This window comes from Struthio camelus, chromosome 2 (assembly GCF_040807025.1).
Source record: "Struthio camelus isolate bStrCam1 chromosome 2, bStrCam1.hap1, whole genome shotgun sequence".
In the NCBI taxonomy this organism is placed as follows: domain Eukaryota; kingdom Metazoa; phylum Chordata; class Aves; order Struthioniformes; family Struthionidae; genus Struthio; species Struthio camelus.
The window spans coordinates 37,352,821-37,584,929 of record NC_090943.1 but is presented as its reverse complement, the minus strand read 5'-3'; the positions used below and the strand labels follow the sequence as shown (position 1 = coordinate 37,584,929).

General features: G+C 41.6%; 4 protein-coding genes across 8 annotated transcripts; 2 read left to right on the top strand and 2 right to left on the bottom strand.

Moving 5' to 3' along the window:
• The first annotated feature begins 5,553 nt into the window (after positions 1–5,553).
• On the top strand, positions 5,554–34,664 carry TRA2A (transformer 2 alpha homolog). Of its 2 annotated transcripts, none has more exons than XM_068935113.1 (8): positions 5,554–5,917; positions 15,539–15,672; positions 17,026–17,197; positions 21,033–21,221; positions 32,037–32,152; positions 32,661–32,768; positions 33,450–33,517; positions 33,701–34,664. In XM_068935113.1, exons 1-8 carry the CDS (start codon positions 5,882–5,884, stop codon positions 33,709–33,711), a joined length of 834 nt encoding a protein of 277 aa, XP_068791214.1. In that variant the 5' UTR covers positions 5,554–5,881; the 3' UTR covers positions 33,712–34,664. The 2 variants fall into 2 exon arrangements, with proteins under 2 accessions (XP_068791214.1, XP_068791215.1); XM_068935114.1 differs by having other exon boundaries at positions 5,656–5,917; positions 17,098–17,197.
• A 24,742-nt stretch (positions 34,665–59,406) lies between these two features.
• On the top strand, positions 59,407–182,184 carry IGF2BP3 (insulin like growth factor 2 mRNA binding protein 3). 4 transcript variants are annotated; one of them, XM_068935109.1, is made up of 16 exons: positions 59,407–59,462; positions 59,911–60,132; positions 61,317–61,377; positions 84,301–84,349; positions 134,309–134,360; positions 134,453–134,516; positions 143,415–143,699; positions 146,362–146,496; positions 147,076–147,198; positions 149,757–149,892; positions 151,842–151,973; positions 169,121–169,240; positions 173,458–173,532; positions 177,246–177,377; positions 178,545–178,658; positions 179,581–182,184. In XM_068935109.1, exons 2-16 carry the CDS (start codon positions 59,958–59,960, stop codon positions 179,680–179,682), a joined length of 1,755 nt encoding a protein of 584 aa, XP_068791210.1. In that variant the 5' UTR covers positions 59,407–59,462; positions 59,911–59,957; the 3' UTR covers positions 179,683–182,184. The 4 variants fall into 4 exon arrangements, with proteins under 4 accessions (XP_068791210.1, XP_068791209.1, XP_068791212.1 ...); XM_068935108.1 differs by lacking the exon at positions 59,407–59,462 and adding an exon at positions 59,555–59,713; XM_068935111.1 differs by lacking the exons at positions 59,407–59,462; positions 59,911–60,132; positions 61,317–61,377 and adding exons at positions 80,993–81,180; positions 86,086–86,116.
• A 3,456-nt stretch (positions 182,185–185,640) lies between these two features.
• MALSU1 (mitochondrial assembly of ribosomal large subunit 1) lies at positions 185,641–192,915 on the bottom strand. The gene is given in 5 exon segments (XM_068932651.1): positions 185,641–185,826; positions 185,828–185,970; positions 187,398–187,479; positions 190,565–190,743; positions 192,738–192,915. Coding segments are annotated over 5 exon segments (621 nt in total). The 3' UTR covers positions 185,641–185,787.
• Positions 192,916–197,048: 4,133 nt separating this feature from the next.
• On the bottom strand, positions 197,049–213,043 carry GPNMB (glycoprotein nmb). The gene is made up of 11 exons (XM_009676474.2): positions 212,832–213,043; positions 208,303–208,449; positions 207,417–207,560; positions 205,954–206,127; positions 204,691–204,849; positions 203,934–204,242; positions 202,599–202,694; positions 201,801–201,903; positions 200,760–200,965; positions 198,181–198,268; positions 197,049–197,335 (listed from the first exon to the last, which is right to left on the bottom strand). The coding sequence occupies exons 1-11, from the start codon at positions 212,899–212,901 to the stop codon at positions 197,182–197,184; spliced, it is 1,650 nt and encodes a 549-aa protein (XP_009674769.2). The 5' UTR covers positions 212,902–213,043; the 3' UTR covers positions 197,049–197,181.
• Between the last annotated feature and the right edge of the window lie 19,066 nt (positions 213,044–232,109).

Below are 232,109 nucleotides of genomic sequence, written 5' to 3'. Positions count from 1 at the left end.
GAGGCCGACAGAGAGCTGCGGGGCGCGGCTCGGCGCGGGGCCGCGACCGCGGCCGCAGCGCTGCCCGCGGAGCACTTGGGGGCGCGTCTGCGGGGAGCGGGGCTGACCCTGCACGGGCTGGCCGTGAGGAGCATAATAAATAATCGTAAACCTAGTAGTTCTTCTTCCAGAAAGCGTTCACCGCCTGGCTCCAAATGGGAAACCCGTTGTGAAGGTGGAAAACCTACGCAGTCGTGGCTGTTACGTTCCGGTTGACACCTATAGAAGTTAAGAGGCCTCTGCAAAAATAGGGAAGGTATAATTTGTGCCCCCTAATGGCTTAAAAGAATTTGGACAGTGCTCCAAGAGAGCCTCATCCCTCTAGTTTGATGCGTGGATAGGTTGCCATTGTCCATAGTCTGCTTTACTCAGCAAATGCAGAAGTGTTCATAGCTTTGATGGTACTTAGACGTCCACCATAATTTCCACATGGCTAAAATCCACTGATGGGCATAGAACTGTACTCACAAATTGCATCAGATTCTCCCTAAAATGCGATGCTTAAGGAAATTGGTAAGAATTAACTAAAAGTGAACATCCGAGCACGTGCCAGTGCTCATTCTCAGAAGTAGCTTTAGTTCACCTTAGCTCAAGCTTTTTAGGATTGTCCATATGTGGACAAGCTGATCTATTTAAGTGGATTACAAGTCAGTTGTTCAAGTTGATGTATTTGGAAGGTCCTGCTTGCCACATTGTTTTGTCTGCGTGGCCCTATGCTCTATAAAATAAACAGGGTTACAGGAAGCGCTCTGACCACTGGCAGATCGCACCCCTGCTCCCCCTCCCTGTACACGAGCACACACACTTGCGCCGCGCTACGGCTTTTCCTCTCTTCCACTGCATAGCAGAGGCTATCTGGCCTCCAGACTCCTCCTTTTATGCGTGGATTAGATGTAGGAAAAGTCAGCATTTAGATCTGTTGCTCTAGAAGAAAGGACATTGATGTGTCAGAGAGGTTAGTGGCCTAAACCTAAATAAACAGAAAGAACTGTTGGCAAGTGGTATCATGTCAACAAGTAAATCAATTGTTATATAAAAATATTTACTTATGCTGGTGAAGCTTTTCTAATGTTGACACGTCTGCAGTCCCTTATTTCAGTCTTATAAAAATATTTTGGAAAAGTTTTTTCTTTTTCTTGTTTGGTCTGGAAAATTTTGTTGTTCAGCTGAAAGTTGATTTAAATTTGAGAAAATTATGCAATTGTTGAACTGGATAGAAGGCTATACTTTCTGATGCCAATGTTTAAAAACCCTCTACTCCCACAGAATTCGGAAGAATTCTGCATTAAAGGAATGATATATTTATTTGATTATACAATTCATTCCATGGAAAGAAGGCTGAATTTAGGCAACATCGGGGAGAGGCAAAAATCAAAAATTGAAGTGTTTGTTAAGTACGCTTCTGAGTGAACAAATTGACTATATATTTTGCAGCACCAATAAAATTGTTACTGGAATTATTTTCTGCAGTAGAATTACTTTGTCAATTTTTGGGGGTATTTTCTAGTTAAGGTTTCCTCTTCTGTATAACAAAAGGTCAAAAAGAGATGGTCTGAAACAGACTTTGGGTAACAAGCATATCAGTGCAGCTATTTACTGCAATTTACTACTGTACCCTTTGCTCAGCGCTTAATCCTTTATTTTCCCAGACATGCAGTCAACAGCTGTAATATCTTCGTAGTAAATCAATTGTAATTATAATTTATGTGGTATTTGCAACATACTAAGAAATCAGTCTGTGGTGTAATCACAGGAAGATTTGCTTGTGGCGATCACGAAATTGTATTAAGAAATCTGTCTCCATTATAAACATATCCTCTCTTGACAGGAACTCCCAACTATTAATAACATTCCTAATAATTCCTATTGCCAGGAGGCATCACATATTAGGTCATCTTCTTTCACAAAGCTGCATCTCACAATGCTACGTGATACTTTTTCCTCTTTTCCAAAATCTGTGGTAAAATCTGTATCACATAGTATCCATGAAATTCACCTTACTTCCCCTCAGTGCAATATGAGAAGCAAAGCTTAACAGGGTTTTCATGGCCCTCATATCTGTCATAATATTATTCTCAGGATTAATTCTAGGGATAGATAATTGCAGTGCTAAAAATTTGCAATACTACAGTGTTCTGTATTATTTTTTCAAAATGCAAAAAACAGCAAAAATAAGTTGTTGCTGCAATATTGTCTTTGTTTCTTTCCCATGGCATTCGTTATCCATAGACTGTGCTTCTCACACATAGAAATTACTCTCCTTTTCAAATATTTATTAAGACTCTCCTCTCCTATGACATGTTAAAACTGCTTGATGGTAATAACTAGAGAATGGCCTCTTTCTGATTAATACACCTGTTGCCTTCTTACCTAACTAATTAAGCTTCCACTTTGTATTCTTAGATAAGAATATATGCAACACTATACTTGTCTTACTACCACTCCTGTTTTTCTCTCCTCCTCTTCCTTACCACTAGTTTATATCTTTTGGGCCTGGGAGATGTGGACTGCTCTTGAGTTGCTTTTTTGTATTTTTCCCACCATAGTGCATTGTTTTCCCCAGACTGCACATACTCACGTACTATATACTCAATGATACACTTGAAAAGACTCTGTGAGGGATGCCTGAAGTACATGATTACATCATATTAGTATACCCCTTTGATTACATCATATTAGTATACCCCTTAGACTGTCTTTATTTTTTTTTCCTGTATTTGAACTACCTTCCATTTAGCAGAGAGGTTCCTAGAGGAAGAGAGCAACTTTGCGGTTTCACCATCTAATAGACTGTGGAAGTGGAATCTGAATATATGTGTAAATATTGAATAATTATTTGTTTTAGAAACTAGGAAACTTGTGAAGTTACTGTAGGGAATAGTAAAGGCAGAATAGTTATGGAAAACACAGGGGAGAGAGCCTGTACTTTTCCATTTAACATGTAAACATGATTAGACTTTTTAGAAATAGTAAACTACTTGTAGTTTGACTGCCATTTTTATTTTTGGATTAATTGCCATAACATATGATCACAGCAATAAAAAAAAAATCCTACTGGAATGATGTAAACATCTTGAATGTGTGCTTTAATATTAGTATAAATCTCAGACATGCCATCATGATGAAGGCTGTGCCTAGATGTTATGTATGTACATGTTGACAAAAAGTATATTCCTGTCCTACAGTCTCTTAGCCTTCTCCCTCCCTCCACCGCTTGTTTTTTGAGTGTGACCATTATATATGCAATTGGTTTTTCAAACTGAATTTTTTCACTGCCACACCTTATGGTAGAAGACTCATAAGCCTTTTCATCTTAGAATTTAAGCATGCCTTTTATCCTTTTTCCCTGTTGTTCCTACATTCTTCTGGAGTTAGACTGTAGGCAATATCAGCTAGGATTAAAATCAGATTAGGTCAGAACTGTATGTGATTTTGCAGTAGAATAAGTCCTTTATTAATAAAGTTACACTTGGAAGGGGAGATGAGCAAATCTGTCTCCTCGAGCTGAGTGGAGTAGAGCTGACACACAAAAAAAATTATGGCATGGATTCAGAATGTCTTTTGGAAAACAAGACGTCAGCAGAGGCTAAAAATCAGGCTAGCCTGTTAGGAATGGAAATTTAATTGCAGTTAAACAAGAACTGGCTAAGGAATTGGCTAAAACTTTTTGAATAAATGACCTATAAGAAGCTTGTAGCCAAAATGAAATATTTTGCAAATTTAAGAGGACAAACAAGATATTTCCCTGATAATGCCTGCTTTAGCATTGGGAGCTAATGTAAATATTAATTGGTTATTTGCTTCTGATTCACCAATCAAAAAGAGCATATGCCTGGCGCATACACTTCCAGCCTTTCATTTACAATAAGATATAAGAAATAATCAGATTATTTATGGGTCCAGATAGGAAACCATAAGAATCATTTCCTGAAAGACACGTGTCTGTCAAGGCTCTGTTAGGACCTCTGGAAAGAGCTATTTGTGAACAAGCAGCGTAGGCAGGGCTTCGCAGCCGGAACCTTGCCAGTGTGATTGTGCTGACACAGAAGCTGTTGAAAAACCTAAGTCATGGACTGTGGAAGAAGGAGAACCAAACAGAGCTGCAGATGCTGCCGTTGTGTAAAGCCCAGACATGTGCTTCACGGAGCAGGAGGTTTTTCTAAGGGAGCAATCTCTTGCCTGTGAAGCGGTCTCAGAGATCCCTCATTCCTTTGTGCAAATATTCATGTATAGGAGCACTCAGTTATGTGATTTGTAAGCTAAGGTCAGCTGGTCATTCTTCGGTTACAGCCGTGCTGAGCTGAAGATGACCATCCTCAGGCAATGCAAGGATTCAGGCAGAATGACCTCTCAATGGCATACACAGAATTAGACAATTGGTTTGCAGTACAAAGGGAAGCTCCTACCCCAGCAGAAGTACAGGGAAGAGGCAGAGCTAGGACAGAGAGCGGCAGTTGAGCTTTCCGCTTCTGTTACTAGCTGGAGGCTGGGAAAGTGGGAAAGTCCTGTTTCTGAAAAAGACAATCCAGCAGTAGCTACTAGCCACTAACCCTGACCCTGCTGTTCTGACTTTCTGATGTAGGCAAAGCAAGCCTATCTATTTTGCCATCTCTGGAAATTTTCTGCCCTGGGGAACTACCTATTTGGCCTCAGCGTTGAGCCTCCGCTGGCTGCAAGGTATTAGCTGTTGTAGCTACCATTTGTGTTGGAAGGAGAACTATCAAAAGCACAGAGGAGGAATGAATAGGGAAGCCCCTGTGATATGACTGAGTGGAGAGCAGAAGCCCTCTGCCTCTAGTAAAATTCTGGTTAAAAAATTATCAAGACTACAGGGAAAAATCCCATTTAATTTCCACAGTGCTGAAGAACATAAGCCTTTCTTTCCTAGATTGTGTTCAAGATGGATCACATGGTTTCGTTATCAAATTCTCCTTGCAGTGAAAGCAACCTTTCGGCCCCATGCAGTAAATAACCATCTGTGATAACAAAACACTGATAATAGTGGCCTAAATATATCAACTTTTAAAATAATACTTTCCTGCACAGTCTGGAAGTGGAACTTCTGAGAATTTAGGGAAAAAAAAAAAAAGAGTGGGCAATGATAATGAAAGATGACAACTGAACTTGACCGTTACTGCGTGCAAGAGTAAAAAGCCTCAGCCAAAAGGGACTGCGTTGGTAATTCAAAATAGCCGGAGAAGACTGAAGGATGAAAGATGGGTAAATCAGGGCAGTAAATGGGTGCGGTAGTGCGGGTTTATCGACCGGGAGGTGAGAAGCACCCAGGCGGGCGTCGCGCCGGCGGGGCTCCGCTATCTCGTGGCAGCGCAGCGGGCCACGGAGCGCCTCTCCCCGAGCACGGGCGGGCAGGGAGCTCGGCCGCGCCTCCTCCCCGCGCCGGGGCCGGCGAGCGGCTCGACCGACCCCCGCGAGGAAGCGGCGCGCTGCCCGACCCCGCCGCGGCCTCCTTCCCCGGCCGTTAGGGCCTGGGCTGGACGCGGACCGCGCCGCTCCACGCGCCGCTCGCGCACAGAGCGCTGCGCATGCGCGGCGGGCCCGGCCGAGGCTTGTCGCAGCCGCGCTCGTTGTCCCGCTGGCGGCGCCTCCTTTGTGACAGGCGGGTCGAGCCGGGCCCCGCCCCCCGCGCGGTGTCGGGCGCAGACGAAGCGGAGGCGCCATTTTGCGCTGCTGCAGGAGACGGATTGGGAGGCGGTGGCGGGAGGGAGGTGGCGGCGCTAGTTGTGGTAATACTAACGGCAAGGATAATAGCGGTAGCGGGTGCGGTTGCTGCTTGGGACTAGCGTCCCCGTTCGCCCAGCCCCGTGGCCAGGACTCTGCCGACATGAGCGACGTGGAGGAGAACAACTTCGAGGGGAGGGTGAGTAGCCGTCCCTATCGGGGCCGTGCCGAGGGGGTGACCCGGCCTGGGGAAGGGGGTGGGGGCGCTCTCCTTTCTCCGGCCCGGTAGGGGTGGGGGCAACGTAGTTTGTCTCTAAAATGGCTCCTCCAGGCGCCCGAGTCTTGACTGGGCCGTGGGCGCCTCGCTCCCTTCGTCCTCTCCCGATCTCCCTCTTTTCTGCCGACCCGGCGCTGAGGCCCGGACCAGGGAATTGGCCCAGCCCGGAGCTGGGCTTCGCTGTCCTCACTCGCACACACTTCCTTCTCCCATCACGTTCCTCCGTCCCCATCCCCCTCCTTCGGGGTGCAGGCGCTGAGCTCTGATGCTGTTAGTTCGTCTCCATCCTGCTAGCGCAGACTTTTTCTTGGGGAGCTGGGCTTAGAGCGCGGCTGTAGCCCTATATTTTCCCGCCTCCGGCCCCCCCGCCCTTTTTTCTCCCCTCCTCGCCTTCCCTTGATCGCGAGCCGTCCCGGTGCTCTGTTGTTTCCCGGCTCTAGGCTTCGGAGTCGCTCCCCTTCCCCGTCCCCCCTCTGCCTGCGGGCAGTGCCGGTCCCCCGGTCGTGGCCGGGGGAGCGCGGTCCCGCTCGCTACAGCCGGCGCCTCCGCCCCAGTAACTGGCGGACGGAAGGAACTGGGTCCTTTTGTGAGAGGTGCGCTGCTTCTCCTGCTGCTGGCCCGCAAACGGCATCTTCCTTGGGTCAGGCTTCCTGAAGCCATCGGGGGAGGTATGGCCTTCGTTGTTAAACCCTTGAAACTCGCTGTACATCCAGCTGGACTCTCTCTCAGCAAGCTGCTGCGGTTTTGTAGCCTGGTTAGGCTTGTTTCTTCTCTCTTCCCTCTGATTGCTGCGGTTTTTCTGTACACATCTGACTGGTCACTTCTGCCCCCCCTCCCCCCCCCCCGCCTCCCCGCAGTGTGATGATCAGGGCAAGCAGGAATTAGAAGCTGCTTTAAACACGAATGAGATATGTGTGTTATCCTCACTCCACCATTTACTCTTTTAATTTTGCAGGAAACTTTTTGTTGACTCTTAAGGAGTTGCTTTAGAAGAACACCTGAGCATCCTTTTGGTGACTTTCTCTGATGAACCAGTGACAGCAGCTTTGCAGTTATATAGAGTTACTGCCTGGGGAAAGGAGCAATGAAATTTTGAAAGAGCATTATTTTTACAGAATTATTGTTACCCTGTTGTAATGTTAGTTCAAAACATTCCCCAGGCTGAAAGTGCTGTACTTGGTTGTGCAGTGCCTGCTGCTGGTTCCTCAGGTGAGGTAAACAAAATCTGTTCTTGTGTTGATTGCTTTGACAAAGATGGCTACGTAGCTATGCTCTTTCCAGCTGAACAGACTGATCTGTGAAGGGAAAACTGGCTTATGTTTCAGCTAAGTCTGAAAAAGCAGAGCAATGAGTATGTTTTGTGTTCAGTTCTTTTACTGCTTCAACTTCTAATTTGCAGTATGTGGGTTTTTTTTAGTTTTTGTATTATTTTCTTGTCCTATTGAATTTTTTTTTAATATTTATGTTCTTCTGCACAGTATTTGCATTAAGTTCCTTACTGGATCTGTTGTCAGTTACTGGTATCAGCTGGTATAGCTATTTGATTTCAGTATTTTTCTATGCTTTCTTTTGCCAAATGTAGAACTAAAAAAATGTTTTGACAGTTGGCGAAGTCTGAAAAGTCCTGCATAGCAGTTCCTGTGAACTGCTACTTCAGTTGGCTTGTTCTTTTTTGGTCGTGGAAAATTTACCTGTTGTAGAGAGCTGCTGACTCTCTGAGTTTCCATTTGGAAAACATTTATTCTTTTCTCTCCCCTAGTACTGCAATTTCTGACTCGGTCTGGCATATGGCAGTGTGCTATCTGCTGTGGGGTTTTTTGTGTTTTGTTTGTTTTTTATTTTTTGTTTTTTACTCCATGCAACTGACGTAACAGCAGCTACTTAATTCATTTATGGTTTTGGGTTTTGTTCTACTAATTAGAACATTCCTGAGCGTTTTTTTTAAGTGATAGATTTTTTGTTTGTTTCTTATGTTATTAAAAATCATTGAAGTAGCAAGTGATATTTTAGGCTGCAATATTTTATATTTCATTTTCACTGGAAGTGCTCACAGACATAGAATTAAGCACATGTAAATTTTGGAGGGATTTAGTGTTTAATCTGCTATCCAAATTGGAAAGACGTTTTGTTTTATGCACTGAATATTCTAGTGCTTCAGTTTACTATGTGCTTGCATGCTGATCTGTGAGAGTATGACATAAATTTTCAATGGTTGGAAGAACTACAGAAAATGGAAAACATATTTTTGAAAAACTGCGTTCCTGGAAGTTGCTACAGATGAGAATTCCAAGTACCCTTCCAGTTCTTAGTGTCGTTCCCCCCTGCCACTCCCCCCCAATCTTTATCTCCTACACACAATATTCAGTTTAAAAACTTAACTAATCTGAATTTCCAGTGTACTTTTAAATAACTAAAGACCAAAGAAGTAAGGGAGTTCAGTTTGTCCTTTTACGTTTCATCAGAATAGATACATATTGAACTGAAAAAGCTCTAATGAAAATTCCCAAAAGTAGTGATGAAGTCTGATACCAGGATACAGATGCTTATTCATTCAGCAGATTTTGTTTTAAAGGATTACTAATTATACAGTGTTTCCCTGCTTTTCTTTGTGAAGAAAAAATGTTCATGTATGAATACTAATAGTTCAGTTAAATTTTTAGAGCTCATCTCTTTCCATGATACAAAGATTAGATGCGCATACTTTGAGATGTTAGGTTTTTACTTCAAAAAAGCTTGTTTTTAGCAGCGTTATCTCCAGCTGTATGTTTTGACTCTAATTTCCACTTTCAAAATCATAACATCACTTAATCTGAAGAAGAGGAAATTTAAAATAACCTTAGAAATAACTTTCCAATGAGATTGCTTAGTTTGCACTGTTTAAAAACTTTGATTTTTTTTTTTTTAAGTGTTGGGTAATTCTTTTTTTTTAATTTCTGAGCTCACTCATATCTCTGACTAGTGAGATTCCACCCCTCCCCCCACAAATGTTAGTCAGATATGCTCAAGCAAATCAACATTTATCCTGTTTTTGTATAATTTTTGCTTCCACTTCAGCAGGTCCCATATATAAGAATGTGACTGGTTGAGCAGAAGAAATGGCTCTTCCCCCCTTCCTCTCCCCCCTCAAGAAAGCGAAAGTGGTTTAATGAAAAGAAATTGACACAAGAACCAGAAGCGTAGTGAACTTGCTAGAGCTAAGGTTAGGACATTAGAAAGGAAAAGGATCTTAAGTCATGCTACTTATCCAGTGACTTGAATTTCAGAGAAGTCACAGGATTTTATCACTATCAAATGTTCTTTTTCAGCTGGTTAGACAAATGAGGCTTTTTTATCTCCTATTTTTGTCAGGTAATAGGCAGAATTAAGCAAGAATTTGAGTCTTACTTCCTTTCAAACTTGTCCAGTTGTTGTTAATAGCACATTGTTCATCTGGTGCACGCTCTGTCATGTAACTTTATATGGTTTTCCAGAGCACTGAACAAATTGTGATCTGAACAAACCTGTGCTCTAGAACCCCCCACATACTACCTTTGATCAGTTATTTTTCCAAGCTTCTAATAAGTTTTATTTCCATAATCTTAAAAGTTTAGTAGTTTTCTACCAATATTAATATACTATTTTATTAATAATTTTATTAATAATTATAGCTTTAAATCAGGACAGAGGTAGAACTCAGTTTTAGAATTCAAGTTCTGTTCTGTGTTCCTTGATTCTAATCATGAGATGCCTCTTCCTGCTTTCTAAACAGTATCATGTTGATCTCAATCTAATAAACGTTTAAAGAAATATATGATTTTGCATGCGAGCATCTTGTTGAAGGAAGTATGCACAGTTCATGCCTGTGCAAGTGGCTTCTGGACCAGATAAATTGTGAATGTCTTGTATTTCTTCATTAAGCTTGCATTCAAAATTTGCTTCATACGTATTCTAATGCTAGTTACCCAAATCTGATCAATCTTAAGATCAGCCCTTTGCTTCAAAGAAAATTTTGTGGAAATCTGTTTAGGTAGTTGTATGTTTAAATCTCTCCAACAGTGGCAATCTGCCACCTCAGTGGAAAGGGAAGCACTTTACTTTCCATACATTTTGAAATGCAGGCATAATAGTCTGCTTATGCTCACTAGTTCTGCAGTAACCTGGAGAGTGCTGTGACAGTCCTGTGGTTTCTTATGACAAACATGGGAAAGGACATTTTTTTTCCCTTAACCTGCCCTTTCTTCCCCCCCCCCCCCTTTGTTTAATGAAACTGTTAATGGGCTCTACATTATTACCTGGGCTGGGAAGACTGTTCTTTTTGGAAACAAATTCTGTTTCCTATCTTCCGTTTGTGATAAAGGAGTGACTACAGAACCCTTCCCTGAACAGGCATATATTCAAGCCTCAGTGGGAAGATAAATTTTAAATTGCAAAAAGTTTATTTGCTGAAGCTTGCTTTTCTGTTACTGGAGTGGTATCACTGATAGGAGCATAGAGTTTCCTAATGTTAGTAACATTATAAATATATCTATCTTCAAGATAGCACAGCATAGGGTTTGTCTTTTCATACAGAGGCTTATTATGTATACTATTGAAATACTTATAGAAGAGTGGCTTATTAAAGGATTAGTTTTATTTTTAGTACAGAGTGATAGGACTAAAGCCAAAATTAGTTAACTTTTCTTGTGAACTTCCGGAAAAGTTGGTAGATTTCTGTCAAAACAGAGTTTAAAACATAACATTGCCTTTTTCTCAGAAATGAGGTGCCTCTATTTTGACAGTTTCATCCAGTGAATATAGGCATCTATTACACTTTTCTGATTTTTTTGATTGCTGATGTTTTTCCGTCCCATGTTCAAGTTGGACTTTTATATCTTCTTAATTTATTTTGTAAGTTTGGGTTCGGCTTTTTTTTCCAAGTCTCTTGTGACATCTCTAAAGTCCGAGCTACTATTTTGCTAGCTTACCATTTTTCTAGACCTCTTGTGCGTTTATTTGTTTGGTTTGGTTTGGGGTTTCCCCCCCCCACATGTGGTTTGTATTTTTTCTTAAGGATGAATTCCAACAGAAGTTTCTGGATGATTTTGTGATTTTTTTTTTTTCTTCCTGTTTAACTTCTCATGCATTGTTACAGAAAACCTAACTTAACTTCAATTTTTCTATTTAGAATCTCACTTTAAATTTTGGTAGCTTTGTGATAAACGCTTTCTGTCATACTCTGAAATGGTAAGGCATGAAGAACACAATGAGAGAACAGAAGAGTGACATGAAAGAACATCATTTCTATCTTTACTTTTCTTTTTTTTCTTTATCATACCCTCTGATGATGGGTGGGCTACTCTAAACGCTTTTAAAAGACCGTTGCAGTTCTAGTCTGCACTGAACTGTTTTCAGTGGTTTTCTTAAAGTAACTATATTAGAAAGTAACGTAACTTTTTTTCGGGATGTAAGGGAGATAATTGATGCAAGTTATACCTAACACTCATATGGTTTAAACAGCTGTGCCGGTATGAATGAAACATTGACAGGACTATCCTCTTGCTCAGCTGGCTCATCTGAAGTTGTTGATCAATTAATTAATGACTGAATTTATGTGATCATGAGGTCGCTTGAGGGGGGAGAGTCATACCCTATCCGTATCACTTTGTTCCATGTTCCTCTTCCTGAGAAGAGAGAAGGTGGCAGGGATGAAAAATATTGAAAACTTTCTATAACAGCTTCTAGTTTTGCGTAGTCTTATCTAGTGAATCAGTAGCTGAAGCTGCTTTCTTTAGATGTTCTGTTCGCTTACAATTTCTTTGGCTCCAAGTTCCACTTGTTAGTTTGGGAGTTGTTAATCCTGTTCCCCAGTATGTACTTGAGGAATTCATCACCTCTTCTAAGGAAGTATACTGTTAGGTTTTTTTAATTATTATTTTTGCAGTGGGAAAAGTATAGTTGGCAGGTGTACAGTATGTATTTCAAAAGGAAAGTCTACTTTGAAGGATGTTAGGTAGTTAGCTGTCCGTCTCTACCCTACAGGCTGTGGTAACAGTGAATCTAGATTGTTTGAAATGGTCACAGTAGATAGCTGCCTGTAAGCTTGTAAGGGTGAGTGTAGCGGCTGAACAGTTGCACAGTAAAGCAGAAGGCAGTAAAATGCATGCTGTCATATGTAAGGTAGTTGTGAGTTGAGAAGCTGAGTTCAAGAAACAGTCTTAACTGTGGCTCTCAAATGATGAGGATTTTTAGAACAGAAAGGTACAAAAATGCTGAGAATCCAGAGAGAAATTGTAGTCCCTTCTCTCTCAAGCAGTAGTCACATTTAGTTCTGGGTTAAAAACAGACCAATGAAGAGAACTTGTAGATTGCTTAAGGACTGGACCAATGAAGAGAACTTGTAGATTGCTTAAGGACTAGTGCAGAACTGACAGATTTTTAATGCTTAGTACAGTTGTCTGTTTGCTGTCATCAAGGATGACATACTAAGAAAGGATGTTAACTTGTTTTTAATTAAAATTTTTCATTTTCGTGTTGCAGAATGGGTATAAATTGTTTATGCAGAACAATCAGATCTGTCTGTGATATGGACTATGATGGATCTTAATTGTTATTTCCCTATATAGAAGTAAAGGAGGAAACTTCTTTAAAATCTGTCTGTGACTCCTTGAGGCTGTGAATCTCTTAATCCCTGCTTGTAGTCCTGCTGATATAAATCTTAATAGGTACTTTTCCAGTATCATCCTTAAGTCCTTAAACTCTTGCAGATTATTATGATTCCCGTAGTCTCTCCTTTTGAAGCTGTGTAGGAGAATATAACTAGGTGATCTATGTTGCATCAGAAGATGAGATGTAATTGCCTGCCAGTGACAGACACAATATGCAACTGCTAACAGGTAATCTCTCTTTAGCTGCAGTTTACATCTACAGTTACTTTGTGTGAGGAAGTTTTGAAATGTGTAAGAACTCATGCTGTCACCTCTGTCACTCCAATTTTGAAGCTGTATGTTTGTGAGTTTAAGCCCTTTAGGGGCAGCACTAATGATTCTAAAAGGACTTGACCTGCATGGAATGATGTAATGTTTGCTTCTGGCAACGTAAAACAGATTGATTGTCATAATTGATGCTATTAGAATCCCTGTGAGCAATGTCATAAGATGCTTCAGTTGAATAGATGGAGACACTAAGCTAAGTTCTTATATTGTATGGGAGTGATTGGGACCTCAGTATTTTTGACATCTCCCAACACTTCTAGATTGTGCAGTATCTGCTTTATTTTTTTTTCCTTAAGTTGCCAAAGTTCTTAGTTTTCAAGAAGTGATGTTTCAGATGAAAAGAATGTGGAAAACACAGTATCCTCATGAAGGAGTGACTGAGGAGGGTGAATTGCTTGTCTCTTTATTGAAAGATCTGTTCTGAATCTGAACGACGTCACGTTAAATGCTTTTCTGTGTTGCTGATCCCTTTTAATAGGGAGGGGAGAGGAAATAATTCCCAGAGGATTTGGGAATTGTTGCAAGGGATGAAGTGTAAAGGGAAGAACTAAGGAGGCTATCAAACAATGAAGAGTACAAAAATAGAGAAGAGGTAAATAAAAAGCATGTTAGTGGTGCTAAAAGGAAATGTATTTTTAAATGAATTTCAGATACAAAATTAAAAAAAAAAAACCCAAATACTGATTTGGTAATATTGTAAATGCACATCCCTCCCTCTATTTCAGTGAAAGTCATGGAGCTAGATCAGTGGATAGCCAGTTTAGGAAGAGCAGCCTGTAATGCAGACTTGATACTATGGTCCACATGTCACAACTGAACTTTGAAATTAGTCTTCATTGATAAGTTTGTCATGCCTTTCATCCCAGTAGGTGACATTCTCCATATATCTCTTGTCCTTTTATCAAGGTAAAGTGGAGAAGTAGGGGTACAGCTTTAGCTGTGATGCTAGTAAGGGGTCTTTCAAGTTCTATTTTTAGTGGATTTTATTGTCTTAAAACGTGGAGAAAGAGTCCTTTGAAAAGGGCTTAAATTCTTCAGTACTTTGAACTGAACTGCAGATGGGAAAATCTGAACCTGGACATGGATAGAGTAAGAAACCAAGTGAGAAAAACATGGTGAGGATAAGCAGGAGGAGAAATGATGAAAATCAGAATAAAATGTTACATTTGTGGAAAGGGAACTTGCTCTGCATTTTTTTTCGTTAAGAATTCTGTAAATTTTTTTGAAGTTACAGGAGTATATAGCATACGCTTTCTTAGTTTTTTTTGTATAGCTGAACTCCTTAGAAACATTGTGCATTAAAACAGGAGGAAACCCTAACCTGCTCTTTGTTTGCTTGTTTTCCTAATTTTTCTATTGTGTGCATTATTATGCAAGAAAAATATCTCCTGTCTTTTCTTTTAATGGATTGCTTTGAAATACACTATTATACATCTTGCTATATATGAGTTAAGTTATATGCAAGGAAAACAGGATAACAATGAGGAAGAAAACTTAGGAAGAAAAATAATTTGTCCTGCATATATATCTATGTGCATGTAGTATGTGAGTAAGTATGTATATAGACAGGTTTTGGTTGGAAATCTTTGGCTGTTCTGTTGAATTGAGTGTCTAGTAATAATATGTAAGAGTAGAATTTGGGTTATGTAATACTGAGAAGTACAAAGTTGTTACTTTGGAGGGGAAAACCACACTTACTGATATCAATAATTTTAATATATTTGTGCTAATTAGTTTTTAGTACATCTATGTATCTTACCAAAAATCTGAAAGGGGAGGAGGGTAGCTTTGAAAATACAGTAAAACACTGAGAACTCAGTAAGCTCATTGTTAGAACATAGACACTTATACAATTTTAAGGATTTTTTTTTCAATTGTTTTATAAAATAGTTTCTTGCACTTTACCTGCTGGCATTTCAATTTGGTAGATAACATCTGAACTCCAGCAGAGTTTTATAATCCCCACGTGCTTAAATATACTAAATGTTCTTTTTCCATTAAGGTTAATGTTCGTGAAGAGATTGAAGAGTTTTTTCCAAGAATGTGGAAGATAAATCAAGATAAAAGAAGGCTAATGAAAAGTATTAAAGATCAGAAAATTAAAATTGAATGGGGGAAAAAATTGAACAGAAGATTGGTCAGATAGAAGCACTTGAATGTTTTTTTAAGGCTATAATGAATTGTTTGAATTGGGGAAGAATACACGAAGTATGAAAAATGAAAAACTCAATGAAGAATGAAGAAAAGTAGAAAGCAAGAGTGAAGTAGAATTAAAAGAATCTGGAAGAATGAATGGGTCCTAGGTTAAGTAAATGTATGGTTTATGTTCCAGTGTCTGTATGATCAAGTTGTAGATGAATTTGCATGATTACTTAGTTAATAGAGAATTGGTGATCTGGTTCAAGCAGGGAACTATTTGAGGAGAGCATACAATATTAACAGTGGGTTAGCAAACTGAAATTTGTTCTGGAGGGTATTGCCTAACCATTTGTTTTTCAGGAGCAATCAATATAATAGAATTACTGTACTTTAAATGTTAGGAGTTAGGCATTTGTACAACCAATACCATTTGTAATACTGTCTTCTTTGTTAGGAGTCTCGCTCCCAGTCAAAATCTCCAGCTGGGAGTCCTGCTCGTGTAAAATCGGAGAGCAGGTCAGGATCTCGCAGTCCATCGAGGGCTTCCAAACATTCTGAATCGCACTCTAGGTCAAGATCAAAATCAAGGTATGTCCAGGAAGTAGTTCAGGTTAATTCAGTATTATTACCCATGGCTGTTCTTTTAGATGTATCGCTGAGACTGTTTTGTTGTTGTAAAAAGTACAAATCTTCTGGGATGTATTAACAAGACTCTGTTCACTTGCATGTTAGTGGATATGTAGAGGAAGGACTCCATCAGTAATAAAGCATGTGTACGTATAGAGAAAGTAGTACGGAAAGTAGAAGTAGCGTAGAAATCGCAAATTAAATGACTGGATTTATCTCTTCCAGGAGAGAGATAACAGGTTAGAGATAACAGGTTACATCTCTTAATTTCTCAAAAGCTTATGCCTCCTTCCCCCAGAATGAATTGTTTTCTTCTTCTTGCATGTGGCCCCTTCTTCCCTTCCCCCACCCCCGCCAAAAAAAGGAGGAAGAAAAAAAAGGTCACGTGAAAATTACAGCAAAGGTAACTGTGTTAGATAAAAGGGGTAAGCTCTGTAACTGTTGAAACTTTGGGACAGGCTACTTGGAGCGGATCTAGAAATACTTCAATTGGAGACTTTAAAGACAAAATAAAGTATAGCTTAAAGTAGGCATGGAAGACTGCTTAGTTTACAGGAGCTTTAGGTTTAAATGAATCTTCCAGAGCTACACATTTCCATCTCTCTCCCTTTCTACCCCAATAATGTGTCTGCACAGGCAATAATCCGTCTTCCTCTATTAATTTCACCAGGGCAGTCTAGAAAGAGTCATTCTGCTCAAAAGTACCGAAGTTCAGCCTAATGCTATAGCTTCTCTTATTGCAATGTTTAGCCAGATAGCTAACACCTGCTGTTAGAATATAGTGCCTGCCTGAAAGCGTGTAGCTTAACAGGACGACGCTGATTAGAACAGAGTTTATCATTGACTGGATGTCTGCAACGAAATACTTTAGGAACTAACTAGTGGGATTTTTTGTTTGTTTCTTTGATATTGAATCATTTTAGAGCCTAGACAAACTTCAACTGTAGATTCTGTAGTACTGCTAGATCTTCTCATTTTTTTCAGCCAAGACAGTAATTTACACTGTGGTATTCCTGGTTTCTGTATCACTGTGTGAGTTCACAGGTTCAAGTTTAAACCTTGAACTTCCTAAAAATTATCGTGAATATCATCTCCATTTTATGCCAGAAGCACTCTCTGAGTTAAAAATCTTGCTACTGGCCAGGTTATTAAAGATCTGAAATCTTTAGATGCACAGAGTAGGAGAAACTAAACGACTTGACTTCTTGCAAGCCTCTACAGAATGAATTTAAGATTTTCTGTGGGAAATGTAAGGCTTACAATTCAATACATGGTATTTATATGACCTAACTAAAAGCTTTCTCTTTGTTGAAGATCCAGGTCCAGAAGACATTCGCACAGACGTTACACTCGATCCAGATCCCATTCCCATTCTCATTCCCATAGGAGACGTTCTCGAAGCAGATCATACACACCAGAATACCGTCGTCGAAGGAGCCGTAGTCATTCTCCAATGTCCAACAGGAGAAGACACACTGGCAGCAGAGTATGTCATGTTCACCAAGGCTGAGTATCAACGAAACAATTGTTACTTGCATTAGTGTAGTCCGTATTTTTAGCTAATGTGTAAATCTTAATAGGCCAAAATATTTTACACTTAGGAAAGGGATCAGTAAGCCTCTCAAAACGTAAATGAGAAGCAACCCAACATCTCTGTACAGACAGGAAGAAGTACAGGTAAAATAGCCAAGATCTAATATGTTAGTGCTGTGTCATTCTGAGGGCTTTCCCCCAAAATCCCCGTTTATAATGAGTTTCAGTGCCTTAGCTTGTGGTTCCACATCAATTCAAGATGATGTAAGAGATTGCTGCTTCAGGTTTGCCTCTTCCTTTGTGAGGGCTGTGGTATTTTTTTTGATCCTTACAGTTTCCATCTGGTTCAGTTTCCCTGAATCTTTTTACTAATCCTATCAAAAAGAGGGTGGGTCTTTTGGTGGGTCTTTTGCAGGCTTAGTTCTGTGAGGCAGCTCACCAAAATCAGATCAGCGTCAGTGTGAGGGAGAAGACGAGTGTGTGGAAGAGAGCAAGACTACAGCAGCAGTACTGTACAGTGGCTTAAACTGTTGTGAAGCAACATTCATAGTTATGCTTTTTGCAGATGGTTCCCAGTGTGTAATCGTGGTATATAGCAAACATGAACCTAATGTCTTGAAAAAAATTGGCAGGAATAACTGAATTTTAAAAGGGTTAGCAGATTTCCTGGAGAAATACAAGTGAATCCCTTTTACTACTTTAGGAAACACAAGAATATTTTCTTCTGTGAAGAAATCTTTTTTTTCCTTGGGAATGACTCTATAACATGACAGTCCTTTTCACAGTGATTTCCACATTAGTTCTAAGAAATAGTTCTAATAGTGTCAAACCTAAGCTCTAACCAACCAGACTTTTATCTTTTAATGGAAGAGGTTCTAAAGGCATCAGAAAAAATGGTGGTGATTTTGCTACTTCTGCTGACCTTGTAAAAGGAGCTTGGATGCTGTGCTGATGGGAGACAGCACAAAACTCTAACATAAAGACTGGCTTTTAGTCCTCCACAGGAGAAATCCCTCCAGTGATGATGTAACTGCCACCCATTATTCAAGTACCGAGAAGCAGTCTGCACACCTTATCTTACCTCAGAAAAGGGTTCATGAGTAAGGGGAATATAAAGAAGGGCAACACAGAAGTGCTTATATGCAGGGATTTGTCCAGCAAGAAGAACTTGAAAGAAGCACCACCAATTTAAAAGATTGAGAAGTGTGATTAGACTTGTAAGAGTTTCAGTCATAAACGGAGTATGTAGCTTTTAATGCCACTAAATTATCAGATAGGATGAAATAAATGGGAGCAAGAGTAAAGACTTACCTGCTTAATTAAATGATACAAATTTTCAAATGATAAGTTGACAATTAGACATAATGAATTGTAGAAGATTTCATGTCTTATGACTGAAGTTTGAACTTCGGCTAACTGCAAAAATTTCAAATAGACCAGGTGTTCTGGGAATCTTATTTTTTGCGGTGCATACTGTGCAAAAACTCTGAAAGTAGAAAAAACCCTAACAGTTTGAAATATAACATGGTAAAAATGAAGATAGATAGTATGAATGTTTGGTTAAGTCACTTACTTCATCTCTCTTCAGTGTCTCAGTGGAAGAAGACAGGAAGGGGAATTCAATATGTCAGCAAACTGTAATTTTATCTCAGTCTTTCACCCATTTGTAAGCGTGCCCTTGTTTAACAGAACAAAGGAATTGGATGTATCACTGGATGTCCCAGTGACCAGGAGACGTTACTTGATGCGCCAACCAGATTTTTTCATTTTCGTTAAGAAATCCTTGGCTGAATCCAAGTGCTGCTCCCAAGAAGCTGAGTGACTTGCAATGCTATCTGCTCACTGAGCTTTCTGTGTACAGTAGCATTCTTTCGGTTGGCAGTCTTTTATATATATATTTATAGAGAGAAGAAGAATCCTTTTCCTTTCAGAAAAGCATTGAGACAAAGCGTAATGTGTATAAGGAGGGCTAAGCTATGGTGCAGATCTGTTATGAGAAGCTGATTTACTGATTGAGCCTCTTCGGTTGGAAGTAAGTGAGCAAAGCCTTAAAATTCTTAAAAACAAGCGTTCTTGTCAAAAGAACTGCTTATTAGACTGCTACTTCCTACGTGGAGGAAACTGTTCAAATACTTTCTACCTCTTGCATAGAGAAAAAGATGTCAGCTATAGTTGACAATTATTTTCTATTGCCGTAGGTCTCAAACTCTTGTTCTCTGGAGTCCTGAGCATTTTCCTGCGGAGCTGTAGAGCCCTGTAGGGTGAACTTAAGACTACTGCCCTTAGATATGTTTTTCCTGGTTATGTTTTGTAGGCTGTTTCTCAGGGCTCTTTTTCTCAGTGTCTACATGCCGCAGGTTAAAACCCAGTAACCTATTTGTACGTTTCACAATTCTGTCTTGGTTTAGTTACTTTCCCTCCTCCCTCCCTGCCTCCTCCCCCCATTTTGGCTAGAGACCATGGAATATTTTTTCCTTGACTTTTAGTCTGAATTTGTTTCATGACTCTGTAATTTAAAGCAGAATTTTCTTTGCGTAGAATTAAACTTTGAAATGCGAGGTTTTTACCTTTTTTAAAAAAAAAAAGTCATCTTGATCTCAGAGGCTGCAGAATGGGCTTGGGAAAAACAGAACAAAAGAGCTAAACCAATACGTTCTTTGAGTCAGGTTGAAAGGCAAGCTCTGAGGCATAAATTACTGTGCATTGTGGCTTCGAAATCTGAAACTGAAATAAATTTCAACTATGTAAACTTTCAGTTATTATTTTAGCAGAAACATTAAATCTCTCTCATATTGCTGCTATTTTAAATTGCTTCAACAGGTGTAATTGTACAACAGGTGTGAGAAGCTTAACTGAAAAAATACTAATTTTGGTCAAGATAATTCTTACAGTGCAAATGGCACTATATAACCTATGGCATGTGGAAAAGCTAAATATCATAAAAACACTGAATCTGGTAGAAAGATGAATTACAGTACATACTGTACAATTTTATATTTGACTCACTTTAGATTTAGTCAAAGTGAAATATGTAAATGATTTCATTTCCCACGTCATCTTAAGGAATCAAGAGCCCTGCTCTAGAAATTTGTGCATGCCTTTTGGGTTACTGTTTCACAGAATACTTCAGTACTTGTAACTGTCTAGATGAACGAAGCAGATGATCTTGATCCAGTTTGCAACTGGACTGAGGAAAACTTTCAAATGGAAATCCTGACTTTCAGTGTAGTTGAAGAGGAAATGTTGAGGGGAGAAGAAATAAACTGTTTTAGCAGAAGCAAAGTTATTATTCAGCTGTCTATGTTTAGGAGCTCAGATACATTTAGCGTGTGAAACAGGAGGCAGCGTGCACGGTTTAGTACCAGTGGTGACCTTCCAGAAGGGCCAAAGACAGGAATTTAGGTAGGCTCATCTGTTCACACCATGGACTTCCATATCATGTCTGCAGCTTATTGGTGATTCAAGGGGGAAAAACTGATAAAACAGCTTCCTTTTCTAAATCTGTTTTGTAATCGGAGTGCGTCATTTTTCTGATTGGAAGTTGGAATTTTTCACCATGAAAAGTTCACCTTTGTCTTCATTTAAAAAAAAAATCAATTGCTTTTTGAAAATATCTTAAGGTTGGAATGTTAACTCTTAAAGTTTTAAGCTTTGTAATAAACAGTACATTTAATTGTCTTGACCTAAAATTTTTTTGATAACTGAATTGAAAATGGGAAACTTTGATGAAAGAGTGATATAGCTTGTTTTTGATTAACTTAATTGGAGTTGAATGTTTGTCTTACCAGGCTAATCCAGATCCTAATACTTGTCTTGGAGTGTTTGGTCTCAGTTTGTATACCACTGAGAGAGACTTGCGTGAAGTCTTTTCCCGTTATGGACCTTTGACTGGTGTCAACGTGGTTTATGATCAACGGACTGGACGATCCAGAGGATTTGCTTTCGTTTATTTCGAGAGAATTGATGATTCTAAAGAGGTAAATTAATGCTTATGACAGCTATGCTGTTTGTGTGTTGTCTTCGCGAATATCTTTGTAGAAAGTTTTTGAGTGTGCATTTGCTAGATAGCTCTCAGACTCATTTTAAGTATTGTGTTCAAAGAACATGGCCCCTCTAAGTAGTGAAACAGATGAAGCATACTATTTCAATGTTGGGATTCTATGGGCAAATTTGCAGCCCAGGCTGTCTGCATTGAGTTACTAATGAAGATCACATTTTTGTTTTGTTCAATTTGTTTCTTTAAGATGGAAGTAAATCTTAGAAACAGCTACTTAGTGTTTTTGGAGTGTTTTGGAAATTAACTTTTGGAAGTAGTTTTCTGTATCCATCAAAACTCTGAAGGTGCTATTTACTTTCCATTTTCTACTCGTAATGTGTCATTATGCCTTTGAAAAATTGAATTTTTTGGTACTGATTTGTCCCTCAGTTGATGACTTTGCTTCTTGTCCAACTAGCATTTCGTGGCTTGACTGAGTTGTTGTTGTCTATAGTAGAAGGGATCTGTAGGGAAAGAAGCAAAAATCTGAATGGCACAGTTTTGTGCTTCACTGCAGCAAGCAGTATTTATTACCTGTGTAGGGATATTGTGAATATGTTTTCCTAGGCATGAGAAACATTGAAATTTGTAGGTGCAGTTGCTGTTAAAAGTAAAGACCTATAACTTTTTTCAAATCTTTTTTTTTTTTTTAAGAGCCACTATTTCAGTCAGCCAGGATTTTTAATCGCATTTGTTGTATGTTTTCTAAGAACTGTGCAAACACTATCTTAATCCTATAGTGGAGGGTTAAATGTTAACTGTTTCTTACTTGTGGGCAAACTGAGTCATAGACCTCAAGCGTCCTGCTTACGAATGGTCTTGGCCAGATATTCCAGATTTGCTGCTGGATTTTCCTTACATTAGATAAGTACCATTCTTAATACTTGGGTATGACTCTTCTCACCTACTATTGCAGGAAGGGATAGTGATAACTGTGGACCTACTAGCAGTGGATGAGAAGTGAAAACTTACAACTGTGTATGCTAGTTAATGACATTGTAATGAAAAAGACAGTTTTATGGATGACTTGGTTGGGCTAGATAGACGCAGTTCTGAGCTTTGACGGATTTCTAGTGTGATCCTGAGCAAATGGCTGTAAAAGGTGGAAAGAGATCCTTTCTGTATTTTCATGCTATCAGTTTTGCGGGCTGAGGGAGGAATTAATGGGGTAGCCTACTCGATTCTGACTTTTTGGGGCCTTACTTCTGTGCACTCTGTTTTTGGTAGGATTCTGAGAACATTACTGTTCTTCTGTGGAACGGTTCATATCCAAAATACTTGGAAAATACTTGTTGTCACATTAATGTGCCAGTCTCGTCTGCTGATTTTACAACTTTTTTTTTGTCTTTTTAAGTACAATTTTTTAGTTGCCATAAGCAATGGTCATGCATGATGCTATGCATTTCTTAAAATGCTCCGTGTAAATAGCATAAAGTAATTTCTATTTAGTATGAAGCTGTTTTGGCAGATACTACAAGATTGTGGAATGCAAAGCAAAAATGGGAAATTACATGCAGAATCAGAAATACAGAAGTAAAGATAAGCACCTTAAGCAGGAACTGAAAAAATTGGAAATGCAATTGGGAATGCAATTAAATTTTCCCCCATTCTCTTTCCTAATAGTATCCTAAATTATTTCAGTTATGCAGATTCCAAGTGTTCTGAGGTTTCACATCCATTGCTTCTCCTCACCCCCCTTTCCCCATACTAGCCCTTTCAGGAGGAAAAAGTGGGTTGGTTTGACTTGATTTCATGGACCTTGAAGATGGATTTGAAGATGGCAATAAGTGGCTATTAGTGTGGAAGAAAGGGATATCGTAGCTCTAGGCGCGAAACTGCCATAGACTGTGGAAGGAATGCTGAAGGATGAAGAAGTTCTTCTTCATGTGGAAGATATACCCGCCTTTTCAGATTTGCAGTTGTGTAGAAGAGATGTTATTTACTTTTGTTCCGAGTAAATAGTCTTCCTCTTTTTTTTAAAGAACAAACACAAAAAAGACTGCTTACTGGCTAACTAAATCTCTTACTAAAGAGAATATAAAACTGTAGATGTTTAGCTGAATTCCAGCTTTCTAAAGCAGTTCTATGTGGCTTAGATAAGTGTGGAATCCTACAGAACAAATTCTAAGGATTTCTTCCCATCTTGACTATTGTCCTTCCAAGAAACGTAACAACAGGGAGTCTCTCAGCTGATGTGCTCTCAAATACTGTTCGTATTGAAATATGGCACTAAAAGAATTGTGAATAGTTACATTTAAGTTTCTATAATTTGTCTAAATGTAGACCACTCAATTCCAGGATTATGTGGATTCTGGTGCAGTTGAAATCCTGTCAAGATCTTGGTCATGGTCTGTTAACCTTCTTACAAGTCTGATCTGTTATTAAGCTGTTAAAGTGTTGCTATCTGCTAAGTTTCTGAAGCCAAGTGATACAAACTTTCTAGTTCCTTATCCTGGTAAAGACAATTGAGTATATACTAGCTCAGTGTTATGGAAGTCCATAGACCTTATAAAACAGAGCCTTTAAAAGGTGATATTTCCTGCTCTTCTCAGTGGGACTGATTACCAAATTGATGCATGATTCCAGGGTAGACTTGGTACATGTAATTACAGTTCATCTTATCAAACACCTGCTTAACGGACATAATCCACAGTTTAGGACCATCCTCTGAGGTTCTGGGAGTGTTGTCTGGTCCATTGACCTCTAGATTCTTCTCTGGATACTTAAGTGATTGTCCATTTCCAATGCGTAGTTTTCCATTAATGTTACAAACAGTTTATGGAACATCACTAAATAGAACTCAACATTCATTATATTGGGGTTTTTACATATGTTTGTCTTCTTTCTAAAGCTGATGCAGAAATGTTAGTCTTCCACTATAGAGCTGAACTTCTATTACTCTAGAAGTTTCCATGTGTAACTGCTATATCTCAAGATGCCATTCTGATTTCTTCATACCTACATAAAAATATCAAAAGGGCAGTAGTGAAGTTTATTTTCACTTAGTTGCTAAAGCAATTTTGGACTTTCAGGACTTCAGATTAATGGTAAGGCTGCTGTGGTGTCATAATCAGTCGTTAATGGTGATCCTGGTTATAGAGAAGAGGCCAAGGTTTAGCTTTTGATAACTCCAACTTAGAGGAGCTGACAGAGCATCACAGTAGCTTCAATCATTCCGCTGTAACAGGACCTAGAAAAAAATGTTAGATACATGCTTCCCTTGTGAAGGAAACTTCCTGTGGAATCTCTTCAACTCTCCCCTAAACTCCGCTGAGACCAAGATAAAATTTCATGTCTGGACAGAGCGTACTTTTTCCAGCAGATGTCTTTTACTGCAATGGCCTAGTGTTTGCAAGATAGAGCACTTGCTCATTATCCTCAGAGCCATACTGAAAACATCCAGAGACACTGTCTTCAAGTCAAAAATCTGATGGAGGTATATAGCAGACAAAGAATGCTGAAGATTGGCAGTTATTGCTCCAGAAACCCTGAGGTTTGCTGTGCTACCGCCTTCTTTTCAGCATGCTTGTTAAAAGCCTGTTTGAAAAATTTAAGTTTTATGTGCCTTTTTCTAGAAGAAAGGATATTCTCTCCTATGGGTGTGACGTCTTGTGGGTGTGTTTTTAAGAAAAGTAATACTTGTCTGTTGCAATGTCCTATCTTTATGTTGACCGTCCTTCTGCTAAGTCTTCAGAACCAGATATGAGCAGTAAAGCAACGTTATACAAAGAGAATGATCTGTAAATGTTTTGTGTTGAAGACCTATTTCAGTAGATGGGCATCCATTCTTTATCATTTACAGTTTTTGCAACATTGTTACCAAACTGTCTGCTTGGTCTGTAGTTTTTTAGCTAAATTATTAAGGATTTTCAGCTGCTCATTGCATTATTATTAGTTTGGGGTTTTCCCTTTCTTCCTGTGTTACAGAATAATGCAAATCTGTATACTGAGATTGTTTACCTCAAAGTTAAAAATTAAATTAAGAGATTGGAGGTGCCTTTGGTAAAAGTGTCATATTATGAGTAAAAAGCATTCTGTGGTTTAGGGTGATGATTCTTAATACAATTACCCAGGATTTCGAATCATATGCAGCTGTCCTGCTTTTCAGTCAGTCAAAATATAAAGTGGTAGTTTTCAAAATTGAGACTATAGTGAAGTTACTATGCATTTGTAGCAAGAACTCATCTGAGGAACATTACAGAATCACAGAATAGTTGAGGTTGGAAGGGACCTCTGGAGATCATCTAGTCCAAACACCCCCCTCCCCCTAGCTCAAGAAGAGTCCTCTAGAGCACATTGCCCAGGATCACATCCAGGCAGGTTTTGAGTATCTCCAGGGAAGGAGACTCCACTACCTCTTTGGGCAACCTGTTCCAATGCTCTGTCACCCTCACAGGGAAGAAGTTCTTCCTCAGGTTCAGATGGAACTTCCTGTGGTTCAGTTTGTGCCCGTTGCCTCTTGTCCTGTTGCTGGGCACCCCAGAGAAGAGACTGGCCTCATCCTCTCGATAGCCCCCCTCCCCCTTCAGATACTTGTAGACATTGATGAGATCGCCTCTCAGTCTTCTCTTCTCCAGGCTGAACAGGCCCAGCTCTCGCAGCCTTTCCTCGTAGGAGAGATGCTCCAGTCCCCTCATCATCTTTGTAGCCCTCTGCTGGACTCTCTCCAGTAGTGCCATGTCTCTCTTGTAGTGGGGAGCCCAGAACCGGACACAGTACTCCAGGTGAGGCCTCCCCAGGGCTGAGGAGAGGGGCAGGATCACCTCCCTCGACCTGCTGGCAACACTCTGCCTAATGCACCCCAGGAGACCATTGGCCCTCCTGGCCACAAGGGCACACTGCTGCCTCATGGTCAACTTGTCTACTGGGATTCCCAGGTCCTTCTCGGCAGAGCTGCTTTCCAGCAGGTCAACCCCCAGCCTGTACTGGTGCATGGGGTTATTCCTCCCAGGAAGTGCAGGACCCTGCACTTGCCTTTGTTGAACTTCAGGAGGTTGCTCTCCGCCCAGCTCTCCAGCCTGTCCAGGTCCCTCTGAATAGCAGCACAGCCTTCAGGTGTGTCAGCCTCTCCCCCCAGTTTAGTATCATCAGCAAACTTGCTGAGGGTGCATGCTGTCCCTTCCTCCAGGTCATTGATGAATAGTTAAACAAGACTGGACCCAGGACTGCCCCCTGCGGGACACCGCTAGCTACAGGCCTCCAACTAGACTCTGCACCATTCACCACAACCCTCGGAGCTTGGCCCTCCAGCCAGTTCTCCATTCACCTCACTGTCCACTCATCCAACCCACACTTCCTGAGCTTACCTAGGAGGATACGATGGAAGACAATGTCCAAAGCCTTGCTGAAGTCCAGGTAGACAACATCCACTGCTCTCCCCTCATCTACCCAGCCAGTCATTCCATCATAGAAGGCTGTCAGATTGGTTAAGCATGATTTCCCCTTGGTGAATCCATACTGACAACTCCTGATCACCTTCTTGTCCTCCACATGCTTAGTGATGACCTCCAGCAGGAGCTGTTCCATCACCTTTCCAGGGATGGAGGTGAGGGTGACTGACCTGTGGTTCCCTGGCTCCTCCTTCTTGCCCATTTTGAAGACTGGAGTGACATTGGCTTTCTTCCAGTGCTCAGGTGCCTCTCCTGATTGCCATGACCTTTCCAAGATGATGGAGAGTGGCCTAACAATAACATCCGCCAGCTCCCTCAGCACTCGTGGGTGCATCCCATCGGGGCCCATGGATTTGTGGGTGTCAGGTTTGCCTGACTGATGTCTAACCTGATCCCCCTCAGCTTAGGGAGAGTGTTCCTTCCTCCAGCCTTCCTCTCTTGTCTCCAGGGTCTGGAATTCCTGAGGACTGGCCTTAGCAGTGAAGACTGAAGCAAAAAAGGCATTCAGCAGCTCTGCCTTCTGTATATCCTTCGTCAGCAGGACACCCGCCCCTTTCAGCATTTTCCCTATGGCCCACGTTTTCCCTAGTCTTCCTTTTGCTACTGATGTATTTAAAGAAGCCCTTCTTGTTGTCCTCGACATCTCTTGCCAGATCTAAATGGGCCTTAGCCTTCCTCATTGCATCCCTGCATGCTCTAACACACTCTGTTAGCTAGAACAGGTGTTGGTAAGATGGAATTTTCAGTTTTCTGATACTAGTTATATGTAGTTTAGACCAATTTCAGACTTGTTTTCTGAAATGGTGTTGGTTAGCAATCAAAACAAGCCTTATACAGAAAGAAATCAAACTATTAACATATTTGGAAGTTTTCCTTTTTTTTTTTCCCCAGTCTTAATTCACAAGACAATTAATCTGTGGTGCAGGCTAGCCAGTTTAGAAACATCATTATTGACCTAAATTTCTCCCACAGCTTGTCCAACAAATGCTTTAGGTATTGTTCATGGTATCCAAGGGACCCTTGATATAGCAGAAAAGAACAAAGGAATGGCTCAGATGATTGGAATTAAAAGTTATAGGCTTCTGGAGACTGTGAAATACTGTGAAATTGCTAATACTTATAGAAACATGCATTCATTCAGTTACTCGGTCGAGTTCTCTGAAATTGTATGTTTATTGATTCTGAAACTCTAAAGTGTGCTTTCAAAAAATTCATATAATCAACAGATGTTTAAACTCAGAAATCAAAAACACATGTATATCATTAGCAATGTTCTAATTGTCTTAAAACCCCTCAAACTGTAGTAGATCTACTAAATGTCATTCAGAGGTGAAATGGACACTTGAATTCAACTTGGCAGGCTACAGTTAGAATTTAAAAAAAAAATAAAAAGCCATGTTTTTGTGTGTGTGTGTGTGTCTGTCCCACTGGATGTTTTTCAAGAATGTCCTTTTGGATGTCTTCATTAAATCCAGACTTGAACCAGCGGTATTCTGAGGAAAAAGCTTGTCTTTTATGTCTGTTCAGCCCATGCTGTACCTGTGATACAGTGGGGAGGAGCTTTCTGTTGGTGGACTTGAAGTACAATATGGGAAGGACCTTTTTTTTCCTCTACAGTGGCTAGGATATAAAGTCTTTTTATATAGTTATTTTTAAATCTTGAAAGTACACTTCTAGAAATGAATTCCAGCATAACTTGCTCGTGTTTGACTACATAAAACCTTTCGTTTGTATATAAATATTGCTGTTATAACTATTCACAAAGTACTAAGTATACTCAATCCGTTTTGTTAATTTTGTAGTGATGTGTCACATTACTGAAGTCATTCAAAGCAGTTTAGACACAATATCAAATGAAAGCTTGATATTCTTGTACAATGCAAATGGTATCTTATTTGAACTCCGTAGCAGAAGTGTAAAGTGACTAACAAAGTCAAGCTCCCCCCTCTCCCTTCCCCGTAAGCTCAGTACAGATTGCATTCTTAGAAACTTCCCATGCGGTCTTCCTTGTTCAAGCCGCGCTTTGTGGCATTTTACAGATGAGGTTATTTCATTTCCTTCAGTGAATTCTTGACTGCTTAGCTAATCCCAATCACCTTTAAAATTTTTCGTACACATCGTTAAATGTTCAGTGTTCCCAAGGTTTTTTTTTTTTTTTTTTTTTTTTAACTCTACCTAAATACTAATACATTTGGAAAACCCCAAATTCATCTGATACTTACTGCTGTAATTGAACTCTGCTGGATTTAATGTTTTCATTGTAACTGTTTTGAGCCACTAGAGGTCATGACTCTAGTTTGGGAGCTGCTCATCTTGTGAAACTAACAGTAGTTACAGATAGTAATTTGGAAGAGCTTTATTATTATGGATAGACTACTCCCAAGTTTAAAACAGTAATCTAGGAATTAATTTTAACCTGCATCTTTTCCAGTTCTCATTCTGTTTTCTGATTGCCAACACATAGATGTATATTCTGGCCTATGAAGTCAGTTTTTCTTTCAAATTTGCAACTAAAACTAATAGTATTTGTTTATTGGAATCCTGTTTACTTGCTACTGACTGTGTTCATCTTGCAGAAGCCATGCCAATTTTAAGTCTTCTAACAGTATTCAGATATTTGGAAGAAGATACATGTCAAAATAAAAATGGGTTGTTGACAATTAAAGGCTCCCAGAAGAGTACTGTATAATGTCTAAACCCAAATGTAATTTGGCTTTCTCTTAAAAATGTTTTATTTGATGATCTAGAAAATATACTCATCCTTTAGACAACACTTGAAAATGTTTTCTGTGGTGTTTGAGTGAATTTGCAAATTTTTTTTCCCCCTTTGACATTTTAAATATATTAACACAGGTTTCATGCATACCCAACAATGGTTAAGAGATGCAAATTGAAGTTTGTTTTGAATACAAAGTGGTAGTCCAGTAACGTTGTAAAATCCAAAACTTGATTATAGACTGATTAAGTTTACTGATATTTTTGCATTTTTTTAAATTGTGAGTTTTGAAAGCCTTCATACACAATTAGTACTATTGCATTGCTTGTCTAAAACTAGGTTTTAAAAGAGGACTAGTGGTGGCATTGGAGCAGTCCTTAGCTAATAAAGTCAGCTTAAGTGTCTTTGTTTGAAAGAGTTAAGATATGTATGAAGCATGATGGAGAGTATTTGAAGACATCTTTGGAGGGAGTTTCTGGTTCCTAATGACTAAATATTGGGTTTGTGATGGCTTATTGCAGAATCTCTTTTCTGCTTTTGGGGAATGCTCTCCAAAATATAAAAGGTTTTGTATGTGTATATACCTTTTAAAGATTTTGGGATATTTAAACAAATTATAATGGGCAGTTTTTACTGACAGCTGTTAAAAGCCAAAAGTGTTGGGTACTTCATTAGACATTGTGACCAGGCCTTTCGGGTTTCACGCGGAGTGGTAACTATTAACTAGCCTTTATCCACTGAAATGTAATACACTTTTTGATAGTTCCAAGACAAACTGTTAAGAGTCTCAAGGTTAACTCGTCTGTCTTGTTGATAGGTTGCTTTTCTCTATACTGCTCCCTATGTCAAATAACTCTTCCCCTTTCTTCTCAAAGGTGTTTGTTCGTTTAACTAAACAAAATGCGTATGCCAGATGTTCTGGGTTTGAACTGGCTTGTTGTCAGTTTATTACTCTGCAAGTTGTTGATCAGACATAAAAATGCTATAAAGCAGAAAATTCCTTACCTTCAAGCCATGTTGCCTATTACCACGTTTCCAGAGAGATGTTTTTTATCATCAAGCTAATTTTTGAGCCAGCTTTTTGTAGCATTCGGTTTTAGGCGCACGCGTGTGTATTTGTATTTGTTTTTATTTAGTTCATCCATGTGGAACGGGGCTTTGGTTTCCTAGCCTTGAGTGTTTTTCGTTTTTCTTTTTTGTTAATGGTTGTGATTGTCTCAAAACACGTTTTAATGTAAGCTGAAAGACTTGAAACGTTCTTTGATTGTGCCTTGCAGTTAGCTAAATCTAGTTGCTCTATTGTTCAGTGGGAACAGAACTCACTAGGTGGCGATATAGTATAGCTATAAACAGCATTATTAAAAGGCAAACTGAGTGCAATTAAATAAGTTAGCAGATATCAGTCACTTATAGTTTGGGGACAGAAGCATTAACCATAGGGGTGTCAGTTTTGTTTCCTCTTCTGTAATTTAATTGAATAAGATTCTTGTAAGAGAAGTGCCAAGAAGTTAAATTTCTGCATAGTTGTTTATTATACCAAAGAAAATGCTAAGCTCAGAGGCACCTTTTATGTTTTGAGGCTTTTTTTCAGAGATGAATAATACCAAAGTGGTTGTGTTGCTTAACTCTCAAGGTTGTAGCAGTGTCCCTTCTCCACACGTGAACGTGAAAAAAGATTTATGTATTGGACAAACTAAGTATTGTGAAGGAGTATTTTAGCGATCTTAGAGCAACGGGTGGAAGGACCAAAGAATTTTGTCTTTGCAAATTTTAATGCCTGTCATTTAGTCCAGCATTGACTGTTTGTTAAATGTTAAAGATTGTTGTTGTTGTTGTTTTCTTTTCAAAAGTTACTGTTACGTGACTATAACCTAATTCTCAGAAGTACGCTGTGGTCCTTTGAAAAGCTATTCTCATGATCTTGAGTTTGTGAAAGGCCATTGTATCGATTCAAAGACTAGAGAGGCAGAGGCTAGAACACCCAGTGAGCGCGTGCACAGGCTGCGAGCGGGTCTGCGGACCCAGGCTTCTCAAGCACAGACCATTGTGTGTATTGCTTTAGCTAGCTGCTATTGTCAGAGTGAGTGGGGAGGAAGGTTGTAATTAGGTATCCATGTAGGCTGAACCCGCCATTTTACTAAGCTCTGCTGGAGTAGGTCCTTGTAAGGGAGATGGCAGGAGGCTGGGAGAGCATGAAATGGCAGCCGACTAGCAGTAATCCGGCCATATGCACCCTACAGGAAGCCACTGTTTTGCACAGCTTCTGAATCCGCCCGTCCCCTCTGGATTGGAGACGGCGGTAGGAAAGATGCAGTTTGCAGGAAAAACTGTTTTGGCTTTCTCTTTCCCTTTCTGCTAGGTAGAAGATGAAGTCTAAGGAAAGCAACTGTGATAGTGGTTAGCACTGTGCTCGTTTAAAAAGGGATTGCGTGTCACGTTACTTCAGCGCCCTGGCGCAGTCCTGTAACACTGCCGGCGAACGGGCTGGGGGACGGAGACGAGCTATTCGCCACAGTGGGGCACTAGTAACCAGTCTGAATAAAACAAGTTCACGGCTTGCCCTTCTGACTGGAAATAGCGTATTTTGTACTTATGCTTTCATAGCTTGCAGATCTCATGTTCCTGTCCCTGTTTCTCTTGCCTCTCGCAGGCAATGGAGCATGCAAATGGTATGGAGCTGGATGGCAGGAGGATTCGGGTGGATTACTCAATCACCAAGAGAGCACATACACCCACTCCAGGCATCTATATGGGCAGGCCAACACAGTAAGAAATTCACTCTTTTGCTTTTAATTAAACTATAGCTGATTTAAACAGAGTTTAAAGTCTGGTTGAAGAAATTGATCTACAGACACTTAATAGTTTTTCTGAAATTTTAGAGTTCTGCTAATTCTATTTTATCACAAAGTATTTATGAAAATTATTCGTTATTGTGATTCACAAATCCTACTGGAGTTTATTGTATCTTCACTTGTCAAAGTTTACTGAAGGAATTATTTCAAAATTTTTGTATCTGTTGTAGCTAAGACACATCTAGATTACTGAAGGTATTAATATACCCATTTGTCTTTGATTTTGGTGGGAGGTAAGCTCAAATCCCCAGTGGATTTTTTATGAAGGTGCTTTTCTTTAAATGTTTCATTATTAGATTATTTTATGGCATAGTCTTAAGTGTTTGTTTATGAGAACACTGGAAAAAAAGCTCCTACATAATTTAAATCAAGATGAAGAATAGATGCCTAACTCCCTTTCCCCCCCCTCCCCCCCCCAACAGCAGTGGAGGAGGTGGTGGTGGAGGAGCAGGTCGTCGCCGTGACTCTTACTATGATAGGGGCTATGACAGAGGATATGACAGATATGAAGAATATGACTACAGATACAGGTACTTAATTTTCAGTTTGTTTCTGTAAGAACAGTGGATTTGTGGGAAAACTGAGAAGTTAGGTGACAGAAAAATGTTATTCCATCCGTAGCAAGATTCTGCATAAGTATATGCTGTGTGTTCGCATCTCCTTGTGTTATGTTTTGTAGGATTAAAGTGGTCCCAATCTTCAAGGTTTCTGTAATTCAGTTAAACAGTAAACAGTTTGGGGAAGGGTCAGTAAGTTTTGTTCCCTGAAGGAGGTAGCGCACTGCCCTACAAATGTAGGGAGCAGAAAGGAAGGGAAAACTTTCCATATTATATATAGAACCAGGGACAGGTAATGAATAGTTTTTGCATGTTTTAAGTACCCTTGACACTTCATAATCATCTCGTTGTTTTGAAGGTTACCTAGTGTCAGAGAAAGTTGTTTAACAAGAGTTGTATGCATTTGTGAAAGTAGCTTGTGTCCTTGCAGGGCTATTAAGAGTTTATTAAATGTTAGCCAGGAATATCTTAACAGTGCAGAACATCAAATGGAGAAATATAAAAACATTTGTTAAATAACTGTAAGCCACAGCCAAATAAAACTGAAATGATTCATGCAGGCCAAGTCTTTCAGTGCTGTTCTGTAGACAGAAGTGATGTGAAGGTCTCTTTCATAATGGATGTTTTGGGGTTTTTCTTTAATTTCCTTTAAAGGAGACGATCACCCTCACCCTATTACAGCAGATACCGATCACGATCAAGATCCCGTTCCTATAGTCCAAGTAAGTAAATGCAAATGAATAAATAGAATCCGGCCCGGCTTAAACCTTGCTATTACTAGTATTAATTGGTCAGTGGAAGTTATGAATGTGGCAGCAAAACTAGTTTATTTTATTGGACGTTTTCGAGCTGAGTTTGTGTTGTATACAGTTAGTTTATAGTAATGGTGTCGTCTTTTTTTCCAGGGCGCTACTGAAGATCAGAAGAGTACAGCTGAGGACTTGATTTTTAAATATAAAGTTCAGATCTTAGCTTCCCTTTTGCTTTCCCTCCCATTCCTCCCTTCCTTGCCCTCCATCCAGCTCTTTTACAGATCTTTGGTTCATTTAGAATATACATATTTTCAGTTGAAGTATTCCTGTTTTCCATCCCTCTTAATTGTAATACTCTTAAATATTGTAATTGTGGTAGTTTTTGTGTAGTAAAACATCTTAAGCAAAATTAAATAGAAACCCCAAGGTGTTGATACATTTTGGAGGTCATTCTGATTTTGTTTTTAAAACGATTGGACTCTTGACTAATCAAAAGAGAAGAGAGCATTGATATTTTTAAAGCTTGCATGTCATATGTAATATGCACACTCAAATACTTTAATATAAACCTACATTTCCAAGTAACTCGTTAATCTTTCTGTTAAGATGTTTACCTATTACTTTGAGAAACAAGTAACAACTTTGAGCCTTTTCTGTAATGACAAATTTATTTCAATAGTCGTGAACCAGAGGATCTTTTTGTCAGGTAGTTGCTTTGAGTGTAGAATATTTGAGCTAGAGCAAAATTTGATATTTGGTTGACTGGGAAAACAGATTCTTGTACACTGAAAATTAAGGCTGTGTTTTATAGATTAAGCTTCCAAACTGCTACACAGTGGATAACATTTGAAGTTGAAACCATATATGTTTTTTTTTTAATTGTACTCTGTTGAATATTTTCCCTTTAATCAGTGCAGGAGAAAAAAACTATTTATTGAACATAGCAATTAGTTGTATAATTTGCTGTTCATTTAAAGAAAAAACAAAACCTTTTTGGTATTGCAATAATGGTTAAGCAAGTTTTGTTTCCAGTCGTTTTTGGAGTTTGACAATATGGATGGAAAAACCTACAACTACATGTAAACCTTTTTTCCTCAATAAAAGTTAATTCCACTGAGATGAAGTTTCCTGTCTTGTTTTATATGACGTGCCACCTTGGTATATAGGTTAATTTAAAAAAAAAAAAAAAAGGCTAATCATCATATAGGCCGTACAAATAATGAAGTCGACATTTATCTGTCTTTGTAGGAGTCTTGTTTTCCTTGAGAAGCAGGATGCAGTTATGGAATGGCTAAGCAGATTGGATAGTCTTGCTCTTCCTGGTGCCACTTTTGGCACTTACTCGACTCGTGGTGAGATGGTTGAAAGAGAGAAGCGCTGACTTTGTTTAGGTTTCTGGCAAGTTTTACCGTCTGAACTAACTCGCCATGTGGCTGGCTGAATGTTGTTGTTAGCCCAGCAACAGGACTACCTAGCCCTCACAGCCAGCATCGTTTCATCCTGATTCTCAGGGAATGCCACCAGAAGAATTTTCTGCTGATTTAAGTTGCCCAGAACGGTTATGAAGGTAGATGACTGCTAGTGCCTGCTGTGGGGACTGAAAGTTGCGTCGCAGGGACTAGAATTGCCTCTTTTGGAATCTTTCAAATAAATAATTCAGTTACAGCAATAATTTGATTCTGGGTTTCTGGGTGCAGTTTTTCTTGATCTTAGCAAAAGACGGCAAACAGGTGGGTTACTTTCTTACATTGGTGAATTCTTATGCTAACTATAGAGTTTGTCATAATTGTAAGAGAGTACCTATAAGAAACATTCTGTTACCTCTTTCTGAGTGTCCGTTCCAGGGGAGTATTGACAAATGACTTCAGAAGTTGTTTAAAGGATGATATAACATGCCGGGATAAAATAGTGACACAACAGGTTTCTAATTTACGAGTTATCATAACACTTCTTATCCATTATGTGTTATATTCAAATTGTACTTTGTAAACACTTAGTAAACTGAAAACCAAGGATCTGAAACGGATATTCCTCTAGCTAACAAAAGGGTATGAGTTCTGGTCTTCACAGTCAGAGTTGTTTTTCCACAGCATGGACCACATCCCTGAAAATGTAGTTAATTCATGATTTGTCCATTCCTCTGCTGCCACTGCAGTGGTCTTTCCAAGTGAAATAGCATGTTTCTTTTGGCAAAGTTGGTGGCTGGAATCACTGAGGTTCAACATCAAGTAGTATACCAACTCTGACAATTTTATTGGTGATCTAGACAAGATAGGAAACAGTAACAAAATTACTTCCATAAACTGAAGTACCAAAATATAAACACAAGAGAGATGTTAGTGTTTTTAATTCTTTTTTTGTTCTTTTAAAATTGAAGGGGGTAGTATGCTGGAATAGTGAGACAACACGAAGCAAAAAAAAAAAAAAAAAAAAAAGGGAAATAGCCATGGAGCGGGAGGGGATGGGAAAAAAGGCATGTTCAGGCTCAGGGAATTCCAGTAACAGCAAGAAAATGACTATTTTGTAGCTATCACAATAGTCAAGGATTGAGAAGTTCTGTTACTCAACTGTGGAGCGGTTGAACAATCTTGTTGGCTGGAAGCTAAAGCCCAAAAGAGGGGTGTCTGCTTAGTTTGAGTAAGGGGAAAAGAGGAAGGAAAAAAACCTTTCTGTTTAGGGTTTATTCAAGTAATCTTAAAATCACTAGTTGTATAAAGTTGTAAGTGCTTATTGTGTGGTACGTTGTGCTTCATTTTCTCTTGCATGATTTTCTGTTTAATGCTTGGAACTGCAGGCCATTTGCTTTTGCATTTAAGGTTTTAGGTTGACAGAAGTGATGCACTGTGTTTGAAGAACAGGTAAATCGGTGATAGGTTCTTACAGTATTTGGACACACTTGTACATGTATTTAACTTATGAATAACTATTAGAATTAAATGATCATTTTTAAAACTCTCAGTCCTGAAACTGGAAGGACAATTTGTAGCTGTTTCTTCACTCATATAATACTTTTGCTGGAACTAAGCTGAGGCCTCAGTGTATTGTCTTTGGTAACTCTTATAGCCTGCATTCTCCAAGGATGAGAGCAATTCTTTCTGCTTTGTTGTGAACAGATTTAGAGAAACCATTTAATTAAACTACTGATACTTCTATGAAAGAGTAGCCTGGGTAACTCTTCATACTATCTCATTAAACACAGCTAGTTATGCAGGTACCTGCTTTATCTAAAACTAAATAAAAATATAAAAACAACTAGAGAGAGAGTAAGCTTAATCAGAACTTCGGTCATATACAGAAGTTTTTCAACAAAGTAAAAATAAAAAGTTACCCTAAATAACAAAATAGAGCGATAACTTTAGGCTGGTACATGGTAAGTTTCAGTTCACAACTGAATTTAGAAAAACCCTTCTGTTCATCTAGGTTTCTGTATAGCCTTAATTCTAGGCCAGCACGTAGAACACAAGATAATAGTTGTTTTTAAACATACTGTGTTTCCAGTGATTAAAAAGAAGTGGTTACATGATTACTTTTTAAGCTTGAGTAGTTACTTCTGCATTGTAATTTTTTTTTCTTTTTTTTTTGGTGGAGTCTTCCATCTGTGAAGAAGTCCCATGCATCAGGCATCACAAATAGGTAGGGAACAATTCTGGTCGCCAAGAAGCGGTATTAGTGTAAATACTGCACAAGCCCAAGTTGTGATTCCAACCTCACCTTCCTTTCAGTACTACATTAGGAGCCAGGGTACAGATTCTCCAAACACCACCTCAAACTCAGTAATTTGTGACTTGTCAAAACTTTCAGACTGAATTTTCTTAAGAATCACTCCAATAATGTATGGAATACAACATCATGAGATAAGGCACAAGATAGCCTTCCAAAATATTTCAGTATCTTTAGGCTTTCAAGATTTATCTTAAGGGACTATCAGAAAATTCCTAATGGTACATTCAAATATATCACTTGTATAGATCTTTATTTGCTTTAAAAGAGGGGGGGGGGAAATCTAAAGTAAATATAAACTCTGTAGGGTAGAGCAAAGGGTCAGCTCTGTGTAGAGGCTGGTCCTGCAAATCTGTAGATCAAAGAGCTGTGGGCTGAGCCCCTCTTGCATGGCTCCACTTCTACTCAGGTTCTCAGCACTACCATAACTAGCTAATCTTTTAGTGTTTTGGATCGTGGATCCAAGGTCGCAAAGAGGAGATACTTGTTTACAGTATTGCTTTAAACCTATAAACTGATCTTCTCTATTCCATGGTTGAAACCTTGAAACTCATGAAGATGAAGAGGGCCTAAAGGACAGCTGAAGGTAAATGGTGTTTATACCATATACAGTGACAACACTTAATAATTTGCAATAGCTCTCTTACATTTATAGCTTCTATGGAAACATATGCAACTCTCATGGCAATTCATACAGGAAACAAGGATTGCCAAATAGTTTTCACTAAAACACAGTGGAAGAGAGGTGATCCCTTTATACTGGCAAACCAGGTCTTTATATGAATACTATATAGTGTCTAATCTCACAACGGATAACAAAATTCTTTCATCAGAGTGAATTCAACTAGCTTAATAGCTACTTAACATGCACTGCTGGGATTTTTGACATGATCCGGGCTGTAGTAAAATGGCTACAGAATGGAGAATTTTCTCAGGAGCTACCATCTTCTGCTTGTGGAGTGTCACGGTCTAATGTGCTTTCCTAATGCTTCTGTTTCTCTTTGCCTACCCCTTGTTCTAGATGACAGTTTTTTTTCTTCCTTCTTCAGTCTACTGGAGTTGGTGCAGGGTCGGGAGAGAGGAATAAAGTTTCAAGAGCAAAAAGACAATCTGTTTCACATTGAAAAATCCCACATCCAAAACCCCAGTTACTTTACAGTTGAATTGATCCTGGCTGAGGACCATCTCTTTCATGAGCAACTGCTAATTTAGATTTCTACATTACAGCTTTAATGATATTGTGCAGTAGATGTTTAGACGCTTGAGGAAATGGTTTTGATTTCAAAAAAAAAAAAAAAAAGGAATTTTTAATACACCATCACAGAAGTCTTCAGTAGGACTAAAGGATTTGTATAATTCCACAGGGTATGAACACCTCTAACAGTTCTTCTTCAAAACAATTGATTATTTTCAGAGGAAGATTAATTGCAGGTAATAAAACTTCCCCTTAACAGAGAAGTGGGTCTTCACTGCCTCCTGCCCTGGCTGGTCCAGGGTTGCTGCTCTGAACCCCCCTGACTCTCCTGGGCTTTCTTCTGCCCATGCCATGTGGGAATAGTGCACTGAATGCTCTGTTCTCATAGACTGGAAGCTCAAAAAGCAGGGAAAACATTTTAACCTGCACTTAACTTTTTTAAGGCCTTTCCTCACAAATTGGACAGCCTCTTTTCTTCTCCATGAACTGTATCTGGATAATCAGGAACATCTCCAAATTAACACAGCTTTAAAAAAAAAAAAAAAAGTGTTATTTGCCAAGCTGAGGACGAGCTTCAAGCTTGTGTTGAGTTATCGAGGTATCCTGCATGTGTTTACAGTAAGTACAAGTAATAATTAAGTGGCCAATCCAGAATCTGCTTGAGCGGTGATGGCAGCCTGAACAACCACAACAGGCTCCTAGCTACTGCCGACCTCCCAGCTGCATCTCTGTGCTCCTGCAGCGGGGACCTGGTTGCCAGCACCCCTTCAGCTGGCTCTCCCGTGGTCTGTTTCATGTCCTTAAACTTGTTGCTGGTGCTTGAGGGAAAAGGTAGCAAGAGCAAAGCTTCACTAAAACCAAAAATCCAGTTTTGGTCTCTGACACATATTGAACACAAAATGTAGGTGTTTTTTCTTGTTCAAAAATAAAACCACCTCATTTCAAAATGTGGATGATTTCTAAATAGCCTTTTATACACAGTGTTTATCTTCTGTCTATTGAAGGCTGGAATGGATGACATGCAGCAACCACTTTGAAGATTTTGTAGAAAGGAGACAATAAAAATACTCAGAATGTAATAAGATGAAACCTTATTAGAGTTAATAACTGCAGTAAACATCAGCATGAGTAAGAATACTCCCTGGAGAGGAAGGTTCACGTTGGGATAAAGTCACCTAGGTTGCTGGGAACGTAGGAGGGCTGGATGCAGGTCCTAGCTCAGCCTACATGTGTAACCTTGGACAAAATATTTAATGTCGCTTTTCCAGATATGAAGGTGACCCTTCTTCCATCCTTTTATTTTATCTATCCCAGCTCTGGAGAACAATGGGCTATTTACAAAAGGATCCAGGAAAGATGGCAAGTAACTTGCATGAAATTATAAGTAAGTTCAGAGGGTCTATACCACAGTTGATAGATGGAGAATGTATAAAGGTGGCCACACCTGTATAGGGGAATTTTTAAGGATTAGTTTATCTGGACCCAAGCAGATGTTGCAAGAAATTGTGAGGCTTCAAAGATTGTAATTCTGGAACGAAAACACCAAGAGGTTTCTTTCCTATGTGGATAGGAAGCAGCTGACAAAGGAAATGCAGTGTGCTTCAGCCAGGAGCAGAGGCTGAGGGCCCGTTTCCCAGCCCACGCTTACTCCATCCCAGCACCACTCTTGCCAGCAAGGGTCCCACGCGGTTGAGCACCAGTGTGGCAGCCACAAGCTGCGCGCTGTGGGGCAGTTGGAAACGCACGTTATAACCCTCCAACACTTTCACTGAAACACTACAGAATCCATCTTAACATTTTAATATTCTGTTAAAATTCTGGGTTTTATCATGTCTTTTATGTTACCATATAGTTTAGCACTCCAGAGTCAGAGAAACCTGGGACCTTTGCTACAGGGTTCAGAGTCACGTGAGATGCTAGTTATTTCTTAGGTTAATTAAAAAACAGTTCTAGAGCCCAGTCCAGATGCTGATCATACAGTCTCTTGGCTGTTAATAAACTTGCCGTGGGGGAGCAGGTCCCCGTGCAACTTACCTTTGCAATAACCCGCAACCCTCCCCAGGCAGGGTTGGGGGCATGTTCCCCCCCACAGGCTCCTGGCCCTGCTGCCTCTGAGCAGGGTTCCCGGAGGCCACCCTTCCCCCTGAAAGCTGGAGGAGCTGTGGGGACAGCCAGGGGCTCGGCGCCCTCCCGAGGAAGCTTGGGGGCTCAGCTCCTTGAATGCCTGATTTTTGTTTGAAAAGGCTAGTGGAGTACCGAAAACGTAGTTGTGCTTAAGGCTAAGTTTGGTTAAATAAATGAGGTGGTTCTTGGTAAGGAGCTCTGGCCCCCCTGCGCAGCAGTCACCCTGCTCAGCCTGTGGAAGATGGAGGCAAAGGCAGCTGCAGCCCTCCTACCAGCCAACCTCCTTCCTTCTGGGTTTAACCCTTGCTTCTCTATCTGTTATCCGTACCTTCAATTCAGCTATTTTTTTCCGTGTGAGAAAGTGGGTGAGGCCCGGGTATTGATGTATCGCATCCATGAGGAAGAGCCCGCTGAGCCGTCAGCTGTGGCTCCCGGTAGCTGTGCCCTGCAGCAGCACATGCCGCGGGGCTGCGGGAGCCTCCCACCTCCCAGATGAACGAGGGGTGAACACTGTGTCGCTGGCTGCCTGCGTCTGTGTGTGTATCTAGGTCTCTCCAGAAGCAGAAAAGCATGTGGTATTTTTGGCCAGAGAACAATGGCAAAAGAGCATCTGCATACATTTTTTGTACCTTGCACCTTTGCAATGCCACCATTTGGGGACAAGTGTCAGCTGCCTTTACTGCATTTTTTCATGCTGGCCCATGCTGGCCTGATGCACCAGGAAGGCAAAACTGCGTCGGAGAGGACAAATGAAACTCTGATCCCCTCTGCGGAAGAGATAAGACCAATGAAACCAGGAGTCTAATACCCAACCTGGTTGTATCATAACTTCAAACTGGAAACACTTTGGATGATATCAGTCTAATAGAGTTCCTAAACCGGAGAAAGGAACAACCTTTCCTGGCCAGTGGTGACCATCGGGCTACTTATGGAAGAAGGAAATCTTCACCACCTGTTGGAACAGCATAGCCGGGGATGAAAAGGCTGCCAACCTGCTGCTTATTCATTTTTTCTTTTAAGCTACTGCAAGTCTTATTTGACTAAGAGTATTCTTAATCAATTTAATTAATTAACAGAGGCAGGTAGCAAGGAAATAGCCAGACCTATGAAGGACATGCCTGTTTTTTAAACAAATTTCTCACAGTGGACAGATCTCTGCTTAATTATTTTCTCTTTTCCACTGTGGACATTGTACAGTTCTTCCTTATCATGGTCCTTGCTGTAGCCACTTAATATTCCATTTTCTGGGATGTTAGTAACCTGTGCATAAAATGGGAAGGGGTATACGGCGTTTCTAGTGTACAGGAGGAGTAAGTAAGGTGGAATCATGAGAATTAAGTAGGTAATAGGCTGGAATATCGAGGGAGGGGGAAAGTGTGGGAGAACCAGCTAAATGAAGACTTAACTAAAGTTTGCTGCTGTGAAATGGGCAAGTCAAAACTTATCTAAAAGCAAAGGCTTGTGCTCTAACCGTGTGCTTATCCCTCTGCAAGGGAGCCTGAGTCCAAGCCCTGTGTGAGCACAAAAGCTGATGGGTTTGGACTAACCTGCCCCAGAACACGAGGGGTTCCTGTGCAAAAGTGTACCTTTTGGAGGGTGGAGAGCATTAACATTAGCCTTGGCACTTAGCAGGAAAGGGAAGCCAAAAACGAATGTGAGAGAAAATAAGTTTTTCTTGTGAGATGAGCACCAAAGAGATCTGGAAAAGTTGCCTCAGGTGTTGGCCTGGAGAAGACTCTTGCAATGAGGTTATTAAGATGAGAGGCAGCTTAACGTCAGACAAACGGGAACATGCCCTGCCCTTAGTGACATGTGTCACTCCAGCACTGACCTTACATATTTCTCAGGGCTCCACTGTGACTTGAGCATAATAGCGGCTCCTGTCCCTTAGCCCATGAGCAGAAGCCAACTAATGGTCTGGAGCAACCAGAACTACAGTCCTTTCAGGCAGGAGACGGCGAGACTGAGTGGGAGAGCACAGCTGTGATTTGAGTTATTGCCTGGTGCTCCATGTGTCACCGGGGGAAAGATTACAGCTTTTGCCTGTCTGAGCAAGAACAAACTCTGTTCCAGCCTAAATTCAGTCTCAGCGTTCTTTTAAAAGGCATCTCTGGCCTCTTCTTGACCTAAACAACTGGTGATACCTGGCCTTTAAAGACATGTCAATGATGACTCCCTTTCTCCTGGAATATGCACAGTTTCTGTGTATCCTTGTGAACACTGTTAGTCTGATGAAATAGAGGTGCTGCGCAGAGAAAGAGGAGGAGGAAGGGAACAGGAATTTTTCCCACCACTCTCTTCATGGAAACAATTGCAACTTCTTCTGGCCCTCTGGAAGGACTGACTGGGAAGTGTAGCAAAATGGAGTGTAGTGTTTGTTTATGTTCTTATTTTTAAACAAAAATGCTGGTCTTCCTGAGCAGAGATGCTTTTGTTGAGACAGAGCACAGCAACCGCATGGCAGTGCTTCGCTCCAAGTCCACCTTTACTGAGGTGAACATTTTTACAGCCTCATCTCACCTCTGGCCGTCCTTCACCTGCCCCCCCCTTCCCCCCTCCCCCCCCAAGCGCTGAACAGTATTTTACGCCCAGCATTTCCAAGGTATACTTTGTAGATGTTGCCCCCTTTAGAAAAGCAGTCCAAGTCACCAAATACACTCTCCTTGAGACAGTTTCCTCTTTCCTCTATCCAAACTGCCTGTGTTACCCTGAGGATGAGGAGGGCTAGGCTATCGGAGGGAAAGTACAGCAGATCCAAAGGCTTCCTAGCTCAGCTTTTTCTCTCATATAGCAGTGATTTAAGACACTGTTTTGATCTGTGGCTTTTGTATGTACCCCATGTAGCCACTAACATGTTATGTGATATTAGGCAAAATTGTTGCAACTCTGAGTGTTTAAGATAACCCCTGTGTAAGGTATGTATTTTCACATGAGTTAAAAACCATTCTCTATGTTAAATCTTCTGGCAGAAGGACGAGGAAGCAGGAGGTTTCTCCACAGTACTGTGCATGCCAGCAGCATGCAGGGTGCCATCGCGACTCCCACGGGCTGGGAATGTACTTCTACCTGCTGGTGATGAGAGCCCAGGAGTTCCTCCTCAGTAACACAATGGCAACATTTGCACATTTTCTATATGAACAGCCTGCTTCCCCTGATGTAACTGTGATGGCTTGTGAACACAAAGTTATGCAGGTGTCTGAGAGACCAGCGAGATTATCCATGTTCCCAAGGAGAGCTATAGAAACCCACTCTGGGTTCTAGAAGAGCTGCTATTCCCTGCGCGGCTGGTCTGGGCCAACTTCCCTGCAACATCTTCTGCTTTCTTATGCAACCCCTCCTTGTCCTGTAAAACTTGCAGAAGAAGCAGCAGCTAATGGGAAGTGTTTCTGAAAAAACTGCAAGTAACCTGTGCCTCCTGCCTTGCCAGGCAGCCTGTTTGCCTGGGGGGATTGCAACCGTGGAGCACCCACCCGTTGTGTGGCAGCCATCCCCATCCTGCTCAAGAGGAGTGCTTGGCTTCTGGTATGTGCCAGGTAGGTTGTCCTATCAGAGGGTGAGGGCTGTGATCAGCTCCCCAAGCTTTAGCAGCCCGATTCTGCATGTCGAGAGAAAATCTGTGTTCAGTGTAGCACGAGCTTGGGAACAACTTCCCGGTGTAACTCCAAGATTAACTTGGGCTAGAGGTGACAAAATGATGTCTGTCTCTAGCAAAGGCTGTACCCCAACAATGAAATCCAGTCCCTTTAGCCTTTGATGGAAAAAGTAATTCCTGGATGCTGCTTCAATGAAAACATCCAGTAGCAGCACACCACACCAGGAAGCTTAGCCAAAAAAAGGGAGAGGGCAGTTACCATCTCTGCCAGCTCCTCTGGCTGAATGGTCAGCAGCTGTTGGTGAATCCACCTACCCTGCCTGGATGGGTAAAAGACAAATGGCGAGGTATCAGCACCCGAGAGAGAGGCAGCCTTCTCTGCTAGTGCCCACCTGACCCAGGGGAGCAACAGGAAGACAGTCCATGCTGATGTCTACCCAAATGGCTACAACCACCCTTTGGGGCTTGTGGAAATATAAACCTCAACTTTTCCCACCTGCTAAAGCCACCTGCTGTTGTCTCCTCCTGTTTTCTACTTTCAGCTCATTAGTTCCACCAAAACTACATGACCACTGTCTCACTGCCTTTTACTGAGAGCACGTCAAAAGCAACTAAAGGGATCAGAGTGTCTGTTTGACCCCTGCTTGCTACTGGGAAGCAGTAGAGGCCAGGTGGGGATAGAGTCTGTGCTGAATAACCACCCCGGGGGAGAAGCAGCCCCAAAATTCTGAAGGCTCCTGTTGCCACTAAGGTCATTTTGTCCCAATCTTCTCTCTAACTTTTTCTGTACAAGAAAAATGAGCCTCCATAGCTATAGCTGGCTACAGTGACAATTTTATGAGTTGGCTTCTTAACTGTCAGCACAACAACTGCTCATTAAGGGACACCGCCAGCTTACTTTCTAGACAATGATATCCATGCAAAAACTTTCCATAACCTTTTATTAATCATAAGGAATGTGAGCGGAAGTCCAAAGAGCTACCCAAGAATTTCCAAAGTTTCACCACATGCAATAGATCAGACTTAATTAGGAAAGGCTTCGCTTTGATTTCTGTCACTTGCTGTGAGAATAGTTATCCTTTATAACAAGAGAGAGTGTGATCCAAATCAGCACAGCTTTTATGCTTGAAATACATAGTTCATCTGTGATAAAGATGGAAGAGAAAAAATGACATTGAGAATGGATGGAATTAGAAAGACAGGATTTGCTGGTCCTCTAGGTGTGCAGCAAAAGCTGATCATTATTTGTGAGCATCAGCGAGTGGAAGAACAGAGAAAGGACCGCGGTGAAGAAAGAGAGAAGGTGTAAGGAAGGACTTTCTCTTTGCTATGCTAAACAGTACAGTACTGGAGCACTAGTAGGGAGAGGGGGAAATCAGGCTGAGAGACTGAAGGTAGCAATGAAAACTGGAAAGTTCAGAAGTAGCTTTAGGCGTTACTGAAGAAGCAGAAAGGGGAAAAGAAAGGAAAGCTATGCCAGGGACAGAGGAAACAGAAGACCATGGGAGAGCAACAGTCTGGGAGAAAGCAAGCTCCTGGACACACACAGCAACAATCACACCACAGTGGGAGCAGCCGGCTGTGGAAATCTGGAGACCCCTATCTGAAGGAGAGTGGGGCTGAGCAGCTAGTGTTTTACTGAGTATGAACTATTAAGATTTGAATTAACCATAGAACTTGTAAAATTTCAAAATAGCAGAGAAATTTGCTGCGAAGATAAGGTCATGTGTTTCAATCATAATTAAAGTGTTAATAGTAATAAACAAAGGAACAGAACTTAAGTTTCAGAGAGAGCTACAGAAATGGTCTTAATTTGCCCCTTGCATTCAATACACTGTTTGCCTTCTGGAGTCAGAAGACTCTTTAGTTACTAAGTGAACAATATGGATTTTTCGCTACTTTTTCTTTTTTTCTTTTCCTTATGCTGCCATGAACTCCCTCTTCCTGTCAGACATCAGTTACTGCAAACCCACAAAGATCTTGTCTGCTTTTAACTTCCTCCTCCCAGCTTGGGGTCTACACTGCTTCTTATCCAGCTTAATGCCGACTTCTTGCCAGAAAATGGATCTGCTGTAGCTGGAACCTGCCCAAATCTGAGAGCGCCCTGACCTCGGCTGTGGTATCGGCAGCAGCCCCCCGAACCCTCAGCTGCTCCCCAGCACCTCTGCGGAGAGGCTGCTGCCACTTGAGTCCTGCTCACACGAGGCTGCGTTTGATCAGTTGAGAAAAGAGAGTTGTAAAATATCCAAGCACTGTTTTAAAAAAAACAACCCCCAAAGGTGCTGTTCAAGCACTTTGTATTGAACCACTCCTCCACCAGCGCTGCGGCAGAGCTTGGTGCTGCATCTTCTCCACTCACCCCAGAAGCTTCTCTGAACCCACAAAATCCCCCTGAAACAGCAGTAAGTTGCTAACAAACTGTGACTTTCTCCAAATCTGATCTCAAATGCAAGCGGGAGCTTTGGGAATGAGGAGACCTGCAGAGCTCCAGAACAGTTTTTTCCCCCATAGTTTATTGCCTAATGCACAATCATACTTGCATTGATGGGAACTGGTGCTGCACTGGCTGCTCTGAGGGAAAGTGTAGATGCTGGGGGACAGGTAGGAGGAACTGTCCTGCACAGCGCTCCGCAAAAGTAAACCATTCCTAAAAATCCTGACAAATGATTTTACTTTCTTACTTTAGCCTTCCTGGCCCGGGTCAGGAGGATGCTAGGTTGAAGTCCCTCCATGCAACATGGGTACCAAGACCCAACATAAGTGATGGAAACCCCATTAAGAGAAGGAGCAGAGGGATGGAGGCACAAAATGCTGGTCCGTAAGGAGGAGAGGGGAAGGAGGCAGGTAGAGAGAAAGGGGAACAGGGGTAACAGCAGGAGAGAGAAAAATTGGGTGGGAGCCCATTGTCAACAGCTGAAAGGGGAAGCAGAATGGAAAAAAAATAGATGAAACAGGAAAGACATGATGAGCAGCTCGGTGAAGGAGAGTAGAGACTGGGTGTAACAATAAGCAGCACTAGAGGTTCACCAGGCTTTTTCTGCCTAAATACACATCAAACTTAACAACTAGTTGTCTGTGCTGAACAGCAAGGACACTTCTGTCCTGAAAACGAGAAGTCTGAAGACAGCAAGGAGGATAGTACTGTAAATCATGACAGAAACGCTGAACAGATATGTGGTGACTACAACACTACCTCAGATGTGTTGAATCCAGTCGTGTTTGTGAGGGACTGCTCCCGCAAGGTGATTTATTCTCTGATTTAGTTATTGCTGCCCCTTGACTTTTGCTGGAGGAAAAGGAAACATCCTGAAAATTGTTGCCTCAGCCATCTTTCCTTCTGAGAGCAGATCTACCTATAACACTTAGGGAGGACATTGTGTTTTACCTAGGCAGGGATGCAAAATACACTTTCTGGAGAACCACGCATGTACACGCTCTTCCCCCGGCTCTGACTGTCCTTATTTCAAGACCACAGCCAAAGAAAATACAAAAACCCAGCACCCCTGCCAGGGACATATGCCTGAATAGAGGCAAGCTTAATAATGTCCCCATTTAAATATGTATAGTGCCAATGGTGAATTGTTAACGTAAAGCACACCCATTCTAAAACATTTTGGGATGGTTTGCTTTTCCTTTGCATTGAGGTTAGGGCATCTTCTGTGAGGCCATTGAAAAGGGAAACGGTGGTGTCTTCCTTTCTGCTGCTTTGAAAGGAGGATTTCTTTTTTTTTTTTTTTTCTTTTTTTTAACACTTGGGCTTTTGTGGCTACTGCAAGTGAGCATCGTCCAGAAGGAAGCGTGTGGTTTCTCCAGTGGCCGCTGCACTTGCATGCGCCCTCCCTGCCCTTTCCGAGCGGGGGCCCGGCAGCAGCCCACCTACCCTCCCGGGCGGCGGCGTGGGGCGCCCGCGGGGCCGGCGCCAGGGCGAGCAGAGCTTTCGGTGGGGTGGGAAGGGAAGGGACACTGGCAGCCGCGGGGGGATGGGAGAGCAGCAGGCAGCTGGGGAAGGAGGGGCAGCGCCGCCAGCGCGGGCCTCGCCGAGCCACGCTTGCGCACCTCCGGAGACCCCTTGTCGCAGCGCTGGGCCCACGGCCCCAAAGGGCCCGGAGCAACGGCCCCGCCACCAGCAGCTGGAGCAGAGGGTGAAAATCCCCACTGGCATTTTTTTTTGGAGAGGGGTGATTGCCTCAGCTTTGTCTCAGTGGCTGGGAAGAGCGTGGCCCGCCTGGCGTGGCTGATCCCAGCGCGTGCCACGGAGCGGGGCTGGGGGGCAGCCCCAGGGCGCGGGGGGGGGGTCTTCCCCGGCTGCCCCTTCCTTCGGCTGCCCCACACCACCACGCCACTGGCTCAGCCTCACCTTCCATTTTAGCACAGGAAAACCCCCCGCGAAACAAACCCAGCCACAAAATTTGCCCGAGGGCAATGGAAAGTGAAGTTTTTGAGGACTCTGTAGATACCGGGCTCCCCACGGCATTCCCAGCCCTGCTTCCAGCTCCTGCTCACCCACTGCTCGCGCTCTCCCAAGAAAGGACAAACTGCCTGAACTCCGAGTGTCTATTGTCTCAGCTATGGCTTTAGCTCTGCCATAGGCAGCCCTCCCCGGGCTGTTCCTGTTGAACTTCCTGGAGTAAGCTGCTTTAGCAATGCTGGGGCACGCTCCTTAATCAATTGTTAGCTGCAACAGTTGCACTTTGAGGCAAAAGGAGAGGAAGAAAAGTGTCATCTATTAATTTTAGATGCTTCCCCATTCTTTTTTTTTTTGATATACTGTAGAATTATTGCAGGGAATGCCCCACTTTCTTAGCAGGATGTAGATCAACTCAGTTCACTCCAAACAGTTTTCTGTTAAAATGGCCAGCTGGAAGGGAAGGGTGTATACACAAAACCAAGCTCTACTATTGTCCTTAAATCATCTGTTAGATTGGACATGTCTGTGGAACCTGCTTTATAGGCTTGTAAATGTCATTAACTCTGTTGGGTTTTAGCAGTTGGTGCACATTTCTATCCACAGTAAAACTAGAATATATCATTTTCACATTTCAAAGATAAAACATTATATCTGAAGCCCTCTACTGCTCACAGTAACAGTGTAGATTTGGGTCTATTGGTGCAGCATTGCTGCTTTTAAAAAACCAAACCAAACCAAACCAAACCACACTACATGATGGTTAGAGTAAGGATAATTTCCCCCACTCCCAGAGGACAGTTCTCTGTGCCTCCAGACATGTGACCTGGGATGTGTCAAGGGAAAGGGAGCATTTCGTCTGCAATGCTAATTAGCTGCAGTGGCCGGTATTTCTTTTTTTCCCAGTAGAGCTTGGTGGCTCCAGTCAAACACAGCCCCATCAAGTCTACCAAGGGTATTTCTTACAACATTACTTGGCTGCATTTTCCTGAAAATTGTTGAACAACTTCTTCTTCAAAAAAAAAAAAAAATAAATCAAGGAACCCATACTTATTTTAAGACAAGTCACCCATATTGTTAAGGAAGTACATTGGCCACAGCTAAAACGGGTTTAAGATTCTGTGTTAATATATTCTCTGTTGGCACAGTTTTCTCAGTTTAATTTAGTTACATATAGATCCAAGTTTAAAATAGCAACTAAACATAAAACAGGTTCTCACTCTTAAGGCAAAGAAAGGTTTTCATCTGTCACTTGATTAATCGTTGATGATGATTGCTAATGCAGTCAGAAATACACCATGTTGCCATATCTAAAACTTATTCCTAATACACTTAAGAGATCATAGAAACAGAAGAGTGCTATGGAAAAGAATAGATTCCCTGAAAATACTAGGTGCTGTATTTCAGTATTTATTGGAAGAAATGTTTCATCTCTCACACAACAAAACAAACAAACTTTTGTTTTATTCTGTTGCCACTATTTCTTGATTTCATAAGTTTTTGGATTTTTTCTTAATTTCAGATGTACTGGTTCAAGTTTTAAGAAGGTTTGTAACCTGAAGGTGTACACAAAGTGTGAACAGAGATATACTCTACGAAATTTATTTTAAGATTACAAAATTAGAAAAATATCAGAAAAATCTTAGTAAAAATTATTAGTAAGTTAACATATTAGCAAGAACAAACTAATATAGGAGAGAAAAACCCTAGAAGTATAAAATATAATGCAAATCCAAAATAAAATATTAGTTTTATTACTTTAGAAATTCAACAGTTGGGAAAATAAACTCAGGTATTTGTATAGATTCTTAAATTTTGTATATGCATTTTACATGTATGATGTTTACAACCAGAAATAGTCACTTGATACGTAGGTCTCAAAGGTGTTCAGCGCTTTCCACTGTTTTGACCTACAACTTCAGAACTGTAAAGCAAGTCTCGGCTTGTTTTGCTTCTTCATCATGCTCCACAGAAGTTTTAAGACGAGACTCTGCATACATAGACACAACATGCTATCATAGATGGTGGACACCTAGGTGCCAAACTATAACAAAAAAAGCAGAAACCCTACACTTTGTACAAGAATGAAATAAATCAACTGCAACTTTATTTTCAGCAGATGGAAATGGTATGCACCTGTACAATAGGGTTCTTGTGGGGATTTCAAATATAAAACTTCCTATCTTTTTCACTCCTTTTTCACTCATAATTTATAGAGAAAACAAAATCTTTCCTTAGGCTACAGTTTGTCTTTTTTTTTTTTTTTGTACATGCTCAAAACAGTTTTTTAAGCTTTCTGAAAGTGTACATGGGGCAAAGCGCATTTTTCTATTGGAAAAGAAAGGGTTGTTCCCTCTTTCCTAATTATTAAGACAACTGAACTTTGACACTTGACATTCAGCTGGTCCTCACTGGAATATACCCATGAACAACTCAGAAGTTAGTTTTGAACCTCTGAAAGTTACTTATGGCTAGTGGGTAAAAAACATAAACTACGCTGACAACGCTTGCATCCAGAAAGCTAATTGGGTTTGTTCTGTTTCTTCAAAAGCGAGCATTTTAAAATCCCCGTTTGCAGCTCATGTCAACAAGCTTTTAGCTAGGCCAACGACTGCTTTGCTAAGAAACTGAGTAGGCACCTGTTGGCCTTTGACTTAGTAGGGCCAGGAAACATTTTTGTCTTATTATTTCCACTGCTTAACTCCCTCTACCTACACTTCTCTCTTTCTCAAAGTAAAGAACTACAACTTGGTGAAAATATATTCAAACTAGCAATACTTAAGCTAGTTTTAGCTACCTAAAGCTGAAGGCAACATTAAGATCGCACAATTAAAATGACAAAATCAGGATGTCAAAATGTTATATTCAATTAAGTAATTAGATAATACTGCTGATATGAAATATTTTCAGTTATTCTTATTGTCTTAGAAATACAACTTCAATTATTTTGACTTTTTTAACTTTAAGAGAAAAGTACTGTATTTTTACTATCTTGCTAGTGCTGTAGGAAATTTAACTAGAATTTCCTGAATTTCATGGTTTAATTAAGCAGCTTTAACACTGAATTCAATTAAACTACTTTGCATCTATGTTTCGTTAGCATCAGAACTGATATTTGGATTTTTTTGTTTTGAGAAAAAAAATAAGATCTTATTTTGACTAGAACCACGCTTTAATTTAAAATTAGGATATCAGCATTGATTATTAGTATTAGGAACCCATGCAAAGCTAAAACAAAGGGGTACCAAACATGGCTGAATTTTCTTGGATCTGTCATTTTATATAAATATATAAAATATATACATTTTTATATATTTTATATATATAAACTGTCACATGCAATTAACTTCTTTTTTCATCCAGAGAATGAAAATAAGCAGAAATTTTGGTATTTCTTTACTAACACAGCTTTGCTATATTTTTACAATCTTAAGTTATGGCAAACAAGGTGGACATTAGCCTTCCCTCTAACTCTTGCATACCAGAAGGTTTCACTAAATGTTTACATATAGGTTGGGGCTTTATCACAGGTCTGATGCAACAAAGCTGAATTTTTTCTTTGGCCTTTGTGACCCCATTATAGTACTTTGTCAGCGAGCATTCTGTGAGCTCAGTTGTACTCCTACAAAATTACTATACAACCAAACAATGGACTCAAAACACACTTGCAAAAAACAGCCTTAAAGTAGACTTGCAGGCATAGGTTTACCTAAATATATCATTTGTTTCATGTTTTTTTATTTGATTTTCTAACTTTAGTTTTAGCAAGCATTTAAAAGCTTAGTTAAATTGTTTGCTGTTATAAAAAAGGTATCTTTGAAGAGATCAAAAATATTTATTGAAGAAAAACTTGAATCTGCAATATGTAGAAGCTATTACTTAACCCAAGATATATTTATGCACCCCCAGTTGCATCAAGGATTGCTCAATTGAGATGTAAATTGAGTTTTAAAACTGGAATTAATTAGCATGAAAGTAGCACTATATGTATGTGCTTTAATTTTGTCAAACTAAGATTTGTATTTATTTTCACAAGTTTGCCTTATGGGAACGCAAATTCTTTTGGATTTATAGATGTCTCTTTCCAAAGGAATTCAGAATGATACTGTTGGAAATGCCACATGATAATAGTTTAAAAAAAAATTTAATTTTTATGAGTTTTAGTTACTTAACTTAGCTACTTTTGGGAATAATTAGACTGTAAATAAAATATTTTATAAAAGTAAGAGTTAAACTGGATTGACTAATTAACTGCCAGAGAACCAAAAGTTAGGGGGAAAATACAGGTATTTCCTTATATAATAAGATTATGCCAGTCATTTTATATGGAAAATACCCGTCTGAATACATCTCTTCTAATCTGACTTCCTTAACATTTCATACTTATAAATATCTACAATATACTAAAGTAACCAATTGCAGAGGAAACAATTATATAGCATGGCTTTCATGAGAAACACAGAAGATGGAGGCTAATTTATTTAAAACCAGATAAATAGTAACTGAAATGACCTGATGAAATTATTCAGACATAAGCTCTGTCTGCAGGAGGAGCCAATAATACTGCAGCTCAGCCTCACAGGTAGCTTTAGATTACCATATACTCTATTATTCATAGACGCATCCATTCAATCTGCTTAAGGAAGGGAGCAGAAACAAAAATTCAACTGTATTTCTTTCTGATCTTGAGAGAAGTAATAAGTAGCAAACGACAAAAATATATGCTGTGCTGGGTAAACACATTTTAAACATAAAAAAACATTCACAAGCAGATTCTTCAAAGAGTACCTGTATTGACAGCCAATTTAGACAACTATTTTTACGAATGTTACCTGGAAATGAGAATACTTATTCCTGACAGGATTTGTAAAAGACAAAAACAAAATCTAAACTAAAACAGTGCTTGAACTGGAAGGCATTGAATACTTAGCAACTTCAGGCTACAGAAGAAATATTTTTTAAGATAATAAAATAATTTAAAAGTTTCTTTTTATTCTTATTATTCTTTCTGCAGTTAGCAGCTCCAATTTTGCTTTTAATATAACAAAACATTTTACTTTAGTTACAAAATGTTTCAGAGTTTCTTCAGAGGTCTGGTCTGTGTTTGTGTGTTACACCACAAACTTCTGAGGGGAAAAAAAAATCAAGATTTTTCTTAGTAGTAAATAATGACTATTTGGAGGGAAAGCTAGGCATCAAAACCCAGCTAGCGCCAGATATTAAAAAAGCAAATTTAATTCTCTCTTCCTGTAACTTTAAGATATGGAAAGTCCTGAGGCTGAATTCACCAGACACCTATGATACTGATTGCTAGCTGAAAACATCGCTATCATATTAGTAAGGCAAAACAGATTCCAGAGAGGAGGGTCTCATTGTTCTCTCCAAAGGGATTTCATGCTTGGGTTGTTGCCCCATTTTACTCTCTCCCTTGATTTTTTTTTCCCCCTTGGCAAAGACCTACTTGATCAAAGAAGGAGCAAACAAGAAATATATTCCGATTTCTCTAAAATGCAACAAAACAAAACAACTACAACAAAAAACATATGAACTGAGCTAAATTAAACTTGAAAAGTGAGAAGCACTTCTGCTTCTGAAATAATGCCTTGATTCTCAGTTCTTGACTTCTTGTAAAAGCTCCACAAAATATTTTGTGGACAGAGGAAGCCATATTGGCAATTACTCCTGTCACTTGATCAAATAAATTTCTGAATTTGGCTGGCCGTGTTATACATGATGTATTTATATTTTCTCTACAGTCTTTCTCCTCCACTATTGTAATGACCTCGAATTTCAAATATCGAATTGAAATACAATAACAGCTCTATTTTGAAACTCCCATTTTAAATCCAGCTGTGCCAAGCAAAATAATATTGATAAGTTTCTATACATTCAAATAAGAGTTTAAGATAATTCTATATAATTTTAAATGTAAGAGAATAGATTTCTGTTTTGCAAGATCTATTCGTAAATGTTTGAAAGGTGAAAATAAAATAAGTGGAACAACCAGTACTTGAATAAAGAGCTCCTTTGACAAAGTGTAAAATAAAATATTTACTTTCAAATCAGAACGCACAGACCCATTCTAAAGCAGTCACAATGTTTTATATATTAGCATACTGGCACAGAAATTGTTTATGCTATTTTAATATAATAATGTAATAGTTCTTAACATTACAAAATAAAGAACTCCTATAACTTTCTGGCAAGTAAAATAGCTCAGATAGTTACCATCTTTATCCTTCTTTTTAAGTGGAAAAACTTGAGCAGAGTTTGCTACAATATTATATATACCTCAAGCCCCAAAACTTTAGATGCAGCTGTGCAATTTATTCGCTTGATCTACCTAAACACAGCTAGCGCCTACGCTCATATTTATTAATCAAACCACTCTGTTTTGCTGTGCTTTACAACCAGAACTTTAAACGAGGTGATAAATACACCACTGCCCTTCAGCAGCTATTCTGTGAAGCACTTTTGTCTACTCCGGCAGCTCCACGGAACAAGTTACAACCGCTTCCAGCCCCTTGGAACTACACGAGTCACAGACACAAAGCCTTTACCCTTTCTCCGCAAAAGCCCGGGCAAACGAGCAGGGAAGGCTCCCAGCGGCGCGGCTATACCGCTAGGCAGGCAGCCCTCGCGCCGCTTTCGCTGGGCGATCCCGTTAGCAGCGCCCCGGCGCCGCGCTCCGGCTCCGGCTCCGCCTCAGCCCCCGCGCCGCAGCGGCACCGTCGGCCGGGCCGGGCCGAGCCGAGCCGAGGCGGGCTGGGCTCCCCACTGCCTCCGCTCCCCAGCTCGGCTCGGCCCCGCAGCCCCTTCCCCCCCCCCCCCCACCCGCCGCCGCCTCTTTGTTCGCTGCCCTGCCGGCACGTTCACTGGGGCCAGGGCGGGCGGGAGGGCGGGCGGGGCCGGCCGCGCCCCCCGGCTGAGGAGAGGGCCCGGCCGAGCCGGCCAGACAACGGCCCCGCTGCGGCGTGGCACCCACTTACCACGTTACAAAGCCCCAGCCCTCGGCGGGGAGCGCATCGCAGGCGGCCCCGCTCTCCCCTGCCCACCCCACCCCACCCTTCCGTACCCTATCCCTACCCCTCCCCGCCAGCGCCGCGCCGCGCCCCCTCCCCTCCCCGCCAACCGCCGCCAACCGCCCCCGGCGCGGGGCCGCCGCCGCTTTCGCGCCACGAGCCGCGGGGGCCGGCGCGCGGGGCCAATGGGCGGGCGCGCGGCGCCGCGCGCACCCGCCCGGCAGCCAGTGGCGCCCGCTCCGAGGCGGCGGGCGGCGCTGGTAGGCGCAGGCCGCAGCCAATGGGAGCCGGCGCCGCGCCACGCCCCGCGCCGCTTACTACGAGTTACTATGGCCGCCCGCGGCTCCGCGCGCGGGGCGGCACCGCGCCCCCGGGGCCGGCGGCTCCCCGCCACCGCCGCGCAGCGGGCCGAGCCGGGCCGGGCCGGGCCGCGGCCGGAGGGGGCCGCCCGCAGCGGGGACGGGCAGGGCGGGAACGCGGCTGTGCCTTGCGTGGCCGCTCCGCTAGGAGCGGCGGCTCCGCGCCCGCGGTGCCAGCAGGGGCGGCGGCGGCTGCCCGCGGGCGGCGAGGCCGGGGCGGGCCAGGCCGGGGCGGGCGGCGTGGGCGGGGGAGGGGCGGCCTCAGCGCTCCGCGGCGGCGCGGCCCCGGGCACGCGGGGGGCGGCGGGCCGAGGCTCGGGGGCTGCCCGCGAGGCCCGCGCGCGGCGGCCGTTAGGCCCCAGGGCAACATGGAGGCGCCAACGGCCCGTGCGCGGCGCGCGGCGGCGGCGGCGCCTGGCCGGGGTCCGGGGGCCGCCGGCCTCGTTGGCCGCGGCCGCCGCCGAGCTCCCAACGCGTAACGCCAAAACTGCGCCGAGGAGCGCGGTTCTGCCCTGGGAGGAAACGCGCTTGTTGGCACCACCCGTGACAGAGCCTGCCATTGGCAACCATGGTTCCCAAAGAGGACGTTGGATGGTAAATAGAAACACAGCGGATAATGCCTCGAGTTATTATCCCGAAAAAAACCCGATAGGAGTTGGGATTTTTTTTTTTTTAATTTTTTAATTTTTTTGCCTTGGCGGGGGGGAAGCGGGAGGCGGTTCACGGTGCGCCAATGGACGGGGAAAAAGATGCGGATGGCTATGATTGAGCTTTGCAGACTTTCATAGAGAACGTAGGAGGAGAAAGCACATGTTGGAGTCCTAGTGCTCATGGCAGCCTGCTCTAAAAACTGCTGATCCTGCTAATGAAGGATGAGTTTTGCTGCCGTATTTAGAATATTTATGTAAATATTTGAACTTCTGGTTGGTTTATGTGGATGATAAATATAAACATTTTAAATATGGAGAAAGATTAGAAGTTTTATAAAGCTTTTTCTTACAGAAGAGGCTTGAAAAATGCATTAATATGAGAATGTGCTGGTGTATACTGACGTATTTAATTTGTGACTGCCAAAATAAATTACATATCAAATTGTAAAACTGTATTCCCAAAAATGTTATGATTTGGGTGTGCCAAGCTGATCTGAACTATGTTTATGTACATAGGGAAGCAGAGATTTTTCAGACACCATGAGCAAGTTTTTGTTGTTGATTTGCCTTTTTTGGCATTCAAGATTTGGATTTACTCTTGAAACCACTAACCAACCCACACTTCTTGACAAACAAAGCTATGCATTATGTAGCTTTACAGAAAATGTTTCAGCTTATTAGCAAGATGTTCTCAGAGTATCAGAAGAAAGGGATTGCTAATAAACAGGGTTTTTTTCTATTATTTGGTTATCAAGCATTTTATGATGTTATTGGACAAGTGGTATGTAGTGTTATTACGAATTCTCAGTCTTCACTTCTTTAAAAAATAATTTCCAACAAAACAAGTATATAAACTAGAAAATTAAATTTATATGCACTCTCTTTAACAGTTTTAAGAGGAAATACCAGATAACACCATAGACCCACTATGTAGAAATAAGCACATGCAGATTGACTTTAATTCAGGACAAATGAAATTTGTAAAGAATGCAATTAATCTACAAGAACAGTGACAATTTCCTCTCACAAGTTTCACTAAGAATTCAGTAGTTTGGAGGGGACTGTTTTTGACTTGCACAATTTTTTTAATCCAGATTACACAGGATGAGATAATGAAATATGAATTCTTTTAAGAAAAATGCCACATCCAGAATGGAAGGGTTGTAGATGGGTTAATACTGGAGAAAAAAAAAAAATCCTCTATCCCCAAGATAATTTTTTGCATTCTCTACAAAATGGAAGTTGTGCTTAAATTCTGAGGAGTGGAGCACAAAATGTTCACTTTTTCAATTACAAGCTGACAAAAGTTCATAAAAATGACACTGAGATTAAACAACGAGTTGAAATTATGAATGTTTATTTCTTGGTAAGCAAAGTATGAGGATGCACACAATAAAAGGGCTGTATTCCTAAGTTACTGAAACATTAATCCATTTCGTGATAATTTCACAAGGGTTTCAGGCTACAGTCCTCATGGTAAGAAATGTCTCCTTGCATCACACCACCATAAGCTAAATCTTCAGCTTCTTACTATCTTTACTGAGTCCTTTCGGAACCATGCGTAACACTATATTCTAACTGCAGCGTCCAAAGTACAGATAACAAAAGAAGGTCAATAGCACAGTTCCCAAGGTAAGTTAATTCCCTCCTCTTTAATGGTATAGTTTATAGAAGTTAGGCACGAAAGTATGAGGCATTTCTGTTTACTACAGATTTCCACACATACTACAGTACATGTGGAAATTCATTCACTGTTAACTAATAAAAGTATTTAACTATTTTCCATGGAATACCTCTTAAAACGCACCACAAAAAGTCTACCACGGAACAAATGCAACCTTCAGCTAAAGGCAGCGTTGAATTATTAAACAAAACCTACTAGATCGCTATATTAAATACAGTGCTGGCTTTCATTTCCGTATCCTTTCTTCATCTTCAGGCAACATTTTGTTTGCCCTGGAAAGGCTCCACACCCCCAGACCCCTCCCCCACAAGCCCACCATTGTATCCTTACAAATGTGGAGAATTATGAATGGTTCCTTAAACCGGGCCGGGGGGAGGGGGGGAAGGCGGGGGATCGCCAAATCCCTTTGTGTGCCGTTACCATCCTAGGGCAACGGTGCCTTCGCCTCCTCGCCGCCGCCATCCACCATTAACTCGATTAAAGGCAAGCGCGGCCCCCCCCGCCCCGCCCGCCCGCCCCCTTCCCTTCCCCCCGCCGCGCCCCGCGCAAGGCCCGCCGGCGCGCTGCAGGCACGGTACCGTGCGGGGCTCCCTCCGCCCTCGGCAGACCCTCGACCCCCCCCCCCCCGCCCGCGCGGACCCCCGCCCCCCCCACCCCTCCCACCCCGCGGCGCGGCCCCGCCGGCAGCCCCCCAGCCCGGCACCGCGGGGGCGGCGCGGCGCGGAGCAGCGCGGCCGGGGGCGGGCACTGCGGTGCCTTTTCCCCTCCCTCCCTGGGCCGAGCGCCGGCGGCGCGGGGGAGGCGCGGCAGATTTGGGGGGGCGGGGGGCGGTGCCGCCGCGCAGGGTCCCCCCCTCTCCCCCGGCGGAGGGCAGAGGCTGGCGCTGCGCTGCGCGGTGCGGGTGGGGGTGCAGCGCCGGGCGGGCCCCGCTCCCCTCGGTCCCGCCCTCCAGCCCCCACCGGCCCTCGCTAAACTTGTCCCGTCCTGCCTGGCCTCCCTCCCCCCGTCCTTCACCCCGTCCCTCCTCCTCCTCCTCCTCCTCCTCCTGCTCCTCCTGTGTGCGCGCGCCCCATCTACTCGCTAATTGAAGAGCTGGGATTCCTCACGTGAGAAGTTGATTTGTAGTTTGAACACGTGGCTCATTCAAAAAGCCGGAATATTCAAGTAATTTTTTTTTTCCTCTCTCCCTCCCTCCCCTTCTCTGTGTGTGTGTGTTTTTTTTTTTTTTCATATTGAGAGGCGGCGCCTGCACGCACGTAGTGTGACATTTTCATAGTCCGCCTGCTGCTGCCAAAGGGGCTTGGGGGCAAGACAAAAAAAGTAGTTTTTTCCCTCCCCTCCTCCTTTTCCTCTCCTCAGCCCGCCATCCTCGGCCCCGGCGCTGGGTGTTTCCCCCGCGCCCCCCATGCGCCCGGGTAACACGGCAGACACTTAGGGCTCCCATTTGGTCACATCTTTTTTTTTTTTTTTTTTTTTTACCCCTTGAGAGAGGGAGGGAGGGACCCAAGCTACAGCTCTGATTTTTTTTTCCTGTCCTCTCTCTCTCTCTCTCTCTCCTTCCTCCATCGCATTTTGTTTTATTTCCCCCTTCCTCCCCACCTCCTTTTGCAAGACGAGGGTTGTAAGCCGCCGGACGCGTGTCTCCGAGCCGCCAGGAAGATGAATAAGCTCTACATCGGCAACCTCGGCGAGAACGTCAGCCCCCTCGACCTGGAAAGTCTCTTTAAGGACTCCAAGATCCCCTTCTCGGGCCAGTTCCTGGTGAAGACGGGGTACGCCTTCGTCGACTGCCCCGACGAGAGCTGGGCGATGAAGGCCATAGAGGCACTTTCAGGTGAGCGGCCTCGACGGCCCCCGCCGCTCCGCGGCCGCGTAGCTGCAGCCGCGGGCGGCGGGGCCGGCGCTCCCTGCCTCCCCCCCCCCCCCACCCGCCCCGGCCCCGCGGCCAGGTGAGGCGCGGGCTGCCCCCTTCCCACGCGCGGGATGGCCTTCCCGCGGGGGCTGCGCGGCCATCGCGCCCCCGCGGCAGCCTGGGCCCAGCAGCCGGGCCCCCGCCGCGCCGCCCGTGTTTTTCCACTCGCCACGGCAAAGCCCGTCCGGCCGGGGGCCCGCGCGGCGTGGGCTTCCCCGGCCGGGGGCAGCGGGGCGCTGCGCGGCGCAGCGGCCACACACACACGCCCCGCGGCCCCTGCCGCCCCCACGAGCGGGCTGGGGCGCTCCGCGGGATGGCGCAGGCCGCGTTTCTCCCCCCCGCAGGGGTGGGGGCGAGCTGCGCAATTGCCCCGAACTTGAGGGGGGGGGAATAGCCCTGCCTGCCCCCCCCCCCCGCCCTACCGTGCTATTTATTTCGGTTTCTCTTTGCTGCTCTCACGCACCCATCACCGCCTCCAGCAGCGCGCCGGCTCCTGGCCCCGACATCCTGTTTTTGTGTGCTTTTTTTTTTCCTAAAGAAAAAAAACGGCAGGTTTTGCGCGTGAAGCGGGCTTTGCGGCGCTCCGCTGGGAGAGGCTCCCCTGGAAAAGACAGCTTTGGTGTGCGTGTGGTGTTTTTTTTCCCCTCATTATTTATTTTGCATTTTTTGCTTTCGCCGCCCTCCCACCGCCTTGCGGAGAATCGCCCCAAGTTGGAGGCCCGGCGGCCGGGGCCGGCTGCGCGGGGCGGCGCGGAGCGGAGGGCGGCGGGCTCCGCTGGCCGCCCGGCCGGGCCGGGCCGGACCGGGCCGGACCGGGCTCGCCGGGGCTCGGCCCGGCGTCGCACGGAGCGTTTCCCAGGTGGCTGTCGAGGCCGGGGCCGGGAGGCAGGCAGGGCCCCGCCGGGCGCAGCCGCCGCCGGCGAGCGCGGCCGCGGGCCGGGCTTTGTTACCTCCGCGGGGCCGCTCGGCCGCTGCCCGCGCCGCTAATGAATGGGCTGAAACGTGTTGCACGCGGATTTCCTGCGCTGCACCGCCGCGGAGCCGGGCGGGCGGATGGGGACGCACGGCCGCGCTGAAATATTCCCCCCCTCTGCTTATCTCGGCAGGTAAAGTGGAACTGCATGGGAAACTCATAGAAGTTGAACATTCAGTCCCTAAAAGACAAAGGTAAATTTTTTTTTTTTTGCCTTCCCTCTCCTTGCCCTCAGTTAGTTATCCAGGCAGAAGCAATTTAAAAAATGCTTAGGTTCGTGTTTCTCTTCCGTATAGAGAGATTGGGCTGCTTTCTTCAACCCACAAATGTGCTCTCTGTGCTATCCTAGAGGTTTTCCAGAATCACCCTATGTATTCCTAATGTACTATATTGGCCAGGCTACAGGGGAAGTAAATCTATATAAATATACATATACTTTTTTTTTTTTTTTTTTAAGAAAAAAGCCCTTTTTTTTAGCAGAAGCGGGTTATGGCGAGATGGCAAGTGATTGTTAAGATTTTAAAATTTAAAGTTCCTGAGAAGAGTTAAAATCTGGGCGTTAGCAGGAAATGAAATGTGGTGTTTTGAACTGTATAACGGGCAAGCACATGAGCTTCGCTCCAGCAACAAAAAGCATCTTGTAAATACACTGGTATACATATTTTTGATCCTGCCATGTTGGAGTCTGCAGCGTTTTATAGGCATATAGCATAACTCTCATCTGTATTTGAGAGGATTTTTCATCATTATTTTGAGCTGGAATATAGAAGCAGAAGGAGAATGACTCCATCCCAATAAGGACAGGATTTATGCATCCTTAATTTCGAAATGTATGTTTAATTTTTACGAAGTAGTAATTTTGTGGGCCTCATTTAAAGAAGCAATACTTGCAAGACAGCAGGGTAGTATTTTTAAACTGCCTACAGCAATTCAGTCTGCCTTTTTCACAAATGTTTAGATTATAGAAAAGCTGGAGTGCACTAGAGAGTAATAGCAAAATAGATCAAACTTTCCACGTGCTTGTTCCTGCCCTCCATTATTCAATCTGGGAAGTATGTCTGTCTGTACAACTTTATTAGCAGGGGCTCCTACTATTTCCTAGTTATTTTTAAAAGCACAGTCTATCTAAAATAATTGATTTGAAAAGCTGTTTTGTTGGGAATTAAATCTTGGTATTTTGAGAATTAGAAGTTTAAGGTTTATTTAGTGTTGAAGGAAGGCTTCGTTTGAGGAAAACATGGAGACTTTTTTATGGTCTAGATTTAGCAATTGGACCTCTCTGGACCAATTCTTAGCATGTTAATCTTTATAGTTATATTTATTTGATACTTTGCACGAGAAATTAATACATTATATGCCCTATTCTTTATTATACATGATATGCATGTAAATTACTGTAAATTATAATAAACCTGTATATTTCAGCTTTTGTCTCTATAAAAATATTCTTGTAGACTTAAAATATTATTAGTTTTAAATAAAAAATTCAATGGGACATGTAAGAATTGATCATTCCCTAGAAGCCTCTGTAATAAGGTTAATAAATATGTTTGTAAATTCATTTAAGGATGCACAAACAGTGATCTATTTATGCTATTGGAAACAAATTCATTTTATTCATATAAATGTAAATTAAAAATCACTGTTTAACCCCCCCACACCTTTTGTATCACTATTTAGCGTATTTAAATGTATTTTCCTATTCTTTCAATTGTCAATTCAGTTAAAATTATAAAAGTATATTCTTGTGGGGTAGCATGTCTTCATATTTTTAGTGAAGTAGGAAATATTAGAAACATGTATCTGTCTGTAACTTGTGTTGAAAAGAATTCTGCATTGAACTTAAGCACTTCTCTAAGTACGCATTGCCAAGATACAGGCATAGTACTGTAAAAACAGCAAATATGATTGTATCAGTATGCCTGTATTGTTTCTCCTGAAGCCCTTATTTGTTAAAACACTGTTCCATCATGCAGTATCATGTTGGAATGTATCAGATATAGATTGGATTTATACTGCTGTTTTAACAGAAAATTAAATTGCGTTTCTCATAACTGCGCTTCCTTCCCCTTTGTTTCCACTCCCCCCTACCAAAATCAAATATAGAAACCCACTTAAAATTCGTTCAGTGGCCTCCATATGTAAAAGTGACTTTCTTATTCCTTTTATAGTTGTACAATACTTTTATGGGGTCAACAAGTTAGAGATTATTTTTTTTTTCCATGTCTCTAAACATTGCTTACTGGGTGTGTATTTAGAGTGGCTAGGTATCTGTGAAAGGGCAGCCTTCAAATGTTGAATATTCTGTGAAAATTGGTTATTAGCATGTTTTCAAAGTAACTTATTTGAAGTCTTCGTATATTTTTACAAAAGGGAAAGGTGTCAGATACAGTGGGGTAGGCAGGGGTAGGGGGGTGAGCGTGCGCGCGCGTGTTGCTCACCAGGCCCACCCAGCGTGTTTGCACGTTGCAAGCCTGGGCTGAGTTTTCCAGAGAGCCCTGCACAGGCCAGCGTTTGATATAGTTAGAAAAGTGATACCATTAGAGGGGAGGGATGGAAAAGTGGATATGTGAAGTGTGTGTTTCAGCATGAGTGTCTAATTAATAGTTTGGTCAAATGATTATGTCATGAGAGCCAAAGTTGTTCTGTAGCACACTGAAATTACTCAATACATTGTATTGACCTCTATTGGTGTGTGGCCGCTTCATGGAGAGTTTCCGCTCGCTTTGTTACAATTTCTTTAAATATATATATATATATATTTTCTTTTTAACAGCATATGCATGTTATCACTGACAAAAGATATTTTGAGGGTATGTTTTTTTTCTAGAGGGTGCTGAGGTGCCCAAGAGGAAAGGGGGAGAATTTGGTAATCCGTGTCCTCGTCGCGCAAAGGAAGGTCAAGGGGTGGTATCAGTTACGGTTGCCACAAAGTGGAGTTGAGGCCCGACGAGGCTCGTTGCGCCGCGTGCTGGGTCTGTTGTTCAGAGGGAAATTCTTGGGCCCACTAGTCACTGCATTCCAGCCCGTGCTGGATCTCCAGATTTGAAGTGGGCACACCCAGATTTGCAGAATTACCTTTCTACCTGCTGGGAGAGGGGAGGCTAGTGCCGTGCTCGCAGGGAGCCTGTGTGTGGCTCTCTCCCTCCCCTCCCCCGTGGAAGTATTTAAAAACAGACAACTGGATACGCTGCAGTTGAAAGAGAGGGGCCTGGTCAAGGTTTGCTTGATAGAAGGGTGGAGAATTATTTTGGGGGAGGTGCAAAGTATTTAATAAGCTCAGAGTAGATTCCTGCCTTACTATTGAAATCTCGAGGGAATGTGAAAGGAATGCAGAATTTCTGCATTCAGACCCCTCCGAATCGGGGAAGGCTATTGCAATACTTCGAGGTTTAGGTCACTTAATTCAAAACTTGGAGAAGGCATTGCAATGATTTTGACTGCTGGTCATGCTCCGCGACAGAGCGCAGCACACCGTTAGTCACGATCGCTCCTTGCGCTGGTTTTCTTTTTTGGGAAAAATGAGGATGCGGCAGGACGGTCGCGGCCCCAGCGGACGGGCGCCCGCGCCGGTCCAACTTGTGGCGTGCACCTTGGGGTGCTCCCTCCCTGCAGTCCCCCGGGCAGCTGATATCTCAGGAGGCCGTGGCCCGCTGCAACCTGATTATTCAGATAGGCCTGATGCCGCCTGCGTGGGGCGAGGGGGAGGGCAGGCGCGAACCCCGGGCACCTGGGACTCCCCCGGCCCAGGTGGGGCTCCCCCGGCCCTGGCCACCTCGCCTGGGCACCAGCTGCTCCCCCAGGAGCCGCAAACACCCGTAATAGCTGAGCTGTGGCACCACCAGGCGGTTTTTTGACTGGGCTGGGGGGTGGGGGGGGGGGGAGAAATATTTTTTCCACCTCTGGGCCCCTTTGTTTCTATTGAGAAAATGAATTTGCAACGTCCGTCCTGGAGCGTTTTATTTGGGAGAGAAACGGGGGGAGAGGGTAACAACGATGCGCCAGAGAAGTAGCGCTGCCTTTTAGCAAGCTATTTCGGTTCTTAGCGAGTCTGTGACGGGTAACGTAATGATTTTCTGTTATCCTTCACCCAGAATGTTATAGGATGTGAAGACCGATTTGAGGAAAACTAGCCTAAAAATCCTCACAAAAACTGTCTGTGCCCAGTGAATGGGTTTTAGACTGTTGGATGGGCATTGAATTGGGCTTGCTAATTTTTAGTATAATTAGGGTTTGTATCTTGTGTGTGCAGGGTGGTGGGAAATGGCTTCATGAGACAGAACTGTGTGTTGTAGCTGTGACAGTTAAAATTGCTTTAAAAATAGCTTAGTTGTGTTGATTTTTAGTTTTGATTCCATAAATATCAAGTAGGGAGAAAAATGCTGAATGTAAGTGGATATGGTGAAACAAACAAACAAACCCCATGTCATTTAGCAGCCATATTCATGCTCTTCTCAGTGGAGTGGCTGAGGACCATGCATGGGTCCAAGTTTAAATTTTTTTGTTTTTCCTCTCTAAAAGCTTACAATTATAGTGGAAAATACGAATCTGATAGCTGTTGTGATTCCTTTGTAGGCAGCAAGTTGTCATGGCAAGGACAGATAATTCTTCACTGACCGTATTAACTGTTATGTTGTTGGAAGTTTAGTTTGTGTAGTTCCTCATACTGTCTGATCATCAAAAGTATCTTTTTTGTTGCAAAAAAAAAAAAAAAGCTGAAGTAGGTGACACACACGTATTTAAACCTGCATCCTGAAGGACTGCTACTTGCACACGCTCACTCGCTCTTGCTGTGGCACTCCCCCTTCGTGGAAGGTACCCTGAACACATCCTTGTATGTAGACCTTAAATTGTGTGTAGATATGTAAATTTTGAGGAAGGGGAATAAAAAAGGAATGTATCTTGGAAGTGTAACTCGAGGATAATAAAATATAACCAGGAAGTGTTTTAAAATACTTTTATTTCCCCTCTTCTTTTTTCTTAATCATGGGGTAATAAAAACTTTTCCACATATTTTTGAGACCTTGAAGGTGGTTTTTTTGTAAGATGGGGGTTTTATTCACTTCTCTTGTTCTTTTAAGTACAGCCCATAGGACTCTAAGGTGTTGGAGTTCCTGTGGCTTCAGGCTAGCTCTTGGGTGGAGTTTAAATGCATGGTTTTGACCTGAACAATTCTTAAATGGCTTGGGATTTGCCTATCTAACAGAAAATGTGATACTTCCTATAACTTCCATGAGAGGGTCCCAGGTAGAATTAAAATACACCCCTTTAGAAATGGACAGGGTGAGCCTTCAAGAGATGCTGCAGGAAGTTTTTTTGTTCCCTTAACCTACCCCTCCTCCTTGAAGTCATCTTACTTAACTTTTAGGATGTTGTCATCTTGGGCTGTTGATGAGCAGTACCTGGAGGCATAGAGCATAATTAAAGACTGTTCTGGTGACTTCCTCCTTATGCCAGTACAGTGAGATGGGAACGGTGCAATACTGATGTGGGGTTTTCATAAATTTGACTTTCTTAAATTATAAGAGCAATTGGAATTTGACTAATCAAAATGACAAAACAGATGGAGAATGGATGCAAATATTAAATGTCATACAGTGTGTGTAAGGGAGAATAACTTTTCATGTTTTAGAGGGGGAGAAGGATAAGTGGAGAAGTTTTAATAGGATCGATGTACTTACTAACACTGAACTGCTTTGTGTAGTTTGAGAGGGACTTCCGTGTATTTCTCTGTATTGTGTCTTCCCTCAATTTGTTTTCACATGCGAAATGTTTATCTCTAGGTCAGTCCATTCTTTTTCACAAATGATGCAGAGTATAGAATTATCTGTTAATTACTGTTGAAAGCGAAGCTAAAAACAGAGCTTTCATTTCCTTATTTCTTCTGGAAATATGACATTGTTACCAGAAATACTTGTGTGTTATTTTCAAGCCTTAGTCGGAAGGTTCCGTCCAGTTTTTCTTTTTTCTTTTTCTTTTCGTTTCTCCTCCCCCCCCCCGCCCCCTTCCTGGACATGTCAAGTGTGTGCTTTTATATGACTTTCCAACCTGCATCTTTGCTGTGTGAGTCTTGCGTGTGCTGCCCACATAAAGATGATAATTGTCAAAAGTGCTGTAAGAGCCTCCAAAATCTCCCCGGGCCCCTGGGCTTGGGTGTGCTGGGAAGGTCAGGAAGCTGCTCGGGGCTCCTCAGCCTCTCTGGGGACCGTTGTCCATGTGGATGCTTCGGTTGTTCCCTCTCATCACCAGAAATAACCGAACTGTCTTTGAAAAGTTCCTGTGTAGGAGCAAAAGCTCTTTTATACTTGGACATGTTTAAGATAGTTAAAAGATTATACGATTATATTCTCTCCTGGTTTTGCTTCCAAGTCCACAGTATCTGTGTGTGTGAAAGATGAATGCACTTAACCAACAAGAAAATCTTAATGTTTGTAGCTGGATCTTTTTGTACTTAGCAAATAAACTGTGTGTCATTAGGGTCAACTTCAGGGTCAACATTAAAACACTGTACATGTAACGTTTAATGGCAGTTAAAAAGTAGGAAGACTTTTCTTTTTTTTTCCCTGCAGAGGTGTTAAAGTTTGAAATGTAAAATTGAGTTGAATTATGTTATTTTTTTTTGCTCAAGTGTATTCTCATAGTGTTTGCCACAAAAGAAACCTAAAGCACAAGGACTGTGTCCCATACAGAGTAACCGAGGCGGTGAGGGAGGCACGTTGCTGCTCTGTGCTGCCTCTTTATGGTGCAGTGGGATCATCAACTGAATTGTCCTTTTAAAAATCTGAAAGGGAAACTGCCTCAAACAGGTAAAATGAGGCAATTTGTTTTTTTAATTAAGTTAAAATTTTGGGTAAGAGCACAAATAACAGAATGAGTTGAAGAGGGATCTGACTTTTTTGGGGAAGGGACTATTAGAATGAAAGTGTCTTGAAATGAAAGGTGGTCTTCAATTTTTGTTTTTTAGTATCATGATGACCTTGTGACTGTAGTCTGACTGGTGAGAAGTAATGCAGAGATGTTTCAAAGAAAAAAAAATATTTTATATATATAAACACTTATTTATTTTAAGTGAAAAGATTTTATTACCATAAAACCTAGCTAAAAATATCTGGAGAATTTATAAAAATAGTCAAGTTTCTTTTTGCTAGTATTAGTAAACTTGAACAGAATTGGAGCTGAATGTTCACTTTTGAAAGATTAACTTTCATGCTCAGCTGAACTTTAGGAACGCTATTTTAAAATATGTAGTCTACGCTGCGTGTCTAATGTTTTTCCCCTCTGTGAAGATAGCAAAGTTTTATTGTTTTGGTAAATTGATTTTACTTTTAGATTTTAAATGTACAGATCCTGTATGCTTTTGCTCGAAAAGTGGAGCTTATGTCATCTTAATGGATCCTTAAATATTCTAGCATAGAAATTAAAATTCCAGTTAGAGAGAGCTCTAGTTTGCGTGAGCAAAAATATTTCTGTTGACAAAAACACTCCTCCAGTTGTTGTGTTCAGTTATTTATTTTCCTGAAACTTCATGTTTCGTAGTGGTTAGTTGTGAAGGAAAAAGCTTGCTGTGTTTGCGTTTAGAATTATCCATTAAATATCTAGCATTTATATATCAGTTAGGAATTCTAATTTTCTAGGAATAAGCAGGGCAAGAGGGTTAGCTAAGAGAAGAGGGGGAAAAAAAAAGCTCCCTCAAGGGAGTTGTTCTCTGCAGTTACTCCATACAGCTCTTGCCCAGGGGCCTGATCCTGCAGGCTGCCCCCCCCCCCCCCCCCCCCGGCCAGCCCCCGAGGAAGTCCTCAATGTGCTACTGAAGCACTCTTGGGGGGGATGGAGTTTGCAAAACTGCTTTAGCATTTTGCAGGGAAAATGCACCTACCACCTAGCAAGGGCAAAAGATGCAAATGTTTTTTTTTTCTTTAAAAAAAAAAAAGGTAATTTAAAAACAGTTCCAGAACAAATCATCCAGAAACTTATTTTCAGTGATAGAGCAGATTACCTTATGAAAAAGTCTTTGAGATGGCAGCTTTCTAGTTATCATAGAAGACTAGTTCATGTTTTTTTTCCTACTACTTCTAGAGCAAGAAATTCAAAACAATGCATCTTTGGAACAGTAGCAGAAAACATAATCTGTAGGATGTTCGATGAATTTAGGCGGTAGTTTAATGTGAGATAACAGACTACCCTTAGAACTTAACCACCTCTCTCTTCCCTCAGGTGAGTTAAAATTCTGAGGAAAACACTTTAAAGTTTTGTGGCCAGAAGAATCTAATTGTGGTAGAAGAAGGTTAAAATATATTTGTCTGTCTCTTGGAATATTGTTGCTAATTAGCAAAGCACTCATGACCAATTATTTCAGAATTCTGTGCTATTGTACACAGGTTCCTCCCCTCCCGTCTTGGTCTGTTACTGATGTGTACTACTGCAGTGTAAAAAGGCACACAGATCTTTCCTTCTGAGGCAGCTGGAACCATGTTTTTCTTTTAATAAAACTAGTATTCTAGTGTGCAGACAGGACTGCTCGCTAGGGTCAAGTGAGAATGATTCAATACTAAGTGTCTTTTAATGGTATTGATCACAGTGAGTTTTGGTGCTGATCAACAGTAAGAGTTCATATATGGCAAGCTTTCCATTTATCGCAGTTCAATTATTTAATCAAATTCTAGGTGGTTGGGGGGAATAGCATAACTCAATGAGCAAGAGCTAAAACCTACCTTTGTGCCAGTCAGGAGACGGTATTATTCCAATTGACCCTAACAGGAGTGTCGTAATATCTCATTTATGTTTGTTACATGATTGTATGAACTTTGAATCTGCGCAGAAATGTTTAATATAGGAATTTAAGAAATGCATATCTCTTAGGGATGCTAGGTATTTAAAACTGTATAAGAATTCAGGTTTTCTTTTTTAATTTCAGGTATATATGAAGAGGTGGTAAGCATGTAGTTTAATATGCGATCTCTTGATTTACTAACAGTTAAAATGAGGGAATTGGAGGATCCTGTAATACGGCACAAATAGTTAATTTTAATAACCTGTGCAAAATAAATGAGAAATGGACAGCTCTTAATGCCTAAGCAGAGTATGTTGTTTTTGTTGTTGTTGTTGTTGTTTTTTTTTTTTTAAAGTCGTGCATACTCCTTTTTGCTAAATTTGTTCCGAGTTTAATGCTGGTGCTCAGTAGCAGTGGTGTAAAATTGTTCTCATACTACTAATACTGTTTCATCCAGAGATTCACTAGAATGCTCACTGGTAAACTCTGTTCCTTTTTAAAGGAGGGGAGGGGAGCGGCGCAACATTAAGTTATAGGCAAATAAAGTAGCTGACCTTTCATTATTGGTTCATTATTCACTTGTTACTAAATTTGGTACTCAGTGATGTTCTGAGTGCTAATACCAAATGGTGAAGTCCTGTTCTAGCTTGGTAATTTGTTCTGGATTGTTGCTTATTTTGTTTGCATCAACACTGTATTTCCTTACTGAGTTTGTATACGCTTTTTCATAAGCTTTCATTTATTTTTTTCTTCTGTTGATATGCAGTGGAGAGGGAATTTTCATAAATAATGTTTATGCCTTCCCCCCCCCGCTTCTTCCACCTTGGCCACTTTCTTAAAGAAGAAATAGCTGTTGGTATTGCCATGTAAATATACCTCAAATTCTGTATTTAACATAGAAGTACAAACTTTTACCCAAAATTGTGGTGTGCCACACAATTTGTACAACTGGACCGCAGCTGTTCAGTTAAACTCAAGCCATGAGCAAAATTATCCCTTCAGATACATAGCAGGTGCTTAACCTGTGTAACGTTGATGTCACACATCGCTCCTGGAAAGTAACCGTGGAAAAAGATTTAGAAGATTTAGTGTTAGAATTTGTAGAATACTTCCAGCTTTTAGGCTGACTGAAGTAAAAATTACTTTACCTTTGTGTTGGGCGAGCTTCAGTAAAACCACAGAAGCGCAGGCGTTGCCCGGGGTTTGCTCGCTTCTTCCTGCGCGGCAGACGTTCAGGTTGGGTACGTTGCTTTTCTTTCTGGCCCTTACTCTCACATCACCTGGTCCACGCCGTGCGCTCACTACCACTGTTACTGTGTTTTGCCCAGGTTGGATGAAGTTCAGCATCTCAACGTCACAGATGCGACTCCTGTGTGCCTGAGCAGCCGGAGAGGTCCGGGGCTGCGCAGGTGCTCGTGTCGGCTCTCTGCGGTAGAGCCGTGCTGTGTTTTGTAGAGCGGCTCTTCGAAATGGCTTTTCAAATAGCTCTTTCATTTTGGGGAGGGGGTACCGTAAAAACTGCCCCCCAAAAACAAACAAACAAACAAAAAACACCCCGCAAGAACGACGACAAACCGCAGGGTATGGAAGAGTCCGTCCAAGGTTTATTAATGCTTCGTCACGGGGAAGCCCTGCGAGTCCATGAGGAAGAAACGGCTTTTGGCCAGAAGGCCTCGGTGGTGGGTGCCCTGCGAGGGGGTTCGACCCCGGGCACGCGGCCGCTTCTGCCTAACGCGCCCGTGGTGTAGACTGTACGCTGGAAGGGTCCGCTCGGGGGGAAGAGAGGGAGGGAGCAGTTGCTCTGCTTTGAGACTTGTGATGGCTCCGGTTGTGGCTGTTGCTGGTAGTCGGCTCTTCTCGTTTAGCCCAGCGCTAGGCATTAAACTGGTGCCAAAAAGATTTGGAAAAAGCTGAATTTTTGGCGTGGAGATGGGCTGAATAAAGGAGGTGTGCAAATGGTGATGCATACTGAAAATGAGCAGTGAATCCTAACAAAGTATGATTTCTTTTTTTTTTTGTAATTTCTGTGGTTGAATATTTATCTTGTAACATCATAGTCTCCCTTATGCCTTTTTTTTTTTTTTTTGTAATTGGGTATTTTTAGCTTTCTCCTGCTCTTTATTTCTTTTTTTTAAACGTGCTTCTTACATCCCCAATAGCTGGGCAGACCTATATGCAGATGGAGTGGTTGAATTTCAAAGCTTTGAAAGGTGTACTAAAACTATTAAACCAGGCTCTGAGCTAAAAGCAACTCGGTCTAGTAGCAGGGACAGAGACCACCTGATAATTTAGGTATCTTTGTTAACAAATCTGTATTTTATGGTTGTAAAAAGAAAATAGTAATTTTTGGCTTGGCATGATAGTAAATTTGCAAATTTCTATACAAACTGACTTTGAAGCAATTAATTGCTACATAATTTATTAAAGTTGGTCAAAATTATCAGTCATTCACATAAATTTCATTCCTACTCTTAAGTGTCTAGCAAAGTGCTGTGTATTTGAGCACTATAAGCTGCTAAATGCAAATAACCTTGAAATTAATGAAAATTGCTAATTATATTTATGAATCTACTAGTTAGCAGTAGCATAGTAAAGGCCTTTTCTTTGCCTTGAAACTAACTGATCGAGATTTACAATGCTTAGTTTAATACAAGATGAGCTAAAATAGTTTAAATGTTTATCTGCTGCATTGTGTAAAGGCATAAGAGAGCAGCTTTCAGGACTGCAGAAATGTGAGCTATATTTTTTGTTCCCTGATCATAACAGTAGTATATTTTAGATCCGCAGTGACAGTGAAAAAGTGAATGTTTGCTGTGATGTTCATCCTCAAAACACTATATCCTCATACGCTATATTCTGTGTTTTCTGTAAGACAGGAAATTAAAAGTAATGGGGTTATTTAAAAGGTAATAGTGGCTATCCTATGATCCCTTTTTATGCCACTTCTTAAAGCCATGGCACATTTTTATAGTGTTATAAAAACAGGGGAAAATTATTATGTAGTAACTGTAAAGGTTAACAAAGAAACTACACTTACCACTTCTAGTACAGAAGCATTCTGGAACATAAGTTGCTTTTGAAAGTAATTGTAAAATCTCAGAATAACTGTGAGCTGTTGCAAAGCTTAAAATGTGTGCACAATTGAATTCTATTTTTTTTAAATTTTCTTCTCTCCCCATTTGGGCGGAACAAAATGATATCGTGAGGCTTTCCTCAAGGCCTCGTATGGAAATTCATATATTTCATATATTATTCTATGTATGCGTATGTGTTCAACAAAGCAACTTTGAAAGTGTAAAAGTGTTTTGGAAATTCTTAAAAATGAAGTTTAATGAAAGATGTAATTGTAACTTATAATAGATCTTTGTGAAGTAAATATTAAAAAAAATTGCAGGAGGGACTGTTTACAGACAGGCTATGAGGCTTTAACTATATCGGTATATGATATTTAGTGTGAATGCAGATTTATTGATGTAGATGTAGTGTAGATATATTTATCCTGGCCAAACTTACCACCATGTAAAAGGGGAGAGAATAACGAATGCAGGGCTGTGTTCATAGAAGACAGTGCATGGATGTAACTGTGTTACAAAATTTAGCTTTTAAAAACAGGTTAATCAAAAAGTTACATTTTCAGTAATCTGTCTTTAGACCAAAACTTAATGTATAAAAATTTAGGTATGTATGCAAAATGTGTACCTCATTTATCTCTACATCTCAATTGAAAGAGAATGCATTTTATTCTTTGAAACTATAGAATTTCTTTGGCGGGGGAAATAGGCAATTGTTTTAAATAATATAATCTTCTTCTATAAGTGCAAGTAGGAAATAATTTTATTTGGTGTTATTCTGTTCCCACAATTTTTAGGCAATTGAATGGGATTTTATCTTTTTGGGAGAACTCTTTAGAGCATATTACTTAAAAGCAAACAAAAAAACCCCTGCTATACTATCTGACAACCTTTAGCCTAGTTTACTTCTCTTTGCAAGTACTTTAAGTCTACAGGCAGCAAGAACTCTCCTTTTTCTGCATCTGATGACATTCAGCATAAAAATGACAAAACCAAACTGCTGAGTAGTCAATTTCTGCCACTTTTGAGTCTTCTACAGGACAGCAGAAAGGAAGGAAGAACGTTTGGTGGTGATAGCAGCAAAAAACACATATTTTATCATTGCAGTAGAAGTGTTGTATCTCATGTATATTAGGTCATAATTGGTTTGAGGCTATGGGGAATTGCCATTAGTGAGGGCCACTGCTTGAGTGCTGTTTCTTCTTGTTGGTATCCGATTAGTTCAGCTAAGCATGTTAGCAGAGCAATTGCTAGGGCATCAAAATGAGAGCTGATATATTTGTGCTATGTCTTGGTTATTGTATGCGTTAATTAAAAAAAAAAAACAAAGTACAAACTTTTTACTAGTGTGAAGTAAACACTATGTTGAATTCGTTGAGATGGAACATCTTATTTATTTTTGAGCAATATTAATAGGAAGTGTCTAGTAAAATTGGCATTTCTGCTGTTGTAAGACTGGTCGAGTATACGTTGTGCTAAATCTAATCCTTTAGGGTGGTCTACAGGTTCTAAAACAAGCTCTTGCCATCGTTTTTTGATCTTTTCTTGGTTTGTCTTGAGATTGAAAGATGGAAAGTAGTAAGGAGGAAATAGTGTGCGTGGTGTGGGTTTTTTTCTTTTTAAGCCTTCGCATATAAGCATGCTAACTTCAGGCCTTTGTTAGACTTTACTTATGCATCAGATGATAAGCATAGTATCTTTCAGGTTCTCAGTTATCATACATCTGTAAAAAAGCTGGCCTCTTGCCATTAAGTAGAACATATATTAATGAAAAAAATGCAGGTTTTGATTAGAGTGGGTGCACAGTGAAGCCCTGCGCACACGCATGTTTTTTAAGCGTGGCTTTATACACTGGAAAGAGCCTAAAATGTAGTCAATCATGTGACACTACCTTTGACAGTGCTGAATTGCTCTTTGTTCTTAATTTTGTTTGTTTCATTTGTCTTTTAAGCACTAGGACTTTATATAATAATATCTAAAAGTAGGAAGTCTCCTAAACAAAGAAATGTTTTGTTTTGTTTTTTTCCCCTCCTCTCCTTGTTAATATCCCTCTATACTGTTGAAGACAGCTAAAAAAGCCAGGGAGCCTGTCTATTAGCGGATGCTTACAAATACACTTAAAATCTTGCTTAACTTTGAATTTTCACTTAATCTAGTTATAGCATGCAAGCTGCGTGAAGTTAGATGGTGCTTTCAGCAGCAGTAGTCTTTCGGGACACCCCCCCCCCCCCCCCGGAACTTTGCTTTACTGAGATAGTTTTAAGGATCAGACATTGATTTATTCCAGTTTTCATACAAAAGCCTGAGACATCAAGCAGGCTTTTCCTCACCCAGTGTGTGTGTGGCGGGGTGAAGCAGGGAGATGTGTGGAGACTCACCCCTGAGCTCCTGGAACACCTAAAACCTTCTCAGTTTAAGCTCTGTAAGTAAGTAGCTTGCTCTCAACTTGAAGTTTATATCAGATATATTATAGCGAAGAGGTAGCAACTGGAGTTGCCCACTCTGCCAAGTCTACGTAACAAAGTCTTCCAACTGCATGTTATAATCAGGGTGTAGTTGGGGCAGCTCTTGCTGTTGTATTTCAAACCTTATATTACTTCTACTCTTTTTTTCCCTCCCTCAGATTAATCATTTAGCTCCAGTTTTCGTTTGAAACATATGGTGAACACAAACTGAACAGGAACAACCTTAGTTTCACTTGAACTTGGCTTGAAAAAGACCGAAATAGGTTAGACTCCCTGCTTATAATTGTGACATACAGGATCCAGAAAGCATTTTCAATATTTTCTGCAAATACAATGTTTTAAAAGCAAGTCTCATGGTTGAACAAGTTGGTGTTGGCACTGTGATGACTACTGATTTTATGCATGGAAATTGCTGATTTCATTTAAATGTTTTAATCTAGGAAGAATGAAACGTTGAGCTATTGTTAAAGATGAGATCTAATCTGGTGCCATATCTCCTCAGCCAAAAATATTGCCAAAACTTTTACGTCGTTCATGATAGCTATGTCACATATTTCCATCAAGCTTCTAACTGAGGTACAAACTTTGGTAGAGTAAGTAGTGGTAGTGGGGGGAACACATGCGAAATAGAAACGTTGCAGTGGTAAGTCCAGCAGTTGCTTTGTGGAATGAAGCATCTTGTTGGCATTTTTTGATAACCTACGTCTTCATACTTTTTTGTTTACTTTCTTTATAAATGATGCCAAAATATCCTAAACTATTCCTCTCTCTTCCTTTGGCATTTGCAAAGATGCTCAGTTCATTGAAAATTCAAAATTCTGTCCTCTCCTTTCCTTATTTAGAGCTCCCCAGCCTCTAGTTTGGCCATATGTTGCAGGGATGTCCTTTGCAAGTCTCAACCCAGAGCTGCTGCTTACAGCTGATGTGAAACTCGGCAGTTGGTCTGTAATGGGAATATTGACTGCTTCAACTTGCAGCCCCTGTGGGCATCATGAATAGATAAGGGGACAGAAGAAACCTTTAACTGTCTTGGTGGCTGAAGAGGGGGGGTGGGGGGGGTGGAAGGAGATTAGCATTGTGTCCCATCATTAAGGGATTACTAGTTCAGTTGGTTAGGACAGTTCATAGGCAATTTTTTCACGTGCTTGGAAGCCCTTTTACTTCTTAAAGATGTTATTTTTGGTCCTTCCTATGCTTCCTGAGTGTTTTCACTGTTATCTAGATCCCAATTAATTGCAAGTTAGTGATGGGGTGGGAGAATAAATGACGAGTGACCATTGCTCCAAAATGTTCAGACAAGAAAACCATCTCAGTAGTACAGTTGTGGGAGGAATAGAGAGACCCCAGCTCTGGAGGGGAGGAGGGAAAGTGAAACTACAACTTAACAAAAAAAAAAATTTAGTTTCTCTAAAGGATTCTGACAGAGGTGGATGAAATTAGGGGTGGATGAAAGGCCATTTTCCTACTGAAAGATATTGGAACATCTCACAAAATTCAAAGCAGTATTTAATTCTTTAATTAAAAAGAAATCTTAATAGGCTTCAGTCATTAACAGCACCTGGAAAATGAAAGTTTTTTCAAATGAGAAGTTTGGCATTAATATGGTAATGGTAGAATCTTTAGAGTTTTCTTTTTTTAAAGTGTCTTTATGGACCACTCGTGGGAATTTACAAATAACGAATGCAAGTTTTTAGCCTAATTTAGCGGTGTGAAGAATTGTCGAAATAAAATCCTGGAGCAAATGGTAGCAAGTGAAAGCGTACTCTTAGCTTACCTATATAAATTTAAGAACTGTAGTCAAACGCACATTAGTTGATTTAACTGTACTGTGTGACCTGACTTGGACTGCTAATACCAGTCTTCGGGTTGTGCTTCCTGGCCTATGTCCTGTCCACAAAAATCCAATCTCTTTTACACCTCAGATATTTGAGTTTATCCTGGAACTAAAGTGCAGCTTTGTGTCGAGTTGCTTAACTGGTGACTCAAAGCAGAGCGCGGTGCTGTGTAGTACACTGACGCTAGCCACATACACAACTTTCTGCCCGTTCGTTCTGCTGGAAAGTTGTAAGCAAATTAGATATTTTGCTGACTCTGGGAGGAAACCCGATCCTCAGCACAGAGCAATCTGTGAGGTGACCCAAGAGCCAGATCTCCTCTCGAACGCCTGGATAAGGTGCCCCTCCAGAACTGTGGCTTTGGTGGGTTGTGTGCGCAGGACAAGGGGGGAGACCTGTGCTTAGGATCCAGCCCTTAGGTCTTGCAGGTTTTTATGAGCTTTGAGGGGGAAAAATTGCCTAAATCTTAAGAAAAATTCTTATTCTGAGTGGTAGTACAGGGTGCTTTTAAATCCAGGTCTGGGATTAAGCAGTGAGGTATCACAAAAAAGGAGCATCGCCGCAGTTTGCCTGTGGCCTGTTCAAGCTTTGTCTCCTCGAATTGCTGAACTGAGACTGAAACTGGAGCAGGAACATTTCCTCTTCATGTACTCCACTGTCCTGATCAGCGTGTGTGAAAATAAAAAGCGGTCATGTTTGCCAGCTAGCAGGTATTTGAAACCGTTCTCCTTTGCTCTTTCTACAGATAAGACATCAAGATGAACTTTCTGGTTCACAAGCTAATAGCTTGATTTGGTAAAACACAGCAACTGTGCCTTCAGCATGCCTTACGGTGCACTAGAAATTAATTACTTTTTAATACAAAAGGTATAGAAGAAGATGGCTTAAAGTGCACCTTCAGATGATTTTATGCAGATGGTCGTAACTAGTTGTTAGGTGCTTTAAGGAATCAACCTTGAGCAACTTGTTAAGGAGTGAAAAGATTACTTAAATGAATGGTGCTTCACTGTGAAGTTGGGAGGTGGGCTCGGACTGCAGCCCCTCTTGCAGGGCAGGCTGTGCCACAGCCTTCATCTGTGACGTTACCTGTATCGTACAGTGAGGAGACGACCCCCCCCCAGCACCCTCCCCACCTTGTGCTAAAGACAGTGCTTCTGCTTTTTTCCCCAACTACGTCAATACGAAGCCAGAGTTAAGGGGGTTTTCAGCAGGTAAGCCTGTTTTTTTTTTTTTTTTTTTTCCCCACTAGAAGAGCATTAGAAACATTGATTTGTTGTGTTGTGATCAGGCATTAACTATTTAAAACCACTTGATGAAACTAATAATCTGGGTGGGTGGGTGCGTAGGGGGACATTTTGCAGTGTTTTGCCTCTTTTTCTAGTCTCAGAGTAAGCAAGACATCTCTTCCCTCTGCCCTGTAAATTCACTTTATTAACAACAGTCTTGCATTTGGGTATAGGAGTCTGAGTTTGCTTCTATGGCTGTTCACATCAAGACTTTTTACATACACATTTCTATTATTATTTTACTATATGGCATTAGCCACAGTCCACAGTGTGTGTGTGTATATATATTTTTACATGTATTGAAATATTTCTTTGCCAGCTGTCTGTATCTCATGTTAAGTTTGTGTTGTTGGTGAACTCAGCGTAAGAAATGGCTGTCCTTTCTTCACTGGGCTCTTTGGAGCGGAGGGAGAAGAGGGGTTGTTGCGGTGGGAGGCTCTGCAGGCAGGGACCGCGAGCCCTGCTGCTGTGCCGGGCAGTGAGGGGCGCTGATGGTAACGTACGCTGCAACTGTGCTCTTGGCATAACTTGCCAAGACTTTTTCCAGGTTACTAATATAGTAATGCCTACTTAAAATGGAAGTAAGGAATAAGCACTTGCTCTTTACGGGTTCTGTAAAGTGGAAAAGGTAGACAATTTACTTTCTATCCCGTAGGTGTTAAGTTCAAACAACTGAATGGACTAAAATCGTCGATGTTTGTTTCATCCTTTCAAAAATGTTTACCTTTCTTTTTAAACAAAAGGTTGTAGAAAAGTGTTTTGTGCTGTATGGTTTTTTTTAAGGCATTAATGTTGCGTGTAGTTCATACGGCTGCTGAAATAAAAGTGAATATTATATAGAGTTATTGTTGAGGAATGGGAACTAAGGAAGGAGATAACAGCCCTATAGAGGGAGGGAGGATGTTGAGATGGCTCTCTAAGAGGTATGAATACTGTGACAATGTACAAGTGCAGTCTCTTAGATGCTTGTATGCCTGTTTCTCTCTTTCAAACAGTGAAATAAATCTTTTGACGCCTATGAGAGATGACATAAGAGACAAAGATGAGGGACTGTAAGAAAAAATGTGGTACTCAATTGTTCTTTGCTTTACAAATGTCTCTCTTCTGTTTTCTAAAATCATAATCCCATAAGGGGGTTGGGGGCCTTATGTGCATTTGTCTTTGCGAAATGTCACATAAAGCATATGATGAGATTGTGGCATAATATGTTTATTTAACCCAGAAAGGTATAGCAGGCCAATTTTTGAGACCTCTTTAACCCAAGAGGATTTTGATAGGTTGAGGAAATAGGGATGTATATGGAGAGGTGGAAAGAGAGTATGTGTAAAGGAGGAGAAGGCTGAATTGGTTGTTTTTTCCCCCAAGATGTGCTGGGTGTTGTTCCAAATGTGTGGCGGTTTCCTTGGGTCATGGGCATGGGAGGCCCTCCGCGCGCTTTGTCGTTATTTCAAAGGTTACCAAGATGGCTTTTAGTAAATCATCTGTGTTATGCTGCTTTACGCCTTCTATCCCTGGACACACGCAGGGCACAAACACGCCGCTCTCTCTGTGAAGGAGTGCAATGGCACCTCCTTGTTTTTGCCTGCGTCTCCGAGTTTTTGGGCATGTTCCTGGCCCCCACGCTGAAGGCTGCCAGTCCGCAATATCCACAGCGGTAGCCCTATCTGTTAACCTACAGTCATCAGTAGCGGCTTGAAGTGACTGAATCCAGTTACCTGCAAGCAAGAATCGGAACGTATGCAATTCCTCTTGAGGAAGGTAAATCCTTAGCTGATGATTGGCGATAGACAACCTTAATACAGGAAGGTCCGTTTCCCTCCTCCTTTGGTAAAAGGTGTTCTTCGCTTGTTTGAAAGAGAAACAAGCGTACGTATCTGTTTGCATGTTGTGAACTACGGGGAGCTTTCAAAAACTTCCGTGTGATGCAGAGTAAAATCCTTGGCATAATTCGTGAAGGCTTTCTTCCAGGCGATTACTATTAGCAATGTGTACTTATAATGAATGAAATGAATTTAAAAACCTGCTTGAAGCGGGAAAGGTGCACACCCAAGGCTTACGTGAGTCACGCAGAGGAGATGCACTGGCAATATTTTTCTAAGGACTTGCTAAGACTTTTGACGAATTATTGATTAAATGAATCTACGGTAATAAAACAGCTCTATGAAGTAACAAAGAGCTACGACCATTAAAAATACTTCATGCGTCCCCGCAGCCCGGGATGTGGTAGCGATAGAAGCTTTGCACGCACCGCATCTGGCTGAAGAAAGTGAGGTTGTGAGGGGGGATGGAAAGCACCCTAAAAAGAGCTGGTGGTCTCCGAGATGGAAGGAGAGTATTTCCGGGAACGAGCTCCCGCGTTTTTTCCCCTCTTCCCGTCCTCCATGTAGCGTATAGAGCTGTGCCTGTGCACAGACGTATGCTTTCGGAAGTCAAAAGCGAGCCTCATGGAAGCTGTTGCGGTAGACTGAGATCTGCCCCTCGCTCTTCGCTGTGCGTTAGCAGCTGGCTTGGGGCTTATCTTGAGGAAGCCGCCTGCCGATTCCCCCTGGGTTCACGCACTGGCAGAGCAGGTGACTAAATCAGTAACGGCGGGGGCAGGACGAGCGGGACGAGAGGCCGGGGCGCGCGGGGGCTGCGGGAGGAGCGACGCCGCAGCCGTTCCCGGGGGCAGCGGGGGCTGCGGCTCCCTCCTGTTTCGGTCGGGTCCGGGGCGGCTGGTGCCACGCGCACGGCGGCTGCTGCTGCCCTTGCCAGCTGCGCCCCCGTCGCGGGGAGCGGAGGGGCACGGAGGGGAAGGGGCTACAAGTTAGATGGAGTCACCCCTCGCTTTAAGAAACAATGACATATATACATAATAGATGTATAATTTTTTTTTTGAGAGTTGTTGGTAACTGAAATAGAAATGCCTCAAAGGAGTTTGTGGTCTTTTACCTTACTCCGCTTGCGTGTCGCTCTTTTCTTGGCTGCGCAAAGCTTTGTCCGTTTTTCTCCCCGATTGCGCGTTGTAACACAGCTGTAACGTAAAGAGACAATTTGTAAAACTTGCCCGTGCGTACATAAGAACTAGATTTAAAGCTTGTGCACTGGGTGACCGAAGTTGAAATCGGTTGCAGCGCAGCCCGACATCTGATCACGGCGTAAAGAGTTTGAAATGAAATGCTTCCTACAGTTTCTCTTGTGTTTTTAAAGTGACCTTTCAGTTTTGTACAATAGGTGTCTCACTATTGCCATGAACGGAGGTGCGCAGCGGGCCTGCACCCGTTTCGCGCTGAGCCTTCCGTTGTTCCCTTTTGCTCTTTGCATGTGGGTTAGAGGAAGTAGTAATCTGACGGTGGCATGTTTCTTCCTCGCTTCTCAGCCTTCGTCTTCCTCCTCCCTTTCAGGACACTCAGGTTATTCCTGTGCTGTGCATGTTGGCTGGCCAAGTTTTAAATTGCAGCAAGCTTTTCAGCCCCTCAGAGCCATGGGGGAACAAAGAAAGGACTAGTTTTACATCCTTTATTGTCGAATGAATATGTGACTACATCTAGACTTTGGGGGGGGGGGGAGCGGGGGTCGATCTTCTGCATGTTGTGAGGTGACATTGAAGCCATGTAGGCTTCTCTTCTGCAATGAAATGTGAGGTGGCAGCTGGGTGGGTGCAACTCGTGTACGTGCTTCTGGAAAGGACTTTTCCCCCTTCTTTCTCGCCAGCTGATGCACATGGCTCAGAATTAGTAGTTGTTGCTTATTTGTGTGGGGCTGAGCTGCGGGGAGCCCTCCTGTTGGTGTGCTGTCTGGGCTGCTGTGTGCTCTGCGAGTGGCACCGCTTGCTATGAAGCGCTCATGAATTTTAATTTGAATCTACAAGTGTGAGAGACTAATGGCATGACACAATTTGAAGCACATTGAATAGAGCAATGAGTGCCAATTTTGTGGTTTGGGATTTTTATGCGTTAAAATTTCCTAGTATTTTTAATATTAAAAGAACATCCCCTTTTCTTTGTTCTACTTTAGGACCAAACTTCCAAATTTCAGGTTTATTTTGGTATTTCAAAGCAGTTTTGCTCATTTAGAGTGCCTTTTTCATAGCAGTGTCACTCGTTGAGATTACAGTTTAAGGAAATTTTTTGCAGCCTTACAGGAATTTCTTTCTCCTTGTTGCAGTGAAGCAGCTCCTCACTGTTCCTTTGTTTTATTGGAAATGAAGGCTGAAAAGGGGCTGTGTGTGGTTTGGGTTTTTTGTTCTACCTTCCAGCATGTCTGCATGGTTGTGATCAAATGATGAAATAAGCTCTTACTTGCTTGAGAGGGGTTGAAAACAGCTGACAAATGCTGCGTAACTGAGACCTGTTCATCTTTATTTATTTATTTATTTATTTTGAGAAAACACATTTGTTCTTGATCTTGTGGCCACTGTAGTGTTGGGGGTAAAAACTCTGGGCAAAAACTTTGTGCGTTAAGTGTCTAGTTGCATCCATTTCTTTGGAGAAAAGCATTTCAACATGTAAAATTCATTGCAGGACCAAGTGAGTGGGTGGCAGTGTTAAGGAAAGGAGTGTGTCTTAAAAGGAACTTCGGGGGGGGGGGGGGAAACGAAAGCCTTCGATGTTATTGCTAGACGGGAACATCTCTAAAACCTGTTTCGTTGCAAGATTTTACTGGCCTATATAAGTTTAACAAACTTCTATTGTGTTATAAAAAGTCCTTAAAATGTGAAGTTTTTTTTGTGAGAGGTCAGTCCCGAGCAATTAAAATAGGAAAACTGTGTGTCTGAAGACAAGACTTCTGTTTTAGCCTCTTTTGGTGAACCAAAATGCAGTTGTAGCCTTCTCGGCTTGATCATTACGTATTTCGCCCCTCTCTCTCTCCCCCAATTCAATGCTCATGGTTTCTTATGAGAGTAGCCAGACTGACCCAACCAACACACACTACCTGAGCCCAGCTGAAACTGTGTTAAATCTACACATTCTTGAAAATCCCGAGGGTTTCGTGGCATCTCTGGCATTTATTTGTTCTCCCACTTTGGGGGAAGGGAGGAGACAAAGGACTCGCCGGGAAGGCAGGCAGCATGCTGCTAGGCTTTGCCGCAGCACTTCAAAGGGAAAATTTTATTTCCTAGATAAGCCAAAACTGGTGTAGAGTGGTGGTGGGGAAATACAATGAATTTGCTGATTTCCACCCCTTCCCCCAATTGCAGAGATAAGGAACGTTTTCCATACAAATGTTAAAGTGTAGTCCTTTAGGTTAATGAACAGCTTAATCTCAAAACAAACGTGTGCATCCATTTTATATTCCTTTTTTTCTTGAAAAAGAATAGAATCCTGAAGTTTCCTCTTGGTGAATTTAAAAAAAATTTTTTTTTTTTGTTTAGGGGTGGGAGGGGAGTAGCCAGTACAAATATATGGGATTATTACACCCATTTATAGTGGAGAAAGTTAGATAGTCTAGACCTGAAAGCTTAAATTGAAATAGTCTTCAAGTAGAGACTTCATGAAATGTAACAGCTGTCAAGTATATAACGAGTATTACTGTACCAGCTTTTTGGACTTCACATGGTTTTGACCTGACGTTCCCTGTTTGTTGAGCTGTGGATTTGGTTTTGTCCCTCTTAGTAGGAAAGATACTTAAATGTGGATACTGTCATGTATAGTCTTATTTTGTAATGATGTTTTCTGTTTTTTTAACTATTTTCTTCAATTCATTTGCAGGAGTCGGAAACTTCAGATCAGAAATATCCCGCCTCACTTGCAGTGGGAGGTAGGAAATTACTTTTAAAATTAAGACGTCCATATTTGAAGCTGTGTGTTTCTATTTCTCTCTCCGTCCACAAGCCTCCCCCCCTTCCCCCCACCTCTCGCTTGCTTTGCACACACCACCCATTCTGTGCTGGGGAAAAATCCTTTGGAAGAGGGAACAATAGAGCCTTCTAAGCAATTCAGATAACCGCCTTCGTTTCTGCTCTCCGAGTTAACCATAAAAAATGTTGCAATGGATTCTTTGGTGAATGCGGACTTCCTGATGCCGTCAGTCTCTTTGACTGAAAGCTTGTCCGTTTCAGACCTGGCTGGTGTAAGAGCTCAGCAAACTTGATGCAAGTTCAGATTTAAATACTTGGCCGAAACCTCGTCAAAAGCAGAAATGTAATACTGAGCCTTTCTCTTTTGATTTTTCTTTTCTCCTCCCCACCCCCCCACCCCTTGCTCTTCTGTAATGGTGGTATTATGGCAAATTATTGGCTCATACTATTATGATTACTGGCTCTCACTAATTTATTCTATACCCACTGCTTACTGTGCACAGATAGAATATTGTAATTCTTACAGCAGATGGGCTACTGTGAGAACAGAGCTATCTTCTTTACTCTTTCCTACCTTGTATGTATATAAAACACTCTTTCACACCTTCACCATGGTAAGTCATCTTTTTGTGGAGGGAGGTTGCGGGGGTGGAGGGGTTGAGGATAAAGCTCTGGTTATGTTGTTCTCTTTTGCGTTTGATCTACTTACTTCATTTGACTTTCTGTCTGCAGCTGCTTCTTCATTTGCAATGTCTGATTGTTTTTATCCTTTCCTTGCTTAGAAGAAAAATGGAGGTATTGCTCTGTCCTATTTAGGCTGTCAACCACAGGGTTTCTGTAAGATATCAAAAACACCACTTCCCGTTGCTGAAGTCTGTCCTCCTGGGGTGTACTGTCAATACAAGAATTCCCTCTGCACTTACACCTTTTGAGGGAACTCAGTTGAATAGTATCCAGCTATCCTAGTTTTGTATTGGTACCTTTTATGCCAGATTCTGAACCACTTTTTGTCAAACCCTTGGCACTAGATGTTAACTCTTTGGGAAGAGTAGTAGTAGACATGGTTGAGGGTGACTGGTTTGGGGGTTAAGCGAGATTTTTTGGTTGGTTTGTTTGTTTGTTTTTTTTGCTTTTTTTGTGCAAACTTCAGTAGCCTCTGAGGGCTTTGGATAAAAAGGAGTGAATACTAGAGCAGAGGCATTTGATTCAGAAAAATGTAAGTAAACACTGATGTATAAGGACTGGTGAATAGAGTGCTTCAGAATGCTTTTATCTGTTTCTGAATGCTCATCCCTCCTTACATGTTTGTAGCTATTGCTGTTTGTATGTTGCAGGCTTCTGCCCTGTTTCCCCTCTGCTTCCTGACTTTTAAATGATTTCTTTTCTCAATTACTGCAGTTTCTGTGGTGCTGTCTGGGCTCAGAGGCGGGATGTTCCCTCTGCCCCACCTTTTAAAAACACTGTCTTCCTGGTTCCCAAGCAAGAATTAAAATCGTCCCTGTGAACATCACCTCAGCCGTGCCTAGCTTTCCTCAAGTTCCTTGTACTTACTTGACTCTTTTTGTCTGGGCACGGCGTTTAAAGGATTGCTGCCCCAAAATAACTTTTTACAATGCTTTTGCATTCTCTTGTGATAATACGGATGCTTGACGAATATGGTTTGTCCACTAACTTGCTAAAATTTTTCTCTGTAAAGGCTGGAGGTCTGTCACTTTTGCACTAAGCAGGTAAGTTTTGTATGGTCTTAAAGAGAAGTCCTGATGACAAAATAATGGCAACTGGTGATTAAATTCATCACAGAACTGTCTTAGGTCAAGCTTACTTTGCACTCTGGTATCTTCCTTTGGTGTTGAAGAGGTTTGGTTGCAAGAGCTTTCTTTGAGCTTTGTTTAAAAAAAAAAAAGTTTCAGATGGTTCCTCCTTAAAACAAGCCTTTCTTGCAGCCAATTGCTTGGTAGGGAGAGTAAAAGTTTATGCAGACAGAGAGGGATTTATATTAAAGCAACATTCTTGCATAATGTTTTCTGAGAGGATGCTGTGCGTGTGTGGTAGCTGGAGCAATTTTACTTCTTAAATAGTTTCTTATGGTCCCTCTGTGCCAATGTGCTTGCCTCATCACTCCTTTGTTAATTGGTTGAATCGAGACTGACTTCTAATGTGGATAAAATCCCTCGACCCAAACTAGAAACAACGGATGAAAGAGGTCTCTGGGTTAGTTCAGTCTGTTAGCCCTCCTTGTATGTTGGATATTGAAATACTAAACACACCTAGTACTCTGCAACACCTTTCTTTTTACAGTGACATGGGGAAATAAGAACATTAATCTTTCTTCAAACAGTTTTCTTCTTGTGAGACTTTTTGTTTCCTAGTACAATCGTTATTGGGAAGGTTACCTTGTCATTCCCTGCTAAAGTCTTTTCTTCAGCTCTGTTGAAATAATTTATCCCCCCCCCTTTTTTTCTTTTGCTGTTTTACAGCAAAAAAAAAAAAATTTTTATATGCGTCTCTAGCAGTGGTGTCTGTGACTCGAGTTCAGTGCCTGGCAGTTGCTCTCGCCACCTGCCTGTGGTGTGGCGGTGCCTGAAAGTCGTGGGCTACCGAGGGCTGAAATCCAGCGTGGGTCTGTGCAAATGCCCACCGGAGAGGGTTTTTGCCGTATGAATAAACAAAAAATCACCCACAAAACCCTTTTGAAAAGGAGAGCTTCTACAATATTCTTAAATGCAGCTCGTTAGGTTTGCAGAAAGCAAATTCTTAGTGAAGTCCAGCACAGTGTCTACAGCATGAAGTGCGGCGTTTAATAGCAGCTCCCACTCCTGAGCGCTCCAGAGAATTGCCTCCTGGTGTTCAGAAATGGAAAATGTTCTGGGAGTAAGCTGAAGCTCAATCTGAATTGAGAACACCTTGTGATATATTAGCAGAAGAAAACACCCTGACATTGATACATGTGTGGTGTTCCTCAGGTAGATGGCAGCTGGCTTTTCAGATTCATGAAATATATTATGAGTAAATGAGTTTCCTGTGGAAACCTTGAAACTGTTTCACTGGTGTGCCCTCTCCTCTTCGTAAGAGGTGTGTGCACTTATTTAACAAAAAAGGTGTTAAGGACACCTTGACTTCCCTCTGGAAGACAGTAGTTATCCTGAAGACGCATGCAAGGTAGGACGCTTGACCCGTGAAGTTATTCCATATAGACTGAGAAATAAATAGGGATGTAAATGGCTGTAGAGTAAGGCACATTAATTAATAAGACCTTTTCTAAACCAATTACACAAATGCAGAGGCTAACTATTCTTTTTTTATCACTGCCCTTTGGAGAAAAATATATACCAAGTAGTTTTCTCCTTTGCATAGGTCTAGGATGTTACTGAATAAAATATTGGCTTCTGCAACCAGCAGTAACAATTGGACTTGTATCTGTCTCCTGGGTAATGTAGAAGTTCACTATGTGTTTATCAGACCAACAAGTTACAGGTAAAATAGGTAAGATAACCCTTTTAGACTGTATTCAGGGCTAAGTGGTAGAGGAAGAGCAGCTAATCACCTGCTATAATCTGCTGAGTTACTGCACTGAAACGAGATGACATGGTTTCTGTCCTGAAGAGCTCACTCTCAGAGTACAGCTATAAAAGATAAAATTGCCTAACGTTCTTTGAGGCACTTTCTTTGAGGCATTCAAGGTTAAGTTTGTACAGAACTTGCTTGGTAATTAATGTGAACTTCACTCCTCCTCCTTGCGGTACAAGTGGATTTTTGGCAAGGTTCTGGCGGTTTCTGTAACTGGGGATTGTGTACTCTTCTCTTCTTGCCCCAGTTGGAAGAGACTGGAGGTGGAGAGAAAGCAGCATCCCTCTGAGCTAGGAACACTTAATACTTGCTTCAGACTTATGCTGGAATCTGGATTGCTAGGGAGTTTTCTGGGATCGCGTTCTCTACTCATCCGGGAGATCGTTTGCATTTTCCCCTTCCCTCACTGGACTGTTTGGGTTTGAGTACTCTGGATCAATGCCCATGTTCCGTGCAAGCATTATTATCTTTTCTGGAATGCACCTTCTTCCCTTTCTCTTGCTTGCATGTAAAGTACGTATAGAGGTGGTTATACCACTTAAGTAATGTGAAGGCCATGTGCTTTAACAGATTTATTTTTAATAAAGCAAAGTTTGGTTGCTCTCGAGTTTGTTGGATGAAGCAAACCCACAAATATTTAGTGCTGCTCTTGTAGTGATAGTGGGCATCTCTTCCCCCCCCCCCCCCCCCTGCTTTTTCTCTCCTTACTCTGCAAACATGAAATCTAGATTTGGTGCTAAGAATTATGGCAGCTGAAGGAATTTCCATGCCTCCTTTTCCCATTCATCGCACACACAAGTCTTATCTCTGTCTTACTGGAGACAAGCCCACTGGCTTTCTGGACTCTGCAGAAACGTGAGGAGCTCTTTCCTCAACTGCAGTCTCTTGCACAGGAAAATTCTGTTTTGATTCCCAATGTTTTGTAACTTTGAGTAATCTCCTACTTAGCATGTGAGAAACTCGGCACTGGAGATGTATTTGTGAGGCTAAACTACATGCCCTCTAGAAAGAGGTCTAGGTGAAGTGATTTAAAACGGAAGTATCTAGAGGTTTGTTTCCGATTCAACGTGATGGGAATCCATGCAAGGTTGGCTATGTTCTTTGGGGCTGAGAATGAACTGTTATGTGCAGTGTAGTTTGTTTGCTTTTAAAGCATTTTAAAACTGGCCTCCTCAGTGTAGAAGATGCTTCCAGAAATTTCCAAATACTTATTTCCATGTTTAAAGTGCAAGAGACTTTCAGGACGCAGGTGATGCTAGAAACAGCACTTGCTGGCTCAGCAGTAAGGTAGCTGTTGAAGAGTTCTCGCTTACCTTCTGCAGGTTTATTTTCTTATTGGTTTGTATGGAGCAGATAAACAGATAAAATGCTGATGAACTTTATGACAAAAAGATGGACTAAAAGTCCAGTCTGTGGAGTGTGGACCTACTGAGTGAGCAGAGAAACAGAAGTGTGGTGAATGTGTATACTTAGCTTTTCTCTGTGACTTTTGGATTATTTTAGGGGGAGAGAAATGTGTGAGAAGGGAGGTCTGAGTTAGCTCCCCAAGGGTAAAAGGATGTTGCTAAACAGGGTTTGCTCTTCCTTGCTTTTTCCATGGAAATGAAAAACAAAGCCTCATAGCTGCGCGAAGACTCTGACACTCTAGACTGTGTATGCGAAACAAGTAGCAGAAAAAGATTTCTGGATCAGAGCTCCAGTGTGAGTGCAGGTTCTACACCGAGATTTCTGGTTAATGCCGCAAGTGGTGGGGATGGCTCAAATCTATCTGCATATATTGTAAGAAAGACAGTCTCACTTCTTTGAAAGAAGCTGAAAATTGATTTTGGTTGTGATTAATGTTAGCAAATGTTATCATAGTGTGCATAACTACATGTCCTGAGGATCAGCAGAAAGGCTGTAGCAGTTGTGTTATTACTTGGGTTAGAACAGCTGAGCTGTAAGTCTTTTTTTTTTTCTTTTGTTTGCTTGCTCATTTGTTTTTGTTTTGTTCTAGAGATGCGGTGTAAAAACTCATCTTGTTGAATGGTACCTGTGAATCTTGCTGCTTATGATGCAGCTTTTTTTAAAATGCTAAGGATGCGAAGAGGACAGATGAGAAACTTGTGGGTTTAAAACAAACAAACAAACAAAAAAACCGTAAGAACACTGCAATTGAGAATGAGAAATACCTGCTGTGTATAATCCTAATTCATAAGGCAAAATGGAAGAGAAGATGCAGGAATGAGCTGAGCTAATGTGAAAGGGATTCTAGAAGATAGAAGTATCAACAGTAAAGAAGTTTAAAACGTATTGAAATATGATCTCTCACATCAAGCCTCCTCCAAGAATCCTAACTTAATGTAGCGCTATAAACATAATTTATAGTTATAAAAATGCTACTAGAATGCCAAGCATGCACAAATTCTCTCTTTGTCTGCTGCTGCTGCCTCCTAGGTGTAGGAATGTCTGGTGGGGATCTTTGTTTTCTGTTTCCTCCTTCCCAGTATGCTACATCTGATGCTAAGCTGTGTACTCTTTGCCAATTACTGTGAGCCCTGCTCAGCAGGAGAAGGGTGAACATGTTATTCTCTGTAGTAGCCTTACATGTCTGAAGGCCTATGATGCCTAAAGAAGGATAAGGAGAGAGTAAGTTCTTTCAGTCTCTCCTTAAAATTTATGTTTCTAGGGAGTTGATTGTTCTCATGGCTTTTCTGGAAAAATCCAGTGAGGCTTTTTCAGAACAGTTTCTGCAGTTTAAGATCACTTTTGAGTTCTTATCTTCTACTTGTTTTCACTAGGTTTGCACTCTATCTCAGCCTTGTACTGTCCTCAGATTTAATCAACATACTTGCTGTTCCATCATCCCAACTATTAATGAGAAGCTGATACGACATTAGGCTTGGTAGGTCCCTGCAAAACCCTATGAAACGGAGCTTTTTAGTTTGACAGTAGGTTGATAATGACTATTAGCTGATAATTATCAAAAGGTCAGCTTTTCTTATGCTGTAGTAGCATTGTCTGTGTTTCTCTATCTTATGTGTCTGTTTTAGGAGACAGTGTCAAAAGTCCTCTTAACAGAGATCTGTGGCTTGTCCCATATACACAAAGATCAATTCTGTTATAATAAGAATCTAGAGAGAATTATCAAGACCTATGCATGTCAAACAAAGGTTGACTCCAGGTCATCTGCTTAGTGTCTTGCAGATGTCTCCATGTTTGGTTTCTTCCACATCTTTCCCCCAAAACAGAATTACGATGACTAGTCTGCAACAATCCAGCTCTCTTTTATTTTAAAATGTAAGATTGTACGTTTTTCCCTGCCCCTTTCCAGTCTTGTGGTATGCTGTCCTCCACAGGATCTTAGAGGTAGTGACTAAAGGTTTCAAGACAGAAGATATTTGAAAGAACAGGTAGGGGAACTTCATCAGGCTAGTCAATTTTAAGATATCAAAATGCATCCTTTCTACTATTCTAGGCTGATGCCTCATTCCTTTATTTATTCTGATAGCGTGCTAAGCATCTGTTTACAGTGACTTAGTGAGGAGTGGTGCAAAAACACCACATTAACTCCATCCGTAATACTAGCATTATTTGTCTTTGGATTTTTTTTTTTGTTTGTTCTCCCCACCAAGTAGTGTACTAACGTTTTTCTTGGTCTTCCTATTTATTTGCTTTGATAGTGATTTCTTTTTGCCCGTCATGTCTCATTAAATACATCTCACTGGTCTTAGCCTATTTGTTTTTCTGTGCTTGTAATAAAATTTATCATCATCTTTAATCTGACCTAGTTTGCACCTTCTTGCATGCTTCTTGTTGTGATCTCTTCATCTATCTCAGAATGTATTTTGGACAAACTAGTCTATTTTATTACTCTTCATTGGGAAAGTTAGACCTTGTGCCCTTAGCGATGTTCCTTTGAGACATGTTCCTCCCTCTTTTTAAACTTGCTTTTCATGACATATTTCTGACCCACTTTTTGAATTTGAAGTCTGCCTCTTGGATGTTTCTTGTTTGCTTTTTCTTACTTTTGGAGTGAGTTTGTTTTTTATTTTGCTGTTCTCTCTCCTTGACTTTCTAATGCACAACCATCTGTTGGTCAGTCTCATCTGTCTTCCTTAGTGCTGTTTTGGTCTCAGTAATTTCCTCCATATGAGTTGGAATCAAATCCACCCCAGCTTTCCTCCCTCTTGATTCCCCTACCATTTTGGAGAGCACTCATGACAGGCTGTCCAGTAACTCCTGCTAAAAAGGTGTTGTGCAGCTGTATTCACTGTTCGAACTCCTCTTCCACTCAGTGTCCCCCACTGTGCTTCCAGTGATTCAGCTTCATTGCAAAAACCTTCATCCACGTTATCTTCCTAAGTTAAAGATGCAAGTAAATCTCCTATTTAAAAAAAAAAAAAGAAAGAAAGAAAAGAAAAAAAAAACTTGTGATCTTTTTCCCTTTTTATCATTTCTTGCAGAACTTTCCTCAGTTCTCTTCTGGAGCTGTGGATTCTTGTTTCCTCTGGTGGAGAGCAGAATGTCAGCTCCCATCCCCAAAGCCCTCTGTGGCTGCTGTTCTCTATATTGAAAAACAAGTTGTTGTCTTGGAGCTTATTTTGCTTCCTAACTACAGGGTAGAGGTTTCCCTCCATTGTAGGGACATCTTTATCCTATTAGTGAGAATACACTGTTTCGAAGAATTTAAAAACTGCAATCAGCTTTCTGTTTATGAATTGTATAGCAGCTGTGCTAGTAGTTGTCTAAATGCAATAATACTTGAATTTCAGTAGTAGGCAATGGGGCGACAAGTTTAATTGTCAGGTTGTTCAAATGAAGGGTTTTGTTTTAAGCGGAAAAAGGAAGTTAGGAAAAAATATATTTTTGTACCTGTGGAAAGATAGCGAGAGTTTGAAAAGCCTTTGTATTTACATTAGACATTTTAGTGCAGACAACTGGAAGTCTGATGTTATAATCTGCCCCCCTGCCCCCAGCACAGTTAGTGGAGACAGGGTGCATTGCTGCCCTGACTGCAGGGTAACTAGTGGTGGCAGAAGAGAGTGGGACTAGCATTAACCTCATTTGACCTAGTTGCATTTGACATAAAAACAAACAGCCAGCAATAACTGCAACAAAAAAAACCCTCTTCCTTGCCCCCCTCCCCCCCCCCCCAAAGCAGTGGGCCACCTCTCTGAGCTTGCTCAGGGAACTAGTCACTGCTAGTTATGCTGCAGCAAAATTGCATGGCAGTGAAGAAAAGCCAAGATGATGCAGTCGGAGGGAAAAGCATAAAATCTAAGCTAAGCTGAAAGGGGGGACGGGACACTTGGACAGCCTGTCAGCATTGCTCGTAGTGACTGGTGACGTCTGTATCTGTTGATCTCCTGGTTAAAGGTTTGACAGCCCTGCACCCCTGTGAGCTGAGGGCCCTCTCTGCTTGCTCTGCAGCCCTTGAGCAAAGCCTCAGAAGTGTTGTCTTCTCCTGGTCCCGAACCTGCCCCAAGAGCACAAGGGCTGCCTTTACCCCTTTTCTGGCAAAGGGAAAGAAGAAGGTCTTCCTTCCTTTGGACCATCTGACCACAGCCCCATGCCTTGAGTTAACTCTTTTGCCTGAGCTGTGTGTTTCCCATCCTCTTGCTGGTCTGAGGAGCAGACGAGGCAAACTGATACAGCGAAGCGCCCCTGTTTCTGTGGCAGATCACCCCATTCTGTGCTTAAGCCAAAATACTGTCTTATATTTGGGAGATTTTAATTGCTTGGCTTAATTGTAGGCAGTGAGATTTACAGGGAAGGTATATGTGAGGCAATAAACACCTTTTGCGGATGTTTGAAATGCAGGGTGTGGGAGTGAAGGTCCTTGGGTAAACATGTAATAAACATATTTTCTTACTCGGAATGATTTATGCATACAACTGTGTTGTCTGCGGTGGTTATGCTGATAATAGACTTAGAGTTGCTGTAAAAAGGAGAAAGATCTAATAGGGAAAGTCACTTTCTCTGAGATTTTTGCTCCAAATGCTTCTCATCTGTTACTTCAAAATTATCAAGAACTTATTAAAAGTGGTTGATAGTGATGCTTTTATGAAACATTTATCTCCCACCATGTTAGCGCTGATGTTCCAAACGCCTCCACGGGAGACACCTTGTGCTTTTGAAATAGCTGTAGGCTTAGGAAAATAGAATTGCATTAATTACGCTTCTTTGTGTGTGTGGGACTTGCATTGCAGTAGCTTGAGTGAAGAATATAGAAATCCCAGATGAGATTACAGCGCGGTTGTGCTAAGCTCCTGTAAGGTCAGGAAGATGGTCTTGCAACCACAAGAGATAGAAGTAATGTTAGTGCTTGGCTCCAAAGAAATTGGAAGACTCAACAGGCCAATGCTGGCTTGATTTGGTGCAGTTATTTGAAGGCATGAAAGTTGCTCCTCTTCCTTAAGGTGGCTGAGGTGATAGGTTGAAGGAAGAGGAAGTGAAGGATTTTGGAGCTTGTGCTGCAGGAAACGTGTGGTCAGATGGGTGGTGGGGCAGATGCTTGGGCTTGCCTGGGAGAGGCAGGGACCTTGGCTGAACAACTTTTGAAGGAGGAGTGGAAGTACCGGAAATTTTTGCTCAGGGTATTAAGCAAGTTGAAATAACTGAGCTGTAAGCTTCAGGGCTTGTGTTGTGAGCTGTTCAGTTAACCATGCTGTGGAGCAGGCAGGACAAGGAGCTTGAGGGTAGCAGCCACTTGGAACCGAAGCTTTTAATCTCTTGTCTCATCTGAGCCACACGGTTTTGTGATTCAGTGAGTTGTCCATGTTGGAGTGTGAACTGTTTTTGGCTCTGATAGTCTTAAAAGTAGAAGCGTGGAAATCCAGTGAGTTGTGTTAAATGTGACCACTTCAAGTAAGATATGCGGAAGCTACATGTCTTTGGAGACTGCATTTATGGGCAGATATTTTATTTTCCTTCCAACATTGAGTTAATGAAGTAGTTAAGTGTGTGTGGTGGTGTGTGTGTGTGTGTTCTTTTTTTTTAATGCGCTTATGCAGTGCTCTATTTGATCTTTCTCCCCTTCCAGATTTGGTCCATCGTCCTGTGATTGAGCTACAAAAAATTGTTTTCATGACTAGTTTTTGGTTTTCCAGGGTAAAGGAAGGCATAACCTATGATTCTGTAACTTTTCAGAAACATTCCAATACTTAAAATAGCTGTTAGTGTGCAGGAATGTTGGCGTTGTCACCATAGGGTTACATGGCAATGTTAGAACAATGTATTGCTCACAAGCCTAGAATAATATGGTTGGTTGTTTTCCCTGGGTTTCTTTACTCTTTCCATCCCATTTTATTTTGTATACAAAACTAACAGTGACTCTAAAACTTGAAAAATCTGAAAAGACACACAAAGTTTGCTTGACTCCAAGTCATTTTTAGGGAAACTAGCCACCAAATTTACTTTATGTCCAATTCTAGAAAGGTGACTGTGAAGGTTTTTGTTTTTTGTTCTCAGGTGCAGTTGCCAAATTTGTACACTCCTTAACTATAACTTTCACTTAGGGAATTGTCTTTTTTGTGCTGTAAATGACTTACCGGTATGGTCTTCTCATAGAATCACTGAGGCATTCAGGTGTGTAGGGACCTTGGGAGATCTCTAGGCTAACCTCCTGGTCAAAGAAGGGTCCACACTGAATTCAAACTACACTGCTTAGGGTTTTGTCCGGTCTTGAAACCTCCCTGGAATGGAGATTGCACTATCTGTCTGGGTGACCTTTTTCAAGGCTTAATTATCCTTAGAGTGATTTATCTTCCCCCTGCCCCATCCAAAATATGTGGTGAGAACCTCTCTTCTGCCAGTTTAGTCCCGTTGTCTCTTGTCCTCCCACCATGCACCACTGAAGAGCCTGACTCTGTCTTGATAACCGCCCCCTAGGTGCTGCCGGGCTTCTGTTATGTCTCCTCAAAGCCACTTCTTCTCCAAGCTGAACTAGTCTCTTCTAACTGGGCAAGTGCTCCAGCCCCTGACTCTCATTGGCCCTCTGCTGAGCTCTCTCCAGTTTGTCAACATCTGCCTTGTGCTGGGGTCCCCAAACCTGGATGCTATATCTAGATGTGGTCTAACAAGCCCCAAGTAAAGCTGGTTAATCACTTCTCTGTATACACTGGGTCTTTTCCTGTTAACACATCCTTGGATGCTGTTGACTTTCTTTGCTGCCAGGGGACACTCCTGGCTCACGTTCAGCTTGCTGTCTGCCAATGCCCCCAAGGCCTTTGCAGCAGAGCTGCTTCTCAGCCAGGAAGTCCCCAGCCTGTACCAATGTGCAGAGAGTATTCCTTCCCTGGTGCAGGACTCGGCGTTTGTCCATGTTGAATATCATGAGGTTCTTGCTGGCCCATCCCTCCACCCTGTCTAGGTCCGTCTGGGTGGCAGCCCTGCCCTTGAGCATGATGACTGTTCCTCTCAGTCTGGTCTCATCTGCAAAAGCAAGGAGCAAGCAGCACTCTGTCACCTCCTCCAAGTCATTGATAAAGATGTTAAGCAGGATAGGTCCCAGGACAGACCCCTGTGGTACTTGTTACCAGCGTCCAGGTCAAGTATGACCCATTAATCGCTGCCCTCTGAGCCCAACTGTCCAGTGATTCATTATAGTGTTATTACTGGAAATTATGTTGGACTTGGAATCTCTGCCTGTCACCTGCGTGAGTTGGAGGGGAAATATGTCTGGGAATGGTACTGTATCTCTGCTGATAAAACTTAAGTTGTGTACCATTGTTGGCTAAATTGTCGTAAGCATAATGTTAAATTAACCTATCATTCAGACTGCCCTTAAGTGAGACAAAGAACCCAGAAGTGAACTATTTAGCACCAGCATACTGCTGCTTTCTTTGTTTTACGTGTAATCACGTGATCTCCTTTCTCTCATTGGCACTCCAGTAGCGCAACCCCCCCCCCCCCCCCCAAACCCCAGGGAACTACTTGGTAAAAACTGTGGGTTTTGAAAACTTTCCATTTTGAATGCATCTTCAGTTAAGCAGGTTGTGATGAAAGTCCAAGACATGAAACTCTACCTTTTTAGACCTATGAAAGACTACGCTTTTTTTGATAGGATGGATGTCCTATCATCCTTATTCCTATCAAAGTTATTGCCATAGCTTTTCCATGTCTTTTGCATGTAAACTTAGTCTCTTCTAATTCATTATCCATGCTGTCTGATATGTTAAATCTTGCTCACTTGAGTTTTTCTTTCTGAAATGAGGGAACAGTGGTTCTTGTCAGTTTTGGGTCTTCTGTGGAAGCGCTGGTTAGTTCCTGAGAGTGCAGCCCAAAATTTCCTGGTGCAAGAAATTAGATGACAATACCTTTTTTTGATAAGCACATGTGAAGTTCCTGGTAAAGCTACATGCTTTTAAAAACAAAGGTACCTTTTAATTTTTGTAAAAGTGATGTGATTAAGAAACTAGTTATTCTTGTCCTGCTTTTGAAGAAGTTCTGAAGTAATTTCAGCTACCTGACTTGGAGGATGATGTCACTAGCGAGGATTGTCCCTTCAGGCTAGTCGGTTATATAATTTGATAAGAATTAAATGAGATGCATAAATGAGTTGTACCTTAGGCAGTAATAGGAGAAATCTTATGAGCTCTTGTTTATGGTAAGTAAAGGAATAGAAAAATGTTAATTTCAAGTGGCCTCAATGATTCTTTTCTTCATCCACTTCTTTATTCTGTTCATGACGGACACAAAAATGGAAATGCTGGGTTAAACAAAAGGTTTATGTGTAGTATCCTGTCTCTGGTGTGCCTTGGGAGAAATACAAGAATAAGGGCAAGTATACAGTGCACTGTCCTGGCTTTCAGCATTTTGCAGCCTGGGGACTTACTGAGCCAGAAGTGGTGTCTTAGTGTTTGAAAAATTTACCTAGAGCTGCTGTGAATGTCTTTGAACCAATGTAAACCTTCAGCATCTTCCGCAGTGAAGAGTTGCGTAGTGTAAGGGCAGGTTGCAGGAGGAACCATCTCTTCTTGCTTGTTTTGAACTTGCCACTTGCTAGTTTTATTTGCCTCCTACCTCCTGTATTGTGAATAGCTGATCTGAGTTCTTTCTCCGTCTCCAAGTCCCTTATCTTAAGGACTGTTATTCCTCAGTCATTTTTCTTCCAGGCTGAAGAGCCATAGCTTGCTTAGTTGTTTTTTTGTATGGAAGATGTTCTCTATTTTTGATTATCTTTGTCCCATTCTTTGAAATTCTGCTAATTCCATTTTGGGTCGAGAGACTGGATCTGCACGTTGTTACGTCATTCATTTTAAGATGCTTTGTTTTATGAATGTATTTGCTATTGGAGTCGTGTGTACATGTGTCTGGGGTTTTGCGCCTTAACAAACAAACAAAAACAAAACCAGTGAAACTGGTGGAAAGCTAATCAGTGGAATGGGGTTTGCTGCTTATGTCTCAAGAGATCAGCCGCCTCTTTTCTTTTTTATGACAACCCTGGGAAACATCTACATTATCAGTAGTGCAGATCCTCCTCTGGGCTTGCTGGTTGCCAGGAAATGTTGCATTTGAATCATATGCGTACCACATGTTGACCTAACTTTATGCAACTGGTTCTTGTGTAGAGAGAGAGGGAGAGAGAGAAACAATGTGCTTATTTTCAGTGGGCTGGCTAGTTGGAGCTGGGTTGATTCCATAAAGTAATGGTAGTCAGCACATCGCTGCTCATACTCACACTTAGGGTATTTTAAGTTTTGTTGATTAGACAAGTGGGAAGTGGCTCTTTCAGGCTACTTTTCTGAAAGGCGCGAGTCTGCTGACACTGTTAAAAAGGCTGTTGTGCTGCTACTACCACCAGCAGTCCTTCACTGCCTCCGAGTTCTCCTTCCACCCCCTCCGCAGTGATTGTTTCAGTTGTAATCTTGAACTCGGCCATCCAAGAACGAGGCCTCATTCGTGTCTCTTCCTACAACCCATATGTGCTTTTTATCTAGTGCTGCAGAACAGTCTTGGGTTGTTTCTTGGACGTGTGGGGAAAAGAACAGTAGAGGCTCAGCTGCATTCAGTCTCCTGCAGAAAGGAGGAGACATGTGACCGAGCCAAGCAATGAAGCTGTTGCACGAAGCAAGTGAAAATGCCGTAGGCTTACAGGAAGGCAAGAGATGCCAGCATGGTCTGCACCTGCCACTGCTTGCAGGATGCTGTTTTATACAGGAGCTGGTGTTCGCTACAAGAGGCTGGACACCATGGTGGGACAGAAGTGTTTGCTGCTGGGTTGAGGCCATGGAGAGCAGTGGTGAGGACACACAGAATAGGTAGGAGATCTTTAAGATCTAGCTGAACAAGCAACCCAAAAAGCTGCAGAGAAATGAGATCAAGTTGTGTTAATGCATTTCCTTTTTTAATTTTTTATGTTATCCTGAAGCTCCTTCTGATCCCCTGTCTCAAATTGGTAGCCAAGTACATGTGGGCAGAGAAGGAAGGGAATGTAACTTGAAATAGCTGCCTTATTTTCAGATGCTCTGAATGTCATGGCAATCAAAGGTAGGGGGGAAGTGACTAAAAACCATCAAAACCACTTACAAGCACATGCCTTTCAGTGGAGCAAATGAGCAGAATTTTTAGAATATTATGCAAGCAGAAAAACACCCTGAAAACTGTAGCCCACCATTAACTTACGGAGGGGGAGGAGGAGGGTGTATTAAAATTATCATTGAAAACAGCCCAGCTAACTGGTCCTTCACATTATAAAGTCTTTTTCCTAATGAGGGATTGAATACAGGTGTGTGAAAGACATAGATCTGAATCAACAGTTCTTGGGACGCCTTTTATTGTGTTCTTTCCCCCCACCCCTTACTAATGGGATCAGGCTGTTATATGGAATAGTAGATAGCTATTCATGTAATGTTTTCACTTATTCACTCACGCAGTTCACTTGCTAACTCATAGTTTCCTGGTTTGACCAACAACTGGGAGGCCAACCTCAAGTATGTATTCTGAAGTGGAGGGCTGTAATGATGTGCCAGTGGCTTCTAGGTAGGTGTTCCTCAGTCCTTTGCATCTGGTGCATGCATAATACTGCAGTCTTCACCTGCCTGCATATAGCAGCCATCGCCCTTTTGGATGTGGTCTGAATTACACATCTGTTGCTGATGCTGGTGTGTGCTAGTGTCCTTGTACAGATTCAGCGGTGCGCAGGGCGGGAAACTTTCACACGCTACCGTCTCAGCACGTACTTTTCTCTCCTTGGCCCGTTGTTTTCCAGTCGCTGTTTCTCCATCCAAACATGCAGAAATCTACAAAGACCTTTCATGCATACTTACACAGAAGAAGGGCTGCTTATTATGTTCCAACTACAAGGCACTTTTGCTTTGACTGTGACACTCCTGGGAGCCTGTAGTGCTCTTGCCAGCAGTGTGGCACCTACAGTCACTGGTTCTTGTGACAGCTCAGGTCCTAATCCCTAACTATATGATTTGGGAAACTCAGCTGTTGTACCCCAAATGGTTGCTGGTTTAGGTGGCTCACAAACTGAGATGACTTGGTAAATGCTTAAAACAACAGTAAATAAATAAAAATAAATAAAATCTTTTGTCTTTATAGGAAACTTTCTTGTTTGCCCCTAGAGTCAGACATTTCCTAACACTTTGCAATTTTGTATGTCGTCATCTATCAGTAGGTTTGGGTTGCATACCCAGGAGGCAACTGTTACTGCCAAAATCCTACTTTTTAGCATGTAATAGAAGAAACAGTGCAGTGGGGATGCTTGAGATTTCGAGCAGCTTTGTGTTTGGGACTGCAGTGTGAGTGTGCAGGGGTGATTCACGCTAGATGAGTGATTGGAACTATTCTGGCTTTGTGAACTTGAATGATTTTGATGGACGATGAGCACCTTTAGGAATGTATGCAGATGGCTGTGTAGCAGATAGGAGATGTTCTTGGTTATGCTGTGTAAACCCACTACAAGCGGTCCTCAGATCCCTGAGGTCCATAGCTCAGTGGTTGTGAAAACCACCATAGAGTCTGGGAGGAAGGACAACAAAAAGTGTCGGGAGAGAACCTGATTTTGGCTGTTTTTGGAGTTGGGGAAAAAAAATCTGGTGGTGTGACACTATTACAGATGAGTGCCAGTGACTTCCACCACTTTGCTACATGGCTTAACTTCTGGTCTAAGCCAACATCCAGTGATGTCTCTGCTTCTGCACTGTAAAACACCAAAGTGATCCCGTCTGCCCAGTCTCAGTTGAAAACGGGATCATTGATTTAAGAATACAGACAGTGACATTTGCTCAGATTGTTTCATTTGTTGTGGTTTGAACAACCTGTTGTTCAGTGGTTTCACTTAATTTTTTTTTTTGAAATGTACATGCTGATGGTTACTTTATATGGCCATGTTTTAAGAAAGTAACTTCTGTCCTCATGAAATAGATGAGAGCTCCCAAAGTGGTCTCCTCACCTGACTAATAAAATGTGTTAATTTGCTTCAATGTGGAAGTGTGTTTGTATTTCCAAAATAGATTAAGGCAAAGCATTGCATAGCACATGTCAAACTATGGCTTTAAGGCTTCCTCTTGTAATTGCCCTTTGTGCCTTGCTTTTTAGAGTCAGCATACAATCTTGAAATTGCTGTCTGTTGCAAAGTAAAAAGAGAAATTGCCTATTTCCTTTTTACAGTAGGAATACTTGGTTTGCTGAGATCTGGTATGCCTGAATCTGTATGCCTGCATGTCAACAGTACCCATTAATTTGCTGAAACCAACCTGTCTAGTGGCCTCTGTGCAGCTTGATTGTTCAAATTGCCATTGTAAAACTGCTATTAATTTCTCTGCTATTTAAAAAAAAAAAAAAAAAAAAAAAAGCACTTTTTAAGGTGGCTTTACAGAGGTAAGCTAAGCATGTGTTTGTCATTGGGACTGCAACATGAAAAGGCCGTTTAAGCTGCAGCCTTCGGCATCCTTGGGCTATGCTGACCGTTCCACGTCACTCCCGATCCTGCTGTGCCATGCTCGCTTCTGAGATTCGTGGGATCGGAAGTGCTGCTCTGCCGTATGTAGCTGACTGTTGAATTGCCTGAGGAAGAAGGTACAACGTCTCTTTTTATGCTTCTGTTGCAGCAAAGCTAGCTCTTTTAGCAGTCGATGGGAGGCTCAAAAATGCAGAAGAGCCCTTCTGGCTCTGAAACACCGGGGGAAACCCACAGGTCTGTCTGGCTTCTCTGGTGGGGTAGAGGAGAGGCTGGCAAACTTGCTCATGAAAATGCTGGGTTGCTGGGACAGAGGTGCGGGGAGCTGACCCTGGGACTTGAGGTAGGAGATGTTGTAGTGGGCTGAGCGACGAGAGGTTTCCAAACGGTGGGATGTGAAATAGCTTGAGATGCCGAGCTGTGGACGGTGTCGTGGCTGCTGCTCGTGCAGGCAGTCACCAAGAGAGTGCCCTGCACCAGAAAAGGTCCCCAAATGCACGTGTCTTATCACACTAGGGTGGTCGTGGGCATGTGACTCTGTAGCATGTGTATCTCCAAATATTTCTAAGGCCTTTTAAAAATTATTTTTAACAAATGTTAATACAATTGGATAAAAATATATGAATGGGAAAACACAGATTCTGGCTTTCAGCAGAAATTGTCCCTTTTTAGTGAAGTAGTCGATACAGGTTGTGTGAAGTGGAAGTGAAGTTATACAGAGTTTTCTGTACTGATAGGAACGGAAAAGTTGTGTTTGGGGAGTGAGCAGATTGTAGACCCTGCCATAGCAAGTGGAGTGACAAATCTTGTGCAGTGGCATTTGACACTTTTGCTCTTTGAATTTCTCATTTTAGTGGAAATGCAACCAAAAGTGATTAGCAGCTGCTCCAGCAGCACTTGGATTACTTCCTAGTGTGTATGTGGTAGAAAATATGTTCTCTCCAGCCTTCTTATATTTAACCAAATTCAGGTTGGATTCAGGACAGAGGAAATTTCCATTTTGCAAGTAATAGGGAAAAAGTTGCCTTCAGTCTCATTGGGAAATTTTCAGTGAGTAATGACATAGCTGGTGCATAAAATGTAAGGGCACAGGCAACAGTGACTTTACTATCAGAGAACTGTGGGGGGGGGGGGGGGAAGCCCTTAAAAAACCCTCCTGACTTCTGTTGCACATAGTGAACAAAAACTATTGCTCCTTCTGGTCGTGGCAAATGCACATGAGTCATAGAAGTGGAGACTGAAGTTTTTCGGAGTTTTGAAAAGGAAATCCTTTTCAAGAATATTTTATCTTTTGTGATCTAACTGGAGCCAATAAAGGTACCAAGTTATTTCCTTATGAGTTTTCTCTCATTCAAGCAGTGGCAACTTTATAATCAAGTGAAGGATCATTTTAATAATTGGTTTCAGGACAGTGATACCATCAAAGTCAAATTGTGACTAACAAGTTAATTATAGATACTGTATACTAGTTCTGCTTTTCATTTTGACATCTTAAACTTGGCAAAAGAAAACTGTAGATTGAAAAAAGATTGAAAATTAAAGTGTCTAGTTGAGTTCCAACATCTTATGCGCAGTTATTTAAATTAAAAAAAAGTTTTTAAATAGATCTTCCCAGACTGTTAGTCTCATGCCAGATGAACAGTTCAGAGGTATTTCTATAATTCAGAAATGGAAAATTTTCTATGAGTTGAGTCCCAAATTTTGTCTGTGAAGAATACTGTTTTTAAGAGAAGATTACCAACTTTACCTCTCTGCTTGCGTTTGAGCCAGCTTATTTGTATTTTCACAATGTTACCTGAAGGAAACAAAACAGAATTGTGCTTATGCATGAATTATTACCTCATTTTAAGCCCCTGCCCTTCTCTTATCAAAGTATTCATTAGTGAGCAGTTCATTTTCTGTATCTGAGATGAGCTTAAAGGCAAACAAGAATATATCTTACCAAGGGTATCCGTTTCTAACCTTTTTAATGTCAGTGTTAGGAGTATAGCAGGTACAGGTGACAAGCACAGTCCTGCTGTACACTGTGTTTTTTCAGCAGGAAATCTGCACTCTGACTTTCAAACTGGCATTTGAACTGTTAGGTGAGACTTCGTACTTAAAGGCTGATTGCCTCAAAATAAAACTCTTGCTAGCCCTTGAGCCAAGATCTGGTCCTTTTTGGTGGGTAAAAGAGGCCTCTATAATTCCCATTTTCCTCCCTTTGCAACTCGATGTGTTGAGAAGGTGCTTTCTGCTTTTCCTCCCCCGTTCTCTAACCGCAGCAGCGATGTGGTAGTATCTTTATACTGGATCCCCTGGATGCTGGGGAGCCTCCCGGGGACTTAGAGGACATGCAGCTTTCCTGGGAAAGAGCAGAGCAGGGCAGAGGGGAGAGAGCATCCCTTTTTCCTTGCCTCTATTTGCCAGGGACCGGTAGCCAGTCACGTTGGTACAGGGCAGATGTTTATAAGAACTGAAGAGCTTTGGATTTTTCTAGTTCTTGTGACATCCTGATGCTAGGGGTGTAGTGCTTTCCACATCATCTGATGGCAGAAAGCTGGAGGATGCAGAGGTTGCTACCATACCAGCAGCGATCGAATATACTTGAATATACAGTATATTTGTCTCCAGGATGGGATCTTAAGTCTATTCTTCCTTGGGGTATAAGGAATTAGTGGCTAGAAATGTATAATAGTATGTCTTATTTGACACAGATGAGGTGTTTTTCCATACCTCTTTGGTCTTTTTTTGTTCCCCTGTTCTGTTCAGAATGTGACTTAAAACAGTTATAGAAATACCATGGTTGTTTGTAGGGGTAAGAATATTCGCAACGTTATCCTGAAGTATTTTTCTTAAACTTGGACTTCTTCGCTAGCAACTTTGTGGATGCTTTCTATATATTAAGTCTAAAATCTCTGCTTCTATTTTATTTTGAGGAGAACAGGAGTTAAGGTATTTTAACTGGTCAAAGCGCAAAAGATACTTTATATAGAACCCTGAGGTGGAAGGAAATTTTATATTGTGCTGATCAAAGTAGGTATTTCTAATGCATCTCCTTTATATTCCATGCTAACCCACAAAGAGGAGTCTTTGCACCTTTGATAAATGTCAGCTTGTATATCAGCTGCATACGAGATCCTTACAGGAAAGTTTATGGCTTTCATGTCTAGCACTATTGTCAAGACTTGATAGCTTTCTTCACAAGGCAACCACAACCTATAACCTGTATAATACAGTTCTTTATCAACTGCTTATGGTTAATGATGCATTTTTAGCTCAGAATGCAAGAATCCTATTTCTATAAATTTGAGGAGATAAGCGTAGAGGAGGGAAGTGACAAGAAGGAAGTTTACATCTTCAAACTCCCTGTTCATTGCTATGGCTAGTATGTCATATTGCCCTGATGGTTTCAGAAAAATATCAGTTGAATTCTGAAAAAAACTATTGTCAGCGCTACAAATACTTCCTACAGACCTGATTGCTAGTAGTAGTGTTAAGCAAACTGTATTTGGAACCAAATTCCAGTGGAGTTTCCTACAGTTCTTCAGACTACCTGTCCATACAGAAGAAGCACATAAGCAATACCTTACTACTACTTCTTCTTCTTTTTTTTCTTTAGGTCTAGCTCGTCTTGTTGTGCTCACAAAGCTGTTTTTTCTCACAGCACTGCATATGATGTTGCTCAGCTACCTGTCAGCTGGTCATAACTCACTTCTAGTGATCACTCTGATCCTTGTGTTTTTCCCTTCGAGGTATGGTGATCACTTCTGATCTGCCAGAACAGTCGTAACTATTGTAACGCGTTCACTTTTATTCTCCTTTATTTTTTGCTAGTAATTTAATTCATCTCATAGCTGTCTCTTGCATGCTTTTGTGGCTGTGGTGTATCTAACAGCATCTCTTGCAGAAGTATTGCTTTTCATTTCCTTCTGCAAGCAGTTCAGGTGTAGCAATGCTGTCTAGGGAAATCCTGCTCCTTGACTTTGGCTGCAGCTATAGGAAGGTCCTTAACATGATCTTCACTCCTTCTTGCTGCCCTGTGCTATTGCTGCTGTTGTCTCCTCTGTTGTATATCTGTAAAGCAGTCCATCCCATTGCAGTTTTTCAGTGAAAAGGCAACAGCTTTACTTCTGGGAACAAGAAGACAAAACGTTGGAGGGGAATTGTGGGAGGCTAAAGAAGCACACAATTTCCTCTCTTCCCTGTTCTTGGGACAGAAGATGTATACACGCCAAAATGACTGTATGCATGTGTTAACTGTTAGGAATTAGAAACAAAATTAATTCATGAAAATGATCACTAAGGATCCTGCATACATGCACTATCACCGAAATAAGTAACACAGAGATGGCACTTTCTGTAGACTGGTGAGACTGCTGCACTTAAAAGCTTGCACTGAAGTGGAGGGTTCCCCATGAAGTCTGTTCTGAGATTATTTAAAAAGTCATTTGAATGACGAGGGTCATTGCTTGTTAGTATGTGTCCTGCAGAAGAGCCTCTCCTGCAATGAGATATTTGAGTTGAATCTCAGACCCTAGGGTTGTGGGGGGGGAGGGTGTGTGATTGTCCTGAAGTAATATTCATCTTTGTTGCTATCTTTTGGTTTGGTTGAGGTGAGGAACGTGCTTTTTAAATACTCCTGAATGTGATGTGCATTTAGAGATCCAGGGAAATGTCCCCTGTTGCTCACGAAGAATTCGCTTTGTTTCGAAACTCTTTGTAACTCCTCCTACGACACTGAACAGCATATTTGTGCTCTTTGCATTGCAACCTCTGGTACTTCACTATCAAGGAGGCCCCTGTCCCCCTCCTGTAGCTGGGAGAGAGAGGGCGAAGGGCTCGCTCGGGCGCCGCCGAGAGCGGGGGGCTCGGCTGGGTGCAAGCGCTCCGTTTCCGTCAGCATGGGAGCAGGGTGGGGGTCCTTGGGGGGTGGGGGGGGGGGCGTGCTGTGCAGCCCTCCCTACCGGGGCGGGGGGGCTCCCGTGTTTTGACTGCAACTAAAGGATGTTCCTAGAGTGCAAATACTGCCTGTGTGTAATCTAGATTGGGGTGTTGCTCGTTTGACTATACTCCTCCCTCTGTCCCAAAATAAACATTGCACGAACTTCATGTCCCTCCAACAAGCAATCACTGGAAATAGCTTTGTTTCCGCTAAAATTAAGAGTAATCAAAGTGGGCAGTGACTGCAGGAGTCTGTTCTTTCTTGAAGCTCGTTCTAATGAAGTCTTTGCTGCCTCATGCAGACGTGGAAGGAACGTGAAATGACACAACCTGCAAGGACTTTTCTGCTACTTGCTTTTTATGTCCTTCTGCTAGACCACGTTCTCTTGGTCACTGGCTGTTTATGGCGGCAGAAAGCCCCTCTAGCAGAGAAGGAAATTTTGTGTAGGCTATGTAAGTAGGAGATGCTAAGTTTTTGCTCTGAGGTGAACTCAAAATCTCTATGGTAAATATACTTTAAAGTTCTCATTAGTGAACAAATTAAAAAGGAAACTTATTTAAATCGGTGGGTTCTGATGTAGCTCTAATTAGTTCCGGGGGGGGGGGGGGGGGCCAGGAGGACGTAGAGTTTGCATTGGAAATGTATACAATTCTGTTTTATGGAGTCCAATTCACTGCGTGAATAATTCCTTATAAAAATAGCTAGAGATTAAAGAGATGACTCAGTTAATGGTTTAAAAGCAGTATAGTAAAAAAGAAACTTGACTGTGTGTATGTGAATGAGAGCTATTTTTGCTTTTGGCTTTGGGTTTTTTTGGTGTGGAAAGTTGTTTTGGGAGAGTTACTTTCAGTGGGATCCTTGTAACGTTTCTACAGCTCAACCATGATTGTCTGTTTCTAATGTTTCCTCTCTGCTGCTACTGCATTAAGGGCGAACAAACTGGGGAATGCTGATGTCAGGAAAATGAAACTCCTCATACAGAAACTATGGTCAAATGTACAGCTTAAAAAGGAAGAGCTAAAAGAAGCTGGTCTTTAAATTATGATTACTTTTGTTGTTTGTTACACTGCTAGATCACATCCTCTTACTGCAGTTGCCATTAAAAGTCAATTTACCTCTAACTTCTTACATTAATCTTAATGAGAGAAGTTGTTGGCTTGACCAGTCGCTACTTAGTGACCCTTTGCTGACCAATTCAACTATATACAGGAAAATTCTCCTCCTAGAAAGCTGGTAGTAATTTCAACAGAAAGGAAAGAAGGTACAGTAACCTCTAAACCTTGGAGAAAAAGCATAGACTAGGTTAGACCTCAGGACGTTTTCTTTCAATGTGAGGTTTGCTCCCCCCCCCCCCTTTTTTTTGGGGGGGGGGGGGAAATGACTAGTGGAGACAGGGTTCTGCACCCGAATAACGTGCCTGTTAAGAATATTGTCCCTTTACGTTTTCTGATTAGCAAAACTTAATTCTAATGGCAGACAAACATTTAGATTGGGCTTAAAGCAATGTTTGTGTGACTCACAACAGGGAACTCCAAATTCAGTAATTTGTGGGACGTTGTATGTCTGTGTGCTTTTCTCAGTCTTGTCTTTTTGTGCGTATGCCATGTAAAAGCAGGTCTGAAGTCTGTCAGGCTTTTCCATTAGTTAAAAAATGTAAGACCGTTTTGGGAGAGACTTCTGTCAGAACCTCTGCTCATCTGATTACTTGTCAAAAAGAGCCCATTGTGCCTCTTTCAGGACACTTCCGATAAGGATTTAGTGTTTCACACAGAAGCTTGTTATAACTAAAGGTTTAAAATAAAACACCGATGTTGTATAATATTGTGTAATATTTTAACCGATGTTCTCCTAATCTGTAAAACAGAACCATGGTTTATAGGCAAGTTTTTTTTTTTTTTACTTGATGGACGCTGTCTGTAATGACTGATAAACAGTTTTAACAGTTGCCACTGAAAAGTCAATGCATATATTAAGATAGGACTTGAGGTTTCTATTTATAAGGTCCTTTTAAATAAATATTTGCTTTATTTTCTAAGCAAATAATTCTGAATTAAGGATTTGGTCTCCAAGTTACTTAACAGTTTGAGGCAAAGTTTGTTTGTTTATATAAAACAAAAACAAAAAAACACCCCACAACCTTGAGGAGATAACCTTGATTATTTCAACTTTATGCTTGCTTGCTTAAACCATGTTCTCTTATACTTTTCTGCTTCTTTTCCCCTTTGCTGCTGCTCTTCCCTGAATCTTGCCTCTTCTCCCCCATCCCATTCCTAGCAGAGTGGAGCACTGATGTTCTCAGCTCACTTGTGCCCCTGCCTGTGAGTAAGCCCTTCTTGTAAGGGGTGGGGAGGGTCCCAGAGACGCAGAGTGGGAGCTGGAGGGCTGGCAGTGTTGGCAGGCTTTCCTGCTGGGCGGGGGAGACCATGCTGATCAGCACGCAACACAAGTGATTCATTATCTTTTATAGGGTGTGTGTATTTTTTTTAATTATTATTATTTATTATTACTTTGTAAAGAGATTCTCGGCAGTTCTGTGTAAAGTTTCCGAAAACTGTGAAATTGGGACCAAGAATTAAAGGTGCCCTGGGGTCGGGTGATCTGCATTTTGAATGACGGGAGGTATGAAGGGCACGGTTAACCAAATGCACCAGCCGAGATCAAGGTTTCAGGTCGCCCTTCGGCAGTGGAATTGATAGCTATTTGGGCTGGGAGGCCAGGTTACTGCACCCCTCAGCAAAGGGTTGCAGGTTTTAGAAGGCTGTTTTTTCAGTAGTAGTGCATTCACAAGGTTCAGAGTTTGACTCTCCAAACTGCAAGTGTATGGATGGTCGCAAAATAGCCATACTCAACTATTTTCCTGAGCTGTAACATATGATTTGTACAGGTGAATTGTGTAACAGCATGGAAGAAAACTTGGATGTTTCAGGAGTGAAGCTATAGTATAAGGATTAAACCTATATCCCATCTTGATTAAACCAGCACAGAAACATCCAGTAGCTGGGAACTTGCCGTTTTCTCTTGTTCTTTTGGTAGCATGTTCTGTGTAACGCATTCTCTGCAAGCAGGTGTTGAAACTGTTTGAAATGCTGTCCTAAGAACATCTGTTCCTATGGAAAATTAATGGGATTTATGTTGCTCAGCAACTTATTTACTAATACAACCAAAAAGGAGATCCAAATATCTCCCCACTCTTCACTCCCCTGCAAGTTGTGCTTGGTTGCTTGCTTTGCTGGCATCAGTAATTTTACACGCTAGTTCCTGTGCTGTCCTTGCTGGCCTAAGGACAACACGGTATGCAGGTAAGTCACAGTGGACTAGCTGTCCACTATGAAACAGTTAAAGCAACACTCATTCTAGGGGCCCTTTAGAGCAGTGTCCATCCGTATCTCGTGCTCTGCAGTCCCACCTTCCAGACTTCTTGCTGGTTGACCTTGCCTTCTTATTTGATTTCTCTCTGTAGAGCACTGGATGTGGTTGCCACAAGTACCTGCTGTTGGACTATCCATAGCCTGGGGAACCATGCTGACCAGCACACAACACTTAAAAATGATTCATTATCTAGTAGAGTGTTTTTGTTTGTTTTTAGCAGTATTGTAAAGAGATTCTCAAGAGTTCTGCCTAAAACTTCCTGAAACAACACTAAAAGTTTAATCTCAAACTAATGAAAATGGACGAAGTCGTCAGTGTTGTTGTGAAGTTCTTCTACGTGCAAGTACATATAGTTGTTTTTTCATAATTCTTACTTCAGTCCTCGTATTAGTCGAACAACTACTTGAATTAGGGCTGTGGAGAACGTGTGGCCATTAATCTTGATAGCTGTTAACTTAATCTCGGTTTTCAGACTGAACAGAGGGCTGTTAAAACACGCTTACCTACTCTGGTGATTCTGCGCCTTGCGAACATATGCTGATGATGCTGTAAACAACATAGGAACTGTAGGGTTTCTAGGTGAAATAAGCACTGACACGAGTGGAAAGAATGGATCAGCTTTTGGATACAGAAGGCCTTTCTTCAGTATCCTTAGGCAACATGCTGCTCTTCTGGCTTGTACTTTTGTCCTGTTAAAGTCTTGCTTTGCGTTTACTGTGCTGTTTATTGTGAAGCCTCAGGTAGGTTAGTGCTTCATTGCTCTTCTGTTTGCTTGCAGGTGGCACGTCCTTTTGCCAGCTTCTCAATTTGACCAGTGAGCATTTGGCTATCAGACCTTGCTCTGGCCAAGGCATTTGTTTCACTGCTTGTAGATGGCCTAAGCACAGCTCTTCTAGCGCTATTTTTTTCCACTGGGATGGAAGAAAAATGAGTTTATATTCAGTCTTCCTAATTTTTGTAGTAGCCTGGTGCATCTCTTAGGCCTAGTAGTCTTCCTTGTTGCATAGTTCATTAGCTAAAGTGTATTTAAGGATACTCTGAGGCTGTTACTGCAGCATATTACAAGAATTTGCTTCAAAAACAAACTAATCAAATGATAACTGAAATAGAGGACATTTGCCATGGAAAAAATACATCCCACTTTCCTGGGAGAGTGAATAGAGATGGCTGCAGGTGTACAGGTATCACTTGAAAGCAAAAGGTTGAGCATATATGGCATATATGTATTGATGAAGTCTTCATTGTTTGATAAATATTTCTATTAACGAACAAGAGCCACCAGATAATCCACTGTGGTCTAGTATTGGAAGTACTGGGTAATATCAGAAACAGAGACCAAAGCGATAAGCCTCCTTACTTCCTTTAAATGACTCTGTGTGCTTCCATCCACAGATGAAAGATAGCGGTTGGTTGGTTGGTTTGTCTTCTAACAACTGATGGTAGAAGTGCTGAAAAGTACTGAAGAAAAACTGTAATATATGGAAGCTAAAATAGAAAACGAACAGGGGATGCAAAGCCTTTTGCAACAATTCATTGTATTTTTTTATTTTTGCAGGCCCTTTGTTGTCTACCCATAATATTTACTTTTCATCCGAAAGAATTTAGTCTGTTTGCTTTCAGTTTAGACTGTCCTAGCCCTGTAAGGCTTCTTCGAGGTTTTCTGAGTGCGCTGCATCCGTTTCCTCCTGACACCATCGAAGCAGCACCGAGTTCCCGGGCTGCCGCGGGAGAAGGGACGCTGCTCCAGCGAGTCACTCGGTAAAACTGAAACAGCCCCGTGGGATCATTCACACACAAGACTCGGGCTCATCTATCTACAAATAAGCATGTGCTTGGTCTACCTTGTTTTTCCTGTAAACTATTGAAGCAGCAGTAGTGCTTTCTAGGCATGTGCCCGTGACACACAATTCTAAAAATAGGGCTGCTAGAAATTGCCACAAATTCACAGGCTTCCTATTTTTCAGAAAAGATGTTCCCCTGTTTAAGCAATTATTTGAACAGACCCACTTTTTCTGAAAGTGGGCAAATGCTTTAAAATGTGTACAGATGTTTTGGTTCTTTTGTACTCAACTCCAATACATATAGCCTCAATTTATTTCTTCTGTATATGACCGAAGTTAAGTACCTGGCATCTCTGTTGATAAGATTCTCAGTAACTCTTTTATAATCCTACAGAGAGAGAACAGAGCTGCTTTTTGCTCTTTGTTTTCTTTTTAAGGCTTCTGAGCTCTTCCTTTATCACATTAGTGCTTTTATGAGCGTTTTAAAGTATTGTTACTGTACTCATGAAGTCATGATTACTGTCTTTCACGTTGCTCCTGTTATTGAAACAACTTTGGATGTAGTTGTGACATCGTTGAAAGAGTAAGCAGTAAAGTTAGCCAAAATCGTCTGTGCTTTCTGTCATGCCCCTCTTTAAAAGAGCTGAACTAATTCAGGCAGCGGGAGTATTCCTCGCTGTTAAGTTCTTGCCCGTGTGACGTGGGCTGGGCATCATGCAAAGGTTGCCGTATGTCTCTCCAGGGAACATAGCTCAAAATTCATGCTTCCAACCCGTGCAGTTTGCTGTGTTGCACAGCAGTGTTATCTCTGATCAAGCAGGAAACGATCTGTATAAGCGCGACCCAGTATGTATTGGAGTATAAAGCTTGCGGTAGTGCCTGAACCAGGCAGGCTGTTTGTTGTGCGTATAGGATGGGAGGTAGGATTTTTGCAACTGGATGTATGAAGGTAGCGGGGGGGGAGGGGGAGAGCAGGGGGAAGAGATATGACTTTTAGTTAGCTGCAAGTGTAAACTTTATGTAGCTTCCTTCCTTGGTGCCACCCCTGCCCCCCCCTTCCCTTGGCTTTACCTTTTGGGTGAGAGCATACAGGAATCTGTGGGGCTTTTTACAGAGTTATCACTGCTGCCCCAAAGGGATGTGTGTGGGTGTTTTTCCCCTCCCAAAACTGTCCCAAGTGGCTCGTGGTGAAGCAGCGTGCTGTGGCGGTGGTATCGGGACGGCGGGCACCCGGGCAGTCCCTGGGCCCGGCGGGTGCTGGGCTGCGGACCAGCCTGCGTGCTGAGCCCAGCCACGGCTCCGCATTTACTCCTCCAGCCTCAGGAGGGGGAAATGAGGCAGTGCAGCCGCCACGAAACCTCCGAGGCGGAGGAAACGTGCATGGGGAGAGGGATAGGATGGGCATCCCTGCCAACGGCCAGAGCTGGGCTGTGGCCCTGCGGGGGAGCAGCGAGTTTGCTCCATTCGTGAAGTTTGTACGGGCGGCTGTTGCTGGTGAGAGCACAGCAACGCAGCAGTAGGGGTCCCGCAGGCTCCTGATGCACCTCGCTGCCTTGCACTCCTGCTGTGCAGTATTACCCTTTACTGCTCACTAAATCCATAGCTGATGTGGAGAAATTTCTGTGCCTCTCCTTCCCCGCTACCTTGTGTACATCTGAAGACTCGAGTCTTCCCTCTCAGCCTTTTCTTTCGTAGGTGAAATGGCTGCAAGTCTTTTGGCTGTTTCATGGAGGTAATTTTTTTTGTCCCCTGCAGCAGATGCCTCCAAAGCGGTCATGTCCGTCTTCATGTGGCACAGGATGAGCGAACTGGGCTCCGGAGACGGACCTGGTAGGACTAGCTAGGAGGAGGATGTTGGTCCCAAAAGGGAGAGCCGCTCCAGGCTCAGTGCTGGGAATAGTATTTGCTGAGAGTCTTGTCTCTGCAAATGTAGTGTGGCCTACTCCGAACTGGTTGCCCTTGCAAATAAAATAGCTCTAAGTGTTTGCGTTAATCCTGCCATATACCAGCCATTAACTTTGCACAGGATTCTTGGACACCAATATCCATCAAATCCTTGAATAAATTTCATATTAAAATCATCCAGGATCCTTGAGGAAACAAATGTTTAGACTCTGCACTTCATCATACTCTATTGTTTTAGAAGTAAGGCGTTTGCAAGCTCTGTAACCTCATTCCTAGCCTGAGCTAATGTAAAGTGCAAGTTACATACCACTAGAAGACAGAGACCAGGATGTGAAGCAGCCCAAATTATGCTGTACCTTTCTAAATCATGAATAATTCTGCAAACCCTATTGTATGAGAGAAACACGCATCCCAGTTTTGGCATTCTGAATGCCAATGCAACACGCTGCAGAAATGGCGTATGACTGGGACAAAGAAAAGAGGAAGAACATGACTTGTGGTGCATGAAAATACACGTTTTGCTGCCCTATTTCACAGCTCACAAGCAACAATGTAAAAGGAGAAGCAGCACAGCTTTAGAAAAATCTGCTGGCTAAATTGCTTCCTCTCTGTGGAGCCGACGGGTGGAGATGGCCAGCGCTTCCCCGCCGCGGTGGTCCTCCAGCCACTTTGGAGGCAGCGGTGGAGCTCGGTGAGTATTGCTGCGCCAGGGTGCAAGACTACCTTGTCTTGGAGGCCCCGGTGATGGGGCTCCGGCTGCGGCTGGGAGATCCTGCGCGGGAAGCGCCCGGGTCTGTTCTCATGCGGGTGCTGGGCACGCTGTCCTCTCGGCGCAGATGAGCGTTGCAGGGCACGAGCTTGTTTTCATGACGCTTCACGTGGCGGCACTGAGCTCGACTGCTCTGTCTTGCCGCCAGCTTTGCGGTCTCCTTAGCGTTTCTGGGGAAGTTACCGTTGTGAACGGGCAGGTGCCTCACGTGCACGGTTTTGTGCTGGTGTTTTTAATGAGGGAAGAACGTTACCCGCGACACCAGTAACGTACGTTGCAGTGCGTTATACAGTTGGCTAGCCATAGCCTGACACGGTTTGTTTAATTACCAAATTTACAGCTACGTGTTCATTAGTATGCTTGTCGTTGTGTGAGAGCGCTCTTCATGGAATTGCCCACGTATTTAAAGGTTATACTAGCATGTTTCTTTTTGGTGGTACCTAGTAAATAGCGCCTTTCTTTATCTAGCAGTTGACAGTTAAACAAATCCAATGTATTTGTTGGGGGGATTCGGGTTTCTAAAGCCAAATAAATAAGGCTGGACCTGCTTTTAAGGATCTGGAATGTCTGCTGTTTCTGCAGAAAAGGGTTGAGGTACTGAGCTCTTCTGACTTGTCCGGCATTAAGGAATTTAACTCTTCATATGCAAATTGGAAAATGCTGCATTTTTGATCTGATAGTTTTGTGGTCTGTAACCACTGTTATAGTACAACATGTGGTATTTCAGAACTATACACAATGGAGCATCTATTCAGTTTTTATTATTACTGGCTACTGTGAGGAGGCAACTGTCCTTTCTGTGGGGAAACATAATATTTCATCCTCTTCATGCACAATTTACCAATCGGAATTTTTTAATTACTGTTCTAGCAAAGCTTTCAGTTGATAACTCCAGAATTTGAACCATCTATCTCTTCTTTAATAGTCAGAAAATTAATGTTTAGTTTAATGGCTTATAGTAACCAGTGTCTGCTCTTTCCCTGTGGTGTAACAAGTGAAGTGCAAACATATGGATAGTTTCCTGCTTGATATGCTCATAGTACTTCATGAAGGTAACAGGCTGGTGACATGTGCTTATATGTTCCAATTTAAGCTTGTAGTGACTTTAAAACCGAGATTACAGGTTTGTGCCTGAACTTTTCTAAGCAAATTCTTGGTTGCATAATATCTTCATATTTTTTTTTAAAGCTGATGCAATTTGAGCATTTAGGGATTTTGTAGTTTCCTAGCGTATCTCAGTACATATTTGTTATAAATTTAGGTTGTCTTTGGTTGAACTTACGACATCCCAGAAGTGGTTAACTTGTTTTCATGTTCTGCTTGTTGTTCTACAATGTTCTGAGTGTTAAGCTTTTTTACGGTCAATGCCTATTGCTATATTTATAGACTTTTAAAAATCAGTGGCAAAAAACATTTAAAAAAAAAAAAACAAACTTCATTACCCGTTACTATTTACAACTGTGGTAAACTCTGTGTAAACTTAGCATTCACCAAATCTAGAGAGTGTTTTTTTTTTTTCCCCTCACACCACTGCATACCTACTAGGTACTTTTTTCTAAGATCACCTGCATTTAATAGCACTATAGAAAAAGTAGCTTTGTGGAACAACAAGGGAGGCAAATGTCTTTAACTTTTTGTAGTGATTTTTTTCCTTACATGATTTTTTTCATTACATGTTTTGTATTTTAACTGCAACTGTGTTTACACAGCTGTCTGTGTTCATGCACGTCTGCTCCTCCAGTATGTGAACTGTATAATAGATGTATGATAGTATTTTGTGTCTATGTGCTTGCATACAGATTTATATTAACAAATCATATTTTGCTTTATGACCCAGTTTCTGTTTTTTAATGCTGCATAACTTGCACTTTATAGTTGGCTCAAGCTGGGAATGAAACCAAGGAGCTTGCAAACTCCCTAGTTCTATTTCTAAAGCAATAGAGAATGATGAAGTACAGAGTCTAAACATTCACTTTCTGAAGGATCTCGGATGATCTTAAAGTGAAATTTATTCAAGGGTTTGATGGGTAGAGGCTTACTCCAAACAGGTAACCGATATACCAAATTATGTTTGTAGAGACAAGACTCCTAGCAAATGATGTTTTTCCAGCACTGCGTGGACTGGATCTAGGTAGTTCCCTTCTTTCCCCCGCTGACCCCCTCTGAGGCAGACATCCTCTCTCGGCTGGGCCTGTCAACGTCTTTCTCTTCAGCTGGGTGTCTCTCTGAAGCCATGTGCTCCTTCCTCATGTAAGAAGGTGGGCTGCTTTGAAGGCCTCTTCAGCAGAGGAATGGGAACCCTCCAGAGCCTAAGACCGACCCCTAAGACATGAGCTCCAAGACAAGCTTAACCTCAAGTCCTTCCACTGTAGTCAGATAAGACGGAAGTCTTCAAGTGCATAAAACACTTCCACAAAGTGAAATGGTAGAGGGTTTATATAGTAAGAATGAAGTCTGCCATGAAATGGGGAAGATATCTCTGGTAGTGAGGACAGTCTGTCTAGAGGTCGGTTGTTCATACTCGGAAAAAATCTCGTGGTAGAGATTCAAACACTTCTTTGGAATTACTGAGGCGTAGCAGATTGCACCTTTTGCTATGTTAAATGACTTGTTGAGATCTTTTATAGCTGTGGGGGTGGTGATTCATACAGTTGCCTGTTTAGTTGACTGACTGTAGAATTTGGGACACAAACACCCAAAATCAAACCTGACTTTCGTTAAGGTTGTAATTCATTAGACCAACCTCAGTTCTGAAACCAGATAGCTGTAGCTGTCATGGGACAAGTTACAGATTTTATCTTTAATCTTGTGGTGGCATGAACGCTGGTATTTGGAGTGACTGGACTTCAGATACAGAAGGTCATTAAAAGCACTTTCACTTCAAGTTTGTGCTGTCTGCATGCACCATGGAGTGCGTCTTTACTAATATTGTCCCCTTTGAAGGAGTGGAAAAAACACTGGAGGTGCCTCAATGTTGGGACAGAGAGCACCTGTGGATGGCCTCAAAGTACCAGATTTTTGTTTCAGTAGGAAGCAAGATAAAACGCACACGAAGGCTGCTGGTGCATGGGGCTACTGTACTTTTATTCCTAAATTAGTTATTTTAGGTGTTCCTATCTAGTATTTAGTCATGGTGTAGAAAATGAGAGGATAAAGCAGCCTCCATCTTAAAGCTGTTCTGAACCATTAGGTCATGCTGTAAAACTTTCGCTGGTGGACTTGCTCTCAGCTGTTGAGAAAAGTTCTGGTCCTGCGCTTTCCGCTTTTGCTGGGAAGTGTTTTCATTCTGAATATTTCTAAGAATCTAACTTAAGCTGTATTTACAGAATAGCTTAAGCCATGACAAGATGCTGGAGCAAACAATACTCCATATGCCCTACCAGACTTTAGAAGCCATCTTTTAAATGAACCAGTCACTGCTTCTGGGAGATTATACATGTGGTTAAACACATGGGTGAGGTGGACATTATTCATCTTATACTACACTACACAAAATTCTCACAAACTGTTTTTAACTCCTGAAAAAGCTTTCAACTCATGTCAGATTGCTGTCCATGCTCTAAGTCCCGCTACCCTGTGGAGAAGGTGGGAGAAAATTATACATATACATATATATATATATATATATATGGTGTGTCTGTGTGCATATAGCTACATGGTATACATACCCATACAAATATGTGTAAAAGAAAGGTATTTACACTTTAAAAACATAGCAGCCAGCTGCACGTATTCATGCACTAGCAGCTTGAATCCTCTTTTGTAGTAGTAGTGAAGACCTGTGTAGGAGTGTGGAGAGAAATGGGAGGTTGGCCATGTTTGTGAACAAATCTTTTAAATAATCCTGAGGCAAAGTTTGCCAAGACTTGTCAGTCAACTGCTGAATTAGGCTTGAATGGTTTTGTAAGAGGCTTCCAGTAGAACTTACTAATATCAGTAATGTGAGAACTATATTTGTACTCGTGAAGTATTTCTATCTTCATTCTCATACACACGCTTGAGGTGAGCATAATGGTCTCTTAATGTTTCTCTTTGAAAATCCAGCTGAAGTTATCAGTACCAGTACCTCAACAAAAAGTAGATGAGAGGAAGTAATAATGCTCATTTATTAGGGTGTTTTTTTTTTTTTTAAATTGAGGACTGATTATTTACGTAACAGAGTTACGAATGTAGTCAAAGTGATGATAAATCTGACTTCCTTTTTCCAGAATTCAGAGCAAGATCTCTTGAATTACTGTTTCCTGATTTCTTGCTGGAAAGTATAAAAATACTCCAAATGCTGAAGTTTTCCATGGTAGTTTTGATGCGATGCAGCTAAAACAGTGAGGAGCATAGTCTCACATAGGCATTATTGTTCAGACTCAAGTTCTTTGTCAACGGCATGCGAGCAGTAACTTTTTCTTCTCTAGCCAGGTACTGAAGAAACTGGCTTATTGAGCTAAGCTTTGCTTTTTACCCCTTTAAAAAAGGGGGAAAAATAAGTCATTTCTGATCGACTTTGTAAAATACGTTGCTACCTTTGAGTTGTTCGTTCTTGCATGTTAGATACCTGGAAGTAGTCTCCTGTTCTTCTGGTAAAGGTATTGAGGAAAAAGCCTGTGCCCTTAAGTTTTAGGCAAAACCAGCTGAAGCAGGGGGAAAAAAAGCATTGCAATTAGTATTGGGGTGAGATCAGTGGGAAGTTTGTCAGAGTGGAGCACATGAATAAGGAGAAGGCTGGATTTCTCCCCCATCTAGAAAAAGGTTGCCATCAGTTTTTTTGTTGTTTGTGGCTTATTATTATTACTACCCTCAATGTAAGCAAAATCTTTCTTTTCTCTGAGCGCACCGGAAGGAACATGTAAAGGAACTTTTTCTTCAGAAGTTCTACATCAGTAGATCCCAATTTACGACAATTAAGCACCAAATATTGGATATCCAAATGGCTACCGAAAAGGAGAATACAAACTAATTTTTAAAAGCTGTGATAATGCATGGTGTGCGCTTCAGAAGCTGTTTGGTGATAGCCACTACTAATTCAAGTGAAGAGAAGTCCTGTATTGGTTGACGACGAGATAAAGAATACCGCCGATAAGTCTCCTTGTTGCTATCTCTTTGTGTTTTCAGAGCATTAACCTTGGAGGGATGCCTTTATCATATGGGGAGGTCGGAGATTCTTTATTATGCATGAAGAGGAGGCACCCTACTTGTCTTCTAGTGTATCTAGGCAAAGTGTCTGCCTTAATTACACTTTTGTTTCTGAATCTCACTGTACCTGGGCTAGAGAATGGCAAAGAAAACCTCTTTTCCCTCTTCCCTGTTCTTCCAGGGAAAGCTGAATGATTACTGAAATATCTATATATTTTTTAAAACTGTATTTTTATGTATGTATTTATATATTTATACTTACATATAGAACTATTTGGGTCTTTCTTGTGAAAGCTCACCGTTTCAGATAATGTTACGGGCAGTAGTTGTACTGCATGCCGGTGGAGAGTAACAGCAGATAACTTGGAACCCGCAGCTATGATGAGCTTGTTGGAGTGTCTGTTTACAAATCAAATATTGGCCTGGCATGGCCTGCCCTGGCAGCAGGGCTGTGTGCGCTAAAATTAAAGAGGAGGCTGGAAAGGGAGACATTCCTCATGTTCTGGTCTGGTCTCATTGGTTCGGCAGCATGTACCACTACTGTGCTGCTGGCGTAGTAGCCAGCACAGCTACAGTAGCACATTGTGCACTGTTGGGTAAGAGCTCAACAATAAGGGACTAGAAAAGACCGCTTTCCATAGAGAGGTTTTTAGAAGGCTGAATATTACCAAAAGAATTACACCAAACTATATAATCTGAAAAGCAACTGAAGTGATGGCCCTTGATCTGCAGCCAGACCTTGCAGGGGTATTGCTTTCCACAGGCTGCTGCAGCACACTGTGCCATGTTACTCCATCCCATAAATTTTTTCTCTGCCTTAGCTGAGCTTACTATTTATGATCGTGAAAGTTAAGCGTGCTCTCCATTAAGGAGAGGGAAAAGTAATTTTACCGTTGCTATGTCAAAGAATGGCCAGCTGCTTCCATGGTGTGTGGGTGTTTGAGGGTTTTTTTGTTTTTTGTTGGGTTTTTTTTTGAGCTTTACAATGTGTTTAGACTTTAAACTCGGTTTAAAAAAAAAGAAAAAGTGTTCAGGTTTTGAACACAGCTTCTGGGCCTGGCAGCAGGTCCTGTAGTATTGTCACCCCTGCCGTCAGGCAGAGGCAGGAGTGCAGACTATTGCCCATGCGTGTTGTGATGTCCTGGAGAGCACAATATGGCAGCCTGCTTGTCTAAACTTCTCAAATCCATTTATTGATGAAGACCTTCAGAAACGTTGATAAAACTAATGCGGGGGGGGGGGGGGGGACTCATTCTCTTCTAAAGTAATAAAGCATTCAGAAATGGGTATGCTCTTGGTTTCTCATCCGGACTTTCAGTTAGGAGCATTAAGCCTGCCAAGTTGTGCCATTTGCAGTGCTTCCACGAGCTGGCACAAGTGCCTATTCTTCATGTTCAGTGTCCATATTTTATTTAGAGCTGCTGACAAATCGTAGTTGCTTATTGTGAAGCTTATTTCTAATTTCATGGGGCAAGAGGCTGGTTTGGGTCTTTTTAGTTTGTTTTCTTGGCATTTTAAATATTTCTGGTATCCTCTGGGATGCTGAGCTATACACATTTCATGTCCGTTATTCATAATTTAAGAACCTGTCTTTATAGTAGAAGGTGTGCAACAGGACCATCTTTATTCAGTTGACTTTAAGACTGCCTTAGAGTATCTCTGCACAGCTCGACTAGAGGGTCTCATCTGTCATGCTGCTGATTTTTGCTTATTTTCAGTACCTGCAAGATAAAAATGTCATCAGTGTTTGTGTCTTGTGCTTTCTTGCTTTAAAGCTTATTGTATGTGGTTGCTTCTGTATGCTATGCTGTTTCAGTCTCCTTGAAAGTGAGGATAGGTGGCATCCCAATATGTGATTCTGTGCTGCTGCTTATAATGTGTGTATTAATTCCTGATACTTCTGCTAGTGCTTGCCTCTTTTTCTCTCATTACGTGCCTCCTACATTTCCTTACATCTAGGAACCGCTCTTGTGTGTTCATTGACCTGCCACTGATGTGGAAACCTCATCTCCAGATCTGCTCCCTTCTCGGATGTGGTTGTGACACTGCTCTTCTCTGGATCTTTTGATGCAGATTTTTGGAGGGCTTTTTTTTTTTCATATTTCCCTTGTATTTCAGAAGTGTTTCTGGAAACTATTACTTCCATATTAGTCAGTCACTTCCCTGATACCCTTTCCTATACAGTAGACGTTCAGTTCTTTGCCATCTTTCCTGTAAACTCTTACCTTACTCTTCATTCCTGCTTCCACAAATCCAAATAGTGGTTGGGCCACTGATGCATCATTCGTTGATTCCTGACTCACTGCTGTGATCTTCCTGGCTGTCCGGCTGTTCTGCCCTTCCTTCTTGACTTGGGCTGCTTATTTCTCATTTCTACTGCTAGACAATAAGGTGGGCCTGGTCCAGACTTTAGAAGTGTGCCGGGCTGGCTGAGGACAACCTTGTATCTGAACAAGATGATCAGGTGGATGTTTCTATATTATTATTATTATTGTTATTATTTATTTATTTATCTATTTATTTTCTCCCCTAATGCTTCCCCATTGAGGTGTTTCATCTGTTGTCTGCTTTACTGTAAGTTCCCTGAAACAGGGGCTACCCTAGGTTGTTGCTTCATTATTCACAGCAGCTGTTCAACCCAAGAGTTTAATGCACTGTTGATGACTTGTGACTGATTTCGCCACTGCTCCTGCAATCCCTTACTAGCAGCCTCTGCAGCTTCTTGCTATGTTAAGCTCCCAATATCATATGTTTCTTTTCTCTCCAGATGCCATGCGCGGGGATTTAAGAGCTGTGGCTCCCTAAATCTTCAGCTGGTGAATAACCAAGACTCCTTCGTTTCTCTAACACTGCCTCTTCTTTCTTTTCACGTCAATAGTAAAATACTGAAGTACTCTAGTCCCCTGTGCTTAAAAATCTACTTCCCCTTCTGTCGAGCTGAATTTCTCACTGTGAATCAGCGAAAAATCAGAATGGAGTGTACGTTCATATAGTCATGCACTGATTTACGCACCAAGTTCCTTTATTTTAAACAGTGCTGACTTTTTAAATGCCAAAATGTTAATTGTAAGCTTTTTAAGGAGAAGGAGCTCTTTTGACAAGAGGTAGTGTGTAGTAAATGCGAAACTGGTAAATGGCATGCAACTTCTTGGTGCCCTTCAATATTGCTCATCTTTATTCTTAATTTATTACTACCGTAGCCATTTTCAACTCATGTTCAAGGGAATGCTGCTGTAGAAGGTTAAAGTACCTGTAGTGGAGGATAGCTTGCAGAGCTACTTGTGGAGCAGTTGTGAAGCTGAACTGGAGCAATTTTATCTGAATGCTTGCAGTGCCCATTTCAGAGCATAAGAAAGAATTTGGACTGAAATTGAGTGTCCAGCCAGAGTTTTCTGCAAATAACACTTATTTAATGTGAAATATATCAGTCTAGCATCTTGTGTTACAAACTGCTCAGATGTTTGGACAAGAGTGTCTTTATGAAAGGGTGACTCAAAAAAAAATTATATGTTTGCGTGTGTATATACATGCACGTGTGTGTGTATATATATATAAAAATATAAATGTTTTAACTGCTAGAGCCTGACCTGTTGGACAGAACTCTAATTATTTAGCTCAGCTGAAAACTTGGCTATGAAATGCAAAGCACAGAGAGTTATGACTAAACTTTCCAGCAGGGGCATTTGCGCCGATAAGAACAGAGAAGACCTTTGCTTAGTGGTATTTGATTACTTGTGCTTTTCATAAGTAGGCCTGATAAATAGTAGGTAATTTAACTATGTGTCAGGTAAGCAATTCTCTTTGGATTACCAAAAAAACCCCAAAACTTCTGTCATCCACGTTAGTTTGTAGTCCCCCTTTCCTCTATGAATTTCGGTGCTTGTGCGAAATGACGGTATTTCAGTTTCCAGGGCTGTACAACTATTGAGTATTAATTATTACAAAGCAAGTAGAGCAGCATAAGCTTTCCTCCTTCGTGATTGCCTCAGTCTTGTTTTCCCTTTGGGACAAGGTGGCTTGGACTCCATATTCTAATTGTATTAATTATGAGGCTATGCAGTCAGCTTCAAGTAAGAGCTTATTGGTGAGTGAATATATTGTGAGGCTACGAATGGACAACTTCCATCTCTTTCTGTGGGTCATGACCTGACCTGAACGCAAGGAGATGGAAGCAAAGATCATTTCTGAAGTAAAGCTAACATTAGCCTTAGTTAATTCATTTGATTGTAGCTGTTCTCCTTGAATTGTTCAACAGTCATCTCACGAGTCATCTGGTTGTTAATTTGAACTAGGTACTTAAAATAATTTATAGTCTGCAAGCTGGTAGCAAGCACTCAATATTCAAACTCTGAATTGTTTTGCTTGGATGTATATACGTATGTCAAATGGTAATAGCATAGTGCATCTCTTGCAATGCTAATTTCTAGTATAGATAATCGCATTCAAAAGTTTGGGGTTTTTGTGTAAAAACTCTTCTTAAAGTGTAACTTCCAGGTTAGTGCATGAGTTTGCCAGAGTGCTGGCATTCTTTAAGTAAGACTTGGAAATCTTGCAGATCTGAGTATGAGTTTCAATACAATTTCCCTTTAACTTTTAGTCTGCGTGTGGTTTTTTTTTTTCTTTAATAAATTCTTGAGGTATTTAATTAATTTTTTGAGTTTTAAATATAAATATATCTATCTATATTTTAAGGACACCTGGAATGATTAGGTAGCTTTTTTTAAAAAAAGTGCTACTTAACTTTGTACTTAAGTAGTAATTTGCAATCTAACACTGGAAAAAGGGACAGTCTGCTTTTTTTTTTAATATAAATTTTTTGCAGTTGAATCCCTTACTTTCCCCTTTGCTCCAAGGTTCATGTTTCCCCGGTTTGAAGGCTTTGACAGCGCCTAATTCGTGTTATTTGCGAAGCTCCCATCTCTGCTTTAGTCCTGCAGAGACTTTTAATGTAAATTTTTATTTTAACCTGCTTCTGCAGCTCAAAGTATTTCAGATTCTTGAGGGTGGCGTTCTTGCTATATGAAGACTTCTCTACTTCTTGCTGTGACCTGTATGTAACTTGTATTTTTGCCCGGCCCCAGGCGTGAATGTGTTGTGTCCCACCCCAACTTCCTTTCCTTTCTTTAGCCCCTGGCCCTCACAACAGGGGACCAAGTGAGGTGCCTCGCCTGCCTCCCTTTCCCAGAAACAGCTTTACAAGGAAGGAGAGGCAGCTTAGGAATGGCTTCTTTTCTCCAGCATTTGGGGTGAATTTAGCAGTTGCAGGCGTAGCTGTCAGAGCTCAGAAATAGTTACCCCGAACCTCCCCGTGCTACAGACGATCTGCGTTGAGAGCAGGTAAGTGACCCGCGCTGGTAAAGCAGTTAAATCCGTGAGGTAGGTTATAGCCCCTTGCAGGGGCGCTGACAGCTTGAGGGGAAAGGCTTGCATGGAAATATCCAGCAATCTGGCCCCTGTGCCTGTAAACCTCTAACGCAACACGAATAACACTTCCCTGCCTTTGCTCATCCCTTACATATTGGAGACTGGTTGTTTAGACGCCAAACCCTCTCTTAAACGTCTGTCTGGTTCTTAATAGTGCTATCAACTAGAAGGACTGCAGGTAAGTCGAAGGGGTGGTATTTAAAAAAAGAAGGGAACAGGGGAGCAGGGACTGAATCTCAGAAATACAGCTCAAGTAAAATGCTTCGATTTTTGTATAATTTTTTTCAGGTTATAAAGGGATCTAAGATATTCATGAAGTGTTGGTTAAAGACTTTTCTTCTTCCTGAAAGCTTGTCACTTTGAGTCTTAAACGTAACGGAGAGAACGCGTCTTGAATGTGATCTCCATCTGAGTTCTCATATGCTTTATTTTTATCAGAGCTAATCTGTCAACTAAATCCATTTTACAGGATTTTCCTCTGTGACTCCCTCTATCGTTTTTAGATAGCTATAAGCCAACTCTAGAGGAAACACTTAATGGTAGAATTTGGGACAAACTTCCCAGGAAAGATTTCGGTCGCAACAGGCTCTGTCTCTATAATGCACCGATACAGCTGTACTGCAAGAAATGCTGTTCGTACATGTGGTCTCTTTGTGAAATTATTCCTGTGTCCTTATAGAGAGAATTCATGGAACCTGTAGTTGTTTATTGGTTCTAAAAGATGATTGAAATTTTGATTTTTATTCTGACAGTTCTGTTATAGTTGCATGTTTTCAGTTCAACAGGAGCCAATGTTTTTGTTAAAATTCAACTATTAGTATACTGAAACTAGAAAAATCAGACTAGCAGTAGTCATGTAGAGCAGTAGTGGCATTAAGGTGTTTTAATAGCAACAGAACATAGCGTTCAAAATTGCCTTTTCCACGCACAGGAGAAATGTAATTCTCCCCGATATTTCTTCCAATTAAAAAGAACACATTCTCCGTGATAAGATGGAGTAAAGAAAGCTTGGAGGTGTGTGTGTGTCTTGTTTTTGTTTTGTTTTGTTAATTGGGAATGAGAGGTTGATGGGAAGGAAGGAAAATGTAACCATCTCCTTTCTAGCTTTTTGGCGCTGAGGAGGACACTGAAGCTTGCCCAGTGGGGTTGAGCAACGCTCTCTGACAGAGAGACCGGTGCTGGATGCCTCCAGAAGAAGGTGTTAAAATGTCAATAAAGCACCACTTGCGTTGTGCAATTGAGTTGCCCTCTGTCGTAGTGCTGTGAACAAAGCAGAAAATTCACCCTTGATCCTTGTATGTTTTCCAAACTCTTAATTTGCTGCTTGTCGTGCATCTGTGCAGTCTATCATTTGACCACAGTTGGGCAACGGGTGCTCACTGGGTAGTGATGCTTTTACAGGGTGTTTCTTTTTAATGGCAGAATACAAATGAGACGGTAGAAGTAGCGGAGAGCGTTTCCGCTTAAACTGGCCGCCCGTGTGCGAGATGAGGCAGATGAACGCGAGCTAGTATTGCTGCCACTTCCCACTGCATTTCACAACACCCATCTGCTCTCCCGTCATGTGATCTTCGCCTCACGCGGAGCTGCAGAAATGTCCTGTAACCCAGCAGAAATGTCCTATAACCCAGCCACCACGGGGAGGAAGCAATTGGCCCCAGGCAGTGCCACGGGGCTGGCTTAGAGATCCTGGGAAAAGTGATTACCTTCCCAAGACAACAGTCACTGCCTTGAAGGGTCTGTGTACATGATGATGCGTTTTAATTTTCTGAATTCCTGTGGCAAATCATCATGGGTATTGGATCGTGAGAGCTGGTATTGGTGCTAACCTGGTTTACAAACTCTGATATCATGGGTAACTTCTTTCTTTGTGAAGAAGTTGCACCTTCAATCTGAGGGGAAGGGAGATCATTAATAATCTTCTGTATTACAACAGATATTGTACAGTTGTTTAATGCCATTCAGATAACATTCGGTAAATATTTATCTGTTTCCAACTTATTTTCATTTAATGTAGATGAAGGGCGAATAGAAGCTGCCGATTTGGCCATTTCTACATGATTTGTTATTTCACAATACCTGTATTCTATTCTCTCCCTCCTTTCCAGACTAAATTATTCTACTTCCTTTAATCTCTTTATGAAGAAGGCCACCCATGCACCTAAAACTCTTGTTGCCTTTCCCTAAACATTTAACGTGTAATTTTTTTTAACCTCTGAGGCCGTTTAATGCCATATGTCAGCCTGATGCTATGATCATTCTTGTACCATCCCATACCTCCTTTGTCACGCACGCTAATCTTTCCACCCTAGCACACATTCAAGAGACTATTTCCAACTTAGAGTGTAATGTGAGAACATGAGCGCACATGAGAACTTCTAGCATGCTGAATTCAGTACTTGGGCTAATTTTCCTCTCTGGTGTCATAGCCCAAACATTTTTTTTTTTTCTACTGCTTCTCCGTTTTCAGAGCTAGAATACAATCTCAGTGATTTTTTTTTTTTTTCCGTCATAGGAATTTGTATTAAAAAAAGGATGGAGGGGGGAGTTTTGATACTGAGCTTTGTCTGTAATGCTTTTGTCTTATTGCTTACATTTGCTGGATTCTTCTTAAATTCTTGTTTGGAGGCTAACTTTCTTCTATCTGTTAATTATGCTAATCATGCTTTGTGTGTGGTTGTGTGTCTGTGTGTGTGTGGTTTTTTTTTTTTGACTTGGCAGCTTTAAGGCAGGTCCTTTTACATGTTGTTCTTGAAAGCCAGTGTCTTTTTAAGCATGGTCCTCTGGATCTCTTGTCTTTTGATTCAAAATGTGTTTTATGTATAGATAACAAAAAAACGTATATTTCTCTATGCTGAAAAATGGTCCAGCCGTCTTATCTGGAATTAGTTATAAACACTTGTGGTAGGTAGAACTGGTTACAGTACGTAGTTATGGTTGCCTGTGTTGCTCTCCTTTAGGTTTGTTTTCATTTGCTTATACTTTTTGCTTAACTTAAAACATTGGAGTTGAAAAGTTGAAATAGTCCACGTCATCTGTCGGTCTCTCTCTCTCTCTTTTTTTTTTTTTTTAAATCAAGCTTTTGAGATATTCAGTGATGAAAGCAAGGTAAAAAGTGACTTAGTTTGTGCTAGCCCTCTAGGGAGGGATGCTGGTTTGGGGCAGAGGGTGGCTCTGCTGTTGAATGACAAATGTAGCGTGTGCAGTGGAGGGCTCTGGCTGTAAGAGTTGTGCCCCAGTAACTGCAAAATTAAGAAAGTGTGTGGTGAATAAATCAAGGGCTTTCAGGAAGACACACTCTTTTGGTTAGGGGAATTGAATGCTGCCATGGAAAACTGAATTCTGCCCCTGCCTGCCTGAGCTATTTGGTGCTGGGCAAGCTATTTAAGCAGAAGTTACGATTAGCTGCTGATGGTGTGTCTTGTATTTGGTTTGTCTCGCGTGACAAGCCTCAGGTCTCTCTTGCAGAAGTGCAGCGTTCTCCTTGCTACAGATGAGATTGGTTTTGAAGCTGTGCTTTGAACATATAGAAATGCTGAGCACGGTGGAAAATCAAGCCCTCGGTGTCCAAATTGGTCACTCAATTAGTAGTTCCTTTTGACGATTTTGGTTTTGTTCTCTGTGGTTCAGTTTTACGTTCTTAAAACCCTGGAAATACTACCTAAACAGAATTGTATTATAGGGTAAATTTATTAATAGTTTTGAACATTTGGATGTAACTGTAAGTTCCCAGGAGAAGAATTCACTCCAGGGTTTGTATGGGATGTGGTAAATAAGCCAGAGTTATTGTTTTCAGGCGCTGCCTTTCTGGTGTGTGCAAACAATGGCTTCAGCAGCTTCCAGACTTATTTTTTCTGATTCTTCCAGACTATGGTCGTGGTTCCATGAGACAGTAACGGGGCACTGGAGGGCCTGCTAGATGAAAAACACCATCGCCGCATGCTGCAACGCGAACCGTTGCAAGCTCGGTTTGCCCATTCGGATGCCTTCATAAAGTTTGAAGGAGTGACTTTGTCCCAGCAGAGCGTTTGGTTTGGTTACGCTCTGCCCTTTCCTCCTGAACTGTGCAAGAGATCCGCGCGGTCTGACCCCCTCTTAAAATGGGCAGAGATGCTGTGCTTGTGCTCTGGCTAGTTGCACATGATCTGGATCAGGCTTGTAGGGCTAGGAGGTGCGTGGGCCTGGCAGGCAGGTCACCCTCCCATGACCACTTCAGCACTGATGCTACAGCCCCCTCCAATTACATCTTTCAAAAATGACTGTTCCCTCAGGGATTCAGTAGGAGCGTCTTCATACTTACTTTTGCCTGTAAAGCCATACTAGTCAGGCCCACTAGCAGAGATGTAGTTTTTCCCAACAAAAAGAGTATTGAAGCCAAAATGAAGCCATTTTGCTAATGGGCCTTTTTGCCATCATAAGCTGTCTGCAGCTGGTGGTTCGGCTGGGAGGGCAGCGGTTGTTCTGCTGGAGACTTTTTTTCACGCGCCGAAGTAGTGTAACGCTAGCTTTGATTGCGGTGCAGATACGTGCACGCCACGGCCGAGTGGGCATCGTGTCACTTGTGTTAAGATAATTAAGTAAAAACTGCATTCCTTATGGACTTAAACATACTAAGAGAATGCATAGGGTGCACAGATGGCATCAGTAGATCAGCCAGGCTTGATACCTGGAATGGTATCAGCGTTGCTTTTTTTTTTTTTTTTCCCCCCCCCCTCTCCTTTTCATTACCGTGTCCAGGCTTTTCCTTTTTCTTTTACCCTGCTTCTGGTCTATAAAAATAAGAGTCATTTGCCCTAACAACTTCTTTTCTTTCCTCCTGTTGTTGTTTGACATGTTTTTTTTTTCTTTGTTGTTAAGTCACCTGGAGCACTCCAAGTGTTGGCAGCCAGAAACGCTCACATGCTGTTTCACTGAATGGCTCTAATCCTCCTGTCTCTGTCTCTCTAGCTGTGGTTTCAGTTGTGTTTAATTTCCAGCACTCTAGGAGTCAGGAAAGAAAGGGTGGCCTAATGTATTTGCTTTACTTTACATGCGTGGAGGAGAAAGCTTCGGATTCTGCAGTAACAGTGTGAAGTCCCTTTTTTAAGAGCGTGTGTATTGGCGGGAGAAATGCAATATGGATAACTTCTGATGCACCTGACGTTTTGTGGTGTGGGGAGTAGCTGAAGTCCTACAGCACAAATAGGAAGAGGTGTGTGAAATACCCTCGATGCTCTGGAAGCGCACAAAAAAACTTTTCTGGTTTATTCAAAGGGTTCTACTGCTGCACGTGGAAATCTGCATGAGAACTGGAATATTTTAACGTGTTTTGAGTTCTCGGCTCTACTGAAGAGTAACATTTTCTTGTTAGGCGGCCTTTATAAAGCAGCCTCGATTTGTGGGGCTTGGTGTAGGGTAGTGCTGTTTATAATGAAGTCAGAATTGGCTTTTAGAGCCTGATGAATGAAAGTCCACAGTATAAGACTGCAGCTTTTTGTGAGAGAGACATCTGTGCTATAACAAGAGCAGGAGACCCAATTTAGACAACTGCTAGAACGAGAGCTCAAGAAAAGGAAAGACTTTTTTTTCTAGCTTAGATTAAATATTTATACAAATAAACTTTTCTTTTCAGCTGCTCATCAGAATTGCTGCTGCACCACCAACTTGGCTTTGAGTTTTGCTCCGATTGCCCAATAAGGCTGTACACGAAGAGTGTTACGGAAGAGCAGCTTAAACAAAACATGTTTGTTTTGCAGCAGAACTAGAGGCTTTGGGCTAGAGAGAAAAAAAAACTGGGGCTAGAGAGAAAAGGCACAGCAAAGCGATAGGAAAAAATGCGAAGATGTGAATAGAAGTTGGCTGTTGCAACAAATACATGTGAAGCAAGAAGCACGTGCGAAAATTGAGTGCTGTTTTGAAAGTGAGTTATAACAGAGGATCAGATTTTGAATTTGGTCGCAATGACTTTTCCCAACTGCATCAGCTGTTTCAGTTGGACGTATTCTCCCCCTGCAAAGCTTGCTGCTTACTGTAAAATAAATGCATACAAACACATACCCCAACCACTGCTAATACTTTTTAAATACCATCTTGAAATACAATCTGGTGAACAGGTTACCTCCGTGGCGTCGATCAGACGTAAACTCTTGCTGCTTGAGACTGATGGCAGTGAAGATACAAGCGTGTAGTGAGGGCAGTGCGGTGGAGAGAGCGTTTCTCAGACCCCAGAGGATTGCTTATTGCTTCTGTTGAAGAAAGCTCCAGTCCTTTGAGGAAACTTATGAAAAATCAGCTCGGTAAAGTAACCCCCTTAAGAAAATAAGACCTTGAGACACTTAGGTTAAAACCCGGATGGACGCGGTCTCTGACTGAGACAGCTCAGCGGAGGATTAAGGAGCAGAATAAGTGGAGAACCCCTGCTAAAGGGCAGCGGGGTGCTGAACATGCCGTGCTGGGCTATAATGCAGTGTTAATGGCCAAAGTGCCCTTTGGTTCTTGGGCTTCTTGGAAGAGGTGCAAGTCTAGCATGGTGAGGGATTTTCGACAGCTGATTAGAAACATGCTGGAAGTAGTAGTTTTTAGAGCGCATGTAATACCTTTACATGAATGCACAGCTTCAGCTTTTAAGCGCTGCTTTTCTTCTAGGTGGAGCTAGTGACTTCAATTACGTGGGTCTTTGTTTAAAAATGTGCTTAGCACAGGACTTCAATTTAATGGGGAAATAGGTTGCAAAATATTGGATAACTTTTATTCTGCAAAGTCTGGTAGTACCCCTGGGATTCCAGCTTTGCTCTTTTCCTGTATGGTAAGGACGACAATTAAATTCTCCCATTTTGAAGTGATGCAGCTTTGGGTCAAGCTGGGCATGAGCTGGTGGTTGGTCTGCAGAGTTCAAATATGATGAAAATTTGTCATAAGTAACTAAAGTTCACACTGTAGTCCTGTTTGCTGTGCAGTACTGCCTTGATGTTGGCACACTGTAATAACAAATTACTTTATCAGACTAATGAGCTCTGTAATATCCTGTTTCAAGTCAACACCTTAAAATGGGTCTCTGAGCCAGGGGTTGATTTGCCTTGCCTTTTTGCATTTTAAAACTCTGACCCCACCTGAGTTTCTGTTCATCCACTGCTACCAGTTATGGCAAAATGATCATTTGAGCTGTCTGCAGTGGAAGGCTTTTCTCTTAATTGCGTGCAGTGCCTGTCCCGGTTTCTGCTGAAGTCCAGGACCTCAGAATTGCAAGACCTTGTAACTGCTGCTTGTCTGTGTAGTTGTGTTTCCATTGTCTGTAGCAGTCTGTGGAAGATTCTTTTTACTTTAATCCCCTGGAAAGTCCCTGCTTCAGTAATATTTAGTGAATTTCAGAGTAGCTTTTTTCTTAAATATTGTGGAATCGTAGGATCTGAGGAGTGTCAGAAAACCTGGATTTTAAGGGACTGAGAAGACTTAGGCGCTCATTCTCGGCTAAGCTCCAGTTGTAGGGAGAGATGACAATTAATCATGGTCTGCTCCCCCCGCCCTAATTTTTTTTTTTTTTTTAATAGGCAAATTGTTATTAAGAAAACTTACTGGGCCCTGTCTAAGATGGGAGGTGAAAATCTGCATTTAGAAGTAGCGATACATTGCTCAAATGTGGCAAGCAGTGCATTGCCTTTTAAATACCTGGACTGAAATATTACCTTCGAAATGTCGGCCTGCAATTTCAGTTTTAATAGGTGGTAAAGATTAAGATTCAAAATTATATTGATGTAAGCTGTCATTAAGTTTGGGCATATAAACTGCAGCTTATAGTTTAAACATCTTTTATATTGTAGTAAAAGTGTACCGAACATTATTAAGTTATCATTTTGAATTCTTAACCGCATGAGGAGATGGACTGTGTTTTGAACCTTTAGTTATGGGGGACTGGGGCTTTGTGCACGCTTGGTTGCTAGCTATAATAAGTGGAACTTCACTGGAGTGATAAGCCACACAAATGCGGTATATGCCTAGGTTTTTTTTTTTTTTTTCCTTCCTTACGTCCTTGCTTCCGTATTTCCTCCCTTTCCCAAAAGGGGTCTCCTCCCTTTCATTATGACATTTAGCCTTAAGTAACGGAGGAGCGCTACTGCTGGCCCAAACAGGTTGCAAGCTTACTCTCTCACTTCTTGTTGGAAACTTTTTCGGCATCGTTTTAATTCCTGAGGCAAAACATGAGGATGCAATAAACCACAGTGATAATCTTTGTGTCCTGTGCTAGTTACACTGGTATAGTGATTATTCTCTTGCACGTTATTTCTTAGTAGGGAGAAAATGAAGTATATACCGTTCGGATGTTAGAAGTGATACAACAGTAGGTATTTAATGGTGTTACTGAGATAGTCTGTCACCTTGGTTTTCCTGAAAGTCTAGTTGTTTCTTGCCCCTTCTCTTTCATCCCTCATTTGACTAGGAAAAAAAAAAAAAAAAGAATTGCGCCAGATGAAACTGCTTTGCTCAGGTTTCATGTGCCCCTCGTCAACGTGTTTTTTTACCTGTTTTTCTCTGACGTTCTACGAAAGGAAAAAGTAACTGCGGCTTTCGGGTGATTGTCAGGAGAGTGGCGCTGGCGGACCCTCTGGAGCTGGGTCGGTGGGAAAAGTGACAAAAGAGCCGAGGAGCAGCCCTTGCTGCCGTGGCTGTGCCCGTTCGCCGCTCTGCGTAGACAAGCCCACAGTAGTGAGAACATAATATATTTTTACATACAACCTAAGAGTATTGGGGAGGGGAGCGTCAAAAACACGGTGGCAGAGTTACATGTGCGCTCAGGTTACAAGGAGGGGTGTTATTCCAGATTTGGTCTTTTTAAATTCTTCTTGCCTCTGCTTATTAGCACAGCTCTCAAGTGCGGGCGGGTGACCTGGAGGCTGCACTGCCTGAGGTCCGCGCTGACGGTGCAGTCTGATTTCTTGGGGTTCTGGTCCACGTTTGCACACTCGTAGTAAGGCTTCAAACGCAGATTTTCCCGGAGTGAGAAGGAAAGCAAGCAGTGCGCGGTTGCTGTTCCCAAAATAATGTGTAGCTTAACAGAGCAATTGTCTCAAATGCTATACGTTTTGATAAAAAGATTACAAATTTTAGTATAATTACAGATTGATTTTTTTGTTGTTTTGTTAATACATTTTAAAATTGAAATCTGCCATTTCTTTTCCCTCTCGATAGGTGCTGGATAGTTTGTTAGCTCAATATGGAACAGTGGAGAACTGTGAGCAAGGTACACGCTCGAATCTCATTGCTTTTAGAGTAGTCGTGGGAAGCGAGTGCACAGTCAACTTAATTTTTTTTTCATTGCTTTTCCCTCTCTAGTGAACACTGACACGGAGACTGCAGTTGTAAATGTAACATATGGCAATAAGGACCAGGCGAGACAGTAAGTATCTCATTTACTTGTTACTGCACTGCAACTTGCGAGTTGGGAGTTCATGTGATCTTGTTGGTATCTTGGTGCAGGTTTTATATAAAACTTTACTTCTGATTAATCAATTAATAAAATGATATTGTAAGCAATAACGTTTTGAGATAGTCTCTTGATCCCCCTCACTTAAGTCTGATGCGTTTTATTTTAGTTAGCTGTTTTTTGTCACCAGTTTTTCCTCCAATATGCTAAAAATATTTTGAAAATTGAAAATTTGGGCAAAATTATTTGACTGAGGAGGGTTGAAAGTTAGTGAATTACCAATGGCAAACAATGAGAGTTATCACTTAATGGTTTTTAGCCATCTTTTAAAATGCTTTGTGATGCCCTTCTGCACTGTTGGATGTTTTCTCTCTTCTGTGCGGAAGCTGCGTTCTTCTCCTGGTTGTTTCTGCTGCTCTTGTTGAGTTTTGTGGTGGTGGTGGTGGTGGGGGGGGGGGTTATTCGGTTGGCTTTTTTTTGTTTTTGTTTTTTTTAAATGAATTCTACTCCCAAGCAGAGGAAAAGGTGAATTAAAAGAATTAAGAGAATTAGAACAAGTTAAAATATCAGAATAATTAAAATTTATTTGGGCTTTTTGAACTTTAGGCTGCCTATTTTATACTTGCTCATATCTTTGGTAATCAGTAACTTTTAATCTAAACATTAAAATTTAGAAATTAAAAATATAATATATTCTGCGCTCTACTCAATAGCTATCTCTCCTTTTCCTTTAAAAGTATGCATATTATGTATTATGCTGCAAGTATAATTTTCATTTTCCACTGTGGGTAGAATAAGGACTTATGCGTTGCTTAATTTTTAATCCAGGGGCATAAACGTGTTTGGTTTTCCCCTCTTTTTAACTGCAGCAGGTTAAACAAAACCAAACCCAGGGAATAGTCCATGAAGTGTGTTGTGTGTGTGGTTTTTTTTTTTTTTTTTTTTTTTTGCTTTGAAGTTTCTGCCACCTTGTGGCTAACTAAAATCAGCAGTTAAGATGTAGACTATGCTTATGGTATGCATTAATACAAATTTACAAGTCAAATAATATTTGTACACATAATTAATTATGACTTTTGCATAACTTGAATACAACACATGACATGTTTAATGTTTCCGAGTGTTAGCTTGCTTGTTATTCTAAACAAAAGTAATGGGAAACTTGTGTCAATTTGGGTGTGGGTTTTTTTTGAGAGGCAGTACGTAGGAGCTGAATGAAGCAATGTTTTTCTTAAATTCACTAAGCTATCTTCTCAAAAGTTGCATTTGTCAACAAGCATTTTTTCATATTATTTTATTATTTTTAATTCTGTTGCACAATAATTAAGAAAGACGATGAATTTCTATTTCTGAAGAAATGCATGGTGCCATGTTATAAATTAAGTTTACATTTGACCGTTCCCTCTTTGAAAATGTGAGAAGGAAGTGCTTAAAATATCATGGAAAAAAGCATGATTCACATTTCTGATCTGTTCATCCATGATGCGAGGTCTTGGGTGTGTGCACTCCGTTATGAAGTTGAGAACAACAACGTGCAGTTTCTCCCCTCTCAAACTGGCTTTACTCGTGATTACGTTTTAAGGTTATTCCTAAGGAAATGCTGAGGTAAGCCAAAACTGTGAAGAAGCAACCAGGATAAAATTTTGTTTTTGCATGAGAAATTGCATAAAAAGAACTGAAAGTATCTTGCATTTGAAGCAGGTGAGTTAGAGTCCAGCGTGAATGTTGGAGGAGGACCTGAAGCGATAGAGGTTGAGTGATGGCAGAGTTTGTTGGCTGCCTTGGGCAGGTAGGGCAAGCGGAAGAGCCTTGATTTGCTTTGCGAATGCTTGCATATAGACTTAGGGTTTTTTAAAGGTATGAGCCTTATTTTCTTTACAGAAAACGTTGCTCAGATTGGCTGGATCTTTACCTGTTGTAGCTTGTAGCTTCGCAACTCTTCAGAAACTCCTAACAGAAGAAGCGGCTAGATGGAGGTTTTTCTAGGAAAAAACTGAGGATCCGTAATGAAAAATAACTACAGGGTGCGTGTGTGCCTTTTCCGCAGTGACTGTGGCGGTGTTTCGGCTGTTTGTTTTTTCTAGACATGACCTGACTTTGCCTCTTGGAAGAGGCTGTGGTGGACAGTAGTGGCTGTGGGGAGGGAATGCTTGTGAGTGCTGAGACTTGATAAAATTCAGTGTTGATCAGTCTATGCAGTATAAACAGTAACAAGAGCTGACATATCATAGCTGTTTTAGGGTGGTTTGGGATCAGCAACTGATAACAAGTTTTGTATTTTGAAACTTAGCTTTCAGGGTAAATGATGCTCTTGGCCATGAATTTTGGGAGAAAACACTGACCTTCCACGTTTTCTATGGTTGTGCATACAGTGGGTCCCCATAACTGGGTCTCTTATGCACTTTTTGCAACACACATGCTAACCTCACAGTTGTTAGTGTTGGCTGACGTAACACGCAGTGTTGGCTACCTCCCCGCTGGGTAGACTATAGGGCATTGCTGGCTATGCCTGTTGGGGTGTGTACTGACAACAGTGTGGTGAAGGTGCTGTAACGCAGATCTGGAGATATTTCTGATAACCGATCTGAACAAGTGTGGTATGCGTTGCTTGAAGGAGAACACTTTTAAATAAAATCTTTGGTTCCCCCCCCGGTTTAGGAAACTGAGCCTTCTTTTGTCTCGCAAACCTAATTGTTGTGGCAGGGTTTTTCTTCCCGCTTCTCTAGCCTGGTACTGTGACTGCAGCGTACTTGCTGTAGGGCTGCATCCAAAATCAACTTGGAAATTGCAATCGGTGATGAATGCTGCAGTCCTCTGAAGCAACAAGTCTTGGACAGAGCACATAGCCTCCAAAATCTGAGGCTTAACAGTCAATGCGTATGCGCGTTGCTATTGTGTATGCAGTTACTTAACAAGGTGGTGGATTATACTTGGAAAAGAGGAGTACAGAGCGTGAGTGACAGACCCCCATACCTGGTGGCTCAGTTTGAACGCCCCAATCGGCAGTGTAGCTCCTGAAGCAGCTTGCAGTCTGCTCGCCAGAAGGGATCTCCTCCTTTTCCATTGTTGATCCATGGCCGTGATCAGCAGGTGATGTTGACTGTGTCCGTGTGACGTGCCACCTTACTTGATGCTATTATCTTTGAAAGTTAGATTATCTTGTCTTTTCCTCCCCAAAATGTTTCAGATGCTTAGACTTCTAGTGCATGCTACAGGATTTAGCACTACCCAGGCTTTTGAAAGGGAATATCATGCAAAGTTGGCCTTGTGTCCATGGAGTCAATGTATATTGTTTTTTATGAGGATAGATTTTGTTTGTTTGTTTTTACTTTTTTTTTTTTTCTAATTTAAGGGATGACGTATGTCTGTTGCCTGTGTCTTGTAACTGATGGTGTTTTAACTGTTGGACAAAACAGCAGAAGCCCAAGATCTGTCTCTTTGCAGATGTAAATGATAAGATTACTGTCTGAGTGTTACGGTACTAGTGGTCGCTTTTTAATTAGAACGCATACAAACACAGACAAAAAAGGAAATCTTTCCCTTTAAATGAAGTGTAAAGCTCTGTGTATGTGCACGCTTGCAACGTGTATCCTTGCTGTATGAATGCTACTTTACATAACTAATACTTTTATATGCCATCAGAGGTCGTGTCTAATGTTGCCATAGGAACAATAATACTGCAAATTCAGAGTGGTGTATGATTATAAGCTTAGATTTATTTTTGTTTTTCAGAAACACTAATCACAACTATAATTGTATTTAATGCAGAAAACATCATAATGGCAAAGAAAAATTACCCTCCAAATCAGTCTTCTCAGTATGCAAATATATCTGTTTGGGGCGAGGGGAGGTGGTGTAGGTACAAGCTGCATGTGGGAGTGAAAAATGTTCTGCATCGAGGCCTTAATGTCATCACGCTATCAATGGATGAGTGATTTCAAGCACGGGTCTTTCTAAGGGGAGGTACCATATTCATTTATTTGAAGTATTGAACTTCCACTAACATCTGAAGGGGGGAAGACGGCTGAGCAAACATGGTTTCACAGAGAGCTCGTGAGCAGATAACAGTGGGAGATGCAATTTTTGATCTGAAGAATTTGGGTGACAAATTTGTAAAATATTTGTTCAACTGCTGCCTTCCCGTGTCAGGAGCCTCTTGCCTCTGAGCTGGTCTCGCTAGGCGTCGTAGCAGAGAGCGCAGGCGGTGGCTGTTGCAGTCTGATGAATTTGTTTTATAAAAAATCTTTGACTACGCTGCAAAGAGCCCCTCTGGCTGCTGCAGCGCAGCAAGACAGAGGTGTTTACTGTCAGGCGGAGGCGACGTTGCTGTCATTGAGGCTGTTTCCAGGTCCTGTGCGAGGATGCGCTTTGCAAAAGGAGGTGGATCTAACATGTACTTGGTGGACTGTAAAATTGGAAAAATGCATCGCATGGGGGTTTCCTGTAGCCTTGACTATTTTGTCATGGTGCTATCAGTCACTTGTGCTCCTGAGGCTCATGACCCCTTCAGTGGAGGGGATGGGGATGGCTCCCTGGACGGCAAGTGCTGTGCAGAGCGCGCTGCTGGCGCTGGCAAGGCAGAGATCTGTCTCGAGTTCGCCGCTTCCCTTGCCTTAGCGAAACGCATGGCTCTTTCCATGATGCTGGTAGCACAGTGACCTTAGTTAGGGTTTAAATCAAGAGATGAGTAGATGCTGTTTCTCAGGAATTTTGCGGCTAGAAGACAGCTCTGAACTTTTTACAGAGATTGGGAAAGCAATGGCAAACTTTATTACACTTGGTAGACCTGAGGAGAAAAGGAAGCTAAACCTAGAACGAAGAACTTGCTGCTTTTCTGTTGTTGTTTGGTTGGTTGGGTTTTTTTTAATGTCTTCAAGTCCTGTCCCCTCCCCTCAAGTAGTGCTAAATGCCTTTAAAAAATCAGGGCTTTGGCCATGATTGCTTGTTCTAGTGCTGAAGCACTCTTAAACAGGTAACTTACCTGACAGCCATAAGTTTAGTGCCAAAAACTCATAAAATGAGCAAGTTTTTCAGGACAGTAAAAGGTGTATGACAATACATTAAAAATCTAGTTAAAACTGTCAAATAGTGGAATCTGAGGCCCAGGCTCAGAATTCACAATGGCCTTTCAACAGCTCTAGGCGTTTACTTCTATTAAAAATGCATCAGAACTCTGTATTTGCTGTGTCTTTGCAAACTGGCCATCTGTGAATTCCTCTCTGTGTGCCCAAATCCCTGCTGAATGTTAGACATCCTACCCTGAAAACTCCAGTTTGGCAGATGAGGTTTACTGGGGTTAAACCACAAATGATTCAGGAGAGCAGTTCAGTTCGTGGCTCTTCTGACTTGCTCAAGTCAGGTAGACTAGCGTTTGCCCGTAAAACACAGAGACCCCTGTGTTGACTCAGAGGAAGAAATAAAGTTCTCTCGCTAAATATCTGTATAACTAGTTGAAGAAATGATACTATATATATCTCTAGTATCCAGCTAGAGAAGTGAAATTTTAAAGCAGGTTTGCCTTTAAAGCATCTCCTCCAGTAGTCTTGAGTTATTTTTCCACACCATCATGCTGCTTTGGCCAGCAATTGTTCACTGCTAACATAATTAATTTCCCAAGATGGAAAATGAGCTCTTCTCAGTTGTCTTTGAATTTAAGGTACTTATTGTCATATAGAACGATTTAGCAATATCAAAATTGTTTTTAAGTAGAAAAATTCCAACCTTCTTTCCAGGGAAAATATGGTATATGCCAGTTGTTACCTATCATGATTTCATAACAAACGTTATACAGTATCTAGCTTTTTGGCAAGCAAAAAGCTTACTCTTTTCTTCCCCCACCACTTCTGAGTAAGAGTGAGAAATCTCATGGGCTGATTCAGTGTAAGATTTTGTGTTAGTGCTGGGATTCTAGTCTAAAATCTTTGAAAGTCAGAGAAGCTTGAAGCATTTTGGGAAAGATGCAATGTCTGAACTTGCCAGATGAACACGTGGAAGGGAATAAGTTGAGATGGATGTCAGCCCGGAGCCTACCAGCATTTTCTAGAAATGGTACTTGTTCCTGTCTCCAGCATCTTGAGCTTTGACCTCAAAAGAAATGGGCCTTGTGCAATGGGTGGTGCCGAGTCTCTGCCCTGGTAGCTCTTCAGCTTGTTGGCCAGTTTCAGTAAAACGTAACCCAAAAATAGAGATCTTGCGGGTATTCCCAGCCAACCAGCAGGTAGTAATATGTTCAGGTTTCACAAAAGGGAGCAACTCTGGACCCCCTCCCTGACTTGGGAACTCCCCTGAGAGAGATTTCAGCAAAATGCCTTTCAGGCATTGGAAATCCATGCTGAAGCCCAACCCTGAGAGACAAATCCATAGGAAAACAAGTTTCATTAGTTCTGCTGTTCACGTCCCTTACTGTTCTTGTAAACACAGCTTTCTATGTAATAAGATGCTCTTCAAATTCAATGGAGTAAAGTTACAAAACATCAGCTTTGAAATTGCCTGAGCAAATGTTAATCCAGCTCTTTACTCTTGCCATGTGCTATAAGAGATTCTCCTATTATGGGAGCAACTACACTTCCACTCCATCCCCAACAGACCCATGTCTCATTTGGTGAACAGAAATATTCAATGAGCAGTGATCAGCTCTTCAATATTTTGCTTTCCTTCTTGTCCAGTGGGGTTGCCCCAGGCCTTATTAAACACTGCTCTAAAGACGAGACTCTCTCATTTTCTCCTAAGCTCTTTGCTGTCCTGTTGGAGTATGTCACAGGCACGGATTTATTCCCTCAGAGAGGAGGGGGCATGTTATCCTCTTTATTACAGCTGAGGCTTAGTACTGTATACCGCTTCTTACATGCAAAGCTACTGTTCGGTTGCAACAGCTGTTTGAGACCCAGAGGCCTGATTTTCAAATGGGGCACCTCAGAGATAAGTATTACTTTTTTTTACTGGCTACCCATGAAAATTTAGGAGGCTGGCAAGCGCCACCCGTTATATCTGCAGCAGAAGCAGGTGCGAAGCTGTTGTTGAGGGGGGCAGTTGGTAAACCAGCTATAACTGCATGCAGATGTGTGTGAGCAGAGGGACTAGATTAAGTGCCTGAATTTGAAAGACTTCGTTCCAAAGCATAGGGTTATTAGAGCTTTTTAAAGAAAATATTGGCAAGTTCTTTAACATGAGATGGAAATCCCCTTCCTCTAACTAATAAACTAGTATTTTTAATTGAAATTTTGTCTTTAAACAAAATCTTTGTTAACTTTAGTCCAAGTCGAAGCCTGGCATTCCTAAACCACCTAAAATCAACGTACGTTTCAATGATGTCAAGCTGTCATATTGTTGGCCATCTAAATAATGCAACTGTTTTAATGAAACTCAAGATGTCGTTCTCGGATGAAGACATAAGTTCATGCTGATACCTTACCAGCATGCTGCATGTAATTTAGTTACTGCAGTATTTCCTAGATCTTTATTTTTATTGACTCTATTCTGTTTGTGAGAGCAATTTCTTCTGAATTTCAGATATCTGTCATTTTATACCGCCTCTTCCTTCTGCCTCCTTAAAAAGGAGACCAGCAGATTGGGTTGACTTGGAAGCCCCTCGGTTGGTTTGAATGGCCCCTTTCAGAGTTTTTTTTTATCTCTTCGTCCTTTCTCCTGTTGGGAATATCATCAGATCCTCAACAGTAGGAAGGGGGGCACTTTTTTCAGTGCTATCCAGAAACTGGGCGACTGAAGGTCTCTAGGGTTTATTGTGCACAAGAAATGTTCTCGGTCTTCAGCATTTAAGTCTTCTCCCTATGGAGAAGCAACAACAATTTGCCAACTAATGCAGAAGAAATGCAACTTCAGAGCTTGCTCTAGGCAAGGGCCTCTTTAGAACGTAGCAGATGTCTGAGTGGACTTATGACGTGTTTAACATCGTGCTGAACGCGTGTTTGGTGTCGCGCCGACTGCGCGTCCCGCAAAGCCGCTCCAAAGGCGGCAGGGCAGCGCGTGAGGAGGCATCGTGCCGCTCCTCCGGCGACGAGCGCTGCGGCTGGGCATCGCGTGGCATCAGCGGCCACGGTGTGCCTGCTGGCCGTAGGCCTCTTCTGATACTTAACAAAGGAGAGAGCTGCTTTGCCTAAAAACCCAACAGGACTCGAACCGCCATCGAAATGCCTTCCAGTGCTGTTGCTTCCTATCGGAGTTCAGCTGATGCTTTGGCTTTTGACTTGCTCGTTAACTTTAAACATGCTTACAACACAACTAGCTGGTGAGTTGTAAGGTGTTTCAGAGCCACGCTAAGTGGCATGTCCAGGGCCACCGGTTGACTTGAAGCACTTTCTTTCCTGTGAGGAGTGAAGCATGAGCTACGTCTCATTCCTCTTTCTGTCACAGCTATATCATTTATTGTGAAAACTCCAACCCAAAGCCGTGCTGGCAAAAACCCAAAGGTAGGTGCTGTGATACCAGCTGAAGAAGTTTTCCCTCTGGTACAGCTTTAATTCTATTTGGGGAAGTGATTTAAATTAAATCAGCAAAAGGCTGCTTTTGAGAATATAAGCTGCGTCTCCTGTGGGTTTTGCTGATAGGGTTACACTGGCAAAGCCTTTTAAGTGGGGAGAAGCTCAGAGCAAGCAAGAGCTAACTTGCAGTCCTAATATGGTGAATTTAACAAAAAAAATAAAAATTGTATATGCTAAATCTTGATGGAAGAATTTTGAATGTAACTTTTCATCAAAGTTTTTAGCTTTGTCATAAAATTTAGGAAGAGTAGAAGTCTACACTTGAATGATTTTTTTTTTTTCCCATTTCATAAGGTCCCATGTGTGATTCTGTGTGTGCTTTTTTTCCCCCCTTCTCTTTCTCTCCTCCTCCCTTCCCTCTGCAAATACCTAGAGCAATAGAAAAACTGAACGGGTTTCAGCTTGAAAACTATTCCTTGAAAGTTGCATATATCCCTGATGAAATGGCAGCCCAGCAACCTCCGCAACAGCATCCCCAGGGAAGACGTGGGTTTGGACAGAGGGGTCCTCCCAGGCAAGGGTCACCTGGCGCGAGCACGAGGCAGAAGCCCCAGTCGGACGTTCCTCTGCGGATGCTGGTTCCCACGCAGTTCGTAGGAGCCATTATTGGGAAAGAAGGAGCGACAATCAGAAATATTACGAAGCAGACGCAGTCCAAGTAGGTTATTCCACGAAACTGTCATGGCAACCTCTAACGTTGTGTCCTTGTCTTCCACGCAAAGGGAGGGGCAAATTTTCTGCTGCTCTTCTATGGGATAAGAATGTATTTATAGACCACTGAATGATGATGTCTGTCTTTTTTTTTTTTTTTTTTTTTTTTTTCTAGATGAACCCCCACCACGGGGAGACATCTTGCCTTAGGGATGTAAACATGACTTCAACTGTATTTGATTTGTCAGTTGTCTTGTATAGTCTTTTCCTTTTTTTGTTTTGTGTTTTGGTGGGGTTTTTTGTTTGTTTGTTTTTCATCTTGATGTTTCTGAAGGAATACAACAAAGTGCAGTTTTTCTGGTTAGGGTAAACTGAGCAAGCCTAGTTTGCTAGGAGACAAGATAATTGCGGTGGGGTGTGGTTTGTTTTGTTTTGGTTTTTTCCCCCTCCTTAATCTGGAATGTTTGTTTAAGCCAGGGCCCTTTAGAAAATTTTGCTGGTAAAGTGATCTTGATTGTGGGGAGGAATCTGATGTCTGTCTTTCCTCCCATAATACTGTCACAAAAATGGCCTTTGGAAGGCTTCTTCTGTTTCCTTGGAAGTGTCATTTTTGGAGACCAAATGTGTGTTCCACGTTGCGTTCCAACTTGTGTGTGCAGTATTGCTTTCCGTACTTGGATGGCAAGCAGTCATTTTAGAAAAATGTCAAACTTCAACTGACGTGTGGTCAGAGAGAAAATGAAAATAACCGTGAATAGGAAATCTTTTGCAAGATTTATTTAAGGACTGGATTCTGTCCTTGACACACGTTCAAATACTAGCTAACTTGTTTCTCTCTTTTTTTTTTTTTTTTTTTTTTAAATGAGACTAGGCAGTGCTAGTAGTTTGATACTTGATGCCGGAGAGGATTGGGTTACAGATGTCCTAATTAGATTCTAGGCACAAAAAGTGAAACTGAAAGAGCTGTAATATACTGGTCTGTGAAACGCGTGCAGTCAGTGTGGTGACCTCTCCAAGGAGTGAGTTAGGTGTGTGTTTGAGCTGTAGGTTAATTCAGGGCATTGTTAGGATTTATAAATGTTTTCAGCTGGTGGAAGGGGGTGGGGCGGGGGAGGTAAAAACAAACTCTTATATCTCCCCTCACTGCTCATTTCATCTCACCCATGTGAATTTCTGGTGAATAAATTCATTGCGATTGGGTTGCAGTCTGCACCAAAAAAATGGATTAAGGAAATGCACAGGAGGCAAAAAGCAAGCTGCTAAGTGACCTAAGCAGTTCAGAGCACTAGGGTCTAGAGACACCGAAGGAGACTCTTTTCTGTGAGTGTAAATTCCTACCCACAAGGAAGAAATAAGCCCGGATGCAAAGGCAGGGTGGGATCATATTGAAAGACTTTCTAGGATACCACTGAGAGCACAGGAGTGCAAAATGTCACCTCTAGTAGTTGAATAGGTACAAGTATGCAGCTCTGCAGTTACAGCACGCAGGACTGGGAAATGAGCTGCATGGGACGGGTATGAGGTAGCGAGAGTCTGGCTTCAGTTCTGAGCGCTGTAAATAAGGATAGGGGAGCACTTTTTAAAGTCAGCTTCTAATTCTTGGCCTATAGAAGACCTGGAAGCTTGACACATGGAAAGCTCTCATCTCCCAAAAGAAGGCTGAATAGAACAGGAACAATTGCAGATTACTGACTCCACAAATACGTGGCTGCAGGAATGGTGTTTCTGTTGTATTGGGGCATGAAAAAGAAACGTAATCTCCTTCCTCTCTGCACCAAAGGTTGCCTTGGGCTTCTCAGCACGTGCTGCATCATGAAACAAAATGAATTTTCGGTATCAGAAAGAATTGGAAAATTAAAGGGATTTGTTGAAGAGCAGCAAAAATAGCTGTTAACATTTGGAAATAGCTATGATTGGCAGAAGGAGGAAAGAGAGGAGAAAGGAAGGAGGAGAGGTGAAAAGAGTATGTGACCTGCAGTTATTAGGAGGATGCAGATAATACCCAAGGCATTGTCTTGTCTTGCTGCGTGCCATGATTAATTTTGTTAAATTTCCGGAGTTACGTAAACTGAGGTGTAGATCAAGGCTGGCAGTTTTAGGATGGTAGAGAGCAGAGCTAGAAGAAAAGAAACGGAAGGACAAATTTTAGGCTTAATAAGCATAGGAAATGATCTTGAGGATGAATGCAAGTAGTACTATGTTACCTGCTAGTAAAGTGATAGGAAATTCTGATACTGATGTCATTTAAAAAAGACAAGGTGGGACAGGGTTTTCATGATACTCTAGCTGAACAGTCATCATTAGTGTATTAGCTATTAGTGGTGTGATGGGGCTGATGATAAACTTTGAGAATACTGGGAAAGTTTGCAATGTTGTCTTCAGTGGTTTATCAGAGATTGTCCATTCTGTCCTCTGTCTTGATGGGAGTTGGATGAAAAAAGGATATCCCTGTGTCCACAGAGATGGGGTTCAGCTGGTCAAATCGGTGTAGGGGAGCCTCTTTATATAAAAATAAAACAATACTTAGGTAATTTTTAAATAATTGCACTTCATGAACTGAAACCACTTAAATGCAGTTATTCAAACTGGATTATTCTTATTAGATTTGGGAATAGGCAAGAACTACTGTACAAGACATGGCTACAACTAGTGTTTTTCTTTCTTTCAAGAATTGATATTCATCGTAAAGAGAATGCAGGTGCTGCTGAGAAACCAATTACCATCCACTCAACTCCTGAAGGCTGCTCAACAGCTTGTAAAATTATTATGGAGATCATGCAAAAGGAAGCTCAAGATACTAAATTGTGAGTAAAAGGCATTTCGTTGTGAAGGGATTCAAAATTCTGAATTATTGTTGACCGCATTTAAAAATGTAGTCTTCAAAGTCTATTCAGAAGTGAATCTTAGTTCTCTGTTACTATTAGCTGTATTTAACTAGGTGCAAGAGCCAAGACGTTTTTCTTTTAGTGACCGTGTACTTGCTTAATTAGCCCCAACACCCATCTGCATTTCCAGCCATTGACTGGCTGGGATGTTGAGGAGAACTGGAGCGAATCCTGAAGTCTCTTGAGCACCTAGTGGCTTTTAATCAGAGTGAACATAACAAGCTATGAGCTCACTAGAAGGTCTAAGATATATTGCTTCCTTACCAACAGCTCTTGCTACTTCAGTCTGGTTTTTATTTAGCAGGTATGTTATGAAGAAGCTTTAGATGATAGTGCTGAAACATGCCTTGCATTTGAACTCATTCTGCCTCTAGTTTAAAGAGGTGCAAGTGAATGGGAGTGGTAGACGTTTGTATGTGAATGGAATTTATTGATAACATACATAAAAATGTGTACTCTGGTCTTTAGCAGTCTAACTGGGTGTAACTTTCATTACAGTACAGAAGAAATTCCCTTGAAGATATTGGCACATAACAATTTTGTTGGCCGACTTATTGGCAAAGAAGGAAGAAACCTGAAGAAAATTGAGCAGGACACGGATACTAAAATCACGATATCTCCGTAAGCGTTTAGTGACCTAATCTTTTGGCAAGATATCCCAAATAGTAGCAATGCCGCTATGGTATGCTCAGATATAGAGTTATTACAAAAACATTATGTGAGCTTTGAAGGCTGTGATAACAGCCTTTCAGGGCCTCCTCCATGTTGTGGATTAAACTGTTACTTAAGTTCAGTTAAATTCATTGCAAATGGTGAGTCTTCCTTGTAAAGAAGAGCGAGTCAGTCAGGAGCGAGCCTAAAAAGAACATGGGCTATGTGAAACCTATGTTAGACTATATTTTAAATATTTACTGTCTTTAAGGTATTCTAATTCTACACGAAGAGTTTTTTCTTAATTATAAGCTTGGATAAGTTCTGAGCTATATGTGAAAATGAGTGAAATTAGCGATATTTACTTTCTGGTGTAAGTTAGACTTTTGGACGGAGGGTGGGGGGAATAAAGCAACTGAATACTGAAAAGATTATTTTGGTGGTAGGTTTGTCCCTCTCTCTGTTGGCCTCTAGGAGCCAAACTGGGATATCACCGTATCCCAGTTGACTAGTCTTTTGTTTCAAAGTAATAGCTCTTGATCTTTGGGTTTGCCAAGATGACTGAGACCTGTTCAAATTTAGCTGAGATTAAGCAGGAATTTTCACCTTTACAGGAAAATGTTTGTCCCTGCAAATGAAGTGGAGTGGCAGGGGGCGCGGGGCGGGGGGAAGTCACTGATTAGACTAAACATCTCTGGAGGAGCTTGGGCATTTGTAGTAGCCTTACTTGAAGATCTTCAGAAAAGCTTGTGTTTTGAATAATGTTCTGCATAGACTTCCCAGTATTTGAGAGGAGCCTGGGCTTAGGCTTTTGCCAGAAAGAGGAGAATAAGGATTATATAGGTGCTAGGGAAAGGAGCAAGTTCGGAAGGCGGTGTGTGAAGAGATGGGAATAAATGCAGGAGACGAAAGCCATACGTAGCACAGAAGATAGCGTCAAATGAAGGCAAGGAAGCTAAGAGTGAATGAGAGCCTTCATGTATAGGAAATTCCGAATCAGGTGAAAGAAACTCAGGGCTTCCTGAAGGCATGTAAATATTTACAGAATTAGTAGGAAGGAGAGAAGTGGATCAATTAGGGAAGAAGCATCCAAATGGCAAGTGTGTTTCAAGAAAAGGCTTTGCAAGGTCAGCCTGATCTCTTAAATGCATTGGTGTAAATATTTTGTATGCAAACAGTACACAGACTGTTGGTGGTATGCCTTAAAGGTAAAAAAAATATTTACAGGATAAATGGGATAATGGTCTTCATTCTGTGAAACAAACTTAACTTTATTGATAATGGTGCAAATAACACATTGCCCGTAAGCACTTGCAGAACAATTTTTAATTTAGCAAGTTAATGGTTTTATGTACATTTAAAAACTTGGACTCAAGATCTCACTTCTCGTGCTGTGTCTGAAAGAGCTCCATGAAGTTGCCTGATTTAATCAGTAGTTAGTACATAAAAGAAAGCATGTATGCCCACTGATTCTGTTCTGTCTAATTAGTCTTTCTCCTGATCTCTTCGTTTAGGCTTTTGGTAAGCTTGCCCGTAAAGTTAAAGTAAGGCAGCTGATTTGGGAATCTGTTTCCTCTCTTATTTGGGGTGATTTCCACTGCTTTCGTTCCTGATGTAGTACTTCAGTGCTCATACACTGGAAACTTAAGGATTGCTTTGTGGATGCCTTTCGTGCTTGCTGCTGCTTGACTGAGATGTGCAGGTTGCCACACTTTCCGCTGTGCAATGAGAAAGAAAGCATGCTTCTTTCTCTCCTCTTCTTGTCTTTCACAGGCGTCCTCGCTTCTCTTGCATTCCGCTCTGATGTTTTTTTTTGTTAAGGGTTTCTTCTTTCCTTCCTCAACTCACCTTTCCTCAGTATATGAATATGTCATGGTTTCCCAGTTAGTTTATTCCATGTTATCATCATAGGTCAGCATTTGTTATCTGAGGAAGCACTAGATTTCAATGCTGTAACCCTTCCTTTTCCTGTAAGCAATTACTAGTGTTTCACAGCAAATGTTGAACGGCACACAGCTTTTGGTTTTCCCGTTGTGAGGATTTGGAGGCTCTCCTGCAGTGTCACTGAGGGTTGGGTTTTTCCCCTCCTTCCTTCAGGAATCCCCTGGTGTTCCCAGGGAAAGAAAACTTCTTGCAGTCCCCTGCTCTGGGATGTCTAAATTATCTGATGCCCTGTGTTAGCAGGGCTAGTTTGGAGCGCAGAGCTGATGAGTGCTGGCACCGCTTTGCAGCTCGTGGTCTAGCAGCGTGTTGTATTTCTGTTTTGCAAGGGATTTGTTTCGTGTCTTGCGTCAAAGCACATCTCCACTGTTTGATGCTGAACCTCAGCGTGGTGGTTTCTGTTGAGTTTGCTGCGAGGGAAGAGTTTCTCCAGATTCTCCGAGAACTGTGTTTGAGTCCTGTTGTAAACTGATGTTACGCTCTCTGGAGGGCAAACTCGACATATTCGGATCTCATCACGCTCAACTGATAAACCTAGATTAACATCTGTTGTTTGTTCATTAACTGTGCTTTTGTTTTATCTGTAGATTGCAGGACTTGACACTCTATAATCCAGAACGGACCATTACAGTTAAAGGCAGTATTGAAACTTGTGCCAAGGCTGAGGAAGAAATTATGAAGAAAATCAGGGAATCCTATGAAAATGATATTGCTGCTATGAATGTGAGTGGTCTTGTGGCACGGTCCCTTCTTGGAAATTAGAATCGGAATAACTTGGATCTGAGGGAGCTCTGGACATCATCTGGCTCACTGAGGGGCTTGCTCAAAACAAGACTAATTTCCAAGTTAACTGGGATTGTTCAGTGCCTTATTCCCTGCAGCTTTGAACATCTCCAAGGACAGAGAGTCCACAGCCTCTCCAGGCAGTCTGTGCTGTGTCTGACTGCTCTCTTTGTGAAAATTTCTTTCCTAATATCCAACCAGAATTTCCCTGTTGCAATGCCAGTTGCCTCTTGTATTCCTTCCTGGGATGTGGGTGTGGGCTTTATTTTTATTACTTTTTTTTTTTTATGAAGGCTGCTTCTGTTTTGTTTTGAGTAGGAGAACTGAGAAATTGACTTAGACTGAGGAAATGAATGAGGATTTCACTTTTTTTCCCTTGTTGCAGAAACCTAAAAGGAATGTGTGTTCATATGTAATTGTGGTTTATGTGCTGTAGTTTGTATAAGTTTCTTAAAGCAGTGATTCCCAGTGTCTTGATGTTAAAAGCATAACATACAGAAGAAGGCTCTCTCCTGCTTTCAGTTATTTAATTTAAGAAGGCTATATTAAGGCTTTTCTTGATATCGATGATAGACAGTTATTCAAAGGTGATTGCAGGTTATATGAGAAAAGCAATGCACCTTGTCAGTTTGCTGAAGATTTACTAGTCCATACTGGGAAATGGCTGAGTTGTTTTTTTTTTTTTTTGATAAGCTATGAGAAGCTTTTTCTGTGTGTGTGTATATCTATATAACCAAATGTTATGGTCTAGAATCAGGCTGGAAAGTTCTTAAAACTTGCAGTAGTCCCTGATTTTTCCAGGAATGCCTATTCCTTATGGCTTCCCTACTAACTGGAGGGACTGGTCACCCCACCTTTTCCCTCCCTCCTATCCTGTAAGCGAGCTACCTGCAGGACACAAGCTGCACCTGAGTATGCAGTGATGTGTTTGAGAGCCCAGGGAGTGCGTTTTTGCTTCAGTATAGTGAGCAAGGGCACGGGCTGAGCTTGAGGCTGCTCTGCTGTTTGGCGAAGGTGTGGTGAACAACTACCTCTGCTGCTGGATGGATTTCAACTTCAGTTTGTTGTTGTGATCGTTCAAGCAGGGTGTTTTGGTTCCCCCCCTTCCCCTCGGCCTTATAATTGGCTTATCTTGATGGCCTGGCGTGATGTCTCTTTCTAGCTGAAGTATTTTTAATATATAGTCATATTGCTCGGCAATAGTCTGGCAAAGTGAAAAATGAGACTGAGAAGTCCTGGGTCACTCACTGATAACACGTGGTTCCTAGTACATAATGCTGCCACTTCACTCAGGGGCGGTCAGGCAGGGAACATGCAACTTCATAGCTGATACTTTCCCAGCAAACACTGGTGGGATTTTCTCCCTTGAGCTCTTGCTGATGTGGGAGGGGAAAGATGTGGGAGGGAGGAATGGGTTATAGTGTGGCATATGTGACAAATCGGGGCTTGTGAGAGGGGTGTCTTTGCCTCTACAGGGTGTTGGGTGGCTCTAAATACAAAGTCAAAGTGATGACCATCTCTGGTAATTTTGTTCACTCTTAATGTGAAATTTAAAGGTTGCATTGTTGCCTGAATTTTTTACTGTCAAGTTTGTGATACCTTTCATTTAATTAAGTTTTAGGGAGTGATTCCCAGCAGCATTTCCTTCTAAAGCCATGTTTTTAACATTATTGGTCTGTGTCTGGGGAATAAGTTTGAAGCTGAACTTTTTGGGGAATGGAGATTAAAAAAAAAAATAATAATAATAATAAATATATATATATATATTTTTTTAATCTCGAGTGTACTGACATCCTTTAAAAAGGCTCTAATAGCCTATGCTAACTAGGATTTTAATTAAGCTTAATGACCTGAATTCTAAAGCTTAAGTAACTCTTCTTCCATTGCAGCTTCAAGCACATTTAATTCCTGGATTAAATCTGAATGCCTTGGGTCTGTTCCCACCTTCTTCTTCAGGAATACCACCTCCCACAGTGAGCGTTGCCTCAGCTGCTGCCGCTGCTTCATATCCACCGTTTGGGGTAAGGGAAATCGTGGATGGTGATGTTAATGCGTACAATGCTGCTGTTTGGAAAAATATTAGATCCTATTTTCTAGACATTCTGAATTATCACTCAAAGAAATCAGATATAAAATGGAGTTAACAATTGCTAGGCACTTACAAGTAATGAAATACTAGTCTGCAATTGTATTCCTGCTGATCTGGAAGGAAAAAAAAATCTGTAGTCATAGAGCAGGGATCTATATGTGCCAGAGGTGTTTGTCTAAATGTAGTAGTTTTATTGAGGTAAAAGTCCTATTGAAATACTGTACCGCTGAACAGATAGGGTTTAAATGATATGGATTAATCTCCAGAAAGCTGTGATCTACCAGCCATGTTGTTCTGTAAGAAACATGTGAAGAGGCCCAGTATGCTCTTATTCAAATCCAGTGCTGCTTAGGAATCGTAAATGAGCTTTTTGTTACGGAGCAGAAAATACTTTGCTCTACCTGAAAGCTCCCGAGTCATTCTAGGAAGAGAAGATGCTCTGCTATTCCAGAAAAGGCAACTTTGTTGTACAGGGAAGGTGATTTTTTTCCCATCGCTCTTTTGTCTCTGTTGTGGTCTCTTCAATGGAAAATGAATTTTCAAGATCAACTCAAAAAAGTGGATGACAGAGTGTTACAAACTCTGATGTGACTGACTTTACCCTCTCTTTTGCTCAACAGTAACTCTAAAAAGTTAAATCTGAGATTCTCCATGAACTGGAGGAGTGAAAAAGCAGCACAGCATACTGAACTTTTATCAAATAACTCAAGTGGGCCTATATATATTGTACTAAAAGGAAGTTGTTGCCTAAATATTTTTCCCAGAAGAAGAAGCCAAGAAAATGTCACTGAAAGGATGAGGAAAAATTCCACACTCATAGTGGTGTTTGTGGGAAAGAACAACTTGGGTGTTATGAATTTATTATAAACTATGTTCAGTATAATAGTAGCTTTATCAGAAAAAATGCTCCAAACAACCACAATGGAAATATGTTTATACCTAGTTATCTTACTGTTAATAACAGTGCCTCTATTTATTCCACACAAATCCCTCCCTCCCTCCCTCCCTCCCACCTTTTTCCCCTTTGATTAGAGTGGCAGACTAAACTAACTAAAAAATACAGTTTTTGCTTCGGTGTCGTGTTTAAAAATGCCATCTGTGGTAACAGATTACCTTGATTTATTTTTTTTCTTCTTTAAAAGAAACTGGAGATGATTTTTTTAGCAGTATATAACTTTATTTGCATAGATGGTAGTGATAGGTGTAACTTTCTTTCCTTTTTACTCCAAATTTGCAATGTGCTTTACTATTCTTGAGATTCATATTGTAAGCCTACGATTTTTTTTCCTCACTTGCTTTATTTTCATTTCTTTTCTCATTTTTTCTTTTGCTGTGGTTGTTTCTTACTTCTGCTTCAAGTATGCACCCAAACAGTGTTGAATTTGGCAATTTCAGTCTTATTCTTGTCTGTCCCTCTGTTAGTGCACCATTCTCCCCCACAGATGCACCTTTTTTTAGCCCTCTAGGATCTCCGGTAGCTTCTGGGCTTCTGGAAATAGGACAGAGGCAGCATCTGGAAAAAGCCATCAAGAAGCAAGTGTAACTTTGTGAGAGTATAGAAGTCTTACAGCTCGAAGGACCATGCAGTCTGAACTCTCTTGCTCCTCTTCCTGCTATTTTCTCAATCCTTTGAGTATTTTCCTTTGTTCCAAATAGTCCAGGTGTGCAGTAAGCAAATGCGCAAATGCAAGGAAAAGCGATGACTAATAGCAGGGAACTTTTGGCTTTTGGAAGTTGAGGATGGTACCGAGAAAGTCCCTGAACCGAACCGAAGGGCTTCTGAAGCAAATGCACGAACAGTTGAAATTCTCTCACCTTTCCTTACTTGTCTGTGACATTATCTAGGAAGCAACAGGTGGTTCTGTAGTCTTCAGGCAAGTCAGCCCCTCAGGGTACTTGGAGTAGCTGCCCTTCCCTGATGGGGAGAGGAAAACAAGAAAATGTGTGGGTTTATTGTTTTCTTTGATGGATGCAGTTTTCCAAGAAAACAAAATTTCCGTATTTTTTGTTGTATAGTTGAGTTGCACAAGAGCTCTTAAGTCTTGTTTGTGTATGAAGTTAGTTTCTATTCACTTGTATTTTTTTTTTTTCCTGTAATGTTTTTCTCTAGCAGAACAATTTTTAGGCCGTGTTGAAACAGGGTATGTAGAAATAGAAAGAGCAAGAGAAAAGGGCTGGCTGTGTTAAAAGAAGAACCTCTAAAGGCTAAAGATCAACCACAGAGGGGGAATCAGAAGAGGACATGAGGCATTTTGGAGGGAATCTGTGTTAGGCTTCAGGGAAAGAAGGCCTTGGAGGCGTTAAAAGAAATCATAGGCAGGCTTTGTATGCATTTGTCTAGGAACTATTTGTTTCAGAGTGCCTTGTTTTAGCAACTGTGTTTGGGTGACCCAGGGCTCTTTGGTTTATGAGTGGACACCTGTGTATATTTAAGTACACTGGTGAGCTGGTTGAATATACTTCTCTGAGACAGCTGACAATCCTTTCTGAAAATATTACTGGCATCAGGGTGACCGAGCAGCATAAGCGTATCTTGCTGTTGTCTTGCTTGTTTCTGTCAGTGCAAGTTTTGCCTTCTCCTCAGGACTGGACATGGGTGGCTCTTCCTATCTCCTGAATGTGCACGGAGCCATGCAAGGGGCATCCCTGCCGCAGAGTACTTGCACAAAGCAGGGCCTGGTGCTGGCGGCTGAATGCCTCCACGTTTTTTCAAGCTAATTCTACTGGAGTTGGGGCAGCGAAGGGGGTTGACCGATCCTTTATATTCTAGGATCTATAAAAGTTCTTGTGAACCTTCTGAACTGATGATTTGTGATCAGTGCTGTGCAGTCTGTGTTCAAACTGGAACTGGGAGGAGTATTTCAGCACTGGCGACCTTCACAGTTGATGCTCGTCTCTCTCACGGTAACAAGTTTAATTTTTATTCCTGGCTGATTGACAGATGGTGTCCCTCTGCCTTGTGCACCTTTCCAGTTAATTCTTTTGATGTTTCCAGTGACTTGTAAGATGAGAAGAATCCAGGCTAGGTCACCCTCCTAGCTTGAGGTGGAGGCGTTGGTGGCTGACATTCCTGTTCTAGGTGTATGTGTAGTCTCTGGTCCAGGTTTGGCTGTTTTCCCAGGCAAAAGCTGAAACCTAAAATTATTGCAGATGATAGAAGGGCAGATGCCGGAGTAACAAGGTTGTTTCTCACAGATCCAAGGTCTCAGGATCTAGGGCAGGAAAACGCCAAGTGAGGAAACTTGTTTTACTGGAGGGGGAAAAAAAATTGAGAGGTGGGTCCTTGTACAGGCAGAACTCGGATCGCAGTAGAAAGTCTGAGTTTCCGGTACTGCCTTGCCTGGACTGTTGTTTGGCTGAGTCGAGGTGTGTTCCTCAGCAGCTTCAGGTGTCCAGTTATCTAGGGACTCTTGGCACCTAATGTTAGGTGAAGTCTTTCTGTGAGTGTGTGTTTACAAACCCTGTAGCGTGCCCTGGGACCCCGCTATAGCGTGCCTGAGGCCTAAGAAGCTTTTGTTCCAATACCTTTGGATCTTCCACTGTGCAGGTGGTCTTTATAGTGGCTCTCCTTTGGGTTGGAAGAGGTAGGTAGGTAAACTTTGGAGGTTTACTGAAGACTTTCCATATGCGGCCGATCCTCCATCGGTATTGTTTTGTAGGGACAAGCTGTTGCTGTGAACTTGTGTAGGACTTGTTCCCAAAGAACTTGGAGGTGTCATCTTATGTATTGAAACAATCATCTGTCATGTATCTGCTGCTGCTTTTCATACAGATGAGAAGAGAATAATAATAAACAGATCCAGGGGTTTGTTGCATTGCCAGAGCTTACTGTGACAGGTCTGAACCACCTTTATCCAGCCATAGCCAAGCATCCCTAAGCCCAAGTTGTCTTATTTCCAAACTTAGAATTCAGTAATGTGATATATTTTAGCTCTGTTAATGTGAGCCTCTCCCTCTCTTCCTGCAAATCTTCAAGGCACGTTTAACAAGAGCACAAACACTCAACTGTTTCAGGAATAGGCCAGTAACGCAAACTTATGAGATGGCAGTGTTGGAATCTTATCAAACATTGATTTGGATGTAGCACCTTGGCCTGAGCTTCATTCAGGAGAGAAATTTCTGCTTGACTCATATTCCTCATTCTCCATGGCCTGTCTACAGCGTGATTCACTGATTCGTGCATAACTTCAAAGTTTCGTTACATAGTGCTTCAACTAATTTAGTGTGTGAGATTCAGTTTGTGTGTGTTCGGTTTCATTTACTGTCCGATTCCTTGCTTTTTTTTTAGAATCCACAGTTGCTGTGGACTTGAAGTTGTGTAGGAAATGAAGAAGCTGGTTGTTGCCTTACCCTTAAAGTCCTGGTAGTAGAGTACATACAGGAAGGCACAGTCTGTGTCCTTGGTATCTCTGTTTATAGGTAAACACACGCATGTGTGCACACATGTCAGGTGCCTGTGACTAACAGTATCTCAGTGTGTAGAGAAGAATAACTATTCTTATTTGAAGTTTACCCATTGCTAGCAACAATTCTTGATATTGCAACTATATATTATTCTGTTTGTGAGTCCACGTTCCCAGTTTGCCTATTTAAAGCACTAATTTTATGTAGTCATTTGAAAAGGTTGTAATGAAATTGCATATTGTGTTTGGATTACTGGATTTTTCAATCTCCTCTTGCCAAAATCCAAGGTCTGTTACCTGTCTCTTAGGAGGACAGAGGAAGTTGAATTGGAATGCGTGGGAATTGCTGGAACATTTCAAGGTTGTAAGAAAAAAAAAATAGGACTTAAAAATGTCTCGGTTGGTTAAGAATATTAAGAGTTAAATATTCATTGTACTGTCAAGTAGGCATGATTTTGCTCTTACAATCCTGGCAGTCTGAGGATGTCTTTTGTTGTCTTTTTCTTTCTTTGATGTGCACGTGTCCTTGTGCGACCATGGTAAGGACTGGTAGGTAGCCTTTCTGTGTCTATTTGTAGTTGATGTCTTGTTGAGCTGCTTTTGGGTCTGGATAACTACTGCTTTGTTTATCCTTAAATCTTTCTCAGCTCTGCGTTGTGTGTTGCAAGTCTGACACAATTGCAAATAGAATTTTGTTAGTCTGCCTACAGTCGTTCATAATTAATACCACAACCTGAGAGCGTCTTCACGAGAATTGGGATGTGTTTGAAGAAGAAAGATTCTGCAAAAGTGAATATGCCCCATGCTTACCTTTTTCCAGAAGATCCTTTACCACAAAAAATGTTTTATAAAATAGCCAAGAAAAACTGCTTCAGATGTAGTGTTCTACACTCAAGGCTGCTTTGATAAACTTGTTGCTTTTGTCTTCTGAACTTTGGGGAGAATATGCACATACTTATCTCTTGAGAATAAAAGTTGATTCTTATGGAAAGCCAAAGATTTTAAAGCATCAAATGAACAAGAAATCCTGGTTTTAGAGCTCCACTATGTTCAGTCATGCAACTTAATGCACTTGGCCCACCTGTTGGGTTTAAGGAGGTTTCACCCTTGGTTTTGCAATTGAAATTTCATATGTTTAATTGTGCACCTGACTGCATTTACTTCTGAAGCCTTTGGGTCTGAAAGTTGGGAGTCACAAGTCAGAGGGGAGAGTGATCTGCAAGGAGCTCGTCCTGTCCTTGAACGCGTAGAATCAGGGTGGTAGGGCCTTTAACAGAAGAACCAATTCTCCTGTTAAAGGTTCTCTGTAGTGTGGCAGATGCACTCAAGGTATGTAGAGAGTTGGGCACTAGGTAGCTTTTCTCCACCACGAAAGGTAGCCAGCTCTTCTCCTGCATCCATAAGTTACTGTAAGAGATAGCTGAAGTATGGCCGTGAAAGTTAGCTGAAACGAACCACTGCTCCTCCACGCGCGGCAGAACTGTCTTCTGTACTGGTGGTCTTTTTGCACGCCCACTGCAGCCTCTTGGAACTCCACCCTCATAATGCACCTTTTCTAACCTTTTCTTTAGCCTCACAGTTAATTTTCAGGTTATGTGGTATGCATAGAGGCTTCTAGGAGGAGGAAAAAAGAAGTCATTTCCTACAATAAACAAAAATAAGAAATCAAACTACTTTTCTCCAATGACAAAAAAACACCTTGTACAGCTAGGCGGCTGATAGGTTGCTTTCCTTTATTCTTTTTGCCATCTTCTAAGGCTTTTTGTTGCAGGTGAGGAACATGCCAATGGAAAATTTTCTCCTTAGATGATGATGTGGTCGAGAGAAATTCCTTCTTTATCCTCCAATATTTTTCTTTAGTAATAATAACAATAAAGAAGAGTTCTTCTATATCGCATAGATGTGAGAGAGGAGAAATAACTGTATTGTGCTTTTGGCAGGAAAGAAAAGTAATTTAAAATGAAAAATTGCTTCATTGAGGGCCTTCATTTGATGCCCTGAGCATAGATGAGAGACAAGGAAGAGGAAAAACTGTCCTATGTTTCCAGGTACTTTGACTCTTACTTGATGGAGTTGGGCTCCTTTGGATATCTGGGTTTGTTAGGATTAGCTCATGCAACTATTATGTCTAAACTACCTGGGGGAGGTAATGTATGTGCATCTATACCTTTGTATAGTCTCTTAAGCGGCTTTCCCCTGATTTGGCTAGCTTGTTATGCAGTAGATGACCTTGTGAGGAGATGTTCTACAGCCAAAAGAGGATGTGGTGTGGGAGGGATAAAGAAGGATTGGCAGCACTTCTGCAATATGGTTTTACATCTGTGAAATGAAAGCTGTACATGTGTAACACAAAAAATCTGGAGGAAGGCCCTATAGGATGATAGTGTTGTCTCAAGTAACTGTTGCCAGCTGATTAGACTTTAAGATTGTAACCTCAGTGCTTTGAATACGCTTTTCCTGCTTGGTTTCCTAAATCTAGTAGAGACACTTCTGACACCTGAGAAACTTGCTCTGTGTTGCATGACACTGGTTGTCCTGCTCTGTGGAGAAAAGGGTGAGTCCTCTCCTGCAGCTCCGAAGTCTGCCCTCCTGCCAACCTCTTGCCATGCCCTGGTGGCAGTGGTCCGTGTCAGGAGTGGTCGGACGCTATTCTGCCTCTGGAGACGGACTGGACCCCAGTGTGCGGACTGGCGGGGAACGGAAATGGATCTGGCACCATGTTAAGTGCAAAGATTTACCAAATTGACAGGTAGCGTTTTTTTTCCCTGCTGGAGTGTTGAAGACTTCAGCTCTTCTTAATAGCTCTTTGTGCAGTTCTGAGGCTATTGTAATGCAAACGGTGTCGCTGGCTAACTGATAGTATGCACTTTTTAAAATAAAAATGACATCTTCCTCACTGCATTTTTGAATGCTTGTTCGTTTGTAGGTGCCTGGGACAAGGGATAAAAACTTGCTCTGAGGCTCTTGTGGTAGGAAGGAGATTTCATCGGGGCTCTCTTGAACATCTGACTCCCAAGCTCTAATTGCCAGGCTCAGCGTCTCTGAATGTCAAACTAAATGAGAAATGTCATTCCTGACGGTGCCAAGTAACAGGTTGTTACTCCAGGGTGCTGACCTCCTTCAGGCCGGAAACAAAAGTCAATTAAGTCTCCTTGTTCTGCTGGAGCTGGCTCCATCCTGTATTTGATTGTTTGTTACACATGGTGGAAAAAAAAGTGGCCTTTCTGTGTTTTCAGAACCTGTTTGTTTGTTTTCTGTAGCTTCTAAGGAATCAGAAAGCAGAGTCTTTATAAACCAGACTGATGGGGTACCTGTATTTCTTCATAGCCACAGATTTCATGGACAACTTACCAGCCACGTGGGTACCCCAGACTCCTGGCATGTAAATGCCACAGCTTCTTAAGCGGAATTGCTTTTAAATATTTCTGTTTTTGTGGTTGCTGAGCATTGCAGCACCAAATACCTATGTTTACTGCTTGTGCCTGACCAGCAAAATTCCCACTTGCATAGTTTCAGAGTCTGCTGCTTGTGTTCATTTCTGCCTGCGTCTTGGCTATCTAGTCAGAATAAAAGGTGGCAGATTGCTTTTTTGGCTTTGTGGCTAATTAGATTTTGCAAAAACATAGAGTTCATGCCATGTTCAGAAATAAATCAAACTTGTCTCTGCTTGTGAAATGCCTTATAAGCAGCCTGCCAGAAAATGTTCCTTCTCTGTTTCTGTGATTCTGCCCCCCCCCCCCCCCCCCCCCCCCCCAAACTCCCATCCTGGCTAGGTTTTCATGCTGGAAATGCTTCTGATAGGTGCAGGGTTAGTGACTGCTAGTCGTATGAGGAGATCCCCTTGGCTTGCCAGGTAGATGATGATGGTGATGAAAAGCGTTAAAGTCCACGGCCAAGTGCTGGAGTGACTGGTGCTAAGTGAGATGATTTTAGTAGTCTCTGGCCAATATGCAATAACTAGGTTTGTTTTAGTTTCTGGTGTTGAATTGCGGTAGTCCCCCGAACTGGAAATGCAAAAGGGGATGATTGCTTAAGTCTTCACCCAAGAGGAGGGGACCAGCGTGGCTGACCAGACGGAGTGCTCCTGCATGGCACGTTTTGTGTGTGTCCAGGACCAACAGCTGGGGGCTGGAGCTGACCTGCCAGCTGCAGGCTGATCGCCTCAGGGAGGGTGATGTTCCCGATTCGCCTGGGGATGATCCTGGAGTTTTTTCCGTAATGCTTGCAGGGCGAGGGGGAGCTGGCTGTCCTCTAAGCCCAGCTGACGGCTGCCCGGGAGAGCGGGGCAGCGCAGGCAGGTGGTGACGAGAGCTCCCGGCCACCTGCGCGAGCAGAAAGTTGCTGCGGACACCGCGCTGCTGGGGGGTTTCTTGTGATGCTCTGAAACCCTTCCCTCTTTCCCACTGCTCCTGTCTTTTTTCTTTTTTCTTTTTTTTTTAATATTTATGCACGTTTGGTTAGCTGTTGACTGACTGAATTCACCAAATAGTGAGCGCTCTGTTATCTTTTGCGTGTAGTCCTGGCTCTACGGGTAGCGAATGCAACAGAAGATTTTAGGATCGCAGCATAAGCTTAACTCTGTCCTAAATAAACCAAAAAGGCTTGGAGGGTGGGGGGAACTGGGGTTCCTGTTTGTTAACCTGCACTGGCAGCACTGCTTTATCTGGTGTACAAAATGGTGACCCAAGAGGTATCTGTTAAGGATGTTGTAAAGCTCTGTGGGTCACGCTAGACCTATGTACCAAGACTTTAAATAAGCTGTTCTTAATGAGCCTCTTGTTTCCAAAGAGGACTTAAACTTTTAGTGTTGGTATTGGAAAATGAATATACTAGGATTTCTTTCACCAATGTCAAAAGCTTATTTTGTATTAATGCATTGACTCTTACTGGAATGTCTTCAAGGATACTTGGCTTAATGTTGGTTTCCCCTTGCTGCAAACTTTTATTACTAAATAAATGAAAGCATTTAGTGTAGCTGTAGGCCAATATAGTTCTTCATAGTGCATAGCAAAAACATGGTTTAAATTTGGCTTTGGGTCTGGTAGAGGCTTTGAATAAAACACAGCATCACTCCCTGACAAAGTTTGGGGTGTCCTGAAAGCTGAATGAGTCATGTAAATCTGCCTTGCCTTGGTGGTGGTGGTTATGGCTGTTGGGAAGGGGGAGAATGGCAAAAGAGAACTTTTTAATGCAGTCATTTATTGGACTTTTTTTTTTTTCACTTTATAAAGTGAGTTTGCTTACTATTTGGGAGAAAAAAAAAACGCTAGATTGTGGCCAAACGTTGGCTGAGACTGTTTCATGCAGTCTTAAAATAGTTTTGAATTATTTCCCTCACTGCTAAAAATGGATGCTGGCTAGAAATGAGTAACATGACTTTGTAACTTAAAATAAATGCCTCATCCTAAGGTAATTCAGTTGCAGCATATTTAGAGTAAATGAAAACACATACTGCAGATGCATGAAAGGCTTGGAAAATAGGGAAGATCTGATTCTGCTCCCACTGAAGTCTGGCACAAAATGCTATTTACTTCAGTGGGTAGAAGGATTTTAAAGATTTACAGCCTTATCCCAAATGTTGCGATGGATTTACCAACCACATGTATTTGATGGAGCAAGGGGTCTGTGGAGACACTTAAAAACATAACTGGAAAAAAATTCATACTGTTGGCAGGCTTGCAGAAAGACTGAGATTAATGCTTAAGTTAACATGAGGAACATAAATAACAAACACTTGCAATGGTTGGGAACACAGGCTCGCTCTGACTGAGGGAGCTGTGTGACCGACCCAGCAGCAGCCGCAGCTTCAGCCTCTGAATGTGAAGAGAGGTTCATTTGGGGGAAGATCAGAGAAAGCAAAACTTTGTTTTTTTTAAAATAAAGCCATTCCCAAAATTTCATGTCCACTCTCCTCAGCTTTTCTTCTTGTGGTTTGGGACCTATTGTTTTTTGCCCTCACCCACCTGAAGACTCATACCAGTTATTCTTCTGAGTTTTTATCTTTGCTTGGCCATGGTTGGGCTGTTATGCAAGCATGAGAAGATGAGGAATGCTTTTCTTCTGACGAGGCATCAGGTAAGGGAAAAGTTCTTTTCGTGAATAAATCTGGGACTGATGCACCAGACCTTGGCAGAAAGGAAGTGTTACGATAAGCTTATCCCAAGAGCAGCCTCTTGGGCCCTAGAGCTCTTTCTAACTCTGCAAACCCTCCAGGGAGGTGCAGAAAGAAGACCAAATCTGCCGATTCACTTGGCTAGGAGTCCTCTGCTTCTAGTTCTAGTGTGGAGCAACAGCCCTCGGACCGGGGGCACAGAGCGTGCGCTGAGGAGGGGGAAGAGCGTCAGCCCAGCTGTCTTTGCACTCTGGCGGCTAAGAAATTACAATTTTGCACTGAGCAAGTTTACTATGGGTCAAGTACAACGTAGTAGGGCTGGGAGCAGAGAAGTGATTCTCCTGGGGAAACCCTCTGTTGGGCTGTAGGGACGAGTTGGAGAGAAGGGGAACCTCCTGATGATACGTTTACCACAGGGGTGTACAGGCAAGTCCAGCGTCAGGGGAAGCAGCAGGGGTCCCAGGAGTTAGGAACAGAATAGACAAGATCTTTGGAGGCGAGAATTCATTTTTATTTTATTTAAGAAATGGATGGTATGGACTGCTACACTAGGGACAGATGGTAGAGGAGTAGGAGGCTGGTGTTCAAGGACTTGCTGGAGTTGTGGAAGGAGGTGAATCCAAGCTGCTATAGGAAAGAGTTGGACTAAGCTGAAATGCTTGAGAGCTGCTGGTATGGAGAAGCAGTTGCTTAGCTTCCTCTGATGGGTTAGATTAATTTACATCTGTGTTTTAGATTGCTGTTTTCAGTCATGATATAAATTAGCAGGTAGGAAATCTGATTCAAGTTGACTTATCTTGTTTTGCATCTGTACTTTAGTTACCTTTCTGAAAGCCGTAGTGTAGTCTGCGCCACCACAACTACCCTGTTCTTTGCTAACACTGTGAGTATGTATTTCTGTTTAAACAAATGTGCAGCTTACCATTTGCTTTGGGTAACGTATTTATTCCATTTTCTGTTAAAAATGATGAATGGTGCTTTTCTTATTTGATTGATTAATTTTTCATTTCTGATTTTCATCAGGCTAGATTTGGATGGAAATTGGAATCTAATTAATGAAAAAAAAACAGCATTTAAGTTGTTTTTATTAGTTAAATGTGCTGGATATAGGCCAAAAAAAAAGCTTATCAAGCCTGTTTTGTATTTAAAGCATATGGATTTTTATAAAAAAACAAAGCAAGTATTATCAGATGTTCATGAACTGAAGTAATTGTTTCTGGTTGCCACGTTCTTCAAGAAGCTCAGTTTCTCAGAACTACGAAAACTCAGTTTCTGGAGCTGTATTTTTTTAATTCTAAGAAAGAAAAGTTCTCTATCTGAGTGAATGACCTGGTGCTGCCTAACTTTAGCAAACTGTGTGCCTCAACAATTTGAGACCAAAACCTCTTTCCCCAAATCCATATTCTTAGGCATGTGCAGGCCTCCTGCCCCACCACCTAGAAGTATGTAGGTCAAACCAAACTCCACAGGCTATTCGATCCGCTGCTGAGCTTTGATTGGGTAGCCTGAAAGAACAAAGATAGTCATCTCTCTTTCTTCCCTTTTCTCAGCTTGTTTTATCTTATTTGGACTTTTTTAAGGCTGAGAGAAACAATTTGTTGTTTTCTCTTTCATGCACTTCTCTGGTTTCCGGCATGGGGTTTGTTGGGCACCTTCCTCTGCTTCACCTTATGACTGAGCTTTCTTCTCTAGCCGTGGACTGTTGTGCCTGGGGACTGGTGCATTGGGCTTTGCAGTCCCCTTCCTGGAGGGTGGGTTTTGTTGGTGGTGTTCTTTTGTTTGGTCGTTTTTAGTGGCCCTGCATTTTGAGGCTTCGCAGTGGCCCTGAATCTTAAGGCTTCAGTGAACCTTTGCAGGGCTCATACTGTACCATCCAGCATCTCAAAGGGTGCCTTCGCGCTTAAAGGCAAGTGATGACCAACCTCCCGCTATGTTATTTTGTATTAACAAGCCAGAGTTGCTTATCTGTCAGCAGACAAGGTTGTGTGCTTTGGACTCGGTGATCCAGTGCAAAGTCCTTGGTAAGGTTAGTAAGAACTGGTCATACCCCAGGCCAATCTTTTTCAAGTGCAGCAGGGAAAAAATCTGCTGGAAAGACCCAGCTTGAGTTGAGGTTTTCTGTCTGGCTGCTGCGTGGGACAGGAGAGCGCTGTACCCCTTCTGTTTAATTCTGTGGCTGGAGGTACCTTCTGATCATCCTGTCCAAAGCTATCTGATTGAGGTAGTTTTGAAACGAGACCCTCAGAATTTGCAGTGAGACCTCAGACTTTGACTTTGTGGGAGGGATTAGTCCTGAACCCATCAGACAAATATTGCAAAAGAGATCTGTTGTCTCACATGTCTGTGATGCAATTACTCTAATTTAGAATGGATATACGGTCCCTACATCTTGGAGAAACTGGTTTATGAATTTCTCCAAATTTAAAAGGCTTTTTTCTCCTTCAGCTCCCAGGGCTGGGAGCTGAACTAGGGCTGGCTGAACAAAATATTTTGTAATATGAGGAGAAGTAAAATGGATGGGGAAGAGAAGCACAAGGAATTCTCCATGTACAGGAGACTTTACCATTGTCAAAAATTAGTTGACCAGCTACTACTTCCAATTCCCTGACTTAAACATTTAAACAGAGAACTATTTCAACTTATGACTATGTAGTTAAGGCCCTTAATGTTAAGTATAAAGATGAAGATTTATATTAAGTTAACTTATCTTGAAGACAAAAATTTTTAAATTGAAACGGATTCATCCTTCTCTAAGGAGGCTATGAACCTGGCAAATTGGTAACTTTACTGTAAATATTAGAGAACCCATCTGATACTGCTGTATGTGCTCTTAAAGCTCTATAAACTCAATCTGATCAGGCACCTTTCTCTTCCCTCCTCTATCCGTGAAATAATTTCTTTAATATCATCCCTGTTTTGAAAAGGAAGCTATGAAGCAAAAAGTTGAACTGTAGGATGCTCTTTAGAGTCCATATGGACAGATACTTTCTACAAGTTTGTTTTTTTTTTTTTTAGTTTTTACATTTGAAGTATATGTTTAAGTAAGCCTCATTTGGCATTATTAAAGGAAGTGAATGTTGAATCTTAGATTCTGTGCAGTTGGAAAGAAGTTCCCTAAATTTAGTACTTCTAACAGATGTTTAAGGCCTAGGAATCTACTTCTGATATAACTCATGCTAAAAGCTCCTGGAAAGCTACATGGCTTATGGGGCATGGCACAGAGAAGATGAAATTACAGTTGATTTTCTTCCCTCGTTAGAACTTCAGAAGCTTCTATAAGATTGAAGGATGGTGTAATCGTTGCATTACATTTTGATGTGTTTCTTTTGGGGGGACAGTCTTCCAGTAAATATGAAAGGATTTTTTTTTTTAAGTTGTTATGGGTAAGGAGGTAGATAATGAATTGAACTGGTGTTAGACATTCTCTTGAAAGTCTTCACTTTACTTGATTTCTGCCAGGAGGAGAAGAAAAAAAAGACTGGTCATCTTGATGTTTGTACTTCAAAGCAAATCAAACGATTCTATTTTGAGTGATTAAAATCAGTGTGGGTAAGGAAATGGGTGTACTACTTCTAAATTCGTTGTTACTTTTTACTGGAGATGAGTTTGATTGTACGTATGTGCCAATATACTGCTGCAGGCAAGAATTTGAAAAATGACAATGGATGTTCTGTTCAGCATTGACAGATTCTCCTCCGTTTCCTAACGATAACATGTATCACTATTACATCAACATGGAACTTGAACGTTAAGGCACCTCATTCCAAAAGAGATGGTCCTTATTTAAAGAAAGGAGTCTTAATGTATCAACAAGTGAAAATCCTGAGGCGGGGAAGGAGGGAGAGGACAGTGAGCTGACTGTTGGCTTGGAAAGACGCATGTACGTCCTCTGTCTTTCATTGCCTTTGTTGCCCATGCTTTGTGTGTAACGGGTGAAGCAGCAGAAAGGAATTTTAGTGGTGAACTGAATCTAGCCAAGAAAGTGGCTTGAAATCGAGCTTTGGGAAGGAGAAGGGAAAACTGTGCTGCAGGCAGATGGGCAACAGAGGGGAGGCAGGAAATATCTGCAAACAAAAGTAATGAAGTTTAGTTCGTTTATATGGTAGAGAGAAACGTGTCTGGAGGTGGTTTTAGGTAGAAGCTGTGTAAATTCTGGAAAACCAAGTTTCTTGCTTGATTTGTAACAGCATTGTATGCATTAACGCAAAGATTAGCTGGAGGAGAGTGATTGAAGTTGCACATGGGAGAGAGAACTTCAGCAGTGGAGCTTTGCGTGGAGCGTGTGCGGGTGATTGAAGGTAGCGGTCACCGAGGCGAGCCGGGGCGGCTCAGCCCTTGGCCTGGGATTGGAAAGCCGCTCGCCTCTGCGCCAGGCGCAGTCGAGCGTGGGTCCTTGGAGCAAAACTGGAACGAGCAAACGTCTCATGGCTTTGTATCCGTTCAGAAGCAGTTTTCACAAGCGATACGATCGCTAAGCATCTTCAGTAGTGTTTCCAAATTGCTGGAAATATCGTTGGATGAGTGATGAAAGTGTAAAAGGACTTACTATGAGTACACTGACAGGGTGTTTGTAACAATAAGAGGAGAAAATGGCTCATCTTCTGAAGAGCAGTTTAACATACATACTGCAGTGACTGGGATCTTTCATTACGAGTACGCAGTTTCAGGGCGTAGTTTTGAGATCATTTTAAACTGATCTGTAGGCAGATTAAACGAGGTGTTCCCACCTTTTCCCGTACCCTGATCTAATTGCTCTCGCTTTCTTGCCTGGTTCCAGGGCTGCCATTGGCATGGCTCTGTGGTTAGCCAGGTCAGGGACCCGCTCCCCGCACGGACAGTCGGCCAGAGGGGCAATCCTGCTGGCTGCGAAGCGCGCAAAAGGAGCGGGGAGGCTGGGTGTGGGGGGCTGGGGCCCAAGACCAGGGAAAGCATGGGCTTAAATTAGCAAAAACTCTGAGAGTCCCCTTGCCTTGTGTGCAGGGTAAATTGCGCAACTGTTGCGATCCCCTGAAGTGACTGGCAGAGTATGTTTCTGTTCTAAATATCCTATTTTGGGGTTTCTTTACCTGGTCCATGGATCCGTGCCTGGAATTTTTTCCCCTGAGGTTACAGTTGTCTTATGTTTACCAAAAATAAAGTGGTAAAACTTGGAAACAAGCGTTTTGTTCTGATTTGTTTGTGGTTAATGCAGTGGGACTTTGCTTCCCCTTGAAAGAAGCTGCTGAAATTTAAAAGTGAAAATAAGCTGAGACGGCTTTTTTAGGATTGCAGCTGCTTTCTTCTGTGTGTTGCATACAGCGTATCTTTTTTTTTTTTTCTTTAAAATATCCCAGGAAAAGCTTCTTCAGTGAGATAGGTGGGCTTGTATCCCTACCAAAATACACCAGAGAACAAAGCTAAAGGAGTATAGCGCTTTCTTTGTGCCCTGTTCAGTGGTATTCCCTGGTAAGCTCTCCCTAGCTGGTCTGTATGGAGGACTCGGATGTAGTGACTGTAGCTGTGTGCTTTTCAAATGCCTTTGTGGGAAAAGGGTTTGTTGGCTTTGTATTGCTGAGGATGAATGAAATAAATTTTGAAAAGACGTAATCAGACCTATATAGAGGAAAAAGGTTTTAAAGGGGGTCTAAAATGCCTCCTGGTTCCAAGAAGGGCTTGTGTGATACGCTTTCGAGACGTGATCTCGATGTAAACGGATTACTGGTACCTTGATGCAGTGGGTGCTCCGTTGGTCTGAGACAAGCTCTTCGGAAGCTGCTGCTGAGGCTGGTAAAATAGTTATGGTTTATCTCGGCAGAAGTAATCAAATGCTTTGATCATTGCTACTCAGCACATCAAGATGATCTGAAGAGTTAGAGTGTGTTCTCCAGCTGGGGTGTTTGGTTGAAAGTAATAGAAAACTGCAGTACTGCCTGATATCCACTGGGCTCGATACTAGGGCCCTCTTACTTTTCAAAACTCTTAATCTTGCATTTAATTTACTAGCCTGTTTTAGGCCTGCTGCCAAGAATCCGACTATTACATAATATTACACAGGAGGAAATCGTTGGCAATTTTCAAGCTGGCTATCATTCCAGATCACTCCCACACAAAGGAAATTGTAACATATATGCAACTCCCAGGCTTTCTGGGAAGCTCTGGGCACAATCTACTATTAAAAAGTAACTAGGTAAGCTGGAGCTAGTTTGCCTCCTAAAGCTGTATCGCCCATTCGCTTGCAGCAGTCTCATCTGCTGAGCCTTGCATGTGGAAAAGCATCAAGGTAGTGACAGGTAAGAATGAATTCCTCTTGAAGAAACAACAACTCAATTGTTCTTAAACTCTCAGCATTAAAATTGCCACTATTTTATAAAAGATAAAAGAATCCTCTTTTGGCTCAGATTGTCCTTTCATGTTCTGTGAATTTTAGGATTTTCAGGAAAAGCCAGACCTTTAATATTCAGACTTCACAGGGCATCATAAGATTTCCCCCTCATTTCCATGCATGCTTGTTCCATACCAGTTTTCCTGTCAGTCTGATTCATAATGTTCAAAAACATTCACTGCATATTTCCTTCTTCCCCACAGCAACAGCCCGAGTCTGAGACTGTTCATCTGTTCATCCCAGCCTTGGCAGTTGGAGCTATTATTGGCAAGCAGGGACAGCACATCAAACAACTTTCTCGTTTTGCAGGCGCATCTATTAAGGTATTATTACACTGACTAACTTTCTGTCTATTTTATATGACACTTTCAGCAAGTTTGCACAAGCAGGATTTTTGTGAACGTCCTCCCCCACTCTGTGCATAGAATGTGAGGTGATAAATGGTGCATTTGTTTATAAATCATCTTTTAATCTTCCTTGAGACAAGATAATTATGGAAGCATGTTTTCAAATGTCTCCTGAGGTGTGAAATATAAGCTGCAAAGAAAACTACTTTGGTGGTCCCAATTTCTTAGAAACAGACTTAAGTCTTAATGATGCAGTGTTTAAAGGCTTTCTTCTTGCATTTGGCAAAGTGAAAATTGGCTAGGTAAATTCCCCTTCTGAAAACAAACGCCAGGCAAAGTCTCTGACTACTGTGATCTGTCTTGCTCCGTTTCAAATGGATGAGTCTGGGACATTAAGCTCTGGTGGCTCCGTTCTGAGATACTGTCTGTTTTAAAGTCACTCAAGTATTCTCAGTCCCTGGGTCAATCTATTCTTTAGCATCATGTTTACCTTGGCACCGTGGTTTAACATCCAGCAGCTTGTTTAGCTGTTTGTGTGTTGACCACCTACCTCAATGCAGATGAGAACAAGATGGTTTGCAGTAGTTGAACTAACAGAAGGATAATTTTGAATTCAGTCTAATTTGGTGAAATCTCAGACTGCTCCTTGGCTGCATGTAGGGGTTAACCAGTGTGGTTGTGTCCTTGGCTTGTAGGAAGGCAGGAGCTGGTAATGCCATGGTAAGTGCAAGGAAGGAGTGCTTTCTCTTCCAGATCCTTGGGTTTTTTTCCTGTGAATAGTCAGTTCTGCTATTCTGTGCTGTAAAGATACTGTTTTGACTTAAATCGCTAATAGCGTTCTAAAGTGCAGTTTGTAGTTCTGTTATATTCCATTAGACTGACATCATCCTGCACAAGTGGTGCAGAATTTTCTAGTATCTGGAAGGGTGGCAGTCGGTACTTGGGGCCTCCTTAATGAGTGCTGTGGAGCAGGTATCTGCCAAAATCTAGAGGCGTTCAGGGACAGGGGAGCTGGGTATGGTGAAGCCATGGAGGCTTGGCTTGTCCTGGAAGGTGTTCATCCTAATAGTGCGCTGCAAAACAAGTGGGGAACCCTGATGAATAAATCTTGTGTGGTTTGCTGAGCACTGATCAATCTACTGGCCAGTTAACCAACTGGCATACTGCCAATCCCATCCTTTATTAAGCAATGCATTAAATAATTGAGTTACACAACACAGATGATTTACATTAGTAGAGCACTGGGATCAGATTTTTGGTGGAAGGAACGGAAGGACGTGCTAGGTGTTGGTGTGGGGGATGTTTGTGTTTTTGGTGGTAGGGGTGGTTTTGTTTTTTATCAAATCTTCCTTGTACTGGGGTGTGCATTCCATAGCCTATTATCTATAGATTAAGTGGTATACGAAAGGTACTGCTAGGTTGAGAGAGAAATGTGAAGTAACCTGGACCTCTGAGAACCAGTCCAAACTAGTTGGTCCTTGGAAGACAGTTCAGTGGAAAGGGAGTTCCCCATGTTTCTCACGCATCTGGCTAACAGTGGCCTCAGGCTTCCTCTACTGGCTGGCACCCCTCTACCCAACGCATTTAACATATCTGTGTTAATTGAAATTCAGTTTAAAAGTTTGTTAAAGCTCTGGTCTTCTGCTCCTTCATTAAGAATAAAGTCATAAGATTTAACTCTACTTCCACAAAAATCTCTAACAGAACTGTACAGAATAGGGTATGCTTGCTAAATATTGAAACTGCGGATTTCATGTCAGATATCAATTAGAATAAAAATATAATTTCAGCTGTAATCTGGTCCAACAACATGGAGCAGCAGTCTTGGTTTTTGTCCGAGAATAAGTTTTTCATATGACAGTTGTTTCCAACTTACTTAAAACTACTAAACATCCTTCATGTTGACCACCTGTCCTTCATGGAATCTTTATCATAACTTTTGAGCAAAATAATAAATTATGAATCATTAAGGAATCGGTGGTTTTGGCTAAAAGTTGGAAGGAGTGCTGTTTGACTAACTTGCCAGACTGGTAATCGTACTTTGCTCTGTGTAGTGAAAGAAGTAAGTCTCTGTGCGTGGCTTTCTGAATTTGTTTCGAGTTGTGTACAAAATAGTTGCCTATGAAAACATTTAACATCCATATGAATTTTCCTTTGTGCTCATGCTGAGCTTTGTAGATCTGATGAAACTAGGTTAGCAGTAAAATAAGACTAAATGCATTGCAGCTGTGTAGGGGTTCTGCATAAGGCTGTGGTGTCCAGTCTGTCGTTACAGAGCTGCACATGGCTATCGATGAGCTGAGATGTGTTCCTGTGCTGGGTTTCTTGCTTGGGCAGCGCAGGTTTGGCAGGGGCTTTCAAGTAGATGAAATAATTTGACGAAGGAGCTCTGAGGCAGAGGTTTGTGAACTGCTTGCCCGCCTCGCACCAGAGTGCTGGGACCTGCTGGGATCCACTGGCCTCTCCTGCTGGAGCACCTCTTCCTGTCTCTGAAGGAGTTGGGATGGGTGCTACAGGTTTTGGATATATTAAATACTTGGGCTGTGACTCAGTATGGAAGACTAGTTTTTCAGTTAGGAATGTAAATTTATTTCTCTCCTAAGTTAAAAATTCACCACTCAGATAATACTTGTGTGTATATAACCTCTCCTTCCAAGAGCAGACGTACAAAATTAGCACTGAAGTCTCTTAAATGGCCCCTTCAGACATTTAAATGCAGTTAGTAGTATGTGTTTCTTTCATAGCCCTCAGCTATGTTTTACTCCAGCTGTTGAGAAGAGAACAGGACGTGCTAAGATAAAAGCAAAGCAAGAAATGGCCCAGAACACTTAAAAGATGTGTATGTTTTTAAAAAAAAAAAAAAAAAAAAAGAGCAGTGAGACTTGATAGAAAATTTTTTTCCTAAAATTTCAATAAAAGAGCAGGTGTTCACTAAGAAAACACGAGGTAACTGAGAGGAAAAACCGCAAGGTTCATTTTACTTGAATGGAAATTGTCAGGTTGAGCTCTGTTCAGTCAGCTGACTGCAAGTGGTCCTTGCAATTTTGCACCTCTAAAATATTTGTATGTTCCAAGTAACGAATGGATTTAGTCTCTTCTTGCTCTTACGACAACATTGTGTTCTGGTGTTTTAGTAAATGTACTGCTGTAAAATGAATGCCTCCTTATATATAGTCAATTAGAAAGCAGAAATCATATGAAAAATAAATATGCTAACCAAGTAACTAGTGTGTAGTGTGTTCTCCATCTTAGAATACAATATGAATAATTATATAAACTGTGGTTAGCGAAATTCTTTAGTGACAGTGATACATGGTGACTGGTAATTTGTCTGAAATAAACTACAGCTGTTAAATATGAAAAACATCCCTGTGCCAACAGCTAAGATGAAATCCTGTAGTGTTTAATATATTGCCCATTCAACAGTGGCTATGTAATAGTAGATGCAACAATGGAAATGTCAGTTGTGATTAAAAAAAAAAAAAAAAAGAGGGAGGGGGGGAATTCATACAGAGTGTCAGAGGCTAGTTTGAATTATTTAATGCCTGTGGAGTCTGAGAACAACACCCACAGAAATCTTACTTTTGTGGTGACGTGACCTGCTAGAGACCCTACAGGTGTGTCTGTCTCAACTCTGGAACTTAATTTTCATTTGGGACACACATATGTCTGTAGATGCAAAACAACTGGAAGCTGCAAACTTATCTTCCAGCATGGATGAATATTTCGGATATGATCAGTTCAGTTACAACTGTAAAGTGACCCTCTGCTTTCAGGGAGACAGATGCGAAATTTGGCTAATGGGCACAGCTTGTTAAAAGACTGTTTAGGTTAGCAGGTAAGGATAAGAATCTCCGTCTATTAACTAGACTTGTTTTTTGAAAACTACATGTCTTGCATCACTCATAGCCACATGAAAATTGCTGTGGGATTTTGCCATCTGCAGATGTGTAGCTCTGCCTTTAATTTCCAGTAGTAAATTTGCTTATGGTTTAGCCAGTTTCTACATATTTCATTATAGCTAATTAATGCACTTTAAAGAGAACAAGCTCGTCGTGACTGAAGTGTAATGCTGCTACTGTAGCGAATAACTTTTCACTCTTGAACAGAATGTGAGACTGAAATAGGGAGGAGGAGGCTTTAAACTATTCCTCCAAAAGACAGCTACCAAAAGCTATGTTTATCTGTTCCAGATTGCCCCTGCTGAAGGACCAGATGCCAAGCTGAGAATGGTTATCATCACTGGACCTCCAGAAGCTCAGTTCAAGGTACAACGTATAAAAACTTGTCAATCTGTAGTGGCCTTTGGGCTGTAAAGGACTGTGGTGAAAATGAAATTCTTGGTTCTGAGTACCATTTTATTCAGAATTTTAGTAAATACTTGATTTTTGGTTTCCTTCTGCCAAAAGGAATCTGGTATGAATATGTGAGTAATACAGTATCATCAGAGGCCATGTTCTGCTTGCCTTAAAGCTGGTAGGAGTTTTATATAAGGTAGAATAGAGTCTAGCATGAAAATATAACCATACTGCATTCCTAATTTTCCCTGTAGTCTGAGCGTAATAGTTCAGTCTTTCTAGTCTATCATAATGTATGCAGCCATTTAGTCCATTTAATTGAAATAACAAAGCTGACAAGATGAGAGAGTGAGTCTCCCCAGGTTACTGTTGTGTGCCAGATGGCAAATGCTTTTTGGGTGGCTCTGCGGATAAGTGCAAGGTTTCTCATTGTATTTACACTCGAACTACATGGAGATACTCCAACCTGATTATCCTGTTTTTTTGTGCAAAACAAGTTGTGGAGTGGCCTTCTGCCTTAAGTGCTAAGGGATAAATGTAGCTACCCCAAAAGGAGTTGGTCACGTTAGGAGTAATGCAGATGATTCTGTGCAGCAGCCCAGTTTCATCATAGATGAGGCCCGGAGCAGATAGGAAGTCACTTGAGAGTTCATGTCCTGGCATTACTTTCTTGTCTGTTCTCATTTTTATAGCTTTGTATAGTTTGCTTCAGGGCATCTTGCAAGAAGCAGGTGTAGAAACTTCAGGCATATCTAGAATCAGTTTCATGAATGCCTTTAGGAGTTTTGAAGAAGTATCAGGGCAGGTATTTTGCAGTGGTAATAGTGATCCAGTTGAATTTGGGATTATTGCTCATTTGGAAGTCTTACCGTATCGATTTGAAAGGCTATTGAGTGCATAGTGTAACTTAGAAGCTCTACTTGCTTGAGGTTTTCTGTGCCCTCATGGGCTTGGCCATGCATGGCCCACATATGGGGCACTCGTGTGCTCTGGGAGTAGCTCATGGGCGGATTCTGGCTACCTTTTCCTTCCCCCAGATATCAGTGAACTTATCCTCAAGCAGTAGCAGGATTTGGGCACCCCTTATGCTGATTTTCATGTAGGCCAAGTCATTCTCAAGCTTCCTACCTAGGGTAGCCCCTGGACTTCCACAGACCAGTCCTCTGTCAGCCACTGCTCCCAAACCTGGATAAAGCAAGGAAGAAATTTCCTCCTGTTTTTTAGCCCCCGCTTTGGCTAAAACCACATCAGTCGGTCACTTCTGTGCACTTCTTTGCTTGCATTTGCAAAGCAGAATCAACGTATTGGCACAACCGATGCACCTGAGAGGGCTGGTCTTGTGGAGGAGGAATTACCCTTGGGGCTCCCTTCAGCTCCAGCCTACGTCAGCTTTTGTTACCCTTTTGAGCAACATCCTCTTGCCTGAGATGGGCAGAGGCAGAGTCCAGACCTTTCTTTTATCACCCCTGTTGTCCGAAGGCGGTCAGGCCCACGCTTCAGTAAGGCTGTCCTTAAGCTCTGTTCAAGTGTCTTCTCCATCTTTGAGCACAGGCTATCGCTTGTTAGACAACAAGAGTGTGTAATCTTTGTGCGCAGGAGCTCGGGGAAGGAATGGTTACTGTTTGGAGGAGCAACTGCTTCTCGGAGAGGTAGCATCAGCACAGAACCCGAGTTTGGCACCCTTTCCCCTTGACATTGCATGCTGCTGTCTGAACCCTATCAGTGGTAGCTGCAGTGGATGCACCCCTTTCCTCTGCAGCTGCAGTAGCCTGAGGAGGTTGCAGAGTTAAGGGCCCCTTACTGGCAAGGGAACTGGAAGAAGGTGGAGAATATACCACCACCTACAGCTTCGGCTGTAGTGCTCCGTAGAGTTTAGACATACCTGTGACACTGGTATTTGGAGAGGATCATGTTGCCTCGGAGCTGGGACACATGCACTAGAAGTGGAGTGCAGTGTAGACAGCATATTTCAGCCACTGTTTTACAGTAAAGGAGCTACAACCCATTTAAGCCGAATTTCTTCATCCTTCGAGACTTTTTCAAGAGTTGAGATCACAGACCTATTTCCAACACTTGAAACCTTTTTAAAAATAACACCCTGCCTAGCATTATAATCCAGGAGTGATGCAATACTCTTTTCCTATAGTACCTCTCTCCCACTGAGCCCCACAGCCTGAGCAGGTTGTCAGAGGTGTTACGCGCATGAAATATATTTTGGTTGAAATAAAAATGGGCGCGCTGTTGTCTTTCTCTTGTAACGAATTTGGAAATAGTTTTGGAGTCCTCAGCAGCTCAAGACCACGGTTTGGAGCAGCATCTTATCTGCTCTTGGCAAACCCTTTTGCCAGGGTTGAAAGTTTCTTCTGAAGCAGGATGTCACTGGTCCTAGGGCTGTTGATGGTGCCAGCATGCAGTATTTGTACTGAGCTGTTGTATGGCTTTTTAGATAGTCCTTTGCTTTGCTGGAAGGGACAGCTTTTCTCCTATGTGACAGGATAATAGCTTCTTCCCACCACCTACAGTATCCCACTGCCAAAGGCAAAGCCATGCACTGCAGACTTTTTTTCCGTACTGTTCAGGTGGAGTCTGACTTAGGAAAGTACTGAGTACTCCAAGGTCACAAAACGTCTTTGTTCTTACCCGTTTTAGGGTAGTGTGGACTTGTTTGGGCTTGAGGAAAAGTTAAGGGTAAAATAAGCTGCTAGTTGTTATATCATGTAATCTTTTTGGACTTTCCATGTTGCGTTGCAGTGGTGCCATGTAAGATGGTTGCATTTAGGGGGCATGCAGTGACAGGGCTGGTGAGTGTGTGATTTAAACAAGGCAATAAAGAATCTGAACCAGAAAAGCTCTGTGGTCATAGGCTTATATTCCTTGCAGAGCATCTCTCTTCAATGTCAGGACGGAATTGTTCTTTCGATACTTCTAGGATATGCAAAGAGCAGAAGATCTGATGTATCATTTCTTAAGAATTTGCTGGTGAATGGCAAGAAAGGAAAAAAATAAATGCCTTATAAAAGGATGGGGGAGAGAGAGAAGGAGAGATATCAGTGAGATTCAGCAGCTAGTCTCAGTGGGTGTTCTTCTTGCTACCTGGCACTTGTATGTTCCCCCTGCCCAGAACAGGGAGCTGCCTGTTAAAGTAACACTTGTTCCCAGAGTGCCGTTTAGATCTATGCAGATTTAATTTTCGACCTTAGAAAATTGAGCAAGTTCTGATATCTTTTTTTTTAACCAAATGTTGTAACTGAATGTAAAAGTATGCAGTTTGTTGTAAATGAGGTCTTTATCTCATGACTTATTTTAGCATCCTTGAAAGAATATATTTTTCAACTAATTAACTTCATTCTGTGCTCCTGGTAGTGTGTTTAAAAAAATAAAATTAAAAAAATCAGCCACACAGTTCTCCTTCTCTCCATTGCTCTTTACCCCTACTGAGAGGTAACAATTTCTTTTAAAAGCAGTATTTCACTGAAAAGCAGAATAATAATTATCTCTAAGTTGTTCCTTGATAACCTGTTTTGTCATATAGTCGGTACAAAGACTTTTAGAAACATAGCTATTGTATTTATTAAGGAAAACTTTTTATCAAGGTTGTGTATTGAGTTCTACTTTCTTTGGAATTTTTAAAAAGTTAACTAGATTTTAATAAGCACATTGTTTAACTGAAAATATTTTTGCAGGCTCAAGGGAGAATCTATGGAAAACTTAAAGAAGAAAATTTCTTTGGACCTAAAGAAGAAGTGAAACTCGAGGCTCATATAAAAGTGCCATCCTATGCTGCTGGTAGAGTTATTGGTAAAGGAGGCAAAACAGTAAGTACCTAAAGTAAAAACTTCTAGAGTCGTTCAGTTATGTTTTCCTATTTAAGTGTGTATATACCTATAAAGGTTAAATATGTAGCTAATTAGTAGCTAATCCTATGAAGTTACATTGAAGCTGGTGCTGTTTTCCTAATTGTGAATGTTAAATTTTCCTTTCTACTAGCCCCAAATTAAGAGGAGTCAACCTCATAGAATGCTTTATTTCATAAAAAGAAATTGTCTAATAAATAATCCCAGTCAGATCTGCAGAGCCTCTATTAATAGAAATACAGTTCTTCCATTTAGAATTAATATGTTTCCACTTAAGACCTGCTTCTGTGAACCTTTCCTTATGTCAATTTTTGCAAAGATGTCATTGATCTTACCTGGTCAAAATTATACCCAATGCGTACAAAGGTGACATTTCTGGCCAAAACTGAGTGAAAGCATAACTTCTGAATAAATGGTAGAAAATTGAATTTTGGATGTTTTGGGCATCTTCAGAACTCCGTATACAACAAAAAAAACTGCTTTGTTTTAAGCATGATGACATCCTTTTGCTCAGTTTGCCACATAAAATAACATCACTGAGATATTAAATCCTGCAAATGTGCTGGTTCTCCTTGAGTATTTTTATATGCTTTTAAGTCAGGAGCTAGCTGATACTAGATGGGACAAAGATCCTGCTTATCTGTATCTAAAAACGTGACAGTTTATAGGCTACTGAAAATAATTTGGACGTTTCTCATTGTTCTATTCAGAGTTCTCTATCTTATGTAGGCTTTTCAAGGAAAAACAAACATTTGGCAATTTTTTTCTTCCCTCTGTTATACATGACATGAGTTTTCTGACCTTAAACTTGTAAACTCAACTGTAAACTGGCATCTCTCTGCTTTAAGTGATGTATTTAACACCTCCTGTGTGTTGCTTTTAGAGTCTTCAAAGCACTTTTACAGACTGGAGAAGTTTATGCTAATTTATGTTAGAGAGACAAGCGGCTCATCTTGCAAAATACACTGCTGGACAAGGATGCTTTCTGTTGTGTGCTGTTTAACGCTCTAAATTAAGAGGATGCTGTTTCTGTGCTCAGCAGCTCTTGATCTTTGAGGCTTGGTTGTTGTAGGATATTTGTTTCTTTTAAATTACTTAATTTTTCTGACTTCTACTATCTGTTTATAGGTAAATGAGCTTCAAAACTTGACAAGTGCAGAAGTTGTAGTCCCTCGTGACCAGACACCTGATGAAAATGATCAGGTGGTTGTGAAAATAACTGGTCACTTCTATGCATGCCAGGTAGGAGGGACTGGAATGATGTTTTGTATTATCTTGATGTTTCCGGGATCTGTCTTCTATATCCACTTACAGAGCCAAGGGATGGAAGACCTGTACTCAGGATATAGAAAGCGCTGCTTGCCCGGGTTCTATAATTGTCTTGCTGAAATAAACTTTCCTCATACCTATGAGGAAAGACTTTTATAGCAATATAGCACTCATATATGTAAAACAAACTTTTTTTTGGCATGTCTTCTGTTAGTATGTTTAGGCTTTGGGAGATATGGACAAATCGCGTATGTATGTGCATTTCTTCCCAAATACTGTGAGATGGCTTATCCCTCTTTCACCTCAGTTTCAGTCTGGTCACAGCTTAGGTTTTCTTTGAGGGTTGTAACGGGGCCGATCTGTTGATTTAGTATCATAAAGAAAAGGATCCCTTCCCCTACTTAATTTTTAGTTCAGATTGATTCCTTTGTTGTTCTGCTGTAGGTGACTTGTAGTTCAGAAATTAGATGGGAGTGCAGATAAGTCCTGCAAGACTGAACCTTATGGGTTCTCCAGTGTGTCTGCTGCCCAATAGAAGAGGAGTAGTTCTTATGAAATATTAGTAGGAATAAAATGGAGGTAGCCTGAAATATCCATTAGTCAGCCTTCAGTAAATGTTAGTAGTCATCTTCCTATGTTTATGATCCCCATGTTTTAGGTGAGGAAAACTGACCATGCAGGCAGTTATGGTAGGTGGGAAAAGAAGAGAAGTTAAAAATTAAGTCATGCATTACAACTAACCCAAGCATATTCTACCTCATGAGTCATCTGTTGATAGTACAAAATTAGTTACTCCAGATCTGTATCCCAGGAGCATCTATAAAGTCTTTTGTAAATAGCAGTAGCTGCAGCCTGGCAACATCATGGATTGTTTCTTTTTCTTTATATCCTTCAGCTTGCTCAGAGAAAAATTCAGGAAATACTGGCTCAGGTAAGAAGGCAGCAGCAACAGCAAAAAACATTGCAAAGTGGACAGCCTCAGCCAAGACGAAAATAAAGGTTTAGGAAATGGCCCATCAGAGACAGATGCCAGACCAAAGACAGACTGTGCAACAGAGAGACGGGTGGCGAGCACCCGTTGAAGTTATATGCAGAAGATCCACCAAGCCAATCACCTGTTCGAGGACCAGGCAACCGTTGAACGCTGTCTCTGAGAATGTATTCTTTAGGCTCTCTCAAACTTTTGAAACCCAGCTTTAAAATAAGGACCCCTTCACTTCCCTTTTGTTCTATTCTCACAATTTAACATAAACTTGTTAGTCTTTTTTATTGTTCTTATTATTCCCCAACAATTTTAGAACTTGGTTTAATGAAGCTTTCTCTTCTGAGTTCACTGGTTTAAAAAAAAAAAAAAAAGGCATTGCTCTTATAGGTCCAGTTACAAAAAAAAGAAACACATTTGGAGGGTGGGATTGTGGGTGGGCTAGGGTTAGAGCAAGGGTATTGACAAGAGTTTAAGTGTTAGTCCCAGTGTTGAAACAAGTGGCATTTTTTAAAAAAGAATTTGGTTGCATTTTTACATAACACTGCCATGAATAACCTAAGGGAAGTGTTGAATGGTGTTGGCCAGGGCATAAAAAGATAAATATGCATTTTACTAAACTACCTCAGGCATTTAGTACCTCAATGAGAAATTGTTCCTTTTTTGCTTTTTTTTTTGGTATTTTGTATACTTTATAAAGCTAATAGTTCTTGAGCATTTTATTTTTTTAAAAAAAAATTAAAATTTGATCAGCCACCAGCCAGGAGTACTACAGAGTTATCGGGAAAAAAATATAGTAGAGCACTTCTAGCTGCTGGCTGATGGGAGTAAGGTGGATATAAAAAAAACATAGCCTCAGATTTTCTGAGGGCTTCAACACCATCATTTGTTTAAAAAAAATTCAGTGAATGTTCAAAAGATAGTGAATGATGCCAACATTCTGATAGCAGCAATGCCGTTTAGTTTTCTTTTAAGATGGGATGAAAAAGTTTGTGACGGTACTTTTTTGGGAACAGGACAAGGAAGTGATGGCAAGAGGCTGGGGTTGGGGGAAAAATTTAGAAGGCTGCAAGAGGCTGAATTTTTTTTTTTTGTGCTACTTGATTGAATGCATGAACCCTTTGTGCCTTTGACCATCACTACCTAATAATGCTACATTTAACCATTTGCAGCCCATTTGGACTTTGCCATTTTGTTCAAAGAGCAAGCTTCATCTTCAGTTTGATAGAACACTCGATCTGCGGGAGCGTTTCTGAGGCCACGAGGGTCTCTGCTGTCTGCAGATCACATCATACTGCTTTCAGTTACCACAATGGGGGAAGGTCAAACAGTGTTTGATCACATTGAAAGATAATGAAAGGCTAAGTTTACATATCCAGCCGCTGTTATGGGCCACACTAAGCCACTTTGAAGGTTTTAAAAACTATTACAAGAAAAAAACAAAACAAAACAACCACCTCTCTAGCCTGGCTTATAATAGATGCAGCAGGATTTATGCACGTTCTGCAACCAACCATTAGAGAATAAAAAAAATGTCAAAAGGCAGGGATAACAGGAAAGTTACCAAATTTTTTAATTTCCGAATGTAATTTGAATGATGATTGTGGTAATAGTGACACATTCAAGTTTCTACAATAAACTTCAGTCTACCTCAGTTTAAAAAAAAAAAAAAAATGTGGCAACACATGGTGCATAAAGACTGCTGTGTGTGTGTGTGTGCGCGTGCGCGCCTGTATGTGTGTGGTCGACAGAGCCATGCTATTACCTCTGAACCTTTTTTTGTGATGTTTTTGTGCATGAGATGATCAGAATCACCATGCTGCACTGATTTGAGGGGCACAACGAGCAAAAACATTTGTTTCATCATTTTGTTATCTACCTCTTAGGTTCATGTTGAAATAGAGGCATTACTACATAGACTAGATAATTTTCCCAAAGATCATTGTTGTACAGATTAGATAATTTTGAAAATGGTCTGAAGTGTTTTTTCCTGCATCTCTTCTTTACTAATTGGTTTAAAAACCAGACTTATGTTGTAGTTTTAGCAGAGAAAAATGAGTTTCTTTTCCTTTTTTGACAGTGACCTTCATCTAGCCTTTAGGATAATTTTTTTTGTCTTACAATGAATTTAAAATTACTGAAGTATGAAAAGTCATAGCATTTTAATTTTTGTTGAGGCTTAAGTCAGTCTGACGTTCCTTTCTTAACATTTGAGAAGGATTTGACTTCATTATTTTTCATAAATTTACTTTACAAATAGGCGCTGCATTTACATCTGCTGATTTAAATACTGTCATCTCTCTTAAATTTCTAGACTTAGTATGGTAAATCATGTTTTTATTTTCAATTGAGACTTGGTAATTTGGAGTATTCGGGAATAGCTAGAAAGTAAATACTGTAAATGATTTCAGTATCCACGAAGTATGGATCATTTTTCATCTGTAATGTGCCCCCCAATGCAGCTCCACTTGCCAGATGCCTCTGAATGGAATAAAGAGTTTAACTCCTATCATCAGATACAGTTGTGTGTTGTTTTCTTAAGCTCATGAGGCATAGTGACTGACTGTTCTAAGCATTTATGTTGCTTTGATCAAGTTGTTCATGGTTTTCTGTCCGTAATAGTAACTGGATAAGGGTCAACAGGCACCAACATGTATTCCAGAGCTGCTTGGGCATCCTGCAGCCAGGTTAAGATGTTTGCACTTCCCAATAAGACCAATAACTTTTGTGGCTTATAACCAGTCTTTTCCCTTTCATATAACACTGCTGTATAGCCTGTAGTACAACCCATAGTTCATGGTTCCAGTTTTACTGAGATGACAGGCTGGTTTGCTTTGGAAAGGCTGTGTTCGACAGTTTGAATTTGCAGCAGATTTGAAGTGAGATCCAAGCTGTTCACCTGTAAACTCTTTTTGGGCTGCTTTTTACCCAGTCTTTACTCACTGTGGTGAAGCTTGGCCCTAGAAACTTGGCTAGGCAGACCCTGTCACAGCAGTGAGCAAATGTGGCAATCTGAATCTCGCTTCTACCACCACCACCATCCGTGCACCAATTGCCAGTAAGGTGGTATCTCTTCTCGACTTAGGTCCCCATAAATGTAATTGGGAATTGAAATGAGAATAGATGTTTAAAGCAAAACCCTTTAGGGCAAGGGGGAATTGGGAAAGGAAGAGGTGATCGTGAATAAAACCATTCTGTATCTTTTAAAGAGGAGTGGAAAACCAGATTACTGTTTGCTTTCCAAACTATTGCACCTTCTCACCTATCTTCACAGCACATCTCATCTATTGGGACCAAGTAGCAAAAAAAGGGAATTGAAGAAGCAATCTCTGTGGAAGGTACTTGTGTATGGTATTGCATTTCACAGGGAACTCTACTTCTCCTGTGCCAATATTGAGCTACCTTCTAAGATGTGACATCCCTGCCATTTGAGCAACATAAGTTAAGCCTTCCTCTGTATCGCTGGAGCATTTGTGATAGCTGAAACCCCCAATTGTTTGAGCATTTGCTTAATCATGATGCTTTCAGTTGCTTCTAACCTTCCAAAGCGCTTATTCTTAAGCTGCAATTTCAAAGGCATGTGCTCTTTGTGTTAGTTTCTATTAAATGAAGCATGTATACTGTGCAGTACAGCATGGTCTCAACATGGTTCTAGGGCATGGGGTTTTTAAACTAACATGAAATTGTGGAGTAAGTGTTCAAGCTGCATCAGAGATGCTAGCTCGATTGGTGGACACAACCACTGCTGCATAACTTAAGTTTACTCAAATGCAGTGCAAGACATTGGTGATATAGTGACAAAAGTTCTAGACTAATAGTTGTGTCTTCTGTTCATCCTATCACCAAGGGCTCCTGCAAACAGGCCACAGTTGCATGTAGCTCTGTAGAGGAGGGCTGCATGTGCAATCAATAGACCCTTTGGACCAACTGCTTGCTTTTTTTTTTTTTTTTTTTTTTTTAAAAACACAAACCTGACACCATTCCCAAATATTTCCCTTCCAAAAGGGCTTTAAACCTGTAGTGTAGTGATCAGCCAGAATGTACTTGTTAATTCCTAGGGCCCAGCTCTTAGAGGGTCAGGCCAAAGGCTCACTGCATCAGGCACATCTGGCTGGAGCATTGGCAGTAACCTGGCAAAGAACATAACAGCTTCTGTTAAACTGGGGGTGATGAAGCTCTTTTTTTCCTGAGCTGGAAATGCAGATACTCAATAGCAACTAGTGGATCTTTCCTGATGCTTTCACTCAACTCCCTTTCACACTGTGCTCTGGCAGTAAATTCAGCTGTACTTTTTCACATTTTACTGCTTTTTGTCCACTCATTTGATTTTTTTTGTCTTGTCTTACAGACTCTATCATCCCTTTCCAGTTGTAAGAGTCCTGTTGGTTCACATGGAAGCTGTTCCATATTTCTTGCTGTTCTTCTCTGGAAGAGAAGTTTAATCTGTAGAACTATCTGCTGATTTTTATCAAAGAAAAGATTAATTCAGAGCAGTTATTCCTGATAGAGGCTAGACACACCAGGACAACATGACAGATCTGAAATACCAGAGCGAGCTTGCTTGCTTGCTTGTTTGTTTGTTTAAAAAAAATCTTCTAAACCATAAGTAATTCTTGAGTATTATAAAAAACAAATAGTGGTCAAGCCTCTTAGTTTAGTATAGTGTAACCCAGAAGTTGCCAAGAAATGGCTATGCACTCAATACATAAAATAAAGGCAACAGCATAAAAAAATCTGATTTGTGAAAGGGAAGTGAGTTACATTTTTATATATATATATTTTTTATATATATAAAAGTTGGACACCTCAAGTGATTGAGAGAAAAATCCACATTGTAAGGACTGCTACTTACTGACTTTTTAAAAGAAAACAATTGTGGGTAGTCTGTATTGGTAAAACATGTTAGCATTTCAACAGCCATTTTAACTTATGAACCATCCCATGGTCACAGGATGACAATTCAGCTGCTTTTCTCCCTACGTGGTACAGGTACAACTTTATGCAATGTTTGTCACTAATCAGTGGCTCATATTTTGATTTTTGTCTATCAATCATGTATGTTATTTTTTTAAGGGCTCTGCTGCCCTTAGGATAAGACCACTTACTGCCTGCACATGTTTCAAATGGCACTGCCTTCACCAGCTCCAAGAGCTTGTTTTACCTACAAGCAAGTGTTGTGACAATCCTGAAGCTCTTCTAACAGGATGCTAGAAGGTGCAGCAGTCAGTTTACTATGAACACTGCACAATGACTTCTGAAAGTGCTGAACTGTGCCTCAGCAGCAAGTAATGGTCAGTGATAAAGCACTTCCTCTAGAACTACTTCCCCCCGCTTCAAAGGACCAGACAGTTTACAGTGCCAAAGCATGTTGCCTCAGTGTCCTTTTCCAGAAATTAGGTGAGAGGTAAAGTAGGAGGGAGGCTGGCTGCACACTTAGGCTGAACTGAATGTTTTAACATGAAGGCAAGGAGTTGAAGCTTGAATTTTGTTTTGTTTTTCTTTAATTAGAAATAGGCTGGCCTTGGCCGAAGAACTGAATTACTGTTCTGTTAACTCAAGATACATTCATTTGTCACTGCTGCTGCTCTTGGCTTTTCCATGCTCAGTAGTACCAGTCTGTTTTCCCTCTTCCTTCAGCTCAAACAGAGCATGATCTGCTTCATCATGACCAGAAGCAACTGACCTAATGCAAAAAGTTTTTACCTAAGCCATGCTGTCCCAGGTAGTGCTTCATCTTGCAGCACTCAGACTTTTTGCAGGAATGGTACCTCATGTGCACCATTATTGCAGGAGGACCTTTCAATGATACTAGAAAAACAATCATTGGAGGGGCCGAGATTGAGTTTGAGGATAAGTAGCTTAAGTAGCTGCTGCTGCCCCACTATTCTCACTGCAACCACCATTGAGGCAGTGACTCCACAAAGAAGTTTCCTTACGATTTGATTCCTTCCTTATGATAAAATCTGATCACTTTAGTACCTTGCTCAGGAACTCACATAGGCACATCCAATAAAACCTACTGTTTTGTGACTGTTAAGTCAGTAATCACACTATGTGTCTCTCAGAGGTCTGTGAAGGCATGCTCATTTAGCTTTCCATTTGGACAACTCAGTAGCTGCATTAAGTTCTTGTTGCAAGACAATGATCACTGCTGTTGGGGAGTGAGTCCAAGTATAAAGTCTTCTGGCAGTGACTGTGGAGTCATCGCTGCTAACTGGTCATCATAGGAATGGAGGGTCCATAGCTTTTCCAATTCATAAGTCTCTCGTGTCTCAGGGAGCATGAAATGCATCACTATACTACCTGCACAGAACAGAAATTCACAATAAATAAACAGTAGCAGATGGCGTGGGAGTCCTTCATAGCACAGTTCTGGGCAATGAATTAGGCAAGTCAAACATACTCAGCTACAGGTTTTAACTTAATATTGGGTGATAAGTATACTTATTCTAGCAACCTATCAGCAGTGCAGCTCAGCGCACGTCATTAAGTGAGTGATGCGTAAAACGCTACCACATTTCCAGCTGCACAAAAAGTCCAAGTCCCGCACCCCAATTCTGGCCAGATATGACAGGTAAGCTGACAGAGGGCTCTTAAGCTGCTGACTCCAGTTCCTAAAGCGAGCTAGGAATCAAGCCATTCCTTCAAAAGACTCCAAAAATACAGCCAAAAACACAAGGGCAGTACTCTGGTTTAAACTGAAACCGCATCACAAGATTCCAGACCAAAGAAAACTTACAACTTCTAGGGGACAGAAAAAAGTACACTGAAAGAAATTTTACTTGAAAGAGCACCCTCCCTAAGGTTACTTATGACAACCTTTCAGCTTTCCTGTATTAGCAACAACGTTCAGCTATAGCCATGAATTTTTCCATAGGTCTGTTGCTCACACTTCTCAGATTTTTTTTTTTTTTTATAAAGAAGAAAGTGTGAACTTTGACTTAGCCTCACCTCCTTATTGCAGTAAGATTTTTCTTGTAGGGTTACTATTGTGTGTGCAGAATAAGCGAAAAGAAAGTTAACCCCAGTACACTCTTCCAATGTACTTTTTCTAGTATTGCCCTAAATTTCAATTGAGTTTCAGTTAGAATAATCAAAATCATTGAAAGTGACGTGACTGAGGCTTAATGTCACTGGCTGCACTGCCTTCTCACCCACCTATGCTCGCTCACTTGCTTATACTTAAGCCAAAACATAAATCTAGAGGGTGAGATTCTAGAGGTGGCAGTGAAGGAGTAATGCGCTTTGAAAGTAAAGCCTCTTATGCTTGTGTGGAGAGTTTCACTCTCCTGGAACAAAGAATTAAACTCAGTTTCTTTAGGACTGTGGTTTTACCCAGTGTCATGATATGGCATGAACAGTGGAAGAGTTTCGGTTCATTATTAGGAGAGCATATGAGACACGCATATACACGCCCTGGGATTATATAAACTTTAGAAAATTGGCTGAGATAGGCTTCCTCTTTCCACTACTGCATTTTCAATTTATTAAGACCCGTTTTAGCCACTGAAGAGTAAGTACAGCTTTCTTCTCAATGCTAGTGATCTTCGGTGAAGATTAATGCAGTTATCTATCTCAGTGAGTTCAAGCAACAGTAACAACTGGAATTCTGAAACAGCAGAGTACTGTCAACTCTCCCGGTGTGAGCAGCCAGGGCTCACGCTGCGAGACTTCCTTCAACACAGAGCTTACGCAGAACTTGGTTGCTGGTCAGATTCACAAATATTTACCAAAATCAATGCACAGCCAGTCATCTGTCTCTTTCCCTTCAATGTGAGCATGAGGATCATTTTCTTCTTTCTGATGCTTATACTGAGAGAGAGAAGCAACAGCAGAACATTAAATATTTCACATTTATTTAAAAGTAGTCAAACTGAACAGATAAGCTGGACTTTGTCAGGTTGTCTAGAGTTGGTTTAAGTCTGAAATGGGCTAGATGACTACTTAATGCTGGGTCTGTGGTCTATACAAGAAGAGGAATATGTATTGCACTTGCAGCTCCAGAGAGTAAGTCTGGATTGCTCAATAAGATTTAGTATCAGATCTGACGTTGCAACGCTCAGAATTCCCACACAGTTAATTTTAAGTGTCTGTTTTTTTCAAAATAATTTTGAATACAGTTGCTTAGCAATGAAGTCTTTCAGCTATGGGTTCCCCATGATTGCCTGTATCACCAAGTTCCGTTTCCTTTCAGGTAGATTTAGCTGTTGTTTTACATCGGCTAGTTAAGGATGCAGGAATGGAGATGCCCAGCTTATCTTCTCCTGAAAGGGAAGGGAAACAAGTCTGGACCCATGACGCAAGGAAGACATTCAAACAAGCCTCCTGCCTTTTGAAAGTATGCTCTGAACGTTGACTGCAAGACAGGTATACCAGCTCCACGTTTTACAAGGAAGTATGACAGGCATGAACATTTCCAAGCTACAAACCCCTGTGAGAGAGGGGAGAGAACACCTCGAAGCAGGACTGGAAAAGCTTAGGTGGGGCAAGGCAGTTGCCCATACAACATGCTGGCTTTTGCGGATTGCCAGTTAGAGATGCCCAACTCTTCCTGCCTAGTACATAAAAAACCCAAGTGCCTACCAGGGCTGGAGAAATTTGACAAATAGAGGCTTAAGCACTGTCCCTTTTAGATCTGGCCTTAGCCTACTTGCTTCATTAGGAGAAGCACCAAGAGGTGAGTGAAGTCAGCTGAGTTTTCACATAGCTCCTTATTCAAATACCTCATTTCTAGTTTAAGCAGCCTATCAAAAAAATACGGAAAGCTTTTTAAGCTGTAAGTAAAAACTCTCCAACATTTATTTCAGCCCTAAATTGCTGGAGCACAAGGACACAGAGAGTGAAACTGCATGGCTCTAACAGTCCTTCCTGCCTTGAAAGACAAAATAAAAAAAAAAAAAACACTGAGAGTCTACTAGCATGGCTGGCTAGGAAGCGAGTCCTACTTCACTGGGAAAGCAATTATCACAAAATGCAACTGTTTCTCATTGTTTCCACACAATGCTAGCTGCTGGACAATAGCCTGAACTTGCACAACTACAACAGAGAAGAACATCACCTAATACAATTAAGAAGTAGTTCTCTCTTTCCTTCTTTCTTTAAGACCAGGTATGAGATACCTTTAAAAGGAGGTAATCACAAAACACTCTCTGAAATTTTGCTTAAAATATCAGACAGTCCAGCACATACTGCCATCAACTATGTATTCAAGGTTGGAAAGGCTGATCCCTCATACAAGTTTTCTTCAGCAATATCTTTAAAGGCTCTTTAATGGTGAAAAAACTGTAATAAAGCTAAATGTTATTTTCTTGTCCTAACACGAAATAAGATAGAAAGGGGTAAGCAGTAGTTGTAACTCTGCCATTTAAAAGCTTCTGGCAGAAAACTGGGAAGGCCTCCTGCTACACAGGAGCATCTCTGCCTTTTAGTGTCAGTAAATCATCCATTACAATAACACTGCAATAGTAACCTAGCCAGCTGCCTAATAGTTCTCCCCAGCACCTACTCTGCTTTATGTCTTAGGCTTCAGTTTCCTTTTTGCCTGGAAGACTTTCAATTCTAGACAACCTCAGCCCCATTCCTGAGTACCCGGCCAAGTACTTGGCTTCCCAGTTTCTCAGGACGTGCACAAGAGAGGATCCCATATCCACGGGCTCTGCCCTTGCAAAAAGAGATGTTCTTACAGCCAGCAGAGGGAGCAGCCAGTTGCAGCACAGGCATATTTTTGCAGGGTGGGTGTAGAAAAGCAGGTATTCACTGATCTCTCCTAGTCTAGGGGAGGCAGAAGGCTGCTGATTTAAGAGTAGGAGTTTATGCAAATAACAGAATACATATTAAGCACCTATGTTTAGTATATTCAAATCACCCGAATAAATAAAACTTTCAATCTGAAGCAAAACTTTTGTTTGCAAAGATGAATCAATTCCTGCAGAATGCAAGAACTCCTCCCCCCAGCTGCTCAGAAAGGCCCTGAAAAGCAATACTATCTTTTTTCTCCCCCTTTAAGTCTCAGAGCTGAAACCAACAGGACCAGAAGGAAGAAAGTAAAACCAAGAGCCAGCCAAAGCAGGGCACAGGAAGGGAAAGAAAAGGCACGAAGAGAAGGCAAGTTACAAGCTAACAGCGTGGATAGCTGAATGAGAATGGGGATAGTCGTATTCCTCTGACTGCACTTATAAACAGCCAGCTCGCTCTTTCCTGGCCATAGCTTCTGCCTGCCCTGTGTCAGGTCTTTATTGCTAAACTCCACCTGTGTTTTTGTCCTGGCCTCTACTCCTGTCCTGAAAAGCTTACACGCTTTCAAGGCCAAACAGTGCAACAGTTCAATGCAAGGATGGCTGTTGCTGCTGCTTTCCCTTTCCTTCTAGATGTGCACAAAACTCAATCCATGGAGCCAACATGACAAACACGTCTTATGGTGCCTGTTATTTAAACACCAGTTTGCTTTAGCAAACCCACGAGGGGATCCTCTGCCTTGCAACATGCAGTCTTTCTTCTGGCCTTAAAAATCCATGAGAACCTGGAAGTTTTAGGGACTACGGTCTGAGAACAGTCAGGTTAAGATATTTTGAACCGAGCAGGAATAGCTAGAAAGTTTGCTGCACTGAAGAGAAAAAGTGGACATGCGTGGCCACCATTACTGTTTCACATCACCAGTACAGATTCTCATTCCAACCACCAAACTGTGTTACTGTCATCGCTGTTCTAAACACAGAGAGGTGCGTTTTTAAAACATACTCTCTACGTTTTGCTAATGGCATGGCACAAGGATACTAATGTTTCACCTTGCCTGGTATATCACTACACATGCAAGTCTCGGGAAAGTAATTTCACAACTTAAGCTTCCAACTGAAACTGCTCCCAAAAACCTAAAGGGAGTAGGGGGCAACCGTCTTACCATTTTCAGTATGTAATGTGCCATTGCGTGGAGATGTCGTGTTGACGATCCACTCACAATTATAAAATAATTGCAGTATTTTATTTCTGGAGGTACCTGGATGACACAAATGTCTTTAGCATTTTCTTGCCTCAGCAGAGCTACAACAAAGTCAATGTTGAACTTGGAAAGAGCATCATCTGGAATAGACCAAAACAAACAAACAAAATAATTGAACAGTTGTAATTTCCCTTCTTAATTCCAAAAATAAAGCACTTAAATGTTACTAAAGAAGCAAAACAGCAATGAAGTAATTAGAGCCCAAGCTAGCCACTCACTACCGAGTCTGGTTTGATGCTGACAATGAAATATGAACTGCAGATTTTTAAAACCCATTCAAAGTTGAGAACAAAGCACTCTTCTGGTAAATAATACTCTATTATTACATATTGGTTATTTATACAGTACTCATATTATCCTACACAATTTTTCAGCAGTGAGCAAACACTCAAGATTCCTTTATGTAACTTATTTCCTGCTGTTAATATGTATCAGAGTCAATACTATCACCAGATATTTGACAGTTGAGATGAATGAAGCCTAAGTACTTCAAAAGACATACATGTTAAGCATATTAAAAATATTTCAGAACAATGCTTGTCAACAGGTGATAATCTGTGGTGATGAAAGCACTCTAAGAACTTAAGTAGATGAAATCAATACAGAAAACAGACCAGATGTGATGCTGCGCGTGAAGATAAGCAATTCCACACTGAGTAAAGCCACTTCTCCTTCTCCTCTGCCCAGTTCAGCCATACAGAAGTACGGTAGCGTAGTCAAAGCTTTAGTCTCTCACCAATTTAAGCAAGGCAGCTTAGAAACTATTCAGTCAGTGCAACTACTTCTACTCACACTGTGAAATCAGTTTATTTCCAATTGCGTCTGATTAGGTAAATACAACTTGCATGCATACTTAAGGCATAATTTAAATCTGTCTGCAATACACACCTGCCACTATAAAGTGAACACTGGTGCAAAGCAAGCATCAGTGCAAAGCCAAGCTCACATTTACTAATACAAAGAAAAGCCAAACAAAGGAATAATAGCTATATATAATTATATGCATGAACAGGGATATGAAATTGGATCAGATGTCTGTAAAACAAAGCCTTTGAGCTTACGGACTTATGCACTCTTTTGCCTTTTGCTGTGGTCACACATGCAGAAAATTAGCAGTGGCCACAGCTTCTCCAGACACAGCGGTTACAAAAGTTAAATATTTGTCTGGTAGCCACATGCGAAGTCTCTAGTGCCTACTCTAGAGAATAAAAGCTCTAAACAACCCTGGGCACGCTCTGCCACGCTGCATGTTATGGTCAGGTCTACGCTAGGAAAGATTTGTGGAACAGCTACAACAACAAACCACCACAGCACAAACAAAGCTTGTATCAGCCACCGTGCTAGTAAAACTGTACCTATGTAAGAAAACTGCTTTGAGCACACATGGAAGGAACACACCTCCAACTCAGTAGCACTAGCCTCACAAAACCTACTCTGGACAACAGCCACCGACTTGTTACCTTCAAGTGGGATTTCGGGGAACACGGTAGTTTAGCAGAAGCACTGTGACGCCGGGGTCTGTGGCCCCGCTACATAACCACAGTTACTTTTTCTGTTAAGCAGCCACAAGGATCCTTCTGCAGCTGCAGAATCAGAATCTACGTACTGAGGATGAGTTTTATTTTCTTTTTTGCGGCAGTATATTTTATGACAGTATTTCACAGAGCTGGAGAGCACAGGGCTTTCAGTTCAGCTGCCTTGCTGATGCCCCGACTTGCAGTTATTTTTGGACGCGTTAGCAAAACACCTTACCTTCGGCTGAGACTCCACATTACTGAACTTTAAAGTTTAGCAGAATCACCACCTTTAAGGCACTTGACCGGCCACCCATTTACTAAGGGTGAAATAACCCGCTAGATGCAAGCGCTCCCTTTAAAGCTTAGAAAAAGCTCCCGGGAGGATCGCCCGTCTACCGGCGCGCCGCCAAGGGCGGGAGGTCCGGCACGCTTTAACGAGGGAAAATTAAAACAGTTTGGGGGGAACCGGCGAGGACGCGACGGGGCAGCTCCGCTCCCCGCCCGCCGGGGCCGAAGGCAGCCGCGCCCCCCGCCCCCCCGCCCTCGCCGGGCCCTACCTGCCGCCCGGCGCCGCTCCGCCGCCGCCCCCCGCGCCCAGGCCGCGCCGGCTCCGCCGCCCCCCGCGCCGCCCTCGGGGGCAGCCGCGCCGGGGCGCGGGCCCGGGCGCAGAGCGCCCCCCGCCGCGGCGCACAGCGGCCGCAGCAGGCGGCGCCCCCCCAGCACCCGCCGCCACATGCCGCCCAGCCCCGGCGCAGCGCTCCGCGGCCCGCCCCTTCCTGCCTTCCCCCACTGCCATTGGCCAGCGGCACAACCGCCCCCCTCACCTCCATTGGCTTATGGCGCTGTCGGTCACCCAGCCCCTGTGGGGCAGGTTGGGGCGCGTGCGCGGTGGGTGCGCCGCGCTTGCGACCGTTGGTGGCCCGGCGGTGAGGCGAGTCCCGCCGAGCTGCGCCAGCCTCTGCGGCCCGGCCCGGCCCGGCCCGGCTCGTTGGGAGCGCAGTGTTTCTCCCTCACAGGGCACCTCCACTCGCGGTCAAAACCGCGGCTGTCCGAGCCCCGGCGTGAGGGTTTCGGGGGAGGGTTTGGGCTCCAGCCTCGCCTTTCTGGCCCTGCGTTGCACCCCGGCCGTTTTTTTTTTTCCCCTGAGGGGTGTATGTGCTATGAGGCAATAAAACGGGGGGGTGTGGGAGGGAAGGAAGGGGCCTAGACACCGATAGCTACTTGTCTGCTGTTGGGAAACCGGAAAGGAGCAAATACGAAGGACAGGCAGAGCCGTGCAAGCTGTAGTCAGGTATCCGGGTTCAAGCCCTGCTACCCCTCTGAAAGGCTATAGTGCCGTTGAAAAACCTGCATTCAGTTCAAAAGTAGTTCCTTAGTGAATTTTACATTTTTGTAATGCTTCGACGGTGTAACTGTGCAGAGGGTAGTTTTGCTATATTAGTTTTACTGTGGAGAACGTTATCATTAAAAAGTTATGACACAAGTTCAACTCTGTATTTACTGAGTAAAAATAGGTTTCCTTTCACCACCGTTGCCTCTGGAAGATGTTGGCATTTACACTGACAGTAAAAGAGAAGAATTACCGTTCCAACTGCTTTTCTCTCCCTCACTGTGCTGAGTGATTCTGAGGGTGATGATAAAATGATGAGATTAAGACTTGAAGGGAATAATCTTGTCATTTTTTGAACAGCAGAGAGAAGAAAAACTTCAGTTTCAAACAGAATTTGACTGTGCTGTACAAGGCTGGAGGTGTTTAGTTATACCAGCAGATCACAGTGTCTGGTTGTCTCATACATTTAGTTTGATTTTTTCACCATTCCTTTAGGGGGCTGGCGTTTTTTAGCCTTAATTTCAGCTTGAAAACGCTTCTGGTAATAAAAAATGTTAGTGACATCTGATGAAACCCGTGTGCTATAAAAGTGTTCAAAAAAAGGGGGTGGGAACAGAACAAGCTGTTTCAAATAATACTTCAGTTTTGTAAGACATTTTTCAGCCGACTTGTTACCCCAGTTCATGCGTCTGTTTCTCTTGATGACATGTTTCAGAAGATGTTGTCTCGAAAGATGATGTGCATTTCTGATGTCGTTCTTTGATGTTATTTTTCCAAAGGGGGCTGCCTGAAAGCTATCGGTCTTGTAACATTTACTGACGTACATTCACAAATCTGTTGTTTGTTAAGCTGCTATTTCCTTTGAAGGCTATGAAGTTCATTTTTATCCCGATTTATTCTGGAATTGGGTTCCGCAGCATGAGGTTATTGAGAAAATCTAATTACTTCACAGGTTGGTGGTGCCATTGTTCTAAGTACATTTCAAAGGAGACTGCAGAAGCTGGGAGATAACCAACAATAAATACCAGATATGCATAAGTGAACTAAAACTAAGGTGTATCAATTTGTGTTGCCTGGAGGTAGATGCTGTTCTGATCAGCAGTGAGACCACTCACTCATCCAGTTGCTCATTTGACTATATCTGAGACAAAGGGAACATACTATTTAAAATCATTAGATAGTTTATTTGTCAATATAGCAGTCAGGTACCATTGTATAAAGCCAAAGGTGTATGAATTGGAAGTTACACCTGAAAAGGCAAAATCAAATTGTAAAAATGTAATATTCTAACATGATATTTAAAGGAAGATAACGCAAGCTATTCTGTATACTTCGGTTGAAGGACAAAGAAAACCTTAAAGTATGGATGAAAGCTAGTTTCTAACAATAGCATAAGATGTCGCCTTGCTTCTGTTTAATATATAGCCTGCATCATGACTGATGCTAAGCATTACAGCTGCGGTAGACCTACTTTTTTCACACTGCGTTACAGGTAATCCTGAGCTTTTGACTAAGTCCCTGTCAAGCATCAAGCTGGAGCAACACGTACAAACTACACTCCCTCCTATCTTCGGTCTGACTGATAACAAGAGGCCATAAAATTCCGATACTTTCTGCAGGAAAATGCTTTTTATGTTTAAGTCAGAGAATAGTTTTAGATGCCCAGTCATGGTTAGATAATAGGATGAATGGTTATGTATATAGACGGCAGTGTGGTGCTTTTAAAAATATATATCTGAAATGGCCACAAAAGACTTAAAATAATCGGAGAACCTAGAAACAAAAGAAGAAAGGAAGCTACTGAATTTTATAACTAGAGAACCACTCTCACAGGTATGTCACAATGTGAACTTTTTATATTCTCAGACTATTTAAAGGTCTCCATGCACACTAGGGAAATGGTAGCAAAGACTCCATTCAGATTGCAAATGGAGAGCATTTGACAGGTCTACTAAGACATCAATAAAATGCGTTTATGCTTAAATATCTGCTCATGAACTGAGAGCCATATGTATCAGAGATGTTTCAAGTTACAGTAAATAAGCTAAATATATTGAAATGCAGCTCTTCAATGGATTCGGTGTTTAGAAATGGGTTATGTGAAGTCCCCCCCCAGCTTCCAGCTAAAAGTTAATTTCATCTGGAGTATAAACTTCAATGTTAACAGAAAGACTCCTATGGAAAATGGACCATTTAAAGCATTTTGGTCTGTTTTTCTTGTCTCAGTGAACCTTTATAAGAACCTCTTCCCTTCCACAAATAAGAGCTCTCCTATTCATATCATCCAATGATCCAGCCTTCAGCAATTTGCTTCTAGTCTTCCACTCTAAAACCCAACAGTACCAAATTATGAGACTCTATGGCTAGAAGACCAGATCACTTGAGAAAGGCCCCAACACGAGTTTTGTTAACACAAAACTGCAGCTACACTGAACGAGCAAAGGCGCATTGATTTTGTAGAGTTTTACAGTTTCTAAGCTGAATCATGCAAAAGCAGAAACTGGAGCATATTGTTTCATTTACCATGGGACTAAGTAGTCAAAGTGAGAGTGGATGGAGAAACAAGCGGAAACCAGTGTCTCTTCACAGCATGAGATAAATGGAAAGAGAAGGGAAAAAACACACTCTGCTCTGGGAGTCAAATGCTAATGCTGTTAGGACCCTCATTCTGCTGACGCTTGTTCTTGGATAACAACATGTTTGCTCTCTGGGGAGTGGTGGTGCCAATCCAATGTCTCAAGACCAGTGGAAACAACAGGAAACAAAGCCATCTAGATACAATCGACAATTGCATGTAGAAATTTTACGTGGGACTCGGACTAAAAGTTTAGGCTGGGGAGAGCCATGCAGGTGGGCCTTATCAATCTGTTGTTTGGGTGTCCATGATCTAGATTATAATGAGACTTGTATGTTACTTCCCACAGCGATGTCTACAGTCCAAACTGAATGTGTCCAACCCTGTTTTATGGCCCTGAGGCAAATTGGCAGGTGATGAGTTGCTTCCATGCTGTTACACTCCATCACCCTGCAAAGCTGAGCGGCTGCTGCCAAACTGCCTATTGGGAATAGCACCTCTAGTAGTTCCCAAATTGAAGCTGGGAATTGCTTTGTGTGTTGGCCTGGGGAAAGACTGCTAGGACCTTTCTGACAGTGTAATAGTATACGTGGTTGGGTGCCAATGCCTGGGAATATATCATGGTAGTGTTTCCTTCACAGACATAACCTGTGCCTACCCACCCCGTACCTTTCTTCCTAGCAAAGGCATGTATCCTGCCAGGGCAGTAAGCAGCTACACTGAACTGTATATTTAAGATTTAATATTTACAAGTTAAAAAAACAACAAAAACCCTAATCTTTTTTCCTCTGGATTACAGATCTGATTAATTTTACAAGTAATTCGCCTAGAAGTAAGAAAAGAGATAAGAACTGAGGTCTTACTTATTTAGTAGAGTGTATCCCAGATAACAAGCAAGAACAACAGGTGCTCAAACTACCTCATTCTTTTCTAAGGACTATTTCATACTTCTAATTGCACCAAGCCCCCAAAAGTTATCAACCAATCTATATGTGTTTTCACCTTACCCTCTTATTTTTAACATGAAAAAAAATCCAAAGTACAGTTCAGATATGAGTCCTGTACTTAATATAATAGTCAATCTTAGACTAAAGATTTAAACAATGCCTGGCTTGCTTTTCAGCAGAGGATCTTTCTCATTGCTCGTAGGGAAGAAAATGGCTTTGAAACTGCTGAAGTAAGCGCTCAGTCCCTCTTGGTTCTCTGCTTGTCCTGGACTTCTCTCAATAGGTTTGTACTGTTTGTATCTCCTGCAAGGAATGTGTATAGTTAGTTGCTGAAAGACACTTAAATGAAGGTCTACCCTTAGCATGTAACCAGTACATACGAGAATTAATCATGCATTCATAATATATGTTCTTTCTCCTTTTTCCCCCTTCAATCCCATACAACAGTAACTGCCATAGATTAGTCGTGACTAAGGCCTGGTTAAGGAGAAGGCTCTGTTGCTTAGAGGAGTACCCTTGCTCTGTGGAGGTGTTTTCTTTCTCACCGCTGACTGTGAAGGGTGAGCATGCTTCTAACTGAGGAGCCTCCGTGTACTCTTCAAGTCTGGTGAGAAACAACCAAGCTAATACTGCAATAACATATACTTCAGTTAACTACTTTCCTGCATGCCCGGTGCCCTTTCTGCAGTGAATTTATTTTTCAGTTATTTAATGACGAATTTTGATGATGAATACTTGGTCTGTCAGTCATTCTTAAACGCTGCTTGTACAAATTCTGAAGCTAAATTAAATTTTTGTTGCTTAGCTCTGACCGTACATGTAAATCACCTGGTGCAGTTTGAGTTTGATTACTGGCTGGATGCATTTCCAGGCTTTATAGTATTAGTATTTGTGCTTACGAACACAACATATAATCTGCTATGAAATTCTTTAATATTTGCATGTTTTTGACGGTTTTGTGGTTTAAGTAATGAGTAAACTCATTACTCACCCATTTTCTTGGGTGTTTGCCAGAATATTTGTGAACAGCAATACAAAAGAAACAAAAATACAGCTAAAGCAAATTCAGGTTGTTGGTTTTGTTAATTTAAATTAATATTTTTGTCAGTTCCCTCAACTATTATTAATCCTAGAAGCCAGCAACTTACTTGTAGAGGACAAAAGCCACAATGACGACAAACACTGCCAGCAAACCAAGGAAGATAAAGACACCTTCTGTTGCTCCTGAGGATGATCCTAGATTTCAAAAAGTAGATTTGATTATAAGATTACTCTCATTTTTACAGTGAGATGGATTTTTCCAAATAAAATGTCATTTTTGCCAGGTTGCTTTACAAACTGAGATGCACTTAGTACACCAAACATGCTAAGCACTGGAGGTGGCAGGATGTGGTGCTCTCACAGCCTAAGCAGTTTAATTTTCAGTGCCAGCAGATTGTGAGTTGGGCTTTGGCAGTTTTACATATGAGCTATGTTCCTGAAAACACACAGTTGTCCTTTCAGTATGAAGAGAACAGGGGGTCTTACTGACACCACACAAGGTGGAGCTAATTTGCTCCTTGCCTGATTGCTATGCTAGGGGACCGCTTATACTGACAGTATAAAATGCATGATCTCTTTATAAGGTGTAGTGTAAGAATTATCATCACTTTCCTGTCTTAGGGATGACAGCTGGGGGAAGGAAAGAAGGGATTAAAACAAAAGAAATTTCTGAAGCGTTATTGTTTGTTTCAGCCTCACATCCTAACCCAGGGTTAGGATGGACCCAGGGTTTGTTTGCCTTACTCTTTTAAAGAGCGAGGGGCTCTGCTTTTGTAACATTCTCATTATGGGAAATCAACTCTGGACTCTGCTTGTCACTGAACTCTGCCTTCTGGTTTGTCATTGATCATTTCACTCATGGCTACTCCTACTTCCATCATATCTGAGGGAAGAAGAGGCTGAATCAATACAAGTGTTTTCTTGATTTATGTTAAATATTGTAATTTTCCGGTCCACATCAATCTGTGGATTGATCCACAGATTGGATCCACAAGGCTGTACATCAATCCATTTACTGATGTTATTGACATTGAGATACATTCTTGGTCCTCATGTTAATAGTGTTTATACAATGAAGTAATCTAGAGAGGCGTGTTGATTTACCTTTCCAGTTTATTCATTTATAATTGCTATATATTAAAATCAAGATATCCATTTTTGGGTTTACCATTTACTTCGTACATGTGCCTCATGCATTTTTCAGTTTGTTGATACAATTTTTGTGAAGGCTTGACAACAGTCCTAGTTTACGCAGTATTTTTGTTGATACTCTAGGGATTTTACATTATTTTATGAATCATGTAGGTCCTTGAATTAGTCTGCAAAACACCACACACCTATGGGGCAGGTATAAATCATAGGAGTGCAGCCCCTACCACAGTTTAAACAGGTTAAGAGACAATATTTTGCATAGTGCCCACATAACCCAGGTACAGTCTGCCAAACGTCAAAGGCCAGATGTTTAGGTATACTCAGGCACCAAATGATGAGATTTTCGGATGTTCATAAATACTTGCTTTCCCTTGAAATAAGTGGAGAATAATGGTACGTGGGAGATGTTTACAAATGCTAGATGGGCTTCTGTGGAATTCATAGCAGCAACTTCTCTTAGATTCTAATTCTACTTTGATTATAGTGGAAGCCCCAAAGTACAGTTTAGCTTTGCTCCTGGTAGACACCTAGGCAGACCAGCCCTGTTGGGCTAAAATCAACTTCTGTGAATACATTTTCAAGAAATCCTACTATATGCTTATTTGCATTTTCAGGAGCCTAAACACACTTACTGGTTGGGTAGAGTGCCATAATCATCATAGACTGATTTAGGTGCAGTTAAGTTTACACCTAGATTAAATAAAATCAGCTGAAAATGCTGTAGCAAATGACTACAAAGGATCAGCCTCTTGGCTAAGGTTGATGAAAGAATGCAGTAGAGTCACCAGGATGTTGAGGTGGGAGGTCAGTGGGGCAATGGACTGGGAACAGAGAGACAGTATTATCGGTTACAGTTCTCACTGAGTCTGAGGTTAATACCTGGTTCTGTCAGAGACTGCTTGGATAATCATGAGCAAGACATGGTGAGATTCATCTAACCAAAGGTAAACTATCTATTCTGAAATGGTCACCTTGTGCACGCTTTGCAGTCAGTGAATGACACAGGCCTTTCCAGAACCTGATTCATCTTATGCTAATGTAGAAACAGAGACCTAGTCAAGATCAGTGGCTTATAAAGAGGGCCCAAGACAGCCGGCTCAGTTGTAGGCTACGATTCTGTCTCTTGTGAGCCCAATTCCTCTCTTAGTTTCTCAGCGTTGGAGTTCTCTGTGTGTGAAGTGGGCGGGCTGCCACTTCCCCCACCTACTTTTCTGCCTAACAGAGTTGTTCTGTGGAAAAATATATTACAGCTTAACAGCTGTTGGTATTCTTTGATACTGAAGGGTTTGTTATAATTACCATACTCATTGGATCATGCACAGAAACCAAACCAAGTTCTAACATCTGAAATTCCCAGAGGGAAAGGATCATCTGTTATCTTTGTGTGGACTCACACAACCTGGCAGTCTCGGGTGAGGCCTCTAGCACACTCAAACCCACATATACGTGCCTGTGATCTCACCCCCTCCCCAGGGAAATGACCACAAGGAGAAGCTATTCAGAGATCATCCACACCTGCTCTGTGCACACTCACCTCCATTTACAGATATAAGTGCACTTGCAAGGGCTTGACTTGTGTCATCTCCTAAGGTGATGTTTACACAGTATGTTCCAGGTTCATCAAAAGCTCTCCGTATGGTGAGTAGGCATTCGTTAGTGATGGTAATGGGGTCACATACCACGCTCTGAGCCACCTGGCATGTGGGGTCAGAAACTACTGTACAGACATCTGTAGGAAGACTGGGATGGGAAGAGAGAACACAGTATGTGTGGAGTCCTGTTAGCCCAATTTACAGACACTTTGCACTGATGCCTCAGTTTTATGCTGATGCCTGTTTGCTGGAAACAGTGATGTTATATTGATTTAAAAGAGCATTGTATTAATATTTTTCTGTATTTTATACATACCTAAATATCTTAGATGCACACAGATTTTATATAAAATGCATACATAAAATCTTCCATAAAATCATCTTGTTTCACATATCATTTAACACTTTATGGTGGTTACAGTTAGCTACCATAAATCAGTTTATAAAGTCTGCAGTAAAATTGGCATGCTAATTTTAGAAAGATTAACTGTTTTCCAGTTGCATTATCAAGATAATCAAGATTCTTGTACCTCTCAGTTATCTTAATTCAAATCCCCTTCTAGGAGGTAGGGATATTAATGCAAGGTTTCCCGCCTGAGGAATTGCTTGGACACACCGACTTTGAACATCAAAATATCATGGCCAGAAAGAAAGGATTTCCTTCCAATTTCAGTAGACTGCTTCCTGTTTTACAGTGAGTGCTGAAATCCTGTCTTTGCCAAGAAAATATAAAATTGCTACTACCCACTTATCTAGTTCTCTTATTTTTACCTAGGCATGACATTTGTTCTGAATCCTAAGAGCCTAGCAATAACCTCTGCTAACACAGTTTACAAGTGAGACTTACACTATCTTTAGTTTCAGTCAGGAAATAGAAATGCTGAAGTTCCCAGCTTTTGTTCATGCAACTGCATCTAAGTGCAACCAGCATTCCAGCACCTAACTATTTTTAAAGCGATTGACAGTTTCATTTACACACTTACCTCCCTTGGCAGGTAACAACAAAGTCAACCACTGAGTTTTCAGCTTGACTTTCTGTCATCTGGATGTTTGTCATCTGAATGATATTTACCTCAAGGATTCCCTCTGGAAGAGAAAACAGATGTCAAGGGCAGGACATATGATAAGCTCTGAAGTGCTTGCGTGCAGAACCTCAAGTGTTTGGCTGATGCTCAGCTCAGGTCTTGTTTTCCATAACCTTCTTTCTCCCTTAGCACTCCTTTGGAAGGGTTTGAAAACAGAAATGTTCCAGTGTTTTTCTTATGAGATTGTTCCCTTCTGTTTTGCTCCTTTTTTTCTTTCTTAAAAAAAACCCCTCACCTAGACTTGACTACAAAATCACCTCTGCCTCCTGCTAGCCAGGACTTCTGTGTGTACTAGGTCAACTCAACCTTATGCGACCTCTCAGATCAGTGTGTTTCAGATGTGCCAGTTTCTGAAGCTGACGGTATAGAAGAGAACGATATGGCTTACATTCCTGTCAGCTGTTTCCCAGTGCAAAGGACTGGAAACCTGTCTGTAGCACAGGGGCAGCCATTGGCAGGAGTCCGGAGCAAGGCCCACACTCACATATCTGGAACCAACACACCATAACCTCTGCTGCTGGATCCTGGGAGTGTGTGTGGTAGGTGTGCACCAACTTTTAAAAATTCAGCTAGGTCCAAGAGAGAAGGATCTTTTTGTAGGTCACAAAAGAGAGGCTAAATAAGTATTTTCGCAACCGTACATGTATTACATTATTAGCCCCATTACTCTGTTGAGGTGTTGACTCAGGTCCTTACCTACAATAGAAATACCAGTCCTGTAATATCCATATCTGTAAATATGGCAGCCTCCATCAGGATTGTCTCCCGTTGTCTTGACAGCAGTAGAAGAGTCTGAATTAGAAAGATGGTTCAATGGTTACTGCTGGGTTGGGTAGGGAAAAATAGATGCGCAGCTTAGAACAAGTTCTGCTTAGAGGTATTCTGAACATGGCCATGTCTTTCACCTAGATTCATTACATATGTCTTTAGTTATTTTGCTCTACAGCTATGCAGTATGGGATCAAGGTAGAAGCTTAAAGAAAACAAATGTGCCCTGTTGTTCTGTGGAACCCAAGAGTGGCTGGAATTTCAGATTCTTTGGCTTGGAGAGCCTCACTCCAAAAGCCACCTCACTCCGAAGGCCACCATGCTAGTCTCTAAGAAATAAAAGTGAGATTACAAGGTTTAGTATAATTAAAAAACTTCTTTAACATTCCCAGACCAATCATAGAATAAATCCAAATGCCAATAAAAGCTTTAAAATGCTCTCTGTAAAATTAGATATTTTTCTATTGCTCTACGTTAGTGTTAGTTGAAAAATGAAGAGGGAAAGTGATGAAACTGATATCTTTCCCTTTTCATTCTCATTTAACATTTTGTTAAAAGCACATATTAAAGTTCTGAAATTTGAAAACCGTGGCCACATTTACAATTTAATAGTAGTACCCAGGCTGAAGTTGCACATCTTTGGCAGACCTTAAAATTCTTTGAGATGATAAGCCAGTACTGAACATAACGAAAATTATTCTGAAATACGATAGTGCATAAATTTAAAGTGGAAAAGGCATTCTGGGTTAATGCTATGTGGAAATCCCGTATTTTGGAATAAGAGTGACTTTTTTTCTAGTTCAATCCAATCTCATTAAATTTTGGGTAGAGATTAGTGAAAATTAGGAAGGATCCGGCTCTAAGAGCGTTCATTCAGGCAGCTATTGTGAAATACCTCTCTCTCAGTTTAAATTTATATCTTACCTCTGGAAATGTCCCTGAACAGGCAAGGCTAACACTCTTTGATCTTTCATAGGAAAGGAGCTAAAAAGGAATGCCTCCCCCTGAGGATGCTGTTATGCTGTCATCATTGTGGTAGAATTTGGTTTAGTAAAAATGAGAATTAGGTTCTTAAATATATAGCTGATGCCTATGTGTTTATTGATTTTCTCTCTAAACTACATTTATAGAACATTTGCAGAGTTCTGCAGCTCTTACTTTGATGGCATACAACTTTTAAAGGTATGTACTTAAAATTCTAAATTCTGGGGTTTTTTAGCATTTCTGCTGACCCAGTATCACTGCTGATTGATGAACTCTTACCTGCTGAGGTGGGCAGTGGTGGAGTGGGTGTTACTGGTGTGCAAGGTACAGGTATAATAGCTTGGACAGTTAAATTCAGAGTGAAGTTTCCTTGCAGAGTGTAGGTGTGGGGTGTAATGGAGCTGCTTGATACAAATAAGCCACTTCCGTCTCCAAAGTCCCACTTGTAGGTGATGACAGAATTATTAAGATAGTAACTGGGATCATGGATCTTCACATCAAATGTGATTGGTGAGTCTTTGATAAAGATAGAGTCTGAAATGTTGCGGTCATTTTTCTGCGATATGTTCACAAATAATGGAATTTTGTCTGCAAGAAAAAAGGAGGAAAACAAAGCGAGAGTATCTGTCTGCAAACAGCTCCAAACTTCCTGAACAGCAACAGTCGGAATGTAAGACATTAATATCTGTAACATGGGTTTGTACTTTAATTCAGTGTACTGAATGAATGTCAATAGGAAACAGTAGTAACACAGAGGAGTATGGGAACTTATAAGGAATCACAAGCATCTGTTGGAAACCACATTTCCTCTAGTAAATCATTTTTCATCACAAAGTAGAAGTGTTACGACTGAGGTGGATACAGAGGTACGTTATGTTATTCAAGGCAATTTGCCAGAGATTTCACATCCGTATTAAAAACCTGTCTTGGGCCAATGCCTTCTTTTCTTCCCAGATAGTGCTCGTGTTGAATTCTTGTAACACCTACACATCAAATACCTCCAGTATTTTATTACAGTTTATTTCGGCACGCTCACCTGTTACAACATAAGTGCTACTTGCTCTTGCAATTGGAACATATGTTGAGTGCCCTCTCCTGTAAATGGATACCTCCATCACGTGTTTGCCAAGAGTGATATTTGCCGTGTTGATTGAAACAATTGTTGAAAAGCGTCCCTTTTTTTGATAGTACTGACCTGAAACAGAACATGAACATAAAATGTTTTACCCTTAAGGCTAGCTACGGGAAATTGTTTTAAGATGACCAATGTCTCTGTGAATCTTGGATTGGGTACATCATAATAAAAGTTTAGAGTCGTCTTTCAGTTTTCTAACAGGTCCTTTTGGAGCACTGAGTACTTGCCCAAGGTGATTACTCCCATTATTCTTGAGGGTTTTTTTTCAAAGGTGTCAGAAAGATGTCCTAAATTTCGTTGATCTAAGAAAAGGCGTTTGCAAGGCGTCTACATCTTTCCAAAGCAATTACAGTATATTAAGTTATCAAGATTATGTAGTGAACAGCATTACCTCTTAGGCATTTTAAATTAACTTGCATCTGTATGCCTTCAGTATACCAAAAAAGTATAATACTTCTTGCTTCATACACCAGAGCCCTTTATATGCATTTACTTACTTATCTTTGTAACAGCTGATTGAGGTAGGTAAATAGTATCAGCTTTATTTAAAATTGAGGGCATTATTACTATTACTGATGCTTACACTGATGCTGTCAAGCTAAATTAGGATATTCAGATTTAGTATGTAGCCAGTGTCAGAAACAGCCCAACCATTACATGCTCAGGAGCTGGAAACACTAAAAACTAGCATCTGTGACTAGAAGAGGACCACGCAGTCAATGGCAGTTTTCACCTTCTTCCCAGAGGCAAAAAGTGCTGTACTGTTAAACTAGTCTGCAGATTTACAGCTCTGTGGTCTCTCTTTCAAGAATCAGAAGTGGCAGCAGCAGCTGGTTAACAAATCGTCTGGCCGACCTGCTCAGACCCTCTGTTTTCCTAGAAAACTATCATCTTGACCACTACTGAAATTAATTTTCTACGGTTGTAGTTCTCTGAATGCATAACATTAAAGAAAATCTCCTGGTAATACATGATTATCAAATCTTGCAGAAGATTACTGCTCTCTCTGAAAAGCTCTGAAGGAATTCAGGAGTCTCACTCAAGAACTGTGGAATACCTTTTAAGAACTTGTAATGAAAGATATTAGAAACATGAGTTAATATACAAAGTGAACGTAAGCTTTACAAGCATCAACCCCACCAAGGTATGTTTTGCAGTACTAACCGAATGTATGAAATAGATAGACAAAGTTTCTCCTCTTCCAGTCAGGATGATGAGGGAAAGGTCTCCCGTCTGGGAATACATTATGGCTGTGGTTGCTTGAGCAGTTTTCCCAGCCACAGTTGTTGATCCATTTAGTCCAGTTGTAGACATACGGATCCTGCAAAGCTGGAGTATCTAAGAGCAGAAATAGGACATGCTCCTGGTCAGTTGTGAAATGTATGGTAAACTAAGAAACAGAATGCAGACACCGTAGGTCACAGCAGAATTATTGCCCTTAAGCAATGGGGTAAGTGGGGTATTCTAGACTGACATTTGGTTCATTTGGTCTTCTGAGATTGTTTTGTTTGCTTTTTTAAGATACAGTTTAAAGGTGCTTGCCCAAAACCTACTGTCAACTAGAGAGGACGCTACTATTTCACTGGAGCCAGTGGAGCCACCCTGACATTCCACAAGGAAAATTTAAATATTTAACTAGAAAAAGCAGCTGTGGAAGCACTGGCAGGGAGTGATTTATTTTGTTTTGTCAAAAAAATTTTCTATGGCACCTTTAAATAAGTTACACATGAACCACAGTAGCATTCTGAATAGTAAAAAGACAGTTCCTTCCCCAAAGGGTAAAATGAACGTTAAGTAGAGAATGGGTGTCAGCAGTTAATGAGACATTAGACAGTGGGAAAAAATAGAACTTAAGCTGAAAAAAATCTTTGTTGATGTCCCTTGAGATGGAAATTACTTTGGTCAGCAGAAACATTTGTTGAACATTTATGAATTCAGAGGAAGAAAGGTACAATAGCCTGTTTCACTCAAGATCCAGTAACTTCAAACATCAGAATTGTGATGTTTTTTGCTCCTTGAAGCATGTAAAGATGATCAAAAAAGGTGATGCTCTGGTGAAAAGACTGGTTGTTTTCATAAGATTTATTCTCCTCATTACTTTTTATTCTTGAAATATGGGAATGTGAAATTTACTCTTTCTTGAGAGTTTTCAGGACACAGAAGACTCTTACTGTTTCTACAACATGTAATTGAAAAAAATCTCAATTGCATAAATTGTCAGTTTTATAAATTTGGAAGAAAACAGTGTGACTAAGTGATCAGTTGAACCTGTGTTCATCCAGGGATTGGGCAACCTTGTGAGTGAGCTGAAAAGCAATAACAGTATTTTTAGGAAGCAGAATTAAAGTCAGTATTTTGGAAAGCTAATTTTATAGTGAAGACAAATCTCCTTAAAGTGCCTGGCCATTATATGTAGCAGGGGCAGAAGTGTAAAAATAATACAACGATATTCTGAAGAATAGTGGTATGACACAGGCGAGACACTAGTACTAGCGCAGTTATCAGTTAAAAGCAACATAAATTTTGGTTACAGGTTGTGCTTCTGAAGATTTGAAAGATTTATGACACTTTCACACCAGAACAACAGTGAGATTCACGGACAGTACATGATGATTACCATTACCTACCCTGGGTACAGTTTCTCTCATATATTATGTTGCCATCGTTATCTTCTTTCTGGCACTTGGGAAACTGGAGAGTCACAACAAAGGTCACATTGGATCCTACCAGTGCTGGGCTATCAGTGACCATCTTGGCTGTCACCTTTCCTCCTGTAGAAAATAAAATTGAGACTTCACTGCAGTAAAGGACGCTTCATCGCAGCAGTTACCTTCAGCTGTGCACTATTTGCATTTGAAATCCTTTACTGATGCTTCCATTATTTCCAATGGGATTTGTCCTGCCAAGTCACTTTCGCGATTAGGAAAATCCCAGTTTACAACAATCAGTAAGAGGGATTCATCATTTCTGCCACAATCACTCACTGACCTGCCATTAATTTCCTTCTTACAACTGAGAATCAGATTTTTACCTATGGGGTCAATATATTCCAAAGGAGAGTATTTTTATTTCTCCCCAGGGGTACAGCCTTTAGACCTCAGCTCAGACAAGGAGGTGGTAAGCTGAGTCTTCACTGATGTTGTTCAACCGTTCTACCTTACTGGGGTAGAAGTTGAAGCTACCTCTCCCCTGGTGCATATTAAAAAAAAAAAAATCCTAGAGCGCTGCCTTTCAATACCTCTTAATATATGTTAATTTCTGACACTATGAATGACGGTAAAACATATACTGTAACAACTTACTAGTCTGCTTCCTCAGACAATGTGCTAAGAGTAGTATCCATGCCAATAGTCTCTAATTTATTATTACTTGCACTAGCTCTGGATATGTCATGGATGAAATAGCACTATAGCACCTGCACTCTTTGATGAGGTGGATTTTCTGGCCAATTTTTTCAATTTTTTGAAAAAATTCCCCCCTACGTTTTTTTTTGAATTGGGTATATGCAACTACCTTTCCAGCAGTCCTTCCATCTGGGATCTCCCTCTTCCCAGAAAGGATAAAGTTTTTCATTCCATTCATTTTGATCACTAGACCAGCCATGTAGCTTCTCATAGGACGTGACAGAAGTTGTTTCTTGGCTCAGCACATCTTGAAACCCTAGACAGAGAGAAATGAAGGTATAATGTCATAATATATTCCGTGTTACTCTGTCAAGACATTATTGTGCTGAACAGCCCACTTGTGATTGTGTTCTTGCACTAATTAGAAAACTCTTCACCAGTGGAAAGCTGTGGCTATATGGCTTCACAGCAGTAAACGCTTAAATCACCTACAACTAACACAAAGAAAATTCTGTCACTGATTTGTAGTTGCACTATTCCAGGCTTTCCAGAGAAAGAATTAAAAGTTTTACAACGTTTTTACCGTATCAGACCAAGTGTTCCTAGGGAATGGACACAGTCATGCAATAATCAGGCTTGTTGTAAAGAGGCTGCTTGATTGCTGACTCTTTCATGCCTGACTGGTAATCTATGACTAAAAGGGGAATAGGCTAAATTCACTCTGTGTCTAAGTTGTACTTTAGTGGAAGTTATGCTAGGAATGAATTTTGACCCACTCAGGCTTCTTTTGTGAATTGGCTGGTGGTTTGAATGGGAGTGGTTGAACCAACCTGAACAGAAGCTGGTATTTCCAGAAAAGGAAATGTAGAGCAGAATAGTAAATTTAATGTGTTTATGATATAACGACAAAAAGATGCTAACGTCATGCCTATTACTTTAAAATGGCTCAGGTTAAATAATTTTAATAACTTCTTTCTTCTCATTTTAGCACATGTGATTGATGGACTCAAACTTTTCCCAGGCCTTTTAGAATTCATCTTTCTGTCACAAAGTAGAGCGCTATGAGAAGCAAAATAAATAACCAAGTAACCTGTAGGAACATGTCAAACACTGTAGGATGCCAGAAAAATATGTTTGTAAGCAGGCTTATGGGCAGAATTCCATTAAGCCTTGAGGCTTTAAACAGCTCTGTCATGTTATTCAGGTGACTGCTGGGTGTGCCATTCTGTCATAACATCAAGGGAGTTAGGATGTCTTCTGCTTTTCATGTCTTTATTTTAAAGTTACCTGATGTTGGACACTTCTGTGATTTACATACAAATGCAACAAAAAGCTAGATGATTTCAAGGAGAATGCAGAGCTCTGTAAGAAGGGCAGGAATGTCCCTGTGTGGTATTGCATAACCAACTATGTTGAGATTTCTCCAGGTTTTGGAAAAGGTACAGAGCAAATGTAGCCGGTCCAAGCTGCCGGAAAGGACATCCCTTCAGACAGGCCAATGCCCATCTTTCACAGTCAGTCCAAACTGGTGCTGTAAGCTCTCTCCCAAGCCTCTTGGGGCTTGAAGGCAGAAAGGTCTGAGGAAAAGAACAGATTTTGCACTCAGAGACATACACTCCCATGTTCTTTGCCCTACAGGAACTCCACACAATCTCACTTAAATCAAGCCTTTCCTGGAGATGTACTACATTGATATGAGCAAAGCACAACATTACAACAGACACTGCGACACACACGTTGCTCAATGGCCTGTGTCACATATTCTATCATTTTCAGTCTTGGTCAGAAGTAGAGTTCGGTAATATTATCCTTCGGAAATGTTTCACAGAAAAAAAAAAAAGAGATTATAAAAATATTTCACAAAGGCTTATCAAGTTCAATTACATTTTATGACAAGAAATTAACGTGCAATCTTTTTGAAATTAAATGTTTGGGATTTTTCCTAATTATCCCGTTCTCCTTGATTTAACTTAAAAATCATTTAATGAATAAAAATGTTTTGATTTTGTCAGATCAAAACAATGGGTTCAGTCTTTTTTTTCCCCCCAAATGTTCAGTTCATCAAAAAGAGCAGGAAAACTTTTAATTTTTTAAAAGCTTTTAATTTTTAATTTTGAGTAACAATCTTTGAATTCAAAAGTCATTTTCTTGTCCAGCTTTGGTAATAACTGCGCTCACTGCTTCTAAAACACAAGTTCCTGAGGCATTTGTCTGCCTCCCTGATGTGCTTTGTGTATTTCAATCAAATATAAAACATTTCACAAGCTTCAGCACAACAAGACAAAGACATTTCTTTCAGTCGAGCAAATATTTCAGCTCTAGCTTCTGTAACACAGGCAACTGAAGATTTTCAGTTGCTGAATTTAAAGGAATAAAGAGCTTTAATATGTTTCTTCTTTAATAATGGAAAGCATTCAAGAACAGGTGTTGGTCATAACCAAAATTAGGGCAATTTGGTTCAAAACAGAGTAATAATAGAATCTGAGGAAATGATTACTGTAATAGTTTTGGTGACGTGATCACAGGAGAAAAGACGTTATACTTGGACTGACTTTCTTCTTTCTCATTCTGGTTTTGTTTTTGGTGACAAATGAACAGAAAAGGAGTTCAGCATGTCAACGTTCCTAGCCACACATGGCTAGTGTGTTAACCATGAGAGAGAGAAAGAAAGAGCGTTAGAACAATAGTAATAAAAAGAAGACATAATGAAGAGAAAGATAAAAGAGAATCTCTGTCGAAACGTTGGTACAGAAAGTTATAGAACACATCAACAAAATGAAAACAGTTGTCTAGATCAGGTGGCTCTAATAGTACAGAAGTTATTCAAGCATGAAGTAAATAAGCTATTAACCATGGCATGTAACCTCTTGCTTAAAACTACTTCAGTGACTGAGAAACAAAAGGTGGCAAATGTGATGGCAATTTTAAAAAAAAGGGTTGTAGGAAAGATTTAGAGGACTACACAAAGTCTGATGCCCAGACTAGACAAGCCGGTAGAAACAACATTGGAGAACAGAATTAGCAGAGACTGTGGATTAATGTGATATGCTGTAAAATGCTGCAACTCATAACAAATCTTTCAGAGTTTCTCTGAGGGAGTCAGAGAGCATGTGAACAAGGCTGATCTGTTTGATATAGTCTACTTGAATTAGCAAGGTCCCCTGCTAAAGGCACATCAAGGAACTAAGTTACTAGGGGCTAAGAATGAAGGATGTCACATGAATAAATAATTGGTTAAGATATATCAACCAAAAGTTATGAAAATGGCCAGTTTGCTCAATTGTTGAAATAGTTTTAAAAGGTCATAAATAATCTGGAAAATGGGTAAATAATGATTTAGTCTGCTGAAGACAGCAACTTAGAGTAGTAGAGGGGAGGACTGACTGAACTGCAGGAAGACTATATGAGATTCAATGACTGGGCAATAAAACAGTATGAAGTTCAGCATAGTTAAATGTAACTTCAACTTTACTTACAAAATGAGGGGCTCTAAACCAGCTAGTGCCCCTAAGAAGTGAGATCTTGGAGCTTTACGGTTTTCAATACAGGGCTCAGTAGTAGTTGAAAAGCTAGGGAAAGGTTAGAAATAGAGAACAAAGACAAAAGTGTCATTATATCATTGTATAATTTCATGTGTGTTCGTGTCTTGAATACTGTATACTGCTCTGGTTTCTACAACTCAGGAAGAATATAACGACTGAAAAAATACAGAGAAAGGTGTTAAGGATGCTACAAAGGGATAGAATTGTTTCTGTACAAGGAGCAGCTAAATAAACTGGGTCTTGAGCCTACAGAAGAGGTAACAGAGAAGAATATAAAAACAGAATCATGAACAGCATGGAGGAAGAAGCAGTTATTCACTGTTTCTCAAAGTACAAAAGCTAAGGAGAATCAAATGAAACCCACAGGTTACGGTTTCTAAGCACATAAAGAATGATATTTCTTCATGTAAAGCACAGTTAATATCCTGGGTAAATACTAGTACGAGCTTGTCCAGTTATACATCCATTACTATTCCTCACTGGAGACAGGTAAAAGGCTAGACGGATACTCAGCCTGACCTCAGCTTTTAAGGTCTTCAACTCCTTCTTGGAGATCCTGGAACTTGAGGCCAAATTCCCATTTCTGTGTTCCTAGCTTTGAGGTCAGTCAGCCAACCTAAGATTGAGTCAAGCTGGGAGTCCTGGAAGAGGAGGACCAGCTCTGCACCTGCCCACCACCGCTTGAGGATCCAGTTCCTTGACTGGGCTCCTTGAGGTTTGGGATCCAAAGGCATGGGTGTCTCAGCTGAGAGTGCTGCCTCTTACCTGGCCTCTTCTAGCCACAGCTGAGCCGAGCAAACTATGAGAAGTGCATTCTACCTCTGCCTTTTTTGCTGTGCTTGAGCTGGGGAAAACTTGCTGGAAATTTGAGGAAATGAGCCGAAGCTTAGCTCCAGTCAACTCCCCGTGCGTCTGTGGAGCACAGGAAACAGATAACCGAACAGCTGCCTGCACTTTTCTCCAGCTCAAGTGACATTTCTACCTAGACCCAGGTAACCCTGAGATGGAGCAGCAGCCAGCTAGCTGCTGCCTACCAGTTCCTAAGCGTAGCTGCAGCAACTGCTGCACTTTGCAGTAGCAACATAGTTTTTACAGCACTATCTCAGGATGTTGAACCTGTAGATGTAGAGGAAGAGGAAAGGGGTGAAGCACTCACGTATGGCAGCAGTATACAGAACCGCTTCAGCCAGGAGCAGGAATCCGAGGTGGCAGCAAACTCCGCTCATGGTGTGAGAGACCGTGCGTCAGCTCAGCCTGCGCAGAGGAGCAGAGAATACCCAGTTCTTCCACACAGTAACTCCTTCAGTCTCTGCTGAGAAGTGAGAATAAAGTTTCTCTGCTGCTCTGCTCTCCAGTTAAATGAAGGGCCCCAGGACTCATCATGTGATGGAATTAAGCAGAGATGCATGATTTTGTCTTCAGCTTCTTTCAGCTCATGTGCTTATGACTCACTCCCCTTGCTTTCAGCATTCCCTGGGATTTCTGAGAGACCTGTTTAGAGCCACACCATTTACCTTGAAGCATTTTTGTACTAGTTTTGCACTGTGATCAATTTTTACTCTCATTTATTTTTAAATTAGAGCCATTTCTTTCTGCAAATCCAAATTAACTCTCACCTCACACTGATTTGCCACTGTTACTGCAACAGCTCATTGCATTTGATGATTGACCCGTCACTACTTTGTTAACCTCTTCATTAATGACCTAGATGGGAAAGAGTGCTACCTCAGCAAGTTTGCAGATGATACAAAACCGGGAGGAGTGGCTGATACACCAGAGGGTCGCACTGCTATTCAGAGGGACCTTGACAGGCTAGAGAACTGGGCAGAGAGGAACCTCATGGAGTTTAACAAAGGGCAATGCAAAGTCCTCCCCCTGGGGAGGAAAAGACCCATGCGATAGTACATGCTGGGAGTGGGGGGCGCTGGCTGGAGAGCAGCTTTGCAGAGAAGGACCAGGGTCCTGGTGGACAACAAGTTGACCACGAGCCAGCAGTGTGCCCCTGCAGCAAAGAAGGCCAATGGTATCCTGGGCTGCATTAGGCGTCTCCAGCAGGTTGAGGGAGGTGATGCTTCCCCTCTACTCAGCTCTGGCGAGGCCTCACCTGGAGTGCTGTGCACAAGTCTGGGCTCTCCAGTACAAGAGAGATATGGAGCTACTGGAGCGAGTCCAGCAAAGGGCCACATGGAAGATTATGGGCCTGGAGCACCTGTCATGTGAGGAGAGACTGAGAGCTGGGAGTGTTTAGTTTGGAGAGGAGAAGGCTTGGGGGGAATCTTAATCAATGTTTATAAATACCTCACGGGAGGGTGTAAAGAAGATGGAGCTAGACTCTTTTCAGTGGTGCCCATTGACAGGACAACAGGGAATGGGCACAAATTGAAACACGGGAAATTCTGTTTGAACATAAGAAAACACTGTTTTACTGTGAGGATGGTTGAACACTAGAATATGTTGCCCAAAGAGGTTGTGGAGATATCCAAAACCTGAGTGGACAATGTCCTGGGCAACCTGCTGTAGGTGACTCTGCTTTGAGCGGGGAGGTTGGACTAGAAGATCTCTAGAGGCCCCTTCCAACTTCAACTATTCTGTCATTCTGTGATACTTAAACACGTGTCTGTCCCCACATGCTGGGCAACAGCTATAAATTAAATGGAGACCGGCTGATTCCAGCAAATCCTTGCACTTGACTCCCGATCAGAGTTGATTCTTAAGGAAAACGTTCTTTAAAAGTTTGTGTAGTGTGGCTCCTGTGTCTATCATCCTACCGCAATTGTGTGATATGACATCCCAATGCAAAGTCTCATTGCAGCATGGCATGACAGTGGGGTGATAGCACATCAGCCTGCAAGATATTTGCAAATGTCCTTTGTGGCAGTGCTGCTCTGAGTATGATTTCAATGCGTGACACATAGAGGCTTTAAGTGAGATTGGAGGCTGTTGTGGGCCCACTTTAAGGTGAAGTTAGATGCTGCCCACAGTTAGAGGTGTAATCACAGGCCATATGCAGTGATGTCCAGTCCATATCTACCTCATAAGTTGCCATGATTGACACACAGGCAAATGCTTCATTGTAGTCCACGGTGTATAGAGATTATGGAAAACCACATCAAGATAATGGAAAACGGAAGCCAGGCAAACACTGCACTTGGCAGTTTAAATTCAGATTCAACATGCTTCACCAACCCAGATAGCTTCCATTGGTGGTCTTCTGTAGGCAGTGCACTAGCCAAATCTCTTTGCAGCCCTGGCAGCCTCATGAAGTTTCTTGCTTTTGTCTGCAGCAAAGCACAAGCTTTGGTGAGGCATGGCATAGATGCAAATACGAAAGTTCTTGAGAAAAACCTATTGTAACAAATAAGGTTGATGGAGCTGCTGACAACATCAGATAACATAGGCAAGTATAGATCAGGATTGAGAGAGGTCTCTGAGCTGAACATCAGGAGTCCAGCTAAAAGTGATGAGGGGGTGACCTGAACAAACAATGACCAGAAAGACAAACTTGGCAGAAAGCATAGTGAATGCTTCTGAGGCAGGACATGTGATACAGTGGTGATTACCAAAGTAGAACTGTGAGGTGAAAAATGGCCCGGACCTTTGAACGTGCTGGCATCTGGGTCTTCAAGACAGCATTTGAAGAGACCGAGGTCAGTGATCCCAAAGTATAGCATTGGCAGAAATGAGACACTGTATAGGCAGAGACCAGCAAGCTGGGCAACACTAAACCATTTTTATTTTGGGCAGGGCAGGTGGAAGTCTGTAAACCCAAGGCACTGTCAACAAAATTAAGAGAGTGCCCAATGGAAAAATATTTTGCAACTATGGCTATTTATTACTTATATTATTTGGTTTGTTCTTAGTTTCTTTCATTTTATAGCAATTCCTATTAACTGTTCTTTACCCTACCTTAAGCATCCCAGCCAGCATTTCTGTCAGGAGCATAGGCTCTGATGTCCAGTCCTCTTTTAGAGCTGTAGGTAGATGCAAGGCCAACTCCATTTGTCTTCATGATCACTGCCCTCCAGTCTCCTCTAAATCACCATGTTCTAGAGGTCTTTCAGAAATGGTGAGTCATGGCCTGTATGTGTGAAGACAGACGTGGGGGATAGGAGAGCTCAGGGAGCGGAAGTGCCCTCCTTTCCCTCCGTCTCCCCAGCAGCACAATTAGCCCAGAGCACGTGAAAAGTGAAGTGCGTCTTGCATATGTAGACTCTATGCTTCAGCAACCTTCTGTCTGCAGCCAGCCCTCGCGCCTTCCCTTCTACTACCAGCCAGGGAAAAGGGTGCAGGCAATAGCCTTAGGGATACCAGGCTTATTTAAACTAAGCCCTCATTATGTGGCAGAAAGGAGAGAGAGCGTAAATCAAAGTCAACGCCAAAGCTGTGACTGACTGTGCAAAAAAAAAAAAAAAAAAAAATCATATGACTGCAGCGTCCTCATGTGATTGTTGCTTTTTTGTTGTTATTAAATCAGCTATGTTCCCAGTTGAAATGTCAGGTTTAGAAGCCGTTCACAAGTATTTTTTAAACCGTGTGGGATGCTAATTTTCACTGCACTCCTTTGTTTCCAGGTTGTTGATCCTAGAAGTGAGAAGTGACCTTCAAACACGGTGTTTCAGCACTGAGGGCCTGATCCAAAGTTTTCTGGGGAGCACGGGAGTTTGAACGCTCTTTACCAGTGGGGTTTCGGGAACCTCCAGAGAAAAACTGCTGACAACAAATGTCTGGTAATTAAAAACAAAACATTATCAGCTTAAAAACAATGAAGTCGGTTACGACAGAGTTTTTTGCCATGTTACTTGATACATGAAAACGTTACATAAATATTGAGTGACACTCTGAATAAAGGCCAGCTGGTGGAAATTATTAAAGTGTTGTAAATAGACTTCAAGGGCACTGAGGATCGGGCCTGTGGTTAGAGGAATCCAAAACCACCAGGGCTGGGCTAATCACTAAAAGGTGGCTGTGCGGTAAAGATCCGGTCATTCGCATTCTTCCTCCTCGGCTCTCAGGCTTTAGACTAAACACTCCAGAAGGTTTAAAACAGAAAATGTTTAGATCCGCTTATCCTGTGCATGCGGCCAACAGCATGAGCAAGACAGAAGAAGAGAAAGCCATATAGGAAGGGGAGGAGGAGCTAGGCAAAACAGAGATGTAAAAGGAGTGGAGAGAAGAATAAAAAGCCATGGAAATGTGTTAGAAGTGGAGACTGAAGAGACCGTCTGAAAACTGAGCTGAGTCCTTGGAGCAGTACTCTATACCCCAGCCTTAGCTAACTTCTCAATTTATGTTTGAAAATGAATGTTTCTGCAGCACTGAAGACTTGCATGAAACTGGCTGATCATCACCAAATCTTAAATTAACTTTATAGATTTTACATTATAATCTTGGTCTCTGAGAAACAGCTTCGCTGTGAAAAAGAACTGAACTGAACTGTAAAAGAGAAAAGACTCAAATATGCCCTGAACGTTCTGCTAGCAAAGAAACACACATTCAAAGAGATTTAGGGGTTAATATTCTGAAGAAGTGAGTAGGAGGTGTTCAGTACTTCACAGCTTTAGCTCCTCAGTTATTAAAGTTGTTGGAGAGATACACATCTCTGCTACCTGAAGGCCTGTCAGATGACAGGGTGTGAGCAAATCAGGTGCACCTGCGTGTCTAGATTGTGACACAGCTAGCATGTTCTCACTGCTATCACACTTCCATCTCCCCAACACGAGTACAGGAATTGCTAATCACTTCTCATAGGAGCTGTGAAAAAAAAAAAAAAAAGGGATTTGAAGAAGGAACTTGATTTTTTGCCCAGATAGCAAACTAAAACGAGACAAGCCCATTTTAGCTAGCCAGGTGCCTTTAGGTAGACACTGTCTGCCATTATCAGTGGTCTTTCGAGGGAACTCTGCTTGAAGCTACACAAATTCCCTTGCTGGGAAGAAATCTGTGTTCACATGTGACTGTAAGCCATCAGCTGACTAAACTGAGACGGTAAACAAAGCTACTTTAGCAGTCTGCAGTCTTTCTTGTTATGCAGAAATCAAGAGTTCCTGATCAGTTCATAGCACCATCCAGCTCAGATTATCAATGAAAAACGAATAAACCCTTGCAACTGGAGAAACAGGATTTTAATAATTTCAGTATCTTCATTTTTTGCTTTTGTGACAGTTAAAGCTACAGCTAGGATTGTACCATTTTATTATGGGACGGCATCTCCATTTGGTCATACTTTTGTCCTGATTTCCTTGTGGGGGTTGATATTTTCCAAGCTTTGCACTTGACCACAGTGAATTATTCTGGAATTGTTCTGCGATAAAAATCATTTTTGGCCTGGTTGTCTTGGGAGCCAAGGCTCAAATGATCCTGCCGTCTCTCCACCTTTTCAGGGGCATCTCTCTGTCTGTTCCACCATACTAACATTAAACTCACTGCTTGGTTGCAACCATGTGTGACAGAGTGCTCAAAAAAGTCTTGTGAAAACAGCATGTGGGGAAGGCATGGAAACCTAAGAAACTGTTCCGCTCAGGCAAAGGCTGCTGTGTTTTAACATCAGAAAATCTGCCTGGGAGCTCAGCCTTGAGATACAGAGCCACAGAGCACCGTGGGCCACTGGTCCCCTGCACATGGGATGGGCTTCCCTGCTCATGGGAGTGCCCATTAATAAGGGTAAATAACCAGCAGTTAACGACTAAGCATGGTAACAGAAATCAGCCCTCCAAACCATACCACACATGCTTTTAAAATGTGTGTGAATGAAGCAAGTGAGCTTCATCCGGTATTTCTGGGCAGATCTTTTGACAGTGATTTCAATGCAAGGAGGAGGTGTAGATAGCCAGGAAATCACGGTGCTCTCCGGTGGTCCTCTGAAGGCCTCTGTAACCTTGCTGTTCTCTCTGCGTGCACCCTAGTTAACCCAGTTCTAGAGTCTGAAAGCTACCAAACACAGTTCATTTATACTTTGAACATTGGTCTTCCTGTACTACTTTTCTCAGACTGAGTTAATGAACTGTTAGTTACAGGGTTTATATTCACAGTGACTCAGTAAAGCACAATCCTCTTCGAAGCGGGGGGGGCATGCAATTACTGTGAAAGGGAATGGTTATGACTGTGTGATATTCATCTTTTACGTGCTTTCCTACATCTCTTTACAATGAAATCCATTCAGACCTCTTTGTTGCTCAGGGGGACTGAAAAAAGAAAGATTTTGTATCATTCCGTTAAAGAGAGAACAACCACATTATTGCTAAAAAGTTCTGTTTTCTCTAAAGACCTTTATTGATATTTTGGCTAGGAAAAAGAGAAAATTTTCTTTTAAAAAATCCAGACACAATCAAACAAATAAAAGCCCAGCTAAGAAGGTGATATTGTATCAAAGAGAACGTACTCAACAAGAACATCTGTTGCGTAGACATTTTGGTGGCAGGGCATGGAAGGAGAAGTGGTCGTTCAGCCAAAGTCTGCTTCTTTAAAGTTTTTCTAAGAAATAGGATAAACTGAATGCACTAAATTGTACCCTTATTCCCTGTATATGCTGTTACCTCAGTTTCACTTATTATGGACAGGGCACAAGAGTTCAGCATCGAAGCTCAGTTGTTTTGTGGTCCAGTGAAATTGCCTTGACTACTCAAGAAATAACCTCAGCACTTCTCTGAAATGGGAGTCAGAATAATGAAAATGTTGGCAGCTTAACTTTAGCAGAGTTAACAAAACTAATGCTCTTTAATGTGCTAACAACAGTATGGGCAAAATCCTGCTTTTTTTTTTTTTTAAACTATATTTTCACTGACTTATGTCATTAATTTAGACACTGACCTTCTCTTTAGAGGCCAGACCCATTAGAGAACATTCAGGCACTGGAGAAAGGAGGAAAAAGAGAAATATATTGTATAGCAACCTGTTTTCTATCTAGATGCCCGCTTTAAATGGTAACCTTTATGGCTCAAAAGGAAGGCAAACAGTGAGCAAGTCAAGAGCTGCTGTGCTCCTAGTAATGCCTTTCTGGCACTGTAAGACGTAAATCCACCTGGGTCCTGATTCTTTGGCTGACAATATGCAGCTGGGGGGATGGCTGGAGGTGGACTCCTTTTAGAGGCTGGAGAGAAATAGAAGGCAGATGATCACCTGTTTTTTGTTTTGTTTTGTTTTGTTTTGTCCCAGATTTCTCTGCTGTCACTCTGTGCACAGAGTGGTCATGCCCTACTGGGACCGTGGGTCAATTGGAGAGGCGCAGGATGAGCAGCTGGGTTGTGCTGTGACTTGCCAGTTCTCACAGGTACACATGTGTCGCTGCCTCGACTCATCTTACGCTGCTGCAGAGCAGCCGGGTGGGGGGATCTGGCCCTGGTGTTGCAATATTGTGGCTGGCAGGGGAGGGAGAAGGGCCGTGCTGCAACCTCAGCCGCACAGCTTGCAAATCAGCGCTGGTTCGTGCTCAGGCAGTTTGAAGCACACGTGGAGGAGCTGAGCTCTGCTTGCTCAATGCTAAAACTTTAACAGAAACTGCTGTTTTTCTGTCACTATGTGAAAAATATAAAGCCTAATGAACTATTCCCAAAAGCACTTCATAATAATCCTTAACAGTTCTGATCGCATGAGAACAGGGAAATATTAAATATATTTAATATAGAGGAGTTAGTCTTCTGAGTTTGTCTTAAACACTGAGGCCCTAATTTATATTTTCTGTGATGTGAGCAGTAAATTTTCACTGATTCTGCTTTAGATCTGCATTGGAATATGGATATCTTATTTCAGCTTTCCTTGCCAGTACTGGAAAACCTAATACAACTGTAATTGTGTTACTGTGTGAGAATCAAACAGTTGATTTAATGCAGCAGCTTACTTTCAATCTCTGTCTTCAGTGAAATATAAAGAGTAAAATCTCTCCATCTCGAATGTGTAATGTACTGATCACCATAGCTATAAGGTCTGCATGGAAAATATTGCATAACTTGAAAACAATTGTTACAGAAAACGCGTGTGCACCATGTAACAGAAAAATCTCATTCTTAGATCTGTAGTATAAATTGTCTCTCCTAAAAGAGCAAAATAGCACAACACATCTTCCTTCGGACGTGCTTAATTGCAGTTGCTTCCTCTGACACTGTTGTGTGCCCGTGGTCTGAAAGGAAGAGAACGCTCTTCCATGCCTAACCAAAGTGGTTACACGGTTTAGTTGTGCTGTATATGGACTGGGGAGGCTTAACAGTTATTAAAAATAAGTCAGACCTAATGTAAAATAGTTGCAGTTCTTCTCAGCAAAAGACACGATGTCCAATTTGAGCAGTCTCAGTTTAACCCTGCATTGTTACTGTCTGAGGTCGAAGTATAAAAAATGGAAGAGCTGTAAAGAAGAAAAAAAAAAAAGAGAAGTGTAAGTGAAGAGAAGGAAAATGGATTTTAAACTCAGGCCTCTATCAATTTACGTTGATTCTTTATGTGCAGTTGTGGTGAGCAGTGTTTAGATGAAAGCAAAGAATGATGGTTTCTATGAAATAAGAACAACATGATAAAGTGAAAATAGAGCTTATTTGACCTCTTATTTGCCAATTCTTTGCTACATTTCCTAATACCTAGTTCTTATATTATTACATGATACAAAAGATCTTTCAGCAAGAAAAAATGGTAATTCAATGGTATTTCGTAGAATGAAAAATAAAGGCACTTGCTAAGACAAGGAAATCCAATTTTAAAATCATTTCTCACTGAGCAATTTACTTAACAGTTGGACTTCAGTGGATGTTCTGATAACAAACTACATCTGATGGGTGCTGAGGACAGACTAATCGATTACTAATACATTTGTATGGATTTTAATTTTACTGCCAGTCAAGAAGTTTGCAAATGTAAAGAAATGTAGTGTGCAGCTCAGAATGCCTTTTCTTTTTTTTAATTTAAAATATGACGGGAATTCAGAGCTTTTTTGTCTTGCACTAGTATCAACTGCAGCGATATTGCCACTAGATAGCAAGGTGACACGTGTAAATAGGAACACTGGGTCATCATGTCATTTATGCTCAGTCCTTGCCTGGAGTGCTGGCAGTTGCAGCCACTATTCGGATCTGTATTTTGAGTGGATGTGCTTTTTGTCAACTGTCTCAGAGGAATTTCAGCTCTGACTTCTGGTAGATGCATTTAGCTGTAAGATATCTCAAAATTATCTTAGTTAAACCCAAGTTGAACCATTGGAACAGGGAGATCAATTTGTTTGCTTTAATTTTTTGCTTACGGCTTAACAGTGACTGATAGCACAAAACGGACTTAGGATGCATGCCTTTGTGTAACTGAAGCAAGATAAGAAACTTCATAGTAAATGTGCAGGGCTATGTGATTCAGGAGATCAGGAAGAGAGATTTTGCAGAAAGGAAATGTTAAAAACATCACTACTGTCTGAGGGTTCATTATGGAGGATCTCTAAGGCAGGGGTCTTTATCCCCTCCATCTCAGCAGTCCAAAAAGCGAGCAGGAAAACATGAGGAGGTGGGGAATTTAAAGTATCTTCTCTGCAGGTGGCCCTTCCTGAGCTAGCAAAAAGATTGGCGACTCTCAGGACGGAGACACCCCTGCTACTCCCCTCTTTGGAGAAATAAGTGACTTTGCTTTCTACAAAATTAGGGAGAAAAATCAAGAGGAGGGAGGGATTAGTAATACTTGAAGCAAAATTATGGTTACAAACATAGCGATATGTAAAAATACCATGTTGATTTATATGTAACTATTAATCACTACGGTTAGCACTCTGCCCGGTGTGCTGAGGAAAGGCAGTGTGTTCCCGACCACATACATGCTCCTAGCAGGTCTAATACCCGGTAAAGAACTCGGTGGTCACAGTGATTCACGACATTAAAAGGCAGCTTTGGTTTATTTCATTAATTCATCTGAAAAGGGAAGGTTCTGAGTGAGAGTGACCAGAGGTGATATTTTTTGTTCTGTGGCGCAGCTCGCTAAAACGTCATTAAAAACCACTCCCCTTCCCTCCGAATGACCCAGCCAGATCTTGCCATGGCCTAATATAGTCTCTCCCTGAGACAGATACTACAGCGATGATGGTTGCTTCTCTGTGGAAGGCAGCAGTTTAAAATGTTTCAAGCTATCTAAATTCAATGAAAAACTGTATGCAAATCACAAAGTATTTTGTTAAGAATTGTTTTTCTAGTTATTCAAGGCCCTTAAAATTAAAGCAACAACAAATAAAACAAGTAATGAACAAACAGCATTATGAAAAGTTTTAAAGTCAAATGTAGCAAGCCTTAAGCACACTGTCTGAAGAGCTTGAAAGGAACAGGGCAGTACATTTACACTGTTATATATTCACATGCTCTGGAGATCAGGTGACATTTGATGGAACACTTCAGGACATGCTGTTCATATAGATAGGAATCAGAAGCCCCAAAAGTAGAATCTTTTTGAAATTTTTGCTGAAATTACAGATCCTGCTCTTTCATCACAACTCTACAGTGGAAGCAGAAGCCTTGCAAACTCTGTATTTATTTATCTACGAGATGTTCTGCAGTTTTCATTCCTATAGTATTTGAATGCTTTTCATGTGTTTTTAGATTACCCAGAACTCTCTTTCATAATGTATTCTAATAGATACTAACCTTAAATAGTAACAATAAAAAAGCTTCAGGGTTTTGCAACTGAAGGAAGGTTATTTCTTTTAGGTGGGGAACACCAAATCATCCAGAGCTTTCAGATGGCTTCACCTTTAAAACAAGCAACCCCGAGACACCGAGAAGGCTTTGGTTCTCAAGAGCTATTAGAACATAAACTAGAACTATTCACTATTTAACTGAGAGCAAATATGGAATAAGACAAAATAGAAAATTTAAAAGAAAATCTGTCCCTGCTCACTGCATTCTTGCTGGACAGGTCCTTTTCTTTTGCTATGCCTAAGAATAGGACCATTTCAGTGGCTATTCGACTTGTAGTAAGTCTGTAATGTCTGTTTCCCAGTAACCACCTTTTGTTAAGTTTCTTTCTGAACTCTGGCTCCTTAGGTGTTTAAGCTGGTTCTCTAATGCTTTTGCAGAACGTTGTGTGGAGAAAGAGCTGATGGACACAAGTTTTTTGCTAATAATAATTTACAGAGATAATGCTGTGAGGAGATAGCTCTGTGCTTCAAGATACATCGTAACCTTTAGGGAGAGCTTTTAAATTCAATTAAAAAATGACTGGCCTGGGAGTTTATAATGGACAGCTTGGTAGAGCAGGAGGGTATTTAATTTTATTTCTTGTGTACCTGAAAACTGCTGAAAGGAAGCAATTTTGTGCCAGTCCATGTAACCTTTCATTTACCTTTGAAGTTTCCAAATAAGCATCTATTGATTTAAATCCTGGCAGCCTACGGCAGGTTTTCAAACTGAATAGGGTGGGAAATTTTAAAATGTCTTAGGAATGAAGTCAAGACTTATCTTGTTAGGGAGAAGGGTTCCTTTGATGTTTACGTCTTCCTAAGTTTCCCTGTAATTAGGTACTGACAGGATGAACTTGCTAATAGAACCACTCGGTACCACAGTCGGAGTCAGCGGGCATAATCAGCTATCACGGCTTTGTGCTAGGCATTTCATGAGCGTTTAATGATAATCCAGGCAGCCAAGTGCCAGTATTGCAGACGTGTTCTCATGAGCTGTTGCGATTCTACCATAAGGCCAGTCTTCTGCCACTTGAGCTTTGGTATCCTGGATAAACACAGCCCTACCTGGTCCTTGCCTATTTTTATCATCTGTGTTATTTACTGATAGTAATTACATTTGCTCTTGTATTAGCTCAGGCTCTTGTGGTAGCCATGGGACAAGCAGGTAATCTTTGGTGGATTCCGACTTGGCCGATACGGGTAGCAAACCCTGGGAATCAGGAAGGGACAGAGGCAGCAGAAAATGAGAATAAACATCATAGTTGCATCTTTTTTCTCATTGTCAGCGTAATGCTTTGATGATCCAGGACACAAACCTCAGTGGTATGTGTGTGCTTGCAGGGAGGAGAAGGTGCATAGAGATGCACTCCTCTGCTAGGGACCAGGGCACGCTTTTACATCATCCTTTTGTCATTATCATTGTGGGGGGCTTCTCAACATCTGTTTCCTTGCTTTCACCCTCTTAGGCCGCAATGGGCCACAGCTGAAGCAAGTGTGAAGGAGGCCTTGTCCCTCGGGCAGCGCAGGTATTCTGGAAGCAATGAAATAGGGCTGGAGGTTTGGTCTAGCATTTTTCTGCTCTCTAGTTTCTCTTGTTTTACACTCAGACAGAGACCTTACAGATGGAGCTTTACCTGACTGTTTCAAAAAGCTTTATCAAGCCTTGTAGCATGACTATGTAACAGTTGACCATCTGGAGAGATGGTATATGAGCAAGCAGAAGTTACATCAAGTCAGAGAAAGGGTTGTTAGCTGCCTAATGATGTTTCCTATGGAGAGCTCGTTACAGTAGTGCTCTGGAGTCTGCATGAGCTTCATTTTCTAGGGGAGTCTGGATATTCTTGCCTAGACCTACGTTGCCTTGAATCTTTTGAACCTTTTAATGGGACAATGGTTCCCCTGCACAGTAAGGAGGCTGCGTCTAGTGATGCAAAATCAACTGCCTCCAGTTTGAACAGAGGTAGCTAGTGGTTGGCCAGGCTTCTTGAGTTTGGGACATGTGACACAAAAACATCTGAAACTGTCCAGGTTCATTCATGTTCAGGCTTCCTTGTAGCTTGAGCATCACAGAGTAGATTTTTTAGGTTTAGGATGATTAGAAAATGAATGAATATGTTGCCAGTCTCCTGAGTTATATATCTATATATATCTATATATATCTATATATATCTATATATCTATGTATATCTATATATTATAGCCAGCACTTTCCCCAAAATTATCTGAGGATGTGTGAAATGCAAAGATAATAAAAACAGTTGTCTTATTTCAGTAAGATTGTTATTTCCAGTTTCATTTAAGTGCAATATCAATCACAGTTTCTGTTTCATTGCAGAAGCTCTTCTGCAGTGATCCGGTTTTCCCCGTGAGTTCTGGTGGCTGGAAGGTCCTACACTGGCAGGACCCTAGGAACGATGGGGCTCAGGCCCCATCAGCACAACTCTTGGATCATGGACAAACATTTCAACTAAGTATGAAATCAGCAGGAAGTTAGCAATCCAACAGGAAGTTAGGCGCCTCAATACTTGGTTGTATCTGAACTTCTAAACATAGTATTATAGTATGTCTTTCCTCATTTCTTGGTTAGCTTCACATTCAGGAATGAGAGAATTTTGCTTTGATATTTAAAATAAGCTGTTTTTGACCTACAGAACATGTGCATGAAAACTGGTTTCCTATAGATTTTTGTCCATTGTCCTCTGTAATACCTCAATGGGGCAAAAACCTAACAATCCTTTTTAGATTTACATGAAGGCTGATCAGTGAGCCAGCTGCTAGCAATACTCATAGCAGCTGAATTTTACCTATTTTGCTTTCAGTGGTGACACTAATTTTGGTCTCCTTCCACATCCAGCTGCCGATTTTTTTTATAAAAGCTATGATAATATAGTCATCTTCAAGACTTAACCTCCTGAAAACTGGCCAAAGGGTTAAAGAAAGTGACCGGGGCAGAAGGAATGACAGACAGACAATCAGACAATATAATCAAAAGCATGTTATTTTCTTGGGAAACCTGCTGAAACGATTGAGTAATTTGAATATAAAACAGAAAAAATCATGAATTAGATCTCAGCAGTGCTCTGGCTCCTGGGCACTGCATCTTAAATTGCCATTTGGAAGTGCTATTTCCATAGAGAAATTTTTACGTGGCTAACAGCCAGTGTTACAGCTCTGTAGCATCTTTTCCAGGGATGGATCCACACAGAGAATCTGCAAGAATCGAGGAGGATGTGCAAGGTGCAGAATGTGCACTAGCGATTCTCAGCTCCCAGAGCACTTCAGGTGACTTTAAGGACTACCTGAATCATCGCAGGCCCCTTGTCAGAGGTGGGAATGTTGCAAAAAGCAACCTGTTTCCTCCTCCTGTACACCAAGTACTACAATATAGACAGACTCCTAAATAAATGATATAGGATGCGTAGCTATAGATTATAGCCACACACACTAATGGATTTAAAAAAAAAAAAAACATGTTGGTCACGTGTATTTCTGTAGTCATTTTATAGGTCTCCCTCTGTTCATGAATGTTCCTCTTATGTTATTGTTGGAAGAACAAACTTCTCAAAGTGGATCATCGTAAGAATGGAATGTATCCAGTGACCACGTAAGTAGGAAGAATTCTCTCTTTGCTGCCAGAACCGTTTTATAGCAGCTGTGATCAAGAAGTGTCTTCTGTGCATTTATTTGTTTGTTCTCCAGTATTATATTTAATATTAAGAGACACTCTGCTAATCTCTTTTCATGTAGCCCAATATTTTTCCAATTGAGAGTAGGCAGAGAAGAAAAGGTCAGAAAGAGCAGCCTGCTTTCTTCAGCACAGATAGTACAGCCTTGCACATTGTCAGATGTTTCACCTAACCTTGCTGCCTCAGTGTAGACACAGTATCAGCAACCAGATGTGTTTCCTGATACAGGAATCAACATATACTGCTTATGTTACTTCTTACATAGAGTGTGCTCTTTGGAAAGTATTACTCTGTATTTTTGCTGTGAGAGGATTTGTGCTTTAACCATATTACCAAAAGTTGGGGAACCAGGCTTTTTCCCCTGGTAGTATCATGGATTTCTGGTATGCCAGCAGCAAAGTTGCCAGAGTACTTTGTGCATGGCTCCCACTCCCCCACCCCCATAAAACATTGCTCAGAAGGTGAAAATAGGAGAAAGGCTCTCTGGCTGTTAGCAGATGCACACTATAGTCATCATTGCATGGAGGCCTGAAGATATTTCCTCCTTCCCTGAATCATATTACCTGATCAATGACAAAATGCTGGTGCGGTCTATGGCATTACATATGGCATTACAGCTCAAGGCAGAGACTGTGCCTATAGCATACTGTCTGCTAAAGAGCTTGGGGATCAGACAACAAACCGGATAGGAAGATACATCGTTACATCACTGTATTTTGAGGCGACAGAAACCTTCTGACCTGCTTTGGCCAAATGTCGGGGGAACTAGAAGCGCTTGCTTGGTCAGGGGAAAAGCTTTAGTGCCCCTGATCTTCGTCAGATCACATCAGATATGGTCCTGAGAACTACTGGGAAAGCTATCTGGGAACAACAGGCAGGAAGACTTGACCAGTGGTTATACAAGATGATTAGGGTTAAGGGGAATTAGGTTTGCTGAAAATTTCATATGATAGGGGTTTTGAATGCGTGAATAAAATGCGCTAATGGGAGAGACGCTTTAAACAGCACCAGCTAGAAAGACAAGTTGTATTGAAGCTGCAGCAGCACCTACCTGCAGTGTTGCACAGCTCTGCATCTGTTCTTGAGCTGGCTTCGAGGAGGTCTAATAATTCATGAACTTCCTGACAGGGTCATCACAGTGTTTGCTGTATGCCCATGTGAATTCCCACGTAGGCTAAATAAGGAAGGGGCACAGACATTTGGAGAGGAGGAGTTTCTGATGGCTATTCCCCTTTGCAAAACCTGTGTGGGAATGCCAAGGGCATCCTGTGTCTCACAGGACTCAGTCTGCATGAGCAGGGGACTAAGGAGCTGAGGCAGGCGGACACACCAGGCAAGAGTAAAGGTGCCGCCTCTGGGAAGTCGGGTAAGTCAGCTAGAGATGACCAGGTAAGTCAGATGAGGACTCCAGGCAGAAGGATCTACAGTGAAATTTGAGACAGCAGTATCTCGGGTACGGCAGATTTGCCTGCAGGCTGGGTTAGGATATGTCTTTCTTTTATGCTGTGCCAAGTTCCTACAGTGAAGTTCAAGCAACGCTTTGCTTTACAAAGGCAGTGTAGGGCCTCCTCCTCCTCCACTACGGAGCAGAGCAGAGTGCCTGCTGGTCCTGAGTCCCACAGGATCCCAGCCAGAAGCTGCCAGCCAAACTCCAGGAAGCTGCCAATGAGCGTGGTTGTTACCCCCTGGTTCTGGAAGAGTTTTCATGCCTCGGTGGAAGCATGACAGGAGCTTTGGCCAAAAGCGGAGGACCATAAATGAATAGCCTAGTACTTGTGGGATCAAAGAACATTTCAAATACTTTCTTATCCTTCTAGGACAGAAGAGTCTTAGCTGGGGATATAGTAAATAGAGACTGATATGCAGGATACTCACAGAAGCAGGTACTGCTCTGTGATATCGGTCATTCAGAACCAGCTTTTGTTCTAAATTTTTAAAGCCTTATATGGTAGATGGTTTCCTTCTGCCCTCCCCTTGCCTTCCTGTCATTGCTGGATGTCTCCCAGTGCATGGTGGTGTAACCAAGGACCAACCAGCTTCCTTCCCTTTCACCGCCCAGCTGCAGCCTACAGTTCTTTTCTACCTGAACGTGTTGAAGCATACGCACCTAACACAGAGGGGGGGGTCCTCTCCAGCCCTCGTCTGCTATCCATTTGTCATACAGAAACAGTAAGTAAGTGACACAAGGCATTTTTTCAAAAAATGTAACCCATTGTTATAAACAGCTATTTTGGTTTTGCATGACTTCAGTACTATTTCATCATTAGCGATATTCCTAGAGAAGCCTGGATATTAAGGAGAAGCCCATACTTGCAGAAGTGGAGTAAACCACAAGAACAAAAGCTCATGTGATTGATTATAAGGAGTGCTTTAATACTAAAGTGCATTAAAAGCCAGAGTACTCCAGATGCTTGTCAGGCTGAGAAAAATGCAACAGCACTGGTTAGACGGAGAAGGTAAGTGGTCACAGCTCAAAATTGTACCTCATGAGCCTCCCTTTAAAAGTGATGAGCTATGTGATCTTACACATGCACAAATGTTTCTTGTCCAATTCACAGCGGGTGGTGGGTTTATTTGGTATGATTAGATCTAATCACCTAATACATGTAGGGTATATGCAAGGGGCAGATTTCAAGCAATTTGCAAAGGTAAGGCTACAGGGAAGACTTACAGAAGAGCATGATTAGATGCTGACTAGAAAGCATTTCATTTACTGCAAGCGCTTAAAAAAACAGAAATACAGGTGGAACAGGATATAATTGCCGCAAGTATTTTAAAACCACCAAATCTCTTTTATGATGACTACTCTGCATTTAGCAAGGTAACAGAACTGTCTGCTGGAAGGAGAAAGATGTAAAACTTGTTTCTTATGTCTCTCGTGTAACGCCTTAAGAACAAAGCTGACTGTCTGGGGAGGCAAACGCAGAAGACAAAGCAATGCAAGTCACAAGCACAGAAATGCTGACCAGCCTGTTGACATTTAAATCTTGTCATTTTGTTTCACTCCTCTTCCCTATATTTTAAGAGCTGCTTTTGTTCTTTTGCAGGAGGAGAAGTCCCACTAAAGAGCCTGTCACATGCTGCAGCGTTTTAAGAATATGCCCAGCCCTATTCTGCAAAGCAAACCGGAAACTTGTAACAGCACTGCAGATTAAATAAGAACATTGCCTAAGGTTGAGTTGCTAATGAGAGCTACTCTTTTTGTTTTTCTACTTGGTTATTCTTAATAGGAAAACCAGGTAATTGAGAGCAAGAGTTTCAAGACCGAGCAGTATATTCACATCCAGTGACTGGCAGCTAATCTGCCTCTGCAAACGCAGTGGAGACAGGCTCCCTCTGTATGGCCAACGCTCTAAATCATTCTTGGGAGAGGTGCAAAGTACTCAAAGCTTGCTGGTCCGAATGCTCAAATTTGTACTCTGTCACTCTTGTCACATTCACTAATGTATTTTCTATCAAAGATAAGAGATCAGAAGCATTTGTATTGACTGTTATGTCTTTCAGGACACGTATGGTAACAGGTCTGGATTTGTTTCTAGGCTTTTGTTTTGGTTTTTGCTTAGGCAGATCTTAGAAGAGGAAGAATAGGACTTTTGTCATGGGGAAACTATTCCTGGCCAAGAAATCTGTGAGGAAGTACTTCAATATTCTGATTACTAGTTAGCCTGCCTTAAAAATTCCTTTTCCTTCCTTCCACGAGGGTACCCTTTCAATAGCCAGTTATGTTATGCCACAGCCTTTGCTTTCACCAAGCAACGGTACTCAACTCTTTAATTTCCTCCTAGATCCTTGTTTCCAACCCTCAGTCATTTTGGTTGCTCTCAAAATTTCCTTTTACCTATCAAGCAGCTGACAGCAACAGTGAGCACTGCTGAATTGGACACTGAATGAGATTCCCACATCTCAAAATACATTTTACTGACCACACCCACTGAGGGCTCATATCATTTATTGTCAATATCTTTTAACTGTACAGTTTTCTCAGTCTCTTTGAACACTAGTAGCATACATTTTTCTTTCAGCTCCTGGCTTGTATTAGGTCAAACACAATTAGATATCTACTTATAATGTCTAAATAGAACCTAGAGCTTTTCTCCCCAGTTATTGTCCAGGAAAATGCCAAGTTACAGTTTCTCTCTATCCTCTCTGCACTTAAGATATAGGAGGTGAACTATAAACAAACAGCATTCACTCACTTGTCAACATTCTTAACTAATCTCTATCCTAATCATGATAAAGTAAACATCTGACACCTCTCAAATAGCTGTATCAAACGCTTTAGTAAAAGCCAAACATCCTCTGGAATCCCCTAACTGTCACAAATAACATCTCTGCTTGCTAAAGTATATTATTTCTCCAGTCTCTTGGCACATCCCTAATGCTCTATCACATATAAATAATTGTCAGTAGTATAGTAAGTTCATTAGCTAACTGTCTTACTGACCCATAAGGCAAATTATCTGGACTCCCACTGTGCTATAGTAGGATCGTATTTCAGATGTATTTTATTTGCCTTTTATCAATAACTGCATTACATCCTCATTGGTTTTTCAACTGTTATCTCATTTCAACTACTTGTTTTAAATTGATTTCCACCATTTCAAGAGTTATCAATCTCATTTTAGTGCTCCTTTATTAATAGACCTCTTACATTCCTTTTCCCTAGACGTGTTTGTGAAAGCTTTTATTTCCCTTATCCTTCTGGCTGTTAATTCATTACTCTTTGATGCCCTTAGCTTAATTCTCTGAGGCTTAAATCTAAGCATTTCATGTTTGCAGTCCTCCTTCCTTCTTTCAGTGTAAAGCCACCTCACCTCTGACTTTCAGCTGCATATAGTAAAATTACACAGCACATTGCTACCACAATGCTTAACTTTTATTACAAAACTGTAACAATTTCTAGGGCTCTTGTTTGTCCTTCTCTGTTAATAGCTCACATACTGAGATCTCTCACTGCTGCTAGTATCATGTGGGTGAATAAGAGCAGAGAAAAATCCCATTTGTTACATACCAGGGCTGTTCCTCTGCTTGGGCAGTGGAGGATTTTTCTCCTGCCTATGCCCAGACTCTAGCGCTACTGTCTGAGGATTAAACCGTGATCTCCTAGAAACCAAACTTCAAA

Excerpts from the sequence above, each read along its gene's own strand:
- TRA2A (XM_068935113.1), top strand. The coding sequence starts at position 5,882 with ATGAGCGACGTGGAGGAGAACAACTTCGAGGGGAGG. Across the intron at positions 5,918-15,538 it reads AGAACAACTTCGAGGGGAGG|GAGTCTCGCTCCCAGTCAAA; the intron begins GTGAGTAGCCGT and ends CTTCTTTGTTAG. Across the intron at positions 32,153-32,660 it reads TATATGGGCAGGCCAACACA|CAGTGGAGGAGGTGGTGGTG; the intron begins GTAAGAAATTCA and ends CCCCCCCAACAG.
- IGF2BP3 (XM_068935108.1), top strand. Across the intron at positions 169,241-173,457 it reads TTGCAGGCGCATCTATTAAG|ATTGCCCCTGCTGAAGGACC; the intron begins GTATTATTACAC and ends TATCTGTTCCAG. Across the intron at positions 173,533-177,245 it reads CTCCAGAAGCTCAGTTCAAG|GCTCAAGGGAGAATCTATGG; the intron begins GTACAACGTATA and ends ATATTTTTGCAG.
- GPNMB (XM_009676474.2), bottom strand. The coding sequence starts at position 212,901 with ATGAGCGGAGTTTGCTGCCACCTCGGATTCCTGCTCCTGGCTGAAGCG. Across the intron at positions 204,850-205,953 it reads CTATCTATTTCATACATTCG|GTCAGTACTATCAAAAAAAG; the intron begins GTTAGTACTGCA and ends GTTCTGTTTCAG. Across the intron at positions 201,904-202,598 it reads GACTGGTATTTCTATTGTAG|AGGGAATCCTTGAGGTAAAT; the intron begins GTAAGGACCTGA and ends TTTCTCTTCCAG.